The sequence below is a fragment of the Limanda limanda genome, chromosome 13 (assembly GCF_963576545.1).
Source record: "Limanda limanda chromosome 13, fLimLim1.1, whole genome shotgun sequence".
Lineage (NCBI taxonomy): Eukaryota > Metazoa > Chordata > Actinopteri > Pleuronectiformes > Pleuronectidae > Limanda > Limanda limanda.
The window spans coordinates 18,786,684-19,075,041 of record NC_083648.1 but is presented as its reverse complement, the minus strand read 5'-3'; the positions used below and the strand labels follow the sequence as shown (position 1 = coordinate 19,075,041).

Below are 288,358 nucleotides of genomic sequence, written 5' to 3'. Positions count from 1 at the left end.
GATTCAGCTTATTTTTTTTGTCATACATAACAGCAAATTCAATTCCTTTAGTTAACAGGCAAACTGAATGCAATACTAGTTTTAGCTAAAATCTCTCCCATGTATTCACATACACTGTTGAAATGTTCTTTACTATAGATTCAGTGCTGTTGTTGAGGAGCATTGTGCTCAGAAATAGCTCAGTTTGAACATGCAGCACAGCCAAAGTTAAATCTTCTCGTGAGTGGTCTTCCCCATGACTGTACTTGGATGTGATCAGAGGTAATGAGGCTGTTTTTGGAGGAGTCTTGCAGAGAGAGAACAGTCTAACCCCACAGCTTGGTGAGCAGTTGCAGAGGTTGGAACGTCACACACTAACACCAAGCTGGGAATCGTTTCCAGACAGTTTCCAGTGTGACAGTTACAGACACAAACACAAACATTTACTGACTCTCAAACCATCATGATCGTGACTAGGGTTGCAAAATTCTGGGAATATTCAAAGTTGGAAACTTTCCATGGGAATTAACGGGAATTAACGGGAATTAACGGGAATATACGGGAATTAACAGGAATAAACGGGAATATACGGGAATTAACGGGAATTAACGGGAATAAACTGGAAATGTTGTGGGTAATTTATACTAACTGTATTTACCTTGTCATATACAGACATAAATATAAACATTTTGTTTTTTCATAGGCTGATTTGAGCCCTGAGGAAACTTTGGGCACTTGACTATATGCTTCTGCATCGTTGTGTCATTCTTAACATAGGTCTTTGCACAATATTTGCAAATGTACACAGCCTTTCCTTCTACATTCTATGGGGTGAAATGTCTCCACACATGAGAGAGTGCACGTGGCATTGTTCTGTAGAATAAGATAAGAAAAAAGTTTGTAAAAAAGCGCTAATGCAATGCCACAGATGTAAATAGTTAGCCAAACAATTGGAATCGTCTGTAAACATATTTTACAATTGATGGATAAATTAATGGAAATAGGCTAGATGAACAGATGAACAATCCTCAATCAGCATGCTAATATATTTTCCCCAGTAATATCATCGAAACTTACCTGACTAGTCCTGCACACTACAGCAGGCCTCTATAGCCCTGCTGTAGAGTGAAGGATGCTGGGAGTTATCTGTGCATGTGATGGAAGAATGCACAGTGGAGGGTTGAAATTCAACGTGCAGCGTGTGCTTCATTCCATATATCTTTAAAATAGAGTTTTGAATGATGCTTTTTATTGCTCAGCGTTTAATTTGCGTATTTTTTTTTTTTTCAAAATTCCCAAAATTCCCGAGCTAAACTTCCCATGGAAAGTTTCCGGAAAGTTTCCGCCCCTTTGCAACCCTAATCGTGACACAGGCCGCCTGTTTCCCACAGCTGGTGCTGAGCGCCATGCGGAGCCACCCCACCTCTTTGCACGTCCACCTGGTGGCCACTGCATGCGCGTTCAACCTGACCACCCAGGACCTGGCTGAGGCCATGCCCGTCGGCCTGCTCACCTCCGCAATCACCCAGCTGCTCAACGCCATGAAGAGCTTCCCCAGCCACCATCAGGTCGGGGGCTTCACATCCATCATGACACCATGTAGTTACACATGAGCAGGACAAAATGTGACAGAGGAGGTTGCTACCAGTTTGCTTTTCATAAAACGGATTTCGATTTATATTCTGATTTAAATATTGCCTTTTCATTACAGCTCTCATTCTGCCACTTTCACACAGTATTCATAGACACTCTAAAAAACCGTATGCACATTAACTCCTATATTTTCTTAAACCCATGTGTTTATTCAATATTCATGAATTATTTCATCTCTCCAGGTGCAGAAAAACTGCCTGCTGGCTCTCTGCAGTGACTACATCCTGCAGGATGTCCCTTTTGACAGGTTAGTTTACTTTCACTCACTATAGCTGCGACGTATGAGCCTGCGGTCAAGCGGCAGCCAAGATAACCACTGCACTAAAGGCATGACACTTGTTTTTCCAGCCGATTTTGATCCAGCTAAAATATGTTATGTCTTGAAGTCAAACTGCCAAAAGAAAAAAGTGCTTCCAGATGTGAAAGTGCTGACCTGAAGTGAGGCGTGCGTGTGGATTGTTGGTATATTTTTCTAATACTGCTTTCCTTATACCCCATGCTGTCATCATGGTTCAGGTATTTAGCAGCCACGCTGGTGATTAACTGGCTGAGCAGCCACGAGGATCCGACCCTGCAGAGGATGGCTGTGGCTGTCATCTCCGTCCTGGTGGCCAAGGTCAAGACTCTGCTCAATTACAGTGTGTTAGTCTGCTGCAGGGAAATGGTGCACACCTGTCATTCCCATGTGTTGAGCTCTCCCCTGCTTCTCTGACACCACTTTCAACAGCCACCTTTATACTTTCATTTACTCCTGTTTAATAGGGGTCAATTTCCCCTGTAATACAAAAGAACTGCTTGTTCTTGTGTGACATTTAAAAAAGTGGGTGAAGCTCAGCGACTCTCTCGCCTGTTTGTTTTGTTTGCAGTTGTCCACAGAGCAGACTGCAAAGCTCAGCAAGGACGTCTTCATTATGAAGGTACCTTTCCATTTTCAGGGTATTTGGTTTCATACTTGCACAACGTTCCCAACTTAGCACTAGATATGCATGAGTGTATTTCTAGATCCCCCTCTCTCTCTCTCATGCTCTGTCATTGGAGGTCATACATCAGAGGCACCGATCTCAAAGTTCAAGGTCACTGTGACTTAATAATCCTTTCAAATCTGTCACAAATGTTTGACAAACTTTAGCTGTGTCTCAATTCAGGGGCTGCATCCTTCAGTGGCTGCATTTGAGGACCCATTGCATCACTGTGTCGCAACTAGTCTGTCCCATTTCGAAGGCTTTATATCCCTGAGAAACTAAGTGACAAAGTGATGATTTGCTTGAGAGTCACGCTTCAACTTAACCCGAACAACTAACGGTAATGTTAAAAAATCAAAGGGCAGTGAGACTTTCTCATGGTGTCCAAGTTCAGTTCTGTTGCTAGGCAACAGTAATAAGGGTGGGAGGAGCCAGTGACCCTGATCATGGAAAGCCTCTGTACATTAGCCGTTTGTTTTTGGTTAGGCCTTCTGGAAAATTGCAGTCGTCCAAAAGAGGTATCCCCTGAATTCAGACACAGACTCAGAGATTAAATAATAAGATTTGTTTGGTCAAAGGTCAAAGGTCAGAAGTTACAGTGACCTCATATGAGTCTGGAAGAATAAATATGTAGATTGAAACTGCATTGGTTGGAGGAGGCATACTTCCACAGGGCGGTAATTCTCATTTTCATTTATTGTAGGGCGGGTGCCACATATTCAAATGCATGTCCTTTTATTCAACAAATGCGTGTGTTATTCAATGCGGCCCACCTCCTTACCAGAGGATGTTTCTTGTTTATCAACACATCACCATAATCCCCTGATGCCTCATGTGTTCTCTTCTGCTCGACTCCGTCCCACAGCAGCTGCTGGCTATCGTGCAGCAGAAGGCCATGGGGGGAGTGATGGACTCCACTCTGAAGTTTGCCCTGAGTGCTCTGTGGAACTTGACGGACGAGATGCCCTCTGCGGCCCACAACTTCATCCAGTGCCAGGGCCTGGAGCTGTACGAGGAGGTTCTGGAGGTAAGAGTGCCCTGAAAAAATGCACTGATGTATGCATAATGAAAATGCGCCTTCATGGAGCATCAGAGACAAACATTTTTATTTGTGTGCTGTGCCATTTTCTTTTACAGTCCTACTACACTGAACCTTCTATTCAGCAGAAAGTTCTTGGCCTCCTGGTGGGTTCTCTGTGTGTGCGAATGTTCCGTTAATAGTTGTGAAAGGGATTTTTGGATTTTTTTTATTACATGCTCTGTGTGCCAGAGGGCTGCATGGTCTTGATTTGATTGCTTATTTGGACTAACTGTTGTGTTTTGAGGCCAAAATAAAGTTATTTTAATTGTATTATTGCAATCATTCCTAGATTCAGGATTTAATATTGTTTGAACACACATTATCTACATTAAATCCTAAAGTCCTGTTATAGTTCAAATTAATTTGCAGGCAGTATTAATGATCTGTAGACAATCTAACATAAAACAGTTCTTGAATCGCTTCTAGCCCTAACGCTGTTGTTGCTGTCATTTCTGTAATCGCTTTTCTCTCTTTCAGAACAACATAGCCGAGGTGGAGGAGCTGCAGTCTCAGCTGCTGGAGGAGGATCTGCTGGAACACATCCTCACCATCCTGCAGGACCCCCAGGTGGAGGTCGGGGTCCGTTACTTTGCCGGAGGGATTCTTGCGCAGCTCACCTCCAGACTGGAGGCCTGGACCCTGGACACTGAGCTCCGCGCCAACATACTGAAGCAGCTGGTGTGTGTTTTTGGTTTGATGTTTTTTCTTTTAACAGACAATGACATTCACCTCTTTTCACTGTTGTGACTCTCCACTGCAGCACGCTTCCATAATGACATGGACTCAGCTGGAGAGAGAAATGGTCTCGTACAGGTGAGAGAAAAGCAAACTGCACAGAACAGAAGGAAAGCTTTTGAAAGCAGTCTCTTTAAATGCATTTGCACCTCAACGTCAAATGTATGTTGCATAATGTTCACTTTCTCGTCAATTACACATCCTACACTCTTACATAACATCAGTCGTTGCTGATTTAATATCTATATATTTATATATAAATATATATTTAATAATATGATATATGCATTGGATGAAACACTGACTACTTTTAACATGATTTTATTACCTGTATAAATTATCCATTATCTATACCGATTAACCTTCGAGGGTCATGGGTGGGGGGAAGCTGTTGGAGCCAATCCCAGCTGCCATTGGGTGAGAGGTTGGTTACAACCTGTATAGGTAACCAGCCCATTACAGGGCCACCATACAGAGACAACCATTTACTCTCACATTCCTATAGACTCCCACACTAGCCTCATCTCAATCTGCATGTCTTTGGACTGTGGAAGGAAGCTGGAGAACCTGGAGTAAAACATGCAAACACATAAGACCCAGGTTGAACCAGGATTGAAACAGGAACCTTCTTGCTGGGAGGTGCTACCCACCCCACCAACGCGCTGCCCTTGTATACCCTGAGTTCCCACATAGGGATTTTTCAGAGTGAACACTAGTGCGACAGGAAGCTCAGACAATCACAAGAAACCTATTAAAAATTTTTATTTCTGCTGGTGACACTTCATTTTGCACCGAAGCCCAAATGGAAAATCGACCATCTGGTACTTCAAGCACAAAATAAATGATCAAAACAATGTGAAGAGTGACTCTTTTCCGTTTTTTAATCTCAGCAACCTGTCCTGGTTTCAGGTCGTTCAATCCATTCTGCCCCCTGCTCCAGACATGTCAGCCCTCGGGAGTGCAGCTGTGGGCAGTCTGGGCCATACATCTGGTCTGCAGTCAAAACAGTAAGACACACAAACACCACTATGGAGACCCCAGGGGAAGTTTGAATATGGCAAACACAAAGGGGGATATCTTTGTATAACCCACACAGATGTAAAACAGAGCATATCATCGGTCTTTCTTTAGTTACTTTCCATAGAATATACCACCTTATTTAATAACAGTCAGTTGGTTTGTGTCCCAAGTGTCCCACATATTATACAAACCCTAACCACAAGTGTGGGACAATTCAAGGCATTTTGCTATAATGATAAGTTCCTACAAGTGTCTCAAGTATTGCAGATCCCTAACCACGAGAGTGGGACATTTCTAGGCATTTTGCCTCAATGATAAGTGCCTACAAGTTTCCCATGTATTGTATTTCCCTAACCAAAATTGTGGGACATTTCTAGGCATTTGCCTTAATGATAAGTGCCTAGAAGTGTCCGGCTCATTCTGATTGGTCAGGACATTTCTCGGCATTTTTGCTACAATGTTAAGTGCCTACAAGTGTCCTACGTATTGTACATCCCTAACCAGAAATGTGTGACAATTCAAGACATTTTGCTATAATGATATGTTTTTACAAGTGTCCCAAGTATTGCAGATCCCTAACCACGAGAGTGGGACATTTCTAGGCATTTCCCCTCAATGATAAGTGCCTATAAGTGTCCGGCCCATTCTGATTGGTCGGGACAATTCTAGGCATTTTGCTACTATGATAAGTGCCTAGAAGTGTTCCACGTATTGTACTTCCCGAACACCAAGAGTGGGACATTTCTAGGCATTTTGCCTCAATGATAAGTGCCCAGAGCCATTCTGAAATCCCGCCTAGGGCGCCAACATTGCCAGGGCCGGCCCTGCCCAGAGGTGTCTGTCTCATTCTGATTGGTCAGGACATTTCTAGGCCTGGGGTATTATCCGTCTCTCATCTTCTTCTACCTCCACTGTCCTCTAGCTTCCCATTACAGGAACATGTTGGAGAAGGAAGGCGTGACGGAACTTCTGAGGGCTCTGGCTGTGAATCCTGACACACACGGAGACATTAAGGGACTTTCAGAGAGCATCTTACGGATGGTAGAGCAACAGCAGAGTCACTCAGGGGCCTTCAGCAGCCAGAGGGGGCCTTGAAGCTCTTGACAACAGTGTAAAAGAGAATATTATTTTTGATTTTATTTGTTTGAGCTGTTCTACACATTAGATATTTAATTGAATAAACAATATAATATATGTATACTGTATATATTTGTTATAGCTATTGAAAGGATACTGAAACAAAAACTTACAGAGAGATGCAAATTATTTCCACTGTTTTGAGTTTAATTTGTTGCTGGATGTAAATAGTTTGGTTAATTGTTCCAAATAAACTGAATTCTTGACAACTCTTGTGCTGTAGATACTAAACCTGTCACTAGAGGGTGCTTTAGTATCATAGCTTCAGGGCTAAGTACCTTCTAAAGTCATTAGATCTTTAATTCAAGATCATACATGATCATTTATAAAATACTGAAACAGCATTATTCTGTTGCTTTGTCTGTATCAAGGGCCTCATTATAATACACTCATTTTTGGGACTATATTATTATCTCCTATCCCTCTCATCCCCACTCTCTCTTTCTCTCGCTCCCCCCAGGTGAAATGATGATGAATTAACTACAGTTTATGTAACACAGCTAGAAGACAGAACTGCTCCCAGGTATCTTCAGCTTCTATTCTAAGTTGGCCTATTAATAATTCCCTTTGAAAAGACGATTATCAACCTCACACGCATATTTGAGTTGCATCCCCTTGTTCCAACTTTTAAGTGTCAAATCCCTTGAGGGAATTCAAAGGGATCTGTTTAACAGAATATGGCATGTCCGTGATTCAGCCAGGTCAGGGCATTGCCTTCGCAGTGTGTTGGGCTATGATAAAGGAAAATGCTGCGAAAACTGATCCAGTGTCAGCCTTTAACAACTTCTTCAACCCCTAAACATTACACTCACTGTGGCAGTCCTGCAGGGTCAAAGGTCAAGTACCTCACAGTGGACATGGTGTAATGTTGTGTAATGCGAGCAGGTCAAGTCGTGAGAGGTGTGGGAAAACTGCACTGCTTCCCACAGAAGCTGAAGCCACAGCATGCAGGGCGATTGAGCACTGGCATCGGTCGTTTCAACAAAATATAAAAGCAAATGAGGATGTAAAGTGAACGAGGAGCCAAAGGTGTAAAAAATCGCATTAAGTAGGTCTACAATTTTTGTCTGACGCAAAGAGCTCATCAATATTCATGTGATAACGAGACAGAAAGACTACATCAAATAGGCAGCAGAGGAAGTAAAGGAAAGGACTAGTTAGGACATTTTGATGAATGTGCCTATTCGCTTTCATTGCAGGCGTAAGACCAGAAGACTGATACCTCTGTCAGGCCTGCACACTACATGTGATATGCTAGAAGCTCAGTTAGTTGTGAAATGATACTGGAGGACTGGCTCTGTAACAAAATCCAGCTACCCACACCTCTCTTATCTTTAATCTGTAACTGTAGTGTTGAAATGGAAACCACAGTTAGGTAACAGACTGTTTTAGCTGAAACTCGCTGTATGCTGGTTGCTAGCAAGTACTAGCAGAAGTAGACTGGTACACCTTAAAACAACATCTTGAACTTTTTTTTCTTCATATTCTGTATGTAAAGAGGGAAGACATGACAGCTCCCCAAAAGTAAAGCCGATGCGTCTCTATCACTACCTGGTGGCTGGCTGCAGTAGCTTATATGTCCTACAACCTGCTTCCTCCATGTAGGTGGATGGGTCACAAACTAAAAAGTCATGGTTTCTGTCATTTTAGGTCGTTCACTCAAATGTGCAGACTTGCTCCAAATTTGTAAGACGGCAGCTTTTGTATTCATGATTTCTTGGGGGAAGGCCAAATGAGTCTAATTTTGTCTAGTTCCTACTTAACAGAGTATTATATGGCAACACAAAATATGTCGATGTGAAAGGCCACAAATCATTTTTTTAAATCAAGATCCCATCTATCTTCATTCCACCACCAAGTTTGATTGAAATTGTTTTTTTGCATAATCCAGCTAATGAATAAATTAAAAAACAGATTCGGGTGAACATAACCAATCGATCCTTAGCATAGGTAGCACATATTGAAGCCTGCAGCCCGTTAGCACAGTTTAGCACCAATGATTTAGCATAAAAATCTGCAGCTAGCTTGTCGAAATACACATAGCTAGAAAGCTAATCAGCATATTTCTCAAAATGTGTAACTTTCCTATTAACATCTAAACAGAATCTTTGCACTGGAAAAATGACAGAAAGAGAGATTCCTATATGGAAACTGACAGGTAGAAAAAAAGACCTATGACTAAAAATAACTTCAGACAAGATAAAAAAAGAGCAAAGGAGTCACGCTGCAATAGAGCGAGTCAAAGGATATTTCAGACCCTTTCATGCTCCACGATTGTTTGTGCAAAAATAACACAGACCAATTTGCAGATTCGCTGTCTTGGCTTGAAATTTTATTGTGCTGGTTTTGAATTAGAGCTTAGTGTGAGTAAGCAGCTCGTTATCTCACTCGTGCAGCCATCTCTAATGGATTATAACACAACTGTGAACCAGTCTGGGCACTCAGAATACACCAGTGCAATACGTCTCCAGCTGTGAGTGTGTGTGCACATGTGTGAGGCCGTTTCTGCAGCCCAGTCTGCAGACTAACCAGGGCCCTGAGGTCAACTTAAAGGTTTTTTGACTTGGATGCTAATTAGACACCCGCTAACCTTCTAAACACCCAGAGACAGAAAGAGGCGGAAAAAGTACATTTAAAGAGCAGGAAGGTTGAATAACAAGATGAAGCAGAAAAATAATAAAACAACACTTCTCCAGGCAGAACTGTGACATATAAAAGGACGTACCATCTCTTCTCCAGTGACCTTTTATTGCTAGGGAAGTATACAGAGTTGGTAGGCCCCTGAGCCTGTGCGCAGATGTGTAACAGCAGTAAGACCATCCTCCTGTCGGTCAAGTGGAGGCAGGGGCTCCCTCTTCACCGTCAATCAATAGCCATTTTCTCAGAGGAGGAATTGTCAATATCCAGTCACTATGAAACACATAATATGCAACATAGGTTCATGGATTTGAACTGAGTCCCAGCTGACAAATAATGATAATGAAATAATGATTGAGAAGGTGTTCGAATGATAATGGAGAAAACTCTGGAAAAGTTATTCTTGGCCTGTAATAAAAACCAAGCATTTTGCATGTTTGTGTGGACACTGATTAAATGTGATTAACTTAAAATAATATACGTTGCAGTAGTTCCTTGCTGTTCCGGCTCTGGCTGGTTTGGACCTGGCTGACAGTAATTGGGTGCTGAGTCCATAAGTGGCAGTGACTAATGATGACATTTTCACCAAATAACAGCAATAGAAACACACTATCCAAAGCACAGTCGCTGGAAATAAATCCCTCCTCTTTAACTTTGGTGTAACTCATTCCACTAGTCCCTGACTAAAAAAAAAAAGGACTTTCATTTTGTTTGCATGTTTGTATGTGAGTGTGAGTGAGTGTGTTTGTAAGTAGATGTGTCAGAGGGCTAACACGGTCGGTTAGATCCGCTCTTACTTAATGTCACATCTCTCATCTGCGGGTGTTTTTATAGTGGCCACTTTGCTTTCAGCTCAGTCGATGTGCACAATGGTGCAAACATTTGAGTTAAACAACCAGAGGCAGGACACAGGGCTGCAGGAGCTTCTCCGTTCAATAGCTTGTGTGAATTGCCTCGTCTATTCACTGCAGCGACTCATGGTCGCAGCTGTGCTGTTGATGTGACCATCGCCGGCTGAGTGCGTCCCTAACCTCAAACACATCCTGACCACGGTTCAGCCCAGCTGGTGAATGATGGGATGCTTGAGAAGAAAAACAAACATCCATTATCAAGCACAACAGAGAACCCTTTAGTACAAATACAATATGTCATCTTAAAGCAATAGTTTATTGTTAATTTGATTGTAATATTTTGAGAAATATGGTCATTCATTTCTGTCTGAGAGTTAGATGACAAGATTGATACCTCACTCATATACATTAGTGCTTAATATCAAGCTCCAGGAAGCAGTTGTTTAGCTTAGCTTAGCATAAAAACTGGAGGAAGGAAGAGAAAGCTCCATGCAAAGCAGCTCTACAACTTAGAAATCACCCCCTCATTCACTTATCATTTATATAGTGGACACTCTGTTTATTACTCTGTTATGAGCGTCGGAGCCACTTGAAGAGAAAAAAGATTTTGAGAATAAACTCGTTATATTATGGGAAAAAGTTTAAATTTGTTGCGTGAATTAAGATGTTCAATTGTTATTGGTGGTTACATCTCTATGTCTTTGAAAGGGATTTTGTAGTTTCTAAAAAACAAAAACAATGAGTTTGACTTTTGTATTTTTAAATTATGACTTTTTCCCATAATCTCATGACATTCAGCTCAACTACAACTTAACTCTCGTTATATCGACTTTCTTAGTAAATCATGTCTTAATTCTCATGATATTATAACTCTCTTGACCCCAGGAACATCACTGATGATCAGAGATGGGCAAAAATACACACAAATGTATTTTGATACAAAATACAAAATACCCCTCAAATAAATGTATCAAAATAAAATACAAAATACTGGTGCCAGAAAATGTAACAAAATACAATACATGCATTTTGTATTTAAAATATAGGAAATACTTTTTCTGGATTTTCCGTTTTTTCTCAAATTTTGGTATAGCAGAGCATTCAGGTTTGGGCTATATAATGTACACACAGCTCTGGTGAACCCCACAAAAAGGAAGAACAGTCACAGAATGTCAGTGTAACTAAGCAAAGCTATTAAAGACAACAACTTGATTGATTATGTATATACACTACCGTTCAAAAGTTTGGGGTCACCAAGATAATTTTGTGTTTTCCGTGAAAAGTCACACTTTTATTTATCAAATGAGATGCAAAATGAATATAAAGACATTGACAAGGTTAGAAATAATGATTTTTATATGAAATACTAATTTTGCTCTTCAAACTTTGCTTTCGTCAAAGAATGCTCCATTTGCAGCTGAATAAACATTCAAATTAAAGCTCAATCAAGTTTTTTGTACTTCATTACCACAATATCACAACTGAGACTTGTTGTTTTCTCTTTTTGAACAGTGCTTAAAGCCTTAGCCGCTGTCATAGTGTCACTCATGATGTACAGCTTCATGGGAGGGGGCCTGTTTTGTGCCATCGTGGGGAACATCTTGCTGGTGGTCTCCACAGCCACAGACTACTGGATGCAGTACCGTCTGTCCGGCAGCTTCGCCCATCAGGGCCTGTGGAGGTACTGCATGTCTGGAAAGTGCTACATGCAGACTGACAGCATTGGTAAGTGGTGAAATACCTTCTTGAATTTCCCTCAGATCTTACAGGATAACATGTCTGAATGCAATTATGATTATGTTCCGCCCTTACTTTGGAGGTACATCAATAATTTGTTGGTGACTCTTGTGGATTGAGGCACGCTGGTGCTTTAAGCTACATGCTAGTGGCAGCATGCTAACATGGTCACATGTCAATGCTAACGTGCAGACTAGAATTTTTACCGTGTTTACAAACATAGTTCAGGATGTTGCTAGCAAGTAGTACAAGAACAAAAGTACAGAGGCGGGGGATGGGCATGCATTCATTTTGCAGGTATCTCTTCTTTAACCCCAAAATTGGTTCACTTGAATTATTATAATTCATGAATGTCTGTTTCATGGTAATCTGTTATTAATGACAATCTAATAGATGTCGAGATGTTTTACCGAAAAACAAAAACGCCACGTCAGAAAACAATGGGAAAGTGATTACAAATCATAATTTCAAACAATTTGTCTAGAGAATTCATGACTAATCCATTTTATAGTGTCACATGTGTGACTATTATAAAAATTACTGCAATATAATCGTATGCTTAATAAGAAATATGTAAATGATTCAGAGTTTGCATTTCACTCATAAAATAAGATAATATTGTCAAACATCCTGATTGATGTCGGTTTATCCTTGAATTGATCGATAAGTGTCAAATTATTTTAACTTTATTAACATCCCTCTTGATTATTTAACAATACCTTTTGAATAAAGAGATAAAGACACAGTGCAGTATTCTCATGTAGGCTCAATTCTAAAGGTTCAAGCAACAAGGGTAACATGTAGAAACCTATTGCACGATCCACTGAAATCTGAAAATGTAACACGTTATGTAGATTAACATGTCTGAGTTCAGGTGTAAGGGGTCAGTGTAGGAGGCAGATTCATTCCCATCATGATTTTGAAACCGTCAGCACTTTGGAATTTAAAATGTTTGTGATTTTGTTAATCCTCTCCCTGCACATATCCTCACCGTGTTCTTTTTTTCTCGTCTTACTCCTCCTCAGCCTACTGGAATGCCACCCGTGCTTTCATGATCCTCTCTGCCATGTCATGCTTTGCTGGCATCATTGCGGGAATCCTCTCCTTTGCCCACTTCTCAGCCTTTGAGAGGTTCAACCGCTCATTTGCTGCTGGGATCATGTTCTTTGTGTCCAGTGAGTCAAAGCTGCAGTAACCAAATAATGTCATAAAATGTTTGCCCAACATCACTCTGGGCATGAATGACGTGTTTTGTGGTGAATTTGAATATCATGGACAGTCGACCTGTTGCAGCAACTATGGGTGCACAGTGTGAACTTCAACTGAAATGACCCTTGTACTACAGAAACTCATTTTAATAAGTTTCTCTCTGTGCCCACAATGCCAGCTCTCTTCGTTCTGCTTGCAATGGCCATTTACACCGGGGTGACGGTGAACTTCCTGGGAAAGCGTTTTGGTGACTGTCGCTTTTCCTGGTCCTACATACTAGGCTGGGTGGCGCTGCTCATGACCTTCTTTGCAGGTTTGTCCCAATAAACAGAGAAAAAAAATGTAACAATGTGAAATGAAGTCGACTTGTAATTACTGTTTCTTGCTGATGGTCAATAGTCACTTTGAACTCTTATATAATTATAACACAGTTAGCGCAGACTAAGGAAGACTGTTCAGGAAACACAAATGATAACATTAAAAAATTAACTGCTGTCACTTTTCATTTTCCCAAAGCTTTATTCACAACAATTGTAAAAGAGGCTTTTGAAACTTTTCAAACTCACACAACAAGCTTCAGATATACTGGATAACTAAAAAATAAGAAATATTGTCCTTTAAACGAATAATTTTCTGCACGACTATCTTGTACTTGACATATCTGTGTACTGACTTTTGTTTTGTTTTTTGTTGCAGGTATATTCTACATGTGTGCCTACAGAATGCATGACTGCAGAAGAGTGGCTTGCCCGCGTTAAAGTAAACACAAACTGTGTCAAGGGTGCAAATGATGTAATTTCCCATAAAAATAGAGAACCTCCTCTAAAATAATAAAATATGGAATTTGCATATCCAAATAAAATGTCTCTCTATTTTGTATTAAAAGGGTCTACATTGTTTTCGAAAGCACCACAGTCACTTTCAACAGGATCAGATCACACCTCAGATTGTTTAAGACATTGCTTTATTAAGATAAATAAATGTGAAATTTCAGCTCGAGTTAAAACATCTTCTGAAGCATATGGTACTTCTTGCTGAGTAGGATTGGCTCAAGGATAAGCGGTAGAGGTAATAGATGGATAATGAATGGAATAATATACAGGACAATAATAACATTAAAGCTGAACAGTGTCTTTTATCCTGGGTTAGAGCCTGTGCCCAGCCTTTGTAACTCTGAAACAGTGAGTTTACGTTTCCGGAACATTGACTTTTTACTGTTACAGTGGAAGCTAGAGGAAGAAAAGTAGAATATGGTGGGAACAATGCAGGTGTTGAAGGTGCTAAGCAGCAAAACGTAGTACCTCCATTCTGGGCTCTTACCCTCAATGAAACCCACTACATGAGAGATATTGTATGGTAGCACGCATATGAGGAACACGGCCAGAGTCCCCAAGGCCATACCGATGGCTTTCTGCTTCTGCATGCGGGATATCCTGGGGCGGCTGTACACGATCAAGATGCATTGCACATAGCAGTAAACACAAATTACAAGAGGTACAAGGCAGAGAACAAAGAAAACCTCCAAACGTATCGGGAGGAGGACATCCAGCTGCTTCTCCGTTAAGTTTGCATAGCAAGCATGGGCCTGGTCATCAGGCGTTTCGCTGGCTAGGGATGGGTGGTGCAGGGTGATGATAGTTATACTGCAGTGTGCAAAGGAGATCAGCCAAATGACTGCACTCATCACTACTGCATACACAGGTTTGTGCAGCCGATGATAGGTGATAGGGAAGGCGAGTGCAATGTAGCGAACCAGACTGACAGCCATCAGCAACAAGGAGCTGGTGTAGATGGTGGAGAAGAAGATGAAGGCGGTGAGGGAGCACAGGAACTGGGGCAGATTCCACTTCATGTCTGAATCGGCCTCGTACATCTTGAGAGGAAGGATGATCAAGAAGAGCAGGTCGGAGACGGTCAGATTGAGTAGCAGGATGTCTGTTGGATTTGCCTTGACATGGATCGTGGCACTGAAGGCATAGAGAGCCAGGAGGTTGGCTGGGAAGCCAATCACGAAGGTTATTATGTACACCGAGAGAATCACCTCGCTGCTCACCATGGTCAATGGACCTGAACCAAAGGAAGTGTACAAAAATCAATCAGAATGTAGGAATGAAAGGCTGCATATACAAAATGTACAATGTACTTTACTTCTGACTTAAACTGAAGGGCTATTTGTACGTTTCTCAGCTGCAAAACATTATGTCTGGCCAGGAGTGGACAGTGTTGACGTTTGTTCCTAGCTGCGTTTAAAAGGTTATTCACTATGAACAGCTACTTCTTGCAGGCAGACTGGATAAAGTTATGAGACGGGCTGGCGTGACTGGAGCTAGATGGTTAACATGGTATGTTTAGTTGAAGTAAATAAATGCAAAAAAAGGGTTAACTCTGGTGTTGTCTGCAGAACTTGAAAGGTTCCCTGTATATCTGCAAGCAAAACGTTGGTGATAATCTCACCCAAGTATTTTTAGTCACTGTATGTGAATATGCTACAAATCTAGGAATCAAATCTCTATCTATTATCATCATTTTTATTTTCCACACAATAATGAATAAGTTAATAAACATTGTGTAATTAATACAGTATAATACACAAAATGTCAAAACAAATGAGCCACACTCTCAATCTCAGACTCGACACCCCAGATGTGGAAAAGTTATGTTCATAAGGTAAACATATATCTACTGACATAAGAGAAGATGTTTTAGAAATGTTAAGACTTCAAGGAAGAAACAAATAGAGTTGTATGTTTTGTTTTCTGTTGCTGTGCGTCTAGCTTTCAAAGATGAGCTGATATTAAATGATTTCCGCAAAGAGGTGAGTCGCACATAAAAAAAGATATGATACAGTGATGTCGGCTGAGTAAGCAGTCGTTTGAGGTTGAGATGTTTTACCGAAAAACTAAAAACGCCACAACAGAAAACAATGGAAAAGTGATTAAGAATCATCATTTCAAACAATTTGTTTAGAGAATTCATGACTAATCAATTTTATAGTGTCACATGTTTGACTATCATCAAAATTACTGCAATATATGAGTACGCTTAATAAGAAATATGCAAATAATTAAGAGTTTGCATTTCACTCATTAAATAAGATGCAACTTACCGTCAAACATCCTGATTCCCAACATATGGGTTTAAAATTGAATTGACCGATAAGTGTCATATTATTTTAACTTTATTAAAATCCGTCTTGATTATTTAACAATGCCTTTTGAATAAAGAGATAAAGACACAGTGCAATATTCTCATGTAGGCTCAATTATAAAGGTTCAAGCAACTACATTTGGAATCCTGTGTTGTAGTGAGGTCAGTAGAGGGTCACATGTAGAAATGTATTGTGTTGTTTGCAGAACTTGAAAGGTTTCCTGTATATCTGCAAGCAAACCGTTAGTGATAATCTCACCCAAGTATTTAGTCACTGTATGTGAATATGCTACAAATCTAGGAATCAAATCTCTATCTTTTATTATCATTTTTTTATTTTCCACACAAGAATGAATAAGTTAATAAATATCATGAAAGTAATACAGAAAAATGTTCAAACAAATGAGCCATGCTCTCAATCTCAGACTCCACACCCCAGATGTGAAAAGGTTCTGTTCATAAGGTAAAAATATATCTACTTACCGAAGAGAAGTCGCTTTAGAAATGTTAAGGCTTCAAGGAAGAAACAAATAGAGTTGTATGTATTGTTTTCCGTTGCTGTGATTCAAAGATGAGGTGATATCAAATGATTTCCGCAAAGAGGTCAGTTGCACTTTAAAAAAAGATATGAAACAGAGACGTCATCTGAGTAAGCAGAAGTTTGATGTGGCCCAGAGTCAAATTTATTTGACCATATATGGAGCCACGAGTTGGTTAATCTTTAACAAAATGCAAAACAGCAGGTTCATTTTGACTTACCTACGTGTTAATAAAGAACCTCCTCCAACTAAATCAGGGGTGTCAAACATACGGCCCGCGGGCCGGATACGGCCCGCCATGGGGTCCAGCTCGGCCCGCCGGATGCAAGGCATGCTCGAAATTTCAAAAAAAAAAATTTTTTTATTTTTTTTTAAATTTCAAATTTTAAATAAAAAAAGTCAAACTGCCAACCAAGTTGAAAATAAAGTACGATGAAGCCTGTCTTGCTCTTGTGTTCACAGTGATGAAAGAGGACATGAGGAGAGACTAATGTATATTTAGGTCTGAAAACTCTGGCAGGTGACAGTATGAGACTAGGTCTGAACGATTAATTGCATTTGCGATAAAATCGCAATATGATAAAACGCGATTTCCTAATCGCAACGTGCGCGTTTATAACGTTCGAACGAGAGTAGGGCACCGGGCCGCCGTCCTCACCCGCAGCCAGAATGCCGCGGGACAACAAAACTCTGCTGATCCAGAAGATAGCGAAGCAGACCTGCATCACCCACAGGGGCCTCACGTCTTCACGTGGCGGAAACACAGAGCGAGCTCATCTCGCTGGTGACTGCGGTGCGGGCGGGGGACCTTAAAATCGCTCCCCGGAAAAAAACAAGCCGGGCGGCGGGGCTCCAGAGCCCCCCGGTCCCCTACACGCACATCTGCGAGACGGAGGTGTTCAGCATGGGGGTGTTCCTGCTGAGGCCCGGCGCCTCGGTACCGCTGCACAACCACCCGGACATGAACGGGATGCTCGAGGTCTTTACACCACCTCATGTCTGCTGTGTTGTGGCTCCACACACAGTCTGTCTGTTACGTGACTTGTGTTCGAAAGGGTTAAAAACCAAAGTCTCAGGAGTGGGACCATTTCATTAGCTTCAGGAAACTGTTCATACATGCAGTTGTGCTGTTTGACTCTGTGGCCTGTGCATTTCCCAGTTTTTTATTTATAACTTTATTTACTTTGATTTTTCCAAATATTTTCAAAGTATAGTAGAGGCAAATTATATGTTTCAGTTGTGTGAAATGTTACTGACTTGGGAGCAGTAAGACACCTATAATTTTAAAGAATATTTTACACTATGTGTAATGTATCTAATATTGTGTTGATCATATTTAAATCATTCATTACGTTTTTTGGGGGAAAAAAGAGGATCAAATAAAAAAATCGCATATTAAATCGCAATCGCAATATTGGGGGAAAAAAAATCGCAATTAGATTATCTTCCCAAATCGTTCAGCCCTACATGAGACCCAGCAAATTAAGAAGACACTTAGAAACATTACACCCAAGTCACATGCATGTGTTCTTTTTGGTTGAACTTTATCATCGTTGTGACAAAGTGATTATAATTTAATTTATTTTTTCTCTATTTTTGAAAAAGTACAGATTGATGTAGGAATGTAGTGATAAATAGCACCAAAAGTACTTCAATTAAATTGAATTTAAGCAAAGTTGAAACAGATTAACAAAAAAATAAAACATGTTTTAATATATCTGTTTCCTACCATCATTGTTGTGGAAATCGTTGTTAATAATTAGTGTGAGAAATAATTAAGATTGATGTGATCAGACATTCTCTTCACATATATTATTATTATTATTAAAAGGTGATCTTTGCAAATTTGTTATTCAGGAAGTTTGTATCAAACAAGTAGCCCTTCGTACTACTCAGTACCTTCGAAGTAGCTCTCAGTTTCAAAAAGGTTGGTGACCCCTGCCATAGACCATCGGTTCCCAAACTGGAGTGCGGGGTACGCAAAGTGGTTCAGGGGGCACGCAGTGGTGTGCACGGAGCCCCGGGGGGCTGGAATCCCACCACAGCCCTCACCTTTCACTTTCAATGCGTGCGATAGACTCCTAGGTCCGTGTTCCAAGAAGGGTCGGAGGCGACGTCGTCCAGGGCGGAGGGGCGTGGTGGCGGCGGTGAAAAAAAACGGGGGGGTACGAAGCTATTATGCTATGATTTTACTGGTCTGGCCCACTTGTGATCAAAGTGGTCAGTATGTGGCCCCATAACTAAAATGAGTTTGACACCCCTGCACTAAATTAACTCTAAACATGATAATTAGGTTTGGATTTCAATAGGCCATGGGTCTGCATTTATTCTTATTTACACCTACGAGATAAATTAAGATAAACAGATTATTTTTCCACATAGAGAATTGATTTAGGACATCCCATTTCTGCAGTTCCATGTCATTTGAGACATCTGAGGGTTTAGGAGAATACACACAAAACATATCCTACAATATCCTTCCGCCTCCAGTAGATTTGATTATTTTACTCATTGACAGCTGGAATATTGGTTTTGCTTCCTGTTAGCACTGTTGACATTAGCATCAGTTTCACTGCAACAGGGAATAAACACGGCGACACAAACAGTTCTTTGCATGTAATTCAAGTCAATGCTGCTCTTAGGCTGCAACTTCTACAAGGAGCTCATTGTATGGAGCAGCAGCACCAGAAGATGTCCTCAGATCGGCAGGTCATGTATTGCACATCTATGCAATACACTTGTGCAGTAAAAGGTTTCTACCACCCAGTGCTCTCCATTGTTCAATTACTGTGTCTGTTCTTAAATCTTACATGATGTCAGATGGAGTTTATGTTTTCATGTGTTTAGAGGCTTCTCTTCTGTCTTGTTGTAAAAGTAGAGATTTAAACTAGTTATTGAAAAACTCGCTGAGAAATCACTCCCACCATCAGGCCTGTTTAACAGATCCAGAGCTTTATATCTAACTGGGATCTTCCTCAGCAGGTTGATGTCGTACTACTTTTACAGAAAGTCATGAATATGTAGCCATATGTAGATTGTCTGATGAGATGTAATCAGTAAAAAGGTAAAATGGGAATCTATTGAGGATTGCTGATTGTCTGTGGTTCTGGTGCAATTCACCAATCAGCTCTGCATTGAGGAATAAATAAAGATTACATCAGTAACTTAGTTGCAAATTCACTTTTAACTTATTACATAACATCAAACAATTTACATATGGCTACATATTTATGACTTTCTGTATAAGTAGTAAATAGTAATGAACCAAGTTGGTAGTGTGTACATTTTCTTTTGCGCAATATGTCTCAAAGCTAAAGGAGCCCGGTCGTCCCTCATAAAACGTTACATAACTTGTGTCCCTCGGCTTTCTTTGCATTCCCCCCCCTTCACTTTTCGTCCTGCCACCAGAAGCCTCTTCAGCATAAACTGCTGTCACATGTATTTCTGTCATTTTCCTAAAGCTTTATTCAGAAAAATTGTTAGAGAGGCTGTTGAAAATACCCCTCGATATAGTCTCAATATACACACATATTATCAAACTCACACAATAACATAATATATACTGGATAACTAAGAGGAAAAAAAAATATTTACATTTTGAAAACATTTATTTTCTTTCTATAACTTGTTATTGTGCCACAATCTTGTACTGTGTGCTGAAGAAAATGCCTTTGTGGCTTTATTTCTGACTTTTTTTTGGTGGTATATTCTACATGTGTGCCTACAGAAAGCATGCGTGCAGAAGAGTGGCTGGCCTGCGTTAAAGGAAACACAAGCTACTGTGTCAAGGGGGCAAATGATTTGAATTCCCATTCAAAAATAGAGAAAATAGTAAAATAATAACATTTGGAATTTTGCATATTGTTGAGCCCGGTCCTCGCCCGGACCGGCGTTGTGTTCGTGAATTCAAGGTCCAAATGGGAAAGGTTAATAATTCAGACAAGTTCCATATTCAAAAGTTTCACAGTATAAGTTTATTGCATAAGAACAATTATCATATACTTACAGAATTCTGGGGTTCTGCCGGACACGTCACCAGAGTCCCCAAGGCCATACCGATGGCTTTCTGCTTCTGCATGCGGGATATCCTGGGGCGGCTGTACACGATCAAGATGCATTGCACGTAGCAGTAAACACAAATTACAAGAGGTACAAGGCAGAGAAAAAAGAAAACCTCCAAACGTATCGGGAGGAGGACATCCAGCTGCTTCTCCGTAAAGTTCGTAAAGCAAGCATGGGCCTGGCCATCAAGGGTTTCTTTGGCTAGAGATGGGTGGTTCAGGGCGATGGCAGGTATACTGCAGTGTGCAAAGGAGATCAGCCAAATGACTGCACCCATCACTACTGCATACACAGGTTTGTGCAGCCGATGATAGGTGATAGGGAAGGCGAGTGCAATGTAGCGAACTAGACTGACAGCCATCAGCAACAAGGAGCTGGTGTAGATGGTGGAGAAGAAGATGAAGGCTGTGAGGGAGCACAGGAACTGGGGCAGATTCCAATTCATGTCTAAATCTGCCTCATACATCTTGAGAGGAAGGATGATCAAGAAGAGCAGGTCGGAGACGGTCAGATTGAGTAGCAGGATGTCTGTTGGATTTGCCTTGACATGGATCTTGACACTGAAGGCATAGAGAGCCAGGAGGTTGGCTGGGAAGCCAATCACGAAGGTTATTATGTACACCGCGAGAATCACCTCGCTGTTCACAGAGATGGGCAAAAATACACACAAATGTATTTTGATACAAAATACAAAATACCCCTCAAATAAATGTATCAAAATAAAATACAAAATACTGGTGCCAGAAAATGTAACAAAATACAATACATGCATTTTGTATTTAAAATATAGGAAATACTTTTTCTGGATTTTCCGTTTTTTCTCAAATTTTGGTATAGCAGAGCGTTCAGGTTTGGGCTATATAATGTACACACAGCTCTGGTGAACCCCACAAAAAGGAAGAACAGTCACAGAATGTCAGTGTAACTAAGCAAAGCTATTAAAGACAACAACTTGATTGATTATGTATATACACTACCGTTCAAAAGTTTGGGGTCACCAAGATAATCTTGTGTTTTCCATGAAAAGTCACACTTTTATTTATCAAATGAGATGCAAAATGAATATAAAGACATTGACAAGGTTAGAAATAATGATTTTTATATGAAATACTAATTTTGCTCTTCAAACTTTGCTTTCGTCAAAGAATGCTCCATTTGCAGCAATTACAGCATTGCAGACCTTTGGCATTCTAGCTGTTCATTTGTTTAAGTAATCTGTAGAAATGTCAGCCCACGCTTCCTGAAGCCCCTCCCACAAGTTGGATTGGCTTGATGGGCACAAGCTGCTCCCACAGCAGCTCAACGGGTTGAGATCTGGTGACTGCGCTGGCCACTCCACTACAGACGGCGTACCAGCTGCCTGCTTCTTCCCTAAATAGTTCTTGCATAGTTTGGAGGTGTGCTTTGGGTCATTGTCCTGTTGTAGGAGGAAATTGGCTCCAATCAAGCGCTGTCCACAGGCTATGGCATGGCGTTGCAAAATGGAGTGATAGCCTTCCTTATTTAAAATCTCTTTTACCTTGTACAAATCTCCCACTGTACCAGCACCAAAGCAGCCCCAGAGCATCACATGACCTCCACCATGCTTGACAGATGGCCTCAGGCCTCTTCCAGCATCTTTCTCAAAGATACTGCCAGTTGAGGACCTGTGAGGCGTCTATTGCTCAAACTAGAGACTCTAATATACACTCCTGATCAAAATCTTAAGACCAGTTAAAAAATTGCATGAATTTGCATTTTGCACTGTTGGATCTAAGGAAGGTTCTAAGTAGAGCTTCAAAATGCAAAAAGAAGAAATGGGAACAAGAGACCAAGAGTTGTGAGCAGGCAATTTATTGAAAACAACAATTTAACTCAAATAGGCTGTTCATCAGCTGATCAAAAGTTTAAGACCACAGCCTTTAAAAGCCAAAATCTGTCAAGTAATCACACTGTGAAGATCTCTTGATGGCAAAGGCAAAAAAGCTCACTGTCTTTGAACGTGGTAGGATTGTTGAACTGCATAAACAAGGCCTCTCACAACGTGCCATTGCTGCTGAGGTTGGACGCAGTAAGACAGTCATTTTGCATTTCTTTAAAGATCCTCAGGGTTATGGAACAAAAAAATCAAGTGGTAGACCCAAAAAAATCTCGCCAGTGCTGAGCCGGAGGATCCGAATGGCTGTCCGTCAAGACACGGGACGATCCTCGTCCCAAATTAAGGCCATTACTGGTGCTGACTGCAGCCCAATAACCATCAGACGGCATCTGCGAAGGAAGGGCTTCAAAAACAAGAAACGTCTTCAAAGGCCACGTCTCCTTCAACGCCACAAAATTGCCCGTTTAGACTTTGCAAGGGAGCACCAAACATGGGACATTCAAAGGTGGAAGAAAGTTTTATTCTCTGACGAGAAAAAGTTTAACCTTGATGGTCCTGATGGCTTCCAACGTTACTGGCATGACAAGGAGATGCCACCTGAGATGTTTTCTACGCGGCACAGTGGAGGGGGCGCCATCATGATCTGGGGTGCTTTTTCCTTCAATGGAACAATGGAGCTCCAGGTTGTGCAGGGGCGTCAAACAGCAGCTGGCTATGTGGAGATGTTGCAGCGGGCATCCCTCATGACTGAGGGCCCTCGTCTGTGTGGTAACGACTGGGTTTTTCAGCAGGACAACGCTCCAATTCACAATGCCCGTCTGACCAAGAGTTTTTTTCCAGGAGAATAACATCACTCTTTTGGACCATCCTGCGTGTTCCCCTGATCTTAATCCAATTGAGAACATTTGGGGATGGATGGCAAGGGAAGTTTACAAAAATGGACTTCAGTTCCAGACAGTGGATGCCCTTCGTGAGGCCATCTTCAACACTTGGCGCAACATTCGCACTAGCCTTTTGGAAACACTTGCATCAAGCATGCCAAAACGAATTTTTGAAGTGATCAACAATAATTTTGACACTTTAATTTCTGTTTTAGGAGGTTTTTTTTTTTTTTTGAGCTGTGGTCTTAAACTTTTGATCAGCTGATGAACAGCCTACTTCAGTTAAATTGTTGTTTTCAATAAATTGCCTGCTCACAACTTTTGGGCTCTTGTTATTTTTGCATTTTGAAACTCTACTTAAAACCTTCCTAAGATTCAACAGTGCAAAATGCAAATTCATGGAATTTTTTAACTGGTCTTAAGATTTTGATCAGGAGTGTACTTGTCTTTTTGCTGAGTTGTGCAACCCCCCCCCCCACTTCTCCTTCTACTCTGGTTAGACCCTGTTGTGCTGTTCTCTGAAGGGAAGGGAGTAGTTCACACCGTTGTAGGACATTTTCAGTTTCCTCTCAATTTCTCGCATGAAATAGCCATCATTTCTAAGAACAAGAATAGACTGGCGAGTTTCACATGAAAGTTCTCTTTTTCTGGACATTTTGAGAGTATAATCAAACCCACAAATGTGATGCTCCAGATACTCAACTAGCTCAAAGGAAGTTCAGTTTTATAGCTTCTCTCAACAGCTAAACAGTTTTCAGCTGTGCTAACATAATTGCACAAGGGTTTTCAAGGATTTTCTAATCATCCATTAATTTTCTAAGGTGATTAGCAAACACAATGTACCATTAGAACACTGGAGTGATAGTTGATGGAAATGGTCCTCTATACATCTATGTAGATATATCATTAAAAACAAGACGTTTCCACCGAGAATAATCATTTACCACATTAACAAGGGATAGAGTGTATTTCTGATTAATTTAATGTTATCTTCATTGAAACATTGCTTTTATTTGTGACCCCAAACTTTTGAACTGTAGTGTATATATTAATGGGACTTAATAGCCCATAAACTTTGGCTTTGTATCAACAAGAAATTATTCATCACATATGAATAGCATCACACATAAGGCCTATGTATACTATAAAAGCAAAATATAGAATTAAAACCAGTTTTACACAGGTAAAGAGCCTAAATAAATTACTGTACATCAAGTTCTGCACAGAAAAATGAAAACAAATAAAAGGTAAAAAGCAAATCAATACAAAAGTGAACAGGTAGCCTACTTACTTCTCTTTTACTGTACCTTGGCCAGTGGCATGGTAGGCCACATAGTTCCATATTAAAATGTTAAGTGTCTCATACAGGTTCACACTTACATCCTTATGACATGATAATCCTTCCATTTTGGTTCTTGAGACCCAACCACTGAGTAGCCAGTTTAGTTGCCTTTAAGAACAACTCCCTTTTCAAATATTTCTGTTGGTAACCGCCTCCTGTGCGGATGGAAAATTATTCCTGCAAACGAGAACAGTCTCTCAACCGGAGCTGAAGAGGGGAGGGTTGTGTTAAATCAAACAAAAAGGAGCTTGATAAGTGGTTACTGCTGAAGAGAAAGCAGGTCTTTTCTGGTGTCCTCCAGAAAACGAAGGGTCTCTAACTCAGCTTTGCTGTGGCTTGTGATCTCCTGTCTTTCCTGGACTTGAGTTTCTTCAGCTGAGAAAACAAAGGAGTCATCTTCCTCATCATCTTGGAGGCTGGAGGAAGCCGTTTCACTCTCTGCCACCAGGCCAAGATCTTCAGCTGAATGGAGCATAAACTGGTGGATTCGCCTCCTTTCTCCTGACAATCGTGGTGGTAGCCAGCGCATTTGAAGAATGGGTGAACTCGTGAATTGTTTTTGGATTCGTGGAGAAAGTATCTTGAGTATTTCAAATACAAAATTACTTCACTCTAAAGTATTTTGTTACAAATTACGTTAGATTTTTTATCGGCCCTATCAAATACAAATTACAAAATACTCAAAGTAGTTGAAATACGTATTTCAAATACAAGTAATAGAAATACTGCCCATCTCTGCTGATGATGCATCCCAGCATATCCAAGAGAAGAATCTTGCAACCTAACTCTCTTCTCAACAACAACTTTATTCTTATAATATTATGAATTTTCTCGAAATGCTCTTCGGTAATAGGCCATGACTTATTTCTTCAGATAACGACAATATGTTGATTTTACACTTTGTTTTATATGTATTAAACAAACAAGATATACATCTGTTCACTGCTGAGCCTCAGATGTGCTGGTGGGGGCATTTATCCTACCTTTGGACAGAACCAGGTTTTCTGTTACTCTAAGCTAATTGGCTGTTACTTCTGGTCTCGTATGTACCATACACACAGAAGAGAGAACTGTATAAACCTTCTCATCTCTCTGTAAGAAAGCTAATAAGCAAATTTCCCGAACAGTCTCCCTCATTTGAATTGTAGATTTTGTTCTTCTGATGATGTGGGAAGATGCTGTTCTGGTTGGTGTCTGTATTGTAGTGCACACAGAGCACTTCTCCCCAAGCCTTCACACAGAACATTGTAATGAGAGGCGATATGTGTTGGAGTCGGCTCTGGAGGCAGAACTGATGCTTTTGTCTCTGTGCAACCGAGCACATTTCATACATGTGCCTCCATACAGGGTAATTCTGACATGTGGGGGAGTAAAAAGCGCAGAACATTGAAATTCATCCAGTTAGTTCAGTGTATTACTCAATATATACTGTTAAAAGCGTATTCAGTCATACAGAGGCTGCATGGTTTGCCAGATCTGTCAATACAGAGTTGTGAGAGGTGCATGAGAACTGCAACTAAGCCAATTTTTATTATGAAACCGAGACTTGTGGGTATCCCTTGTCATTCCATCTGTCTCACCGCGCTAGCATGAATTAGATCCGCCTGCTATCCTATTTCCAGGCCACACCCTGCACCCTTGCCTGTGGCATGGCATGGCCTTATCGGTGTGCTTACAGCAGAATGTACTGTAGTACACTCTCACAGCTGAGATCTGCCATACAAATGCACCGTATGTAGATATGAGGGTTAAGCACACTGACGTCAATAGACATTCATATTAGCTTTTGCATATACTGCAGCAACCCATGCAGAAATGACACCCAGAGACATGAGAGCAAACCAGCAACCACCGGCTGAAGTGCTCAGCAGACTGAAACAGCTTGTGGGAGACTGACAGGTACAGTAGGGGTCATTATTTTTGATTGACACTTTTAGCATTCAGCTATGTGTGCTATGCTTAGCTCGGCACAAGCATAGTTTCTGCTTTGAAATTGGATCACTGCCTTATGTAATATAATGGAATGCAGGCAACAATGTATAATCACACACACCAGATTCATTCCTTAGTATCTTATATCAGGTGAGTAAAAGCGAAATTTAGACCCATCAAACTGGCAGGAAAAGTAAGATTAATTCCATCAGGTATAACTCCCATTTTAAATTAATTGAGTAAGCCGTGTCTCTGAGCTAGTATTTATTAGATGTATTAAATAATTTATGTTATTAATTACAATTATATTTTTTAACGTTATCAAAGTCAAAATGTCTCATGTAAAATGGTATATAATGGTGAGAGAATTTGTTATGAATTTAGTCCATTCTGGCATGTGAGTGTGAGAGAATATGTGAAAAACTGATGGTGTGGAATCTTCACCACCTTCTCATTGCACAAATAAATAACTTTACATGCAAATAATCCAATTCCTCACAATTGCATTATGACACAGTTACAGCCTCACAACCTGTTACGCACAGTCCAAAAGTTTAATAGGTAAAAGTCACATAATACCAGTATAAGAGCTTTTTTTTGCCTGCACATGTTTTACAAAAAGAAGTGAATAATGCCTCCAATCTTTGTGTGTCCCATGCATGCACAACACTGGGACTCTGAAAGTGAAGCAGTTACATGGATCTCAGACACAGTCAAATCCATTATTTACACCTGTGCTTGTCTAACTGCAACATGTCCAAATGTCCTCGTGAAAAGAGTCCGTTCTCCTTTGCGAGCACAGTTTCAAAAATAACTTGGACATACATACATCCAAGCTTTACAATGCAAACAGTTTCAGAGTAAAATGTGCATCAAGTAAAATATGCACAGCACAATAGGAGGGGAAAAATTGCTGGCACAACATTTTAAGAGAATGCCCTCGTTCTCAGGTCCCCAAAAGGTTCTTCTGTGTTCTCAAATCAAGTAAATTATTCTGATACACAACCAATTGCACACAGACACGCGCACAGACACACACGCGATAGCATTTAAGTGTAGCCACCTTTGGACTTCCCTTATCCAACAAGAGTTTTGTTTCTTTCCTGAAACATTTTCAGCTCATAACAGTCAGTGTCACAGTCAGTGAAATGGTACATCCAAATAAAAACAAGCAAAAATAAAGGTAAACCTCACACACAGCAGGGGCTGATATCACAACTGAATGATATTTACCTCCACCAAGAGGGTTATATTTTCATCACTGTTTTTAGGACGATTAAACTAAACTGGATATTATTGAGTTTTGGTGGAAGGGTGAGGTATGGGCCGAAGAAGGACAACTTCATTTATTGAGTGGATTCAATTAAGATGTTTTTTTCCCACTTCGGTTAATTTCTCAAGATATAATGCAGAGATTTTGATGGGAAAATCTGATACATTTTGTGGACTGACATCTGTGTGTGTGAAATTTGGTTATTTGAGCTATTCAAGGAACAAATTCCTTCCTGACCTGTCTTATTGCTGTAAATCTTTGTAAATCAAATGAATGAATGAATAAAACCGGGATTTACTGAACACTTTTCACATTTGTTCCAAAAATACAAAAATTACACATTTATAGATCTTTTGTATATTGCCATATATTCCTTTTCTTTATTTACTTACATGAACAGGTCGGTCTCACAGTTTATACACATCTCATAAGGCTTTTCGGTGCATCAACATAGCATGCAGACACAGACAGACAGGGCACTGCACTCAAACTAGCAACCCAACACAGAGACACGAAGGCATAAATCAATTATCGCACAGTCCCGATAACTTGCCATCCAGCAGGGGGCCAGCTGCCAAAGCAGTCCTCAGCAGATGGCACGAGTTGGCTCTCCATACTGTGGTTCCTCAGCACGTACACCTTGACTTCAGTTTCGTGAGAGAGTAACTGAGGGGAGGTTGAACTGTCACCACAAAACCGCACACATGTCGGAGCACAGATTGTCACACTGGTGTCGGCAAAAGCTCAGCCACACACAAAGCTACATCACACACTCTGACTTTAACTCATCTACAGGGACATAAATGGATTATATAAATGCATTTAACCCCCACCGTTCATACGAATGAGTAGAATGACAGCAACACTTTAAGTTTAACAAAGATGTTGTGAAGCTGCGTCACAATTCTCTTACCCTTGCTTGGGGCCATCATGGAGGTCTATGGGTGAATCTTTTTGTGTGAAAACACTGCTTCATGAGTGGGCTAGAAATACACTTGATTTTGATTAATTTGCCTCCTATTTGTAATATTTTAAGTAAAATATTTGGGAAATTGGATAAAACCGAATTTTCCACATATGCCTAACATATATGGGGGAAAATAGTTTACTCCAGTCTTTCCAGACCTATAATTTTAGGAAAAGGCCCTGTGGTCACAAAAAGTAACAATGGTTTCTTGTGCAGAGTAATTCGATTTTTTCCTTTTGGCAAAATCCTTTGGAAAAACTAACAGTTCACACCAGTCTATGTGGGTTGATGGTCTGAGCCCTGCTGTTCCTCTGCTGCTCTTGGCTGGACCCACATGGCAGTAAAAGAAAAAAGTTTGACATTTTTGTAAACTGCTTCTATTTATTTCTTCCTGCAAAGCGTCAGATGAGGAGAATGACCCCAGTCTCATATTTGTCTGTTAAGCTTCCGCAAGTGAACTTTACGTGGTGTCATGCAGAAGCTGGAAATATGGAGAAACAGCTGGCAGGAGGATTGTGTTACCTCAGCCCAGAGCCAGGCTGGTTGTTCCTGCCTGTTTTCCACACTTTACATTACATGGAAAAAGGTTGGACCAACGTTATAAGAAATGACTTCAAGTGGTGACACACAATTTAATAAAAAAAAAAAAAAGTAATGTTATAATAATTATGTTAGTACAAATTTAAATTAACAATTTGAAGAATAAATGATTCATTTCAGTTTTTAAGTTGGTAAACAATTTTATTTTCCAGTGGAAGCCTTGGACAGTTGCTGCTTCATGTTTTTTGTCTCAATTGATCTCAATCTTAGTAATGTTGCTATCGGCCTAGATTGTCGGGGGACATGTCACATGCTTCTCTTTCCTCCTCTATTGCACTTCACTCTGTCCTGGGAGAGGGATCCCTCACACGTGACTCTCTCTGGGTTTCTACACTTTTCGACTCTCTCCTTGGGTAGTTTTCCCTCCCTCTTGTTGAGGGTTAAGATCACAGGATGTTGCTCCTTGGAGGCAAATTGTGATTTGTGAATATGGGCTATACAAATAAAATTGTATTGATTCAATTTTATTTAGTTTTGATCTTCTTATTTACTCTTGACAAGAAAACTAATCTTTGCAAATGTCAAAATATTTTCTTACGGTGGGAAATGAGATCACTCTAGTATATAAACCAAAATGAGCATGTTTTTCAAATATCTCATGTTATACCAACCTGTTATTTCAGAACATTGATAACCACCTTTACTGATTTCTTTCTGCAGGGATGACCACTTCCCACTCAAATGTTTCACAGACCACCATTATGGCAGCCAGAGTGTGTTACATCACCTGAAAGCCCACTACAGATGAGTAGAATGACATTCCCTCTATCTGACGAGTCCTCTCTCCTCTCTCTCAGAGCGGAGCCTGTTAAACAGACTCTGGGCTTTAATTGGACTTCACAGACTGTCCTGGAAGTTGACAGGAGGCACTGACGGGTATCCATGGCGTCATCTTTTAAACATTGTGCAAGGTTTTTAAATTCCCGTTGCCATGGTCACTCCTGGCCCGCGAGGTGTGGCCCGTCTCAGTGGTTTCTTCCCCCTCCTCGTCCTCGTCCACTTCGAGCCGTTCATCTTTTTTCTTGATGTAGCGCTCGTAGAGCACCATTATGACGCCCATCACCCAGGCCGACACGGTGCCGGCAGCAAAGATGATGAAGCCGATGGCGATAAAGAAAATGTAGTCCCAGGAGCCCAGAGTCTGGTGACATAACGTCCGCAGCTGGATGCCCACGTCACCGAGTCGACGGCCCTGCATGTCGACAGGTGAGCCGCACACGCTCTGGCCCTCATCTGTGACACAGACGCACACGGAGAGAGAATGAAGAGCATTAGTCAAAGGATCAGGACCTAATTCATAATTCATAGCACTCTGAATATAATAAATTTTTTCAACAAATCGTAGAAATCAGCCTGAACAATATTGTAAAAATCTGTTCTATGATCACAGTAGTTAAAAAGATCTCATTTCTTTTTTAACCAAAAACACTCTGGAAAGCACAGAGTATATATTGTCTCCTGAAAATGTTCTAACCAGTAAGTTTTACATGTTGCCATCAGGATGTCATGTCGCCTGCTTGTACTTCAAATCCCTCCTGCAATCTGTCGGTACATAAATTCTTTAAATCCTTGCTTTCTTTGTCATTGATCTATTTTTATCTTTTTTTTTTCACTTCTTTACTGTCTGCAACTTTGATATTTATTCTATATTTATCTTTCATATACTTCATTTAGCTCCCTTGTATCTTGTACATGTCTGATCATGTTTTTCGTAAAAGCCGTTTCAAATTCCAAATGAATGATTGCCCCCATGGGATTAATAAAGTTGTTTGAATTGAATTGAATCGCTTGGTGTTGTTAATTGGTCAGATTTCCTGGAGTGATATCTTTTAGACAACTCATACTGTTCTGGACTGAAGGTGCAGGGTGTGTGTGTGTGTTTTCATATCGTCAATCCAGAACAGGGACATCTTGAACACACATGCTTATTCTTTTACTAACAGTTAGTAAAACTGCATTACAGTTGGTCAAAGATGGATACACGTGCACTGGAATGTCATTCAGTAGAGTGCATGGGTCCGCCAAGACCCAGCAGTCCCCTTATGAAGCCTTATGAAGCACTAGATCAATAATACACACACTCCTAAATATCAGTTCCCTAAACATGCCTGATCATTTCCATCAAGATCCATGGATTATTCTCTGAGGAAAATGGTCAAAAATGCAACAATGTTAAAGAGAGTTTAAAAAAAATGTTCCTGCTACGGATCTGCGCCCCAATTTAATGGGTTCTAACCAACTCATAACACATCTGCCCAAAATGTTTAATGGAAATCCATCCAGTAGTTGTTTCCGTAATCCTGCATTAACAGAAAAATGCTAATGAAAATACAACATGTTTGGCAGAGATAAGTCAAATGTTTTTCTATAAAATAAATAAAAATGACGAAATGAGCAACAATCGAAGATAAAGTTAAGAAAGAAAACGTCCTTAGGTATTGTTTACTGAGTTTAAAACTCAAAAACATATTTCCTGGCCCTTGTAAGTGAACTTAACTGCTGACCTTCTCTGCAAATTCCAAGTGACATTTCTAACAGTATAAATATTCACCGCCTTGATAATCCGCATATGTTTTAAAGGATTCTTTGATGTTGTGAGAGCCACAACAAAATGCACAAATAACTCAGCAGGAAAATTATTCTACATCTGGCATTAATCACAGCAGCCTGTTAAATCATTCATGAACACATTACGACATATCACTTTACATAACATTTGTAAATGGCACATCTGCTGCAAACTGAGCTGAAGAGGACCATAACACATTCGAGTTCAAACGGCACTTGCATAACAATGTTGCTCTCCTTATCGGAAAACTGGAAGCTTTGGGAGCCTCCCATGTACGACAGCCTTGAGTTGATGCAGCATTAAAAAAAAAATCATGGATGAATTATTCAAACTCTTTTCTCCCCCACAGGATTAGAGAGTGACTTGGGCCTTTGTGTCTGCCTGAAACCACTGATAATAGGGTTTCCCATCATCAGGCGCCGGGTACGACTACGACTAAGACCTTGCTGAAATCCACAAATCCTAACAAAAATGTCACAAAAAAAAAAAAATCCCACGCCTCCTAGCTCTCACAAAACTACAGTTTGGATCCAGTTTCAAAGGCCTTTCACTCAATATTAATCGTGTCACATTGTGGATGTTGAGCTTGGCAGCGGCTGACGAGAGATGCATTTTTCAGGAAATAATCCGAAAGCCTTTTGTTACTGAGAGCAGAAAGTGTGTGCGACACAACAGAATTCTGCCGTCTCCACGCGGCCGCTGTTTTTAATTGGCATCTGTGTTTCCAGAGCTTTTGTGCTGAGGGGGATTCCCACAGGGAGAGATAAAAAGACTTGGAAGTTCCTGCACAGGGAACAGTTTTCCATAACCCTGTCTCTAAACAGCTTTTTTAAATCCACTCCCTCATTTTGCTGGCATATATATTGTAGAGTCTGCATGTAAATGTTTGCTGCTTTGCCTCTCTGCAGCCTGATATTTAAGCGAAACGTGGATCGACACACTGTTATTATACTTACTGTATAATGCAGTTTACTATAGACATGTTGTCTTCTAAATCAGGGGTTACTAAACTTTGTTGTCTTATGTACAATTCTATATCAGATGAACTGAGTACCCCTTCAACAACACCATCATCCTGTTCCAAATGCTGATGGGAGTTGACTTTAAAGTGGACAGGTAATAATAACACCAAAGTACTATCAAACATGCCGAAAAAACAAGGAGACAACTTAGATGTACGACTAACAAACATAACGGAGCCCTCCACCCTGCTGAACCTCAACAAGCTGTCACTATTCACTTGGCAGACAGCACTCAGCAGATTTGGCATTTTGTTACCCAACCATCTTAGAGGGTAATATAAACCAAATTCTACTCCAATGTGAGTGTAGGTATATATTTTACCTTGAAACACTCCACCTAATATTTTAAATGAAGAACTGGATGATCTGACATTGTGTGACTCTTTGTATTGTCCTCTATGTACCAGTTAGCCCAATGTGCATTCTATCCATGTATGTACAGTAGGTCTACCAGCATTTGTTTTGGATTATGCTTTGCTGTTGTGCTTGTAATGATTTGACCTGTGGTGACTGACTTCATGTGTGTTTGACCAGGCTCTTGATGACATGCTATTGTAAGAGGAGCCAATATATATATACATTTTAATTGCCTCTATATATATATCCAGACTAAGCTCCAGTTTTGTTATATAAAGATGTATATATATACATCTTTATATAACAATATATATAAGAGAGAGAGAGGCAATTAAAATCCAGGACTACATGAGGAAGATAGCCCCAAGTGATGAGCTGCTATATAACTCGACTGCAGAAACATATGGATGATGATGAGTAGGAGGAGGAAGATGAACCATCATCGAAGGACAAGCCCCTGCACAGCATGTACCACCGAGAAGTGGCTGATATTAAGAGATCTACCAGTGGCTGGAAAAGCCTGATCCGACAGACAACACAAAGGTACTCGTCGTGACAGCACAAGAACAGGCCCAAAGCACAAGATCCATAGAGGCTAGGGCCAACCACAGCAGACAAGACCTAAGGGACAGGCTGTGCAAAGACACCCTGGAGACAGTCCAGCACATAGTAGCAGGGTGTAAGATGCAGGCTGGGACAGGGCACATTGAGAGGCATTACCAAGTGGCTTGGATAGTGAACAGGAACATCTGTGTGTGGATTAGAGGTACACAAGTACTGTTGGGACATACAACCGAAGGTGGTTGAGAAAAACAGAACTAAGATCCTGTGGGACTTCAGAATCAGGACTAAGCTACATTATTGTTTTACCTGTTTATTAATTGATTTTAGATGCTTAGATGCTTATTAATGTTTGGCTAGGTAGCCTATCTCAAATATCCTTGACCAGGTTAACTCTTAAAATAATTGAGTAATTCATACATTTTTCCAACTTTAATTCCTGCTGGCAGTTCCAAACTAGTTTTGATGCCCTCCCAACGGTACCATGTGATGTTGTGACTGACTCAGGTGGGTGGGAAGCGTGAAATGACAGAGGGTGATAGAGAGGTATGGTATCCTTCAATCACTTTCATTTATTAGGAAATTTACAGGACGCCTGACAAAACTGTTGTTTTCCTAATATTTTTGTCTCAGAGATCTGAAGAACACAAAGACCGTCGGCTTCTCTAAGCTCCATCTGCCACAGATAATTCAATGCCTGCTCCGATCCTGTGCACTGTTCACACAGAATGCAGTTAGTCACAAACAAATGTGTCCACCCATGCAGAAACACACACTCTCTTATCTCATATGTATGCACAAACCCTCTCCACAAGAATCAACTTTCCCATCTACTATCTGTGCCCTTGCAGCGTGTGTGTGTGTGTGTGTGTGTGTGTGCGTGCACGTGTATACCCATGCAAGTGTTTGTGCCTGACAGCCAGGAAGGAAACCCTTCTGGCTTCACCCCCACCACTCATCCTCCTCCACCCTCAAGGGACTGGCATCAAAGAAGAGGGCTTTCCCTCTTTCCTTCCCCCATCCACTCTCTCTGCTCTATTTCTAGACACTCTCCTTATATAACAGCTGAGCGAGTGCTAATCCGGCCAGTAAGGCGAGACAGAGGAGAATCTGTTGGTTCCTTCCTGAAGCGTTCTCTCCCTCGCGCTCGCTCACGCGCTCGCTCGCTGTAGATGCGTTTCCTAAACCAAGTAGACAGGCGGCTCATGTTGTATGAACCAGGTGAGACCGAGATGAGAGATAACAAGGCTGCCGAGACAGAGTTTGGAGCCGAAACACACTCGCCTCGAGAATGTTGACCTTCTGTCTCCTCCACCTAAAGCACCAAAAGTCAGTTCTGTGTGTGTTTACATGAGTGAATGTACATTTGGGATTTTGTATGCATGTGACAGCACATGTGTAAAAACACAAGGTGCTCAATTTTAAGGCGATGTGGTGTTGTCTGCGTTGCTGGCTGTTGGAAAAAAGATGGACAGACAATGTGTGTACATAGCAGAGATGGAGAATGTGTGTGACAATGCGTATGTGTGTGTGTGTGTATGTGTGTCCGCCTTCTCCCATGCTGGCAGCTGTCACTGGAAGAGGCACCACTCAAAATTAAGATAAACAAAAGGCAATGAGCGGCAAGAAAATAGGACAGCTCTTGCAGGATTCAATTTGGACTTGAACCAAGCTTCACAGGTACCATGGTGAACCGCTGTGTGTGTTTGTGTTTGTGTGTGTGTGTGTGTGTGTGTGTGTGTGTGTGTGTGTGTGTGTGAGTGTGTGTGTGTGTGTGGGTGGGTGGGGGGGTATGTGTTTGTGCATAGGAGAGAGAAGCAGGGGATGCCTTTTTACTATGAGTGGTGTGCATTCAACAGCTATAGTGTTCGAATTATGACTGGCTTCTTGCTCACTAAGCGCACTATAAATAGCCGCTGCCCTTTTGCATAGTGACACATCCACACTAAAAGTAATATGGATTATCATACACTTCTATCAGCTTGACCGAAATAAAACGAAAAGAGCGGTCGATATTTCATGGTGCAACCGTGATCTATTCATCACACACCTGCAGGAAACTATCCCACTCGCTAAATAGATCGATAAGTAATTTCTGGGCTAAACGACTCGCTGTTTTTCTTCCCCAAACTGCCGCAGGCTTTCAGGGCTGAATTAATGAACACGGTGGCTAGAGAAGAAATCAGACGGCTCCCCGGTCTCCGATCTCCTTTTCCGACAGCTTTGTTATTTGATAGTCTGAATGCTGTCACGCTCCACTGTCGTCACCTGCGCCCTCATCCCACTGAAAGCCGAGAGAGGGTCGAACTTAGACTCGGATAAAGCCGGGCTGTATATTTAGCATATGAAACACACTGTGTCTTACCATTGACAATGATGCAGTTGTGGGTGACGATGTATGATGTCGGTTGTGATGATGCTGTGTGCTCAGGGGTGAAGACGTGACAGAGCGTTTTGATGTGACATGTCGACGTGACATGGTTCAAGACAAGCAGGCATGGAGTCACTCCTTCCTTGAAGGGCTCTGAGGAATATTAGAGCTGCTTTGATAGAAGCAAACATTTTTTACAGTCAGTTATTTTAAATTCCTCCCTTTTGTGCTACTGCAGATTGAATAATGCATCCTTTCATAATTACTTGTTTTATAAATGGTCAATCCATATGTCATAAACCGTTTATAACTACAGTGTTATGGTTACCGGGTTGGAATTTAAAAAAATCACCTTGGCTGATATAAGCCGTGAAATATCACCATAGCTGTATTACCCCAGAAGCTCCGGTTCGAGCGGCTCTTTTTGCACACAGCCTGTTCAAGGTGCATGTGTCCTGCTTTTATTCTGCGTCACTGCCCTGTAGAAAAGGTGCAAACGTGAGTTCCACTTTGATGCTGGCAGCAGATGTGGCCACAGAGGGGAACGAGCGGCTGTGTGCAGCTGGAATGGCGTGAGAGATGCCCGAGCTGCTGGGCTGCATGTCACGCCTCTGACATGCAGGAAGCCACCGTGCAATGTGACATCACACACAAGGTTACAGAATGCTGGCACGTTTCTTTTAGATGTAAACAAGCAAAGGTGGCATGAAGAGGGGCCTTTTAATGGAGATACATCAAGATCTCTGAAGGGATGATTGTGGAGAGAATGTTATTGAAAAGGAGTCTGGCAACATAGAGCACTCCCGGCCCATCAGTTGACATGATAAGCTTGAGAGAGTCCATTATAGTCTTGATGGCCCATATGGCAAAATTCAGATTTACAACTTTCTATCTAAATATAATCAATTCAAATCAATGGCTTCTTTTTGTCCAGAGGCCCAGTAGCAGGTTAACCCATACACTGATAAATGTATTAATGTATTAACTGATATATATAGCTACAGCATATTTTGATTTTTAATTTTGGCAACAAATTTATAACACCAATAGTTTCTATCTTTCATAACAATTTTAAATATAAAATGAAAAGACATATTTACTCTCTTCATGGATACAGACCAGTTATTGAGCCAGAAAAATACCAATAGTTTCTATCTTTATCAGATTTAAATAAAAGTATTTCTGCTATCTAAGTTATCTGCTTTCTCTTTCATAACAATTTTAAATATAAAATGAAAAGACACATTTGCATCTCTTCGCGGATACAGACCAGTTATTGAGCCAGAAAAAGACCAATAGTTTACATTACAGGTTATCTAATAATTAATAACTAGAGCACAGCAGTCCACGTGGGACGAATCCACTCCAGGCTCAGGGAAACCCCGACAGTAAAGGTTCGTGATATTGTGCAGCACCGTATATCATATAAGAATGAAATAGAATAAATCACTGATAGGACCTTGGAACTTGAAGCCCTCCAGGTGGACCCACAGACACAGGTCCTCGTTGTCGCACTCGCAGCTCCACGGGTTCCCGCTGAGTCCCAGGGAGCGCAGGGAGGGCATGGCGATCAGGGAGGTGATGTTGAGCACCGTCAGGTTGTTCCTGCTCACGTCCAGAACCTGGAGCACTGCGTTCTCCGAGAAGGTGTCCGGGTGGATCTCCGAGAGCCCCGGGTTGTCCGTCATCCTCAGCATCACCAGGCTCGCCAAGGGCCCGAAGGTCCGGTCCTCGATCCGGGTCAGGGTGTTGAAGGAGAGGTCCAGGTAGGCCAGCTTGCGCAGGTTCCCGAACGTGGACTCTGAGATCTCGGTCAGGGAGTTGTTGCTGCAGTCCAGGTACACCAGGTCCGAGAGATAGTTGAGCGCCAGCGGCGGCAGCTCCACGATGCGGTTGTTGGAGATGATGAGCTGCCGGGTGGCCAGCGGCAGGTTGACCGGGAAGCTGGTCAGATGTTGCCCGGCGCACTGGACCACCAGCTGGTCGTCGCACACGCACCGGTCGGGGCAGCCGGAGGAGATGACCGGGGACGCGATCACCCCCGTGGCGAGGAGGAGCAGCACCGCCAGGAGCCGCAGGGGTTGCGCGCTTGGCTGCGGGGCAAGACGCATGTCACCGCCGAGGGCTTCATCCAGCCCGTTCGGAGAGAATCCGGCGCAGTCACATTCTTCATTGATGCATCCTCGCCGAATGATTACGCACAGAAATTATCCGCGCAGAGGTCAAACCCTTCGCGCCTGCCCGTGGGAAACCTTCTCTGCGCGTAATGGCTCAGGTCATCCTGTCTCCTCCCGCGTGGGTCCACTGTCTGGAACTGGACAATCACGTGTTTTTCAGAATGTCATCGGGTTGAAGGAGTTTCAGACATCAGAACCAACCCGGGGACGAGCTGCCCGCGTCCTCTCACGCTGCTGCCGACCAACACGGCCAGTCGCTCCCCGCAGCAGGTCTCGCTTTCCCGAAACTGAATCCCGGAGATGGGGGAGGAGGAGGGGGGGGGGGGGGGGGGGGGGTGAGAGCTGAAGTGCACGGCGGCGGCGGGGGGCGCGGGGGTTACGCGCTGTGGGGCGATCTGACGCCTGGGACAGATAGAGCAGAGGTAATGGAAGACTCACATTAAATATTGAGGCCATCGCAAATGCATGATTCGGGAGAGCAGCTGGAATAAAGGTGACCTATAATGCTTCAGCTGCAGGCATGTGCACCATGCGTCAGGTGTGTGTGTGTGTGTGTGTGTGTGTGTGTGTGTGTGTGTGTGTGTGTGTGTGTGTGTGTGTGTGTGTGTGTGTGTGTGTGTGTGTGTGTGTGCATGTGCATGTGAGTGCATCCATCGGTGGGTGCGTGTGTGCACTATACAGGTATCTTTGTGAGGCTAAAGTTTAGCCTATATACAACTTAGAGAGTGAGGACATTCTGTCCGGTCCTCACTTTCAGACCCAATTGAGGGTTAAGGGGTTGGTTTTGTTTGCTAAGGGTTAGGCATTTAGTATTGATGGTTAAGGTTAGGGTAAGGGGGAATGTCCTCACTAAGATAGATTTACAAACATAAACACAAGTGTGTGTGTGTGTGTGTGTGTGTGTGTGTGTGTGTGTGTGTGTGTGTGTGTGTGTGTGTGTGTGTGTGTGTGTGTGTGTGTGTGTGTGTGTGTGTGTGTGTGTCTATGTACTTGTAAAGATATCGTTGTGAGGATCATTTTTTAGCCTATAGGACTTGTGGATATTTTTAGAAAGTGAGGACATTTTGACAGGTCCTCACTTTCTGAGTCACCTTCAATCGGGTGTTTGAGGGTTCCACTTGCTTTTAGGATTAGGATTAGGTTAAATTTAGAATTAGGTTTATGTTATAGGGTTAATATTTAGAGTAAAGTTTAGTTTTAGTTAAAGGGTTTGGTTAGGCATTCAGTCGTGATGGTTACGTTTGTGTATTGGGCTACAGGAAGTGCATTAGGGCGATTAGTGTCCTCATCAAGATTACATTACATTAGAGTACATTAAGATAGTACAACATATGATAGGGCCATTGTATGCAGAATGCAGGAAGATGCACTCTTCCTCGAATGTGTGCATACACTTCAATTAGCCTTTGCCTCAGGTGTGTGTGTGTGTGTGTGTGTGTGTGTGTGTGTGTGTGTGTGTGTGTGTGTGTGTGTGTGTGTGTGTGTGTGTGTGTGTGTGTGTGTGTGTGTGTGTGTGTAGCTGGAACAAGAAGCAGGTGCACCTGACACCTGAGATTGTGTGAGATAACATCACATTGGGTTTTAAGCCTTGTAACAAGATAGTGGAGCAATTATTACAATGTGCTGAGCGAGGGGGGATCCCTATCAGCCCATCACAGTTCAGGCCCGTATATGTGCAGAGAGACGCTCACGACAATGACTGACATATCTGCCACTGGCAACCAGCCGAACTCTGCCCAGTATCCAGCCAGCAGACGGTGGGACGAGATGAGATGGGACAGGGTGGTCTCAGGCAGCAGTTGTTCTCTCCTCCCCTCTCCAGTCTAAGTGAGAGTCCCGAGTCTATTCTGGGTTCTGTATGTAGGTGTTGAAGTAGTGAATCAGACTAGGCATGATGGAGGAGGAGGAGGAGGAGGAGGAGGAGGAGGAGGAGGAGGAGGAGGAGGAGGAGGAGGAGGAGGAGGACAGATGTGACAGTCCGTGAAAATAAAACGACCCGACTCAGATGAGAGTGGACAACCAGCTGCACACTGACCACTCTCACTCTTTCTCACACAAGCATACGTGATCACAGATGAAGAAGTTTGGAGTTGTACTTGCTATTCCCTGGTGTACAAAAGAGCAGGAGGCCCGTAGGCATATATAACCTAATGCTTTTTTTTACACGGGGCTGAGTTGTTCCACACAGCTGTTTGAAGCCAAGGAATGTTAAGTGACTTCATGACGACATCTAGTGACGGATACTTGGTACTGTTCTGAGGGAATAAACTTTTGCAGGGTCCCTCGCTTAGGACTGACCCAAAAGCATATACAGTATTTTTCTTGACAAATTCAATTTGTACATTCTTTTTATAATTCATCTTCTTATCAACCATTACAATGTCAATTAATGAATTACTTTGTAATGCAGTTTATACATAGAATAACCAACTCATTTTTAAGTCACTTTTATATTGTACAATTCATTGACTAATAAACTGCTTTATTATCAGTTCTGACACTTGGGGTCCTCCATTCTTCACTACCTAATTAAAAAAGCCAATACTGTGGAGATTTTTCAATCCTTTGTCTGCTATCATTTTACCTTTTACTGTTTAAATAGAATTTGTCTGTGGTTTATTAACCTGTGCCGATTTTGCAGAAACTGTAAAAATAAATGCATCAAAGCTTTTGGATTGTGAGAGGCTTAACTTGTATGCATTTCTCTCCCTGCAGGCTCATTTGAGGTTTGAGGGTTTATTTCACACTTTAGCTCACTGGAATATTTTGGGAGTGTATCAATATATCAACCAATGGTTTTAATTACAGTCAAATTGGCAAACACAGCAAAATATGAGTTATCCCCGGAAGTGATAAGTGAGCATTGTGCTCGCTGACTGATCTCAGGGGTTGACCAAGTTGGGTGAGCACAACTATTACTGTTCAAATACGTATAGGAGCTATAGGACCACTCCCTGTAAGGATAGGTCTCTAGTTTGATGAAGTTGCTTCATACGTGGACAGGGTCAAGTTGTGCTCCATGGAATGTGGTGTAACAGTGGATTAGTTTTGTTGAAAGGTGCCAGCCTGTACAAATAATCTTGCCTCGCCTTAACAGTCAGATGTACAGCGATGATCCTGAAACTGGAAACATTTTCAACTGTATCCAGCGTGCACACCAACACACGTGAGTAACAACCAGAGTAAACCAGAGTACAATGCAACAAAGATTTGCACACTGTGACTCAGAAGTTGTTGCATTTGAAAAGGAGGTTAAAGCTAATGTAGTAATGTGATAAAGATCTGTTATCACCTCTAGTTAGCCTGGAGCCTAGTCCAGTGAGTTTATTTCTGTAGTGTCATACTAACACAACACTTGAATACAATTCGCAGACTAAGGTGTAACAAAATATTTTAAGCATTTATAAAACAAAGTTTGACTGACATTCTTTGTGCTAGGATTTGAAACATTGGGCCATTGTATGCAGAAAGCAGGAATGTCAACTTCCTCATCATATCGAAGTGTTTTTTATGTGTGTGTGTGTGTTTGTGTGTGTGTGTGTGTGTGTGTGTGTGTGTGTGTAACAGCGTGCAGCCAGTGCTGGAGCTGTAAGTTGTTGGCATGAAGGTGAATCATTGCTCTTTGTATATTTTTCATTTATTGTATAGTTATTGATTTGTGTTTTCTGTAAGAGAATAAAACAGATATGCTATGAATTGGAAGAGATTAATTTGTTTTTATTCTCAAGTATTTCCATTTCTTACACAAAAAAAATTACCAGACTTTGAGCTGTTCTTGAGGTTTCTATAAAACCTCATCCAAGAATCATCCACTAACTCACCTGCTGTGTCACTGACGTCTGATCCAGCTCCATCAGCCACACTACTTTCTGGATTCTCCCCCCCGGACAAACACGTTGGTCTCTTCCCATGGATCCCCTGCCCTGGCACTTGATGACTCTTTTTCCCTCATTTTGGCTTGACAGCAGGTCTTGTTGTCCGGTATAGCCACCTTGCATTATGTACTTTGTCACAATTACCTTTTGTAAATAATAGTGCTTAGAATACAAAGATTGTATTGATTGACAATTAAAGGACATGAAATAAGGATGTATTTCCCCTTGTGGTTATTTATTATCATTATTAGGGCCCGGGCACTGACCTGACAGGTGAGGCCCTGTTGAAATTCTAAGGATTATTATTATTATTATTATTATTATTATTATTATTATTATTATTATTATTATTATTATTATTATTATTATTATTATTATTATTATTATTATTATCATTATTATTATTATTATTATTATTCAGGCAAATTAATTGGCTTTTTGATCAGACAAACAAAAAAGTCTTAGGTGCAATTGGAAAAACACCACAGGAAGCCTGCTATTTTGCATTTAGTGGCCATTTTGGCCATATTTCACATTTTTACTTTGAGGTACTTGTACCGGGGCTTTCATCAGACCGACTTCAAATTGAGATGAGTGTCATCACAACAAGACGGAGATTAAAAGTTATTTACAGATCGGTTTTGTTTGTCACAAGGTGTGACCATGGCGTGGCGTCAAATTTTGATTACATGCCAATAAAACACGATGTTCTGTAACACGGACATACATGGACCATGAATCCTTTGATGTTGGTAGTTGGTACTTTCCAGGGTTGAGCAATTCTGGTTTCTTTTAATGGCATTATGTTTGAAAGAATATCCACTATCGGCTACTTCATATGAAAAAGGCTAAATTAAAATATCCACTTGATTTTTCCAAATCTAATTTTATTTGTACTCATATTTGTCATTGATTTTAACAATAACATTGGAATTGTTAAAATCAACAAACAACAAATACCTGGTATGACAAGTAAGTGTGTGAAATGAGTTCAAACAGAGAAGTGTGCATTTATATCTTTATTGCTGAGGACTATTTCATGTCAACAAGCATCAGGTGATCAGTGAACAGGTTAAATCAGATTTAACAATCAGTGAGGACACATTATTTGAGATGCACAAACAGAAGGATAAAGGTGACTACACGGTACATCATTCCATTTCTTATTGTTGATATAATTGTTAATACCACAGTTTTCCCTTCCTCGCTTGTTGTCTGGCTGTCCTGCCGTCCAAAATCTAAACTTCACTGCACAACCATCAGACCACATCCAGCTGCCTTCTTTGTGGAGGTCGCTGAGTCCGATCCAGGTGAATCCTTCAGCATGATCAAAGTTCTTGATCAGGGCTTTGACGAAATTCTCTTCATCCAGACTGTGGATAGACACCAGGTTGGCATCCTGTGACACACAGTAGAGCTCTGCATCAGCCCAGTTCATATGTGTGGCCACGTACTTGTAGCAGCGGCTGTTGAAGCTGAACCAGAACGAGGGACAGTTTCCACGCTGCAGCTGGACCTCAGGTCCATCTGAAGGAGACACAGCACCGAGGGTCAGGGCGAACAGAAGGAGGAGCAGGATAATGTTGGCGTCTCTCTTTCTCTGTCACAGGAGCAGGACGAGGGGTTGGAGATGATCTGCAGTGTTGGATGAGAATGAAAGTTTGAAGGAGACACTACGGCAGGCTGTGTTCTTTTATACTCTTTAGAGGGGGTGTCTGCACTGTTGATGTGATATTATTGGTCAAAGGTAGTTGGCAAAAACACTTTGTTTTATACACAGCTGCCCAATAAAAGTGGTTCTCTGGAAACAAGGCAGAAAAACCAACAGCTCACCTCGATTTCACAGAAGTTTTCCAATGATTTATCAGTTAAACCTTTGGACCTCGTAAAACGCAGCTTTAGAAAAGATATGTCACTTTCAGTGTTGGTCAAGTTACTTCTAAAAAGTAATTAGTTACAGTTACAAATTACTTCTCCCAAAAAGTAATTGAGTTAGTAACTCAGTTACCACATTGTTAGAGTAATTAGTTACTCAGCAAAGTAACTGTGGCGTTATTTTTCATGTTTTATAACGCTGTTACGTTCTGTAACATCTTTAACGTCAAAGATGTTTATATTAACTGATTGAAGAATAAAAACACTATATACAGTATTTTAGAACATTTGGTATTTATTTGAACTCAATAGATTGCAGCCTGCCATATGATGCATAGAATTAAAACATATAAAAATAAATATTGAAAATAAAATTCAAGTGCAAATGTAAACTTGGGTAAAAAGAAAAAAGGAAAATCTGGCCATTAAGTAGTGTGAGAAGTAGTGCCGGTACTTCCAGTTATTGAACGCTACTTTTGAATTTGCCTGGCTCGTCGCCATTGTCGCTGTCTTGAGCTGTAGTCAGAGCGTGCAGTGAGACAGCTCTCTCCACGCAGCTGGGGTGTAATATTGTAACGGATCGAGAGACCCCCCCCCCCCCCCCCCACCACCAGAGTGTTGTTTGACAGCCGTCGCCGGATGATGACGTAGCGAGCGACGTCAAGCCTATTCATTGGTGGAGAAGGAGTCGCAAGGGACAGGAGAAAGCGGAAGTGCGGAGGAAGCCGGCAAACAGCGCCGGGGACTGCGGAGTCGCTGCCGGTTGAGATCGCCGACTGACCGCTTCATTCAACCAAATTGTAGTAACGCGCCACTTTACATTATCAATAACGATAACGGCGTTGTAACGATGACAAAAGTAATTAATTAGATTACTCCGTTACTGAAAAAGAACTCCGTTAGTAACGCCGTTATACTTAAACGCCGTTACTCCCAACACTGGTCACTTTGTGGTTGACGTCTTCTCATTCACACCAGGTAAACAACTGCCAAACACAAGTTGACACATCGACAATGTTACGATTACAAAGTCATAACACCAATTCTCCACTCACTCCACTGGCTCCCTGTCTCAACCCGGATTGACTACAAAGTCCTACTCCTCACCCATAAATGCATCATTGGCCATGCACCTCCCTACCTACAAGAACTCATCACTCCCCAAACCTCCACCCGCACCCTCAGATCTACAAGTAGCTCGCTCCTTCGGGGTTCCCAACACCAAGCTCTGCACCATGGGCGACCGGGCCTTTTGCTCAGCAGCGCCTCGCCTATGGAACGGTCTCCCTGACCACCTGAGGGCAACACATACCCTGGACTCTTTTAAGACTGGCCTAAAAACCTTTTTATTCAAGAAGGCATTTTTTACTTTGAGTTGAGTTTTAGGACTTTGATTTTAACTATGTACTTGTGGCACTCTGAGATTCTCGGATGAAGAGTGCCTTACAAATAAAATGTATTTATTTATTTATTTAAATGTGTCCTCTCTTGTATTTTGAACTTTGTGTTTTTTCCAACATGCATCCCAGCATTGCTTTAATTAAACAGGACTTCACGCAGACATGACAGCAGCTAATAGGTGATTGAGCACGGCATCATCAGACTGACTTTCTCCTCTGCTGGCCACTGTCACAACCTACAGATAGTTTATAAATAAGGAAAAAATACTTTTAATGAAATACATGAAATAGAATAGATCATATTTGGATCACTGCTGTGACTCCTAATGATCTAATAAAGGGGTTTATTTGTTATTAGTGCTCTGAATAAACAGCATCTACCCACTGCTTGGATCTCCCCAATAAGAACTCTGATGGTTACATGCTGTTGATAAATACATAATGATTTAATCATGATAGTCAACCAACGAACGTGTATCAGAAGTAATTGCCCCGGAATCACACAACACTGTATAAACACAATAAGAAAATTAAAGGGAGGAAAATTATTATTCACTAATTTTTAACAACAGTTTAGCTTTGAAACGTCCAGGAGAGCTCTGCTTTTTGTTTTCTATGTTCCTTGTATTTTATGCATATTTATTGTTGTTATTATTTTCTCTGTTGACGTTATAATCAATTATTCCATTATTGTATCTACGCCTATTAAAGCTTGTCAATTATCAGAGGACAGTCACACATGTGTCCTACTCTTCCCTTCCGCTGATACTTTGAACTTTATTTTTCAGGGCATACAGATGTGTTTTTTTGTCCAAATGTTCACTCACTAACAGCTCTAATTCTAGATATTGGAAAAAGGTGGCAATGTGTCTCTAATCTTTATATGCAGTACGAGATTTCCATACATGGTATTCCCAATTGTTCTCAGTGACAAGACAACCTCATTTGACCTGGTGTCCTCAGCTCACCTGAGGAAGTGTCAAGGTCCTGTATGTGACTAGTGAAAGTGGGTGTGACCCTGACTTTTAGCACACATCCGCTATAAAAGCTGTCGAGTTAATCATCTGAGAAAATAAAACACAGGGCTTTAGTCTCAGCGCCGACCACGCCCCCTGTGTGTGTCTGGGCTGTTACGTCATCCTCTGCGCACACGGAAGTAGCATTAAACCAGAAAACTTCGGGTCTTGTGAGAGTTGCTCCGTGTTCTCTCCCGTGTGTGTTACAGCTGTCGCTTCATCTGTGAGTTCAACTTTGTGTTATTGTGAGAGAGTTGTGAGTTCGATCGCTTCTTCTACTTTCAGACATGTTGTTGTTGTAATAATGGCGCCGCTTGAATCCTCAGATGACCTTTCCTGTGAAGGCGTCCCTGCTCCTCTCGGTCTCTTTCCTCCTCTGGGACAGACTCAGCTTAGATTCAGACGACGAATGAATGTTAATCAATCCTCATGCATGAAAAGAAAACAGGGGGTTCCCTTCGTTGTTTAGCCAAAAAACGAACTCCTCCTGCAATAGAGAGGAACTGTATGTGGGAGACTCATCTGAAGAATTGTGCTTTCGATTTTGGGAATTTTTTGACTGTTTAGATTTTTAAGCGTGACATGTCTTTTTGATCGTCTTCAATTTTTGTGTGACTGATTTTTTTTGTGACTTCGTAATCCTTTCTGTAACTGTGTATGCATCTTCACTGCTATTCTGTGCGTTAACATGTCATCGTTTTGAATGTGTTTTGTGTGCGACTGTAATTTTTCCTCTCTCAGGTCTGTCAGGATGGTTGTTCTCTCCAAAGAGTATGGATTGGTGGTGTTGACCGGTGTTGCCAGTATTGTCATGGTTGGGCATCTGGCCATCAAGGTTGGCAAAGCTCGCAAGAAGTACGACGTGCAGGTGAGCACAACTACGACTGTTCAAATACATATAAACTATAATGTTAATTTTCTTATCAATCAAATCACCACTCTATGCTTACACACTGTAGGCATAGATCTCTACCTTGATGAAGTTGCTCCATAAGTGGGCAGGGCCTGGTTGTGCCCCATGGAATTTGGTGCAACTGTACAAATAATCTTGCCTCGCCTTAACAGTACCCTCAGATGTACAGTGATGATCCTGAAACCGGAAAGATTTTCAACTGTATCCAGCGTGCACACCAACACACGTGAGTTTCGACCAGAGTAAACCAGGACAATGCCACAAAGATTTGCACACTGTGACTCAGAAGTTGCTGCATTTGAAAAGGAGGTTAAAGCTCATGTATTAATGTCATAAAAATCTGTTATCACCTCTCATTAGCCTGGAGCTGTACCCCGCCTTCCTCTTCTGCCTGGCTATTGGTGGCTTGAATTGTCCAGTGAGTTTTTGTACTATCATACTAACACAACACTTGAATACTATTCGCAGACTAAGAATTGATAGAATTTGAAAAAATAGGGCCATTGAATGCAGAATGCAGGAATGTCAACTTTCTCATCATATCTAAGTGTTTTATGTGTGTGTGTGTGTGTGTGTGTGTGTGTGTGTGTAACAGCGTGCAGCCAGTGGACTTGGAGCTGTATGGATCATTAGCAGAGAGGTGTACGCACATGGGTACTCTACAGGAGGTAAGAACTTTCATTTATCTTTTCTGCTCTTTTATCAGCAGTTAGCACTCTAAGTAACAAGGTTCTGAGTTTGAACCTGTTGACCCACTGTGGCATGTCTGTGTAGAGATTGCATGTTCTCCCTGTGAGTTTTCTCCAGCTTCCTCCCACAACCCAGAGACTAGGTGACTGTGGGATCTGTCGAGGGCGTACCACGTCTCTTACCTTTTTTCCTCCTAGCTAAAGCAGTTTAGCTAATGGATGATATTTTTTATCCCAATCAGATCCTAAAAACAGAAGGTGGGGAGCGTTTGGCAATGTGGCTTTCCTCGGAATGATCCTGACCACAGCCAGCTTCGGGCGCCAACTGTTGGGTTGGACTGGACCACGGATGGGGCGTTTCTGTAAGGAGACCGCTTGCTGTTGAGGACAGCGACTAAGCCTGGGTTTTTATTAATGATTATAACAATAATTACTGCTCTACATAACTAATATAATGTAATGTACCTTGAAGCATGCGTGCTGTAACCTCTCGTCAGGGTGCCGTTGACAAGTGACCTGACTGGTTCTCGCTGAGGGAAAACGCCTCATTTACCCTGATGAATGTGTTTTTTTCACATACGGGCATTCCTGCTCCATGTGAGATAACAAGTCAGTTTATATCTCAAAGCATTTTTACCTGCTTTCCAGATTTGACAAGTTGAATGAATTGGCCAAAGAATGTATCTTTAGTAAGAAACAAATTAAGACAATGTTATAAAAAGGGACATTTCAAATAAAACCTTATGTTTTACCCCGGCAAAAAAATAAATGAAAATGTTTTTTTAAAAGAATGCAGGTGTTGTGTAAGAAAACTCAAACTTAATTCCAATCATTATCGCTGTTATTTTTTCATACTATTAAATATGACACATTGGTTATGAATATGTTTGTGTTTCCTCCTTTGTAGCGAGCGGTGTGGGGTAAGGGTTGAAATTCTGCCCTTGCAGCAATGGACTGTGTTTAAGGGAGTGGCTTCGTTTATTAAAGGAGAGTATTTGTTCAAATCCAACATGACTTGTTGAGGCAGATTCACTGACAAAAGAAACAAACATTTACAATGACACAGCATACTGTAAGGCTTGAAGCTCAGTGCTTTTATAAAACAACACCACCCTCTAAATGTGCAACTTTACTCTGGTTTCTATTTGATTATCAAACAGGACATATATCAATAAACTCTTAAAGTCTACCTTTCAATGGCATATATATGTATAAATACACATAACTAATGGCACTTAATGCAGTATTAAAGTAATACTAGGTAAACATCTCTAATACATAATTTAAGGTCAAGCACATCTGCACAATATTCAAACTAATACAGATACAGGTAAAACAAAAAACCCGTCCCTGATGCTGCTTGACATGACATTTGACTCATATTTAAGTGGTTATTTAGTGTAGCAGGGTCTTCTGGTGGATTAAATACTCATCAATAAAAGCAGAATAACCAATTTCATGTTTTATATACTTGCATCAGACTATGATGATACAAGTTCCACAACACAGATAAGTACACATTAAAGGCTGCGACGCAACAATAAATATTTGCCACATAATTTGGCTTAAATTGGTTAGTTCATGAAAACAGTTTAATAATCTATAACTTGTGTATTACTTAACTGTTTTTCCAAAATATATGGCTTTTCAATTGTATATCACCTGCCTTTTTTGTGCAGCAACGCTGTGGCATTAAGACAACACGTGCAACCTGGCAATATGGTGTGAAAGTGCACTTCACTAATATTTGGTCACCTAAAAGATCATAATTCAAGTTTTTAATTTGGGGGCGTGATGAAAACTTTTTAACGTGTCTGAAAGAACTTTGCATTCTCAATCTTTATCCATCACTCTCCAATGTCTCCTTCCATAACCTGAGGTGGTCAGTTAATTTACACTAAGGGACCATGTGCAACCTTGATCCACATAACCCCATATGTCCCCTAGAGGGCAGTGTGACCATACGTGCCACATTAAAGTGCTGTGTGTACATAGGGAGTCAAGTCAGGGATACATAGAAAACATAAGTTTCCCACCTGACTGAAGATCTCCTGTACTTTAGAGGGAATGTGGAAAAAGAGTTGAAGTTATACAAAACCGTTGTATTTAAATGAGTAAAACAATTTTAAGTTAGCATCAGAGAAACGACTTCACCACTGACCCAACACACTGATCAGCAGTGATGCAGCAGCATCGGGTAAAAGCTTTGCTCGAGTCCACACTTTCTTCCTTCAGTGTCCGCCTTGCTTCTGTTGCCTCTGACTGACAGGACGTGTCCATCAGTAAGTGTATCTGGAGAGCGGTGTGTCCTCCATCAAATCCTCCTGGAGAAGATCATTGAGACAAAACTTGATGGTAAATTGGACATTTAGTGAAGTGCAGTTATAAGAATGAGATTAGAGCCCTAGTTTTTAAAGTTATTGAGATACAGAAGCATATTTGACATTTCCATTGTAATAGATTCAGTTTTCCTTTTTTTTATACAGGCCAAAGGTCATTTTTGGGACTTGATTTTACATTATATCTGAAAAGGTCTGGTTGGATCAAATTTGGGAATCAACAGGGGCTGGGACCTGTATCTGAGGACCATAGGTGCTGGGATAGAGAAGGTAAGACAGGTACCAGGTCATGCAGGGATTTGTAGATGAGGAGGAGGATTTTCTATAGAATGTAGGACTGGACGGGAAGCAAGTGAAGCTGAATCATCCTCACTGTAATGTCTGCTCAGAAGCCTTACCATGGGGAGATCCTGCAGCCGCTGAAACTCGGGGTGGCTTGTCCTCTGGCGGAGCTTCAGGAAGAGGACGACAAAGACGATGGCAGTGGTGACGATGAACACTGACAGCAGAGCAGCCAGCAGGGGGTCTAACCGGGAGCTCGGGTGGTACCGGGGCCCCTTGAGGTCTATGTGACAGAGGAATGGACAAACATAATATAACACACTTTTTTTTAGAGAAAATTAGAATTATATTGCGCTTTCCCCTGTGCGTCACCATACCTTCATCTCCAACGTTGAGTTCAGATGGGGCCTCCCGGTGTTTTGGCCCCACAGGCACTGGAGCTGAGGTGAGAGGGCGGCCTGTGGGCTGTGACTGGGTGGTGGAGCTCATACTCGGCACTGTGTGGGCTGGCTGAGATGAAAAGGTGGCGGTGGGATCTGTTGCCGGGGGCTTCCTGTCCTCAGTGGTTGGGACGTGATGCAGAGGGGTGGGGCTCTGCGGCATAGGTGTGGATGAAAGGCTGTGGGCGCCAGCTGAAAGTGTGGATGTGAGGGTAGTGCTGTGTCAATTCAAAACAGTGCAGAGGGTTCTTCAAAGCAAATGGAGCGCACACACACACACACACACACACACACACACACACACACACACACACACACACACACACACACACACACACACACACACACACACACACACACCACCCTGCCCATGACAGCAGGGTAACTTCCGCTGACATTACAGCACACACTCCTGCTGTAATGTTATCGTTGTCAGCGATCCACCTGCGTCCACCAGCATCCTGCTTAGCATACACCGTTTGCATTTTCATGCATGGACTCCACGGCACAATAACAGTGGCAGTGGTGGTTATAACACATGTTCACTGCTGTAAATTAAAGCTTTGTCAGACAAAACAGAGATCAACTTTTCCCACCATAGTGAACATTGGTTTTGGTTCAGCTATAGTCAGATTAAATTCACTAAACTGGAATGACAACTCAAAGGCCCAACAGGCCCCTTATGAAACTATTTAAATTCACTAGATCCAGATCCAAATTTCCCACACCTATAAAAATCATGATCGCACCATGTTAAAGAAAAAATAATTCTGGATGTGCCTTCTGATGTGAATCTGCACAAAAATGTTTTGTGTTCTTTCGTAATCCATACAGCATCCTTTAAACAGGTTTTGTGACAAATCATTTTGTTGTTTTTGTGTAATCTTGCTAACAGTCAAACCAACCAACGAACAAACAGGGGGTGACAACATAACCTTCCCACCGGAGTGTGTGTGTGTGTGTGTGTGTGTGTGTGTGTGTGTGTGTGTGTGTGTGTGTGTGTGTGTGTGTGTGTGTGTGTGTGTGTGTGTGTGTGTTGTGTGTGAACTGTTGCTTTTTTCTATATAATATTGTCAGGTTAGTATGTAAAGTGCCTTGAAATAATGTAGGTTTAAATATAGCTGTTTACAAATGAAATTGAAGATTGAATTGCTTCATGTCCTCATCTCAATTCTGTTTGGTGTGTGTATGTTCTCTCTGCTGTCTCTTGATTCTCCGGTTTATTCCCACAGCCCCAAAACAGGTTAGATTAATCAGGTGTGAATGTGAGTGTGTATGGTTGTGTGTCTCTGTATGTTGGCCTTGTGATGGACTATTGAATTGTCCAGGGTGCACCCCACCTATCACCCAATGTCAGATTGCAATCCTCAAAGATAATGGATGGATGGATGGATTTGTGGATGGATGGCCCGACTGCATGATTCTGCATTTTGTTTGACAGAAGCGAAAAATACAAAAATATACACATTCTGCATTAATAACAAAAACACATCAAAGTAGCAGCGTTGCCACTTTTAGCTTTAAAGTGTCGAGCTTCGTGTTATTCTACAGAGACGGAGGTGAGAGAGGTGACGATGACTAAAGGGAGCTAAAGTGCGGTGTCACATTGTCTGTTATTTCCATGCTCCTCAGAAGAGGCAACACGGCCTCAACATGGCAGGTTTATATTTAACTGATCTATTAAAAATAATGAAGTTACGACACACATTGTGAATGAGGAACCTGCTCCTGGAACGCTGCTGGGAGTGGAGCTGAGTCTGAGGAAAGAGGCTGTGTTTGCAAACAAGCAGATCTCAAGCAGTTATTATTTGAATAGTTTAATCTGGACTCAGTAAACAGAAAGGATTGGAAAATTATAGATGCAGATTAAAAGACCTATGAATGGAAAGATAACCATAGTTTCTGTGTTGATAAATAAAGATTTGTCTTACCTGGAGAAGAGGCAGCACCTGTGTGAGCCGTCATGACCACGGTTCCATCCGTGTGTGCAGATGTTGCAGCTGCAGAGCTTGAGCTCAACAAGTGGGTTTTAAATGCTGCATCAGTGACATTATCGGATCTGACGGTTCCTTCAGCCCTGGTGATGGTTTCAGTGGAGGTTTCATCCTTTCCTGCAGGATCACGTGTTTCATTCCCAGGATCCGCTGTCACACGCTCAGGAGATGCTGAGGTGTGGGTATGACTCCCAGGGAGGACAGGGGGCAAAGCACTGCTCTGACCTAGATAAAGTGGATATAGAAATGAAATTCATTATAAATAACATATAATATAAATAACATATAGTTCATATATTACATAAATCGTTTTTTCTATAGACTAAACAAAACGGTCCACTTAGAACTCACCAGAGCATAAAGTGAGATATTCATTTATTTTTTAGTTTACTGGCACAGAAGAAAATGATCAAGATCAATAATCACTTGATCAATAACTAATATATTTAGTGACATGTCATCCAATAGCGGTATTCTGATAAACCATGATTTGAAATTTGAATTTTAAACTCTGAGGCCTGGTTCCATTTTGCATATAAGGTGTAAAAAAGACATACACTGAGATACAAGTCTAAACCAAGTCATGTATTAAAAGTTAAATCAAATAATATTTGATATTGGTGGAAATAAAAATGAATGCATTTGAGTTGGCTGATCTCATCTAAATGAACAGTGCACATCCTTCTGACACCAAGAAGCTGACGAATGAACTAAACCTTCTTATAATATTAGTGAATAATGATAAAATTCTGCATCCAGCTATGTAACAACTTACTCCAAGACGAGTAAACAGCGGAGAGCATCATGTGCTGAATTAATAAGGAGCCCGGCTCACGTCAGCAGGATGTCCACATCAAACACAGACACACACACACACAAACACACACACACAGACACACACACTGGGGATGGCACCTTACCTCTTGTCTGCGTTGAGCCGGTAAGCAGCAGCACCAACACGACGAACACCAAGTTGATTTCTAATCTCATCTCACCTCCCCTGGTTCTCCTGTAAAAACCGGACTGTGCTCAGCAGCTCCGCCGCTTCAGCTCTGAGCTTGTTTCCGTTACGTGATTTGACAGATCTCATCAGCAGCAGCAGCAGCAGCAGCGCTAAAAATACCCTGAGGGAGTCGGGCAGAAGAGGAGCAGGGGTGGGGCCGCATGGCAGGCGGGCGCACAGACAGACGCGCGGTCCCTTATTCCCAAAAGAGAGAAAGAGTGTCAATCTGCAAATTGTATTTAATATGCTTCACCTTCCGTCTGTGTGTTTCTTTTTCCTCTCACACTCTCTCATCCATCCGCATCCATCCGCATCCATCCCTCTCTGGAGCGCTGTCGCTCCGCCGCTCCAATCAGGCGCCAGTGCGTCAGAGGCGCGCACACACACACACACACACACACACTCACACACACACACGCACACGCACACGCACAAACACACACACACACACACACACACACACACACACACACGCACACGCACACGCACACAAACAGAGAGAGTGCCAACGCTGCTTCCAAGTTTCCCCCCCGTGCTCTGTGTTTTTGCAGGTTTGGTGCATGAACAGGTTCAGAGCAGTGACAGCTGACGAGGTGTGTGTGTGTGTGTTTGTGTGTGTGTGTGTGTGTGTGTGTGTGTGTGTGTGTGTGTGACAAACTTTTTCAGCCCCCGCAGAGGTCAGTGTGTCGTCACGCCTGAGCGCACAGCCCACATGTGTACTGTGTAGACAGCTGAATGACCCGCTGCGTCCTCTGTCACACACACACACACACAGACACACAGACACACACACTTCAGAGGACAGCGAGAGCTCGATCTGATCACTTATTTACTTTCCACCGATCAGCAGGCTGTAGTTTCCTGAGGGACACCCAGAGAAAGCTGCCCCTTGCGCCAGATGGAGCCGCCGGACAACCCGGGGGAGAGCCCGGTGGAGTTAACGGTGGAGAATGTGGAATCGGTGAGTTAGTTAGTCAGCAGCCAGCCAGTAATTTTCTGAATGACTGTTTAGTGAGGTTTAAACCTGCAGATGCACTCAAAACACCTCTGCTAATTCAACTACTCACTATTGTCACTGCTGCATCAGTATTTTTAATTGGTAAAGTCAGTATAGTATTATTTATATACTGGTGAAACAACAGCGGTTAAGCAGACAAGAGTAGTTTCGTTAATTTTTGCCTAACATTAGTCAGAGTGGACCCTTGGTAACATGATACCAGCTATAAGCATATGCTGTCCTAATAATAACTAACACCATGTGCTTTGGATTAGTTGCCAGGACAACACATATTTTTTTATCTCTATTCAGACAATAAGTCATCAAGTAGGATTATCAATGCATGGGGACATTACAGCTCTTTAAGCCTTATTTAACTGTAAAGTTGACTCTTGTTTGTGTATCAGCCTGTTCCACAAGATAACACCTCCTCAGTCAATACAGACTGGAGCAGGGTCCTTACTGCTTCCCTTCTTCTTGTCCCTGTCCCTGCACAGGCTCTCTACCAGCTTTACTTTGATCCGGACATGGAGCGTAAGAACTTGGCCCAGAAGTGGCTGACCCAGGCCCAGGGTTCTGCACAGGCCTGGCAGTTCTGCTGGGCCCTGCTCAGCCCGGACAAGGTGTGTTGTCGTTGTTGTCAGTTCACAGTTTCTTCCCATAAGTTTGCTCCTATAAGCTTCAACTGTTCAGGGTGACAAGAGGTTGGATTCCTGGATCATTATAGGACAAATATGGGAGATGATAAGACTGTGGAATTATTAAATCACACAATTCTCAAGCTGTTATCTGGGAAAGCTGGATTACAAAATATGTAAAACAAAAATGTATCATAAACCTAGTAAGAAGATACCAAAAAAGATGAACCTTTATTTAAATCAAGTATTATGGCTCTGGGTCCTGTGTTTCTTATAGAAGAGTCAAAGGTGTGTATTGTCGCAGCTAGATCCAAGATGATCAATAAAAATTTTAAAAAAGATTCGTGAGAAAGACAGGTTGTTTGAATTGTGTGAATTATGAATCACAGTTTCTTCTGTGATGCTGTTATTACGATGAGTTAAGATTAAGATTATTCCTCTATTAATTTTAATGTTTGTGAGATGCTACGTTTGTTCCTTAAATCTTGGAAATACATCAAGATGGTTTATTTGATAGGTTTTGTAATTGATGCTGCCCCTCTGGTTACTATTATGGTTTTAGGCTGTGCCCACAATGGGCTATTTAAAAAATCCATATACTGTAAACTGTAACTAAAAAGAACATTAGGAAATGAAATATTTGTACTGTGTTGCTTTCAAAACAGTTGTTTCGTCTGTTGCCACTCTGCTCATGATGTCATCTGTCTTCTTGCAGCTCCCAGAGGTCCAGTTCTTTGGAGCCAGCACCCTCCACACCAAGATCTCCCGCCACTGGAGCGACCTCCCCACTGACCAGCATGAGACCCTCAGGATGCAGCTCCTCTCCCACATCTTGCACTTCTCCTCGGGGCCCAAAATGGTGCTGACTCGCCTGTGTGTCTCCCTGGCTTCCATGGCTCTTAACTTAATCCCCCAGGCGTGGTCTCATCCGGTGGCGGACATGGTGAGGGCATTCCAGCCGCAGAAACCCACTTTTGAAGGGGGCTCTTGTGCCGAGGCCTCTCAGGACCCCCAGGCCCACTGCCTGGCGCTGTTGGAGCTCCTCACCGTGCTTCCTGAGGAGTTCCAGTGCAGCCGGCTGGCTCAGGCTCGCCGCACGCAGCTGAGAGGCGCCCTGGCTGCGGAGTGGGCGGTGGTGTGTCCCATGCTGCGTCAGCTCCTCCAGAGCCAGGACTCCTCCACCCAGGTGAAGGAGAAGGTGCTGCGCTGCCTGTCCAGCTGGGTGGTGCTGGACGTGCCGTTGGGGGAGAGTCACGAGCTGGTGCAGGACTGTTTCGCCGCGCTGTCCAATCCCGAGCTGTTTGACACGGCTGTGGAGACGATAGTTAACGCCCTGTCACAGCCTGACTGCCAGAGGTGAGAGACATGCCGGTTCTTAGGGTCAGAAGGTCAACGTTCAATCGTCAGGCGTGTGAATGATGTTGTGTCTTTCAAGCAGCAGTGTCTTGTCGAAGTCGGTGTTTGAAGAGAGGAGACGCAGACCCAGAACTTGCAGTACAACAGAATATATTACACAGAAGTTTCACAGGTCAGACGGGCACCATGGTATACCCGGAGAAATCACACAGGCCAAATAGTGAAATCTGACTTGTCCCTGCAGGGCAAGAAGTTTTATAGGGGGGAGGTGGGACCCCAAAACTAGAGATAGCATTACGTCACACAACATGGTCCTTCATTGTACAGGTCAAAAAGTATTCTCTGGGGGGAAAGAGCTAACGAATAACATCTGGAATAGTGTTCAAAGAGTCTGAGCATAAGAGTCGAGAGGCTTTTAAAATGTCATCATGTTTTATAACCATGTTCAAAAGATCTATTAGCTAAAATATACTATAATGACAACGTGTGTGCAGGTATACTGACGCTCTGGTGAACCTGATGCCTCTGGTGCTGGGTCTCCATGACCAGCTGAAGACTGCGGCTCAGGACGGAGACATGGAAACCTCACATGGTATCTGTCGTATCGCTGTTGCCATGGGAGAAACACACTCCAGGTACACACAGATAAGGACTCACACAACCTCAAACTCCCTCAGTGTGGCTTTTATATTTCTTAATTTGGATTCCTTGTGTTTGTGTACGACAGGGTTTTATTGGAGCAGTTGGATCACTGGCAGGAGTATCTGGCTTTGGTCAACATGATTCTGTACTGCACCGGTATCCCTGGTCATTACCCCGTCACTGAGACCACCAGCTCCCTCACACTCACCTTCTGGTACTCTCTGCAGGTACGGAGGCCGACTGAAAGAAGAGAGACATTGTTGTTGTTTGTTTGCCTCCACGCTGGTGTCGGTGTTTTCATGTTATGTATACGTATGTCTGTTGTCCCATCTCAAGAATGTGAATGGAATTCCTTCTAATTTGGTCCAAAAAAGATTAACTGATTAGAATTTAGTGGCCAAAGGTCAAAGGTCAAGGTTCCTGTGTCCTCACAAAACCTTCTTTTTGGCCTCATGATGAATATGATCTTAAAATGGCCTCAAGAGCATTATTGAAATTTTGGCACAAATGTCACTTAGACCCATCGTCAAAGGTCGAGGTACGGCGATCAATTTGACTAAAATCGCAGTGGTGAAAGGTCAAAGGTCATGGTGACAATATATCATGTAGACTCAAACTGCTCCAGGTGATTGAGGCATCGAACTGCACTGCGCCACTTCTAAATTCAATGTTCATTTTGTCTTTCAGTTTTTGTTCGTTACTTGTGAGCACTAAATGTTCATGTGTATTTTTGTGTCATTCTCCCTGACAGAGGATTTAAACACAGGCTCTGTTGCTCTTTTTATTTCCTGCGTGTCAAGGATGACATCTTGTCGTTCGAGGAGGAGAAACAGGCAGTTTATCTCCAGGTTTACAGACCAGTTTACTTCCAGCTCGTGGATGTGCTGCTACAAAAATCCCACTATCCCTCGCAAGAGGAATTCACCTCCTGGTCGTCTGATGACAAGGAGCAGTTCAGAATCTACAGGTTAGTCAGGAACACAGAGGAAACTTTTAAGGAGGCCTAGGTTGTCATCCTTCATCACAGGGAAGATTTTTTGTTATAGCTAAACACAGAAGAACTTCTTTTTCTTATCAAACTATATCCTTAAATACATTTCAGCCTCATTTGGAGACCAAAAATGGAAGTTACAGATTGACCCTTGTGTCCTCGACTGTTTTCCTGTATAGAGTGGACATCTCTGACACTCTGATGTACGTCTATGAAATGTTGGGGGCCGAGCTGCTCAGTAATCTCTACGACAGGCTGGGCAGGCAGCTGATGGACCCACAGCAGTCTGCAATATGGCAGGTAAAGCCTTTGATAATTCCTTCCTGACTTTGTTCCGATCTTTAGTGTTTCTTCCTCATCCTCCTTCTCTGATCTGACCTCACCCTCTTCTCCTCTAGGACACCGAGGCCCTGCTGTTTGGCTTCCAGTCCATAGCTGAGACCATAGATGTGAACTACTCTGATGTTATCCCAGGTCTTATCGGTCTGATTCCCAGAATCAACATCAGCAACGTCATGCTGGCCGACACTGTCATGTACACCATTGGTACTAGCAGACACAACAACAGTTTTTTTTTTTACCTTCACACATTTTTCTCACAATTAATGAATCATCATGAATTGCTGCTTTTCCCCCTTGTTGTTCAGGATCCCTGGCTGAGTGGCTCGCCGACCACCCGGTGATGCTGGGCGGCATATTACCCATGGTGCTCCAGGGTCTTGTGAAGGCGGAGCTATCTGTGTCCAGTGTGTCTACTCTGAAGAGGATCTGCAGAGAGTGCAGACATGACCTCAGCCCCTACGCTCAGGACATCCTGTCTGTGTCACAGGTCAGACCCTCCGCCTCACGGGATCATACAAATTATTTATCTTTAATGGTGCTGCATGGATTTTAACCAGAGTGTGGTTACTGCCTTTGTAAACGCATCCACACTCACGATGGATTTTTGTCTGTAGGATGCATTGATTAAAGAAATCCATAAGGTGAGTAAACTGCCTTCAACATTGCCATTTTCTTCTGCAAACATGCAAACACCTACCACCTCTCTGAGGACATTGTGAATAATGTGCTCTGTGTGTGTGTGGGTGCAGAGCAGCCAGTGCATGTGGCTGATGCAGGCTCTGGGTTTCCTGCTGTCGGCCCTGCCAGCAGACGAGATTCTGGCCCGACTTCATTCTCTCATCACCCCTCACATCCAGCGGCTGGACACACTGGCCCAGCACCAGGTACAGTCCATCTACCAAACTCATACAAGTCTTATACTGAAATAATAAACTGTTCTACAGGCTATTGTTCCTTGGAAGAAATAAAGCACGATATATTATATTGTGTATATAATATAAAATGTGTTTTAACGTTTAATTTAAATGAGAATTGGTTTTAATCGTCATACACATTACTACTTTAAAGTAATACACATGCATTATACAATAATACATGCTACTACAATCTGGAATACTGCATGAAAGTGTGCAGCGTCAGCTAACGCTACCACATCTTATATGGGTGCAATAATTCTGGAACCACAATACAAATGTCCGCAATCATATTTACCTGTACAGGAAAATGCCAGTACTGTCTATTAGCTGGTGTGTTTAGCTCAAGTCGATGATAACCCTGAGAATGCAGAACCACCGGGGCCCATTCAATTCCTGGTTGCTGTCAGTTGGAGGCTTTGTATCAAACCCAGCCACTTTGTGTCCCTTCTCAGCCTGATCCCACTAATAAACCGTCCATTGTGCACATCCTGGGGATGATGTCAAGTCTCTTCACCACTCTGGACATCAACAGACAAGCAGACGACTTAGAAGGAACACCCAGTCCCAGACTCACCCCCTCACAGAGCCCAGTGAGTTCAGCTTCAAATAACAGCAGAATAAACCTGTCAAATGAGCACCACTAACTCCACTCAGTCATATATCATACCAGCTACTGTTAAAATAAGGATACAATTATCTCAACAAGTTCCTGGATCTTAACCTTCAGTATATCTGACAATTTGCTTAAATTAACTAAATCATCCTTCATATTTATACTTTGTCTTTATTTTAAATGTTCTCAGGTTGTGGTTGTGCTTCAACAAGTGTTCACACTGATCCAGACCATCCTCAGCAAGTGGCTTGATGACTCAGAGGTGGTGGAGGTAGGAGGGTTGTTAATACTGCTTATATTAATGTGTATGGTGTCATATGTGTATGGTGTCATGTGTGTCTGTGCATGTGTGATAGATCTGACTCACACTCACTCACATCTGCCCCCCCTGCAGGCTGTGTGTGGCGTCTTTGATAAATCCGTTCGAACCCTCCTACATGATTTCGGGCCCATGGTGTCTCAGCTGAGCGAGATGCTGGGGCAGATCTACAGCGCCTACCCACAAGCCTCTGCACTGGACCTGGCGCGGCAGGTACCCCCCCTGAACAAAACCTTGAATTAAAGCTCTCAACAAGCTTCTGGAACCAATTTAAGTATTCTCTTTCTTTGTGTTTAGATGGTTCACATATTTGCAGGAGACGACCATCACAGCTCGACCATCAGAGGCCTCAGTGAAGTCCTGACTACAGCTACGCTCTCGATATTTCAACAAGGTACTGCAACAACATATCTATTCGTTTTTAGGAAATCCCTTTCCTTGCTCAACTTTACACATTTGTTCTCCAGGTCCACGGGATCATCCTGATATAGCAGAATCATTTATGCACCTTCATGCTCAGGTTGGTCAAATGCACGTGTCCATTTATCACTTGTGCATTAGATGAAATCTTTTTTTTTCTCACCAGAGTGCCTGCATTTTCTTGATCATTAGATTCTTAAAAGAAAACCTGATTTGTACCTGTCTGATCAGCTGGATAAAAAAGCTCTGTTTTACTGTGGTGAGTATCATTACCTGCTTCTGTTGATTTGCATGATTTTTTACTCTTTGTACATGTTTGGTGCGATACAGTTTATTATCTAATTCAATTCTGGTTCTTGATAATATAAAGGGTTGAGAAAAAGGTTTTGGATTTATCTTTAATATGAATTATTTTGACTTTTAAAGCTTTTGACAATTAAGCCCCTGCCTGTGCAAATCAAGGATTGTCCAACTCAGCTTCCTTAGATCAGCTGATATTCTTCTTCCGGTTATCCGAGAGTCCCATGAGTGACTAAATTTGTACAGGGTCCCGAAACTCTGGAATGACTTATGAGCAGGGATCAGAAATGTTTCATCTGTCCCTGCTTTTAAATCCCATCTAAAAATGTTCTTTATTAGAAAAGCTTTCATCTCTACATTTAATATCTGAAATATTTAATTTAATTTATTATTATTAGGATTATTATTCTTGTTGTTATAATATTGGTATTATGGCTGATCAAGCATGTGCAAATTCTCTTTAGCTGTTAACATACAAATCATTGTTTTGGTTTAATCAGTTACGTTAAACAATATGTAATAAAACGATATGTGTCCACTGGGTGAATCGCAGTACAAGTTGAGTAATGCAGCCGTACAATGAGCCAGAAGTAAATAACACTCAAAGATAATCTGCCTTTTGGAGCGACCCAATCAGAGCCCAGACTTTAACCTGACAGTGGAATGACATCAGTCTTTGAGGGGGAACTGTCCAAAATGTCCTCCTGGTGCGTTTTATTACCATGAACACATTGTGTTTGTCTGCACTTGTGGCTCAGATAAAGATCACACCACATTTTATGACCATTGAATGTAGAAAACCAAGTAATGGCAAAGGGTTTATTCCCCTGTTCTCACCACTCATATGTGCTTTCTGTTGTTCTGCATGGTCTTGACATTCAGCTAAACAGCTGAAGCAAAAATGTAATAAAAAAAAGAATCTTATCCTTTTTTCTCCAGGGATTTTATCACTCAAGTTTCCAGAGACGCCCACAGTAAAAGCTGCCAGTCTATTCTTTGTAAGTTGAGCCTGTAATGTGTGGTTCCAGTATCTTTATTGTCTGAATCCAATTGGTCGGGTCATGAATTTGTGCTATTTCTGTCTTGTCCCTTGAAGACAGAGCTGCTGCCTCGCTGTAAAGACATGCCATGTCTCGGTGAAGTGTTGCAGAGGGATGGAAAGCTCCTGACAGAGACCATACTCCAGGTGAAGCAGGTTTTAGACCGAGGACATAACATGAAAACTAGATGGAGACGAGGAAGATATCTACTTCTTCGAGTGTTAACACCCTGTATGTGTTTTACTCCTGGTCTCAGGCGGTCGGAGGTGGCTCTCCTCGCAGTCTGACGGAGCATTTCTCTGAGGTGCTGCTGAGTCTGAACAGACACTGTCCTGCTCTGTTGTCCCAGTGGCTGAAAGACACGCTGCAGAGCCCAGGATTCCCCTCGGCTCAGGTCTCCACAGAACAGAAACACACCTTCACTCAGCAGCTCCTCAGGTAAAAACTGATCTGTTAACAAGCTGACTTCACAGTTCACTGTTTTACCGTCTTGGAGCTCAATGTTTTGGTTTTATGGACCATAACTTTCCTGCTGTGGTTCAAACTCAGCATTCTCAGAGATCTAATTTCCAGCTGCAGCAGCTGTTTTTAAATGAAAACGTTCTAAAGACATCACTGTGCATCTGCCCAACAACACATGGAAGACACACAATGTTATTAGCTGCATGGCGATCATTGTGGAGTGTTCCCGCAACTATAAGCAAACAAGACTACAAAGAGAGTGAATGCTTGACTGACATTTATACAATTTTCCAGAAACACAACTCTAAATGAGGGCTCATGCTTCTTTGTAACTGCTGTATACTGGCAGTTTCGTGTTTTTATGGTTTCACTCTTCCCCATGTGGTCCAAAAAGTTATTGTTACAGTTATTGCGGAGCTATCAACTGAATTCCCAACCTTCACCAGTGCAAAATCCCAAGTGCCCAAGTCTATCTATCTATCTATCTATCTATCTATCTATCTATCTATCTATCTATCTATCTATCTATCTATCTATCTATCTATCTATCTATCTAACTCTCTAACTCTCTATCTATCTATCTATCTATCTATCTATCTATCTATCTATCTATCTATCTATCTATCTATCTATCTATCTATCTATCTGAATCTAATTCACTCAACTGTTGCTGTTCCTGTCAACATGGAAGATTTATCCTCAACATGTTTTTTTATGTAGAATTTGGGGGCAATTCTGTGCTTTTATTTTGATAGGGCAAGTGAATACAGGCAGTGTGGGGTAAGAGAGTAGGAGAATGTGGCCAGCTACACACCTCTCAGTTAATTTACACCCACGCGGTGTGTCCCAACCACTCACCTATGGTTGCAGAGAGTTTCAGCCTTAACTGGGGTATTCATTTATGATATGAATAAATAAAACCATAAGGATTATATTACAGGATTCATGTGCTGTGCCCAGTTAAAACTATACATCCCGTCTGTGTCTTTCTTCCAGGGAGCAAACCAACAAGCGTCGTGTGAAGGAGATAGTGAAGGAGTTCTCTCTGCTCTGTCGAGGCCTGCAAGGCTCTGGATACTCGGATTACTAGTCTGGACAGTCGAAAGGAAAAAGAAAACGATCTGAATCTGTTTCCGTGACAAATGGGATAGGATTTGGGCAGGTGACACTGGACGACCAAAGACCAGATCACTTGGACTGAGCGGAGAGAGAGTGGACGATGATGAGGATGAATGAGCCTCTGGGCAAAAGTGTTTATAATAAAATAACAATTGTGGCGAATAAAATGAAATGAGGTGTCATTTTATGTCTCTTATCTCCAGACATGGATTCAAACCACTGACGACTGACAGAAACACCAATGAATACTCAAATCCTTCTTTCCAGCTGCGTGAACAACTGAGTGTGTGGGTGTGTTCACGCATTTATTGTTTTTCTTCCTCTGTATACTGCTGTTGATCATATTCACACATTATCAAAATATAGAAACCCTCCCCACCCGAGTCAGACTTCTTAATCTTCTGCTTCTTCTCTGATCCAAGCAGAGAAGTTTAAAAACTTGACGTTACATTATTATAGCTTAGAACTCTTGTAGATGTATATTTCTGTTAATATATAGTAAAACAATTTCATCACTTACACGACAGAAAAGAAAACAAGACCCACATTTGTAAGCAGACAACATGTCCTGACAATACGCTGCTCATTCTTTTTTTTTAGATCAGTCACTGTGAGGGGTAGCAGTTGTCGGTTGAAGTTGTGGCTGTAGAAAAAGTGGACAGTCTTATTGGGGGTTGTTGAAGATGTCTCTGAGATGAGTGGAAAGTGGCGCCTGGTCTGCGAGCGTCACTGTGTGACTGTGCAGTTCGTCCACAGCTCAGTACTTTCCTCCTGAACCCGTCCTGACCATAGACTGTATATATGGTCCTGACACAGGACTATCGTATTCTCGTGAAGAGGTTCAGCACTGACTTTGATTCCTGAGGGAAACAGAGACATTTAAAAGTGTCAGAAACATGAAACTCTGACAAATTGTCCCAGAATCCACATCTGCATTTATCTGTCAAGTGAAAGTACATTTCAGGGAGTTTCAACTTATAATGAGATTTTATAGACTATTATTACTGCCACCATGGAGCTTATATTTTCTTCTCTGTCTGTTTTTTTGTTATTTGATTACTTCATCGGTTTTCATGAAATATGGTGAAAGGATAAAATTCTAGGGTTGATCTGGACAAAGAGCCAGATCCAGGATTTATTTTACCTGTCTTGTTTTTTTGCATTTTCAACATTTCTCAGATAATAATTCATGGAACTTAATGAAAAAAATCAGAACTATTAAGGATGTTTATGAGTTTATGCAATCTTGTGCAGATCAAATTGAAATCTAGCAGATTTAAATGTGGTTTCCAAAGTACCTCAGTGGAGGAATGCACTGTTCTGCCATTTTTGTTTACTTAGGATTTTTTCCCTCAATCCCTCAACAACTTTCTGTTTTATGAACAGTGAGCCCTCAGTGTTTCCAGTGAGTCTAGAGTTACACAAACTTATTTGAGTAATTAGCAAATTTCCCCACTGTGGGAATAATAAAGGAATATCTTTTCTTATCTTATCTTTTCGAGTCCTCATTCAATAACTTCAAACAACCAAGGCATTGCACTCGTACAAACTGTTATTGACAGACAGTCTGTACCTTTGTGCAGCGTGTCTTACTGAAGACGTTCCAGAAACGTAGTGTTTCATCTCCAGCTCCTGTTACGATGGCCTCCCCGTCAGGAGACACAGCCTGAGAAGAGAGGACAGAGAGGACAGAGAGGACAGAGAGGACAGAGAGGACAGAGAGGTGAAAAGGTGTGGACGTGTACATTGGGACATTAATATTCTAGATACTGAGAAAAAGCTTGATGTTACAGGACACAGAACAAGTTCAGGCTCATAATAAAGGCTTTTATTTGAATGCTAAATTTAGTACATTTTTACCAGCTCTTACTTAAGTATGATTTTAAATGCAGGACTTTTACTGATGCATAGCAATTAAATGAAAAGTATGAAAACACTGGACATCATTGAACCTGTTGTCTCACCAGATAGAGCACTCTGTACGAGTGTCCTGTCAGCTTGGCCACCTGTGTTAGTGACGGATACTTCCACACCAGGATCTGGTTCTGCGAGTAGCCATGAGTGCTCACCTGAAAACAAAGAAATAACTATTAAATATAAAATCTGACCATATGGTAAACCATAAAATATTAAGCCTTAATAAATTGTTTTGTCATAATGGTTTGACAACATCTTGGGAATCATGGCCCATTATATCAAATATAACAAAATATCTCTACACTTATTTTCACTTGTTTTTAATGTTTTACATCTTTACAATAACAACATAACCCTGTATAATATTTGTTACCATTTGTATCTGCAGATAATAGGATGGTGTATATTTTATTTCCAATTTCAGCATTACATTTGATAGATTGCTACATTGTGATATACTATATTAGCACAAAGCATCTCCAGGGTGTGTGTTGGTGTGTGTTGGTGTCTGTGTGTGCGCCTCCTCACCAGTTCATTGGCATGTTTGGACCAGGCCAAGTTGCAGACCTGGGAGCCGGTGTCTGTGCTCTGCAGCGCCTGACCCGTCAGTGTGTTCCAGAAGCGCAGGCAGCGGTCGGCGGTGCCCCCCCCCGACGCCAGCAGCCCGTGCTGGTGGGGGGACCAGGCGATGGCCTTCACTGCTGCCAGGTGGTCACTGTACTGCTGCACTGGGAGCAGGCTGGAGCTGTTCCACACCAATAGCTGTCCAGAGACAGACAGAGGCTTTGAGTGCGTTCACCTTCACTCTAAAACAGAGGTCTTCAACAGGGGGTCCTCGACCCCTAGGGGGTCCGTGAAGGTACTACAGGGGGGTCGCTAAATCTTTGGTTGATGAGACAATTTTTTACATTTTTTATAATTTTTTATTTACTTTCAAACCAATTTTTTCCCCACAAATTTAAATGTCTTTAAATTCACATTAACATCCATCCAACATATTGTGAGGCTGATTTGAACCTCTGCCTGACAACCTCCATCCATCCAAGGTTAGATAAGTTGTGTGCTACCCATCAGGATCCGACATCTCTCTAATTGGAAGTATGTGTGCCATCCACAGATAGCTTGAGGATTCCTGTCTCTTCTACATGTATGTTTAAAATAAAAACATGAATCAGTGAATTACTTTAATAGCTCAGTGTTGTATGCAAGATGTATTTTTATAAATGGCAGTGGCATGGTGGCCACCCTGTACCTTGCACATGTTTAAATTAAAAACATGAATATATGAACCCATGTAATATTTGTATAACTTAGCATTGAATGCACAATAACAGGGTAGCTATGTTTATACATGGCACAAGGCCCAGTTTAATATGAAACACAATTTTATACAATATATATAGTAGGGGGTCCCTGCTCCATCTCTCCACCAGTTTGAGGGTCCTTGGCCTGAAAAACGTTAAGGACCCCTGCTCTAACAGATCATAATCTCAGGGTGCCATCTAAGAAAATCATAGGTGAAAGTTGAGCTCTAGCATCTCTAACCTTATTGTCGTTGCCTCCGGATGCGAGGTGCTGGTGGTCCGGAGACCATTTGAGGCCACACACTTCTTGCCGGTGACCTTGAAGCCTCCTCTCAGCAGAAGGGGGGGTCCTGACATCCCTCTGGAGGATCACTCTGTCTCGACTTCCCGACGACAGCTGCTCCCCGTTCCATGCCAGGGCACCTTCGGCACAAAGGGAGGGAGGGTCTTGCATTTCACTGGAGCTATCAAATATCCATCTGGCCATTGCTTGTGCACCAAACAGCACATGCTCACTGGTCCAATATATGCAGCACCGGGTGGAATTTTATATTAGAAAATCACAGTTGAATACCAATATTTTGAAAGCTCTATTAGGAGCAATTTTCATTTTCCTTTTTTCATATTGCTGACTCTATCACAGTGTCTTCAGAAATGTGTAATTGTATTTTACTCAAGCAATGACTGACCTACACGGGCTGAGTGACCCTCCAGACTGGTCAGCTTCCTTCCTCCAGCTGCGTCCCAGATCTGAACGTAACCTTTATGGGTTCCGACAGCGACCAGACTTCCCTGATAGGGAGAGCAAGCAAGTTTTTTTATTCCTCTGTTCCACATTTTTTATCATATTTTTAACACAGTAGATTCAGCCGTGGCAGCTCACCCTCTCATTCCAACACACTGAAGTAACCGAGTCTCCATCCACCGAGAGGTCACATAACCTCGTCACCTGTTAGGACAGTAAAAGGTCACACACACTTAATATTCTTCCACTTAAGCCAAACGCAGGGGAAATGTCACAATAAAAGTCCAAAGCCCTCCTCTGACCTGGCTGGTGCAGGCGCTCCACAGGTAGACGCAGGCCCCCAGGCCGACACTGAGCAGGTTGCCCGCGGACCAGTCCACCAGGTTGAGGTAGAAGTCGTCTTGCAGCTCCGGAGCGTCCAGCACTTTGAAGGGGATCTTGGAGATCTTCCGCGCTGGTTTGCGAGGAGAACGGAGCAGCTTGTGACTGAAGACACGTCGAGAGGAAACAGAGAAAGTTTACTCACCAGGATCCGAGATAAAAAGCTTAAGCATAAGTGAGATAAATGAGGTTTATACTGTACCTCTTGTTACTAAGGGGAGAAAGGGAGTATGGTGAGACTTCATTATCGCTATCGAAAGGCACTCTCTTAGTGTGGACAGCGTACTGCAGAGGAAGAGCACAGAGCAGGATTATTGCAGGAGGCTGCTGACTGCCAAGATGATCACATGTCACAGTTCTTTTTTTTTTTTTTCAATTTACTTCTTCAGCTCTTCAGTAAAAAGCATTAGCAATAAAATACCCATTTTCCTTATGTTGTTAAATTGTGGTTTCAGATTGTATCACAATGTCAAGCACCTGCATACTTCATAACATTTGTATTATTAAATCCTCTTACTGTTTATGGTGCATGATTTAAACAAACACAGTTAAAGGTTTTGCAGCTTTATCTCTCAACCAATTGAAAGCTCTAGATACATTACAGAACCTCCTGTTGCTAGATTTATTTTATAACGTAGCTTAAGCTTTCTGATTTAAACATTAATGTATTCAATTATATATTTTTTAAAGTAAAGTTGAATATATATTGATGTGCCCTTATTATTTAGTCACCATTTTTGATAACAAAAAACATAAAATCTGAGCTGAATCCAAATTACATTGTAGCATTTTTATATCTGCTTACAGACCAAATACAAAAAATGCATTTAATTGTCTGAGAGGGACAAATACACAATTCATATTTTTCACATGAGATCTTTGTCAGCCTAATACAATCCAGTGTTACCGTCATTACTCCTGGATGTAAAACTTCTTCATAGTCAGATTCTGTGGTGTCTGGGAAATGTCTGGAAACAAATGACAAAGGGATTGAATGGACTTTTACCCTGAAGAGGCTGTGAGAGTCTTGCGAGAGGACTGTGTGCCTCCGGTCGTCCGTGTGAGGGTCCGGCACCATCTCAATTCCTGCCCCCAGCAGCTCGTTCCTCAGCAGGGCGGCGTATGCCACAGTGTCTGCAGGGGGGGGGGGGGGGGGGCAGATGGAACACAGAAGGTAGAGGGATGTGATCTACTATCAAAACATTGCAACCGTTGAGGGGAAAACTGCAACTTCACATCAAAGTGTCCACTGAGGGTTTCTGACCTTTGCTTGAGTCTGAGCCGGCGTCCTTTGCTTTGTGGGTCTGACTGGGAGAGCGGCAGTTCTCCTGTGGGAGAGGAGCAGGACACTGGTTACTGAGCTGCACCTCCCATTAACATACCTGACTGAGGAGACAAGCTGAGGAGCTGCTCACGTTAGCATAGTGGAAGTTGATGCTCCAGTTGCTTCCTGCTCGGGTGGGAATGAAGCGGTCCCCAGACTTCACACTGACAGGGCTGCAGGTGGCACTTACACACTGGGAAGGAAGATAACACTATTGAGACAACAACAAACAATTTAGCTATTAGGGGTGGGAATTGGCAAAAATGTGACGATTCAATAGTATTGCGATATTTGTGCCACGATTCAATAGTATTGCGATTCTGCGATATATTGCGATTCATGTCCCCCATATTATTCAAAGGCATTACAAAAAATGAGGAAAATAAGACTGCTCAACTCACTTCAAATGTCACATTTAATTCTGTGAGAAACATTGTCTTCTACACATTAACTGAAGTGCAAAAAACAATAAAGGGTAGTGCAAAAACTTTGTCCTTGAACATTCAGGACACAGGACCTTTGTAATTATTTTCTGAATAGGAGACCTCTCACATGAATGCTGAGCTCCCAGCACATAACTTTAAAATTATTTAAATACAATACAGTAACATCAAGCAGACATAATAGAGTAACATAAACCTGAGATAATGATATAAATAAGAGTAACCTATAGCTTCAATCAAATTGAGAAAAATAAACAAATGTTTACTGCTAGAGTCCAGTCCAGTTGGCTGCAAGGTCGTGACCCAAAATGTTAAATTCATTTGGGAATATTGGAATTTTTGTTCAGAAAAAGGAGTTGGTCAACATGCTCATATGTTAAAGTGCTCCTCTGGGCCATTACTATATCTCCTGCAGTGGAGAACATCCTTTCCACATACACACTAGGTATCTTTTAAACTCTGAAACTCTCCTCGTCATGCTTTGCAAGCCAGGGGCTGTTACATATATAATTGTAAAAAAAAGAAAAGAAAAAGAAAATTGCAATACTTGGTTTTACAGTATCGATATAATCCCGGGCGCAAAATATCGCGATACTGAACAGAATCGATTTTTTCCCCCCACCACTATGAGTTATAAGCATCATGGTTAAGATGTGGCCGAGGGAGATACTTTTCAGCGGTCTTTTTTGTACGGTGGCCCGTACAAAAAAAAAATCACATAAAACGATGACATATAAGGAAACACAATGTCACGTTTCCTTCATGTTAAAAAGACGGACAATGCTTTTGTTCAATCAGCGACGAGCCTTGTCAGAAGCAAGTGCCTCCTTTTTCAGTTCAGAGGTTAATGTGTAACTAAAAGTTTTGGATGAAGTGTCTCTCTCCCTGGAAATTCAAAAAATGCCCTGAAAACACAGTGCTGGGAGGCGGACTAAGGGACTCCTAGAGGAGAGAAAGACATTTCTGTTGCAAATCCATGTGAGTGACAGGAGACTTGGAGGGGAAGGTGAGGATTGGGGGGGGGGGGGGTCTATGAATGGTCGAGGATGTGGTGGTTATGGTTATTTAGTTACATGACGAAAACAAGTGCAGCTTTGCAGATTCCCCCTCACCGGCGGTCGCTTCGATCGGAAGTGTTTAACTGGTTGAGCGGAACATGGATTGAAACATCAGGTGGCATAAATGTAAGTTTCTTTCAATATAAATGTGGTAATAAATGTGATATAAAAACCTGCATTAGTGTGTTTCACCACAGAGGAGTGATACAATTTGGTTAAGAGATCAAACACAGATTTACGTGTGCAGTATCGATGTGTGTTTAGTTGTTTCCTTCGTCGTTGTTGTATTTCTGAGATTTGTTGTCGTATCTCATGATCTGTTGTTGTTGTTGTTGTGTGTGACACCTCGAGGCCACCGTACCACACCTCCGCTCCGGCACCACATGATGACACTGAACCATCTGTTCTACTCGGTCTGCGGCTCCATCCCGCAGCTGACACACACACACACAAACACACACACACACACACACACACACACACACACAGACCCACACACACGCGCATCATGTCAGGCTGTGCGTTGTTCACACACACACACACACACACACACACACACACACACACACACACACACACACACACACACACACACACACACACACACACACACACACACACACACACACACACACACACACACACACACACACACATGGTGTGCTGTGCTGGGGGGGGGGGGTCTGACCTTTGACAGTCGGGCCTCCGCGGGCACGTTCTGGTGGTTGATCTGCCGGAGCAGCCTCCTCTCGTACTCCTGGTCCATGTCCCTCAGGGCGGACGAGCCGAGGAGCCTCCCTCCCTCCGCTGGCCAGTCCCCGCCCCCCCTGGATTAAACCTCCGCTGCCGCTCGGTGAGGAAACCCGCAGAGAATCTCCATCTCTGTGGAGCTCAGGGGGCCGAGGGTCCGAGGAGGAGACGCCGGATGTGGGAGCCCCTGCTGCGGGTGGAGACGCCGAGGACGCACCGCAACACACGACCTGGTGGTGTTACTTTCTTCTCGTTTGTCAAAGAGCAACTTTACTGTTTATTAAAATCATCCAAATATCAACGTGAACCCGTTAAACAGCCTCACGCTGCGGTTCTGACACCTGACACATTGTCCCCGGCATCATGCCCCCCCCCACAAGAGCCCCTTTAACCAGCGCTGCTTCCGTGAGGCCGACGACACCGACCCTCTGTCCGCCACTCACCCGGCGGCTCAGGCGACCCGGGCGGCCTCCATGTCCAGGGTGAGGCGCTGCGGCGGCGGGGCGAGCTGCGGTCGCTCTCCTCCGGGGAACAGCGGCACGTCCGACGCGTCACTGCTGTTGTTTATGTTCGCGACAAAGATGGCGACGGAGTCAGCTGGAGCAGGAGCCGTCTGCTCGGCCCCTCTCCGCTGGCTGCGCTCGCAACAGCGACCCCCGCTGGTCAGACACGCTCACTGCGTTTAAAGCATAGACTGTATATAAAGGTTTAAAGCCGCACTCTGGTTGTTCCCCCGCGTGGCCACAGAGTGTCGCTGCTGCACTGTAGAAAGAAAAGATGGAGCTTCACTGCTCCCAAATGTTTTCATCTGGGAAAATAATATACTCAATATACCTCCAGTACGTTTTTATAATTGATTTTTTAAGGTACCTTTAATTACCTACATGGGTTGACTCCTCAATATAGTTCACATCTCATGTGACCTTGCTCGCACCTTGAGATCCTCGGGCAGGGGTCTCCTAATTGTCCCAAACTCTCGGCTGAAGACTAAGGGGGACAGATGCTTAGGAACACCCTGCCCCAGGAAACACGACAGGCGGAGGCAGTGGCCTCTTTCAAATCTATGCTCAAAACAAATGTTTTATCGTATTGCTTTCCCAGGTTCTTCTTCTTTGTTCGGTTTATTGGCGGTTGGCTCCCAGCGTCAAGGTGCATGACCACCGACTACGAAAATGTAGTGCAACTCAAGTTCAAATACAGTCACAAAGTAAATGTACCTTTTTGCATCCGACTGCATGTTTCAGAATCTAAATTCCAAATACAAGGAAACTACATTTCTTCACACAGAGCCCATATAACGCAGAGCATATCTCCATATTTGATGCCATAACACAGCTGAATGGTCTTTCCATATTGTGAAAGCCCAGCTGTGGGACATACCCAACATAACCTTCTCTGTCTAAATTGTCTCTTATTTGATTTTAACCTTGGGTTCTACTTAAATTATCCCCATGTTCAGTCAACACAGGAATAATTTGAATCAAACCAACAAAGTGCTGGAAAGGGTATTGCCATTGCCCTTAAAAAACATTGCACTCATCCAATACAATGATAATAAGCAGGAGCACATGTAACACACTGAAGACGTACCCACATCAGTTCTGTCAGGTTACTCCATTACTTAATTTACGTTCATGTCTTCTACACTGTCATTATGTGCGATGCCTTTTGTCCTCCTGCACTGAACTTGAACAGCTGAGAGCCGAGGCAGAGCAGCAGTCTCTTGTCCTTGTTGCCATCGGAGACTTTATCTGCATATTTTCCTGCTTTTTCGGCCTTTGCCAATAACATGTCTGGTTTTCCCCGTGGTGTATTGTCTTCGCTCTGAACCTTTAACATTTAGTTTTACTTAGATTTTTCTGAGGTTCATATATATGATGTATTATAGGGCGTACTTTGGACTTTAGAAAGACGTCATGGCAATAATAATAATAGTAATTATGATTTTATCATTACTATTATTATTGGAAACATATTTACATCACTATTATTATTGTTATTATAACTTTGCAGTGCAATTAGAATCACTTCACTACTTATGAAAAATAAGATAAGATTTTAAAGAAGACATTAGCCACAAATAAAGCCTTTTTTTTGTGTGTGGAGGTAATGAGGCCGGTTTCCTAATATCATACCTTTTGTTCACTTAAGATGTATGAAGAGAAAATAGTTCCCTCGACCTTAATGAACCCTAGAAGCCCTGGATTCTCCTGTCAATATCTGTAAATTAACTTTTCAAACCAACCTCTGGCCTACATGGTTATATAGGTGAACCATGTGTGCGGTCATCGATATCTGAGCGCCATGCAGAGACAAAGGATTGATAACACATGCTTGCCTCAGGGCCCCTGTGTGAGCGTGACTTCAAAGTAAATAGAGATCTCACATTTGCCCCCACTGATACTACTTTTTCCGTGCACCTGCTAATAGCACAGCAGAGCAAAAGTTCACTCTCTGAACTCTCTCATGAGAGGGTTTTGTTTTCCAAACCACTGAAACTGTGGAGGAGGAGAAGGGAGCGACAGGAAGAGTGGCCCCCGCTGCTGCTGCTTCCAGGCTTCCAGGCTGCTAATGAGACGGACGGACATGGTAGAGTGGAGACAAGGCATGGCATCTCTGGTGGCACGCTGATCTGCACGTAGGCCTTGTCTGCTGCACTGCCCCTTGGCTCACAGCGAGAGACTCCACCTACAATCACATGTCAGCCGACAAAGTGTAATACACACACTCTGTTTAGATACTGTCGCCGCTTTTCTGTCTGAGCCCGATCCTCTGTTTTTGATACAGATGAAGCTCATATAGACATAACATAACAAATTAATCAAGTGCAATTTGACATCTTGAACATAAAAGGACATCACTTTCCAATTTGACATTTTCTGGATACAAGTGTCAAGCTTTATAAGTTATTTAAAAATAATAATAATAAAAAAATATATATATATATTAATACTATTAATAATAATTATAAAACCCTTTTTTATATAGCAGTTTTAAAAAACAGAGTTTACAAAGTTCACTGAAAGCAAAGCAAGAAAAGTAAATATAATAGAAATAGAAATACGCAGGATGCAATGTGGCAAGGAGGCCAGACAACCACGTTAAGTTGGAGGGTTCAAATAAAATAAATAAATATTGAGCTGTGTCACGTGGAATCTTGAGCACATAAAAACACTAATATAACAATTAAAATAAAGGTGAAAAGAAAAAAATACAATTTCACATGAAAATGGGTTTTAAGAAGTGATTTCAAAGAAGTCACTGACTCTGCGAGCCGTATCTCTAGGTCGTTCCAAGGCCGAGGGCTTGGGTTGACATGACTTGGGTTGTATTAGAAGGACAGGTCATCTCAGCAATATGAGCTATGTCATTAAAAAAAAGAAAAGAAATATAATCTAAATAAAATAGAGCTCAATATAAATACATTTAAAGAAATCAAATACAATTCTATGTGCATTTAGAGTGTGAGGATAAAAGTATAAAACCAAAGTGATGAGTGTATTTCACAGGGTTATATTGCTGACCATCACTGGATAAGAGCAAACGTGAAAATGTCATATAAATGTGGGACCAACCCAGTTAATCACCTCACGATCTGACCTCTGGGTTAAAAACCACTCTATGTGTACATGACTTCATGTACACATATATGTGTTTTTTAACTGTAGCAGCACCTTGATATCCACCATTGCACCAGTCACTGAGAGTGTTATAATGTATGTTAATAGATTAGAAATAGAAAGTGAATCAATTAAGTGTTATACCTCCTCACTGTGTTTACACAATCCATACATACAAATGGAATCATATTATGACAATTGATTAAAATGATATTATATATAATTATTATATTGTTTTATTGTCTAGTCGTGTTATTAAATCAAGCACAGAGGCCAGTTGATTGTTTTACTCTTACACTCAGCTGATAATACCGCTCCACCTTCACTTATCTATGGGACAGAGTGTTTTTATTTTGTTGTATTTGTACTTTTACCTGCATAAGAGCCGTGAGTAGTTTTCCACCACTGTGTATTATTCACTATAGGCCTGTGTACAGCTCTCACTGGGCGCACATTCCGCACATTCGGACACACAGGTGCACAAACACCAGCCTTACTCACAAAGAGCTATCTGACCATGATCTTATTTTGCTTTTAGACAGCCGCAGTTACAACAGCCTCCCTTATCTGCATCCTCCATCGGGCTCCACACAGGAGCAACAGGCCCTATGTGTTCTGAGAAGCCTGATGTTGACATGGAGGGCAGCGTCTGGGGAAGGGGGGGGGGGGTTGAGCTGCTGTCTGCCTCGGTCAGGGTGAAGGGGGGGTGAGGGGGGGGAGGCTGCGGCCTTATCGCTCCCGTGAGACAGTGCAGCTCCGTGGGCACAGAGGAAGCCGGGTCAGAGCTCGGTAGACTGTGACGCTCTCAGATCCTTACTGGAATCCACAAACACAACAAGAATAGGCCTCTGACTAATCTCTTCTCTTTTGTGATGACAAGTAAAAATGACAGTTTCAGCAGGATTTGAAAAAAAAGAAGCTGACTTTGTGACAGTGTAGGTGTCCAACGCAGGATCGGCATATTTTCCAGGCAAACATGTGAAGCTTTATTGTTCATACTATCGGAAAAAACCTTGTTATTGTAATGATAACGATGGTTTTACTGTAAGAAAAAACACCCTTATCTTCAAATTGGGTCAGCAGTGCCACATGTTGTTAACTTAGGCAGGTAAACAGTCCAAAACTATAGTATTTAAACATTAATTCACCTCTGTAGACTCTGTCTTTTCTCATGAATGTTGTAAATATTGATATTTTGATGATGTGCTACATTACACGTGACATCTATTGTCCTTCCTGAGAGAGGGATCTCTCACTTGTGACTCTCCCTCAGGTGTCTGGATTTTATTTTTCAACTCTGATTTGTGAATATGGGCTATACAGCAAAAAAATACAGATACAGAATACAGATAACATTTAATTGACTGATTTATTATGTACTTATACTTTGTCTGGCATTTAAAATCAGTACACAAGCTTCAGAATCTTGTTAGGTTTTTACAGATTTTTTTATTAAGAGCGACACAACGTTAAACTACGAAGGTTGAGGGAGAGATTTGGATCTCAAACTTCAACACGACCTTTGATAGAATGTCAGGAGTTTACGTTTCCTGCTAGCAAGACGTCTCTGTTTCTCTCACGCCTATAGATGTGACGTATTTGATATTTTCACATCGTGTAGGCCTCACATTTCTTTCTCTCGCTCTCTCTGTGTTTCTCCTCCTTTACCGCAGACTGTGCAGTGCACGTTGAGAATCTCCTCCCACGCGCCTGCTCGCTTTGACACAGCAGAGAGCTTCAGAGCTGCATGGCTCTCCCCCCTTTCTCCCCTCTCGCTTCGGTGTCAAACAGGGACAACTATTGATCATGGCGAAATCCAGAGAAGGGCACGTGGACTGAACATGATCCGGTTTACAGTAGACCTTTATCTTGTGTGGAACCAAATTCCACAGAGAAGCTGGTTATCTCTGTTGCTGCAATTGGTACAAGACCAAACCTGATGTTTGGACTTCGGTTGTGTGCCTGTGCATGAACAAACAGTATCTATGATTCCACCTCACCACTGCAGATGTGTTACCCGACTGGAGTTCCCTCAATCTTCAGGTGTCAGATGTTGGCCCACTCTGCCACACAATATTCACTGTGTGTGTGTGTGTGTGTGTGTGTGTGTGTGTTCGAGTAGCATGTCATCTTTAAGATACCAGGGGTGTGTTTGTTTTCCTCTCTCTTTTTTTAGTCTGACAAACAAAGATGACAGTGTGCTCTTGTGTGCCACTGCATCCCCACAGGGGTGCTGCCTTCCAAGTACAAACAATTCCCGAGCAGGTTGCATGCTGGGTAAAGAGCCCACAGGAATCAGCACAAATGTCAGGCTGTTGCCATGTCCTTAATCACATTGTGATTCAATGTGATTTGACGCAGGCAGCTAGTCCTCTACACATGGGCTGATGTTCAAGGACCCACTTGTTTTGAATCACCCAACACCAGCGTATTTTTTTTAAATGAAGACTTTGAGATCGCAAGATTAATGCAAATATCGCTCCAAATTACCATCAAATGTCTGCACTCCAGATATCTGCGTAATATTATTCAGTCTTTCCAACTTGGTATTAACCTGCATGCATAATCCCACTTTACCTCATGGAAAGGTCACAAAAACTCGGTTTCCTCCTTATTTTCTGGGCATTTCACTTGAATTTGCTCTTTCTGTCGGTATATTATATATCTGCTGCCGTACATATTCTGTGTATTCGAAGAAATTTAAGACGGTTTGCATGGAAAAGGCGAAGCCACGCTAGGAGAAGCTCTGCCGTATCTATGATGGCTGCCGCCGAGTTTGATAACTCGATGATTTGTGACATTTTCCGGGAAGGATGCATCCTGTTATTGTCCCGATGCTGCATTCATGGCCCCCACGAAACACAAGGAATACACACACACACATACACAAGAACCACAGAGGTCTTACAGGAACAAACTGCCTCACCGGATCTTTTCCAGATTAATCATTTTCTCAGCTCACTTCCTCAGCCGTCTGTCTCAGCTACTCATGACCTCTATTGAATTATCCTGGAATGCCCCATGTGAGCCTGTATTCCTCCCACCGACTGCCCAGTTGACTTCAGTCTTTACTGTCAACCTGACTAAAAACAAACATCAGCTGGCCAGGGGAAACTCCAGGAAGACATTTGTTTTTACAAAGTGGATATGGAGAGAGAAGGTTTGTTTCTCTGGAAGTGGTTCTCTTCCTCTCTTGCCTTGGCCGCGGGCCCGGGGGCCTCTCAGGGCCTGGCTGGGTAGAGTGGAGTGGAGGTGGCTGAGTGGCTGTCAGCTGGACGACAGCAGCCTGAACTCAGGCGGTTCACAGACGGTGCTGCCGGGGATGGGGGAAGTCCGCCCTCACCCTGCCGACGTCATCCAACACACCACAAGACTTGTGTTAGACTTTCAAAAACAAACTGCCCATTGCTCTGGCACTGTGGACCACCTCCATGGAAAACACTAGTCCCTGTCTGTGCCCGTGTTTACCATAAACAGTTCCCTCATTTCTGCTGAAAGGAAGAGGAGGATGATTCCGGTTTCCTGTTGCCATTCAGGTATCCATAAACTGCAGAGTAAACAGTCCAATGTCACAAACAATATATCCAGTGATACTCCTCCATTTGCATATTTTGTATTGTGTCAGGAAGGAAGGACATCTAGGTGAGACTTTCCCGGCCCTGACCCAGGAGTCCTGCCTATGTTTTCCTACCATGTCATTTTCATAGCTAAGTGATGAGTGTCATTTAACCCGAACCAGATGATGTAATTTACTTCCTGACAAGCACCTCTGTGTGTCAGGACTGGAGCTGAGCGGGGAACTATTTATCTAATTATATAAAGTTTATCAGGGTTTATCAGCCCTATAGAAACCCACACAAAGCTTAGTGAGTTTACACAGAAACACGACGGTGAGATTACATCAGGAAACGTCTCCGGTCCTCCCTCCCTCTGTTTTGTTGCACTTAGTCAGTCCCTGAAATCTGCAGCACTCATCGCTGCCTTCATGCTAATTCTGCTCAGCGTGCCCTCCTGCTGATCACGTATCCAGATGCTTATCGGCGGGTCAAGGTGCTCGCGGCTGTGGGAGAGTGAATGCCCTGAGGGCCCGGCACATAGCAGCACTATCTCTCCCCTTTCCTGTTTACTCTGCTGGCTCTGTGTCCAGCAGCGCTCGACTGGTTTTCAGAGAGAGAAGTCACTGGTGTCACAGCGAGGGAAGTGAGTGAATCAGGTTTTCCTCCCTCTGTCATCTCTCCACCTGGTTTTCCCCTGAAGAGTTGCAAAACTGGAGCTCTGACGTGAACAAAAACCACATCTGTGGGTATATTGTAATCGCGCGATCATGTTTTTGAATGTGGCTCAGAGGAGTCATTTTAAAGAGTGCTGTTCACTGGCACTGGGGAAAAACACCTGGCTGCCCTGAGGTCATGACATTTACAGTAGCTTGGTCGTTTTATGACTCATTTTTAACTTCATATGAAAAAAACTCCTACGATAACAAACTTATCACTTGTTTGTTGATATTCTCCAGTAAAAACTCAAGACCACAGTGTTCTGTAATACATGCCCATTTTAATAATCTGATAGAAAACATTTGTTGAGCACAACATACACCGTTTTACCATACATCGTGAGGAAAACACTGAAAAAATACATTTGAAACAATGTCATATATTTCAGCCATCATTCTTAAAGCTGTACAATGACCCGTCACCGTACACAACAATACTGTAGCAAATACTGTAGATCCTCATTCTTCACGCTCCGCCAGGAGCCAAAAGACCGAGAGCTTCCTCTGCACCTCTCGTGAGGTGTTGTTGCTTCAGACTGTACAAATGTCTCCGGCTGGAATCTCAAACCAAACATTTCAGACTCCTAAAACCCCCCCCCAGAAAAAACGGAACTGTATGACTCCATGTTTTTGGTCTTCATAGCAAAGTTGCTTTGCTTAATACAACGAATCAGAACCACCAGACGAGTTTCAGTCAAACTGTGGATTTGACGCGTGGTAGTGCATATAAATAATAACAAATATACAGTGAATATTATCGATCAATGTCAATATCATCAGGTACACGGAGAAAAGGTAATAAATACACTGTTACAAACAGCTGAAGGGTCAGCACAGCTGGGTGTAACAAGATTGTGCAACTGTGTAACCACTCACACACACACACACTCACTCACACACTCACACACTCACACACACACTCACTCACGCACACACTCACTCACTTGCTCGCCATTATTCTGAAGGCTGCGCCCTTACATTGTGGTACCTTTAAGGTAGTGTTGGACAGATCAGCAACCAGCTGCGGAACTGTCGTCATAGTCAAAGTGCTGGAATAACAACAATAATAATAATAATAATAACTACAAGATACAGTTATCATGTCACTGACAGGTGTCTGTTTAAATGTGCACACAGTCTTACAGTCATTCAAAGGATGTGATTTAGTAAACCTCAACAGCTGTGTGTGTGTGTGTGAGAGCTGATACAATGAGGAGACACACTGGAATATAGCTCAGCACGATACAATATAAGGTTATGGAATTTTAAACGAGATATTTGGGGTTAAATTTCACTGGGTAATTCAATTCTTTTGAAAAATTATTTTCATTTAACAACAGGAAATCAAATCAAATTTGACTTCTGATCTGAGCGTTTAAAGCATGTGATCACACTGAAGTGAATTCATCAAAGTGCTTTGTTTACACTTTCTGTGCAGGATCTTTGCAATTTGGTTTTTCCACTTTTAAAATCTCAAAAATACACTTCTAAAACAATCTGAAATATGAGTATTTTTATTATTTATGTTATGTATTATTGGATAGAAATAGATTGTGTAAATCACTGAGGCTCTCCATCCTCTCTTCCTCTTGCCACAAAGTGCAAATTGTGCTGGGAAGTCAACCGATTTTTTGGAAACACCTTAACTCGACGCTTTTGTGAGAAGCTTATCATATTGCCAGAACATTAGGAAGACTGTGTGAGACAAAGATGTCCTTATTGTAGAAAATTTTGACACATTTTACAGCTACATGATTGTGTTCAATAAATTATAAAAACATGTACAAAAAGCCACGGTTGTAAAAAGGAAAAAAAAAAGGCACACAACTTTTGCTCTTGACAAGTGTTAGAAAAAAAACGAATTGGTAACAAATAACTTGCTGACCAGTAGTTTTGGTTGGACACTTCACCCGGTGGCCTCCAGTCTCCAACACGATGCAAAATAAATCGTAATGAACATAAAAAGTGTCCTGAAGTGCAAGTTTTTGCAAATCTCACTTGTCCCAGTACACGGATTCACATCATCTACGTCGTCTTATTTGTCTGTGAGGATCGAGACTCCGCCTCCGCAGCCCCCCCCCCCACAGTCAGTCCTTTCCTCCAAAGACCAGAGGGACCAGATGCGCTCGTTCAGCTCCCTTCAAGGGCTCAAAATCTAACTGCCACAGGGTTTCCCAGCTTCATTTGCAGGGGTGCCCTACATTTAGTCAGCCCCTTAGCCAGGCAGCTCCTGAAGAGCCACGATTGCAGGATTGCTCCACTGCAATAAAAAGGAATTTAACCAGAAGCAGCAAATCACGCTGCGCTCAAAGAACCCCGTCGGTCCAGCTATGTTTCCGCCGGGGGGGCCCCATCCTCATCGGAGGGATGGCTTTGGAGTGTCAGATCATCACACCCGTCTGTCGTCTCCATCATCCCGCCCTCAACGTCTCCCACCTGCTCGTCCTCGTCCTCCAGCGTCAGTTCAAACTGAAATTTGCTCGTCGCGGGTCCCCCCTCCCCCTCTCCGTCTGGGCTCCCCTCTGTGTAGAAGGGAGGGGAGGGGCTCTGGGGGATCATGCTTTGGTACCAGTTCCTGTTGTCCTCAAGCACGTCCAGGATGTCCTGGGCGTCCGGGTGGACCAGGTCGGCCCACGTCTCCCACAGAGGGTGGACGATGTAGTCGATGAAGCCCACCTGGGTAATAGAAACATGACGTCAGTAAGAAGGAAGAACAACCAGGATGTTAAATTCCTATTGGAAGTGTGTGGATGTGGGTTCTCTACCTGTGTTCTCTCCACTGAGGCGGTGTGTTTGTCACACATCGGGCTGATCTCCATCCCGCGCTCCCTCTCTCTGTCCCCCTGGTGGAAGAACTCGTCCATGATCCTGTCCGTCCACTGCCGGTACAGCTCCAGAGGTTTGGTCGGGTTGCTCAGGTCGGCACAGTGAACCATGTTCCGCAGAACCTACAGAAGAAAAAAAATTTAGATTTAATCATCTTGTATTTCTCTGGTACGTGTGAGGAATAGGGTTGCAAAATTTCGAGAATATTCAAAGTTGGAAACTTTCCATGGGAATTAACGGGAATTAGCGGGAATTAACAGGAATAAACTGGAAATGTTGTGGGTAATTTATACTAACTGTGTTTACCTTGTCATATACAGACATAAATATAAACATTTTGTTTTGTCATAGGCTGATTTGAGTCCTGAGGAAACTTTGGGCACTTGACTATATGCTTCTGCATCGTTGTGTCATTCTTAACATAGGTCTTAGCACAGTATTTGCAAATGTACACAGCCTTTCCTTCTACATTGGATGGGGTGAAATGTCTCCACACATGAGATGCACGTGCATAGTTTTTTTTTTTCAAAATTCCCCAAATTCCCGAGCTTAACTTCCCATGGTAACTTCCCATGGAAAGTTTCCGCCCCTTTGCAACCCTAGTGAGGAAGTTGTGTTTCTGTCATAGACTTAAAGGGTTTCTACATGCGTGTCTCTTACCTGCATCCTGTCGGTGTAGTTGTCCAGCAGCAGGACTCCGGAGCTCGTCACCTTCTTGGTCTCCACCATCGTCTTGAGGTCGGCCAGCAGGCTCATGTGTTTGGACATGTCGGTCGCCAATACCTAGAAGACGGAGAGAATAAACGATTCAGGAAAGGAGCAACACAAGGAGCCAGGAGGACATTGTTTTCTGGCCACGCAGACGTTTCCTCACCATGTCTATGACCATTCTCCTCAGCGTCTGCCTCTGCTTCTTGGTGAGGTTTTGGAAGATGTCACAGTTGTCTTCCTGCAGCAGCTTGAAGCCCACGGCCAAGTGGTGGTTCTCCAGCACTGACTCATCGTTGTACATGAGAGCCAGCTCAGAGTCTGAGGGGAGGAAGGAAGAAATTAAATTGAGCACAAAGTTTTTAAACTGAGGTCCGGTAGCTATGGTTACCAATTCAAAACCCCTAAAAACCCACACCGACACAAGGGAGACACTTCCCACTAAATCAAGCATGTATTTATTATGCCTATTTTTTTGTAGACTAAATACACAGTGTTCTTGACGACTGGCAGTGAGGAAAGACTTACTGGTGTTGATGAGGAACTGGTTGGACACACCAGGGTGGTCCACGTCGTGAATGGCTGCGGCAAAAATGGCTGCGAGGATCTCCAGATCAGTGAAGACGGCCTGCGTTCGAGGAGGAGGAGGAAGAATAAAAAAAAACAAAGGTAAGATTTTCCGGTTAATAATCTGGCTAGACAAGGCTCGGGCAATGTGTCATCCTGAAGTATGCATTTCCAGAGCCGTGCCAGTTTTGGTGACAGTAATGCCAGTCACCTCGATAAATCAAGCCAAGAAATTGTGGGCGGTGGTGCTCCCGTAAAATGTGGCCTCGTGTTTTAACTACTAAGTAAATACAACTATTTTGAAATGTGATTTTGTTGCTGAAGGTAGTGGAAATCATCATGGGCATTTTAACTAAAGGAGAAGAGTGTTGTCTGAGACTTTAAGATAATACATTTAACAGGGTTCATACACATTTTGACCAATGGATTTCCATGACTTTTCAATAACTTTAAACCAAATTCCCATGACCAAACATTTTGTGAAATCTCAGTGTATATATGTGAAAAAGTGACGAATTGTAGTATTTCAACTAACAATGAGAATTCCAAGGCATACAGTTCAGCTTAAATGACACAAACCCAAGTATGCCTGCTTATATTTTGACCGTATTTCTTTAAAAGCATATGAATTATTTAAAACTCAGCGTAAATAAACGACGTGAAAATATAAATATAACAAATTTCCATGACTTTTCCAAAAATTTTGGGATGTTATTGTTTTCCATGACTTTTCCAGGCCTGGAAATACACATTTTACAATTCCATGACTTTTCCAGGTTTTTCATGACCGTAGGAACCCTGATTTAAGTCACTTACATCCAGTGCAGGTGTGGACAGGAGGATGTGCGTGGACTGGGCCACGTCGGCGGCGTGCAGGCTGTTGTGGTACGCCACGTCCGAGTGATAGTGGCTCTCCAGGGTGAGCATGAACGTCACAAAGGTGTCCTTGGGAATATGGAACGTCCTCATCAGGTCTCGCTCCTGCAATGCAATGAGAAAAAAAGCTTGGTTAGGCCTTAGTGGTCACTGCTGCCTCTCACAGCAGATCTTAAAATTCCATTTTTAAAGCCAATTCTTCCAATTTGGAATCATGCATTTACAGAAAACACCCACAAAATGAGAACAATATGTTCTAATTTTTAATCAATTTGAACTGCTTGTGTCCATCCGGCAGATGTTTCTGTGGTAACACTGACATGCTGTACACACTGATGGGAATGATTTCTTCAAAAGCTCTCTCTGTCATAAGAGTAGGAGATGAGGAAGATGAAGAGGTAGGACTCTAACCTGAAAGATGGTGTACATGATGCATGTGAGGGGTCGGTTGTGGGAGTGCTCGGCCACTTTGAAGATATTCAGCCCCCATCTGTTGATGTCTTCCAGGTCCTGTTAGAGAGAATACATAAGACGACTGTAAGTGTCTGAAACAGATGATTTCTAAGCGTTTTTTTTTAAATTTTTTGCTGTGTAATCAGTTATCTACCTTGGACAGCAGCTCCTCCTGGTCCGTCTTGACCCCGAAGCGATTGCAGCTGCTCCCCGAGATGCTGGGCGTGTGGCTGACCTTCCTCACCCCGCTGATGTGAGTCATCATCCCGCCCTGCTGCTGCTGCTGCTGCTGCTGCTGCTGCTGACCCTGCCTCCGCTTCCTCTCCCTGGACTTTGGTACTGGACATGGAAGCTCCAACTCATTCTGCTTGTCTGGAGAAAATGAAAAAGGGGAAAAACTGATTGAGACAAGGGTTCTCCTTCGTTGGATAAGCATCCTTGCTTGTGTTGAGTAAACAAAGTGAACACAGGGGGGGATAGTTGACCTCTCCCACCCACGTTACAACACATTGAAGCTCAACTGACAGTTATGTAGAAAAAAAAAACTTTAATCACATACAAAAATGTTTCCATACAGTTATGATAAATGTCATTACAACATACAGTGCTGATGGGAGGTTGTGCAAGCTGCTCCAGTGGCCCGCACATTCTGAGAAACTAAACCATGTTGTAATAACAATCCAGAGAATTGAGGAAAACGGGTTCATATTAAGATGAACTGTTTAGAGGAGGCGCTTGTTTATACGCAGGAGTTTTTCTTTCTTGTCTTTTGCAGCATGTGATTCAAGTCTGTCTGCTGGCTGAGTGTGATTCTCACATGTTGCACACGGCTGACAGTGTGTGTGTGAGTGATCTGTTTGTGTGTGCACCACATACGCCGCAGAGAGACAAAGAATATCTCAGCTGCTTCTCCAAAGAGCACAGGAACAAAAATATCTCCGTGCACCTGACAGGTTGTGAGCTGCAATGCAGATGACAACCAAAACCGCCGGGCTTCAAAGATGAGCTCTGTGTTCTGTCACGCAGAAATCATTTCCACTGCACCTATGCTATTGTTAGGGGAAAGGGCCGGTTGGATGTGAAGGTGGAGGAGCTGCACTGAGCTGACTACGAGTCACGAACTGCAGCTGGGCTTGTTTACGAGACGAGGAAACACTTCTGTCCTCCTGATGAATAATGCAGTGTCTATCTGGACCTGATGTCACCACACACACAGTTCCCCCTCTCCCCCTGCTCACTGCCTCGATCTCTCCAGAGGGAAGTCTTCCCTGAATCCCCCCCCTACCCCTCCTCCTCCTCATCTCTCTGCAGCAGTCAGAGCCACCAGGGGACTCTCTCCCCTCCTCCCCAAGACCAGATCCGACTGGTTTGCGAGCAGTGTTGCAGACTTACGAGAACTTCCTCCGCTGCTTTGGGTGACCTCGCGACCTCGGTGAACATTCAGGGGCGTATATTTGTTTCCCGGACGCCCGGATCGTTGGAGTCACATTTTGAGGAAAACAAAACCATCAGTGTAAATTGGCGTGTGTGTGAGTGTGCTCACCTAGGAAGGTGTTGGAGATGTACTCGGACACTTGGTTGCCAGAGCGACTCATCTCAGACAGGTGACTTAGCTCCCGGTTCAGCATCCTTTTGAACTGCAGGCAGAGAGAGAGGGAGAGAGAAAGTTCATGAGGTTACATTTTCTATAAAGGGAATTACATATTCATTCAATCATTTACGGCCTATTCCAAAAAAGGAGAGACAGCATTTCCTGTCATTTGCCCCATGAGAACATGGCCTCTGTATCTCTATGCGCCATATAAGGTCTGTGTTTACGTCTGCTTGGCCCTGGTTTGAGTTAGCCACTGAGACATGTGACCGCAGAGCATTTTTATAACAAACAAATACAAAATACAGTATATCATAACATAAACAAAATGCTATTGTTTATGCACGTTTTTTCCAGGGAAAGAAAATGTGCCATTTTTTTTTGTCAGTGTACGCAACCACTGAGCAAGAGCATGTTGACAGAATCAGTCTCATCCAATCAAACACATACTTATAATCAATGCACAATAACAATCAGCCAGGGTCATCTTGGACTGATATCACCAGATGTAGTGAGAGAACATACAACATGTGGTCACACACACACACACACACACACACACACACACACACACACACACACACACACACACACACACACACACACACACACACACACACACACACACACACACACACACACACACACACACACACACACACACACACACACACACACACACACACACACACACACACACACAGTTCCCTCTCTATAGGAGACACACCTTAATGTATCCCCAGGACACAGAGAACAGGTAGTTGGCCTCAGGCATGGTGGTGATGAGCTGTGCTGAGCCCCTGGCGCTCCCCAGCAGAAGCCCTGTACGCTCCTCTCTGAGTGGACCCCCAAGGCTGAGCTCAGCTCTCCCGCCTGAAGCTCACGGCTCCCCCCCCCCCGAATCACCGTCGACTACGGTGAATAAGCCCCTGCTGATCTCTCCGGAGAGGGGCTGTGGCGGACCCCTACATCCTTTGCCAAATGCATGTCCTCATAGTCCTCTCTCCTCATCCACTGTTTTCCAGGATTGCAAGAGCGCTGGAATCCCCCCCCCGGATCCAATCAATTTCTCTTTCGATTCTCTCGCCCTTGGTCCGTCTCTTAGTACACCTCCTCTGTGCACCGTCCAAATGTCATCCAGTGACGCGCAGCAGGGGGGGGGGGAATCCAGTCTTACCAAGCCCGGTTTGAGCAAGGATGGAAACACAGGCTGCAAGACCGAGGGAAGGAAAGGAGGGACGGAGAGAAGCAGACAGGAGGAGGAGGAGGAGGAGGAGGAGGGTGTTGTGTCCTCGATGGAAGGCAGGCTGGTGGAGTCTCTCCCTCTCTCTCTCTCTTTTTGCCTCCCACCCCTGCAGAACACTGAGCCACTGCAGAAAACAGGGAGAATCCCCCCCCCACATCTGCCTCTCATTCCCTATCTATTTCTCTTATTCTCCCCAACTCCTGTGCTCTCTGCAAAAGCACTCCCACTACCCCCCCACCCCACCTCTGCCTCCCTCCCTCCCTCCCTTGATTTGCTCCATCCTGCTCAGTAATGCAGAACAGATCGAACGCACACTGCGCAACATGAGGCTTCACAGCACCGGACTCTTTATCACAAGGGAGAGGAAACGCTTGGTTCATTTGACTGATTTTGGTTTTGCGTCGTTTTGAAATTTGCATCGTTGTAGTGGAAGCTTCTCTTCAGCCCCTGCATAACTGTGTAGTTATCAGTGTACATGCAAATGATCCAGTATCCATTATCCCAACAGAGGCGATGGGAGACACGCACACGAGGGAGCTGCAGCCCAGCGGCGGCCCACCAATTGCACGGCAACGTCAACGCCGTGGCAACAGCGTCACGTGGTCCCCCTCCGTTGTTCTCACAGTGGTCCCTACTCTAAGCACATTGCATCACATCGAATGCATACACACACATGCATGCACAAGCACACACACGCTCAACACACAATCTGCAGCAGAGATGCCCGAAGCAGACACGCTGCACAAGGAAAAACACAACCTAAAAAAAAAAGAAAACATCACAAACTCTTTACAATGAATACAATGAGATAATTGTGGAGTCAATGTTTTAAATATCTCATTTGGGTTCTGCCGGTTCTCTGATGTGTTCAAACATTGTAAGAAAATAAATCAACCGTGAGTCCGCCTAAAGCCGGGGCTTTCACTCTTTCTCACAATGGGCTCTTTTCTCCTCACACTGGACCAGACTGTCTCTGCCTCTCAGCAGCTGTCTAATAGATGTCAAGCAGGCGGCGAAAAATCGACTTGACTGTGAAACTTGAACGCCACTTTCAAAGCGTTTGGCTGCACCCAAAACCCCAGACTGCCAGAGGCGGCCCATAAAAGAAAATCAAAGAGAGCTCGTAATGACAAAAAATTCGAGCTCGGACTCAGGCGGCTTTTATTCTCACTCAAAGGGCGACTTGTAACCGATGCCTTAAGGGCGGCGGAGAAGTGTGGATTTGTGTGACCTCTAGGAAATGAATTAGGCGCACGGCCACATGTCAGCAGCCCCGGTGTCAGGCAGTTCAGGGCAGACGGCCCGGTGACACAAGTAGATGACTGTGCTCGGGAGAATAGATTACTCAAGGCATGGCGTTAACTCATACATCCTTTGACGTGAGCACAGAGAGGACACGGAGGGAAGTTACGTAAACTTCACCTTAAAAAAGTTATTGCGCTAGTTTGCAGATGATGAGGTGCTGTTACCTCATAAAGTTGGAATTTTCCACATAGGTGCATTCAGGAGGAATAGTCACGCAATAAATAAAAATTTTTAATAATTTAAGCGTCTAGGGAAAAAAACTATTAACACTTTAACTCACAATAACACAATAAGTGTTTGAAATGTCACCAAATCCTAAAATAACAAACCGAAGTGGTTCAACATTTAAAGTAACATTCAATAACAAATCTTGCTTTCTGAAGAGATTAATCAACTTAAATAAAACCAATGACCATATTCTTTAATAAATCACATTCTCCATGTGATAAACCACACTCTCACAGCACAATATAAGCAGCTCCATAACTAACTCACCTTTTTCCAACCGGTATGCATCCCAAAGTTTATCTTCTCCTTTTCAGAACAACATAGTCCCATTGTTACTTAGAAAAGAAGAATCTCAAACACGACACGAAAGAAAAACTTGTAAAAGTCCCACTAGCAATGACTCTGTTCAGCGCCTGCTTCCTCTCTCTGTTCTCTTTACTGAAGTGGCATCAGGCAGGAAACAAGTAGCGATAAAGCCAAGTTGACTGACTGGCCTACAAGAGTCAAACAAGAGACCGGTGGCTCCTCCCCCAGCAAACACAGCCCCGGGGAGTTTCGTTCCCACCTACTTCCCTTCTACACGAGAGTAATTCACTGAGGTCATTTACTGGTAAACGCTCGGCTTCTTAACGTGGCCTCAGGCACCAAACAACATGCATACCTGAGCTCATCACAGAAAAGTCCCAGATAACAAGTCGAGCAGACTGACACGCTGACGTGTTGAGGGAAAACACACGGAACAAGTATGTATTCGTTTGGGAGAAGTTTTTAAAAAGTGGGCTCGGTTCATGAAGCACATTCTGACCTTGAGTGAAATCGCAGGAAAGACAAAATACGATTGCAAAGGGAACAGCTTGACATCTTGTTGCAATATTGTGGCTTTGCAATCTGACAAAAAAGCCCAGCGTGAGCCAATGACGCCTCTGTCACATGTGCAGCTGCTGACAGTGTCAACACACAGCGGACTGTGCCCAGTGAGTTTTCACACTGTAGTAATACTAGAAAGACCCATTTCCTAGAAGGTGTTCACGACAAAGTAGGTGGCGACAGGGTTAGAGTAAGAGCAAGTTTACCTCCCTCATTTTGTCTTATTTTCCGTGATAACAGCAGATTACAGAGTTATAACTTTTTAATTACAATTAGGCATCGTTTTCACTTTAATATGCACAATACTCATATACTTCTTATTGCCACACACCCTCCTCCAACCACTGATCATTTGAACATTTGTACATTTGCACTACTGTTACTTTTTTTGCTACTGTATTACCCCGCCTATAGTGTATTCATATTTATATATATTTATATTTTTATCCTGCTCAGTGTATTCATCGTCCTTATATCTTACAATTCCTGTTAATACTGCAATATTCCATATATATTTCATATATATTTCTACTGTACAGATCTTATTTATTTACATTTTCCCTTTAATATGCACACTACTCTGCACTTTTACTGCCTTTTTTTGCACTTCTGGTTAGACGCTAACTGCATTTCGTTGTATATGTACTTGTAATGTGCAATGACAATAAAGTTGAATCTAATCTAATCTAATAATATAATAACTTTTTAATTACAATTAGGCATCGTAATCACTGCTGCAGCTCGTCCGATCTGCTCACCGCCCGTTCACTCGAAAGGAATCAGAGCACTATAATTTAATGTCCATTACCCCTCTGCCACAGCTACAGACCCACCGCTACATCTGTTTCAATAATTTTGTCATTTTTTCCCCCTGCTGAAGACGGCGGCAGCTTCAAAGTGGCGGGTGACCACACGTGAGCTGAAGTTTCCTACGCGCTCGCTCCCGGCTCGGGGGCTTGCTCGCACGCTAGCCCGCAGAAGCCCTAAACTCCTCTAACTGGAGTCAGATGGCAGTGTTTGTCCAAGGCCATCGCCGGCATCAGCATGGAAGTGTGGCGAGGCTAATGATAGTGAAGGGGCAAGGGAGGCAGCTCCCCCCCCCGCTCTGAGGTCACAGCGACCAGACGGGCGGTCAGCAGGGTGTGTGGTCCCGTCGCCCCGGATACACCTGCGCCCTTGGACGCCGTGAGCCGGAGACGCCCTGGGGTTCAATTACGTCCGAAAGAGAATTGGGCTCTTTGTCAAGCAGCATGTCATGTAAACGCTGGGGAGGAGTAAAACTCTGCTGACTCTGCATTCATTGTGCATCAATAGAAATTAGATTAGATTCAACTTTATTGTCATTGCACAGTACAAGTACTTATACAACGAAATGCAGTTTAGCATCTAACCAGAAGTGCAAAAAAGGCAGTAAAAGTGCAGAGTAGTGTGCAAATTTAAATTGAATATGTAAATAAATAAGATCTGTACAGTAAGAAATATATATGGAATATTACAGTATTAAGAGGTATTGTATGATATGAGAACGATGAATACACTATTAGCAAGATAAATATATACATATATATAAATATGAATACACTATAGGCGTGATAATACAGTAGTAGAAAAGGGAACAGTCTAGTGCAAATGTTCAAATGTTCAAATGTTCAGTGGTTGGAGGAGGGTGTGTGGCAGTCCAAGCCAGGGTGGAGGGGGGAGGTATAGTCACTGGAGAAAGTGTTTGTGTGTGTGTCAGGGATGAAGCTGTTCCTGAACCTGCTGGTCTAGGAACGGAGAACCCTGTAGCGCCTCCCAGAAAAGAGGAACAAGATCGCTGTCAAAATGCATTTGACAGTGATCTTGCACCAAATTTGTGTCTCTCCATCCCGGGCCAAAGGCACAACAATCGAGTCCACTGACAATTCTGAGCTGAAACATCATAAAACTGCTGACCTCCGCTCTTTCAGAAGCATCATTAGTCAACAGTGCTCTGTGTTTGTATCGGGTCAAATTGAGAGGACTCTGAGTCATGGACCTGGCCAGCCTGACCCGGCGCCTGCTCTGCAGAATGGGCTGCAGGGCCTCTTGCTCATTGTCTTCACAGTCCCAGCAGTGACGTGGGTATCAGTAAAGACTCAACCTGGCTGCCTGGGTCGGCACGCCGCTATTGTCGTCTGGCAACCACGGAGCAGAGGAGGGGGAAAGAAAATGACAGGAAACTGGTGTCACGGTCACAGTCACCCGTCACAGTATGACAGCGCCCCTCCCTAAACCAATCCTCCCCCAGACCACAGAGTAGAAGACAGGGCGGATATGGACAACGCCAACCTGGGTGTTTAGAATCTGACGCCGCCGTACAGTCGCCACTGTCTGCCTGCATGGGGGTTGGTTGAGTGTGTGCAGTAATTTGGCTGAGCGCTACACAAATGAAACGTTTTATGTGTATCAAAGCAAAGGGAAGTAATTAGTTGTAAATAGCGGCTTTGTGTAGTCGTGCAGTCCCACAATGTGTTTATTTAGCTTCACTTTAATCAAATCAGAAGGCTGACTTTTTTTAAATTTAGAACAACATGTTTTCAACTTTCCCATGCCAATATCTTTTTAGTCACAATAGCAGGGTTCTCTAGTTAATGGTTAGGTGTATCGGTTTAGATGATCATGGTGCCTGGAGGACGAGTCCCAGTGACTTTGTTGAGCTGGTTTTTTTCCTAGTGCCATCATCACGTTGACATTACTGTTTAAGTATTGTTAAACTGTTAACAAGGTAAACTGGTATAAATGCCTAACCTTAACATGCTAAGGCTGAACCCTGTATGGCAGCGGCTACTCCTGCTCCCAATTAATTCAATGTTTCATTAATTTAATGTTTTATTACTCAAGCAATTTATTAACAGTCACCGGTGTCAAGTTAATATTTACTCTGTGCATTAATCCAACCACTGTGAAATGACGAGCAATTTTTTTTTATGGCCTTTTTTTATGGACAATTTTTTTTATGGCCTAGTTTGTCTCTAGGTCTATACGTATGTCTGTCTATGCTGTCTATTATGTCTGTTTTTGTTGTGTTAACTGTACTTGCCTTTTTTGTTTGCACATACAAAATGCAATGTGATGTGCACTCCTTGATGTATGGTCTGAATGACAATAAAGTTCACTTTGACTAACACCGCCGTGGCCATTTCAGTCAAGTCTATAGGCTGAGGCAGCTGTTATTAGTAAGAAAGAATTTCAGAAATGAGGTAAAGAATTATTTTAACTTTCAAAAAGGCTAAAAAGCTCATTTAGCTTCAAGAACACTGTAGAAAATGTTTTCATGATGCAAATTGTAACCTGCTTTTAAGAATTATCTTTAAGAAAAATGTTATGATTTCATTCCATTAATATGCAAAGTGTTCACCAATGCACTGAATGCCATTCAGCTGCGGCACAAATCTGGGCAAGTGAAAGGGAGCATATTCAACTTTAGCCACTTGGCAACAAGGAAGTCGTGCTACATCTGAGGGATGGAGCTTTTTTACTAGTTTCCTGATGTGCTAGCAGCTGGAATTAATGTAGGAACATTCAATATGTGTTGACTGAACAAACTGGCTGAGTGCCCACTATTCATTTGTTGTATAATGTATTGTTCCAAGTTTTCAAATAGAATCATTTCAATCAAAATTATTTTTAACCACCATGCAGCCAAAGTCTAAATGTGTTGCTGGAGCAGCATGGTGGAAATAAAGTGTCAGTAACAATGGGCAGATGTCAATTTCACATTAAATATTCTTAACATTTGACATTTAGAAACTTACACAACTTTTGCACAAGAGATTTAAATGAAGGTAGAAATGTCTGACGCAATATTTGACCGAACTGAAAAATATCCACTATTGTTGCAGCACTGCTTTAACATAGAGTAGATGTGAAATTGAGGAAATTTAGAGTTTTCCTCTGGGAGCCTCTTCAACACAGAGAGTGATAAGGCTACAGCAACATGTGTCATGACTCCCTATGAATAAGAAAGTGGGATTCACTTTCCTCCAAAATATTTTATGTTAATCTTAAACTTAAGTCTGGACAAACTGAAGTAAGCCAGTTGGATGCGACCTTATGAGATGATGTCAGTTGAGAAAGTGACATTTGTTTCAAATCCTCCATCCTGGATGACAGCCTATAACTTCCCATGTGTCTCATGTAGTTTGAACAAGGTCAAGGAAGTGAAGCTGGGGTATTTCCCGTGAAAATAAATGCAATATACTTCCCTCTGCATTCAAAATTATCAGGACCTCAGTATGCAAAACAAAGGCTACTCTCCATTTTTTTTTACAAGAGATCTGTGAATTGATCATGCCAGCTCTTAGGTTACCACAGAACAGCTGTTACTTTGCAAGTGCGTCACTGTGGCAAGAAGCTATTTACAATTTGCATACCCTGTGCAAATTCACGACCACACTTCCACAAAAAACCATTGTATAGCTATAAACAAGTCGTCACAGGACAGCCCAGTCCAGGCTCAATACCATGACTTCTGACAACAAATGACAAAATGTGCATAGTGAGAAAAAAAATTGTAATACTGAACATCTAACTGGTGATTTAACATGTGAAATGATCTTCTCTAATCTAAATTATTGTTTGTGACTCTTTGTAACTGTAGCGAATGTTCTATGCAGTGTGAAAATGATTATTATTCAAATTGAGTTCACACAGTGCAACGAAATTGTTGATCTGCAAAAATCTCCCAGAGGATAGATCTGACTTTGACACAGTGAAATGTGTGTTGAGAGTTTGAGCTGCACTGTGAGAGCATGGTGCTGATTATGTGTCAACTTTTTAACTTGAAAGTTAATGATTGCATATTCCTCTACGAAACAAGGAGTTATTGATGGTTAGGCCGAAAACAATGTTTAATTAATTATTTTCTGAAGTTATGGTTGAAGTTTTCAGGTGATTCCCTTCAGATAATTCTTCAAATGATGCCAAATATATAAATGCCCCTGTGCAGCAAAAAGCACGAATGTGGAACCAACATCAGTCCCATTATAGTTTAAATGATGAACACAATCTAAGGATTGGATACAAGCATTCATAAACTTTGCAGCAAATGCATTGCTTGCATATATACATTTAAAAACATATAGGTTCCATTTCCCTACCTTGTTGGAGGCCATGTCACTGACAGAGCGGTAGGTCTGGATGGTCTCCAACTGGTCCAGACACCAGTCCAGCTCCTCCATTGTCTCCATAGCCAGCTTCTGGTAGGACTCATCTGCCAACAGACACATGGACACGTAATCAGGCCCGAGAGGATCCATGTCCATGCCAGAACCCCCTGACACCATGCATGTGGGTCCGAGGGTCCCGGAGTGGCCCGACCGTACAGAGGACTGGCCCGCGGGACATCCGGTGGTCGCAGAGGAAGGGGGGGACGTGTGCACACAAAGCTCCTTCATCTTGTTCCGCTCCACCACCTCAGAAAGTTCACAGAAGTTACACTCTGCAGACAAACTGAGGCTAGAATCACTGTTTGCTAACTCGCCCTCTCTCGGTAGGCTCTTTCTCTCCGTACCCCCTGATTCCCTCACTCTCATGCACTCTGCAAACCCCCTCCCACTCTGTCTGGTTCCCCCACCCCTCCTCAGTTTCTCTCTTGACCGCTAATACACCCTCTCGGTACCATGAACGAGTGGCTCAGGAACCAGGCGGTCTGCTGCCTCCTGCTGTTGATGTGTCTAGGACCCCCCCACCCCCATCTCCCTCCCATTCAAACATATACAACCGGTGTGTACATTGAGGTACAGAGACACAACCCCAGTGCAGATGTTTGGTGAAACAGAACCATCTGGCTTAGCTCTAAATACTCTGCAGATTCACTGAGTTATGTCTATGATTACTGATAGAATGAAACTACAGGAACAAGAAGAAGAGTTTAGACAGGAAGCGGAGGCAGAGACAACAACCTGCTGTAGCGTATATTTGACGCACTTTGTCAACTCACTCCACTCCCGATGACTTCCTTTCTGAAACCTGCAGACCACTTCAAGGCTGTACAGTGCCGAGCTGCAGCTCACACCCCACCACCACGCTCCACAAACTGGCTCTCTCCTCTCTCAACCTCTCGGAGGGAGAAAAAAAAAAAAAATTATATCAAACACCAAGCCCTGTGTTTGCACATGCAACACATGCAAACTTTGACTCACTGAATTTGGGGGGGGGGGGGAGAACAGGCCGGGGTCTCCTGTGTGCCAAAGAAACCAAAGCACTTCCTCTTTGGCCCCTGAATTTGCACAAAACATGGAGTGGAATTACTGAATGGAGGGAGAGACTGCTGAGGACAATCGTAGCTGTCATTCATCGAACCGGTGCTGTCGTGACCGGACGTGTCTCACACGTGGTGGGCTGACAAAGTTTAAGAAGAGGAAAAAAATAAGATGATAAACACGAGCAAACTAATTAAGAAACATCATATTCCAATAAGCAGAATGTTGATTCGACACATTTCTGCCTGGAGGGAGCAAACACTCACGCATCTGGATCTCCCTGCCTCCCTTGCTCTCTGGAAAAGACTGATCTCGACTTCATAGGGCTTCACACATGGAAGAAATTTAGCCCATATGCTTAGCACAACAGGACAGCCAGCGTGCTGCTCCCCAATTTACGTCAATGTAGTGGTTCAAAGCACTTCAAAGGCCCGTGATGGCGCACAGACTCTGAACCACCAGTGTTTGACAAAGCACTTCAATGAGATCTCAAACCGAACAGTATATGTGCAGTTCAGGAAACCTCCCTTCATTGAAAAGGTATCAGAACAACATGACGACTCTTCTGAATCACACAGGAAAAGTCTAGGTTCTGCTGTTTGACTTCCACTGTGGTTTTTAGGAATCGTGCCGCTAGCTCCTCAAATTACGAGAGGAAGACTGCAAGCGCAAGCCACATTCCTCAGGTCAGAGCAGTTTTCCTTTATTTGAGATCCAGGTTGGAGGATTCAAAGAACTCTTGGCTCTGATATACCACTGGACGCCAAGTTCCGCGGTCCTAACTATTCGCAGGAACCACTGGCATCCGAGCCATGTAAAAATCAGTGACGCAGATCAAAACGTACGACATCAAAGCAGCTCAGGCACAAGGTGGTGAGCTGTTGAAACTGGGTATATACCCATGTGCGGCCGGCTTGAGCCATAGGAGCGGGAGATGTTGCCAAGAAGGTGGGACCACATCCTGCACTCGTTTCCCTCCGATGAGGGCTTAAAGAGACATTGGACATTTTACCAGTGCAGGCGGTGAACATCAAAGTGTTGGCTCTTTGTATGAACAGGAATCAGGCCCTTTTGATGCTGGAGGCTAATTCATACGCCGAGTCCAGTTCTTGATGGCTGTAAACCACTCAGATGTGGACTGCGGAACAAAGGTTTACCGGCTCCTCAAGATCACTGAGGCAGAATTTCCCTCATTCATCTCTTGGGATTCAGTTAGTGACCTGGGGCCAAACGTCACTTATCTGACTCGTGTAATAAATAATCAGATTTGAGAGTGGAAGTTGTGACTACAACAAGGACATGTGCTCACAATAGAAGTAAATTGGACTTCTGAAGCCGTCATCAGCTCTGCTCCATCGTGAATACAGAGCTACATGGGCTGGCAGACTTTTCCCCATGTCACCAGTCAGAGGTGGCGTGACTAACTTTCAGTCTGAGAAAGCCTGCTCCCAGACAGAGTGCGAGGTACTTTTCCAGCCTGTTTTTCAGTTGAAGTCTTATTTTTTTCTTACCTCAGTCACTCCTAATGCTTTGGCCATATGCTGGAGGCTGCCCAGAGGACAACAGACCTCAGTGTGCAGACAGAACCCCGTCTGCCTCCCCCCTCTCGCTCCATCTTTCTCCCACTATAGGGCCACAAACCGACCTCTGTAAGAGCCATCAACTGCACTAACGACCAGGGCCGAGCTCAAACACCCGCAGCCCCCTCACCACCTCCACTCCCGCCCAAGACACCTTCCACTCACATCCAGCTCACACTGCTGCTCTCTGTGCTCGCAGCCCCCCCCCACAAACCCTGATTCTCTTGCTGTCTGGGGGAAGCTTGGTGAGAAGAACTGTTCTGTCTCATCTATTATACCACCTACTGATGAGCTACAGCCAGTGACAGATGACGTATTTACTTTAGTTAAGTAATAGTACCACAACAAAAAATATTTGATTATAAGAAAAACCCTGCATTCAATGCAATTTTACTAAAGTAATAAAGTAAAATGTACTTCAGTATTAAAAGTATATAACAAGTCCTTCTTGGAGATGTTATATTTGTGTATACATTATTTGTTTTTTTTTAGTAGAGCCTGACTACTATGGACTATTCGGAGCTGTTAACCAACATTAGTTTCCAAAAACTAAACATTTGGCTGTTAATATATACAAATTATAATCTGGCAATGATTTCTAAGATGTCATGATCAAACCCTTAAGATAAATATATGTAAGAGAGGCTTGATATCTTACAGTTTAACCATAAACTTAAGTATAAATAACTTTAAATGAATAAAAATACTTAGAACTTGAAGTAAGAAACTAATCAAGACAAATTTTTACGTAAAATGTGAACTCTTATACACATGTTTTCTGTATTCTAGAAGATAAAAGTTTACACAACAGCAAACATAAACTCTGATACAGGGCTCATGTTGTTGATTGGCCGAACGATAAATTGGTTGGGCTCTAGGTTTTATAACTAATGCATTAATATATAAGAAGTAAAACTGGAACAGGTCAAGAGGATTCTAGTCGCAATTATCTCCTCCAAGGTCATTATGTTTTCATTATTGTCTGTCTGGTAAGGAGCATTACACTAAAACTGCTGAACCAATTCTCTTGAAACATGTTGGAATGATGGGAAGAATCAGAACTTCACTTCTAAATAGGGTATTTTTGTGAACTTCTCAAGAAATAATGCTTAAATCTTTAAGAAATCAGGCTTGCATACCAAGTGGCCAATAAGGTTTTTCGAGTGCTATTCTAGTTACTGTATGCACTGTTAAACTAGCCACTAGGTGGTGAATTAAACTATGTGTCTTTAAAGTTACTGGTCCCACACTTTTGGGCAACGCCATATTTTTGGTTTGTAAAATCCAAAATCTGTACAAGTACATGTACTATATGTACTATGTCACTTCCCTCCACAAGTTTCTAAGCAGCTTTACAGGCTGTATATGCAGCTGAGGGTTTCCTGCAGTGTCTGAGTGTTCAAGGCAAGGCTGACTGCACTCAGTGACGAATACGGCTCGACTAATGTTTATTCCCACTAATTGAACTCGTCAGGGAGTAAAACAACCGCTTACAACAAAGGGTCGATGCATACGACTGCAGTCACCAGCGTCAGCTCGAGTGTAAACACCTCCGAGCTATCTGCATGTGCGCAAACACAACGCATTCCTCATCTTGACCTCCCCACATCATGAAGGAGAAGAGAGCACACTCTGATACTGATACGTGCCTGTGCTCAGGGCTGCGTTTGTTTGACTTTGCGCTGCACATGGAGCTAAGACACACAGGATGGTTGAATGAATCACTGGTGTATCAGCCCCCAATCTACGTCAACTTAATCAGGTTTTTCAGAGTAGAGACGTATGAAAATATGTTGACATTAGGGACAAAGAGGGAAAGAAGGAAACGTTTCAACACAGTCACACTTGGTGGAAAAATACAGCATGACTGTAAATATTTGAATCAGTGACTTGCTTACAACAAAAGTAACGGGGTGCTCTTAACAAAAGGAGCTGTATACTGCAACATTTTAATATATTGTATATAAGATGTTACATATTTGTAACAGCAGTAACATCACATACAGTAAATAACAGCTGAGATCCAGAGTTTTCAGAAACTGAAACATCTTTTGTTTTAATTTCTTATGCATTGAAAATATGCAATCAGTATTTTCAATCAATATTTCTTGAAAACATTACTGACATAGGTAAAAGTACATCTAACAATATACAGATTATTTTGCAGTTTATTAAATATTTGTCTAATTGTCAATAGAATGTAGGTAACATGAAGTTGTACTTTTATTTATTTAGAATGATTCAATAAAAAGTGCTGTGCTACTGTATGGGACAGAATTCAATACAATGCTATATGATAAGATCTTTATCTGTCCCACTGTTTTCCTATGAGAGTGAGGTGTCACTTCTCCAGAACTTAACTCTTGTGAACCTGTGTTGTGTTGGAAATTTAGAGTCAGTCCAACCCCGAAACCACACTATCACTAGTTGTCTTTTCTCACAAACATCTCTCAGTCCTGGTTATGACTCTTCATAGTTTATAATTGTGGTGTAATCTCCTCACCTATCACAACAAAAGGCTTTTCGCAGTTATCCAAACACACACATTCTGACACACACCTCATTACGGCCTGTGTGACAGCTCCTGCACAATGCACCGTGGAGCTGTGCTGGCATGGGCCAGCTGGAGGGATGGGCCGCAGCGAGATTTATGACTGTGCTGACGTCAATGACATAATTCAAATACTTAACCAGGCTGCACGCTTCCAGCCCGGCAGATCGTCTCCTCTATGCCAGCATGGAAAACCTGACATGGATTCCTGCTGTGGAGCTGAGTGACTGGCTCAGACTGGAGCGGAGCGGACGGCTCAGACTGAAAATGTCAGGTCAAATTAGTTCTGGCTGCCAGTGTGTGGCCAGCTGTCCGTCTGTGTGTCCATCCATCCGTCTGTTTATTCATTATTCATTGCCCTGCACGTAAGTAGGGGATTTCCCCCCCGTCCCGCCCCTGTCTGTGTGTGTGTCTACAAAACTAACTCAACAATGCATGGAAAGATTTATTCCAAATTGGTGGGAATATTATTAGGGAGGGTGTCTCATGAAGATTAGCTTTTTGAGGTGATTGGTTAAAGGTCAATGTCTTCAAAAATATGATCTGACATTTTCCAACGGATCTGCTTAGATAATAAGACTGGAAAGACAAGCTAGTTATATTGAAAAAGATTCCCATGAAGAAGTCACTAAAGCCCCTTTTCCACTGGCCAAAATAATCCCTAACATATGACTTTTATATACAATGGGAATAGATACAATCAGCATTCATTCCTGGGTTATGTATGAAAGGGTTTAATCAGCTGTGATCGGCAGTAAGGGAAAACGACACTCTGGTGAACGCACTCATTTGGCAAGAAAACGAGGTGAGAGAGCTTCTCAGTTTTCGATGTGTTTGTGACATGGAACATGATGTGCCATGAGAAAAAAACAGAAAGGTAAACTCCTCTGCTGGCAATGGGAAAGGAGTGAATGGCCTTTTTTTGATGGGGTATAAGAAGTCTGACAATTTGATCCTGCACACTTCAACAGTGCATTTTCTCTATCATATATAAATATACACATGACCTAAAGCTTACTGAGTTTGAAAGTAATCTATGATAATAAGGCAGCAATGATGTCATCATGACATGGATGCAATAATAAAACATTAACTTGATCAACCTACAAGATTAAAACTAATCATTTACCATTCAACTGAATGAACTGAACAATGTCATGATCATGGTGAAATGGCATCATTGTACTGCAATAAAATATATGCAATCCCTCTCTGATGCGTTTCATTTTAAAAGTGTTGGAATCAGGACGGCAGGTGACTGTATTTAAAAAACCTGTCTCACACACAAATCCCACAAACTTCCCTTGCCTTGACCCCACAATGTTACAAGAGAGCAGATACTTAGGTGTTAAATCATAAATATTTGATCATGCTGTGGATGCAGGACTGATCAACTATAAAGTGTGGACGTGCACAGTGCACAGCTTAGGTGGCCTGGGCCACTCCCTGTTTGCAATTTTTCGACTGAGCTGCCCCACGGCAGTTTGTTACCCAAGCTGTCACCAAATTAAGTTGCAACATTGAAGATTAAAAAAAAAGAGGATGCAAGCGATGTCCATTGCCCCGTTTCATGTGAAACTTGTTTTACGTCAGAGAAAGACAGTTGTGTTTACGCTGGGACTGGAGTCTGATGTTGACACATTGTGTCACAAGTTCAGTGTGAGTCTTCGGTGTGATCGTTGTGATTCTCTGTAAATAAAAAACCTCAACAATGCTCAGTTTGACACATTCTCACGATGTTGTGCAAAAATAGGTTATTTTCTTTTCCATGGTGAAGCAGGGGTCCCTCAAAATGTCTGTGCACATCCCTGGTATAAAGTGTCTGCAAAACTAAACCACTAGTTAAGTATTTTCACATTTTTACTGCAATACAGGAAGCTGAGGCAGGTTTGGTTGCAAAAGTTTCACCTGAGATAACAGGCCGGTGCACTTCTATGCACACACACACGCACTCGCACACACACACACGCACAAGAAACACAAACTATGACTGCAACAGTCATGGCCTGATTTAAAGGCGATCACATCTGATTGAATGTCATAATAGAGCAGATTACTGGAACTGACACATGCTTTTCTTTTTCTTTTGTGCTGTCGGAACCTGTTTTGACCGAGGTTATTCTTCACTACTCTTTATTACTTCTCTCCCAGGACATGTTTACAAAATGAGACAATAGATGAGTGAGCAATTCTTATTGTGCCGGGCTCCACACCCTGAGCAGTGTACGCACAGAGTCACGTGTCTTTTTTTGATAATTAGGGAATTAACAAACAACATATCCATATAAGGTAAAAGAAACTACTTCTTAATAAAAACAAACAGTGGCTCTGTGTGTGAAGTTTGACAAAATGTTGCTTTAACTAAATGCAAAGGCACTGTAATAAAAACACGTTGCAGTGAAGAGACTGTAAAATGCAACATTATGTGCTAGCAAACTTAATTCAATTTAATATATTGTAATTTTAAACATCTTAAACTACTATTATATTTGCGGAAATTATTATAAATTTATACTGTTCATCCAGTTTCGTAATCCAATATTGGATATAATATGGTGGATCTAAAAACATACTGTACATGGTTGAGTCTCTATAAAGTGGATCAACAAAACATTAAATCCTATAATAGATTGAATCAATTTCTAGCAGAGAGTTAAAAGTGGAGGTCGGTGATCTTTGTTACGTCTGGTGCTTATAGATCAACAGCCTACAGGTGTCTTTGTTTCCTTTAGGGAGAGCCAGACAAGCTAGCTCCTGTTCTGTGTCAAATCGTATTGCTCCTTCAGATTTAAGTAGCATAGGTCAAATTTTTGGTGAGACAACTTTTGAACATTGAACCATGCAATATTTATTACAGCTCAGGTTAAACAAACCCCATTAGTCCGTGCTCCCGTTTCAAATGTTAATCTGCCACTTTTGATTCGATAGATCTGTAAAATAGAAATAGTGTATGACTGTAACTTAGCTTAAATCAAAAAAGTGTGTAACATTATACTTTGAGACTATACCTACACGACTGATAGAAGACTACTTGTTTATGTCATACTAGGTTAAAAGTGAAGAATTGTACTCCTATCTTACATGTCTGGTAAATATAGATCTACAGCCTTGCAGCCTTTTAGCTTAGCTTAGCATAAAGTCAGAAACCAGGGGGAAGCTTAAACAATTTAATTCATTAGCCTTTCAATGTGCCTACATTGTTGACGTGTTAGTATTATTGTTATTTCTGCGACTGGTGAGGCTAGTGATAATAATAATTACCATTTTTTGTCTTTTTATTTTTGTGTCTTAAAGCACCTTGAATCTACTATGTTGTATTTAAAGTGCTCAATAAATAAAGAGGAACTGGATCTATCTGAATCAAACGCAGTCTGTCTACCACCAACTAGAATGAGTATTTGTTTTTCTCAATTTTTCTTTGCGGAGTCAAATTCTAGAGAACGGAACGGAGGCGGATCTCTGTGGCCCGCAGCGCTGCCTGAAACATTAGTGTCTCCAGGTCCAGCCAAAGGGAACATTCACTCAAAGATCAGGTTTCAACATCCCTTTCTCACTCAATGACTAACCATTTACCCAACCATCTGTGACGATCTCACAGCTAATGACATTGATAACTGATACAGATCATTTACTACTCCTGACAGCGAAAGACGTCACAATCAAGAATATTCTTCAAAAGTGCCATTTATCAGGCGTAATATAGAGCAAAGCCTGTAATCTGAATCAGTCTGGAAAGAGTATGTTCTTTGTTAAACTGCCTGTCTCAAGGGACCGCTGCTGTGTGATGGGCCAAGACGGTTGGTGTACCGAAAACTGCAAAGTCACATGAGGAAAAGTACAATACACTTTACTGGAATAAAGATGTTTACTCATGTACACAGGCTGCACTGACGCACTTGACGCTGAGCTGATTTCTATTATGACCCCCCCAGCACACATACACCCTTCTTTGCTTCTCATGCACTTTCACCCAGTGACTGTTAATTTCATCGGCCTTTTTTGTTCCTGCTTCTCCCGGATGGCATCTGATTAAAAAGAAAAACTGTGACGTTTGTCTCTGACCTTTGGTGTCTTTTCTTTCTCTCTTTACTCACTCAATCTGCTAAATCTTTCACTCTTTCTTGAAACCACTACATCCCCACCACCAGGAATTCCTAGAACCCTGATTTCTGACGTGTTTCACCCGCTGTGTCCTGCTCAAATCCCTTTACAGGGATTGTCAAAGATTCAAAGGGATCTTTCACATCTGTGCTGAGCTGGCGCCCAGAAAGACGCAGGTACTGTGTCTTTTCCACCACTGGGAGCAATAATGGCTCACTGAAAACACAGATGCAAAACAGGAAAAATCTGTTCTCCTTTTTCCGCCCCAGAAACGAGACAGAGAGCAGCACAGAGAAGGATATGAGGGCTTCTTGTTATATTGTTAATTGTTGTACTCCTCCTGAACATTGGGAACAATCGCCGTTATATGGTGGCAGGTGGACTGGGTTGATGACGGCTAGCTCTGTGGTGACACAGGATTTAAACGGCATGTATCGTCTAGCAGAGGTTGCAAACAGATCAAAAACAGAATTAATCACGTTTGTTTGCCTCATTTTATCTACCCCCATGCGTCACAATGGAAACCAATAGCAGCACGGCTTCGCTCATCAGCGATGACTTGGGGAAGGTCAAGGTTTGTGAGAAGTGTGGAGGAGGAGGAAGGACAATGAGGGACTCACACTTAGTCGTCTTGTATTTTTTCCTGCCGTGGGACACCCCCAGCAGCCCATTAGTGCTGATAGGAAGTGGAGCGCGGCCCTGGTGCAGGCTGTGCTGACGTAAATGGTGCTCGCAGAACCAGAGTAGCAGGAACTAATATCCCCACCACCCTCCCTCCTCTTCTTCTCTTTCACTTATCCACTCCCTGCTTCAAATCTACCTGATCTGAGTACAAACCATTTAATCTTCTTCTCAGGCTCTCACCCTCTTTTCGCCGTGGACAATCTATTACATCAGATGAACCTGCTGCTACTTTTGAGTCTCATCCTAAAACTGACTCTTTAAATCTATATTCTACTACTGTATTAGTTTGTATATGTATGTTCTTAATGCACACGCTTAATCATTTATGGCTCTTTTTATGTTGCATATGTTTTGTAATGACCCTTTGACCATGCATATTTCCTTTTATCCTTGTTTGCTTGAAGATGACCAAAACAACAATAATAATTATCAATAATATCATTAACAATATTCACCTATATCATATTCCTGACTGGTTGTTATGTCAGAAACTGAAGTTTTGTTTCCTGTTTCAAAAATTCAAAATATGATATTATATCTTGTTTTATTATATTATATAACTGTGATGCAAAATGCATATTTGACTGAGCATGTTGATTGAAAACATAAGAACATATCTCATCTACTGTGCAAGTGTGAGAACAGGAAGTCTCTGTATGCTGCTGTGAATGTTGTTGATTATTTTGGAGATAACGTCACATGCAAGTGAAATTTCTTTCTCTGGGTTTTTTTCCATAAAACTGCACGTACTGTTATTACCACAACAGGAAAACACTGATTGGAGCGTAGTTATTTTTGCATCATTATCTCTTAAATCTTAAGCTCATCTCAGTGTCCTCCTCTTGCAGCCGATCTTGACATTTGAGTTTTAGGAAAATAAACAAACAACTACCACAGTAAAAACATTGCACAACTGGAGTGTGCGCATGCACGTTCCAGTTTTGCACATTTCCCAGAATCATAGGCTCTTTTGCGGGTGTATTTATTCTCCCCTCCTCATGTAGTGGAGGGCTTGAGGCTGCACTCACCTGACAGACACACTTTGGTGACAGGCGGCTGATTTGCAGCAGGAGACCTCCTGAAACCAAAGGGAAACAAGTCACAAACGATTAAAACCAGATGTGTAACAGATGTTTGCATCAATTTTTTCTACTAATGTGATTTGGTTTCTGTAGGAAACACTGAATAGATGCTCAGTCTCTCTGCATGGGACAAGTCTGATTTTCAACGGCGGCACACTGTTTCGTCTTATTAACTCTCAGCTCACGGTGACCAGTCTTTCCTAAGTTTCTTTGACTGTTTCCACCTGGGGCACAGACCTGATGCATGTGCAGCCACAGCACTGACCCAGTACAGACATCAGAGGGAGCTCTCATAGCACCAGAATGAGATTAAGTAACCTCGTCAGGTAAATAGAAAATGTCACTCTGTCCAGTTCAGGATTTCCAGTGACAGTGCAGCACACCAGACTCCCTGCAGGTTTGGGTCTGCTCTTCATGAAACCACAGTGCTGGGCAAGGTTTTGATGAACTGGCGCCCCCAAGTGTGGGATGTAGGTATATTGAACTGTGGCATCTAAATATGTTATTTTTTGAATGATTCTTTTTTCAAGTGATTTATACCAGCACACATAAAATAAACAAATATGGCTCCTAGTAGAAAAGCCTTTTTCCATAGCTGAAAACAGCGCGTAGTCACAAACCGCACACTGTTACACAATGAGATGACTTACTTATTGGATGCACATTGTACATTTGTCAAAGTGGTGAAGTTGTTCCTGACGGTTCGAAGGCTTGCCAGAACCTAAAAACAAACAAAAAAACATAAAAATAATGATAAGAAGAAGCCATACGAGGAGTTGAACACGGTAGAGTAGAAATATGAAGAATATTTAACTATATAAACAGGAAGATCAGTATAAGACTATTGTAGGCGAGTCAAGAGAAAATATACACTGATAATGTCACTAATATTTATAGTGTTACGATAATGTAATAGGTGCTCAGAGGATACACAAGTGTTTCTGTATTTTTAGATCTTAAGGAGGTTAAGAGGTCAACTCATCCTGCAAAGTAACTCATTATTATGAAAATGAGGATTCAGCCCTGTCCATTTGTTTATTGGTTGGTTTTGTGTGTAAGCAAGATTACACAAAAACATGTTGAACGGATTACCACAAAACTACACATTTTTCTGAGGGAAAGAGTTTTCGATCTTGGAAAAATCTGGCATATTTAGGGAACTGATATCTATGAATGATTGAAATTTGATGTGGCTTGGTTGAATTTGAGGGGCCTGTTGGGCCTTGGAGGTAAACGCTCTACTGAGTGCTATTTCACAGCTGACTCATGAATAATAATTAATTTGTGGTGCATTCAAAGTGGATTTTACCTCTCACAATAATGGTGGTTGTTACTCACACTCCAGATAAAAATGAACACAAATAATAATAATAATAGTAAAAAAAAAGGCCATTAAAAGAAAACTCAAATGCAAAAGCCACACAATGGAAACAGAATCACAATCACTTCTGTTGTGGTTGTGCTTCTGTTGTGTGGCTTTTCTAGTTGTGTTGTGGCTTTTGCATTTGTATTTTCCATTAATGTGCTTGTGAGAGACGTCTCGTCAACGTACGAGCCCTTGGTAATAACTGAAACTTAACTTCAGCACATCAATAAACCTTATTTTGCCTAAAATACAGTAAGTTGTAAGAAGGTAGGAACCTTAAGCTGCTGTAATCATTAGAGAGCAATCTTTAAAAAAAAAATCAACCACACACATAAATATACTTTCATTAATGTTTGTTTGGAAAAATGATTTGAGAGAACACAGTAAGTTTTGGATGATGAGTCTAAAATAACCTTTGCCATTGATAACCAGCCCATGCCATATCAATCCACGTCTACTACAGGCCACCAGAGGGCAGGGAAGTCAATCATGACTGAGCAAGGAAGTTTATGTTTAAGATGATGGTGACAGAGGGAGATTTACTGACTTAATAATCAGCTCTTACCTGAGCAAATGGAGTCACAATCAAGTCCTCTCCGTGCCTGAAATAATGAATGAAAGGAAAGACGGAGTTACACACAAACAAATACACAGATGGTCATGGTGAAGTCGATGCAAACAACTCACAGATCTCCACCAATGGATGACTTTCGTGACATGGACTTGGGCGACAGATCGTACTCGCTGTCAGAGCGGTACAGGAAGGACTCCCTGCGCTGACCATGGCCGCCATAGTTGGGGTGAAGAACCAGACCCGAGCTCGGGGACGCCGGCTCCGTCGGACTGCAGCACAGCAAAGGGCCATTCTCCACTTCACAGCTGGAAGGAGAGAGACAAACGAGAGGGATGAACAGAAAATAAAGAAGAGGAGGCTGCAGCTGAAAGAAAAAGTTTTTTAAGTAACTACTATCATCACGTGAAATCAGTGAACGTGTGTGTTTTTCAGCTTCAAGGATCTGACCTCGCGCTCTGCATTTTGAATACCATGTCAATCAATAATCATCGTTCAGCACTACGGACTTCCAGTAAGGGTTATTGCACAACAGGTCCACAGATCCCACTCAGCAAAAAGATGGCTGCATAAACCCTAAAATGGTTATTACTCATCTATCCATACCTAACATAAACACAAACAAACGTAAATATAAAACACGTTTGCTCTGCTGGTCAGTGAGAGCAGTTTGGCTTTTAATGGAAACAGCTCGTCTGGTTGTGTCTCACCAGAAAACTGAGCACTGGCCCAAACTGGAAACTGATTGGCCCCTGATGTTTCCTGCAATCTTTAAAAAAAGAGTAGTAACTTCCAAACAAAACTGACAAAACATATCTTAGGTCGTTAAGACTTTCTTTTGTAGAAGCTTTTCTTTAAAACACAATTGCATAAACAAGAAACTATTTTCAAAATATGTTCAATGATTTGGCTTTGACTCAAACCTATAGAGCTAACAGTATACAAGGAATAAACTAACCTTACTAAATAAGGAATTGCACATGGATGTTGGACATATAATTGTCCCCTTTGGGTCCCTGATATAGAAAAATCCTAGATCCCCCAATGTGACAGCTCCATTCATTTATCCCTATAAAGCCTTAATAATAGAAGTAGCAATACAAAGAAAATACTGAAAAGGCAACCAACAGACAGCAGATACAACATTTATGAAGGCAAAGCAAACCCACAAGCCTCAGACTTGACACATGTTGTGCACATTTTATGTGTAAACGTGATGAAAATGTCTAAAAGTCTTCCCACCAGCATGTTTTTTCTGATAGTGCAGTGAAATCACCACAGATGTCTGCATGCCGACATAATCTGTTTGTCACCATGGAGTGGGAGCAGGAGCAAAGGACAAACGATTGTGTAGCCAGATGATCTCGTCAGATGGACTGATGGAGTTTAGAGGTAAAAGGTCAGAGAATGCATGGCACAAACAACAGATGGCACAAAACGTAAATTAAAATGGAAATACATTTTCCTCTATACTTCATTTTGTCTTGGATAATATGCCCTGAAAGATTGATTAAAACAAATTAGCGTTTCATATTTTAGAAAAAACTGTAGTGGTAGTCTTGTTATAGGCGTATCCACAAGAAAACACAGACACACACAATACTACACAAATGGACTGCCCCAAATACACCCCCGCCTTGGTCATTTCTACTGCATGTGGGATTAACTAGGCACACCCCCCCCCCCCTCCCACTGAGACACTCTCCGCCCCACACCTCTGCCACAGAAACTCAGATTAGTGGGAAATGTGCAAACTCTGTCTACGCTCATGCAAAGACGTCATCAGCGCTGCGATTTGCGTAATTCAAATCTCCACTTCACACAACCATGACCACATGCTTTACCTACAGCGATAATCTAATCCCTTGATCTGACACAAGCAGAAAACTGTGGTATGTAAAGGACTGTAGTGACATAACATGGTCATTTTTGAGGAAGAAAGAAAATAAAAAGAGAAAACAGAGTCTCTGGTTAAAAGAGTTGCACAACAGTGTATGTTTAAAATTTACAAAGAAGATAACTAAAGAGTCACCTGGGAGCCGAGAGGCATTGTTTACTGACGACTTCCTCGCCGAAGTCAAAGTGCCCAGCTCTGCACCGGGGGGACCTCCGAAACATTCTGCTCTGCCGTCCACTTCCTTCCCTCTCATTGAACAACAAAATTACCCTGATGCCGGCTGCTCGCTCACTCACTCACACACCGACCGACCTTTCTGTCCAGCAGGAGAACACGTGCTGGAGCGATGCAGGCAAGGCAGAGTCTAACAGGCAGATCTGGGCTGGAGAACAGACTAGCAGTCACCCTGTCTCTCTTCCCTCTATGTTAAATCGCTGCAGATTAGTCTGGGCGTTCATCATCCCTTCCCGCCCTTCGCTCGGCCACCTATGACGCCATATAAAAGCATATGTACCAGAGTTTACGGTGAAGGGGAGGGTATTACAGGAGAAAATCCAGCTGTTCATTTATTCATCAACCTAAAAAGTCTCACTGATGCGCAAATGACGTAGGGGAGATATAAACCAGAGCACAAAGTAACCTAGAATGTTCTACCTCTTCTCGAATGGTGTACACCTCTGCCAATTAAACCACATTTAAATTCACTGTATTTATTTTTGATCTGCACCACATTTCAAACACAAATATCAGTCTCTCAAACATTATTTTCAATAAGATCCAGGAGACATTCAATGGGTAAAACAAAATGTTATGTATCTCCCAATGTTTAAGACAGAAAAATAATACTCTGGGTCCTCCCCATGATCCGGTCCACAAAATCCCATGGAACTTGGTTGAATTTTTTTTTTCATAATCCTGATAACAAACATACAATGCAGAATAAAGCATACCTTGGCCGAGGTACATTTTAATTTACAATTTAAATTATTTATTATTATTTAAAAATAATATGACCAGGGACACAGGAGAGTAAAGTTCACATAAAGGTCAACCCTGCTTAAAAGTGAGGAGAGTAATAGGGAGCTGGTCAGAGGAGGGGGAACTGGTTCGTAGGGTAGAGGTGTGTGGAAGAAGGTCATTAGGTGTTATCCAGTGATAATACACACCAAATTTATGTGGCCAAAAAGTTTATGGGTAGAAAATTCAGATTTTTACATTCATATTCCATATTTCAGTGTTATGCATTTCTTTCTATTTTGGATGGACAGAACTTTACTTATTTGTCAGACTGCTGTCCTTGACCTGAAATAGCGTTTTAGCTCTGGCAGAAACTTGTGTACTATTATTAACAAAATTCAGAGTTCATTAAACACGTTGTCAGTGTTTATATATTGTACATCCACATCAGTCAATACACATCACACCACACATCAAATAAAAGCTGGAAGCTGGGGCCAATTCCTGCCGTCAGACTCCTTATTGTCAAAGTGTGATTCCAGTGTTTCGAAATGCGGATGAATCTCTGACAAAACACACTTTCTGGACTCAAACACATGGCATGGCACTCTGTGAGATTTAACAAATTCAGTCTACACACAAACATTTATGACTAATATGAGGAAAATGTGACCTTTGACCCTTGAAATTAAATATTTAATTCCAAGTGACAACTGGTGAAGATTTGAAGAAATTCCGAAAAGGTGGACTTGAGATATCATGGTCGTGAGGCCACTGTGACCTTGATTTTAACCTTTGACAACCAGATCGTAATCTACAACTCCAGTTGAGTGTTGGTACCAAAATTTGGAGAAACATTTATGAGGGTGTTTGTGAGATGTTGCTTTCACGAGGAAACTTGAAACTTGAAACAAATATGCTTTCTGAGTTCACAGAGACCTTTGTCCTTCAGTGCTGAGCTGAACGTTTTCACCAGATTTGAAGACATTCCTTGACATATCATGTTCAAAAGAACGCCATGGACATACAGACCGATAACCAGGAAAAATAATACCTCCGTCCACTGGCTGTGTACAGCGCAGAGCCATAAAAACATATATGATACTCCGATACTTTGAATTAGTTAATGTTTGATATGTTTCAAATGTTCTCACTGCAATATATACAACACAAATCCAAATCAACAAGCTGATTTGCTGATGAGCAACATATGGCAAATAAGACACAAAAAGTTATGATTGTGTAATAAACAGAGCTGAAGTTTTCCAGCTCGTGAACTTGTATATAAGAGCATGGGATGAGTGACATAGAGATAATAAAAGCCACAGATAAGAGAGTCAGTGGACAATATGTTTCTGAAGAGCCCATAATCATATGTGCTTTAGTGGAGTGAGTCATCGTGGTTCAAAGAGACAGGATCCATGAGGCAAATTGTCATCCAATAATGTAAAGGGGGAGCCATCAGAGAGGAGAGTGATCTGATACATCAGCAGCCTCCTGTGTCACAAGGTACCTCAAAGGAAGACACAACAATAAAAGCAAACCGCTCTCATCTCATTCCTTTTGATGCCTTCTCCAGGACACAGGAGTTCATTACTGTGAGAATTGATAACAAATTAGGAGAAAATAAAGGGTTGAAAAATAATAACTAAATGTCCCTGCAAACTTTACTAATTCGCACATCAAATATCAAAGCTGGACATGAGGAGGATGATGAAATATAGTTCTCAAAAAGCCAGATCAAAAGCTGACGACTACATAAAATTAACTAGATGCCCTGCGAGCAGATACCTCCGCCAAACCTAACTCCCATGTGTCATGTGTCCCATTACGGTGGCCCACGATATTCGAATCTGTCCTGCCACTGTTTCATTAAGAAACCAAATACATGTTTACACTTTTCATAATAACATCTCGAGATAAAAGTGAGAACATAACCTTCTCGATGGAGGTAAACATATCACGAGACATTAAACCTACACGACTACAAAAACAACTGTGATGATCCTCCTTGGACTTCTCGTCACCTCACCTGTCGGGGTCAGCCTCTGTGATGTCGATGCGTGGCAGGGTGGAGATGGGCAGACTTGTGGGTCTGCTCCGGGTCAGTGGGTCCTCCTCGGGTGAGAGTGGCCTGCCCCTGTCCCTCTCCTTTTCTGCTTGTCGCCATGACAACGGAGGCAACAGCAGGGTGCCGGAGAAGCGCCTGTGGACTCTGCACGCGTCGACGTTGAGGGTGTCGGCTCTGGCAAATGGTCCCACGGGAGGCTCCCTATTTTCCTGAGGGTAAAAAGAAAAGAGACAAAGAAGAATTGGGTTACACCGGGTCATCACAGGCTTCCGTGTAGGGGTGTAGGCAGAGATTATATTTTGGAAGGGCCTGTACAAAAGGGAGTGGGCCATTTTTCCCCACAAAAAGAGACTAACAATAAAAAGTAGATGTAGGGCAACAGAGATAAACTGAAAAAAAAGCAATAATTTTACTTTGCAACAACCTGCATTAGAAAGGCGTTAAATAGCGATACCTGGACCAATATCAGTCTAAAAAGGCTGTACACAACAGTGTAGAGATTAAACCCTTTCCAGCTCGGCAGAACCAGCTGCACACCGCCTTAAAAAATGTAAGGCACTGTTGATTAATTCATTTAACCTACCACTAGGGCATAGCCAAGACATCACAAACTTTATGGATGTTTTAATAGGCCGCTAACACTGGAGGGCTTTCTTTTTTTATCCCTCTCTTTTCTTAAATCTTTTTTTTAGTACCAAATGTATTTTTTTTTTTTTTAACTTTTTATTTTGGATTTTTAATTTTGAACAGAAAGAAATAAAGGGAAAAAAACAAAAAAACAAAAAAAAAACAAACATACAACATACTCATGGGTGTAACAGTATATGGTCACATTCTTCTCAATACATCGAAGTACAGTGTCACACTATTCCAGGCACAGTGCATACATAATCCATTTTTCCCAACGTTCAACACATTTCTCCAATTCCAATCTTAAAATATAAGTCAGTCTCTCCATACAGTAAACTTCTTTCACTATCCCCCTCCACTGGTGCAATGTTGGGGGGTCAGTTTGGAGCCATCTTCGGGTTATAGCCTTTCTACCACATGCCAAGAGAATCTTTAGCAGGTATTTGTATTTGTGAGGGATAAATTCTGGTATTTTACCTAGATACAAAGTAGTAAAAGAGTAGTCTAATTTAATTCCCATCATCTTACATATTTCATTAGTTACTTCCCTCCAATATGGTTGAATTCTTTGACAAGCCCAAAAGATATGAAAATGATTGGCAATAATGGCTCCACATTGTCTCCAACAAAGCCCCGGACTCTGAGAGCCTGATTGCAAAGCCGCTATTTTAGGAGTGATAAAAAACCTCACAACATTCTTCCAACCAAACTCTCTTAATGATCTTGAGTTTGCAGTGGTTGCTTGTGTCTCACATATCTCCATCCAGGACTCATCTGATATTTCTGTACCAGACTCCTTTTCCCATTTTTGTTTGATGTATAACGTAGAGTGATTTTTGGAGGTTTGTATACTTTCATGTATTCGTGAGATCAGTTTTTTAATGTTGTTTTTTTCATATGCTTCATGGAATATAGAGATCAGGTTATATTCTTTCCCCGTTTTGATTTGTGATATTTTATTAAAGTAGTCTCTGGCTTGTAGGTATCTAAAAAAATTGCATTTTTCCAATCCAAATGAGTCAGAAATTTCCTTATAACTCTGAAATTTACCGTTAGAAGTGAGTGAACAAAAGGATGTGATGCCTCTCCTAATCCACTGTTTAAAGCTCCCGTCCAGTCTCGCAGGTTCAAACTCTGGATCATATGCTACCCAATTCAAGACCCTGGCCTGTTTCTCTAACTGCAATTTCCTCAACATCCTAAACCACAGTTTAACCGTGAATAGGGTCCATTGATTCAAGCTGTTATAATTCTTTTCTGCTTGGCTTTTGTTTCCTAATATTGATTGTATTGGAATATCTGTCTGTGTAATTTCCAAAGACTTCCATTTAGATTCATAGTTTGGTGTACACCAGTATACTAAGGGTTTCAATTGTGCAGCATGATAATAGGCCTGTAAGCATGGTAGAGCTCTCCCTCCCCTCTCCTTCTTCAGCTGCAGTGTCTTGAACTGTACCCTCGGTCTTTTACCGTTCCAAATAAACCTTGAAATCCACCCGTCCCATTCATCAAATTGTTTGGGTGGTATCTCCAGGGGTAAGGACTGGAAGAGGTAAAGAAATCGTGGCAACACATTCATTTTGATTATTTCTATTCTATTGCTCATATCCAGCGGGAGCATCGTCCATCTAGAGATGTCTGATTTTACCGCTTTGTTGATGGGGCCATAATTAATTTCAGAAAGCTTCGACATATCTTTTGGTAGATTTATTCCTAGATATTTTATTGTGGAAGAGTCCCATTTAAAGTTGTACTTCTTTTTTATATCTGGATGGGGAGTATAATTAAATGTAAGGGTTTGAGTTTTTGAAGTATTTAGCTTATATCCAGAGTATGAGTTGTAAGTCTTTAATAGACACATCAATCTGGGGATGCTCGAGTCAGGGGTTGTGATAAAGAGCAGGACATCATCCGCAAACATACAAATTTTATGTTCCTCTCCTCTAATAGTTATCCCCTTTATCTCAGGATCCTCTCTAATTGCTTGGGCCAAAGGTTCAATAAATAAGGCAAACAAGGTCGGGCTCAGGGGACATCCCTGGCGTGTCCCTCTTTCTAGGCGAATAGTTTGTGACAGGTTTCCATTTATCCTAATCCTGGCTGTTGGAGAGGAGTATAACGATTTAATACATGTGATGAAGCAGTCCTTAAAGCCAAATCTTGCAAGTACCCTATACAAATATTCCCAACCTACTGAGTCGAAAGCCTTTTCGGCATCTAGACTAACCAACATTGCACCAATTTTGGCCGAAGTAACATGACTCATCACCTGTAATGTTCTCCTTAAATTATCCTGTGTCTGTCTATTTAGTACAAAGCCTGTTTGGTCCAAATCTATTAGCTCCGGGATAATAGCTTCCAGCCTTTTAGATAGGACTGAGGCAAATAGTTTATAGTCTACATTGAGTACTGATATCGGTCTATATGAGCTGCATTCCTTTTTATCTTTACCTTCTTTTGGGATGACCGAAATGACTGCTTCCTTCCATGACTGTGGGGCTTCTCCTGTTCTCAAAGTGTGGTTAAAGCAGTTAAGCAGCATAGGTGTTATTTGTGTTCTAAATGTTTTGTACCATTCAGACGAATATCCATCTGCACCAGGAGCTTTATTAGTTTTCAATCTTGAGATGGCTTTATTCAGTTCTTCTAGCTTTATCTCAGCCATAATTTCTTTATTCTGTTTTTCTCCTATGGATGGTAGGTCCAGCGAACTTAGAAACGTCTCTATTATTGTGGTATCGGCTCTGGTTGGTTGAGTGTACAAGTCCTTATAATATAGTTCAAAAGAGCGTTGGATGTCTTCTAGATTACCGCTCATATTTTTTGTCATAGGGTTTCTAATTTTATATATTGTATTCTTTTCCTGTTGTTTTCGTATCCTCCAAGAAAGGAGTTTCATAGCCCTCGATCCTGTCTCATAGTACTTTTTTTTGGTAAATTTAAGTTGTTTTTCAATTTCCTCATCATATATACCATTTATATCTTGTTTGATTTTATTTATTTTAATTAATATTTGAGGATCTTTTTGTTCTGTATGTCTAATCTCTAGTGACTTAAGTTCCTCTTGTAATTCGTTAAGTCTTTTCTGTTTTTCTTTTTTCCGTGAGGCCGTAAGGGCAATTATTTTACCTCGAATTACAGCCTTTGCTGCATCCCACAAAGTATTAGGAGACACTTCTCCATTATCATTATACTGTAGGTATGTTTCAAATTCCTGCTGGATCTGTTTCTGTACTGCTTTGTCATTTAAAATGCTTGTGTTAAGCCTCCAAAGTGTATTTTTCCGTTGGTTGTTTAAATATAAGGTTAAATATACGCCTGAATGATCAGATACGTCTCTAAACCCTATCTCACAATCTCTGACCCTATGCCAGTCTGATTTATACATAAATAAGTAATCAATCCGTGAGTAAACAGAGTGACAAGGGGAGTAATATGTAAATTGTTTTTCTATGGGATGGGACTCTCTCCACACATCAATCAGGCCCAGTTGTGTAAGCATTCGCTGAACCAAGATGGCATTTGGGCTTTTCTTTTGGCGTTGGTTAGATGTATCTAATTTTGGTTGAAGTTGGATGTTAAAGTCACCACCAAGAATCAGGGTTCCCTGTGTTTCCTTTACCATCAATTCGAATATTTTCTTAAAAAAAGATTTGTTACTCCCTGGGGGAGCATACACATTAAATAAAGTTACTGCTTCATTATCTAATTTGCCTTTTACTAAGACAAATCTCCCTTCATTATCTTTCACCTGAGAAATAAATTCAAAATTTACTGCATTGGGGATCAGTATGGCCACACCTCTCCTCCGGCCTGATTTATGAAATGAATAATAGGTATTTTGAAACCCAAGCTTTTTTAATTTTTCATGTTCAGAAGAAGAGAGATGTGTCTCCTGCCAATATATTATCTGCTGCTTTTCTCGCTTCATTTTTGCAATAATTTTACTCCTTTTTATCGGGTATGCAGCCCATTGACGTTCAGTGTGACTACTTTATACTCCTGACGATGCATATCTTTTTCCAAACTGTGTTAATTTGTGTGACATTACCCATGATAACAAGAACAACGAACAGTGAACAATGAACTAGAAAAACAGAAAAAAAAGACTTCCAAGTCCGAAGTTCCAATAAAGCTTCAAAATGAGAGGAAATCCTCGCGTCCATCGAGGGCCTCTCTGTGTCAGAGATGATACTCTGCACCGGTAACATTTAAAACAGCTCCCAACAATCGGTAAAAAGTTCAAACCTGTCCAGCTCTGTGAGAAACGATAGTCAGTGTCTTAGTAGCTCACCCACAGACGCTTCACTCTGCAGCGTCAGATGTTCCCGGAGTGGCGCGCTGAAAGCTCCGTAGTTTCTCCCTTATCCGTCCGCGATCGACCGCCCGTCCGGATCGATTTGCACCCGCTTTCTCCCACGTCGATAATCTCCGTTGTTTCTCTCCGGTAGGGTCTGGCTCTATCTCATTTTCCAGAGTGATTCCTCTCTTCTTCAGGTCCTTTGCCGCCTCCGCCGCGCTCTCGTAGATCCGGATGCCGCTGTCAAAAAACACCTTCAATTTAGCTGGATGTGGCGTCTGGAAGCGGATACCCTTGGCTTTGAGCTCTCTCAGCATTCCCGCGTATGCCTTTCTCTTTTTCAAGATCTCGGGAGGGTAATCTTGGTCGAAATAGATCCTTTTCCCCTCATATCGAACGACTTTTTTCTTCCATGCTGTGTGCAGCACCTGCTCTTTCACTCTGAACTCGAGGAAGCAAATCACCAGTGATCTTGGCGGAGCGCCTTGGGGAGGTTTTGGAGCCAGTGCCCGGTGGCAGCGCTGTATGCCGAGGTCCATGTCCGCTACCGGCATGCCGACTTCTGATTTTATTAGCTTGGTCACAAACGCCGACAGATCGGGCCCCTCAGACTCTTCCGGTATTCCGTGTATACGGAGGTTGTTTCGGCGTGAGCGTGCTTCTAATTCGGTTAATTTAGCCTGCAAAGTCTCTTGGGTCTCTAATGCCTGGATGAGAGCCTCCCTCGCAGCTTCATCCCTGTCTTCGATATCAGATATACGTTGTTCTACCTCCGCAACTTTGGCTACAGTAGCATTTAGCTCGCTAGTAGCTTCTTCAAGTTTCTGGTTGATTTCTCCTTTAAACTCGTTCAGTTCCTTCTTCATGTCGTTGCGAAGAGAGCGTCGGAATTCACTCCTTTCACTTTTTAGATCTGACCTGAGTGCCCGAATCTCGTTGTAGATAGCCTGCATGTTCGGGTTAGCTACTTCTTTATCAGCGCCGCCATTGTCCTCATTGCCGTCTTCGTCTTCATATGTTTCGTCGGATGTCGCCGATTTATCACGTTTTGAGCTTGGTTTAAGTTTAGTCTTTCTTTGCTTCTCCCCTTCCATGGTTAATATCAGTACTTTTTTTTTATCAGTAGGGTTTTTCTAAGGGGATTATATCACACCGGGTGGGAGCGAGATTTTCAAGCAGCCATCAGGTTCAGCGCCACCGGAAGTCCCCCAGTACCAAATGTATTTTAAACAAAGTTGGCTGAGGGCAAGCCAGTGTCGCCCAGGCCTATTACTCGCTACACGTCTGCCAACATGACTAAACAGAAGGAAATTAAAGGTTAAAAATTTACATTTTATACAATATTGTAGAAAAAATTTAATTAAATAAACCAGACAGCTTTGGCAGCCATTAAGATGTCTTTTTGAGAGGCTGTCAAAGAGAAGTACAAATGTTTAAACAATCTGCCCATCCTGCAGATATCCCAATACGTTTTCATGCTCTTTATCAAAGTGAGAAAAATTTAATATTTGATCAAAACTCATTTCAGGCCCCTCGACTCCTGATCTGCCAGCTCACATTTTTATGAAGCCGAGTAGAATATGAATCGTGTGTTTAATACAAGTCTAGCTGAGTGTTGAGCTTCCACTCAAGAGCCCTGGCTTCTTCCCTGGGATGACTGGCTGTAAACAAGACAGGGCACTGAGGAGATGGAGGCGGTCTGCCAGAACTCATTCTGCATACATCGCACTCCACTTTATGTTCACTGCACACAAGTGTAAATGAAACACACTGAAAGGTTTCAGACAAGCAGGGCAGGTTTATAGAGGCACGATGGGAAATTGAGGAATCTCTTCGAACGCAGCTGTGGAAAAAAAGAAACTGGACGGAGGAGACGAGTGTGAAAGAAGGAGGCTGACAGTGAGTGAGAGAGTGAGTAGGAGAAAGAGTGACGCTCACCACAATGTGAGAAGGTCAAGGTTGCACACAATCAAATACTAACTCCATCGCCAGTCGAAGAATCCATCTAAAGGCATTTAGCAACAAGTAGATACTGAATTTTCATAGCTCTTACCTGTTACACTTGTTCATGCAACTTGTCAAGGGGAAGCATCTAAAAAATACTCTAACTATCTAATCAGCTCCTATTTAAGTCCATCCATCCATGATCTATGCCACAGGTCACATGGAGGGCTGGAGCCAATCCTAGCTGACATTGGGCGAGTGGTGGGTAAACCCTGAACAGGTTCCCATTAAAGTTAAGAAAGCCTAATGAGTCCCACTTGACTCTTTGTCATAGTCATGGAGTTCCTCTCTGAAAAAAAAATGACAGTGTTTCAAGTTCTACGAGAAATTTTAATTATATCAAAAATTATGTAATTAAAATGGGTGTGTGGCAGACAGAGTGGTGCCACATGATGAAATAGAGAGCTAAGGAGGATTAGACAAAGACAAATGTTGACAAGACAATAAGCAACAATGCACCTCCTCGTCCGAGTGAACGCGACAGACACAAAGAAATGAGCCAGATAAAAAGCAGAGAGGAAACATGAATGAGAGAGTAAACTGCCAAAAGAAGAAAACTTGGAAAGTGTCTGAATGAGAGAGGGGGACGAAGATAAACCACAGACAGGAGACAGCCTTACTATTTTTTAAAGTCGGTAAATGCAGCTGAGCTGACTCCCCTGCTCTTTCTAAGAAATACAATTTATGTGATTTATTGTGCCTGTCTTTTAAGAGACGTATCAACTGCGTCACAAAGAAACGGCTGAAAATCCAATCTGGCTAAACACAACTCTGTTCCAGTGACTCACTACTCTCATCAATATGTCACAGTGCCCATGCTGTGGCACTGCCAAACTAATCATCATTATCATTGTGGTCTGGGTATTGATTGCATCTCTGACATGTAATTCTAGTTGTTCATCGATCTTCTATTCCAGGGGAAATAGTGTTGAATTACTTTGCCTGTGTATAACTCAGGAATAGGATGTTGTTCTTTGAAAACATCAGTAAATTTTGAAACCTGGGATCCATCCATGTGCTGGAGCATGGTTATAAAAGGACAGGAAGGGAGATGAGAGGTAGAACCATCGGTCTCAAATGGAGGGAGAGTAGCTCCAGTGTCAAGCAGAGGTGGAGTGGGTGTTTTCTACAGGAAGATGAAAAGGCCTTTCCTGGCTGCAGATCTTAAACAGCTCCCATGTTCTCTGGAAATGCTCCAAAAAGCCTTTTTGAAGAAGGTGATATAAAGGAGAGGGCTTAAGAAGGGATGCTCTAACAGCATGTCCTGATGTGGGGCCTGAATTATTGAATCTTTGAGCCAAGAGAAGAGAAAATAGGCTTAATTAAAGGTGCTGAAGAATCTGAATGAATGGTAGGAGATGAGCACGCAGATGTATGAACCGAAACACATTTTTTTTTCGAAATTTTGTGAAAGTTTTAAGAAGCCTGCACAATCACTAATGCATAAGGTGCCATTATTAGGAGATCTTCATAAGATACAAACTGCATTTCCTATGACCACAATCACCTCTGAATGAAAGTCAGAAATTCACTGTAATTAACTCATGAATAGAGCCGAACTATTTTTTCGTTTGGCAGATACAAATATTGAAATTGATATTGACCTTTCATTGACATATCAATACTTGCATTTATGTTTGACTATATGCACCACTATGAACATGTCTATTATACAGAATAAAATGAGCAGAATTTTTTTTAATCTATCTATTTATTTGCTTTTATTTGTGTTTCCATTTTCCTTTTAAAGTTAACATTATGGTTTAACTGTAAAATAGCAAGCCTTAAACATCAGCAATGATTCTTACTAATGTTTTCATATTTATTCCAATATAACATAATATTCCAAAAATCCACCTTGGTCTCTCTTCTCTTGACGTTATTCCTACTGACAATTACACTAGATTACATTGTGAATCTAATGTAATATGTTTTAGATTGAATCAGATTCATGACAGCAGGCAAATTTCTTGGATAACTCTCAGCATCTTGGCCTCTGATCTCCAGCTGGACAGAGTCATAGTAAATGATGTGGTCTGCCTGCACAGTCATAAACACCCGGTGGCCTGGAGGAGAAGCAGATGGGCCTCTCTGTCAGATCTCTGTCTCATCCTCCACGTTTCCACTCAGTCTACGGCCTGCATGTCCCCTGGTGTGAGCTGCCTTTTAACACCACTCCTCCTCATCCTCCTCGTCCTCCTCATACTCCTCATCCTCCTCATCCTGCTCTTCCTCTGTCTTCTGAGCCCTGCACCATCCTTCAACTCTCTCTCTCCATCATCCCACCTCTCTCACACAAACACAGAACCCGCTGTCCCTCACCCCTGTCTCTAATCCAACAGACACGTCATCTCCCTCTCTGCAGCATGTCCTGCCAGCGAGCGCTCTGTTGTGTACGGTGCAGTGATCTGTTCATGAGTCACCCAACACAGCAAAGACAGCACCTTGCTGCCTCAGTGTTTTCCCATTGTATCTTTCTTTGGAGGAGAATCAGAATGACAACATAATGAAAACAAGATTGAGAGTAAGCATCTAAACTGCAGATTGAGGCACTCCACTTTCATTTTCAGATACAAAGAAATCATGAGTGAATGTGGAATTTATGCATGAAGGGATTGGTAAAATCAATACTTACATCCGCCAGTGTAACCCCCTGTGAACTCCTGCTTTTCTTCATCCTGAGGGATGCTCTGCTAGAAGCTCTCTCTCCCTCTTTCTTGCTCTCTCTCTCTCTCGCAGCTCTTTCCTGCTTGTCCTGAACCGGTCAGCCTCACCAGTCGCCTGCACTTGTGAAACACAGAGGGAGAAGGTAAGCAGGGGGTGACAATGAAAGTTGCTGCACCTCCCTCCTAGTGAACATCACGTCTGACATTTTCGTCTCACTTACGTTATTGTTCTGCAGTAATTGGAGAAGTCTACACGGGGATGCATTACGCACGGATTTGCACAAGAAAGCAGACATTACATGGACTGTGAGGGATTACCTGGCTCAACTGTTACAAGTTTGCACAAGTTGACATGCATACAGTCCTGGAATGAAGTGTAACAAACAGTGAGGGCAAGAAAATACAAAAGCCCAAAAATAAATTTTTAATACTGTACTTTTAAAAACATTTGGAAATGGTTCAGAGTGAATTGTGTGAAGTGTGAAGCTTTGTGAGATTCTTTGATCCCTGGATTTTACCTTTAGTGTCAGTATGAGTCTGATATTCCTGGTTTAAAGTTGAATATCTTGACAATTATTAAATCAATGACTGTTGAAGTGTCCCTGAGAGAATGAGCTGTTGTAGATCCTATAACTCTTCCTCTAGCGCCACCATAAGATTAGCGTTTGTATTAATACATTAAAACTTAGGTTTATGACCAAACACCATTCCGGCCTCAGCTGTTGTATGTGTTTAAGCTAACACACAAAATCAAGATCAAGAACAGAGTTTATGCAGGTTTCAACAAGTTGCATTTTTAACCATAATAAAATTTAACATCTTTGTCAAGAACAACGCACATAAAGGAATTGGTGAGTCCTATAATTACTTGATTAAAGATAAGATCAAGTCACAAGAATAACCTTTGAAACATATCATTATCGCTAAAAATCCATTTTAAAGCGGTGTGGGGACTTTTACCTAATTTAGTGCGTAATGTTTTGAAATATTAATATTAATAGACAAACATTTTTGAGTTTTTGAGATCCAGCAGAAACACTAATTAAGATATATAGTACATATATATTTAGCATGGCTGTAGATTATGTCCGGTTTATACAAAATATTTGCCAACAACTAAGCTGAAATTCTTCAATATTAAGTGTTGTCTAAGCACCAGAATGAAAAGTTGCTTATTTGCTATATTTTGATAAAATCAACGATGACTGTAAGAAAAAAGGATATGACCAAAGTTGGCTTCATGGGTAGCAGTTGTATAAATGTATGGGATTATTCGTAAATGTGCTAAAACAATGAAATTACTTTTAAACCTTGGTTTGTATTATGGCACTAACATATCCTCAGAATGATTCAGAGTGACGTGTTACAGTGCTGTCTGTCCCTAGAGGCCTTTCAGTCCAGGCCCGTCTGTCACCCTCCTCTGACTGCACACTGTGACTAATCTGTGTGACAGAAATGAATCGATATAATCCGTGTCAATAAGGACACCCCCTCACATTACCTCGACGTTGGCAGTCACAATGAGTCCCTGTGTTGAGGTCAGTGTAGGACTCCTGGTGAGGGAGGCTGTTGTCGGTGCTCTCAGCTGCTGCCAAGTCAAGTGGCACGAAAAGAGAATTTCTGAGCAGCACAAATCCACCCCATCTTGTTTGAAGCTTTTGAAAACCTACATCTAAATGTGCAGATTCCTGATGTTTTGAGTTATTATGAAAAGAAAATGACACGAGAGGTGAAATGACAGCAGATCACACGGATATTCTGTGTTTTGAGCGTCTGTGAGACAACTCTTCGGATTGCTGGTTCAAATCGCAGCAGGAGGGAGAAGTTCTCAATAATGTATGAGGATGTGTGTACAACAGGGTTCAGAAGAACACTCCTCAAATGTTTTATATTTCATGATACTGGCACATGTTCTGCTTCTTGAATGATAAAGCACCCGTCAGCTTTACTCGTATACATTATTTTGAATTCAAAAGATTGACCAAGGATAGTGGGCTGTAGACTGGTTAATTATTAATATGATCTTATCAATCCAGCCAGTAGGAAACTATTCAACATTTGTGTTTAATGGGTCAATCTCATTCTGAAGTAGGGCTGTGCTGTGATGTAAATGCTAATGTCAACATGCTAACAATGATAATGCAAACATGCTGATGTTTAGCATGTAAAAAGTTTATCATCATGTTTATCATTACTGTAGTTTACTATATTAGCATGTAAGATTTTTTTGATTAGCACTAAATACAAACTACACCTAAGAGTGTATTTTTCAGGCATTAGTAATGGATAAATTGATCAAATTTGTTTTATATAAATATAAAGATTTTTTTCCTCAGCAGACCATGACTATCTTTAGAGAATTTTACCAAAACCAAAACGATAGCTGTCAAGATATTTCACTGAACACCCAAACAATTGTAATAATGGCATCAAACGAAAAGAGAAGTCAGGGGATGCCCAGTCAGCCTGATTCATCCTGGAACTATATTACTCTCTACATAATTTATAGTCACCCATCTCATAGTAGCAAAGCCATTTTTACTTAGAACCAAATTGACAGCCTAATATGGCACTAGGGAAAATCAGAGGATCATCAAAGTTAGTAGGATTCATCCTCTACGGAACCATGAAATATTATCTGATTTTGATTTATCCACTACACAGAATTTCCCCAGTAAGTCTTAAAGATATTTCAATCTTGACAAACTTGCTGGACCATCCGACCTGAAATACTATCTCTGTACCATGTTGCTTACTTTTTTTACAAAATAATATGTATCACAGCTTGTTCATACCATTTGTGTTCAAACTATGTAAGTACATCCATGATAGTAAGATCCTACAATTTACAGCTTTAGGACTAATAATACTAATCAGCAAAGAAAAGGTCCTGAGAGATTAGTTTGTCTTCTTCATGCCACCTGAGACACTAGGAAGCATTTGCTCTGTGCCCAACAAACCCAACAGGCTCAATTAACTGTGAAACTGTATCTGTGTTGTGTTGAGTAACAAGCATCTGGGGGAGTTCTCTGCCTCTCAAAGACAATATATTGTGGATTCAGGTGCACTACATTATTTGTTAGTTTTTAGTTGGATTTTCAAGATTGTGGTATCTCGGCGGACTTGACTTGTGTAAGGCAAACATTGCTTCCAGGCAACTGCGCTGTTCAGAGATAGTTAAGAACCTCATCTAGATAGAACTTCAATTCAAAAGTCTTCTATGAATGAGTTTGTATCTAACAATTAACCAGATAGAGGATAGGCCCCATTCATGGATTTTTATAGCAACAGTTGCCATAATAGAAATGGTTAATATCTGTGAGAGCAGTGTAGTACTGCATGTTATGCTTACAAAACTGAAAGAAACTGTACTTTGTGGCCATCTGAGGCTCTCTGAGTCCAAGGCGACAGGACAATAGTCAATTTAAAATTTCCAAAGAGGTAAAGAACAGGATTAATGAAAATCCATGTGTTTGACTTGGTTGTTACCAGTGAAGGTTTGTCATTTGTGTTTGTTCAATGACTGAAAGAGTTCATTGATCGTCAGAAGTCAAACACTTTTCTGTTACCTGACTAATCAGTTCACAAATTGTCTGCAAATAATGTTAGTGCCAATGTTTTTTCAGTCTCTGTGTAGTATGTGGAAGCGACACGGGTATTACTTCCTCTTTGTGGGTACTGTTGAGCTTCTCTATATTTAGTTATGGTTTCGACCTTAAGGTATACTGTGATTTGGTACAAAAACAATAAAGTTGAATTGAAATTTGAATTTGCTTTTTACTTTACAATCTGATTATTTGATTAATTCCTTTAAGGGATGACTTTGGAATATGCTATTGACATGTGTAGTTGAGCCACGGACACAGCAGATTTCACTCCTGAATTTTTACTGGCATCAAAGGGGGAAAAAAATGATCTTGGCTCAGTAAAAAGGTCAAAACTTTGTTGATACATCCAGAGGAGAAATGAGATTATGAGACAATGAAGACATTAAAAACGAAAACTCAAGAGACCACTCATTTTGAAAGAACATCACAGGACAGTGGATTCAGATTGCCCTGCCGTCTCACTGCCTTCACTTTTTAGAGAGGCAAGCTTCAAGTGACCTCTCATTCTCATAACCCCGGCAATGCATCATCCCCACGGAGGCTGCCGGGAGCTCTACAAATAATTGGTGGTTGATGTGAAGCGGGCAACAGAATGCACAGTCATGAGGCAGCACTCAACATGCTGATTGTAAGAGATCTGAGGGGAACACCAGGGAATTTTGAGGCTATTGTTTCTTCCATTAAACACGGGTCTTTTTTGAATAATAAATCAAGTATGCATGAGGAGGACATAGTGTGTTTTCTTTGAGAGCAGAGAAAACACTGCCCCATGTCTTTGTCCAAGAACACTGGATACACAGCATTGTATGACCAGTTGTTTGATAGAAAATCCACTGGATAAAGTTCATTCTAATTTACTATAAGTGTTATTTACCAAAGATCTACTCAATCCAGCTTCTGAAAGAATTTGACATTGTATATCATTGTGAATTGTTTATTTTAAGCATTTACTCTTGGGATGACAAGACGAACTATCCAAAGACACCACTTTGGGCTTTAGGAAATTGTTACAGGTGCGGTTAGTCGTGGTTTCCTTTGGTGCGATGGCTTCATCTGCATCTTTCACCCTGAGATATTTGTGTACTTTTTTTAATCTATTTTCAGTTTTGCATCCGTCAAGTGTTCGGGAACGTCATCCCCCTTGCAGTGAATTCTCTGGACATTTTCCTGTCAAATTCTCACATTGACTCGCTCCAACATTCTCACGCGAACACTTTAATTGTGGGTTTGGCAGGCAACAGCAACGGACATAAAGTCCTCCTCCTGAGAATGTCCGGAGTACAGTGGATGTCTGAAAGCAGCATGAGTGAGCAGGCTTGTGTATGTTCTGTCCACGTCCTCATGCAGCTGTATGTCCTGTCTGTATCGACAGAGACATCCGCCCCGCAGCACCAGTGGCCTTGAGTAGGAAAATACTGGTATAGAGAACCAATGGAAGAATAGATGAAGAAGGCGTCTGTTATATGCAACACCCATTCTGCATTATCTGACACACTCTTACAGCTCCGACCACATGTAATTGGTTAACTCACAATGCTATCAAAACAGCCAATATTTGCATGAGGTCAGCGAGGCTACACGGCCGACCAACAGAGCATTCAGTCTGTCACGCAGTGTCCATTAACAACAGGGAGCGTCAGAGGTTGAGTGAGTAGCTGTCATATGTTTAACATCAGCAGACACCCACACAAAGACAGCTCTTGTAGCCTCAAAACAAAGGAACATCAAGAAATAATGTTTTGGACTGCATTAATAGTAACCTCAATTACCCTGAAGTACGACAGTGAGAGCTTTGAAAGCTATCTGTGTGCCACAAGCGTGAGGGATTAGCTTTAAAGTGGTCACATACACACATATACATCCCATTTACTGGTAAATGCGGAACCATTTAGAACAAAAAACAGTTATTAAGAGTTAACTTACCCAGCTTTGAGCCAGTGTGTATTCTACAGCAAGCTTTAAATCACTCAGAAAACCGTGTGCGTAAATGCAGAAGTAAGACACTCTGGTCACAAGGGACAACAGCTGGTGACAGAACAGTGGCAGGTCCTGTTTGACTTGCTGGGCCCACCCACATTTACTCAATCTGAACACCGACGCACCCAATTTATACACACCTCAGGAATAATTGTCTGAACACAAAACAGTGTCTACTGATCACAACTATGCAGATTTAAAAACTGCCTCCTACTCACTGATCTGCAAAGAAAAACTGTGAGTGCTCTCAAAAAAAGCTTCAGGGTTAAAATGACTACATGAAAAAACATCTTCTTTTATCACCTCAGATTATAAAGCAGCTTCTCCTGCCGACCTTGAAGCTAATAGCTGTGGTTGTTACTGGAAAGACTGCAGCAAATTGAAAAATACAGCTCAGTCAGGAATCAGGTATTGAGTATTTTGAGTATCCTATTGCAATCGTACATTCTGAAAGCATGTCAATCGATATTGTTTCTGATGTTTAATCTTTTGAAAGTGTAGCTCAATGTTAAAAATAAAAACACATGAAAATCCAGGTAGAAATAGAGGCGAGAGGAATAAGCCGACAAAGAGGAGCCATCTGTCTGTAGCACAAAGACCTATTGACTTATAGCACAAAAACTCATTGCTGTCTTTTAATGACATAGTTACAAGGTTACTTAAATATCACAGCAAGTTGCATTAAATTGCACTGTGATGAGCCGTTTTACTACTTTCTTTTTTCCACCAAGGCAGTCAGGATTTGACCTGTATCTGTGTCTTTGGCAGCAGAGTTACTCAAGAAACTACAGAACCGGTTTGCTTCAAACTGGGTCAGGGAAGAGCACAATAAATTCAGAGCCTGTGTATGATGTTACCCATTGGCCCTGAAGGAGTTATGGGCTTTACTGAGCACCATTTTAATGTGCTCCATTAGAGTAGTTGTTTAAATTGTAGCAGCTGCTGACAACAGAAGACGAATGACGAATGGCTAGAGGGAAGAACACTAATTTATTACTGCTCATAATGCAAATCACACCTGCAACCCCTTGCATTTGGCTATGGCTAAAAGTACTGATGGGTTACCACCTGAATCTGTTTGAAATGAAACCTAACCTACACAGAATTACCTGGTTTTCATCAACGTAGCTTTTTTCAGAAATCTTTGGATGGATAGAAAGGTTAATAATGAAGATTAGATTGTTAAAGCTGGATGAAAATATAAGGTCAATAATGTAGGTTAGTTGGTTAACTCTGGGTGAATATATATAGTTAATAATGTAGGTTAGATGGTTAACTCTGGATGAATATATAAGGTTAATAATGTAAGTCAATAACTTGCTGGGAGGTTGATATTTGCTTTTCAGGCACACACTATGATATCTCGTCCAATCCTTTCTTCCCACTCTGTTTGTGTAGGCAAGTCCCACACACAAAGCAGTTGTTGTAATTCATGCAGGTGTCGACACTTACTCACTAAGCCAGATTGGGACATCAAAATTGAACATTGTGGTTATATTATTTTAAATATTTTCTTTTTTTAAAGCTATCTCTATGACTGGAAAAGGAAAAGCCAATCAACACGTGTCAAATGAGACTTAGAAGTCAGAGTGGAAACTACTGCGTGCGTTCAGCAGGGTCACGCAGATTCCAGCAGAAACAAGCTTCTCAGATGATTGAAGACAGAGGAGTTTGTTGAGTAGGGACACATTCGTGGCAGCTGGAAAATGACGTCACTGTGGAGGTCACATGAAGAGAGCTCTCTATCCTACAGTACTGACATAGAGAGAGAATGGACAGGCCAGACCCTGTGAGCCTGTTTGCACTGGACCACAGGCCACAAGACCTTTCCCAGGGTTGCTCTTCCTCTGTCATCACACCATGTGTTTATCATGTTGTCAATATATACACTTGTCATGTGAGAAGATGATCTATCTCCAAACAACAGCTTTTGGAAGCCAACTGATTTCCTTTCTTGCATGGTGAAAGAGATGAATAAATGTTAATTCAAGGTTAGCCTCGAGTGTGAAGCTACTGTGCTAATATATGCTATTTTAAATAGTAAATGGTCTGCATTTATATAGCCATTTTCTTGTCTTGATGACTTCTCAAAGCTCTTCACAGTACAGTTTTGCCATTCAACCATTCACACAGACATCCATGCAGTGTATCTATGTTCAGCCCCTTCACTCACAGACTGCCAACACAGCCACGAGGAGCAATTTAAGGACACTGAGAAATGGGGGAGACTGGAATCAAACCATGGACGTCTTGTAATAAGGCATCCCACTCAACCTACCAAGTCACAGTTGTCTGTGAATGAAAAGCAAAGAAAATAAATAGTTGGTGATCCAGGACACATGTGACTCTGGATGTGTCCTTGGTTGAGTGCAGAGCATATGATAATCCCCAGATATTAAGAGGAAGTACGAAACTATTGTGTGTGTGTCAGCACCTCATCGGTTAAGCATTTACTAAACAAAGCGTTCCACTGCCAGCTCCATGGAATTCAAGCTTTTGTTCTGAAAAATAGATGACATGTGGAGCGAGGAGGCAGCAGAAGGCTTGGCCGAGTCGGTGAGATTTGAGGTACACAGCGCACCTTTGGTGAGTGTCACCAGCTGGTAACCCCTTTGTAAATATGTCTGTAAATCTATGGGGTGACAGCTGAAGCAGACATGGGACACACACACACACACACACACACCATCAATGATTCCAAAATCCAAAGATTATGATAATTTAAGAGAAAGAAAGGCATACAGATCAGAGATTTGTACAGTAGACAAAAAAATTTGGCCGGTCCATATAATAGCTTCATGATTCATGGAAAACTGATCCCTTCTGCTCAAAAACCAATGGAGAAATGTTATACACCACTTACTCAGCGATAAGGCTCGCAGCGAGAAAACTGATTCCGACCACAAAATTCACCCTGAGACACAGAAGAGACATACTCACAGATGAAGCCGTTCTCCTTGAGCCAGTGGTGTGAGAGGAGGAGCGGGAACTCACGTCAGCAGAATGTCCGTCTGAGAGAAAGACACTGGATTAGAATTCCACAGATCACACAGCACAGCAAAATATTTGAAATAGAAAAAAAACTGGACGACAGTGTATTTGATTGATCCTAGATCAGCAACAAATACCCATGACGAGATTACAGACCCTCAGGGGCCCTGTAGTTTATCTCTGACAAGCATATTAAGGATCATAGATGTTTACAAAAACAAATTCCTAGACCGTATAAACATGTTTCGATGAGTCAGAGTTACGAGAACAAGCATTTTAAAAGTGCTTAAGCCAAGAGCAGTTTAGAAGCTGCTGGATTTCTTCTCTTTCCATGAGGAGTAGCCCAGTTTATATTTTTTAGAGTTTGCGCTTTACATGGCTGGCAGGAGAACCTCGACAGAAGGTCTACAACAACCAACTCAGACATTTGTGTTCTCACAAAAAAGCCCCTCCAGATAATTTCAGGAGATGATCAGGGGTTCAGTGCATGTCTGAAACCTGCTCTAGACGCATGACTTGTGACAATCATTCTTCCTGTATTCCCAATTAGCAGTTTTTTCACTACTGCTCCCACTGTGACGTACTTTGACCCAGTCTGATGCACTCAATGCCTATAGCGCAGACACAGCATGTATTCATCAGCTGAAAGCTAAACATCAATGTACAGCGTCAGAAAAGAACAGTATAGTAACCGCATCACCAGTAAGCCACCAGTAAGTGAGTCATCAGTCTGGCAGTCTGAGCCCTTCTTAGCAAGAAGCCATGGATGTACTGTCTGTGTCCTGCTGTTTCACCACCGACTAACAACAGAAGGACGGTCGCCACTTGAGTTCACACCACATGACCGGCTGCACAGCAGAAATGCTGTAAACTGGGTACTGAAGTACCCTGATGTTTAAAACGATATGATAACCTTTTATTACTTTGACCATGACAGTCTTTTAATATTGTCTTTATAGCTATAATAATCTCTATTATTATTATCTTGGTAAACACAAGTGACCCCACAAGCCCCATCTGCAAAAACATACCAAGAGAACCAACAAAGCATCTCGCCAACAGACCTTTAAAATTTAAAGTGGCGAGGCAGTTGAAATAATTGATGATGAGCAGTTTGATTTGGCTCTATCTTTTCCAGATTAACTATTTGGCATAAGCAAAAGCAATGTACACAGAGTAACAGAAACTTTATAACTGACAAGCCACTAAACATCAGGCGTTCACAAGTATGGAGATCAACAGCACCAGTCACGAATGATCAATTTATACTCAATCAGAGCTACATTTTAGTGAATATATCTTTCTGTTATTAAAAAATGTGCTCAGTATAGAGATCAGACCTCCATCAAGGAATTGATCTGGGTCATTTCACATCCAGGTACAAATATGAAGTTGACACTCAAAAGGGAAATAAAGAAATCTCACAATATTGAGTTTTGGGGACACCCGATTACTACACACCATATGACCATGATCTTATTATTTACAATAATCCGATTATTAATGCACTAACTAGATACATCTGAATGTAAAAACAAGTATATTATTCACTGCATGTATTGGTGAAAGACAGTCAAACCGATCCAGCTACAGCCTGATATCGATTAACACATAATATTTCATCACACACACGTTCTTGTGTTCACTTCACTTGTGTGACATTGAACCAGTGTTGAAACAGTGGCACACTTTGGGTTTCTTCATGCATTACCTCACATAGTGTGCAGCACTGTGGGAGAAGTCAAATAACTCCCTGACGAACAGTGGTGGCTTTTATTACCCTTCGCAAGGTTCAACACAAACAACCACTAAAATCCAAACGATATATTAAACTGTCATAGTCTGTTATGGTCAATACAAAAAGGTCTCTATTGAGTCTCTGTGTTGACTCATGTAAGACGCATTAAGCCCTTACTAGAATATGAAGTCACACTGGGTAACATAAGGGGGTCTATAAACAGGTTCAACTCAAGACTTTTCAACAGCTTCTTAACACTAGAAATTAAATTAGAGACCAAACTTTGTTAGACTCCTCTGTATCCTTCTTCTTCTGTGAGCAGAGTGGAGAACTTTTTGCTCTGACCTTTGGCAGTGACATGCCATAAAAATAAAAATATAAAGACCTCATCTAATCTGAATTTAAGACAATTTAATCCCTTTAAGTGCTTGTATTTTCTCAAATTAAATTTATAACATTCCACAAGACACTTTAACATTTTTAGGGACCAATGTCCCCTGCACTCTTAACCCGGATTTTATTTGAACTAAACTTGTTTAGTGGTCATTACTTATAATGTCTAGTTTCGTGAAAACAGTATGTCATTACTTAATCAAATGAGTTGTTTGCACTATTCACCTGAAACACACAACGTTACTAATGATGTTAAGCAGAGGTGACTTAGAATGTCGCTTTTCTGTAAGAAAGGGGAGGGGCCTATTTGAATTTCTGCTCGGTGGCATGTTGGGACATGCCTGCCGGCCCGGTGTGAGTGACTGTGAGGACACCTGCTGCTGCTGCTTCCAGAGTGATTTTCGACCGTGTCAACCCTGCGCGAGTTTGAAAGCCTAAACCAAGTGGAACGGTAAATATAATTTTCAGTAGCTTTCTGGGATATGTTACTACAAAAAAGACGGTCCAGTGGCCTTACAAGCTAAAGTTAACTCGTGTCAATGTGATTTTCTGTCGGCTCATAGATAGCTGCCGACCACAAAGCTTCAGCATTCATTTGAAAACCTTTTTTTCTTCTTTTGTTTTAAGCAGCGTTTATTAATCCTACACCAAGTGGGATGGCGAGTGTTTAGTTGAACAATCTGTGGATATCTCTGGGAACAGTGACCTAAAGGCTTGGTGTTAGTGAGGTGCATTATGATAGCACGTGCTTGTGGCTAACGCTAGCTATTGCTACTCTGTTCATAACCATATCTATTAAAAATGCGTTAATGTTACTGCAACTAAGCTGTTAGGCTGACGTTTTTTAATTTTCTCTTTCTTGTGAAAATGCAGTGGAACTGTAAGTACTGTGATTTTATATCTGAGAAAAGGGCTCACCTTTTAAAACATTACAGGTTGAAACATGGGAGCTACACCAGTACTGTAGCATTCCCTTGCTTACACCAAGAATGTTTGTGCACATTTAATTCCATAAATGCTCTTAAGGTACACTTATCTAAGATTCACCCAAATGCACAGGAGGCACACATGTGTGAAACTGCCCAAGTGACCTTTCATTGTCAGTTATGTGATTTTGCTGCACACTGCACAGAGGCAGTGTTTTTGACTCACCTGCGCAGTACACATTTAAAAGTTAATAACAGAGTTCAGTGTCCATACAAAGGATGCAACTTCCACACTTCTGTTTACTCCACATTCAATGCACATAGAAGTAAGATGCACAGAACAGACAATTGGAGGATGTTCAAGCCAGAAATTGTTTCAAATGTAACTATTGAAACTGTTGAGGAAGAGCATGCACCTTCAAATGACACCACTGATTTAGAGGACAGTGAGGATTCCAGCAACGACGAGCTCCATGATCTAGGGAGTCAGTTAGAGCACAACCTAGCTGCTCTTTTTTTAAAGATGCAAACCATCCTTCACATTCCAGAAAGTTCTGTACAAGATGTCATACAGCAACTTTTACAGATGTGTGAACTGGCCCAGCCGCTGCTGCATAATTCAGTAAAGGAATTTTTAAAACAACACATGGATGTGGATGATTCAACTGTAAGGCAGTTAGTCAAGGCTGCCTCAGAGAGCAATGTCATACTGAGACATTGTGGCAAGGATGGCTCCTTATCAACAACTAAAAGGAGAGCAAAATATGTGAGCAAAAACTTTGCTGTAGTTAGGCCAGTAGAGTATATTATCGATCAGGGAAAGAAATCTAGTGCTGTATATGTTCCTTTGCATGCCATGTTACAGAAAATGTTGAACAAGGCAGATATTTTAGACAAAGCTCTTCCAGTAAAAAAGCATCTGCCACACGAGTACAGTACATACAGAGATGGTAAATACTGTAAAGAAAATGACCTCCTTAAAGGGGAGGAGTTCAAAATTGCTGTTGGACTTTACATAGATGATTTTGAAGTTTCAAATCCTTTAGGGACATCTAGAAAGAAACACAAAATGTGTGCAGTCTATTGGGTGATAGCTAATGTCCCATCAAAATATAGGTCCACCCTCCACTCCATTCAGCTTGCTATTTTATGCAAAACAAATTATGTGAAAGAATATGGCTATTCTAAAATTCTCCATCCTCTGATTCAAGATCTGGTTTCTTTGGAGCAACAGGGTCTATATGTTGAGAATTTGGGAGCTTGTGTCAAAGGCACAGTGCTGTATGTGGCTGCTGATAACTTAGCTGCTCATTCTCTGGCAGGATTCTTTGAGAGCTTTACAGTGGACAGGTTCTGCCGGTTCTGCATGGCGACAAGGAGCGCTATCCAAGAAAAGGAGGTAAGCTCAGCCACCTTTGAACCCAGAACTAAAGACACTCACAACCGACAGGTGCAGGAGGTACATCAAGATCCCACTTTGGCCAGGGAGTATGGTGTGAAACGAGGATGTGTTTTGACTGACAGTTTGGAGCACTTTCATGTGGTTAGTGGTTATCCCCCTGACATTCTGCATGACCTCTTAGAAGGTGTTGTTCCTGTTGAGTTAGCGCTCTGCATCTCAGACCTGATATCTAAGAAATATTTCACTTTAGAGACACTGAACCATGCCATCAAATCTTTTGCATATGTTTTTAGTGACAAAACTGACCAGCCTCAGCCTATTGCCCGAGGCTTTGCAAACAAAGGCACCATAGGTGGAAATGGCCATGAGAACTGGGCTTTAATCAGACTGCTCCCACTTCTTATTGGCCAGAAAGTACCTGAAGGAGACAATGCATGGACCATTCTGATGCTCCTCAAAGATATTGTTGAGCTGGCTGTAGCCACAAGGCACAGTGAAGAGTCGATACATTTCCTTGATTGCAAAGTGTCAGAACACAGGGAACTGTTGCAAACCACATTCCCTAATTACAGATTACGTCCAAAACACCACTTCATTGAGCATTATCCTCAAATGATAAAGGCATTCGGTCCACTGTCAGATGTCTGGACAATGCGTTTCGAGGGAAAGCACAAATTCTTCAAACGGGCCATTCGCAATGCTCACAACTTCAGAAATGTAGCTCTTACACTGGCTGTAAAGCACCAGAAAATGATGGCTTACTATTTAGACACAAGTTCCTTTTTCAAGCCATCAGTTCAAATGGAAAAGGTTTCTACAGCATCAATCACAGCTTATCCTGAGAATGTACAGCAAGTGTTCAGCCAGAAAGTTCCTCAGCTTGCAACAGTTTTGGTTGCATCCTCCATCTTCATTGATGGAATTAAATATTGTGCTGATATGATACTCTCTGCTGGCTCTTGTGCTGGCCTCCCGAAATTCCAGCAGATCAAACAGATTGTGGCAGTTAATGCAGAGATCTTCTTTGTTTGCAACACAATGACTGCATGGTACCATGAACATTTCAGATCATTTGAACTCTGTGGCAGTATCAACCCCTCTCTATGTGTGGTGCAACTCAAAGAGCTAAATGATGTTTTCCCTCTCTCAGCGTACAGATTTGGAGACAACTTAATAGTGACATTTAGGCGTTTTATTCAGTGTTAAAAAGCCAAACATGATCTCTGCAATAAGTCCATGCAATGTGGCTTCTGATGAGTGTAAATATAGGCTAAAACAGTCAATACTTTGCTGCTTTTTCCAGAGACATGCTAAACTTTTACTTTTTGATGCACTGCACTTGTCACATAAACATTTGTATTTTAAGTTTACTGTTATACTTATACTACTACCCATACCAAGAAAAAAAAAGTGCATTGAAATTAACCAAACTACATGATTTATCGTATCAACTATCTAGCCAACTGTTCTTTCGGGCCCTAATTATTATTTTATTTCCAAGATGGCGGCCCACCAGAAGATGACCTTGAGGGTCATTCTCACGGAGGCAGACATAAGAAAAGTCATCCTGAATACAAGGCCTACCACAGTCAAGGATTTGATAGACAAGCTTAAAGAATCACTTGGACTTGATTACAACTGCAGTCTCCAATACCAAGACCCTGACTTTAATTACGAACTATGCAATCTGACAGATATTGCGGATCTTCCAGAAAAACCAACATTGAAAGTCATCCCTATCCTGGAGCTGCTATCAGTCTCAATGTCTGATGACATTTTGAATGACACACACAGTACGGCAGATACGGAGATCCTCTCCAGATCATCACAGGAGCGACAGAAACATTGGCCAGAACAATTTGAAATCCCAAATTTTTCTGTCGATGTGGCATACAGACTCAGGCAAGCAGATCAGCTGTTTTTTCGTGACGGCACACCCCTGAAAGTATCTAAAGAACTGAAGCATGAGATCCTGGAACGACTGGCAGAGAGCATTTACACATATACAGCATATCCAGATAATGCTCAGTTTGAGAACGTTGCTGCAGCAATGATAAACAAGCACCCATGTCTCCAGGAACGAGGCTCAACCAGTCGCTGTGGTGGTTGGAAAAACAGTCTAAAATTCAAAATGGGAAATTACAGAACAAAGTGCAGAAGATCCGGATGCCTTGATGTTGCTGTGAATGCAGGTAAACGGGGAGCGCATTCGGCAGAAGGAGAACCAGCTAAGAAAAATATTAAGAAAGCAAAAAAAGGAGAACTCAACTACTTGCCCAACTTTCCAGAGGGATTTGATCAGTCATCCCTTGAGGGTGCCCGCAAAGACTTAGTTGATGAAATGCAGAAGAGAGAACCAAATGGAAAACCTGTGAAACAGATGATGGACTTGACATTTGCTTTGAGAAGAAAAGAGGTGGTGGACTCTGAACCTGCCATAAGCACGATGATGGAACGCTGGCCTGCTCTATTCATAGAAGACCAGGTATGTTCACACATGATATTCTCGCCACCAGGTCATATTGAGGGGTGGGTGAAGTGTTTGAGTCTACAAAACACTTAAAAGCACCAATACAAGTGAAGTAACTTGTGACCACTTCTTCAGGCGTAATTAAACTGCAGAAAAAAACCTAACATGTCTCCATTCTGCTTCCATCAGTGGTGTCATCTGAGTGTCACCAAGCCCTGACATTCATATTCGTCTCGAAACTGCGTCATTTACACCAAGTTTTTAGCCTAAATGTCCTCTGATATCCTCTGGAGTCTGTTCACCCTAGCACACTCCGCACAAGCCCTCGCCCTAGGCTGTGCAGTAGCATAGCTACTTCAGGTAGTGGACATTTTGGTGTAAATGACGCAGTTTCAAGTTGAATTTGAATGTCGTAACCTGGTGACACTCGGAAGACTCCACACGAGCAGTATGGAGGCATGTTATGTTTTTCTGCTTTATTACATCTGAAGAAGTTGTCACAAGTTACTTCACTTGTATTGTTTTTGTCTGAAAGCTTGTAAAAACTTTAAATGATACATATTTTTAATGTAACTTTGTCTGTATTTTTCAGATCTACATGGAGTTCAGAAGGATTGTGGGAAAGGACCTCAAAAAAGAATTCTTTGATGGCATCGATCGGCACAGTCCTCGTCTTGTTGAAATATTTCGATGTAAGAGAGGAATCATTGGGCAGCAGTTGACTCAGCTATCACAAGAGACCAAGGTTGGTCCATACCCATCCTGTACTTGCATTGTTTTCACAGCTTATGTCATTTTCCAAAAAAGTTGTACTTTATTAATTGTGCAGTACAATACAAATTTTGCTTGGTTATTTGAGCACTCGCATACAAACCATTAATTTCCTGTCATCCACAGTTTCTAACTCTTGTTGTCATATTACTCTCCAAAAGACTACAGAGCCAACAGATATTCGTACAATGATGCTCAGAGGCCTTCCCATCCTTCTTCAGGACAACCCCAACGACTTTTTCAAAGCTTGCTTTGTAAGTAACCTCTTTCTTTATCAAAGGGTATATAAAATTGTGAAAGTATAATGTTGCTTTTTTTTTGGTGATGTGTTTGTTAATTTACTCCTTTAATCATGACCAATTCAGCCCTCCCTCATGTGTCGCATTATCCCATGACTAAGCTACATTGCTAAACGTTACTGATGTTTATTTAATGACAGAGATGTCTTTGTGCTCTTATGTTTGTCTTCTTAAGGACTCTGATGATGATGATTCCTACCAACACATCGACATTGGGATCCTTCTTGTTGAGCAGGAAGGTGCAATGCTGTCATCTTCCATGCATCTCTATCCAGCATCTTTGAAGATAGTCATTGAGGGAAAAGTGGTGATGGGGAACATTGAAGACCTGCCGAGGGCTGTTTGTCTTCTATTTGGACTTGCATACGCACTTCACCTCAACTACCCCAAGTCGATGAAGCACACATTCCAGTTCATTCAACAGGTACTTCTATCGTTGGGCCAGAGTGCGTTAAAACCAAGGTTGCAAACACTGAAAAACCAACTTCAAATGTAATGATCCTAAGTGAAGGTCACTGTGTCAATGTGGTTTAGGTCAGTTCATATTCAATGGATGGTCTCAAAAAAGGCCATGCACCCACAAAAACTCCAAATCCACAAGTTGCTTTGCCCTTTCTACATGACTGTATCTGTAAAAAAAATTCTGTGTGTATATTTCTGACTGTAGTTTTCTAACGAACATAAATGAAGATGTTAGCACTAGATGTATAATATGTATAATTATATATAAAGTTTCGGTCTCATATGGACAAATCCACAAGCTTGGTGTCTGGCTACATGTGAATAGCACATAACAAAACACAATTTCGCACTCGGACACGCACTTGACCCCAGCTAGTGACATCATCACTTTCAGCCATCTGGTGCTGCTGACTGCATAGCCATGATGACATAACTAACTCACCTGTGCCCACTGAGGCAGGAAAGCTTTATAAAATTGGAATTTATAGAATTAGTTGTCAACTACAACACAAGCTTCAAATAACTTAATTCCCCCTCGTCACGATTGATAGAGGAAACGTAAAACAGCTTTTTGTTATTTTGTATTATACAAGACTTTATTTAAGTTTAATGACAGACAGTCATGTCCAGCCATGTGTGTTCCATGGTACAATATGTGTTGTGGTGTATGCTCAGGACTGAATATTGTGTTCACCTGATTGGAAAATTGACACGGTTTATCTGGCCTTCTCCAGTCAGTTTAAGTTTTAGAGGCTTGTAGCCAGTTTATATGTCCTGTTGTTTATACATACATCAGATTGTTAAATGCTTTGTTTTATAATCCCTCTCAAACTAATTTTTATTTAGTTTATTCAAGCTATTTGAGAACGATTGTCATGGGTGGTTTACTTGCCTTAGTTTATAACAGTACTTCTAGCAACAGTGGAAGAGGCCGATTACGCTTTGTTGTTTATTGTTCTAATAGGTGGACAAAAGTCAAAAATGTCAACACTGACTCAGTGTTTATTACTTTGTGGTATGTAAAAACTGATATAAGTAAAACAAATGTTCAGCCACTTGTATTGTACAGTGCAAGATACAGAGGTGTATGTTTGACTGCATTTGGTACTCAGTTGATTTAATACAATCTCTAAAACAGTGTTACATTTTTATTTCCAGTTTAGTTAAGTCACTGATGTATGGGTCATAATGTTTACAAGGATATAGCAGCTATTGTTATACAGTACGTCTGTGATCCTTCACCAAACAAAGTGTTACAGGCAGTTTTTTTGTATTACTGTAATACATTTGAAATGTTTTTTCAAGAATAAAATACATTGGAGCATTTATATGTATTGTTTAATGTCTTACTTTTCATTTGATTTTGTTTAAACAATGCATTTTGCAAACTCAATATGATTACATTAAACTTAAAGACATCACTTACATTAACAAAAGATTTTAAGTAGAGTTAAATAATGTTGTAGTTGTTATTACTTAAACATGTTAGTTTGTTTAACTTAAAATTATAATTTCAATTCACTTAGACTTTCTAGTAGAATTAATTTATGTTAACTTATGATTTTGAGTTTAGATTACTAATGTAAACTCGAAAACGTGGACCAAATCAACTAAGGTTTTTATGTTAATACAACTTAACTTGTTTAGTTTTTACCTTTTGTAAAAACTTAAACGGTTTAAGGCAACGGGTTTCCTTAACTTTTTCAAGTAATGTCAACTTATTCGGGTTAAGAGTGTGGATAATGAGGGTTGATCTCATTTCACTTTGCATGCAAATCCTGGTTTACAGGCCAAACGGCAACTCTGTCACCACTGCGTTAAAGTGGGTTTACCAATGTGTTTTTGTATAGCATTTACACAAATATTCCCCTTTTTCCACCAACGTCATTTTAATAGTCCCAAACTCAATTATATATCGATCTCATCTATGTCTCAACCACAGAGTAACCAATGTCTGGGAGTGTGTTTTTCTGCCTGGTTTGTCTTCAGCATCACACTTGATGGAGCAGCGCACCGTTACTTTTACTATACTAGGCACACAGAGCTGTCAGAGAGGAGAGAGATGCGCACAATCTCTCACACACGCGTCCACACACACACACACACCTACATCCACACACAAACACACACACACACACACATCTAGTGATGAAACTGAACCTGAAGAGCTTTCAGTGTTTGACTGCAGCTCACGTTTCCTCCCAAATAAATCCTGCGCATCTCAGATGTCAGATGACGGAGAGGAGACAATGGATTACTCCGGGTTTTGCAGACCTCCAAACCTCTCTCCCTCTCTCTCTCAACTTCAGAAGGTCAATGTGCGGATTCCGTCAAACTTTAAAACGTAGCGTGGTGGCAGGTTGTGGACAGAGGCTAAAAAAACACCCAGTGATCGGATTGAAAGGCTCAGATCCGTGTTTATGAAAGCGTTGTGAAGAGATGAGCATGATGGGTTTGAATCTCGTCTCTTACCGTTCATCCGCCTAGCGATGCGCGCTCCGCTACTTCTCCTGTGCCGTCACGCGAACGCGCCTCCTTTTTATCAGGCTCCGTTTGTCCAGTTCGCGCTCGTTCCCCCCCCAGACCCCGCGAGCGCGTCGATTGGCTTCGACTGAGGCTACGCAAATTTTTCCGTCCGCCAATGGCTGCCCCCCCCCCTCCCTTCTCTCTCTCTCTCTCTCTCTCTCTCTCCCACCACCACTTGCCCCACCCTGTACCGTCTGCTTCTGCTCCACAACTGTCTGCCCATCTACCCCCTCCCCTCATGTGTTCAATCCAGCCGTCTCTTTACTGACCTGTAGTAGTGCTGACCTACTAGATGTGTGTCTCCATCTTCTTCAGCTCTAATTTAGCTTTCGTGGTAAACGGATGCATCTACATATAGCAGTTTTTATCCAGAGCACTTTACAAATTGCATCACACTCTCACTGATGAAAGGTGCTGGTCTGTACCAGAGGTTCTGTGTTTTGCCCAAGGACACTTCAACATGTGGACAGAAAGAGCTAGAATCCAACTCTGTATAATGTCATTTATATTGCACCTTTATAAACTTTTTAGCAGACTCAGGAAGATGCACTAACACACTAATATAAACTGTTGAGAAATGTGCAGTAAATACAAATAGAAACAATAAAAAGAAAAAGACAACATTATATGTAGCAAAGAAATAAAAATAGATAGAATTTTTTTTTTTAAAGACATTACATTAATTCAAGTCTGGGATTTTAACAAGCGATTTAAAAGAAGTCACTTAAATATATAATGTTCTCAACCTGTGTAGATTTGTGATGGAGACTGAATTGTATTGAACAGTGATGCATTGTCCTACTAGTGTGAGGTGTGGTGCACTGAGCCCTGTCACTCTAAACTGTGTAACGCTATGTGTTGTCCAAGGCCAGACTCAGAATTGTCTTGGAACAATTTTGATGCTGTAGCTGTTGCCAGGCAACAGCTGTCCGGGAACAGAGTTGAATGGGTGTCTCTGCGGTCTTTGTTATCTCCATCGTCATCTTCACCTTCATATTTTTTACTCTCAATCACACATATTTGTTGAGTGTGTTGTAAAAGTAGTGTGACTTAATCACTTTCTATGCATTCCTCTCTCTGAGCAAATACAGCCCATCAAAGTGTCAAATTATATGTTGTGTTGTGTGATATAGTAAAACTCATATTCAGGTGACATCAGTGTTCCCTATGTGAGCCAGAGTACAGTGAGTGTTTGTGTCAACATCAGAATTACATTCATGTAAATAACAGAGTCAGGGTTAATCAATCCCCATCTTTCCACATTGAAACGTGTAGTAAACAGATGGCTTGTCTTGATCCACAGCCACCTCGCTGTTTTGGACGGACCTCATCTCACACCTACTGGCCCAGGAGTGGAAACTTGGCATGGAAATCCCCTGCAGAGAACCTCAGTTGGAAAAAATGTGTCAATCCTTCCTCTGGCACGTATTCATATTAGTTGTACTTGGCCCTTTTCATCTCGCTGACGCCCTGGCATCAGAATAACGTCTGCCGACAACCACCAGGGAGATGAGTCCATCTGCAACAAACCATGTCTGGACTATGTGATGTCCTTTTGAATATTTGTGGGAATCAGAGCTACATCTCTGGATATAAAGGCTTGTTAGCCAAAAGATGATTTATTCAGTGATTTTTGCATTATTCTGCTGACAAACAAACCAAGGAACCAACAAATGAATGATACTCAGTAGATCACATATGACCACCACCAAATTCCGGCTGCATTAAATTGCACATGCTCATAAATATCAGTTCTCATAATGATTTTTTTTGTTTAAATCAAGATCCATGGAATATTCCCTGGGAAATAGTTGATATTGTAATCCCAAATTTTGTAAAGTTTAACTAAAAAAAAGACCTGATCTATGACTGGATCTGCTCAAAGTTGATTAGGCCTGCTGATGAAAAAACAAACCAATAACCAAAAATAAAAATAACCTTTACTAACGTCTCTCTGGCATGTTCATTCATACTCCTTTTGTTTAAGGGGGAGAAATACACTCCCCTCCACTCACAAATTAGTGTGGCAGCTTCAGTGCATTCCTGACACACGTGAATACAGAGTCAAATTAAACCACTGAAGTGTGCTGCAGCTGCAAGCTTTATTTCTATCCCTGTCTATTTAAGCTTGACTAGATAATTTAGACTTTTTAATCAATTTTTTGTTTTGCAGCTTTCTGGCAACGGGCAATGTCGTAGATTGAAATTTGAATCTTCATGCAAAGAGCAAAACAAACAGGGACGAAAATGAAATCTCTTTCAGTGACAATTATCAGCTACAAGGCAAAAACATTGAGCTGTTTTACATTCTGCTTGTTGAATATTGCAAAATATCTAAATTATTTAGCAGCTGTTCACACCTGAACTCTTTGTGAGTCAGACCATAGATTCACCAGCAAAGTCAGACCAGACTAAACCAGTGGCCCACACACAGCCTCCTTCTTCTCCAGTCTGAGTCTCATGGGAGGCAGCTACTGAGGATGGTCCCAGTTGGCTCCTGCATTGTATATATAATGTGCAGACGTCTATTTGTAAGCATCATCCTCATCCAGCAGCAGAGGACAGAGATGAGCTTTACAGAGGTCAAACCAAGTTGTTTGTCTACTTCACTGACCACATGGTCAGCAGTTAAACAGACAGAGCCCATTCATTTGTTTTACTATACAGAGAGTTTAATCAATGTTAGAAAACAAAATGCAGTCGGGAGCTAATAAAATTACCTTTGAGAGCGTTTCACCACTTGTTAGTGTTTTAAAAGTGTTGCTACGAGAGGCACACTAGAAAGATCAAACTTCCATTTGAACATGTCAGTTGTGAGAATCACAGAATTATAGCTTTCCTTGTAGAGAATTTGCATATTGAGATGATCAGCATTTTACAGGAAACTGAACAGAATCTCCTGAATAATGGTAACTGACGACATTGGAACAGAACAGGAGGATGTTATATTGATTTACACTTATAGATTTCAATGGCCCCTGAAGATGAAACACAAAACAACAAGCGTCAAATCTCGAAACAGTGACTTCTGCTATCAACAATTTGTACAGGCACTTAGGACTGAGTTTGCAGGTTACGCCGTCTCCATTAGGAAGAAAAACATACTCTTCGCCTAAAAAGATAAACATGTACAATATTTACCATTCAACATGGAAAAATATCATTTATAAACTGAAAACATGATCTGTTGTCATTTATGAATTTCTTTGTAACCTGCAGGTATATCACATGAACATGCGTTCAACACACTCACTGAACACTAAATGTACGATGCGAACATAACGATGTTTCCTCAAAGGCCTCTGTTGACTTTTTGATTATCATGTTACTGCACCTACAGTTCAGCGGGGAACATGCTCTATTTTTGCAGTCTAAAATGATCTTTGGTGAGAATGTAAACAATTGCACCAAAACAAAATGTGAGGCCAAATAAGGCCAAAACATGCATTTCCAAAATACAAATATATATTTTTACCTGATTACGAGTCCTACAACTAGTTGTCAGATAGCCTTGGTAGATAACTTGCCGTGCCTTTACACTTAAACAGTGCTTATGATACGCAAACCATAGTTAGGTACAGCCACCTCCCCCTTGAACAGTGAGGACAGATAATGCAGCTTTGTGGTGTGCTTTAAAATAGGGTTATTTTTTAGTGTGAGTATCCCTTTAGGATATTGATTAACTGAAGCATAATAAAAAAGCAGGCAACTGCAATGAATAAGGGGGTTTGCAGGTTGAAACAAAGGCAAGACAAGCTAAAATACACGGGTTAAGGTGGACAGTGGTGGTGGTAAAGCATAGGCAGGGTATAGGAAGCGGTCTGTCCCTGGTTCCAGACATAAGGCACATTAACCGGGTCCATAACTTTCTCTTTTATATTCCCCAACATAAAAGTCAGCCTGATAACATGCCCGGTAAATTTGACATTTTGCAGCCTGATCATTATCTCCACTGAGTGCAGGACACATATTCTCCTTAGTCTGCGCCTAATCCATTCAGTTATCCACCTACCCACCACTTTATCCATCCATCCATCCATCCTTCCTTCTTTCTCTCTTTTCACTGTCCAGCAGCACTCTACCACTGCTCCCAGCTGAAGTCATCGCCGCTGCCTCCGAACACGACAAAAAAGCCGAGGATGGTGAGGAAGATGACGGCGTTTCCTGTCATCACCAAACCGCAGGCACCCCACTGGATCTGTGAGAGAGAAATATCCAAAATATGTTTGAAGTCATCTATTTACTTTCACAACACTATTGCCAGAGTGTTGGCATACAGGTTTAACATTTTTATTACGATATAGTGTAGGACAAATTAATAATATCTGATGTGGTGCATATGGCATAGATGTATATTAAGAAATAGAAAACATGAGCCTTTCAACATGGGTAGAGAGAACTCACTGTGCTAGTGCGGGCTAAGACAACAGGGAGCCCGAAAGATGAAACGACGATGCCAGTTGTTAAGAAGTAGGCCAGTTCTCTGCACGCATTGCTGGAGGAGTCCCCTTCGTCACTGAGGCGTCTGGAGATGAAGGTCGGGATGGGGCTCAGCACGTAGAAAATCAGGACGAAAAGCGGCCAATATACCCTGCCAAAACAGATTGGGAACAGTTGAAGGGGCGGCTTGCATTTGATGACAGACAATGAGTTTGCAGCTTGTCACATTAAAAAAAAAAAAATGAACATGTAAATGGACACTCTACAGATTTTGCAAGTGAAACACTGTTTATCTATCATATAAGGTACAATTAAGCTTGGGGAAAAACAAAGCATGTCATTGTGACTTTGAAGGAGATTTACAAAGTCTGAAATATATCATCCTTTTAAAAGTGTCATGTCAGTGTGGATTATGAACATTGTAGGATTGGCATATTTCTGGTCAATATTTTTAAAACCTCCACCTAAAAGTCCCTAAAATAAATCCTTGGAGTCTTGGACTGGGCTATTTTTGATAACTGCTTTTGTTACTTTCAAATACACAGTCACCTGACAAGCAGGACTGTCTGTACTATCCCCTTAGACATGATACTTGATTTTAAATGCCTCTACTATCCTTTTTAGACATAAATATAAATGTTAGATATCTGTGCAAATGACAAAATGAAAATATGTTACATGTTAAATAGCTTGGCTATCACTCTGAGACAGAATACTACAAATATTAAATAGCTGTACCCCTAGGACACAATAATACCTAAACGATGGTACCATCCCATTAAGACACAGTAAAAGCATGTTAAATATATGTGATATTCCTTTAGGCCACAATAATACATGTTTGAAATCTGTGCAAATGATAAAATGAGCATATGATACATGTTAAATAGCTTGGCTATCACTCTGAGACAGAATACTACAAATATTAAATAGCTGTACCCCTAGGACACAATAATACCTAAACGATGGCACAATCCCATTAAGACACAGTAAAAGCATGTTAAATATATGTGATATTCCTTTAGGCCACAATAATACATGTTAGATATCTGTAATATCCCATTAAGACACAATAAAACATGTCAAACAACTGCACTATATCTTAGAGTAATAAAACATGTTTAATGTTTAAATTTAGCCTATAAAATAATAATAACAATACTGAAATGTGTGGTTATTCAGAGGAACATACCCGTACTGTTCCAGTGCACAGCCCAGGAGGAGAAACGTGAGTCCAATAGCTCCACTAAAGGACAAACCAACCAGTGCTGAGAGAAGACAAGCATTAGTTACACATGATCACAGACGCTTCCTGTCCAAACTTAACAATTAGAAACAATACAGGTTGTTGACACTTGTTGTGAAGTGACCGTGACTCAGGGGAGATCACTGACTGTGGAAAACCACCGACAAACTGGTGGATAACCCAGTGGGAATGAGAAATCTTATAACGGGTCGTGATGTCCCCGGGGGCACAGTTGTTGCTGTCGACGTGATTCAGCGCAGCTTTCTAAACAACTCAAAGCACTTGAACAAAGTTGTTGAAGCACCGACGCACAAAAACAACGTCTGCGTAACAAACGTAACGCTTCACTGTTCAACTGGTTCACTGACGCAGTAAGTAAAATACCTTTGATGCCGGCCATGGCGATGAATCTGTGACCTGAATTTAGTTTCTGTTCCTTCGTTGTTTATGTGCTCAGTCCCTTCTTCTTCCTGATGAACCCACTTCCTGCTTCATGCTCTGTTGTCATGTGACCGCCTTAAAGCGACAGTGCACAGTTTAGCAGCCGGCCGGGAATCACTTACCTGGCAGCATAAGTGAATGGTTTATACATCTGATTATTCTTTATTTTTAATTCTTGTTATTCATTATCCCCCATAACATAACATTACATAATATTATATGGGTGGATGACATGACGCATGATTTTTCTGTAACTAAGTGTGAATGTCTATTTAGATGCATTTAACCACTTAAACAACACATGGATGTGATGCATATTATGGTACTTTGTTTTAAACTTATGATTTTGTATGAAATATCTGTTATGTTTTGATTATATTTTAAGGTGAATACGCAAAATGTCCTGCGGTGTGACCGTAACATAGGTGAAGCATTAAACTTACATATTAACAAAATGAACCAGAAATATCTGGAGCAGGTAATAACTGCCTTGGCATTATATTGTATATAATGACTTTATTAATATTAGGTTTTAATATGCACAAAACTAGTATATTAGTTTTTACAGCAAAATAACTTTCGTAACACAGATGCTGTCCTGTGGCGTGACATGGAAAATTTGATTTTTGAAACGGCAGTTACATGGACAACTATAGGGGCCCTTAGTTTATTCCACTACCAGGAAGCCCCTCAGATGTTGGAATGTACTGTGTATGTTGAAAGGTGACTGTTAACCTCTGATTTATTTCATAAATTTCACTCTCTCTGTCAGACAATGAATGTGTCATTTTTTGAAAGTCCTGTAGTGTGACGGCTGTAGTTAAAAATGTGTACCAAAAAAATTGTACACATTTTTTTTAACTTTTTAAATTGTTTTTATTTAATTAAACATATTAAGGTTAAACTGTGTTATTATTCAGTTAGCGTAATAGCTAAGGTCAGTCTTGTATAGCAATCACTTAAAATGGCCACAAGGATGAAAATGTCCTGCGGTGTGACGGCCAGTCAAAACACAATAAAATTATACAAAAAATCGACAGAACACTAGCAGTTTAAAAAATTCAGCATTTGAACATTATAATTTTATACAACTGTAATCCTCATTAGAACTTTATTAAAAAAATACTGTTTCACCCTTATTTGTCAACTATCATTACATATGATAAGATTGTATTGATCCCACGCTGGAGAAAATTAGAATGAGGTAGACAAGAGAATAAAAAAAGCAATGGAGTGAAACAATAATGATACAGAATATGTAGACAATAAACAACCTTTACTGGGAAATATTGTTGGTCTAGACTAGAGACGTACTTGAGTCAACTGCAGATGCACAGGATGATTGCATAAGGATGTACTCTGTGTGTGTGTGTGTGTGTGTTTGGTTTCTTATATTTGTCCAAGTAGTCACCATTCATGTGACATCTCTATTGTCTATGTCCTTACGTTGGCTCTTTGCAAATATTTGTAAATTTCAATTAAAAACTAGACCGGAACTCAGTAAAGCACATAGTGTCCTTGCTGGGAACATTCAGCTCCTGTGGAGCAGCTCTACTGCAGCTGTGTGAAGGTTCTGACCCACCGCTCTCTTGCAGGAGTCAGTGAGTCCAGATGGACTGAGGTTTTTGGCTCGGATTCTTCCCCTAGTGGCAGCTAGCAGGTCTTGTATAAGCCTCCTGTTGAGAAACGGTTGGCTGACTTCCAAAGGAGGAATATACAGGGAGCTATAGACAGATACAGCGCTCACCTGGACCCGAGCACTGAGGGGGGCTGTTCTTTCTGTCTCCTTCCAGTGACCTTACCATTTCGGGGTGTCCTGTCCCCGGCTTGCACATTTTTTTAAGCACCTGCAGGAGTGGATGGGCTGGACTGATCCACTGCGCTGACTGAGGGTTTGGTGGCAGCTTGTCTGAGGATTGAACATGCGTTCTTCAGACTGGCTGATAATATGGATGGTTTCCTGTTGTCCTGTGCTGACTGGGGGAGAGACACACTCTGCTTTTAAACTTTTAGAAGAACTAAAATTTTAATTCTAGTGTTTGTGTGTATATGAAATTATTCATTATTCACATTGATTTAAATAATTGAGACTTTTTTAAAGAATGTGTCAAAGTTATTTGAAAGTCTTCTTGTTCTTCTTGTTCCTCTTGTTCTTGTTCTTGTTCTTGTTTTTGTTTTTGTTTTTGTTTTTGTTTTTGTTTTTGTTCTTGTTCTTGTTCTTGTTCTTGTTCTTGTTCTTGTTCTTGTTCTTGTTCTTGTTCTTATAATTAATAATAATAACTGGTGCTGCTATCATTTATAAAATCATAAATCGAAAGTCGAAAAGACCTTTAATATGACAGTTACACAACTGTTCCTATCCCATATCTCTCCCAGCACCCCAACCGGTTAAGGCAAATGGTTACCCACATTGAGTCTGGTTCTAGAGGGTTTTTTCCTGTTAAAAGGGTGGGATTTATTTTCTCTCCAAACTCGCCAAAGCTTGCTTGTTGTGAGAACTGTTGGGTTTCAACAGTACTATATAAATTGCTTCAAGATAATGTGTGTTGTGACTCGGTTTTATACAAATGATATTTAATTGAATAGTAGTCGAATATTAATTTTATTGTAAAAAGGAGGTGACATTCTGTGTACTCAATTAGAATGTTGCTACACTTTTGCTTTGCTGCTAAATATAAGTAAATTCCAGGTAAATAAGTGCGTTCATGAACAGAAACATCTTAGAGTGTGTGAGAAAACAGCGGCTCAAAGACAAAACCAAAAAAACACTACTAAACAGAAACAGACACGTTCTCTTCGTCTGAATGTCAATGCAATTTCAACACTTCTACTTGAATTGAAAGAATGGACGACATGGGAAAGGACGAAATGGCTGACATGCTTTCCCAAAATCAATCGTGCAGTCCCAATAAATTGTTGAAGGCCCTCCACGAGCCATGCTGGACTTCAAGAAGGAGAGCAGTGAGCTGGCTAAATCTCAATAAGAAGGAAACTATGTGCAGGAGAGAAAGGCAGAGGATGCAGTCTTTCAAGACAACTCTGTTGGAGTCCAAAAAAGAGTCGAGTCTGCACGTATTATTCAGACAGGTTTGGAGACTGAACTCTTCGACTTGAAAAATATACTGAAAGTGAAGGAGAGGGAAGTGTTCACCTTGAAGGATAGTCGCTAAATTCAACAGGATGAGACCAAAAAAGAGTTGGTCAGCCTGCAGAAGAAAGGACTTCTTCAACTTTCTGTTGCTACTAGGTGGAACCAGGGGAGGTCACGATCATGTCGGAGTCGGTTCCACAGTGGCCAACACGTAGGAAGGATGTCCTGAGCCCACTTGTCTACTGTTGAATACAGAGAAAGCACCACCGTGAAGATTCAGAGGAGGAGCAACACACTTAGATCCCTAATCCTTGTATAACAAAAAAGAAACCTAGACCTTTAATAGTACTAATATATATATATATATTTTCCTATTGTACAGTTTTTAAGTACAGTAATGTTCAGCTGGATGACTGTGTAACAACAAAACCCTCATCCCTTCTCAGAAGAGAGTCAGACCTGAGAGAGCTGCTTAACAAGTTTATCCTGGATCTGGAGCAGCTGTCTGGACCGTCTGCAGCAGCTGGAAAAGTCAGATTGGCCTAAAAGAAATAGAAGAAACAAAAAAGATAATGGAACTGTGTTTTTGTCACTGCAATTTTTACAATATTAAACTTAAATCCAATTATTGACACCAAGGCAAAGCCGATCATGAGATTAATGCTTTAAATAACCCTCTGAATATGAAAACAATGCAGTGTCATTTGTTTCTAACCTGCAGAAAGTTTTCCTCCAGCACTGGTCTGAGATCAGGCTTGACCACCACGACCTCTCTCAGCATGTGATCAAAGCTCTTGTTGAAATCTTTGAACTCCTTCAGTTTAATGTCCATTTCTTCCAAAGTCTCATTTTTGGTATTTTCCTCTGAGCGGATATGTTTTGTCAGCTTGGAGCACTGGCAAACACAAGACAATACAAAATGAAGTTATAATTAATAATAATTTTATGGAAGTGCAAATGTACACAATTTATTCTTGGTGAAGCCAAACCAGAAAAGAATGCACTGAAGAAAAGATTGTTGATCAATTTTAGTATCTCACTTCAATTGGTAACCCATAAAAGTCTTTTCAGATTAAAAATGTTCAATTTTGTTAATGTAACTTGAAAACTTCAGTATGTTTCTTCAGTGAAAATCAGCTTTATTTCAAAAGTTTTGTCTTAAAATATATTTAAGTTATCAGTATTACATCATAACAAGTGTGGTTCCGTTGGACATCAAACCTTTGTTGATGCTCTTTTAATTTTGTCCTTCTGCGAAGTGATTTCTTTCTTCAGTTTGTTGATGATTGATCGTTGGTCCCTCATCATCTCGCTCACAACCTCCTCCTCTTGCAGCAGACTCTCATAGGCATTGTTCTTGTCCTGGAAACAGAGACTGGTAAACAAAAACACGCACAACAAAGCATGCATAGATGTACGCTGGATGACACAAATATAGAGAACAACAATCCAACAAGTGGCGAGGTCAAGGACTAAAATAGCCACTAGGAAACAATATGATTCATAATGTTAACTGGTTAAGTTGTAAACGGATGCCAGAAAAAGAACGTACAGTGATTCTCTTGGGGAAATAATTTTGGACTTTAGCTAGAAATGAAAAATGTAGTTGTGCGGAAGACGCTGGGTACAGCTTGTGATGCTACAATGACTTCCTGTTTATAAAGTAGGACTGGGTATTTGCAAGAATCTGGCAAATTGATGTGTAGATTACGATATCAAAACAAAGTTGAACCAAGATGAAATATACATAACCAATAGTTTAAAAAAAAACCACAAATATAAAAATGGATTTACAAATAGCTGGGGCCTTCTGATCTAAAACAAATATGACCTCTTAGAGATAGAGATAAACATAATGACTATGGACTTACATGATACTAAATGTGTAAAATTGTTGAAAATGTGAGCCAATAGTTATTTTCTGTGAGACTTGTGATGGGACATGTTATGATTTGGGTGGAGTTATTCTGTGGTAATGGTCTAATTGTTACATCTTTCTACGTCATCTGCTCAACACCGGCTATAAACGGGACTAACCTCGATGCCCTTTTTCAGCCCCTCGATGTTTCTCTTCTTGACATTTAATGTATCCTCAGCTTCCCCTAACACTTCCACTAACTTCACTTTTTCCTGGAATTCTAGACCTAAAACAAAAAGAAAAATTTGAATAACTTTGTGACCGATGATTTGGTTCAGAGTACTGTTGTCTGACTCTTCACACTTACCTGATTCACTTTTTATTTTGAGGTATTTGTCATACGCTGATATACTGTTCATGAACAATTGGTTGTGGTGATCCAGAGCCCTGTTCTCCTGCTTGACCATGCGCATTTTAGCCACCATAGCATCTCCCTTTCGTTTGAGCTCCTCTTTCTCTTGTGAAGCCTGGTGAAAAGCACACAACGGGAGTCATTCAGAGAGCTGGTGTGCACAATCTGATTATGGTCACATTCAGAAGACTCGGCAATGTGACACAATGTGTGTGTGTGTGTGTGTGTGTGTGTGTGTGTGTGTCTGTGTGTGTGCGTTTATTTGAGGAACCCTGACCTTTATAATACAGCAAACCAGCCACTTCTCCACGTCTTCCTCAGGTGCGGCCATCAAAAGTGTTTTTGTTTCAAAATGATCGGTCAGCTTTTCGATCTTGGCGTTTTTCTCATTGAGTTCAGTACTGAAACAGACACAGAAACCCTTTGTACAAGTGTTGAACTAACAGTTGCTGAAGTGCCAAAGCAAATGATGTACACCTATCGGAATGGGTCCAAAAGTCCGAAACCACTTCACATCCACTTGGATGGGGTAGTGGTCTCAGACTATTGGACTTAATATATGAGATTTGAGATAATTGCTGTTGTTCTCACCTCAGTCTCTGTCTCTCCTTCTCACTGGTCTTGAGCATTTGGCCGAGCATCTCTCTGTAGAGCTTGATTTCATCCTCCCTCTCCTTTAGGGCTTTCTGCAGCCCCAGCTTCCTCCTCTCCAAAGACAGCACATTGCCTGTCTTGTTGTACAGCAGATCTCTAATGCGCTTGACCTCTACCTTCAAGATGTTAAGCTCCACCATTTCTTCCTGTATAGGAACACATGTGGTCAACATAGTATCATTATTATTCAGTTGGTAAATGTTTAATTCATGAACTGACAGAAGATAATAAAATATTAATTTATTAATATAACAATGTTACATAATAACTCATCCGTTCATAGCATCTTTTAAGTAAACATTTTGAATATCATTTTCACTTGAGCTCTGCCAGAGTGTAACTGACATTTTACACAACTTTGCAACTTTTAAACAAAAAAGACAGATTAATCAATAAAGAAGAAATACCTTTGTATTATCATCAGAAAACCGAAAGCTCATTATGGGATCTTAAAATAACTTGTTTGGTCTGGCTAACAGTTAAAATATGGAAAGCTACTCAGTTTATAATGATATGTAAATGACAAACTTTCAATAATAATTTTCCTATTAAATTTCTGTCAATCAAATAAATAAATTTAGCCAAAATGGGTGAATGAGCTTAAGCCGATTTGACCTTGGATCAAAAGAAACACCTATGTGTGATCTCCTCATCACAATATGAACAAATGCGTTTACCTGTTTCCTGAGCCGGTGCGTCTTCAGCTGGTTCTCACTGGTAATACAGCGAATGTTGAGCTCCACTATCTTCTCGGTCACATCTCTCTTTTGAGCTTCGGACCTTTCCGTCTCTTTCTTAAATGTGCGAATATCGTCCTGTCAGAGAGAGAGAGCCAGAGAGAGATGTGTGAGATGAGGTTTAATGGCTTCCTTTAGTAGAACAGAGAGAGAACGAGCGGTGAGACTGACCTCAGCCTCTTTAAGCACGTTTGTTAGCTTGTTGGCTGACTTCTTCTCCTCGAAGGCTTGGGTCAGCTCAGCGATCTTTGTTCTTAATTCTTGTGTTTCATCAAGTACAGAGTCTCCTTGCATCCGTGCCAGTTTTCTATCCAGGTTGATGATCTTGGAGTCCTAGGATGCAGGAAAGTGAGAGGAAAATATGAAGATATGTACAGTGTGTGTGGTGTTGGTTGGTATTTTTTTGTAAACTTACCTGCTCAGTAAAGATCCCTCGCTGTCTTGTTAAGGCATTAGCCTGATCTTTCAGCTGGTTTTTCAGCAACCTCGAGGCTTTGCCCCTGGCAACATGGGCGACAGTATCCTTTTCCTTTGTCTTTAGAGCCTTCAAATGAGCTTTACAACGGAACAGCTCATGACTGCTTTCAAGCAGCTGGATATCCCGTGCCTACAGCAAAGCACAGAGCAGCACAGGGTTACAAAGTAGTAATACTGTAAAACGCTCTGACCTATCAAGTACAATATAGACATTTTTATTAGTAGGTGAACTGATCATGGTTAAGTACGAAACATTTTGAAAAACATCTCACAAGGTTAAAGAATGTGAGATGATATATAGATGATATTCAAAGTCTACACTGCTGGAGAAAAACGGGGAACAGATGAAGACATGCCGTGATGTTCTTCATCAAATCAAAGCTTCTCTCACCTGGATTATGGAGGTGGGACAGTAAGAAGACACTTTTAGTAAGTGAGGAGATCATCACCCTAGAATAACCCTCAGAACGCCACACTATCTTGCAAACTGTGGCCGTGGGTATCTACAGTCTGAGTGTTCTGTAAATTCTAACTGGAGTGTTTGTCTTTATCAGTTCCATGTTGTCCTACTGATTTCTCTGCTATCACAACACACATTATTACCTCTGTTTCATAAGACTTAACTCACCCTAGCAGAAGTTTGTATAAATTAAAAAAGAAAGCCCCAACCACTTATGGTAAGCCTTTCCATTTTAGGGAGAGTAGTTACTTCTGCTGTTTTCATGTGAAGGACAATCCCAAACCATGTTTTTAACCCTAACCCTAAATTAATTTAAACTCAACACTCACATACAACACTTTGTATTTTGATTGTGTCCCAAAGCTACCAGCAAAACTAATAATCAAACAGTGTCTTAAGAGGTGAAAGTCCTGAAATGAAAAACTAAAAAAGATGTTCTATGTCCACTCTCTCCAGCCTGACACCACAGCAGTTTATCAGTTTGCGGTTGTATCAGGCTGCTCACCTTGATTTCCTCCTCCTCATCCCTGAGAAACTGGTCCATCTGAGCAGCTCTCTCCTCCTCACTCAGGGTAATCTGAATAACTTCTGTAAGCTTCTCCTCCAGCGCAGTGTTATACACCTTGCCATCCTTGAGTCTACAACACACATATATAAAGACAGGGCTTGTTTATGAAGTTCTACAGTGATTGTATATCGACAGCGACATGTTGGAAGATTTCACTCACTTCTGGTCTCTATCCTGGATGTCTTTCTTCATTCTGGATATGTTGGACATTGCAGACTTGGCACTGGAATTTAATTTGTCTTGTGCGCCCTTGATACTGTTGAGCTGCAATTAGCATCATTAGCATGCATTCGAATCAGTTTTAACAATTTGAAGCCAGATAACAGATTAGATTGTTTTAAACATTCTTTGAGCACATATTATTCATCTTTGGCTAAAGGTCTTTGAGTAGCTGACCTCATCCTGCAGCGTACTGCAGTTTTTCTCCTGGTCCTTAAAATCCTGTTGCATCTTTATTGCCTGTTGTTGGGCTGTAACTATCTTCCTCTCAATTTCCTGGTTGTTGCTCGTCTGATCATCCAACAAGTGCCTCATCGCTGTAATGTCGGCAATGCTTTCCCTTTGGCTCTGCTGTGCTTTGGCAAGTTGCTGAACGGATGAAGTAACAAAAAAGAAAAGTTCAACATTCAAGCGTACTGTTCATTGAGCAGAGGATAATATCCATTTGTCTGTTATTATTGGGAGGAGTGGTTGGCTGTGGCTGAGGGGTAGAGTAGTGAATCCTCCAAACCAGAAAGAAGGCAATTTGATCCTCAGTCTTCCCCATGCATGCTGAAATGTCTTTTGGCAAGATTCTGATACCCTAAATGGCCCCCCATAGGTGTTGAATGCACTAAGTCGCTTTGGATAAAAGAGTCCGGCAAATGACAGGCAATGTAATGTAATGTAAAAGGAGTGCAAAGTAACAGGCCTTACCAGTGCACACTTGTTAATCTCACTATCACGCTGATTCATCTGCTTGACAGTCTTTTCCCACAGCTGGATGAGCCACTGTGTCTGCAGGTGGGTCTGCTGGAAATTCTCCGTGGTTGCATCCAAAGCAAGCTGTTGGAAAAGCAGAGCAATTTTAGCGATAAATTGTTTTATTTTATTTGCAAAAATAATAATTAATATTTAAAACAAAGTATCCAAAATATAAAAATAATGAAGAACTTCACAAGGAGAAAGGGAAAGGAAAAGAAAAAAATATGTCTTTGTGTCAAACTAACACTTTCAATTCAATGCCTAAGAGAAATAGAATCCTCAACGAGATGAACACACCAAGTTGCCAATGCATCCTCTTTCTCATCAACATGAGTCGATCGGCTAATTCTTCCATTTGAGTATTTGTTTAAACAGGATTTTTTTGGCTGGTGCATGGAAAGTTGAGCAGAACTCAACTGCTGTATGCAGTGGATGAAATGCAACGCAACTGAAGCACAATGCAGTAAGGCTATACGTAGGACATCCCCCCAATAAAAGTGAATGGTTGAAGCCTTTAACATATATGTGTCAGTCTTGCATCAGCCAATGTGCAGTTTTTTTCTTGTACCTGTGTAGATATAGTCTCAGTCATCTCCTTGTCATTTGCTTTGTGCTTCTCACTGGCTTCCAGGGCCTTCTTGCCTATCGCCAGAGTGAGAGACTGTGACAGGAGAGAAAATAAGGTTCAGGAGTTGTAAAGGGCAGGTTAGCTTCAACAGGATATCAGCAAAAACGTGTTGATACTTTTAGGTACTTTCACTTTACCTTGATCCTCTCTTCATCTTGCTCGGAGTACTTGAGGATGGCCATTATGTCGTCATGTTTACGTTTTGACTTCTCCAAAAACTCCTCCATGGTCTCATGCTCGCTGTTCATCAGCTTCCACAAGTACTCTAGCTTCTGTTTCCTCCCAATCTTTCTATTCTGAGAATATGGACAAAGTTAACGACATTTAAATTTGCAATACAGAGCCATCAGCTATACAGTTGTTTCTTATGTTGAGTGAAGGGTACAGACCTCTAGCCCTTTTCTCTGCTCTGCAAAAGTCTGAATGTCGTTCTTTATCTTGTTCGTCTCCTGTGTTAAGCCACCTGCCTTCCTCTCTGCGATGGCTTGGAGGTGTTTCTGAGAATCGTCTTCTCTTTTAAGGGCATTACACAGAGCCTGAGTGCAGAAAAAACAAAGGAAGAATTGAGCCACACACTGTGAGACTGTGACCTATGACCTAATTACCAGAAGAGATGAACACCTGACACATGCTCATTTGTTGAGTATTCTGATATACCTACCTCATTGTTCTTCTGCTGTTCTTCAGAATTTTTGATGAACTCATCCATTAACTGTCGTCGATCAGAGTAGCTCTCGAGTTTGTTTTCCAGTTTGACCAGATTGGCCTTTTCTTTACGAATCTGTTGTCGAAAATGTCAGAAGATAACAAACAAGACATAAGTGACATATCATCTGCACCATTGTTTTGAGACTGGATATTTGAATATGCGACTTTCAACAAGTAGTTTGACTAATATTCAGTTCAAACTGTTTCATCAGTGTTGTCATTAATTCTCAGTAAGCGACACGCTAACGTCACACTCACCTGCTTTAGCAGAGCCTTGATTTCATCGTTGATGGGTATGCCAAAGGGATTGTCCCCACCTACATCAGATGAAACAAAACATTTCGTCATCATGGACGTGTTAAGAGCGATGAGGAAAGAGAGTGGGATTAACTTTCCAATAAATAACAACACGTATACCTTCAAATAAAATGTTTCTGTAAGTAAAAAAATTAATATTTTTTGCTGCCATTGCATAAATCTGGGCTAGTAAAGGCATAGTTCAAAGAAAAATTGGAATTCACTCATTATCTCCTCACCACTATGCTGATGGGAAGGTGGGTTAGCACTTTAGGAGTTTCAAGAGCCCACGTGACCTCTTCTTCGGACGTAATAAAACAACAGAAAATACATAACATGCCTCCATAGGGCTCGCGTGGTGTCATCCATGTGTCCAAGTGGCGATGCAATCGGACGTATCCACACGATGGTGTGCCCGAGGTTACGTGATGGTGTTGACACCGTTTTGAGTCAAATATGAATGTCGAACAGAATGGAGGTATGTCTTCTCTGTTGTTTTGTTACGTCTGAAGAAGCCGGCACAATTGACTTCAATTGTTTTGGGACTCCAGAAGTGTTTTCTGGACTCAAAATGTTTACCCACGGCATGGTTGTGAGAGGATAATTTGTTTTCATTATGTGTGCTGCCTTAAACTTCAGTTCAATCAAACCTTTATATAAAATTAGCGTTTTGCAGTTGTCCTACGAATTGTGATAACCGTTCTTTTGCAAATGAGTAATTAAACTTACCTCGCTCCTCTAAGCTCGTCATGTTTTTGAAGACTTCCTGTGAAGTCTGACTCTGCTCAAAAAGTGTCGGATCCTTCTTGAACACAGTTCAAAAAGTGAAAAACCTTCTGACTAAAGCCAAGCGCAATTATTCTTTTTATTCAGTTTATAAGCGCATGGCAAGCATCATTGTGATATTATACAGATCAGAGATATACATCAAGGATCAAAGACATTAAAGTAATTAGGGGCTAAAAGTGGCTCTAAAGTGAAATTTAAATTAAGCCATGGCCTTTCCTTTGTTCTTCCATGAATTTCAGAATTTAGAAATCAGTAGACACTGAGGGGAACAGCCAGGGTGGTGTAACTGACAATTGAACAGTAGGGACAAAGCTTCTTATCTCTGGTTACTTTTCATTCCCCCCTTTCGCCCCTTCACTCTTCTGAGATGGAAGAAGCACTATCGTTGTTCAATCATGATGTCTATCTTCGGGAATGCCCCTGATATTCCAGTACCTCCAGGAACGTTGTACAAAACACAGTAAATGGCGATAATGCACCTTGACATTATGTAGCCAAACACACTCTAAAAAAATCGAACAAAAAAGAAAAGGAAGCTCAAGCTTTGAGACTCTGCTGTTGTGATTTCACAACAATTCCTATGTTTGCTTTTCAGGTTGAGTTGGGTGAAATGCCCTTTGCATTTTTAGGGGGAAACAGTTGACGAGGAACTATTGGGCAAATCCTCAGGGGCATTCTGAAGATAGACATCCAACAACAAATGTACTTCTTCCATGTCAGGAGAGTGAAGGGGCCAATAGGGAGTGTTTGGTGTGGAGCAGTATAAAAGTAGCCAGTGACATATTAAGTCAGATAAGTTTTATTCCTACTGTTTGTAACACCGGCCTGGCTGTTCCCCTCAGTGTCTACTGCAGAGACGTACACAGACGCTTCCCGGGGGCAGGGGCTCACAGAGAAAAAGGTCACTTCTCATTATTATTCATAAAGAAAATGATTAAACAAAAATGTATATATAGTAGAATACTCTAATCTAATCTAAAAACTTACTTAACAATTTATTTTAATACACTCACACTAATGTTATTTCTCAACAGTTCCACAGACAGGTCATCTTTTGTTTATCTTTTATTTAAGAGCAGGCAACAACAAAGGAAACTATGCCACAATGTGCATGTTTTCTATGCTACTTTAGTTTCTAGTATATAGAATAACACACACACAGAATAACTGGCGACAAGGACTTAGTTTCAGTGTAGGACTCTCTGTATCATTCATAAAGATTTATCAGCATACAACAAACAAGTATAATGAATTGTTATTAGATGAGGACCCTACAATCAAAATGATGCAGTTACTGTTTAAGGCAGGACCCCAAAATTGTTTGTGATGACATTATTGGATACAAATTTAACTGTATTCACCTGTAGGGTCTCCCCTTAAGTACATAACATAAGCCTGTTCATCACTATTCACCTCCGCACAAGTGCAGGAAAACCACCACAGCTGGGACAGGAGCTGGGAGGTGGAAGGTGCTGTCTATCTGACATGACTGCAGATGACTGTGTGCTCACAAGCGCACCTTCACTAGACTCACGATTCGATTGGGATACAGCAGTTAACAATTGGACATTGCATCTTGATGCATTTCAATGTGTCACACCCACAATTTCCCAGATTACTGTACATGGATGCTTTTAAACTAGACAAAAACGTGTTATAGAAACTGTTACTGTTATTTAATGTGTGCTGTAATTAAAAAAGGGTTTAAATTCTAAAAATCTGACTATAACAGTTAGTCTATCACACTGGTCAGTGCTTTCCACACTGATTTGACATTCAGTTTATTCTTGCGTGAATGGAGCACCTAAGGCTTAAAAGGACAAACTCTGATTATACTCTGTTATAAACTCCTCGACTCCCCTGCTCATTTTCTATGAGGGGCAATTTGGGGATTCAGCATCTAGCCCAAGGACATTTCGGCATGCAGGTGGGGGAGACTGGGATGAACAGCCAACCTCCTGGTTAAACATCAGCTCTACCCGTTCAGCCACAGCCGCTGTCGATGAAGGAAAAGGGCTGGGGCTCAAGCCCCCTTTGATGTCTATGTGTGCACGTGCCAGCTGTCACACATAAACCAAAAATAAAAAGCGGTTTAATGTTTCACAGAGACAGTCACTGAGTTAAAGTCAAATTAAATTGCAGACTAAAGCATGATGTGCAGCTACACTTGGTATTTAAGCTCGGTTTGTACAAAAAATCTGGAAAGAAAAACAATAGGGCATCACTCTGTAGCATCACCAGGGAGTAACATGCAGGAGGAATCATGTGATGACCGATGGGCCACTTCGACCTGTCCTGTGATGGAGCTGGGAAATCTTCAAAGCAATTGTTGCCAGGGGCGACAGCATCACCTGTTGCAAACAAAGACAATCATGTTAGAGACGTAAGAAACTGCAGCTGCCATATAGCATTTCCTCCTGGATTGTTAACTAAAATAAATATTGTTTTATACCTCCTCTGTCAAGGAGGTTATGTTTTCACCCCTCTCCATTTATCTGTTGGTTTGTTTGTTTGTTTGTTTGAAGTACACAAAAACTACACAACAGATTACCATCAAACTCAGTGGAGGGATGGGGTTTGGTTCTGGAAATGACATATAAAGCCTGAGTGCAGATCCAGATCAGGGGGCGGATCCTGGAATTTCTCTTTTCACTTTCTTTAACATTGTCAGACAGGTCATTTGACTGGTTGGTTGTCAGCAGGATGATGCAAAAACTGATTTCCATGCATCTTGGTGGAGGGGTGGGAAATGGCCCCTGGAGGAATCCGTAAAATGTTGGTGTGGATGCGAACAAAGGATTCCCTTTAATATTAGATGTCAATAAGATTCTAGCTTTCAGCTATTTTTTTTGACATTTTGCCAGTTTCTCAGAATATAATTTAACGATCGTAATGAAATAGAACAGGGGACTTCTATCTATGAGTGGGCAATAACTGATTGAATTTCAGGAAACTATTAAGCCTTGTTCATGGTATGTGTTATACTAGGTGTCATTCTAGTTCTTTCTGCGACTAAGATATTACTAATTGAGAATTTTAACATGAACATGGATGAATGTCCATATCCCGTACCTGAGTGTCTTCAAAAATGTGCTCCTTCTCATAGCTGTCAATGTAGATTCGAACTGTTGCTCCTTCACTACCTGTCCCACTAAGTCTGTAGATGATCCGAGAACCATCAGAGAAGATTATCCGCAGACCCTGCAGGGAAAACAGCCGAGCACAGATCACGTAAGGACAGCAAACTGACTCCGATGCTGACAAGGGCCAAAACACCCAGTGACCACGGGATTCATCCTGCACACATGACAAGCTTATCACTGTAGCTGAGTGTGTGACATGAACCTGGTTCCTGGAGATGGTGCTGTCTACAGGATCTGTGTACTCGAAGTTGTCCGCTTTTTCCACTTGGTAGATTTTGTCCCCCACAGCGAATCTCTTCCTCAAGAAGGCCTTGTCGGAAATCATGATCTCCAAATCCTCCATCATCTCACAGGCCGCATCAATGTCTACGTTCTCATAGTCATATCTGGAACAAGCAATAGCTTATTTTAATAACAACGGAGGAATTCATTCTCATCTTTATCTTGATGATCCATTCTGTTGAATTGTGATTTTCTTCTGATACAGATGGTAAAGCTTATGCTATATCCTAAATAAAAACTAAAACCCCAAAATACTAAATAGGTAGATTTTTTGCTACTATGTAAGAGGCCGCAGAATCCCTGATATTATGATTTAAATCGTAATCAACTGCACAGTGCAAGGTTTGACATAATGTACAATGGCATATATTGTCCAGTAGATGTCAGTCATATCCTGTTCGAATTTAAAATGTAGTTCATCCTATCTTTTTTAATATTTCCACCTACATGAGGTACTGTGACTATAGTTATTCTCTGAAATAATTTACAACTGTTTTACTGTTTTTCTATTTTGCTGGCCATACATTTTTTATTTTTTATAAACAAAGATTAGTTAGAAAATATGGCTAAATATGTCAAAGTAGCATGAAGGAGAGTGTCTCACGTTACCATCTCACCTGGTGAAGTAATTTCTTCCATATTTCAGCCAGTGGTCCTTAACAATATCGTCTACACACTGCCTCCTGGTGGCCAAGATGGACAGCCATGCCAGCACGGCCCAGAGCCCATCCTTCTCCCTAATATGGTCTCCGCCTGAAAGTGGATATGAGGACAGCTTCTCTTCCACTCCTATGGTATTTCAGATAAATTGGAGCATATATTGATCCAACAACTTGCTGAAGAAAACACATTACCTGTACCAAAGCTTTCCTCTCCACAGAGAGACAGTCGGCCTGCATCCATCAGGTTCCCAAAGAACTTCCACCCAGTGGGAGTTTCATAGAGCTCTATTTTTGTTGCACTGGCTACTCTGAAAGGAAATACAGCCAAGTAGTATTCTAAGAAAGCTCAGAGAACCTTTGCAACACCAATAAGAGCCAACACCATAATAATATAACATGAATAATGTATACACACGTCCAGGTATATCTCTGTTTTACGGGCACTGATTAAATTGTATTTAAATTGTATAACCTTAAAGTATACAAAGTTTGACTTGGCCACAACTGGGAAAACGAGAGACTGTTTGGTTTTGACAGTGAGAGGTGAAAGCCAGGCCAAGGTTTTACCTGTCTAAGGCTGCACTTGTGGGCATGCTGCGAGCGAAGCCTCTCACCCCTGTATGCTGGAAGTACGGGATGCAGAAGATGTTGTCAGCGATCACAGCCACAGAGTCAGAGGGGGAGACGAAAAAGCCGTGTTTACCAAGGATCATGTTACGGTCCTATAATGCAGGCAGACGGTCAGAGGTTAGAGGTCAAGGTCTTCAGGGCCAGGTTCTAGATGTGAATTAGAAATATCATTTTTTTATCGACTTGACTTGATTAATGGGGACAAAAGCAGAAAAAATACGTATTTGCACACCCCGTCTCCATCAAAAGCTGCACCGAAATCATACTGTCCATCTCTCATGCTCTCAACCAGATCCACAGCGTAGGTGGGGTTAGGGTCGGGGGGTTGACCACCAAAATCCTCCAGTGGGACACAATTAATGGCGGAATTGGCCGGGCAGCCCAGCTCCTCACACAGTATCCTCCTCACATATGGTCCTACCACTGGGGAGCAGGCAGAGGTGGAAGAGACAAGGGTTAAGAGAGGAAGAACTAGAATGTCACTCAGTAGAGTGCACACCTCCGCAGAGGGTCAACAGTAAAAATCCATATCTCGCAATGTTAAAGAAAGTGAAAATAACTTCCTGGATCCACCCCCTGATCTAGATCTGCACTAAAATTCAACAGATTCTTCTTTGATCCACACCACATCCTTCCACCAAGTTTCATGGACATTTATGAAGTTGTTTTTGTGTGAACGTGCTTACAAACAACCAAACCAGCCAACAAACGAATGGACAAGGCTAAAAATATAACTTTACTGCTGGGGGATCATCCTGTACTCGATATTTTAGGAGGCAAAGCAAACAACATATCTATGTATTGCGAGAAAGACCAGGTTTATAGTGTGGCTGTCTGGTACATGGTAAGAATACCCTCACAAAATATGAATATACCATGTATATTTTATTATATTATATATATATATATATATATATATATATATATGTATAACTTTTTGTGAGGGAGTCTGTTGTTATTGTGATGGTGTGTGTGTATGCAGTTTGAGGGGGACATTGGAACTGTTCAACCACTATAGTTGCAGTTTCGGTGTTTGGGGACCTGGAAATAGCTTTAGTAACCTAATCGTCAGGAATTGTTGGAAGGTTCCTACAACGCCATGTCACCTCTCCACTGCCAGAACAAAGTCGAGAACCAGACTCTGTAGAACAGGATTTAAAAACTACACGTGGTCTGTTTTTGTTTCTCATCACTTCTGACACACTTTGTTCACTGTCATTATTTACTTGCGGAACTGAATTCCACCAAAACATCACGCAATAGTCCGATGTTTTTCTACGAAGAATCTGCATCCCCTGGCCTGTGTGCACCTACAATATTGTTAAGAAGTCAGTTGTGTTTTTTTTTATATTCAAAGTGGAGATGATGAGGGGATTAGAGGTTGAGAAGCTGACATGAAGCCAGGGGCTCAGTCTGCTTTCAAACTCACAACAGTTACATATATGTTAAATTGTTAATAATACAGCAATTGATTCCAACTGAATGAAGAATTTTGTATATTTATACTCCCTTTCTTTCTACACTACCGAGTATATCTCCCAATTCTTCGTCTTCTTCTTATTACAAGTTCTACCACTACTACTACTGCTACTGCTAATAACTGGTGCTGCTATCATTAATAAAATATTTCTGTCATTAGTTTACAGTGTAAAGGAGAATATCCTAATGTGATGTTGGGCTCCTCTCTCACCCCCGTGCATGGCATCCAGTCTTATCTTGATGCGGTTCTGTCCAGACAGAAGCTCCTTCAGGGCCGCAAAGTCAAAGATGTTCCTCAACAAGTTGGCGTAGGATTCCACAGAGTCCACAATTTCCACTGAACACAAACACAAACACAGATGAGGAACAAAAGTGTTTTAGCTGTCACTGATTTCAGCTTGTGTTTTTTATCAACAATTAAACAAATAAGTCATCACATCAGTCAGCATGATGTGATGGGTGACAGACGCATGCTGCATTTCACCAGTAAATGGTTTGAACTTGTTCTCCAGATCAAACATCTGTTTCCCGAGGGTGGTCAGATCCAGTCGGAGTCCGGGGCAGATGGCGAACTCCTCGATGGTTCTGCTGAGTTGAAAGATCTTGTTTGTGACGGCCTCCTTCGCTGGCCCTAGATACGGAAGAAGAACTTTGGTTTTACATTGATATTCACATGTAGTTTGCTGTCAAATCCACATTCCCAGTAACATAGACTGTATATGAAGATGGAAGACATGACAGCTCCCAAAATGTAAAGCCAAATCGTTGGCTTTACGTTTTGAACGCCAACTGGTGGCTGGCTGCAGTAAAGGTGGTTTCATCCTGTCTCCCCTATGTTAATGACTGGGACATGGACCATGCTAAAAAGTCAATTTTGTTTCTGTCATTTAAATGTTCAGTGTGAGCATGATTTGACAGCTTAGACTGACTCGTGATTGGTTGTGCTCTCACAGCTCCATCCCATGCTTGCTACTGTGCAGGCTCTGGCTCCAAGTGTGCAAGATGGCGCCATTTGTATCCATCATATTATTGCTTCATATGATTTGATTTAATGCTAGAACTGTGCTGACTGTTGTTAGCTGCTTGAACTTTGTTTCAGATTTATCTCTTCTTCCAGTCATAACTTTATTTTTGGGTCCTGTGTCCGCAGGACGTGTCAGAACGAGAGCTTCTACAGTCGTGTTAAACTCCTGACTTCACAGGCTCGTAACACTATTCAACACTTGGCTGATCCTTCTGCATTCACCCTCCTCTCCAGTTACCATACCTCCATTGGCAGTGTTGAACTTAATGCCAAAGTCTCCATCAGGTCCACCGGGATTATGGCTGGCAGTGAGGATGATGCCGCCGATGGCTTTGTATTTCCTGACCACACAGGAGATGGCTGGGGTGGACATTATCCCATGGTGTCCGATGATCAGATGGCCCACCTGAGAAAAAGTCACGCAGGTGTGAGTGAGTCGGCCGGCGTGAGTGTGTATTTTTAATATATCTGAGTTGGGGAGGGATGTGAATGTGTCATGCTAGTTGGTGGGATCAGAATTTCACTTATAATGAACAACACTTGCAGCGCGTCAAGAACCAGTCCAGTCATGTGTGAGTGTATTTCGAATCCCACTCAGAATACCGTCCATACAAGAAAGCACCAGAAGCTTGAGGCTTATGTAGTTTAAACCGGAGGAGCACAGTTAGCTGGTGCTAACAGGAGAGTTGAAAACAAAACAGGTTTCATATGTTTCTATCTGAAGACAGCAGGGACGCCAGGAGGAAGCAGCTACTGAGTTTTATGGCTGTAAGGCAACAGTCATTGATTTCTCCGGTCTTTACAGCAGAATATCTTCTCCTCTCAGTGTCTTCCATTGCCCATGTGCACATGTTGATGTGCTGATACGTTACAATGGCCGTGCTTGGGCAGGTGAGGTTGATGGTATGCAGATTTTCAGTGTAGTCAAATAAAGTGGTGAACAAATAAATAACGACATGTTGATTGTAGCAATTCATCCTGAAGCGCAGGAATGTATGTGCAAAATTGTATGGACGTCCATCTGACAATTGCTGAGAAGTTTCAGTCCAGATAAAAGTGTAGGGCTGACCAACTGACTGACATCGCTATCCCAATAAAGATACTTCAACGTACATTATACAAGTGGCTTTAGTATACTTTTTACTAAAGCCAAAGCTTATGTAATAATTTTTTCCATTATGGCATTTTAGTTTGGCGTTGATGTGCAAAGGCCTATAACCTCGGGGACAGTAAATTCAAACAAAGTTCCACTAACTGTTTTTCTCAAAAGCTTTGATTGGCTTCACATCAGCAGATAGAGTTTGCTCTGTTGCTCATGCACCTGGGAAAATGATAAAAGTGACTAATCAGCTTTTATGGTTTTATTTATATCACATTTTAGAAACATTACTCTGACTTGTAATACGGTTGAGAGCCCTGTTAGAAGATGTGGAGTAAGTGGACCTTGAGTTAGGATTGTATTGTTGATCCCTTTCACTCAAAGCAAATATAAAACAACAGCGAGAAACTTTAATTCATTTTCTTGAGTCCGATAAATTAGTCAAAACTATAAAAAATATTTAATTTTTCATTTATTCATTTAAATGTATTTAATTATGATTTTGTATTATAATGAAATAAACACAAAAAAACCCCTCACATTAAGTTTGGTGGTATTTTATTTATTTATTTATTTTTTTGTACAGTTGGACTATAATTTGGCCAAAGATACATAACTTTTAACTGATAGAGGTCAACTGCATGTGAACACTAGTAACACATGAAGCTGGTAGAGCCAATGAAAAGTGACCAGGTGATGAGGGCAGGTGACACTGACACACATGAGGTGATCTACACACAGTGACAGATCTACCCCTGTGCACAGCCCTTCACACCTGCACACACCTACCAGCATGCACCATGCACACACACACACACACACACACACACACACACACACACACACACACACACACACACACACACACACACACACACACACACACACACACACACACACACACACACACACACACAAACAAACAAACAAGGCAAGTAAGTCCACACACATGGTGAAACTGACCCCGTTGGCAGCTGCCATCTGCACAATGACCTCAATTGCCGTCCGATTAAAGAAGCGTCCGTCTCCCCCGACCACGATCGTGGAGCCCTGGCGGTCACGCAGGTCAATGGAGGAGAAGATACTCTGGATGAAGTTGTGCAGATAGTTCCTCCTGGACTGAAATACAAAGACTCTTTTCCTGAGGCCACTGGTCCCGGGCCTCTGGTCAGGGTAGGGGGCCGTCGGGACGGTCAACACTTGCAGAGGAATGTTGTCCATTGTTTTTTAAAATGAAGATCCAACCTTGAGCTGCGGCGTAAAGAGCTTGGGGAACCTCTTGTTTGGAGGGAAATCCCCTGTCAGTCGACATGGGGGGGGAACAGCACACAGGGGCAGGATAGGAGGGTAAAAGCCTGACTCCTCCTATCATTTCACAGAAGCCAAGAGTAACTGTGGTGCTTTCTGCAGCCCGAAATAACCCTTCAGACTAATGCATGTGCAGAGGCAGTAACTGAAGACGCTCCTTCACACATGTGCAGGAGGATCACTGTCAAGGCTGCAGGCCCAGGCACAAAGTTGTGGTTGTGTGTGTGTGTGTGTGTGTGTGTGTATGTGTGTGTGTGTGTGTGTGTGTGTGTGTGTGTGTGTGTGTGTGTGTGTGTGTGTGTGTGTGTGTGTGTGTGTGTGTGTGTGTGTGTGTGTGTTTGGGTGTTTGGGTGTTTGGGTGTTTGGGAGTGTCTGACTGGAAGTTACTGAACTGTTATGGGAGCAATTTGTCCAACTGTTCAGGGCTGCAGCTGTGCATGGAGAAATGAAATGCAAAATGATGGATGACATCTCTCATCAAAGATGCTCTTGCCAAATTTGCTATAGCCAGTGTTGGTCGGGTATTCACCTTTGACCCTTTTCTCTAAGCTGAGTGTGAAGACAGATAGTGAGACCGGTGATTAGAGAATCATTAGAAGCACATACTAACACTTACATGTGGTTTTAGGAAACATCACTAATCTAATCTAACTATCTGCGTGAGACGAAACAACACTGCTCTCTAGAGTTTATTCAGGGAATCTTGCAACACAGTACAAAAGAGAGCGACCTCTCAGTGCATCATACAGAAAGTTTCAGTGTGTAGCAATAACACAAACATGCTCTGGTCATTAATTTACTACAGTCGTTCTACAGGTCAAATCCTGCTGACAGAGAAGAACCATCCTGTGGCAGATCTGCAGGCAATTTGCAACGCACAGTTTATCAGTCCTGGACAGTATTTGTCTGATCAAAGTGAACATTTTCATGATATATTGGGAATATCTGCACCCAAATTCATATTAGCGTTATAGAAAGTCAACATCATGTATTTTTTTAAGTTATATAAAAAATATAGCAAATGTATCAAAAATAGAGTAAAATGTAAAGTAATGATGGATGTTATTTAAAGCAGTGGTTCCCGAGTTTCATTGATTATCGACCCCTCAAAATCAAGCAATGTCTTTGTGGGACCCCAACTCTCACTTGCACATATATTGTAAGGACGGAGGGGGTAAATCTGTACAGTATTTCCTATACAAAGAGTCAATGAACGAAACAATCTGATCTTTCAGTGCTTATTCCCTTCCGACCTCTTAGATATGTCTTGTGACTTCCTCAATGGGTCCCACCTCCCCTAATGTAACCACTGCAGTACACTGTGAGTCAATGTGACCCATTATACACCTGCTCATATGTGGATTTGTGTTCTAGTTCCTTCTCCATGCCCTTTAACGTCTGAGAAACTGTAAGTGAAGATGTATTTATTCTTAACAATTAGCTAAATGTGATTAATTGTATTTTAGATATCCCATTGCATTTAGATTTTCTACTATTTTCTACAGACTAAGTGCACAGTGTCCTGGTGATAGGGAGTAACCCATTCTTTTATCTCTTCAGGACACAGGGGCACTCAGATTTGTAAAACTCGTCATACGCGACTGCCCTTAGCCTTTAAAAACCACGGCTGCCCCGCTAGAAGCACTGCCAAGTCTGTCCTGCAGAGGCCACTGTTGGATGCTGGTTTGTTTTGAGTGTTATTGTTGGTGCTGGATCAGAGAGGGACGCCTGACTCAGAGGCAGATGAGGTGGAGGGAGGTGGAGTCCCTCGGTGCACTGAAATCTCTGTGAGCTTGAAGGTGTATGAAGCTTTTCGACCAGACTTCCACTGAATCCCCCTCCTACGCTCCGAACGCCCCTTTGGTCTCACAGGAAAATATCTGCCATTCAGGTTGGTGTCTCCACAGGCGTTGAACCACCATCCACCTGGAAGAAATGACACGTTGTACAACCAATATGGACAAGTTCTCAATTACCCATTGATTTGCAGAACGATTAAACTTCTGCTGTACCTGTGTAGATGCGGGCGCAGTTGAAGTCCTGGTGGTTGTCATTGTCCCTGTCCTTGGTGGAGAACATCATGCCGGTGTGGTTGCCCATGGGGTCTGGCAATTCTCCAGACAGGTGCGTGAGGTGAATGGTGTAGTTGCTCTCCGGACCCTCGATGTTGAATCTGTATTCCATGAAGTGTTTGCTCTGCTTCCAGTCTTCCAGCTGGATGTGAAGGACGGAGGCGCCCTGAGCTGCGAGAGCTTGGAACTTCTTGAGACCCAGCCAAAACTCTCCTGTGAAAGGGACAGAAGGACAGGGGGGGCGGGGGTACTCAGAGCTGGTTCCAAAAATAAAGACATGATACACACAAACTTACGTGCACAGGGACACACACAGTTCTTTTAACTAGAATGGTACGAGTAGCGTGCATCCTTTCGCCAAGGCCCAACACTCCCCTTATGAAACATCCTTTTAAATTCTCCAGATCAACATTTTTATTTGGATCTGCACCAGATTTCACACACTCATAAATATCACTCTACTAAATAGATCCATTAATTATTCTCTGGGAAATCAATGAAACATGCCCTCATAAAAAAGATCTTGAAAAAAAATTCCTGGATCTGCCTGGTCCAAACCAAAATTCCATGCGTTCTTCCATGACCTTTACTGCATCCTTCCACCAAGTTTCATGGAAAAATCTGTCCTGTAACTTTTGAGTAGTCCTGCTAACTAACACACTGACAAACGCAGATGAAAACATAACCTCCTTGTCTGAGGTCATAATAACAGGGGTCATAAAGCGACAAATCTCAGTGTTGGAATATGTGATGTTTAGTGTGTCTCTTACCTTGAAAATCCCCAAACCCGTTTTCATACTTCTCCCAGGTTTGGTCAAAATTCACAGATCCATCCTTCCTTCGCTGGACGACTGTTACTCCAAATTCTGAATGAAAAAATAAAACATGATATAAAAGCAGAGTGCTGTAGAAAAGTGTAATTTTGAATGAAACTTGGATTACCTCTGCTCATGTCACAAAAGGCCATGAAAGGCTCCGATCCGTTGGGTCTGATGGCGTAGACGCCACTGGCTCGCTCCCCTCTGTTGAACAGCTCGCTGCAGTCTGATGACAGATCTAAATAATGATGAGCACACAAGTAATGTCCAACTTAAAAGTGTTCTGAATATTATTTATAATTTATCATTCTTCATAATATATAATTTAACTGCAAACTGGTGATCTGGTGCAGATACTGTGAACAGAGAGTGAACAGTTCTCGTCAGCAGCAGCGTCTGTGCTAAATGTGTGAAGGATAATTGATAGCTCAGTAAGTACTGAGGCTGAGGACACAGCAGGCAGCTCCCTGCTGTGACTCTATGAAACTGGATAAATGTTAAGCATGAAATTGCATGAAATTGAAAGGATACCATTAAAAAAAATATAATTTTATAGCATGGGCATTGACACAGAAGGATTTATTACTTAAGTCCTTACAGAATCCTAGATACTGAATGCTGTGAAAGAAGAAACCAAGTCCAAATATCACATTCAACATTTCTTCATCTTTTATTGTCATTCTTACGCATCTCTGTGTTGCCTGCAGAGTTTGAGTTCAGAAAAGGGCTGAGTGTCGGAGCTTCAGGGTTGAAGGTCTCAGGCATCCTCTCAATGGTCTCTTGGGCTAATCTGTTGACTGTTAGCTGGAAATAAAAATGGCGGAGAAACCCTTTAGTCTACAGATATAATCCTCATGATAGATCAGAAAAGAAACCGTAGATTCAATGGCAATTACAAACAATCCCTGCTGGTGATTGTTATTCTGCAAAAGTAGAAATTCTACAGTATTTTTATCTATTTTGTTGATCAGAATTTCCAGCTCTAAAGACTTAAACATACAAAAGTTTCTTATGACAGGTGCAATGGTATGATGATGACAGCCCATAATTCCAACATTTTGTGTCAATAATGTGTTCTTTGGCACTTCTCCTTTGAAACAGTTAGGGTTATTATATTTACGATGATTAAATATATATATGAGGTTAGCCTGATACATAATTTCTGAGTTACACTTAGGTGTGTTGGAGAAGTTTTTTCCTTTAATGTTATAATACTTATAAAATTTAGTTGAGGGCAAGTAAACAAAGACAAATACAACTCATGCACTGACAAACATCCACAAAAACAATAAAAGTACAATTTCTTTAAAAATACCAAAGGTTGTAAAAAACTAATTAATAAAGGCATTAGAGTAATAAGCATTTAATATTAAACGATATTTTGTTATTTATTATATTAAACTATTTGATTTTCTTCTTTATTTTTATAAATATCACAAGGGAAAACTGGATCTGGATGAGAACTCTTGAAAAGACAGTCCTCCTGCATACTTGTCATACTGTCCCTATATCTACCTTATCCTCAAGGTTCCTGATCTTGTCCCTCTGGTAGTTGATCTGGTCGCTCTGATCCCTCACAGCGTTCAGCAGCTCGGTGATGCTCGTCTCCTGACTGTGGATCACAGCCTGATCGTTGGAAAAAAAGGCACAGAAGAGTCTGTTAAACAATGGTGTTATTTAATAGTTAGTATTATACATATTATATTGTGCCAGTATTTTGGGCATAAATGAGGAAAACAATGCAAAACAAAATATAATTACTGATACAAATACACTATAATTCTTATGGACTCTTTTTTTCTGTATCTGTGTTCGTGAAGCACTTTGTAAACTTGTTTTTGAAAAGTGCTATATAAATAAAGTTTTATTATGTACTATTTTCATATGAAATACATGATTGCTGGTTTTAAAAATCCTCAATGACGGCATTAAAAAGTCACCTTGCAGGCCTAATGCACAAGAAGAGTCAAACATTCAGGACATCTCCATCTATCCACAACAGGTCACTCACCCTGAGGCTGTTGATCTCCACCGCTTGCTCGGTGGTCACCAGGCCTTGCGACAGGCTGCTCAGCTTCATCTCCAGGCCCTCCACCTTGTTCTGAAGTTGAGTCTTCTCCTGCAGGATGTTGTCCACCTTGGAGTTGATCTCAAAAGACAGGCCTTTAATCTCCTCGTTGTTGGCCTTCAGCACCACAGCGGTCTTCTTCAGCTCCTCGCCCTCCTCCTTGATTTCGCTGGCGAGCACCGACAGCTGGTAGAAGGAGTGGTCGAAGATGTTGAGCTTCTGGAATATGTCGTTGATCTGTCCCTTCGTCCTCTGCACGAACTCCCGCAGGCTCTGGCCCAGCTGGAGGAGGCCACTCGCCAGGAGACGCACATCGTCCAGGGCGGCGAAGTGGGAGCGTGTCTCAGCCGAGGCCCGGGCCTGGACAACGGTAGGGTCCCCTTTGCCGCAGAGGGCAGGGAGAAAGGCAGCAGACAGGACAAGCACTACTGGAATTATCATTATTCTCATGTTGTTGTTGTTGATGTTTCACCAGCAGTGTGTCGATGATATCAGGGGAACGTCTGGCCGCCTTCTCCCTCCTCTGTGACTGGACGAAGAGCCAATGCGTGCACATCTCATGTTTTATACTCATACTGTCTGCTCTCAGGTTAATGATTAACCTCGTCTGATCAATATCTGAAAGCAGGCGGTAGATTCCTCCTGGTGATTGGTCAATTCAAATTCAATTAATTTTCATCTGTATTTCAATTTCGGTGCTTAGATTTGACATTTTCATTAGGTAAATGTTAACAGTGGACTTCTCCTGCATTTAATATGTTCAACGGAATTAATAATGCATAGAATTAAGCTCCATCCAATCTGAAATTGTTGCAGCCACTCGGTTAAATTTACTGAGAGAGGAGTAATTCACCTTTTTGCATAATACTTACCAGCGCCAATGTTATCCCACTGGGAAAATTATGCATTTTCAGTTTAATTTATTCCATTGAAGCAATTTTTTTTCCCTCTCTCTCTCTGAGCCATGACGGTATCACTCTGTGTTTTCACCAGATGACCTGTTGTTACCTGCACTGAGGCCATGGCTGCTCAGTGAGACTGCTGTGTGGCTGGTTAATTTTTAAAGTGACCTAGTTTACACATAGAATCTATACAAATATGACTTGCTCCATTTGTTTTGATGCAGTGGTGAATGAGTATAGATGTTATGCAAGTGTATACGTGCGTAATGTCGTGAGCTGTGGATTTTTTCTGCTGAGACAAAAATGCCACATGTTGCCTCTACGGCAACATGAGATTTAATCTGCATCCATTCTAACATGCCTGCGAAACCATACAATTGGCATGGGTGTGACATGTGGGCCTGGAAATGCCACTGGACACAGTAATTGTTGTCTCCTACACAATTAGCTGCATCATTATAAAATGCAGAATTTAACTGTACAACAGCTGTTAGCAAAGGCAACATGCTTGTAATTGTGGTACACTAGTAACCAAGGCAAATGCCATCTCTGAATGGGGTCATGTGATGTGAGCCTGATAAATCACTAAAGGCTACGTCGTGACCAAAAGGACCCAATAAGCAATTGGTTGTGACATTGTTTCCAAACATCACGGTTTCTTCCTGTCCAGACTTAAACGCAGAGTTAGAGTTTTCCACCATGAACTGGGCCAGGAGCTTTATCAAACTTTTAGCACCTGGAAAACTCCAGAGTTGGCTTATCCTTAGCAGAGTTGATTCTTTTTCAAACAAAAATATAGTAGTGTGGATGATGGGATTGGCTCCAGCTTACCCTCACCCTTAAAAAGATAAACAGTCTAGATCAGAGGTCTTCAACAGGGGGTCCGAGGCCCCTAGGGGGTCCGCGGAGGTACTGCAGGGGGTCCGCGAAAACTTTGGTTGATTAGACAATTTTTTAAATTTTTTATAATTTTTTTTTTTTTTTTCCACAAATTTAATTGTCTTTCAATACACATTAACATGCATCCAACATATTGTGAGGCTGATTTGACCCTCTGCCGGACAACCTTCATCCATCCAAGATTAGATAAGTTGTGTGCTACCCATCAGGGTCCGACATCTCACTAATGTGGGAGTATGTGTGCCATCCACAGATGAGGATTCACTGTCTCTTCTACATGTATGTTTAAAATAAAAACATGAATCTGTGAATTACTTTAATAGCTCAGTGTTGTATGCAAGATGTACAGTGGGTACGGAAAGTATTCAGACCCTTATAAATATTTCACTCTTTGTTTCATTGCAGCAATTTGCAAAAATCAAAAATGTTCATTTTATTTCTCATCAATGTACACTCAGCACCTCATCTTGACAGAAAAAAAACAGAAATGTAGAAATTTTTGCAAATTTATTAAAAAAGAAAAACTGAAATATCACATGGTCATAAGTATTCAGACCTTTTGCTGTGACACTCATATTTAACTCACATGCTGTCCATTTCTTCTGATCCTCCTTGAGATGGTTCTACACCTTCATTGGAGTCCAGCTGTGTTTAATTAAACTGATTTGACTCGATTAGGAAAGGCACACACCTGTCTATATAAGACCTTACAACTCACAGTGCATGTCAGAGCAAATGAGAATCATGAGGTCGAAGGAACTGCCCAAAGAGCTCAGAGACAGAATTGTGGCAGGGCACAGATCTGGCCAAGGTTACAAAAGAATTTCTGCAGCACTCAAGGTTCCTAAGAGCACAGTGGCCTCCATAATCTTTAAATGGAAGAAGTTTGGGACGACCAGAACTCTTCCTAGACCTGGCCGTCCAGCCAAACTGAGCAATCGTGGGAGAAGAGCCTTGGTGAGAGAGGTAAAGAAGAACACAAAGATCACTGTGGCTGAGCTCCAGAGATGCAGTAGGGAGATGGGAGAAAGTTCCACAAGTCAACTATCACTGCAGCCCTCCACCAGTCGGGGCTTTATGGCAGAGTGGCCCGACGGAAGCCTCTCCTCAGTGCAAGACATATGAAAGCCCGCAGAGAGTTTGCCAAAAAACACATGAAGGACTCCCAGACTATGAGAAATAAGAGTCTCTGGTCTGATGAGACCAAGATTGAGCTTGTTGGCGTTAAGTCTAAGCGGTATGTGTGGAGAAAACCAGGCACTGCTCATCACCTGCCCAATACAATCCCAACAGTGAAACAAGGTGGTGGCAGCATCATGCTATGGGGGTATTTTTCAGCTGCAGGGACAGGACGACTGGTTGCAATTGAAGGAAAGATGAATACGGCCAAGTACAGAGATATCCTTGAAGAAACCCTCTTCCAGAGTGCTCTGGACCTCAGACTGGGCCGAAGGTTCACCTTTCAACAAGACAAGGACCCTAAGCACACAGCTAAAATAACAAAAGAGTGGCTTCGGAACAACTCTGTGACCATTCTTGACTGGCCCAGCCAGAGCCCTGACCTAAACCCAATTGAGCATCTCTGGAGAGACCTGAAAATGGCTGTCCACCAACGTTCACCATCCAACCTGACGGAACATGAGAGGATCTGCAAGGAAGAATGGCAGAGGATCCTCAAATCCAGGTGTGAAAAACTTGTTGCATCATTCCCAAGAAGACTCATGGCTGTACTAGCTCAAAAGGGTGCTTCTACTCAATACTGAGCAAAGGGTCTGAATACTTATGACCATGTGATATTTCAGTTTTTCTTTTTTAATAAATTTGCAAAAATTTCTACATTTCTGTTTTTTTTTCTGTCAAGATGGGATGCTAAGTGTACATTGATGAGAAATAAAATGAACTTTTTTGATTTTAGCAAATGGCTGCAATGAAACAGAGTGAACAATTTAAAGGGGTCTGAATACTTTCCGTACCCACTGTATGTTTATAAATGGCAGTGGCATGGCTACCCTGTACCTTGCACATGTTTAAATTAAAAACATGAATATATGAACCCGTGTAATATTTGAATAGCTTAGTATTGAATGCCCAATATCAGGGTAGTTATGTTGAACATGGCACTAGGTCCAGTTTAATATAACACAATTGTATGCAATATATATAGTAGGGGGTCCCTGCTCCATCTCTCCACCTGTTTGGGGGTCTTTGGCCTGAAAAACGTTGAAGACCTTTGGTCTAGATGATGAATGGATAGAGTGAAACATCTCAGTTAGTGATCTGCAAAAACTCTTACTCTCCACACAATTCAAGAAACAAAACTCATATTTGTGGTGCATACTCCCTGCTGTTTTCAGTAGGAGTGAGAATACAACCTACTATCAGCATCCTGGTGGATGTTGACCCTGGATCTCCTCTGTTAAATGTTAACTACACATATGAGAGCAGGAGTGTATGAGCCCGGCAGTGTGTGCTCAGTAAACAAAGTCCACAACCCTGACATCAGCCAGGGGGGCCCTGTTTTCTGAGGGGGGATTTAATTGGTGCACATGTACCACTAATGGAGCAACAGCAACTTCAAACGTGTAGTGTGTAGGGGTCATGGAGAATGCAAGTGTGTGTGTGAGTGTGATAAACAATGAAGGGGGAGCAGGCCAGTGACTGTTATACTTGACATGCATGAGATGAAATATTGAGCTCATGAATATATATTAACAAATTCATTATTGTGGATTTGGCTTGATTTGATGCCTGTAAATACACACACGTACACAAGCCGATGCAACGGATGAGAAAGTGGCTCTTTGAAGTCTCTTCTGTTCAGAGAGGAGGTCAGTGTCCCTCGTGTGGTCAATGCCCTATTTTTTATGGCTTATCTCATCAAGTAGCTACAGTGAGTCTGCTTTCAAAGAGCATTGAGTTTGTCCCATGTGCTGCAGGATGGTGCAGGCCTGTACTGTCTCAGTTTGTATGGTCACTGCCACATGCAGAATTCTCTAAATGAGAGCAAATATCTTTATCTGCTGCTCTGAGTGACTTTCTGGACTGGAATATCATTTCCTGTTTTATTTTGAAAACAATTTTCCTTGGGTGTTTATTGTTGATTTAATTTCCTGTCCTATTTGATATTGCTGGCCCCGCCACAATTAGTCTCTGTACCAACTCCCTTTGTGTGTAACCGTGTTCCCCCACACTTGTGTTGCCTTGGGTTACTTTACCTCTCCCCCTGCACCACTTTTGTTCCTGTTGTGTTATCCTTGTTACTTATTTAACCTCTGGAGTCGAAAGATGTCTGCGTTGGGATTTACTTGATGGAAAGGGCCGGACCATAAATGTCTTCGTAAGCGTTCTCCATTCAATTTGACAAACTAAGCGAAAAACTAATCCACTGGTCAATTTGTGTGAAATAAATGTAAATGTGAATCCCCAAAACATGACACATCAGAAGCATTTTATACTATCACCTTCAACTAACAAATAAACTTAAATATACAATGACAGAGAAGCTGACACACAAAAACTCTGATAAGGAGGGGTCCAAAGTAGACTTTATCAAAGGTTAAACAGGATATATTCCAGTTACGTGTTTTAAGTGTTTAAGTGTTTAAGTGTATAAGCTACTGGATGTCTAAATTTCCCTCGGGATTAATAAAGTATCCATCTATCTATCTATCTATCTATCTAAACACTATGTACAAAGATTATTTTGTAAATATAACAATCGATTTAAATGGATTTGTTTTATCTTAAACAAATCCTTCCATGTATTTACATAAGTATTGCCATAGGGATAGTCATGTTAACTGGCATAACACATCTATAACAAAACATGTATGGTTGTAAATTAAAAATGTATGCTGAAATACTCTCAATGGTTATTTGTGGCTTCCTATAACTGGTTAACATGACACAGATCAAAGAATTATACAGTTCTTACTCAATGACCTCAAATGAAACCCAAGCTTGAATAACGGCTCATGCATCTTTAATTCTAAATAACGTCCGTTGCCAAAGGTCTTTGGCCTTGGTCTTGATTCATAGGTCATTGATACATAACTACCCGGTTTCAGTTGGCCAATGCAGCCACAGCACAACCTGTAACTCCCCTGACCACAAGCCACAGTTACATAACGTCAAACGTCAAATGGAGAGGATGTAGGCCACGACAAACCCTTGTGGATTAAACTACTTTAAACTTTTCCATTTGTTGTTGGTCTCTTCAGCTACATGTTGTAAAAAATGGAAATTGACTAATTTAAATTAAATTATGAAATTATTATAAGGGCCTATTTTATCCATTAATACAGCTTCACAAACATGATTTTTCTAAATAGAGGACCTGCCGCTTAGTGATATTTAACTTACCTCAAGCTATACTTTTCACTAGAAGGCAGTTTCCATAAGTAATAACTAAATTAAAATAAAAACCCTTCAGCGCACAATCAGCCTCTTCCTTCATGCATTTCACTATGTGGGCCAAAAATGCCTATTTGTACAAGTTAATAATTAACAACTAATTTCTCAACGAGTATTATAAATAAAAAAGAGAATTTGTAGCCCACATTCTCCTCAAATATGATGCAACTCTAAATCTTTCTATGAAATTGCCTTTGAGAACATTTTTCTGCTGTGCCGCATGTGGTCAGTCCGTCAGCAGTCGTTTGGTCCAATAAAGGCTGGGGTTTTTTCTCTCTCTCCCTCGAGTCAAACCACAATCCCTCTCGGAGTCGGTTGTCTGCTTGGGTAATGGAAAAGGAGTATTTCTTTCTAATTCTTGCTAATTCCTTTTCCATCCCTGGCGGGGCACAACATGGTGGTTGCAACCCCAGGAGCAGCTCTCTCGCCTCCTCATGCCATGGACTTTTCATAAACATTGCCCGGGTAACTTTGCTTTCAAGTCGGGTGCTGCCAGTTGGAGGCTGGGTTCATACAGTACATCGGGAAATGTAATTTCTAATGGCCTGCGGAGGCGAACAGAGTCACTTGCACCCCAACGCAAATATAAGCACAGAAAAAAGAAATGGCGACAAGAGAGAAAGAAGGATGAACACAGACTATAGGAAAAGAAGAAAGGGCATATAGCCATGGTAGCATCTCTGTCATACTAACACTAAAGCTATCATGCTAACATACTGTTAGTAAGTGCAATGTATATCAAGTTTATCATATTAGAGTATTTGCATGCTAACATTTGCTAATCAGTACTAAATACTAAATAAAAGGATCATACATCAAAGTATTGAATATAATATGAAAAAAGGAAGCCATCCTCAGGGGAACATGCACATTTGTACCAGTGTCCTTACCTGTTAAGATATTTTATTTATTGTAACAAATGTCAAACAACAAATCAAACTGCAGGAGAACATGAATGTAGTTTTATACCAATCCATCAAGTACATGTTGAGGTTATGTCAGTGGACTACACAAAAAATTACAAAAAGTAGGACTGACAAAGCCATTCTGATTTATCCTATGGGCACCTAGTATTTATGTTCCATAGTTTTCAGGCCACCAATTAGTTTATGAGACTTCATGATAAAAAAAGAAAAACCCATGACGGTGCAAGTGGAAAAGTCAGGGCACTGCTTAAGTTTTCCAAAACTTTAAAAGATTCATCCTCTGGAAACCATGGATAACTTTCTTTCTTTCAAGTTAAATGTTGGAATATGTGACTGGATAAACTCAAAACTGAATAGTGTTAGAGGAAACGTTGGAAAATCGATCCTTATCATCTGGGGACTATGAATGTCTAGTTCCATCTGATAGTTGTTAAGATATGTAAGCCTGCACCAAAGTGGCTAGACCAGACATGGGCAAAGTACGGCCCGTTGGAAACTAACAATTTTGTAGCACTTAAATGGCACGTACTTATAGAACTTTGTAGTTTTGCTTTATTTTTGAAGAAATCGTACTTTCTTGATTCTTGTTGTTCTGGGTTTGAACCCTCGGGGTTGAATGCACTTATTGTAAGTTGCTTTGGATAAAAGCGTCAGCTAAATTAAATTTGCCAGGGAGTGTTGTGTATAGGGCTTGAAAGGGCACATGATCTCCCTTCACTTTTTCCCTTTGCCCTGTGAGCCCTTCTGTAAAATGAGAGGATCAAGGAAACAAAGAGTGGACAATGAGTTCCGAGTGTTTAACACGGAGTCGACAACAAAATACTTTTTCACTGAAGTCCAATCGAAGGCTGTATGCCTGATATGCCGAGAAACTGTCGCAGTTTTCAGGGAGTACAACATCAGCCGTCACTTTGCTACGAAGTCAGTCAACGCAAGAACTGGTTGCTGCAGCTCAGAGGTTGGCGACTTATTTACAGACTCAGCAAAAAAATTTTTCACAGACAAACTGCGATTAAAGAGTCATCTACCAAGGCATGTTTTTTGGGGGGCATTCGAAAAAGCAAAGGCTAGCAAGCCTTTTTCTGAAGGCGAGTTTTTGTTAAATGGCCTTGCAAATAAGTGCTTTGCTACTTGGTAAAGGCAAAATCCTTTCATGTAATGATTTTTCCATGTCATATATATTAGTTCACAAAAACACTCCATCTATCTGTTCCTGGCCCGGCCCCTCTGTTAAATTTTGGAACCCATTGTGGCCCGCGAGTCAAAAAGTTTGCCCACCCCTGGGCTAGACGAACAATTCCATCCCTGCAACCAACTTTTAATGTTTCCCAACATATTAAGTATTACCGGGAATCAAACAAGCAATCAAACACACCAGTTGACTCCGACTGCCCTTTTAAAGAGCAGATGGGATGTATTTCCTGGCATGTGGCTGATGCCTCAGAGGACGATGCTGGTAACGGGCTGAAAAGAGATCCATGAAGAATGAGAGACATGTACCCTCATGATCGGGACCAAGCCCTCTGCTCTCTCCTCCTGTTCAGTTGATTATAGAGGACAGAGACCACATAGCACTGGACAGGGTTACACTCAGCAACAGGGAGGTCTGTGAGGCACTGCATAGTCACTGGTGTTATCCGAGATGATTATGGACGGTACACAGTAAGGTGACTCTGTTACTTTCTCTTGCTTCATACCATATGCTCCTCACTTTGACAGGCTGTCACCAGGGTTTCAGAAGAGTTGCCGTCATTCACAGGCCGGCTGCACCTCTTTACTCCAATTGGCTGCCGGCTGGAGGAGTGGGCGTGGTTTCTCATGTCTAGCCCCCCAGTTGTCAGTCTTGGTTGGACAGTGGGTACTGAAGAAAGGCATGTTCACAAGCCCCTCCCTGCTCCATGCATTCTTTTGCACACAAGCAACCCCAGCTTCTGTTATGGCAGGGGCCGCACATTGGCATCTCCTAAACTGCTGCTGCGTGCCACTCTCCCAGACAGCTCTCCCCTCTGACTTCTAAGGAGGCAGACAGACAGGCTGAGCTGAAAACAGATTGTAGTGAACTGTCTGGCAAACACGCCCTCACATCAGCAGGACAAAGTGGAGGAAACTGCTTAACATATGTCACAAGGTAAGCTCTGATTTAATATTTATCTTATTTCTCTATCTTGCAAACTTGAGATGCGGAATGTTGACCTTGAAAGTCTTAGATACAAATCTGATCTAAACTCAGGGTCAGAAAAGCATTTGACTATAAAGTGGTTTAACAAATTGTGTTGAGCGTATCTTCTGGGCCTGTGCTGCATACTGATCAGACTTTCAGGGGAATACATTTGCCTTTCAGAGATAAAACATTGCATTAGATTTACATTTTTATGACATTTCTATTTGCACATGCTGAACAGAAATGCACTTGAAGCAACACAAACACACATGTCCACGTAAACACACGCGCCCAGGCGGCACACTTTCTATTTTTACCTTGCCATGTTAACATTGCATAGCTTTCCCCAATGCGTGAAGCCACTGGCAGCTGTTTCATCCTGAGCTTTGGCTTCACATACCACTCAATGAGGCTTAGATGCCTCAATGCAACTCTGACCCTGTTGGTATTGGAACAGGACCAGCACAACTCCAGTGGTCTCAAAAAATCCCCAATATGAAATACATACTGATGAAGAACTCATAGAACTTGAGCAATGTCTAGGGAAGTCATTTTGGAGAGAGTGAGTGTAAAAAGTTTTACAGAAAAAAGCAGAGACGGATCAAGCAGGAGGGGAAAGGGAGCTTGAGTCCAAACAGTTGGCTATGGTTTCTAAATCAACTCCGAACAGAAGACAGGGTTTAGAGTTATGCGCTGGAAAAACCACAAACTGTACAGCCAAAAGTTGGAGGAGAGGAATAATTTTTCCAGGAACAGAACATTGACAGGGAAACATTTACACATGCAGTGTACAATATACTGTGAAAACAGATGGACAGAGTAAAAGATGAAAAGAGTTTCCTGGTTTTTAAACTTCACTGTTAGTTTTCCAAGTTCAGAATTATGTCAATTGTTAGGCATTCGCTCAGTGGTGTCAAAAAGTGTTTTTTTATCCAAACACATAATAAACATGAGCGGCTGACTGGGACAATGTGATAGAGGATACAAAGGGACTGATCTGAAAGTTCACCCCATGTGAGCCCACGAAACTAAAAACACGTGAGACTACACAAACTCAATAACTTGTGTAAAACTGCAGCACATCTGTCCGGCTGTAGTAAGTTGTAAATATATCTACATGCTAACATTAGCCTGCTGTTATGCTAATATGCTGACGTTTAGCAGGTATAATGTTTACCACGTTCACTATCTTAGCTTAGTTGGCTAATAGTCGCTATTTGTGGCAAATGTCCAGCTGAGCCTGAAATTAGCAGGTTTTTGATCATACACCAAACATTTAAATTTTGACCTGATGGTGGCGCCAAATGAAAAGGTCACCCAAAGTGATAGCATTTAATCATTATAGGTGTTCATGTAGCAGTTTCCTAGCCTCGTCAACTCCCAAAAGCACTTTACAGCTCAAGTAGCATTCACCCACACACTCATATAGCGTTTCTACATGCAACGCTTTTCTATCGAACACCATTCATACTCCGTCGTCACAGTATCTCGCTTAAGGTCATTTCGGAATGCCGACCGTTGCCGGGACAAACCCAGGACCATCTGATTAGTGGAGAACCCTCTTTTCCTTCTGAGCCACAGCTGCCTCTAATGTTTGCATCAAATTGCATGACAGCCCATTCAATAGCTGAGGACCCAACTCAAAACAACAAATTTCAACCATGGTGGCACTAAAGGATGAATATGTTAGGATTCATCCTCTGAGGACAACAAAAGTGTGTACACAATTATGTGACATTCTATCAAACACTAATGGACTAATGGACCATATTAGCACGGCTAAAACTCTGCATTATAGCAAATGTCCTGTTGTTCCCAGCATTGACTGAACAATAAACAAACACTAAATTATCCATTTGTGCTCATTTGAAGCTCAAGCATTTATTGTTGCTTCAGTGGGAGGTCGCCTCTTGCTGTGTCATGAATTTAGTTTGTGGCTGGAGTAAAGAATGCTGTGGACAGAGATGTTGTGATTATGAGGTTTATGCTGATGCAGGGAGAGCCAAAAGGTCTGTGTGAGAAGGAACACATTTACTGAGAGCCTGAGAGGAGGAGAGCAGCTGATGTGGGGACACATAGTCGAAAAGAACTCGAATCACGCAAAATGGACACCCCTCTAAAAATTACTAACTACAACAAGAGTGATAGTGGGATACCAAGGAAACCTTATTAAAAAAATCAACTCATTTCAGTGTCTAGCTTAGCAGCAGTGTAGTGGTGCGAAGGGCTGCTTGGCTCGGGCCTGTTTGGCTTGGTCCTGCTTTTACTTTTCATTTGTTGGGTTTCCTGTGAGGTGGGCCTAGCATACGAAATCAAAACATGTGCCACGGAAATGTGGACAGATTTAGGCAATGACTCACAGCAGTGGCCTGATCGTTATTCTGCTATATTGTTTCCTCTGTGGCGACATGGTCAGGATGAAATGTATGAGCGAGTCTATATTTGTATGTAAGAAACTAATGGCTACTGCAGTTTGTTTCTCACTTTGTTTGTTTGAGAGAAGAAGAAGCTGTAGTCTAAAAGTGAACATACTGCTCTTACTAAATGCTAAACATTCAACTTTGGATTAGCTGTAGCAGGCAAAACTATTTGACATAGCCACTAATCCAAGGACAGTTCAGAGGACTGGTTTGACATTTGAGGAATATTGATTTTAGATGTGAAGATTGACACCTCTTTCATAGTGTGCCCCAAGTTTCCAGGTTGTTGGATCTCCTGCGGTTTCATTTGATGGACAAAATATAAGTGATCTTCCCATCAAAGTATGTAAGATAGCAAGTAGGTTAGTAGACAGCATAGAGAAAGGGCTGGATATTAGAATCACTCCTTTTTCTGGTAAGTGAGCGGTAACTCGCTGCACTTTTTGGCTCAACAATGTGGGTTGTCAAGACCAGACTTAGGCTAGGTGGACCCCCTTTGCCTCAAGATATCTTGCAATTTCATATTTCATGGACAAAATATGAGTGTGAAATTTAAAGTAAACATTTTCTGATAGCTACAGCGTTTCATTTGATGTGAACTAATAGCAGTTTTATTTCATACATAGTAGACATCCATTGGGGAGATGAAACTTTATTTTTGCTACAAAGCGATGCTCTTGAGGTGCATCTAGCAGATGTATACTTTCTAACTGTGGTGACAGAGCCGTCATAGAGACTTATTGAGATGTCAGGAGCAACAGGTGCTCTGCTGCACAGCATCGGTGGACAAAGGCTTGAATACAGCCTTACCACAGTACGCTTTTTTCTTTTATATTAAAGCTTCACTGGCTCTATTGAAATCATGTCAGTTGGTCTGTTCCACTATGCGGAGGACGTTCACTGAATTATCTTCTATTAGAATTACAAATAAAATTACATTTCCTCTATGCACTCCAGCTCTACACCCACGTCCATGGGCTAAAATTAGACTTTTCCGATTGAGTGCTGAAAGAGTGTGATAGAGGTCCACTGGTGTGGCAACATACAGGCTGTATCAGTTTCAGTGTGTTCAGTGAAACCTGTGTACTATAGGTCACTGTGTGGAAAACAGAACCAAACATACCGTGAGAGGAAGGAACACTGCTGTGATAAATCCTTTTACCAGATTTAGGAAAACAATATTTAGTTACTGTAAGAACTAGAATTTTTCTCTAAGTAGGTTACCTGGTGGGAAGAGTTACTGCATGAAATACAGAGAGGGCTCAATATTAGGCTTTTATTTGACTCAGTCACTTTATAGGAAAGTGATGCATTTCATTCGGTCTGACTGAAATCTATAATGTAAAGTAGTAGAAATTGTCAAATGAGCTCTGGCATGAAGTCCTGCTCCTACTTATTTTATTATCAGTTCAATCATATTTGTCCACTTTAATGGCCACTTTTTTTCCCTCGAGACATCCAATTTTTGAGAATGTGGCTTATTTTGTTAAAAAAAAATGTGATTTGTATTTACGCTACTAGTCAATACTTATACATGAACAATGGATCTAGTGTCTATGTCTAATGAGAAAGGGGCTTCTTTTAATGACAAATCCACAAATCTGTCAGAAGTCTGTCACCTGACTCTGTAGTTCCCCTCAGTTCTACAGAGCGTTATTGGAAACATCTTTCAGCTCACTTTGACTTTGGCTCAATCATTGACTGTTTTTGTTCACAGGTCTTTTTTAGCTTTGTTTTTCAACTGAGACAGTCAACTGTTTTTGACAATAAAAGCTCCCATGAACCTTCTGTAGACTGAACAGTACAAAGTTAAAGTTAGGGGAAAAGTAAGTTGATCTAAAAGAAGAGGGAATATTGGTCAAAAATATGTTACTGCTTCTTCAGAGGTCTGTATCATCATTTAAAATCAGTAGCAAAACTATATTGGCTATTAGTGATAACATCCAGACCTTATGGTAACTTCACACTCACTGAGAAACAAGTTTGCTAACTGGAATTTAATATATTTTCGCATATTAATATCTGTTACCCAATATTTGAACATACCATATGTGACAAGCTCCACCCATCTTGAAACTACCAGGCATGGTGTGCCTGCAGGTCCTGCATGCACATACAGCTACAACTGGTATCATTGAGTTCAAGCACATATGTACATATCCGAGTGTGTACATCTAAGCTTGTAAAAAAAAAAGGTATGCATCGCTGTGCATAATTTGCTGATTTGTTGCTGATGGTTCTTGGCCATCCGAGAGGGTGTGAAAGATGGAAGATAAAATTCCCAGCAGGCCCATTTGGTGGTGTTTGTCTGTTTACTACATAGCTGACATTGTTTGGGGCTGCGGCTCAGTGGCTGTGGTTTCTCAAGAGGACAGCGAGCTGCCACAGAGGCTGGATGGGAGAGACACTGAGTGACTACTGGAATAACACAGAGAATAATATCATATATTGACTAGTTATAGAAAAAAAAAGATATGGGAATAGAAATGGCAGTAGAACCATCTGCACGGTACAAATAAAACTGTGATGAAACACAAGAGAGTAAAAGGAAGTTACAGTCAGAGACAGTTCTGTAAAAGTAAACCACAGGTCTGTAAGAAGACTGGAGGGAAAGTGAGAGAAAGAAGGGAGGAACATAGTGAGTCAGAACAATAGCTGTCTTTATTTACGTCTGGAGGAGTATATTTTTGCCTCCCTGGCCAATGCTGCTAGGCTGAACGTCTCAAGTTATTTTCAGCTCCAGTCGTGGATGGCAGGGCTGTAATCAAATGAACATCAGGCCTGCCAGCGTTGAATAATAACTGGCTGGTGCATGGAAGAAATGAAGCAGTGACAGTGTGAGAAAAATATAAAAAAATCTTGTAAAGGAGAAGAGAATGACAGAGAAGGGGAGCGAGATGGTGCTTGAGTGTAACTGGGTGTTTGTTAGTTTTGTGATCGGCGGTACATGTGGGAGAATAAATAACGTTAGTGAATGTAAAGCAAGACAGGACTAATGCTGTTCATAAAATGAAGACTGAGTCACCACAACCATCGCCAGAAAATCATCATTTGTGCCACAACAAATCATGCCTGTGTTCATCTGTGTTCATTATTTTATTAGATAACCACACAATAATCACTTCAACCACTTATTAAAAGTCCCTAGCATGTGTTCCATGAGTAGTGGCCTCAATTAATTCCACTATTTTGCTTTTATCTTGTTTGCTTTGTCAGATACTCAAAGGTCCAACCAGATAATGTGATGACAAATTGACGGAGAACAGAACAAAAGAATAATGGAGCGACACAATGGTAATAAAGTTCGTAAAAAGACTGAGATTGACAACATGACACATTTTATTGTGATGGATTTACTTAATTTGTGTTTAACTGTGTGCAGGAAATATCTCATCGCATAAAACTAAAGAAAATGGAGTTAAAGGGAAGCCCCCTTACTCAGTGGAAACCCCTTATGGCTTCCGAATTGACCTGGACTTCCTGAAATACGTAGACGACATAGAGAAAGGCAACACCATCAAAAGAGTCCCGATTCAACGGCGGAGCAAAGTCCCCCGGGCAAGCACTCTTCCCAGGCACCTCAACCCTTCTGGTTCTGGCCACTGCTCGAGCCTCTGGGGATCTACCGGAGCTATCGGCCCCAGGTCCCGATTGTCCGATGCCGATCCTCATAGCTATTCTTCCTGGGCACGTGATCACAGGAGACCCCTTTCTCCCACCAGGCTCAAGTCTTTGTCAGAGATGGAGGCCAGAATCAAGGAGTTTGATGAGCAACCTTTGGGTGAGCACATCAGACCTCATCTCCTCCGCGCTTCTAGTCTGCCACTCACAGTATTACTGAGACAGAGCTCAGAGTCCACCGATGACCCCGGCAGCCTCCACAGTTCTAGGGATCACCTCGGAGGAAGAAACACCTCCTGTGAAGACATTTTATACTCCCAAGACAGCCCTCGTCCTCGGGACTGCTCAGGGCTGGTGAGGCGCCTGACCGAGGCCCTTGAACGTGTCGGGGAGCTGGAGATGGAGGTGAGGGTCATTCCAGAGCTCAGGGCTCAGATCTGCATCCTCCAAGAGGATCGAGAAACGCTTCGCCTGGGCCTGAATCCAAAGATCCAAACCCCTTCGATGAATGGAAGCACAGACCCTCATACTTTGTCCCACTATGGCACCAGGGAAATCAAAAGGCCCAGGCATGAAAGTCATGTTATGTTTCCTCAAAATCACATTGTCAGTCAAGACGATTCTAATCCAACACACGAGTGGAGGACTAGTACAGATCTGGACGAGCTGCTGACGGTGACGTCCCTGCAAGCGAAGGTGGCTGGGCTCGAGCAGAAGCTCCATGAAACTGGCCTGGACCTCCAGAGGACGTTAGGCCTACTGAGGGAGCAGCAGGAGGAGAGCAAGAGGAAAGACGAGAAGGTGGAGCACCTTATCACGAATCCTGCAGTGTGGGTCCGGGCAGAGAGGGTGGTTGTGGACCAGGACGGAGATGAGACGTTGGTTAGATCTGTCGAAACAGATTATGATAATGTCAGCTCCTTGAGTGTTGTAAGAACTGAGCCTGTAGACACAGCAGTAGTCGTCCCCCACATAAAGAAGATCAAGAGGCTCCTGGATCAGCAGTGGGCGTGTCTGTGTGCAGACAGGGAGTCAGGAGAGGAGGGTAAACCACTCCTACACCCCGACCCTAAAGTCAACTCCCTGCAGCAGGAGATGATGGGACTTGTTGACATCCTCACCTCTTACTACATCCAACATGGACACAAAGATGGAGACAGGATTCAGCATGAAGGTACAGTAGTCCATAGAATGTACATTACATCACTGTTACTAATGTTCATTGAGAGAAAAAACATGGTCGACAGTAAAAAGGGTTTTCTGCATATTCCACAAAAATCAACAAAAGGAAATTAAGTCGAATTTGCACTTCACGCAGCCTTAGAAAATACTTTGTTTGGAAACACACATATTTATAAAGTTTGTTAAGTTAACAATTGAAAATAATACTTGATTAATTTGTGTGTTACCATTTGTAGCATTGAATTTGTAAAACAATTTTCTTTTTCCAGTGTTTATGTCTTAAAAATGTCGAAAGCATTTAAATTTGAAAGCTCACATTTGTCTAACAGCCGAGAAGTCCTGTCGAAATAAAGGCAATTTGTTATTTTTCTGCAACACTGAAAATGTTATCTTATTAAAATTAACTATAGAAGCGGTTGAATCATGGAGTTCATTTGTCCACTTCAGACTCCAACTTTAACTATCAGATGAAAAGTGATGGTACTTGCTGGTCTGAGTGTATATAGTTTGTTTATAGGAGTTCAAAAAAATGCGTGACTCAGCTTTTGTGAAGCTATGTCTAAAGAATCTTAATAATCTAAACCATGCTAAAAACGTTGCTGCTCATCTGCATGTTGATATTCCATCATGTCGACTGTGTCTCGTCTTCCCTGCAGACTCCAAATCCATCATGAAGACAGATGGATGCGTCCAGACGTCAACAAGCCAACATTCTGGGGGTGTTAATGAAGGGTTAGTAAACATCTCTCACTGCTTTTACCGAGCTTAAAAGTAATGTTTATTGGAACTCGACTGAACTTGAGGTTCTTTCAGCTACTGTTGCCTGGCTCTGACTGAGAAAATTATAATGATTTAAATCTGAAAGTTGAATAGCACTCCCTCTATAGCACGGACTCCCATGTCTGAGGATGAAATGGTAAATGGTGTGTATTTATATTGTGTTTTTCTAGTCTAGATCTCCACTCAATGCACTTTACAGTAAAGTACTTTACAGTTTGCCATTCACCCATTCACACATTCAAACATTTCTATGAGGGGCTATTCATGTTTCAGCATCTTACCCAAGGACACTTCGGCATGCAGATGGGAAGACTGGGATCGAACCTCTGACCTTCTGGTTGGAGGACGACCGCTCTACCTTAGCCACAACAGAACATTTTTCATTTTCCAACGCCTCAGATCAAAATGTATTTCATCATTCTAAATTAGAATAATCCTGAAGGACAGAAAACTGTGTATTTTGTACTGCTCAGAATTACAAAAAACATTGAATGGGCTATATAATCCACTTGTTTGAAATAATCAGCTGAAATTAGTTTATTGTTTTTTTATGTCAAGCCACAGCTGTTTAAGGAATGGACTCAAAGATTGATTGGATTATCCTGAATTATCCTAAACATGAATAATCTCTTCCAAATACCTTACTGCAAAACGAGCCAAATGACATATCATGGGGGAACATGGATGGATTGGCTTTAAGGTTGATGACTGAAGCTGCAATTTTCAACAAAGCAATAGAGTTAATGCAGTTTTTCAGGGAATTCTAACATATTTTTTTCAAATTAAACCTCCCAGTGTTTGAGAGATCCAAGAATTCAGTGCTGAAAATTATGCGATGCATTTAATTCCCCAAGTAATTTTCTTTTCCTTAATTTTCATAAAGAACAACCATGAGGGGAAATCTTGGGAGAGAAGTTGTTAACGACAGCGTTCAGCAGAAGGAGAGCAGCACCAGCCCCAGAGACATGGCTGCTGCCCAGGTGGATGCAGACCCAGAGATGAGACGGGTGGAGGGAGAGCAGCACATGAGCCCAGACACACAGATGATATCGGGAGGAACAGGATCAGGGCGGACAGATGGAGGCGTAGCGTCTGTGGAAGCAGAAGCTCCCGAGAAAATGGCCAAGACGAAACCAAATCCTCCAGGAGAACAGATGGAGAGGTGCTCTGGCTCAGAAACAACTCCAGGGGGCAGGTGAGAGGACCAGAACTAATGCGTTATCAGTGCTGGTTTAGTAAATTAAATATCCTACAATAAATGTTTATTTCATTTCAATAGTATGTATTCCTGAATATGTGAGGTAAATCCCCTTCTTGATGGTTCACCAAGCACACATGTTCTTCTCTTTCAGGGAGACTGTGAGTGCAGATTTTACGACCGCATGTCAGTTCCTCAACGAGCACATGGAAAACATGCATAACCCCAACGATGATATGGTATGTCACAAATTCATATAACTTAAAGCTGCCCAATCAATATGTTATATTGTAGATATTTGGGGGTTATTTACAAACCCACAGAGAATTATAACTCAGCTCACGGCATTTTAGTATCTTTTAGCACATTGTTTAGATTTTGTAGCCTGTAGCTTTACTGGCTAACTCTCACTGCTCCGATGAAACCATGTTTCCGGCTGTTTTCCTCATAAACAATAGACAGAGTTAACAACTAGCTTTGAGCATACGCAAGCTTAATCAACAGATATTTGTTGGTGGAGACCAAAATAAAGTGAATATTGGACCACACACTGCCACCAAAAATAAATTATAATGTTGCTACATGTTTGTTGGATGTGAAAATAGCTAAATTGTTGAAATATTCACCCAAATAACTTTATACTGTGGCAGTCCAGAGACAATATGTAAATGTTATGTTCTGTAACAAGTCAATTAATACTGCTTCAATGTGTGTCTATTGAATCAAAATGTTATTCTTAACATGTACTGTACACTCTGCTGATCAAATGTCAGAATGCATCATCCAAAGTTTTAATCCTTCCTGTATTCCTGTCTGTTTCTCCAGAGGAAGGCCCTGGTCGTGTTGTTTCAGTATTGGTTCAGTGCGGCAGCAGAAGAGACCTCAGTGGCCAGCAGTGTGGCTATGTACCTGAAGGAGGTGAAGAAATCCACTCCTTCACTACTTGCCTTCCTCATCAACCTGGCCGACGACAACGGCAACACCGTGCTGCATTACAGCGTGTCCCACTGCAGCTACGGCATCGTCAGCCTTCTGCTGGAAACAGGTAATACCACCGTGTTACCAGTTGTTTTTTTTTTACAAAGTAATCGCTGCAATGTTAATTTTGATGTTGTTTTTATCTCTGTACCTCAGGTGTAAGTAATGTTAACCTGCAGAACAACGCTGGCTACACAGCGGTGATGCTGGCCTCACTGACGGCCCCTGATGGCCCCGGTGGCATGGAGGTGGTCCGGAAGATAATGGAGCTGGGCAACATCAACCTTCACTCCAGTCAGGTAACGACATTGATTAAAATGACAGAAAATGAATAACTCCCTTAAGATGACAGAGCCCTGTGGAGTTTGAGTTTTGAAATAATAAAAATCAGAATTTACATGGCACCTTTTCAAATGTTGTTACAAAGTGCATTACAAGGTAGGAACAACAACAATAAGACAATGGAACATGAGCAGAGAAAATACAACAATAAAATAGACAGAATTGAATTGTAAATAACTAGGATTAGTACATGTAAATAAGAGCCAATCATCTGTAGAAGCTTTCATAAAAGGTTAAGTTTTAAGAGGGGATTTAAAAGGAGCTGGAGAATTAATCTGTCTGAGTTCAACGAGGAGCAACTTCAATAATGAGGGAGCTTGTTCAAGTCTAAATGGAAGATTGCATCTACTCCCACACAATATAAAGGGTCACTCCATTTTCACATGTGCATCAGTTTGCATTTCATAATAACTACAAATCAGTTCAGTAATTTCTCCTTTCTCACCTCTGAGGGGAACTATTTAAAGAAGGCTATGAAGGACTTGGGGGAGCAGTTTAAAAGATATGAGACAGCAGAGCTGACCCTCCTCATAAAACAACTTTCTAGTTGCCACTAGGGTCCCGAGGCCACCAGGGGGCCCCCAAAGTCATAAATCGTACTTTGCTGTATTAGGGTTGCTTATATAACTCTTGCTACTGTCAGTATTGTATGATAAGGGAACAGGGAGGATCATATGTATGTTTGATCCAAAAACTCTGTCCCCCTCTGTCAGTGTGTGAAAAATGTATCTTGTAATAAGGCACCTTTAAAAAGTGAAATTTTAGCATGATATATGTTCCAGACCTAAAATATTATTATTTGAATACAAATTGAATATAATGTTTGGTTTGATTATAATGACTGGGAGTATGACTGGTCTATCCACTTGGAGGCATGGCCCCAAAACCTTATCCTGCTTAGGCCCCACAGATGTGTAAAAACCATGGAGGGTCCAATAAATGACACTATCTTGCATTATGGGAAATATGGTCTTGTGTTTTTTGAAGCTTGATTCACACATAAATTGCATCCCTCTAAAGTCCTTTATCAATAACAGATCTCCGTCTGTGTCCCATCCGCTCTCGCTCTTTTCCTCACAGACGGGCCAGACAGCTCTGCACTTGGCGGTGAGACACGGCCGAGTCGTGATGGTCCGCCTGCTGCTGAGCTGTGGAGCCGACACCAACAGCCAGGACAGCCAGGGCACCACGGCTCTAATGTTCGCATCGGAGAGGGGCCACACACACATCGCACGGCTGCTGCTGGAGAGGAGCCAGTGTGACCTCACCCTCACTGACAAGGTGACACTGAATTGACTTCCAATATTATCCCCTAACCCCTAAGTGTGAGATACATAGTTGCAGTTGTCGCAGTATGAATTTTTCCAAAGGAATAAAAAATAATTGGACAACATTTTCTTTCAAATTCCACAAGCAGCACCCTCAGGTAATAATATTTCATAAATTCAAAATGACAACTCCAATTCGATTTCTCTTGTGAAATCCTGGTTTTATAACAAAACGGCACAACTTTACTACCCACATAACTGAACTCAAAAGGGAGCTTGGGTGTATAAAAGCGTTTGTGTTTGGACTCACACTTTGTGCATGTGGGTGGACCGAGTGTGTGCATGCAGCAGAATAGAGCTTTCCCAGGATTAATCGGGGCAACAGTAAGACAAATCTCCCCGGGCTGAGATGAGCTTATCCGCCAACAGTAATTTATCTGCCAGTCTGGAGCGAGTGGAGGCAGCGAAGACGGCTTCCATATGCATCTATTACTTTTGATGCAGTCTACCTAAGTTTCAGAGGAAGAAAAGACCATAAACCACAGGTGTCCAGTCTCAACTCTAAAGCATATTAAACTATATTTCACCTTGACACAAACCCTCATTAATAAGACTAAAACTCTGATACATATGAATTCTTAACCCACTTAACCCATTTATCCTATGAACTGAAAATAAAAACCATGCGGATTAGTGTTTGATTTCAAGGTGCAGCCTCAATCCTGAACCAATTCTTCCAGTGAACACAATGCTAAGAGTCCTGCCAGGCAGAGAAGCTTTGTACCTGAGCCACACGCTAATGTTCGCTTTAGAATGTTAAGTCTCATTATATTTTTGCTAGTTCAGTTAAACATGTCAGCAGTAAAATAATAAAATCGTTCTAATCGTTTAAGAAATCTCTGTCTGTCTGTCTGTCTGTGGAACGCATATCTGAGGAACCATTCATATATTGACTTGATGCTTGGCAACTGGGTTATTAAAGGCCCAAGGAAGTGCAGTGTCTAATCTGCTGTTGAGACACTTTCAGTATTTATAAACTGCGAATGCAGCGGTCTGAAGCAGCAGCGGCTGTGACTCATCAACATAAGTGACGTTGTCAGGACAACACAGCATTCATGTCAACGGCAACTGATTCACCAGTTCAGGGATCTGTGCACTGAGTCGATCTTCACATAACTTCGAATAGACAGGTGAACAGCTCTTTGTGCAGCAGCGCAGGTGCAGCTGCAGGGTTCTGTGGACTGAGTCTTTACCGGTCAATGGTCAATGACTGCAGGTCACTTTTACAGTCAGAGAAAGAAAGCTGCAACCAGCATTACCACAGGTCACCCTTCCAAACAGGCAGGTTTAGAACAGCCATTGCAGTTGTGTCTCTAACAACCAGAGTGAATCTCAGAGGATCAACAGAGTCAGTGGGATTCATCCCAAAGAAATCCATCCAGTATTTGTTGATTTTGAATACTGCTAATTGGCTAAAACTACAGGTGGATTAGTTATTCTTTATAACGTGTGTCAAACTTCATTTGGCTTTTCTTTCTCTCTATCCTCCAGCTTGGTCAAACTGCCATCTCTATTGCCATGCAAGGTTCCCATACGGACACAGCCGCCCTCCTGCTGGCCCACGCTAAGGCTCGACTTCTGTAAGGCTGGAACATCAGAACAGAATCTGCAGATATAATGAACATCTCAAACGCGCTCTTTTTCATCTCATGCACCTTGAAATGCAGTTTAAGGTCAATGCTATGTGCCTGGATTGACCTCTTTCGTCCATGATATTGTTTTTGAATCCAGGACTAGCATTAACTCAAGTTTTGTATGGGAAGACATCATCATAACGAGGCTACATCATCAATGCGAGAGGTGGGGCTTTAAACAAGGGTTTGTTGTGATGGCTTGTGCAGCAAAATGGGTTTTCATAGTTAGGCTTGATCTTTGCACAATCAGGTAGCACCTTCCCTCTGCAAACTGTGCAAGGAAAATATATATTTATAATAAGTAAATTGTTATTGTCATGATAAAATCACAGGTGCTGCTCTGTTTATAGAGGAAAAACAGAGGCTGCAATTTCCATTATTGCGGCAGATCAGCACTTTTGGAATAAAATAAAATGTGTGTAAAATATATCAAGACATGTAAAGTACTTTTTGAATGCTGCATGATGTGTACATGAGAGACAAATGTAAACCAACCTGTTGATTTATCTCTCTAGCAATTTCAATAATGTTGTTAGCAATGGTTGTTTTTAATAAAAATCTGATAAAATAGATGATGATGATGATGATGATGATGATGATGATGATGATGATGATGATGATGATGATGATGATGATGATGTCTATTTTCAAACAAGCACACATGCCCTTAAATACAATAGTTGAATTGTCAGGCTGCACTGTAAATCCAGCAGGGGGCGCAGTTCCTCCATTCCAGCATCACCACTACTACTACACACACACATAGAGCAACACTATTCTCAATTCTTGAAATGACCATACCCAAGGGATTAGATCTAATCCCCTTCAAGTGTGGCAGACAATTATAAACAAGACACCGACTGAATTGTACTAAGTCCTCAGTGAGAGACTCCACAATGAGATTCACCTGCAGTCCCACTGTATGGCAGCTGGTAAGGCCCAGTCAGGCGTGAAAACAGCTGTGTGTGAGAGTGGCCCATTGTTCCTTTAGCCCATTGGGGAACAGTCAGTGTCAAAGCTCTTATTTTTGCTGCAAAGACTTGAGATTATATTTGTGTGACACAGAGGATTCAGCGTGGAGACGTGGGAGGAGGAGGCTGGATTTCCGTCTGAAAGAGCAAAGCCACCTCATTTCCCCTGGGGATTTTTTTTCTCCAGCCTCGCCAACCGACTGCCCTGCCGCTGTGATGAACCCTTAAATCAGCATCCTGCTCTAGGGTCGCAGATTAAATCTGAACAAATTCTATCATAAAGTGACGCCTGTACTGCTGGCTAAAATTAAAAAAATGGCCTGAAATAAATGAACAATAGAATAAAAGACCCCTGACGATATGTATTCATGCGAGTACAAAGGCCACAGAGATACGTGGACAAATACCATCCCCCAGCCTGACAGACCGTCACACCACGATGAATAAAGGTTCATATGGTGTGCTTATATGTGGACCAATGGATTTCTGCTGCAGGCCCCACTAGATTATTAAAAAAACTAAAGTACTCATTGCATAATGTCCTAATGGGGCGGGAGGACAACAAGGAGGCTGATGAGTCTGAGGGCATTTGCCTGGTTTCCCCTTAATAATGGAAATGGACTGGATTTATCTGCCACTGTTTGTCTGTCTGCTGATGGATCACACAGTCAGGATGGATACAAAATGCCTAAACAACACATTCTCCTTCTGTCAAATAAAAATGTGAATTCATGAGCAATAGAACAAACATTGGTAGATCACATGTAGTCATTTTGCTGTGGCAGCCTTATTTGGTCTGGTATGACCAGCGGAAGCCACTTAAAACCATAGACTGTATATAAAAATTGTTGAAAAGTCCGCAAAGTGAAGCCAAACCAAGTGCCGAAACCGGTATTCTATCAAATTACCAGTAGGGGCCGATTCTACAGGTTACAAAGAAGTCCCTTTCTATTGAAGTCTATTAGAAGATGACCTTACTTCTCACATGAACATTTTCATACTGAGTTTATGTTCTCAATCTCTAGTGTCAAGCCTTCTTCAATAGAGCATGATGTTCATTGAGTAAATTACGGTCTCATTTAGAGTCAAACTGAAGATAAAGCACGGCATGGCGACTGTGTGAGTGACAGCTAGTACCTTCCAATGGGTGAAGGTCGCAGGTGAAGGTGACTGTGCAATGTCCTTGAGCTCTCAGTCAGGCTCCACATCCCAAATCTCCAAATACAGTTTCTTTTGGTTTAAAGAAGAAGATTGCCCTGGACAAAATGCCAAACTCAAGGTTTTAAAATACGACAGTTCACAAACCAGTAGGGGACGACAGGTAGATTGACACTTGCTTACATGAGATCAAACTACTTAGACAGTAAACACACCATACCTGATAAGGACCATACCTATTTGTTGATTCCTGTTTGTGGTCCAACTCGTTTTCAGGTCGGCAAAAGATGATGATGGATATTAACATTGCAACGGCTAAAGTGTTGTCAAATTATATTTAGCAGAAACACAACAATATAAGCATTCATTTGGAAACCGCTTGTGGCCAACCTGATGAATGCGAGTGCGACATTCACATTCATTATTTCCATTTTTGATGTTGACTATATCTGAGGAAATATCAGACTCATTAGCTGCTAAATGCTCATCTCGTAGACTATAAAGATAGACGACTTGTCTCTACTTCTTCCCACGGTCCAGAAATGAAGCCAACATATCCCACACAGGAACGCTGGCATCTTACGCATCATACACGAGTCATACACAGGTCGTTATCAGCTGTCAATCATGATGTTTTCTATTTAAACATCAACATTTGCTCAAGAATATACATCTGACCTATTGGTTTGGTTTATGGTCCATTCACTAAAATGGAGGAGGCAGGGTTTATAACCTATACTGCAGCCAGCTACCAGTTGCTGATTGGGTGCTTTTCTGGAAAGTTATCAAGTTAGCTGTGTTCACTAACTAGTTGGTAAGTTTGTTTGTTGTTTGATACTTATTAATGTGAATACATTTCGTTTTTATTTTTTCTAATAACAATCTGTAACTGTATAGGCCACGCTGACCATTCGAACCATATGAAAATATTTACTAGTGCAGGTTTAAATCAACTGGTTTAAGAGTTGAAAAATCGCAGTTGATCAGCAAACATTACAGGCTTGCTTTTAAGATATTCAGTGCCTTTTAAAATATTCCTTTTGAGTGGTGAACTTGAAACAGACATAATATTTCATCATGTGAGAAGAAGACGACACAGCAAACGTTGAGGAAATTTTCAGCTGGATTTTATATATCAATATATAGAGATATTCAAAAGCAATCCATTACAGAAAATGAAAAAGTGAAAGCAGTTTGGTCTTATTCCAGTTTATCTTTGCCTGTACAGTGATCCCTGTCCTTTTACCCCCCCCACCCAAAAATCCCATAACAAGGGAACATTTAAAAAATAAACAAAGGCACAAACAACCAAAAACCAAATCATGTCGTTAACACTGAGGTCGGAAAGCGTTGCAAGGGATGTGAGAGGGGACACCATGTGTTAACAGAAAGACGGATGGCAAACGATGCACGGCAAGAAAACAACACAAATCACTTTGGTGGGTAATTCAAAGTTGGTACAATCAGGGGAATGCAGAGCTTTATACAAATAAATTAATATACCTGTCGACACTTTATCTAAAATCTTATGTACAGCTTTTCTTTTACATAATCCTATAATACATTATCAAAAACCTTATGAAAACATATTTACAAATCAATGAATCAAAAAGCACCCTCAGAGCTTCTCCAGTCTCACACACACACACACACACACACGCACACACACACACACACACACACGCACACACACACACACCTTCATACACTGTTTTCTTCCATGCGATGCACAGTACAGAAGGCATTCTAAGAGGGTTGTGCAACAAAGAGCATACAAAACCGTTTCAAATATGGCTGTGGGATGAACATTAGCACTCACATGCATAATAATGAATACATACACACACACACACACACACACACACGCACGCACGCACGCACGCAGACACACACACACACACACACACTAGAGTTTTAAAGTTGTACGAATGGAGTAACATCATTAATGACGGGTATACACCAGCACGGAACATACTCACTGACAGGACAAGTCGGCCTCATACACATTACATCAGACTTGGATTCTTGTTCTTGTGTGGTTACATCACATGACAGGTCACTCTCATCACGCAGCCACCAGCTGGGCTCTCCCACGTTGCACTATCCCAAACTGTCTGCTCGGATATCGGCCACCTCAGGAGGAGGCGAGCGGGCACGGAATCTCACACGCTTTTCGTGAAAGTGTGCATGCATGTGTATGTATATGTGTGTCAGTGTGTGTTGCCCGGTACAAAGAATGGCTGTGCTGTCAGTTGGTGAGCAATTATGCATGCTGTTTGTGTTTTCACAGGCCAAGTGCACATTGTCTCCGTCCTCCGGAGATCAGCGTGAGCCAGCCAGCACTGCGCCCCATGTGTGTGTGTTCGTGTGCACGTTTGTCACAGTCAAATACAGGTGATCAAAGAAAATCAAAACACTGAAGTAATTATTGTCAACCCACGTAACTCAGTCTATTGCTTCTCCCGAAACCATTGCGCATTTAAAAAAGTCACAGTAAAGAGGAAGGAACTCCTGTAGTATATTCCTCTTCTCTCTAACCCTCACAATCCTCAAAGAAAACCAATGTCTAAAGATTGAATTTGTCCATTTTCTCTTTTCCACTCACTTGCTGTTCTCTCCCAAAACTCTGGACGTTAGAGTTGAATTAATAACGAAATCCCTTCAAATCAACTGCAATGTGAAATGCTCGACAACCCACTTCTACAGGTTTGTCTCTGAACCTGAAAGAAAGAATAAGATGTGGGTGGTAACCTCTCTTTAAAATCAATCTGAGAATAAAAAAATCGTACAGAAAACACATCAAGGACAATGTTAACTACACAACACGGCTTCAGTAATGACATTTATGATTGATTCTGACACGAATCTGTACAGATTGTCCCATCAACGCAGGTACTGTCCCACTTCCACAGCTCATTCTCCTTCCTAAACTGTGTTCCCAGAGCTCCGCAGCCCACTGGGAAAAGCACAGAGCCAGAGTTAGTACATCGAGGACACAACATAACCTCTCACTAGCCCTGTCACAAAATATAAGACACACAGCACACACCTCACTAAGTTATCAATGTAAAAGACGACTCACGACAGGAACCAGTTTGACTCCGTATCCCAGCTTAGGTCAATTTTGGCACACATTTTAAAACTCTGTGATCAATTCTCAGTATTTACCGGAAGAAAAATAGATCCAGCTCCAGCACAGAAAAGGTTTGACACGACTTACTGTTTTTCAAATGGAAAATTGGCATAGTACAGGGCTGTGAATGGCTGTGTGTAACACTGGATGATATGTAGTTCAGCAGACTCAGTCCAAGTCACCCCTGACCTCACTATGTGTGCGTGTGCCTCAGCGGCCATCTTCTCCGGAAGTCGCCCCCTTTTCGGATCACTTTGCGGTGGAGAGCATCGGCTGCTCCGTGTACCAGTGAGTCCCCGGATCGGGCATGCTGCCCCCGAGGGGCAGCGCGATGAACTGCGGGCAGGTCCCACCTCCTGCTCCCACCACTCCCATGCTGACGCCCTGCGGGTACGGGTGGTGGTGCGTGTGGTGCCCCATCCCGTCGGTCCGGCCGATGTGGATCTCGTCCTCCTCGCCCTCGCCGGTGGTCTTGCGGTAGACCGGGTTGTCGAAGTTCATGCTCTTGGTGGAGTTGCGCCGCCAGTTCCGCCACACCAGGTAGACTCCGGCACAGACCAGGCCGAACACCACTGTGGCAACGATAGGAACTGCATGCGTTTAACACACAGCGGCAGGGAAATGGGAAGGGGGCAGCGTTAACAAGGCAGAACGAGTCCATGGTATGAAAGGAGAGGAGCAGCACAGGCATGCAGGGACAGAGAGGGGCAGCGGCAACCAGGTTGTGTGTGTGTGTGGTTCAGCCAATCGTCAGGTCAAAGTCAGGTCAAACACAGAGCAAGAGACTTTTGACTCAGCTCTGCAAACCCATACTATAATCTATATCATCTAAAACCCATCACACTTCATCACTATCTGTTGGCAGCTCATGCTCAGCAAATCTGCCCTTGAATAAATCATGAAATTTTGATATTTTTTAAATAATTAATTTCACAAATAAAGCTTCATTCTTTCTCTGTTTCTTTTGTCCTGCTCACCTGATGAAATGCATTATGAAAACTGTCAATGTGACGTATTGGCTTACTCTTGTTGTTCAGGTTCATTTTCACCTTGCACAAGTTGTGCATTTTCACACATCAAACTGTACATGAACAGAAGATTCTACAATAACATCTTCCACATATACAGTTTGTTTATTATCCTCTAGCCTCTATATAATTGTATAAGTGGTGTCAAAGGCGGACCAGCTTACTCGGGAGAAAATACTCCCAGAGGAAATTAATATTTAAATGCAACTGTGTTCTTCTATATAAAGGTTGGTGTTTGTCTAGTCTTTGCAAAACCGAAAAACATGAGAGCAAAAGTGTTAGTAATAAATTAAACTGTGTTTTTATCAGTTGTAATTTATTCTGCAGTCATTAGAATGTTGGGCTCTCTGGCCTCCGAGTCGTAAACAACATTGAAGGCTAATTGGCACATTATTAACTAAATACACTGAGGTTACAGGGCAAATAAACCTGTTTAAAACAATTACATGAATTCATATTTGCTAAATAAAGTGAAGCTGGTTAAATCAACAATAAGAGTTTATGCAGACGTCTCAGCAACTTCATAACATTAAAAGATACGGAAAATATGTAAGTCAGACAGGATGATCTTACATATTTCGCTATCATGGTTATAATATTAGGATTTACTACCTCTGCATTGAAATGAATAATCAAACCTGTTTATTTTCATGTCTTATAAATGGATTATCACCTGGTTACCATGCTGAGTTTTTGCTTCAGGCTTTCAAGTTTATACTCAAGGCCTTTTCACACCTGAACGTCTGAATCAAAGTTGATCCTGTTAATTTTGGTATCACACTGAATATTGCTCGTTTCCCCATTTAAGGGCTAAATCTGCCACTGTCATGGTGTAACCTACATGTCCTGTGGAATAAAAGATAGACAGGTGTAGCTGCAGTTTAGCTAAACAACCTAACTCGCCATTAGAGGTAAGAAAATGTTCTAAGTGTATTTTATTGCTCTGTTAAACTCCAGAGACAAAGTACCTACTGACAAGGAGGCCTCAGGCTGTAGCAGGCCCCAACACAACAACCCAGCGTGAGATGAATGATGCAGCACGGCAGAGATGTCAGACACAGAAAATGACTAATGAGATAAACCTCCGAGAAGAAGACCTGTGGCTTCTCTCGTCCCGCCACAGCAGGGTCAGTGAATTGAGCACAAGCAGAGAGGCCATGGGCGTCAGGTAGTGTGGACGGACAGATGCAGAAAAGGACGCTTCAGGTGACTTACCGATGGGGATGACCACTCCCAGAACAGCTACTGTCAGGTTCTCGCCCAGGAGGAAATGGTCACCTCCAGCTGCAGGAAGAGATGAAACCAGAGAAAGAGGAGTTAGAGGAGTTAGAGAGAGAGAGGATGGAAACACAGCGGAGCCAGAGAGGATAAGAGTGCGAAAGCGTACAGGACGGTGATAAAAAATATATGTACGAGAAGTAGACTTAAAGATAAGCGGGAAAGAAAAGCCGGTGGAAGAGGAGGGAGATAAAAACGGAGCGGGCGATCATGCGTGTGTGGCCGTGAGTGTTTTACAAAGAGCGACAGATAGCGTAAAAAAGATGTTGGAATAAAAAATGAAATAGGAGGGGGAGAAATGATGAGTCGGTTGGCATTTGCCCGACTGCGACCTTGACGACGCACCCTGACCTTCTACGCTCCATCCATCTCTGCTCTGTCTGGCTCCAATGTCACCTCACGGCTCACGCTCATTTACATACTACACACTTACGAACGCGTACATTTACACTCTGTGCAATTACACAAGAGCGCACGTGCCCTCGCAGACATGGGACACTCGGCTCTGCACAATTTATGAAGGGAGAGGCGACGTTTCCTTGGCGGCAAGGTGCCATCCATCACTCCTGTTAAAGTCAGTCCAGCGTGGTCGTCGAGTCTCGCAGATATCTCAGTTTAATGTCATCGTTACAGTGAGGATGAGGCCGTTGGCTACATTACAAGTGTGAGTAGGACGGGAGGATGTGAGACTTGGCAGGAGACGTCGACGCTCAGGTGAAAGTTGTGCTTGAAGAAGACTGAGCTCATTCTCATTAGAAATGTTAAAACACACACAGCGAGCACTCTTAAAGTCGTAAATCTTTTTTGGTTTTATAAATAACAGTCAACTTACAGTGCTGTGACACGCTGCTGTCCCCCCCTGCAGGCGTGGTGGAGATGACCATGGCGGTGGCGGTGGAGTGGGAGCCCAGCGCCTTGGACTCCTGCGACGACACAGGCTTGAGCGTGGAGGAGGGTGTGAGGGGGTCCGGGGCGCCAGACGGAGCGGTGGTCAGGTGGGGGGTGGCGTCGGCCTGCGATATTCCCCCTGATGGTGGAGGCGAGTCTCCATCGACAGTGGCACCAGTGCGAGGTATAAGACCAGTGGGAGGTGTGGACGTCAGCGTCATGTTGTTTCTTGGCGCTGTGAGAAGGAAAGAAAGTGAATTATTCCAAATGTGGTACAGCCCCTGAAAATGTGATTTCAAGTCTTAAGTATTTTTTCTTTAGCATGAGTAATATTTTGACATTTTGGGAACTATTTCCTTTTTAGAAAACAAACCAGAGTGTTTCCCCAAATTTCAAATTTTAAGATAAGACAAATAATCTCATCATGTAAAATAAGGAACATCCATGGATATTGCTAACAGTCCAAGCTCCTGTTCATCAGAACTATGTGGGTGGGGATAGTGAATTAAATGTGATTGACAGTCACCTGCCAAAAAATCAACTGTTGTCACGTTGTGATTCAAATGTTAGAGACGATGTCGCAAATACTGATTACTCTGAAAAAAATATTTTCAGGAGATATACGTTTATTCCTTCCCACTGTAGTCTGTGTAAATACTGTTCTTTATGGTTATATTTAGTTGTATTTCTGTATAAAATGAAACCTTCCTAGTCCTTTTCAGGAAAACAACACAACAACATGTATGTGGGTTTTCTTTTTGACAGTAATCATGGCTAAATATGATCATAATCCATAGACATGATCAGGGGCACATAGCAACGCCTTCTGAAAAATAATTGAAATAGCATAATGGCTCTCAAGGATTATAATCAGAATAAACATATTATGTTATTTTATATTATGATATATATTATTTTTTTCCATATCTATTGTGTGCGTTTGTACAGTGGTCCAGGTTACTGTATCCCCCACCTGTTGCTTAGCAACCATCCTTTTTTATGTCAGCTACAGTATGTTGCTTGGAGGGAACATATCTAGTGATTAATTATCAATTATTAGCCACTAAAAAATAAATAAGAATTGATTGATTACATATGCTCTACTGTGTTAGCTCTGTGACAAATTGTGTAAAGGCACTTATCAATCCTTTCGAGTTTTTGGCAATGGTAATTAAACATTCCAAATATGAATATAATTTGTTATCATGTGTTATTAATAACCTTTTCATCCTTGTTAATTTAGTGTCTGTTGATTTTTCTGTTTTGCTTTGTTGTTACTTTAACACTCAATATTCTATTTGTGTGAGGTATTCATTAAAAAGTCTATTATCGTTATTATGTGTGACACTATTTGCTCAGCACTATAAGCTATTGCATTAAGCAACAAGTCTCTTTATAATCCAGTAGCAGCCTCTGGCCAGAATCCCATAACTGTCCCCTCTGATGACACACAAAAACCAAAAGCTCTTTAAAGTGAAGTCAAATCACATTATCTGCACAGTGAGCACGGCAACGCTCTGCCCAGCAAATCCCTTTAACAGCTTATTGATTACTAAACACCCTCAATTACCAGAGAATAAACACCGAAGATGACCACATTATCAATAACCGGAGAACAAACACACTCACCTGGCACGCAGCCCCTCATGTCCGGCCCCAGGACCTGTCCGTCGGGGCAGGCGCAGGTGTATTTGGGCGAGTGCTCGGTTATCTGCGGAGCCTTAAGACACAAGTAGTCGCAGCCGCCATTGGCCACGCTGCCCAGATTACAGCTGTCAGGGCCTGGAGTCAGGGACGGAGAGACAGAGGAGCGACATGAAGAATTACACAGTTATGGTTACGTAAATAAGATTATCACTTATTCAGCTTAGGGAGAGAGCAGCGAGTCAGAGAGAGAGAGAGACAGAGGAAGTTGCTCTACTCTTGATGTTCCCTGCTGTGAACAATGTTGAATTCCCTTTCAACAAAGCCCATTACTTTGCGTAAACAAAATCTAAGAGAATACAAATAATGAAATATGGCAACTGCAGGAAGTTGCTGTAAATAATAACCAGGTTCTGTGCAGCTTTGCCTTAGACAACTCCAATGTGGTCGTCCTTAACTCTTGAGTAAACACAAACTAGGGAACATACAGTGTAGGAATGGTAAATGGTGAATGGATTGTAATGATATAGAGCTTTTCCAGTCCTATCGGCCGCCCAAAGCACTTTACAGTGCATGCCGCATTCATACACATACAGCACTTTTTCTGTTGCACACTTTTTATACTGTGTGACTGTTGAGCCGTCAGGAGCAACTTTGGGCTCAGTATCTTGCCCATGGACGCTATGGAATGCAGACTGGAGGTGTCGGGGATCGAACTGCCAACCTTGTGATTAGTGGATGACCCTCTACAGCTGCTTTCAGACTTGAACTCTTGATTATGTCCTGATATTCTCCGGAGGGCTGTAAGTATGTCCAAGTGACAGGCTCTGGACTGTCTCCTTAGTTTTACTCTTGCCAGTCCCCAAGTAAAAACTCTGGATCGTGTTCCAGTGAGTTAATGTGAGAAAACAGCAGGTGATTTGTCACAGCGACCAAGTGGGCTTGTTGATGACGTGAAGTAAGACAGGATGAAAGAGCGGTGCCATACATGTAGAAGACATTGAAGAGTAGTATACATTGAAAAGTTTTTTGAGATGTGTCACTGTGCTGAAAACAAACCATGATCTCAGCAGTGGAATTAATACTTTACATCCTGCCTCTGCCTGCTGCACCACCCGTCAGCTGCACGCTCTGGAGATTTCTATGTTTGTGTTAACATATCTCAACAGAGAATCTTCCTCTGGACAAAATCCAAACCCAATTGTGTGTTCCACCATGAGTTCATTTCATTTCCAGAGCCACAGCTGACCCCTCAAAATTGAACTGGAAATATGGTGACAACAGGCAGCGGGAGACCGATCTGGAAACTGACTCACAAAAAGAATAATCATGATCCGTTACTTTCACTATTAAGTGGTGCGTTCGGTTCAAACCTGGACTATCTCATGAGAGAGAAGCAGGTCTGAGGCAGGGATGTGACAGACGTGCGAATGAACTGCTGCTCCCGCAGCTTTGATCACTCCGCCACAGTCACAAGCCTCAGTATCACTTATTCATGTGGCCTGGGTTGAGACGGACCCACAGAGGAAACATGGTCACAGAGATACGACTCGGCTCACATGATCACAGAGGTGTGATGGCACACCAGCAGACACACACACACACACACACCTTGCGGCTGCCGCAGTTGATGGAAGACCACAATGTCGTGGGGGTCGTTGAGGTTTTCAGCCAGCGTGTGGACGTCTTGCCCTGTCAGCCTGTTGGCCATGAAGACTGCTGCTCTGTCTCTGTCTGTCCAGTAGATCCGGTCCTGAGAAAGAGGGGATACCAAACGTTAATGTGTAAAACACACCACAAGTTCATCAGGGCTGTACTGAACTTAACGAGCGGAACATTGCGGCAGACAGAAATACTGCTTCATACTTACAGACCATAATTTAAGGGCATGGCCGTGTTAAGGCTTTTACAAGAGGCAGTTTAAAGAAGGATGTATCAACACTACTGATGACCTTGTTCAGTTTTTGGACATCATGCATGTAAAGAAACCTTTAATATGACAGACAGACTGTAACTGAGAGAAAGTGTATGACAGGAATGAAATAAAACAAGCGCATACGAGCGATAAGAAGCTTGGGGACAAATGACCTAAACAGAGAGAGAGAGGAGGCTGATAGACTTTACAGAGCCTGGCTCGCAGTTTTCACAAGTCTAATTTATTGGAGGAAAAATAATAGCAAGGAGAATAAGGGCGAGTAAATTATGCACTGATGCATATTTGTTGCCACACAGAATCTAATTCATTGTCTTTGGTTGGCGAGAAGGAGGGAGAGAGAGAGAGAGTGAGATGTTAATTTGGCCTTTGCTGCAAATGGGATGGGATGAATGCATGAAGGAGATGCATATGAAGGTTCAGAGGCAACACGAGGTTTGTATTCAGGAGCAGAGATCGACAGGCAGGTGATAAATGGCACTGTTCTATAAGACAATATAATCCATCACTTTGTTGTTTATTATCTGCTGTTTCCTCTGTGCTTCCTTACAGTGTTCAGTGTTAAATGATAAAAACATTTCCTATTCAGATCAAAGTACAGTCGTTTAAAGGCAGACTCTAACCACCCCCGTTGTTTATTAACTGATTTGTTTGCTTTGTTTCCCTCAACAGCTTGAAAAGACAGTTTTAGACAGGAGCCCATATTTTTTTGCAGTTGCCTTAGTAACTACGGGCTAATCTCCAGTGAGTGGCTAGACAGTGTTTATGTGTGTGTGCTTGTATGTATATGTGTGTGTGTTTGTGTGTGTGTTTGTGTTGAGTCAGAAAGAGATGGGGATGTGATGAACACCACAATGTGCCCCATTCAATAACACAAAGCTTGTGTGTGTGTGTGTGTGTTCGACTTCCTGCAGGAGAAGGTCACCCTGCAGTCACACCAGGGCAGAGAGCAGAGACTTGTATCGCACTGGAGGGGATTTATCATCGTTGCTCTGGGTTACAGTATGTGCTGTCTGCAGGCTGGATGAACAGTGCACAGGGAAAATCTCAAGGTTATGCTTCGGAAGGATATTTTCCTTTTGTTAAGAGTGTGAAGAAAAAGAAATAGAAATACTGCCCTGTGGTTCTACGCCTCCACCAACCAGTGCAGTTTAAGTCTAAAGAATTTTTTTTCCACACTCAAATGAGGTCACTGAGGTCACTGTATTATATCTGTACAGGAGAATAGTGCCTGTATAATTCCACAGATTCTCCCTTCTCTCTCTGAGCAGTAACCAAGGTCAGGTTATAGATAAAGTGCTAACCGACAGTTCATTGTTGTGTCTACACTTAGCGACTAACTCGGACGCTCCAGACAGAGAGGCACCAACTTCCACTCTCCTGTGTATTACACCAAGGATAAGACTTAAGGACACAATGTGATCTAGGAATGCATACTTTAGGCGTAACTATCCAATAGGATGCAAACACCTACATGTAACATAGAGAGTGACAGTGATTCTAAGCATTCATGGATGTGCTGTGAGAATTGGTGACTCAAGCAGAGGGAGATATACTGGGATGCTGTGGGAGACATCTTCAGACTTGGGGGTCACAGTTGCTCATGTTACTCTGTTAGCGTCTGTATATTGTTCCACCTTCTGGTCTCCTTGATGCATCAAGTCCACATTAAACTCTTCTACATATGGTAAATGGTAAATGGATTTGTATTTATATAGCGCTTTTCTAGTCTGATGATGACCACTCAAAGCGCTTTACAGTACAGTTACACATTCACCCATTCACGCACACATTCATACAGTGCATCTACTTGCAGCACTTTGTTATTCTATGGGGGGCTACTGAGGGTTCAGTATCTTGCCCAAGGACACTTCGGCATGCAGATGGTTCAGACTGGGGATCGAACCGCCGACCTTCAGGTTGGAGGACGACCACTCTACCCCTCAGCCACAGCCGCGATATGACATCATCTGCTGCTGAGTTCTTCTACCAGCTTCCAGAAAACTTCCATAACACTTGTGACCTTTGACCTCTGTCCACCTAAATCTAGGTCAGTTAATCAGTTAATCGTTCAAGAGACAACTGCTCAGAATTTGAATACATTTCCTTAAAAGCAGATTTGCGGTATCATGTTCAATAGAACAAAAACATGTTTAGTGAGGCCACGGTGACCCTGACCTTTGTGAACATTTGTGCCAAGTTTGAAATGATCACCTTTGCCTGTTCTCACGATAACACGTTCATGAAACAAAAAATGTTGGTGAGGTCACTGTGACCTTGACCTTTTACCCTTAACCACAAAAATCTGAACAGTTCCTCCTTCAGTGCAAATAAAGGTTTGTAACTTATTTAAAGAAATTCCCTCAAAGTGTTTTAGAGATATCGTGTTCACAAGATTAGGACGAATACTTAATAGTTTAAACAAATATTTAACTGTACAACAACACTTCTTTCAGCCATTTATCATATCATATTAATTTTAATTTAGCTATATTTAGCCTTTATTCATTCTCTAAAGGTGCTACAGTAATAAGTTTGATCGATTGATTGATTTGATATCTGATATCTATCTGATATACTGATAATACTTTTACTCAGGTATTGGAATGTATAACTTGTACTTGCAGTGGAATACTGTTTGGTTAATACAGAGTTGAATCTTCTTTGTGCTGTTCCTACTGTTACAGGAGGGACATATGAATCAATTTTTTTTTTAATCACCCTGGACAAGTTTCTTGAACCTTAAGTCCACAAATTTAATTCCAACGTGGATCCTTTCCAAAAAATTAATTCTTATAAATTTGCACTGCTGCTGAATGAATTCCGTATCTCTGTTCCCGCTGAGACCAGCTCCCCCTAGAGAGGAAGGCCACTGGGGAACAGGCCATCAGGGGGATGTTGCTACCACCCATGTGAAGCTGTCTGGAAGATTGCTGTGGCTGCACCATCGGGGGGGAACCCAGGGAGGAGTTTGTCAGCAATAGCAGCACAACTCTGTTTTCACACAAACACAAGCAGCACAGAAATCACCAGGCAGCAGATTTACTGGACTGTTTGGCACTAAAACAGATTTCTGCTCCCGGACGGCCCTGACACATCGCACACACAAACAGAAGTGTGTGTGTGTGTGTGTGTGTGCGTGTGCGTGTGTGTGTGTGTGTGTGTGTGTGTGTGTGTGTGTGTGTGTGTGTGTGTGTGTGTGTTTGTGTGTGTGTGTGTGTTTGTGTTGCTTTAGGCTGCCCTCTTTTCCATATAGCTATCCTCTGTTTAGTATGCTCAGTCTTTGCTCGTCGGCTCAGCCTAAAGGGACACACACAAACACTCAAACACACTAAATTGAACTCAACAGTCATTACATTCAAAACTCCCAGTCAGACTGCAGGCTCCTGAGAAGCTAATGAGAGAGATGAAGATATGATGAGTTGTGGGAGGCTGAGTGATATCATGGACAGCTGCCCCAAATCCCTGTAGTCTATTATCTAGTGGTACAGCATCAGAGGCTGTGATACATCAATGAAACATCTCTCTCTCTCACACACACACACGCACATACCTCAAAAACAGCCAGAGCGTAGGGATGTCCCAGTCTCTCTGCAGATGACATGTGTGTTCTGCGGTGAGCTCCGTTCAGGTCCACGCTGGCTATGAGGTGTAGCTTTGAGTCCACCCAGTAGAGACGCCTGTTGGCCATGTCTGAGAAAATCACACACACATAAAGATAGATCATCATCAACATTAAAACCACCTGTCTAATATTCTGTGGGTGACGACCCCAAAACATCCCGACCTGTCAAGACTCAAATATACACTCGTGCGTAGTGGTGTCCGGCAGAAAGACCATAAAATGTTGTGAGGTGGAGGCCTTTTTTTTTCTTTCCCTAGTTTATTGACTAGACTGAAATATGTGAAATTACAAAATCATGTCAACAGCTTTTTTTCTGCAGTGTGGCAGCAACCACTCTCCTGCTAAAAGAGGCCACTGGTTTCAGAGATTGCCACGAAATGTTGCTTTTTTTCTGCAACAACCTTTAGGAAGCTGTTACGTATGAAATACTTCTTTATACCAAAATGAATGGGTATACGCGAGTTTTCTTGAACGTGGGTAAACCTGCCATTTACTCCTTTACCATTGCCAGTAGCGGGGTTTTGTACGATGTCACCAACAAACGTGTGAAAGCTGAGGAGCTCTCTCACCTCAGTGTCTTGCCAAATTAATAAGTGTACCCACGTGTCATGTTTTCATCACTGCCAATCAGAACCGGAGCCAATCAAAGCCCATGTCTGTCTCATTTGACCCAGAATTGAGAGCCAGATGTTGGTGGGTATTAGTGGGATTTTGACAATTGGAAAAGTGGCTAAAGTAACATCCACATAAATGCCAGGGGCTCAGGTTTAGGATGTAAGCAGACCAGTATCTCCTCTTGCTTTCCTTTTCTTCTTCCCCTGGTAAGCAACACACACAAACTGTCCACGTGAAGAAGAAAAAGTGTGATTCCTTCATTATAAATAGGACTTTTTGAAGCTGAGCAGAAATTGATTCCCTTCACGGTAAACACTCTGACCAACAACTCCTTTAGGTGATATTGATTACATTTTAAAATGTCAGTTTCCCACAATTACTTCAAATATCATTCCTGAGCAAATGTGATTACTTCGTAAGTCAGTTTTTTTCCAATCTCATTGACCATTTGCAATAACACTTTCATTAACGTTTGACCTTTACCTATAATGAGTTGAAGGAGTCCATTAGCTCTCTGCACGACTCTGCTACTGGCACATTTAGCAACACACAACAATTACTTGAAAAGCGTAACACAGAGCAGAGTGTTAAACCTACTGTTAAATAAAAAAGGCAGTTTTCTCCTCACCTAGAGTGATGCCATTGGGCCATTCAATGTTATCAGCCACCAGCACCTGTCGGTCCACACCATTCATCCCGGCTTTCTCTATCTTCGCTCGAGTGCCCCAGTCTGACCAGTACATAAAGCTGGATTGAAGAAAAGAAAGCACATTTATTGTGTTATCATACAGTGCTCATGGAGTGGTGCTGTGCTCAGTAACAAATGTGAAAATAATAATGCCGTAGTCAGTATAAAACTAATTATACTTCATTTTATAAACGTTTGACAGTTGATGAAGTTTCAAGTGTCTGTACAGAAGGTAGAGCTCTTTGTTTCAATTCTAGCAGACGCCTGCAGGGTTGCTTTCCTCACTTTACGTCAATGTCTTTTTTTAAGATAAAGATCCGACAGCGTTCTTCTCTATATTTATTATCGGGAATGTCTGCACCACAGTGTTTGCACCACCAGGATGAAAGGGGAAGAAGCAGCCTATTGTAGGACATTTCTATACAAGACTGACAAAATATAGGACAGGAAATGAGCATTTTTAGAAATGGCAGCGGAATACCATATCACCGCAGATAGAACACTAACGCAGTGGTAGCACTGTCTGGGATTTAATGTCTGGAATTACTACCTGTAAAATGTCTGGAACAATTGTTTTGTATGAAACACAGACAGCATCCTTTAATAGCTAGTGACATATGATGAAATCACTTGTGATGGCAGAGGCAGTGACAGAAAGATTAGATTCCTGCAGCAAACTGAAAGCTCACTTTATGGGAGCTGTCCGTTCAGCACCACCAAACCACAACACACGTCAGGTTATCTCCCAGGAACAATCTGCTTACACTTGTTTATTTCTCCTAACATAATAAAACCTATTGTCTTCCAGCGATATTATAAGGATTTAGGCAGCCATTTTACAGCCTTATGATATTATAGCTTGCTTTTTATTAGTCTATATTACTTATTATATACAGTTTTCTTTGTGTGCAAAAGTGATCTTGCGAAGATGCTTTTTTAATGACCAAAAATCTCTCAGAGTGATTTTGTATTATTCCATATATACCTATACTGTCTATGGTTTATTACTCTCTTGATTATATAAATATATATAATATTTCATCTTATTAGCAGACAAATTATGTGTTGTGGTGCACTTTCTGCCCCATGTGTATTAATTAGTAGTCTAGCCTTCAATTGAACTCTGTGGCTGTGTTCGATCATCAGTGTTGGTACATACTCTGTTAACCAACCATTGTTAAATGGTTATTAGGCAGTAAGTCTTGACCACATTGAAAAGTACACAGTGGTTAACACAGTCATTTCCATATAAATAATTAATACTGATATCTAGTGAGTTTTCCCTCACAGACAGAGCTGAGATTTGGCATCAGAAGAAGGATTCAGCCTGTGCTGTATTCCTGTTGTGCAGCTGTGATTGGGTCTGTAACATGCAGAACATCTCACTGTGTGCTAGCTTGCCTCTGCTTAGGCTCTGTGCCTGTTTTTTAAGTGTATTTGTTTTTATCTTGGGTTCAGATCACCAGAACACAAAAGCTGCAGAAAGACAAGTTGGCACAAATTCATAAAGCTCTCCAGATTAGGAGCGATCAGCCAGGATGGAATTTAACAAAAAAGACTGAGTCAGGATGCTAAATGGGTCACAAGCTTGTTATTCTGGATTCCCATGTGTAGCAACAAAAGTCCTCTTCTGCTTGTCATTAGACATGGTCCAAGAGGAGGATTCTAGTTATTCAATTTTCTTTTTCAAGATGAAATCCCTTTACACATCTTGATCTGGGGTTATCAACCTCCGTCTTCAACATTATACATCAATAATAAAATAGATCAGTACAGCCAGCATAAAGAGATGTAGAGTAGGGCCACCCATATAGTGTGACACCATTATAAACGGTTGTTTATAGCATACAGTTAAATAATTAGCATATATTTGAAAATTAAGTCTATTGGTCAGTGATTTCTTGCACTACACTTATTGGTAGAGAGAATGTTTGAACAATCACAATCAGTGATCCATTCAGATCTTTAGTATTGGCTGTTGAAAAATTAGGTCAGTGATTCATTCATATGTCCAGTTTCAAGGCATTTGTTGTTGTGAGCACCGGATATATCCTTCTTACCCATGATGGGGATCCAGGGCCATGGCTCGGGGCTCACTGAGGTCGGAGTTGATGAGGACGCGTCTCTTGGTGCCGTCCACGGAGGCCACAGAGATGGATTTGTCTCCGGAGTCGGCCCAGTACAGGTTGTGTTGGAGCCAGTCCAGAGCCAGGCCCACAGGGGTCTGCAGGGCTGAGTCCACCAGCGGCACCTGCTGGGAGGGGTCGCTGGCCTCATGGATGAAGGCACTGCAGGTGGAGGAGAGGGCAAGAAATGAGGACAGGGAAGAAAAAGGAGACACAGGGAGTGGAGGCAGAGAGGGGACAAAGAGTATTCTGACGTGCTGATAAAATGTAAGACACAATCTACAGCAAGTTAGCCATTACTGCAAAATCAATGTGGAGGGATGCTGAGAGCCCAGTGGCCCTGTGGGCTCTGTTTTGTGATAATAGGTCTGTATTCACAGTCTCCCTTATTACATGGCAGCTTGGAAAAAACATTAATCATTGATATAATTGGCTTAAGGGATTTAATTACAACCTAAAGCATTTTACAAACATTTCCATGAAGCAACACTAGGTAGTTTTTATACCTTAAAATAACAGCCCCAAAATAATTTGATGGCACACAAACTTATAATAGGGAAAGGGGTATGTCTATTATCTCCACAGTGCCCCCTGGAGGCCTGCAATTTCGCCATGCAACTCTGGTACACTGTGCTGGAACATAACGACCTCCAGAGGCAGACATCACAGACCATAACCAAAGTCTGAGTTAACAGCTAACTGGCTCACCATTCCCAGTGTGGACATCATGGCAGAGCCTAAGAGGACATTGTCGGATTGAACGAAGAAGAGGAAAAGAGGAAGGAACTGAGTAATAAACCGAACACGAGTGAACATCTGAATATATTTCCCTCATGGGCGAGAGGTAAAAGAGGCCAAAGGATGAAGTACAGATGCCAAACTGGTGCTACTGTTTTTGGATAAGTAGCCTAAGTCATAACTTTTGCTTGTATGTTCATTGTGGGTTAAGCTGGCAATAAAATAACAAGGCTTTTATGTTGTGCAAAAATCCTTTTTGATAGTAATGTATCAATCATGAGTGGCTATAAAGTATGAGCATATACAAGTGGATAATGTGCTGTAAAGCGTCTACAGCGTGGAGGGAGGGACTGGTGTGTGCGAGCTGAAGCCTTGGGGTAAATGCGCTGAGCAGGTTCATTCGCGGGTTAGCGTCCTTCTTAGGTGATGCGTTTATCAGAATAGACAAGGCCTCACTCAGGGGTTGGCCTACACGTTAATGAATTTGCCCTGGCAGAGTTGCTAGGTGAGGGCCAGGCAGATGTGCTCCCCAGCAGGAATGTGGATTTTCCTTCCCCCAGAGGTCTTTTCCCTTCATATCCGTTTCATGAGGAGAACACAGTGCTCCAATTAGAATGAACTCCGGGGGAAAAATCGTTGTTGGGATAACAATAGGAGGAGTGGATGGAATCTGAATTAATTAGCAAGTCCAAGCCATTGACTCTGTTAATTAAAGTGGAAAAGACAGGTTTTCTCATAATGAAGAAAATGTTGATTGCAGAATGTAATGGTCATAGAAGAGATGTGTAATTATTCCAGTCGGAAAACATTACGCACAGTTACGTGTCAATAATAGAGTTAAATTTAAAATTCTTCCAAAAATTAAGGAATTAACATATCTCACAATGCTTTTGATGAGCAACATTGAATATACCTATTACTTAGTTAGACTCCAGTACGTTTAATGTTTATTGCTGAATTCAAGGCTAATCTAAACCATAAGATCTCAGGAACTTGTGTTGTTGATATGAAAACCCAAAAGTGACTCAGGTTCTTGTCTTTCATTTACCTGTAGATTCTCCGGTAAAAGCGATCGCACCAGAAAACCCGGTTATTGGCCACGTCCAGGTCCAGAGCCACTGCGTTCTTCTGCGTGGACACCACCTGGCTGTAGTCTCTCTTCACCGGGTCAATGCGTCGGATCTCATGTCGGTTGGTGAACAGGAGGTACGGGCTTTTCCCTGCACGCAAATCAAACAATATTTTGGACTCGATATTGGTGACTATGGGCAAAAAAACAAACACGAAGTCCAGGTCAAAGTATGAATATGTGCATCCAGCAAGTTGATTTGTAAAATGGAGCTGAGGGAGGGTGAATACATTGAGAGTTGGGATGTTGCTTCACAGACGACCAGTCAAATCACCTCTGACAGTTTGGTAATGAGTAAAAAAAAGGCTACAAGCTGGTAGAAGATGACTCATCCAGGAACTCGTGATATATAATTTAAATTCAACAGCAAGTGCAGCGTATTAAAACAATTCAAACCTTTATCTAGTGAAATCAAATTCAAAACACATTCTGACCAATAACATGGTCTGGATTTAGATTGAGTAAGAAGTAATGGCTCTACCTGTTCTTGTGTTAATAATTAAACCCATAACATACAGCCCCATTCAGAGGTAAAAGACGGACATAAAATTCGGGAAAAGCCGATAAGTCTGAGAGATTGTTTTTTTCCCAGCACAGCATCTACACGTTTGTGTGCTGGACTCGGGACCATTAACCCTGATGGGAAGCCCAGCGTGTCAGGGAATGATGTAGACCTTCCTCTGCAGTGATAGCACAGAGGCTTCACCACTGTCAAAAAGTATTGCAGCTTAATGTGCTCCTGTACATTTGTAGCACCGCAGTCGATGCACTGAATGTGATCTTATAACACAGATCAATTATACAACAGAAGTTAATGTGAAGACGGCTAAATATCCTCCTCCTAACAAGAGCACCGGGAAAGCAATCTTTTATTAAAAAAGATCTGAGTAGTTGAAGTATTGATCAGTGTGTCTGTATGCATCATTCATTTATACGCTGCTTATTATGCTCCTTAGTATTGAAACATACTGCTTTAAATAGCACACTGCCAACGTTCACACAGGTAACAGGTTTCTGCAGGTTTCAAAATTTTTATTATAACACTTTTTTAAGACCTTAATGAATGGAATTTAATATCTATGTCTATGGAGAAATTGAATAGAGAGAATTAGCCTCAATTCGCAACATTATCTTTTAAACTACATGTTGTACTGAGACATATTTTGATTAGAGTGTTTGTATAAATAAACCCTCAAGCTTTAATTTCAATGTCTGTCTTTTGTGTAGTTTTATTAGGCCTGCACATATCGGTATAGATACATATTTACTGTACACTACATGAAATGCTATATACATATATACACGACACAAAGTACAATATATTGCAGAACTATGTTAACAACAAGGTTGAAGTCAAGAGAAAGTGCGCTGGAAGTCATTGGAAAGGGATAATTTAAAAAACACATGCATTAATACACAGAGCTCTAAAATTCACGGAAAAACATAAAAGAAACATATTTGTCAACAAAATAGTGACTTGACAATAAAGAGTGGTGTCATCATAGACACATGGGCAGATTTAGTAATGAATTTATCAGCTGTATGATGTATAAATTGTATAATATAATCATGCTTTACTTTCTATTTCCCTGCATGGACACAGGTCCCTGCACCTCAGCGTCTTCATCCCACTCACACCTATTTTTAGAGCTGTCCACTTGGGATGAGGTAATCCAGGATGCGTTTCAATTAGAATCATGCACAGGGTCCACAGACACATTTATATCATCATCATTACTCTATAATTATTCTTTTATAATGCCGGCAGGGCAAAGCCATGAGGGTAACAGACATATAGTGTGAGCCTGCAGGGAAAGTTTAATCAGTCCAGCTAGAGCACCCACATTTGTCTTGTAACGTCTATATTGAGCCCATATCTTTCTGACACTGTGTGGTAACAGGACGCCAGATGCAAGCCACTATTCTCGAGAGGCAGATATGAAAATCTCTCATTAATAGCTCGCTTGCCACAGATTCCCCTCTTGATGGTCTGTGTCAGAGCTTCATTGTGGTATCGCACGTTCCCCGCTTTCGGCCCTCTCCCTCCCTCTCCCAGCCCGGAGTCTGAATAATGACAGTGGCGCTCAGGACTAAATGTTCTCCCAAAAAAACAGGCCATTACAATGACAACACTTTCAACCTCTAAGGTGGAGAATTGCCCTCTGTTTGTTTCATGGGGCTGTCAGGGCAGCAGCAGAGGTTTTCATTGCCGAAAAAAAAGGCTGCATTTTGGGGAGCGATTCTGCTTTTGGCAGCTTCTGACCCACACAGTTGTCTCCTGGCCATGATAAACTAATAGAAAACACACTGGGCAGCCATGCACGGAGAAATACACAAGTGCAGACAGAGGCAGTGGGGGGCAGATACAATCCACACACAAGTATAGTGTGTACAAATACACACACACACAAGTGCTGAGCTTTGATATCAGCTCGGTTCAATTGAGGGAAATAAAACCGGAGCGTTTGACAGCCACAGGGACCGAATCACCACATTTCATTCGCACTTACTGTTTCCTGCCAATTAAATAATGAACATTTTGTGGGGAAATGAAGTGTAAATATATCAACTGGCCTCGCTCTCAATTCCTCTTAATAGCTTTTTTTTTTTTTTTTTGCCATCGCTTGAGCTCAGGAAAAAATCAATTTGCCTCAATGCAGTTCACTTTGTCCTCCACTAGTCTGACGCTGGCCCGTCGACAACAAGCCCAACAGGAGACCAGATTACAAGGATGTAATTAGCTTCCACCGTGACTCAGCCAGGTACCCCTGAAGAGTTGCTGCACCTAATTATAAGTGTTTAGCACGACGAAACACAGCGGTCTCGTCACTCATGAAACTGTCTAATGGGACGGGACACTGGTGGACAGTTTTGGCCTGGGAGATAAGTGAGCTGTTGCCTTGGTGATGCTTGTTTTTTTCTTTCCTGTCTGCAGTTATGTCGAGTACACAAGCGAGCGCAGAGCGGTGATAAGAAGCTAACAGCAGAAAGATGTCGGTGATTATGAGACGAGGAGGGTTAGACACCGAGGCACATAAGCTGCGAGAGGAAGGGTTGCACTAATGAGGCCGAGTAATATCTGAGAGAATGTCTCGTTATCAAACGCAAAACAAAGCTTTGAAACTTTCGGCACAGATGAAAGTTATTTTTCTAAACAAGCCGAGCATTTTTGTGGGTTACATTAATTTATAAACTTCAGAAAACGGAAACAGACGCTTATCAAATCCCCAATTTTTTTTTTTTGAAAACTACTAAAGCTCAGAGTTTGACACAAAACTTTATTCTTGCAGAATTTTCTTTTTCAGCTTGAAAAAATAGGAGCCCTGCACTTCACCAGCACCATCTCAGCCTCCCTGCCCTTGATTCAACTGATATTATCAAACTTAAATGTGTTGTTTAGAGCTGTAAACTAAATTTTATGACTGTTCTCTGACGAAACACATTAATACTGGTTTTATTTTCAGATTTTTTACCACACAAAAAATCATCATGGATTCATCCGTTTTGAGGCCTCTTACAAAAAGTGGGCAGCCTCCCACCACAAATGACAGCTCTCGAGTAAAAAAACAAATGACAGCTCTCGAGTGTGTGTGTGTGTGTGTGTGTGTGTGTGTGTGTGTGTGTGTTCTAAAGGGAAAGGCACTTCAGCCAAAACCTACACTTTGAATTGTTGATGATCAGTCGCTGTAACTCACCCTCTGCCTTGCAGGTCTTAGTGACGGGGTCCATCTCATAACCTTCGTGGCATTCACACTTGAAATCCCCCTTGTAGTTGATGCAGATCTGGCTGCAGGCATCAGGGAACTCACACTCATCGATGTCTGCAGAGATGGGAGAGAGAGGGAAAGACACAAAGAGACAGAAACAATCAGACAGAGAGAGACACTAATTCACCATTAATGAGCTGATCACAATCTATATTGCTGCTTTAGTTTTTGGTGAGATAACAGTGATAATGACTGAGAAAAAAAGCAAATGTGTGGCTCTGAGTGCCGGAGATACAGCCGTGTGTGTGAGAGAGAGAGAGAAAGAGGGTATGAGAGAGAGAGAGAGAGAGAGAGAGAGAGAGAGAGAGAGAGAGAGAGAGAGAGAGAGAGAGAGAGAGAGAGAGAGAGAGAGAGAGAGAGAGAGTGAGAGAGAGAGAGAGAGAGAGATGTGACCTGTCGATTTCTCTGATCTGTTTCCTTCCACCACATCTCAGGCTTTTTCCTTGGGTGTGATGGTTGTGTTAAAAGCATGAGGAAGGTGTTAAGAAAATAACCGTGTGTGTGTGTGTGAGAGTGTGCATGTGATTGAGTGAGTAAGTGAGAGAGAGAGTAGCAAGTGTGTGCAAGGTTCCCTGTGGGAGTGACAGTCTGGGCACACTACACAGAGAGACAAACAACTAAAGAGCTGCCAAAAGCAACACACACACACACACACACACACACACACACACACACACACACACACACAAAGACAGACACAAACGCACATGAACAGACCTATCCACCCATCCATCCATCTATTCATCCATCCACCTACACATCGATCTGGACGTTTCTTTACCTCCACAGGTCTTTTTGTCCAGCAGCTGGTAACCCGTGGGGCACTGGCACTCAAATCCGATTGGTCGGTCCACGCAGACATGCGAGCAGCCGCCGTTGTTGATCATACACTCATTCAGGCCTGGGAGACAAAGAGAAGGAGCCCGTGGTCAAATGCAACCAATCACAACAGAGGATGAAGGGATGTTAAGGTCATCCGGAAGGTCATTCATAAAGGTTGATATTTTATTTACTTTAAAATATATCAGTGACACGAGGGAGGGGATACATTTTGATCCCAACTCCAGCGCCCAGCTCATCTCCATCCTTTTTGAATCCTTATCAGAGGTTTTCAAAAGTGGAGAGGGAATTAAAGAGGCACAACATTACACACACGTAGTGAGTGAGTGAGCTTTTAAACTGAGAATCTGGTCCATCTGTGTGTAGGGATTCTGAAATGTCCCAGAAGGATCGATCACGGGAGCAAGTGAGGATATCTAAATTAAACAGGCACGCTAAGTTGAGGCAGAGTGATGTAAACGCATCACGAAAATGACAGCTCAGAAAAAAAAGCAAGATGTAAAAACAGAACCACTCTCATTTGAAAGTAGGTCAAAGCAGCCTGCACAAGGTTGGAACACAATGGAGGAAGGAGAGGCACTTAGATGGGATTGTGCCGCACACAATGGGTTTACATGACAGCAGGAAAAAACGTTAGGGCCAGTTCTTCAATCTCCTCACGTTTATTCAGTATAACTGAGGATATAATGTCATTAGAAGCTGCTACATATAGTTCTGTATCATGTCACTGGTACAATGATTAAGTCATGAATTATTTATGAAGCTCTCTAACACACTTTAGTTGGGAATAAAAATCCTATTGTCAAAACTAATCATAGAAGGTGCACCAAACGCGTGAAAACTAAGATCACCAGAATAAAAAGATTTCATTCAACAGCTGCAGGCTTTTTTTTTTGGTTTCACAAACAATTAAGCTGAACAATGAGCAACTGACAACTGGAAAGGGGCGATAAAGGGAAAAAATGGATTAAACCGCGAGAGAGAAACCGCACTGCTCAGTACGACAGGGCGCTTATTTCTGTCGACGATATCCTTCGCAATCTAGTGTAACACATTAGCCAATAGGCAATCAGCTTTTTCAGCATTGGAGGCAAGGCTATGCTGAACATGTGTGAGCGAGAGTTGGCCGAAGGCAAAGCAACGCCTTATTCAACTGGTTCCAGGATGAAACTTCGGTAGTTAAGTATATTTTGATTGCAGCGTTCACATCACATTTTCACACCTCAAGCATGTGTAATATTCACTTTTGTGGATGGATGCCTCAGCTAGTTTACTAGTGTGTGTTTATGTGTGGTATGTACTGTATTTCGGTGTTAGATGATAAACAGGCCATTACCCTATGTGGATTTAGCTAAGACTTTTATTTTAAAAGGGCAGAACTACCAAAAATCCAGTAATTAAAGTAGATGTCTCTGTCTGCAGAATATTAAATGAAAACAAAAATATTTTTATGCAAAACCCATTCGATCGATTGTGTTTGCACCATAGACTGTTTGTAAAGATGGACGACATGGCTCCACTTCCTCACACTATCAAGAAATTAAGCTAAAATATCCTGGATACAACCAGCAGCCATCATGTCCTGATGATGTCATTTGGAGCCAGAGTCTATGCAGAAGTGGAGCCACAGTAATGAAGTCAAGCCAATACACGCGTTTCGACAAATCTCAGCTGTCAATCAAAACGTCTCACACTTTGTTATAGCATCAATTAATTTAGAAAAACAAAATAATTACTGGAAAAATAAATAAGAACATACATCGCTGTGATAAGAAACTAAAGAAAATGTAAATAAATTACGGAAGCCTTCTTTGGCCCATGTCCCATCCACTAAAATGGAGAAGGCTAGGGTTTATGACCTATACTGCAGCCAGCCACCAGGAGGCCATCATCATGGTTTGCCTTAGAAAGCTAAACCACATTACATTTTACAAACTGTTTGTGTGCAGTTATCCTATAGCTTTACTTTACCCTGGGTTTGACATACGAAGTCCCTAAATACCTTTAAATGGGTTGTATTGACTATTTGTTATTGTCTGGAGCTAAAACTGTTCTAATTTTAAACCCACAAATCCCGATAACCGGTTAGTTTGACACATGCAGCATTGACTCAAAGACAAAATAAAACATTTGCGGCTCAGCTACATAACAAAATTCGATATCGTTGATAAAGTTAACTCCTTCCCGGTTGACTGAAGGCTTGTTAGTAGAAAAATCATCTTCTGTTTTGTGTTGGACGTCGGCCGACTCTGAAACCTCATCTCTACTTTTGCTGGATCTGTGACAGCAGCCTACCTATCTCAGAGGATCCCACTCCTTTCATTCTGTCAGTTCAAAATTAAAGGCAGACGGAAGAAAAGACTGAGATGTATTCGTGTTTGAGGACTCACTGCTCCCCGTCTCTTTGATGGGAGCTGGGCAGGTAACAAAGACGCCCCAGGAGAATCTCCTGTGTGAACATACAAACAGCTTTTTCCAGATTGCTTCCAAGGACAGCCGTGATTTAGAGGTCACTTCTCCTTTCCCGTGGGCAAATAAAACATGGCTTCTCTCCTTTTCCACTCCATCTCCGTCTCTCTCTCCATCCCTTCCTGTCTCTCTCTCTCACCGTGATAACCCATTTGTACCTATTTTGAGCCGCTTCTGAGTAAAAGGGGAAAACGATGGAGCAGTGTTAAGAAACAAATGGCCTGGCTAGTAATGAGTCAATACTGTGGTAATATGCCATTATTTCTAATGAGTTAGGAAATAGAAAAAAAATGGCTGGAACACAGAGAGTAATGCCTGGTGTTTATTTTCTCCGACGAGGTTGTTGCGGCAAACGCAATCACAGCGAACATCTACGTGAGTGTGTTTCAGAATGGTTGTGTTTTTTGTGCCTGTGTTGCAGTCGGGGAACATCTTGTGAGGGAACGGATGAGTGAGCAAAGCGATGAGCTAGGTGTGTGTGTGGACACGCCGTTAATGAGCTGAGCACAAGACCTGGGTGGAAGGAGAGAGGGAGGAAGAGTAGCGGAGCCAGCTGTCAAGGGCCTGGAACCGGACCAATCAGAGAGCTCGAATATATTCACTTTCACAGATGGTTCTGACCCCCTCCCTTCCATCCAGACTGAATAGACTTGCCGGGCAAATCACAACCCTTTATCTGAGTTGAGGTTTGATATAGTTTCGGAAAGAGGAGGGCGGAGCACGACTGAAGCATTTTCAGTAACAACCAAGATGGTTGCCACTGATGCACCGAGAGAGAACTTTTGAATCAGCTACAGGGACATTACACTAACTGGATGGGATTTTTCAAGTGTAAAAAAAACGTGACTAGAAAAGATCATATTGTATTTGTGTATGTATATTGTTCAAATAATATTGCATTTTTGACTCAACAGTCAGATGTTGATAGAGCTAATATTGACCTGATTAAGCGCTAGTCCCACAAAAGAAATGTTCTGAGCCTCTGCTGGAGAAACCTTTCTCTATCTGGATCCCTCTGAATTCTAATTGAATTGGAAATTGATTTTTTTTTTATCGCATCACACATGACACTCTGCCCGGACTTGGTCTTTTTCTCAGACTCCACCAAGCAGGTGATCATCAGGAGCTGACCGTGCAATGAGAAGAAACACGGTGGAGGCTCATGAAAATACCAGGAGTTGGTGGAGCAGTGCAAAGACACAGGGAGGTGGTCTCTCTGGGAGCCAGTTGAAAGTGGGCTGCCGGGGGTTTGTGCTGTGCTCAATCAGTAAAGCTCTGGCAAGAAATTGTTTCACGGGAGCTGCAAAGAGGAGAAGCCACAGAGAGCCCATAGGTGGCTTTGGATAAAGAGGTCAAGCCTGCGGACCACGACTGGGACACCAATGTAAGGGGGTCTGATGTTCTACCCTGTCTTGTTTCCCTGACTGGTTGCAGGTCTGATCTGTGATTGTTGGTAACGCTCCAAGACTAAAATGAATCATTGTTTCAGTTCTGCCTCAAATTATTAATCAAAAATGTCTTTAAAAACCATGATCCTTAAGTCTGTACTTTTATTTAAGTGTCCTTTGATTTATCAGCCCATCCTCTACACTGTCATTTTTGCATTCACAATTCAGTGTCATTTTATGATTTGATGTCTCGCCATCTCTGATGCTGGAAGCTTTCTGAGTGATGTCTTCAACACAGAGGAAAGATAATACACCCCCAATGTTTTGTTCCTTTAAGGAAGCCATCACTTTTATTTATTCATGGTCAATGAGAGTGGAAGGTGTATGGAGACGGGAGGAGAGATGAAGAAGAGACTGTCTGAGAGCAGCAGGAGCTATTTTCTATCGTTTGAAGGTAATTAGTACATGGAGCTTCTTGTTCTGATCAACAGAAGCTGCTTCTAAATTGAGCACGCCTCTGAAGTCTTTGAAATGCAAGGTAATAGGAGGGAGTTAGTCACATTTTGTTGGGGTAAACACGATTATGCGGATACATATAGTGCTTGAATCCATTTACTATAGCTATTTACTGTGCATGCTCTCTCACCACTGAAACCAAAAGCTCCGCTAGCGCACACAAGCTCCTGTAATTTCACAGCTGAGCATTTGACACACCTGGGAAATGAGGAATAAGCTTGGTCCTGTTAGCAGCCCAGACGAAAAGCAATAAACCGTGTTCACGTCGAGGGTAGACGACCTTTTGGTGAGAGCTGACAGGAGATTACGATCGAGTCGCTCTTACCACACTCTTTCTTGGGCTCGTCTGATCGGTCCTTGCAGTCCTTGAGAGAGTCACACACCTTGGAGCTGTCAATGCACTCGCCGTTCTTGCACAGGAACTTCAGCGGCCCCTCACACCTGGTGGCTGTGTCAAAAAAAGGAAAAGAAGACAGGATCAGCGTCATAAGCATCGCACACATTTTTTTGAAGTCTCGCATGAAACAAGTGCAAAGCAATAAAATACTTTTCTCTCAGATATTCACATCATCGCACATTAAAAGCCCGGTGTAATAGAAGATGAATTTGGTTCAGTTTCACGGTGCTACAGCTTAATTTCCTGCAAAATAATTTTGTACAACGCTGATAAATTATGCAACACAGTAAGAGGAATGAGAAGGAATAAAATTGGCTGAGAAAAAGAACTGGGCTCATTCCACATAATATCAATGGTCATTACAGCAAATGATTCCAGATGGATATGTGTCCGGTAAACCCCACGCAGATCACTTTAAAGCGAGTTCATTTAGTTTCTCCTTATTTGTGCACGAGCAAAAAAAAAAATTCAATTGTGGCTGTAATTAGTTTTTATGCCAATATTGCATCCCATGATTACTTTAGAATCATCACTCGACTCTGCACTGCCTCTCAAAGCTCTAAAAGTCTACTCTACATCACCGGCCCAGCATCAAACAACCACCAGCAGCTACTTAATGTGGAGAGTGAGCAAATAAAGATAAAGATATTTCCCTTGGGAGTTATTCAGTATCAGACACACAACTGCAAGACGAGGGGATTCTGGATTAAATTCATCCTGTGGCTTAAGACTTGACCCCGACTCAATTCTAATGTTGCCCATTATCCGCTGGATGGGCAACGCACCGTGAAGTCGACCATTAGTTTGTGAGCTGTCGCTTTAAAGCCTTAAGTTTGGCATTTTATCCAGCGCCAATCTTGGTTTTATGAAACAAGAAGTAACAATATATTACTTCCAGCTGCGACTTGCAACCATTGGACGGTACTAGCCGTCCATCACACAGTATGGATGCATAATGCATTTAGTGCTCCATTGTCTAATCCAAATTAGTCATCATTTAATCTAAATAGGACCATAATTCACATAATGAACATGATGCAATACATTTTGTATTGAAGATGACTAGAAACTAGCAACTGAGACATAATCGTCTTAGGAAAATGTTTACTAATGTTATAAAACAAATGGTCTGTATTTATATTAAAGCTCTTAAGTCTTGATGAGCACTCAGAGCTGTTTTTTCACACATTCACACATACATTCATACAGTGCATCTATGGGCAGCAATTTCGTTTAAGAGATTGCACAGCCGCCAGGGGCTATTTTGGGTTCAGTATCTTGCCACAAAGACACTTCAGCTTGCAGATGGGCAACCCTGTGATGAAACCGCCAACCTTCTGGTTAGAGGACAACCACTCGACCTCCTCAGCACAGCTGCCCAGAAAACAAGTGAGTCATTTTCTCACAGAACTGAAAAGAACTGACTTCTTTTTGCAACCAGTGCAGTCGCCCAAAAAGCAGGTTTCAGTTGCCTCCACACTGGCTTCACTTCCCTGACCCAGGATCTACTTCCATTTGTATAAACAGTCTATGCTAAAAAGGTGATTTAAAAAGTGATAATATATATATTTCCAAGGCTCCCAAAAGGCCAAATGTTACAAGGAGGACAAACAAGAAAGCAAACAGGGTATATTGAGGCATACATATATAGAGGCTTTTCAGCCACGACTTCAGCTGGGAGGATTTTTGCTCAAACACACTGGTGAATACAAACTTATTTTAGAGTTCAAGAAGCAACAGGGCCAAAGGATATCTACAATACTACACAGGTAGACGTGCAAAAGCCAGAGATGCACTGGATCTAAATAAATACTTGCAATAGACACAGCAAAAAGTGAGAGATTCCAACGTGGATTCTGAAGGAAGACAGAAAAATAGTTAACGGGGACAGATTTCAGCAGCCAGACCTGCAGACAGTGACGACAGGCGTACCCACCGTTGACACAACCGGATTCATCACTTTGGTCGGGACAGTCATGGACCTTGTTACACTGCTTGGTCCCGTGGATGCAGGAGCCGTCGCCGCACTGGAACTCATCCGGACGACACGTCAACAGGGCTGCAAGAGACACACAAACACACACACACACACCCACAAAATATAAATCCTCGTTAATCCCTGCAACAGGACCTCAATATCCCGCGGTTCAAAACCAAGTCAAGAGCCTTTGTTGCATTTGAGCAGTTTTTTATCAACTTTGGCAAGAAAATCACAAAGTGAAATAGTGTTCTTCTATCCATTCACAGCCTGCGTCACGAGCTGCCTCTGACAGAGTGCGAGTGAGAGTGTGTGACGAATGATTTTCAATATAGTACTGCAGCCACACCAAACTTCATTAATATCTCAAGCACAGACAAGCTTTTCATCAACAGGCCACAGTAAGCTCATATAACTCCTCTCTAAAGCACACTAAAAGGCAATATATATGACTGAGGGGTTGGTGGGGGTGTGATTTAGTGTTATAGCGGGATGAGCGCGATACAGACAATGTAATGGAGACAGGATACACGTGCACACGCAAGCAGATGCATACATATCTGGGAGATCAGTCTGGCAGACCAGCAACCTGGTCTGCTGCAGATCGAAACACATGCACACTCAGTATATCTTGTGTTTTCAAACTGTCGGTTGGTTTGTTTGTTTGTGAGTGAGATTACACAAAAGTCTACTGGATGGATTATCATGAAACTTAGTGGAACTATACTGTATGGTTTGGGTCAAGGAGGAACCCTCAAATTTGGTGCAGATCTGGATCGAGGGACAGATCCAGGACTCTTTTAAAACTGTCTTTAACATTGTGACGTAATTAGGGAACTGATATCTATACGTCCCCCGACCCTCAAAGGATAAGGGGTATAGATAATGGATGGATGGATGGATTTCTATGTCTATGAAATGTCAGCTGAGGTAAGTTTATTTCAGTCCATAAAACATATTTTAAGCAAAGGATTTGTTCCCAAAAAAATGAATCCATTTATTTCAGAGTACAGCTGGGCCTTGGCCGATATGAGCTCTACTGGGGGACATTCTAGTTGTGAATAGAATTAATAAGAAGCAAACTCTAAAGTATATTGATGAATCACAGCAATAGCAGGTGGCAGCAAATTCAAATTTTTTTGTGGCAAGATAATCCTTGTATAGACATAGAAGTGTGTGCACATAGAAAAGGAGGAAAGGGCTGAGCATAAGTGGCTTCTATAATAACCTCTGGACAAATACAGGTCGTGCCTCTAACCGTCTCCAGGCCTGTTCCTTAATGCAGGGATCCAGCAGCTTAACAAAACATCAATCTCTTGTAAGGGCTTCTTATTTGACACGGCAGAGTGTGAGCCGTGGGTTTGATGTGCGCACCACACATCTTGATAATGAATAGTGGGACTATCTGGGTTTCACACTCTGGCTTAGTGAGACAAGCGCTGCAGGGCTCCTCCATCCATGACCAGCTAATAGGAAAAACCTGCTTTATCACAAAGCCCCATCTCTGCTCAGTGTTTATCAACCAGCACATTCTTTACCGGACACATTTATCAGGAGAAATACATTTTAAAAAACAAGTGTCCCAACTCCCAGCAGAGTGGAAATGTGCTAAATGATAAAGTAACACATCTCGAGACGAAGGAAATAGTGTGTGGTGAGTTTGTTTTTTTAAAACCACTTTGCAGTCTGAAAGCAAACAGATAACTTATCGGAAAGCAAAGGGATATCTTAACACACTGTCCACAAAAAAGATAATGTGAAATAAAACTGACCTCCATTGTAGTTACTTCTGAATGTGATGGGAATTGATTGGCCTGCAGCCATCTTGGACAAACTCTAATAACTCTATTCTGCTGTTTGAAATATTTGCAGTGCATGGCAATACATTATAGAAAACAACAACTTAAACACTAACAACCCATACATAACATAATTTACATTCAATGAAAGAAGACTCAAGAACACTACAAACAAGTCCAGACAGATGTGTGTTTTCAATGAGCAGCCTGGAGCTGCAGAGATGTGCTGTGTACCACTTTCCTCCTACATACTAGTTGTAAAACAGTATGTTCTTCATACTAATTACCATGATATACTGTGGTTCATCCTTTCAGTAAGTAGGCTAAACAATGCTTAAATGTATAACATACAAGATTTAATTGTATTTTCTTCTGTACAAACAGGAAATTATGTAATTGGTGTGTCAATGCAAACTGGAACTTTGGAAGGCATTGCAAACTGAACATTGCAAGGAGAAAACAAACTACCTTTTCTCTGAAAATCTGGCAGCTGCTGTTTGGCGTTTGCATCAATTGAAGATTTATAGGTAATACATTTATTTTATAATGAAGTTATTTGAGAGGATAAGCTTTTAGTTATTTGAGCTGAACTTATTTTATTGGCAAAGGCAGACATTGTAACATCAATTGTATTTTGAAGTATTAGACACATATTGAAATCCATGTCATCCAACCATCCAAGATATTCTTCCATAACAATGCCAAAAATATAACAACAGTGTTCAAAGTGCCACTGTTTAAATATTCAAACAATCGTTGTATGATGTTTTATTTGAGCTGAACGCAGCCCGAGTCTGAATCATCAACTCAACCACCGCCTCTCTGCCACAACGTCATTCAGCCTTGTGTGGTGGTCACACTTAAAGCCTCTTTGAAACAAGTCTTCTTACTTTTTGGGATGTGTCTTTCATTACCTTCCTTCCCGCATGATTTGCCATTTGTCTCTCTTGTTCAGGATCACCGACTGCTTTCCATTTGTCCGCGCTACGCACCCCCGCCGCTCTGCCTCGGCTCTCACTACCTCAAGCAGCTCAGCCACTCAGCCGTACTCTGCCCTGAAACACTAATGTTTTACTGTTTCTATGTCTCTTGTTTTATTTTATTGTTTTCCAGGACCTTTCTCATGCTGTTTTACTACCACCTGCAGTTTGATGTTTTGCAAATCTAAACAGTTCCTCCGCTTTCTCTGAGAATTGCATCAACAGCCACCTCCAGCCTGCATTGGATTAGTACGTAGTTTGTATGTGGATGGTATATGGGATGAATTCTGCTGTACCCTCCTCATGTAACCATGGTTACATGTGCACTTCAATTTTCTATTGTACCTAAACCTTCCGTCAGCCTGAACACAGATCCTACGAGTCCACAACCTCCGTCTGACAGAGCAGCAGTGTTCATGCATCAATGTGAGCGGAGTGGACAGCCTTTTGGATAAAAAATTGATATGTTACAATGGCAAACATGAATAAGCTCTTGCAGAACACAAAAAGGAGGGAGAAGAAGAAGAAGAAGACCCGTACAAGGAGAGATTCGTGAGGAGCAGACACAAAAAGGCAAACTCACGACAATCAGACTCGTCCGATTTGTCCTTGCAGTCTGGATCTCCGTCGCATTTCCACGTCAGTCGCACACACTCCCCGTTGGCGCAGCGGAACTCTCCGGCGGTGCAGTTTGCCCGGCGGTTGTTCAGGTACGGAGCGCCGTCCCCCCCGCAGCGCTCGGGCCCCTCATCCGAGCTGTCGGAGCAGTCGGGGTCTCCATCGCAGCTCCACATGAGCGGCACGCACTCCGAGGTGTTACAGCGCAGGTGGTTGGGCCCGCAGGTGAGAGGGGAGAGGCACTTGAGCTCGTCGCTGCCATCTCCGCAGTCGTCGTCCCCGTCACACACGTAGACGGTGGCCAAGCACTTGCGGTTGGAGCACATGAACTCGCCGCTGGGGCAGGCCTTGGCATCTGGAGGACGAGAACAGAGAGAACAGAAACCTTAGAAAGAGGTTTGAGGAGAAACTGTGAGTCTGCAGCTGCTGTCTTATGAATACTGACGCTGGGGAAGAGAAGCCTTTGCATTGAAGTTACAGTTTAGTCAATATGCCTTTGACTTTTCCCTTAAAAGCTGAAAGTGGAAGCTAATGAATATGATTAAAGGCCTATGCTTTAAAAATGAGTAGTAACCCAGCCTTCCTTAAGAGCCTGTAACAAATCATAAAATAAAAACTGACTGAAATGTAACAAACCATTTGACAAAAATCAATCTCGTAGCTCACTGGCTTTCGTTTGATGACAAATTAAACTCTTGGTACACACAGCAGATATCTGAGCTGAGACTATTTCTCTACAAAGAAAAAAAAAAACTATATTTTGGCTGATCTTTTTTAACAGCTATTTGCATATGAATTCAGATATATGAAAAAGCTGATAGCTGATACATTTCGGTCAATGTGTTCCACCTCTTCGGTTCTCAACACATAATGTTTACCTCTGGGCAAGTTATTGGTCAAACAAGAAACAGAAACTGGAAGCCTTCCAGCCCCTACAGATTCTGAATATTCACATTTAGAACATTTAACTAGAAAAACATTTAACTAGAAAAACACAAACTACTTCCCCTTTTGAAATAAATAATGAGCAGTAGAAGTGTTTTACGGTGTTACGACTATTAACCTTTTGGATGTAAAATGTTGTGGTTTTAACATTTTACCCCATTTGAAATAATCAGTGCATTCATTCTGTGAAGTCAGTGACATTTATCCACCAAATCATGTCATCTTTGAAGCATGTCTGTGCGTCAACAATTCAGCATCCAACAAGCAGTAAAATATGATCACAATTTCTTTCTATAATTATTAGCGTATTCGCAAACCGTTATGAAGTCACAGGGAAAAAGGCCTTTGACACTGTCGTTACTCAAAATTTTTCCTGATCAGGCATTAGTAAGAAATATTGTCATCATTAACATGTGGCCAAAAGGTATCACAACCAGGGAAAAGACAGAAGGAGCTGAAGAGGAAGGAGAGGGGACTGTGGTGGTGTCACAGGAAGATGATGAGACACGTCGCCTCCTGAGGAGCTTAAGATAACAGACCTCGCTGCAATCAGCAGGTCTTTAACCTATGATGCAGCATTAGCACAAAGGTCAACCACATATTGTAGGTTACAGTCAACTGTAAATGCCATTCTACCCTAAAAAACCTGAGAGCAGTAAGAAGCACTGGCCTCGCTCGCCCCTGCATGAAAATGTTCCTAAGCAGGAGAGAAAAGTTTATGTGCATCTCCTCTTTTCAAAGTCAACGTTCATGCTTTTCTAAATCCCCTTCTCTCTCACTCTCTCTACCTTAAGCAGCTTTCTCTGGCTCTTTGCTCGTGTCTGGCCAAAAACACTGAGTCTGTGAAGTGAGTCAGGTTCCCACTGTGAGGCCAAAGCAGCACGTGAGGGATGGGGGGAGGGGTTATTGTTTTGACACATTTTTCATGAATTAATTTGTTTCTGAAACATATTTGATAAAATCGCCCTTCCCGAATAACCAAGAGTAAATAAACTCGTCTTGAAAAAAAGACAGGAAAAAAAAACGGTTTCTTCCCCCTCCCCGGACTGTAATAGAAACCACCAGTCATTTAATTTGGTAGGAATGAAATAATACCCGTCACTAACCCATCAGTCTGTGGTCTCACTGCACATGACCGGAGTCATCAGCCTATTTATCTTTATTTAAAAGATAAATGGTCTGTATTCATAAAGCGCTTCACAGTACAGTTTATTGCCACTGACCCATTCACACACACATTCATATAGTCCGTCTAAAACCAAAAGGATCCTTCCGTATGTGCATACGCAGCAATTTTGTAACAGATACTTTTACATTGATCCAAACAGGGATCAATATTTAAATGGATACAGAAAAAGGACTGAAGGGCACTGAGAGGACGCACTGCTCCACCAAGGCCCAACAGTCGCCTAATGAAACCACATTTCAAATTCACTAGATCTGGATTTTCAGTTGGATCCACATAAAATTGCTATACCCTACTTTTTTTCCATCAAGATTAATGAGTTCTTCTCTGACAAATCAACAAAAAACGGCTGATTACGCAATGTTAAAAAAAAGCAGAAATAATTTCCTGGATCTTCCCTCTGATCCACATCCAAACCAAAATTGAATGGGTTCTTCCCTGACCCATACCACATCCCTCCACCGAGTTTGATGTATGTCCAGTAGTTTTGGGATAATTCTTCTAAATATCAAAAAGACAAACAAAAAAACAAAAAGCAGTTTGAACCATCAGTTAAAAGTAATAACCAAGTCAGTGGTTTCCAAATCAAACTGGATCAAAACATCTCTTAAAAAGAAAATGAGAAATTAAATAAAATAGACGGAAAAATCATGAGCAATCCCACATGCTGGGTGAAACTGGGTTAACATGTCCTCATCTAGTGAAAACATAGCATCCGTATTACTATACTTTATAATTATACCATATGTCAAAGTCACTATGTTTTTTTTTTACTTTGCAAACATCAGTGTTGCCTTAATTGACTCGCAAAAGCCTTGTTTGCACGGGGAAGGCAACTGAAACGAAAAGCCCATGTGGTGGATTCAGTTCAGTGAAGGGTTTTCATTCATTAATATTAAACAGGCTCCATCTGATTCTGATGTGTTTCATAACTACTGTCCCTGTAATGCCCCTAACCCTCACTCCGTTTTAATTTGGCACTAAATAATTAACGAGATTCAAGAGTCATGTACGTTATTATACATGGAGAAGAGCATTAGCACTGTACACGAGTGACCTGGTTCCAGAGAGAGAGAGAGAGAGGCTGGTTTCCAGTGGGGGCACGGCGTAAATGAATGTCAAGACTTTCTGAACAACCTTGAGCCCACAGTGCACGATGTGGTACAAGTCAGTGGCTTTTAAATGATAGATAAATGGAAGTGAGGACCCAGCATTTCACTCAGCGGGTTAGTGTGTGGTCAATTAATTAAAAAAAGGAACAGGAAATTAAATTTATAATTCGTAACTTAAGCCACTAGGGGATCTCTCAATCAAAATAATAACAAATTACCTAGTTTGAAGACTTGTGAAGTAGCGTGGGATCATGGGAGTTGATTTTCAACTCTGAAAATAATGTAGTTACGTTTTATTCACATTACACAGAATACGGCAATGAATAGTCATGATCTATTATGACCAATACAAACCGTGGAAGGAATAAGCAGCTGACTGGCTTTAACACATTGTTGGAAACATTTTGGATAATGTAAGTGCACAGGTCACGATATATACAACAGATTGTTCCTTTTCGACATTGTAAAGAGGAAGAATTGTTACAGGCCCTATTGTTATCTCAACTAAATTAATATGCATTGAGGCTTTATAAAGATTTCAGACCTTCAGAAGACCTGTGCAGAGAATCCGAGACGAAGACAACCATCACAGCAGTTCTCAATCATTCAGGCCTTTATGGTGATATAGACTGATTACTATCTTCACAGTGAAGCATGACACTGGTCAGGATTGACTGAAGAATGAATGCAGCCAAATACAGAGGGTTCATTGAAGAATGATTTAGATTAGAGTCCAGGACTGACACTGAGATTGAGTTTCACGGTTTAACTTTCAGCACAAAAATAACAGAGTCTCTGACTGTGAGGAAAGTCCAGCCAAAGTCCAGATTTAAATCCCACAGAGCACCTGGACAGACCAGAAGACGGCTGTTAACAGACACTTCTCATCCAGTCTGACAGAGCTTCAGAGCTTCCGCCTGGAAGAATGGGATAAACTGCCCAAATCCAGGTGTACCAAGCTGATAGAGATTTGCCCAAGCAGAGAGAAAGGTGCCATAGAGGCTTTAAAAAATACTGAATTGAGGGTCTGAAGACAATTATGAGACATTTCAATTTTTGCAATAAATTCAAAAAACCCTTGTTGAGAGTAGATTGATTGACAAACTGTATAAATTGCTAATTAAATAATTAAACATACTGAAGTGTGCAAAAAAAGATGGTGACATTATACATGTATATGCAAACACTGCAGGTGCACAATAAACTACAGACTATACATGTGGACATATAGAAATTTGAAATTTGTGGTAAGGCTATAAAACCCCTCTTTGCACTAACATTTGTAGCCCCATGCTATGCACAAGTCAGGCCTTGGCTCTGTTGGTTAAGGCTTATTAATGCTCAACGTTAGATACATAGGGAAAAGGACGGAGCTTATTCTGTTCGTACAATGCGTTAATTTGTTATGTACTTGTGCACATCTTCTTAACACTTTAGGATACGGACAAAACAGACAAAAAAGTACCACCAGAAGTCATGAGGGGCAATGTAGCTAATAGTTCAAGCGTGACAAGTCGGACACGAGGAGAAAATTTCAACACATAATTCACCATCCACATGCTTTAATGTATTTAATCGCTCACAGAGCAATGCTGCTTACAATGCGGCTGCTTTTGCCTCTTTCTAAACAGGTAAAGTATCACAACCTCCATCACCGTTGTCATGTTTGTTGTCAGAAACTCTCGACTCTGCCCTCTAGTGGATGTACAACCATGCCAAATTATAAAAAAACATGGAAAAATGTGGGCAGTGCAACGGACTCAAACGCATGCCTATAGCGTTCACATCATAATGACAACAATCTGTTTCATGCTGTGGTTGAGACACAAAACATCGCCGGCTTTCATGCTCACGTGATATAAGAGCTATCAGTACAATGCTAACACACCAGATTCACCAGCTGCTTCCTTTTTCTTGTTAATGCAATTCGATTGGCAAGCACCAGACAGAAATATCTAAACAACCATGTGTAAGCGAGTAAAAGCCAATTTTTCTTTTTTTCTGCACACTCGAAAACAGCTCCAACATTCATAGATTCCTACTGAAGGGACAGTTCAGCTACAGACACCGCAGCAGGGTCAATGGGCCATTCACACAAACACTCGCAAAGGCACACAACATCCACAAATGACAAACCCAGAGAGGCAGAGTCACACACACGCACTCGCGCTGCCGGCCACTTCACACAGGTCACAGTGGCTCTCTCCAGGGAAACAGCTCAGCGGCTGACCTTTCCTGCCACGCACACTTTACACAGCAAACACAGCTGTAGCAGAGCAGAGAACCCCCTCTCATCTGCACTAACAACCAGGAGAAGATAACTGCCGACAAGATGGGGAATCAAAGTGAAGAGAGTTTTTTTTAACCTCCTCTCAGATATCATTACTGACTGAGAAGGTAGAGACCACCTGAGGGCGGCTGGGCGATGGCAGAGGAGACAGAGAACTGAGACAAGACAAAACACCCACCACTTAGATAAATGGAAACCTGTCTAGATTTCTATTACCAGACTGAAATTAGGAGGAAATGTTGTCAGTGGTGTATAGCTGCATCACTGGGGACGTGCAGTACCTGCCCTTTCAGTTTCACTACAGAGACAAGGAGTCATTCGTTGTCTAACACTTTCCAAGCAGTGTTAAATATGAATAAATAACTCAGGCAAAGTAAAACCACACAAGAATATTATTAGCAAACACATCAGGTCTGGACCGGCTCCCTGTGCCTCGGAGTGCGTCCCAGGAGAAGATGCCCAGCGAGTGAGTGCACATTAAAAACCCACATCGCTGAGGGTTGAGGAGGACACAGTTGAACTTTCTTGCGGAGCCTCTCTGGAGCCGCTGGTTAATGTAATGTTGATCAGGGGAAGCTTTCTCTGGTGAGGGCTAAATTCTACTTTATACATAATTCAACATGCAGGCGACTCAATTAGCAGGATTCCTCTGCAAGGTTTGCTTTTCCGAGTCTGCGGCGGGCTATTCACTCTACTAATAGCAGAGCGCAGAGAGGGTTGAGTGGGATCCGGCTCAGTCAGTGTTCCTCTCCGCTCACACTAAACACATGTGAAAGCGTACAGCGTGTTTGAATGTTTCGCTCGATGTAAGCCAGACTATGAGTGCTTCACAAAAGCACGAGTGTAAAAGACAGGTACAGAAAGACTTGTGTTGCCGGAGCAGTGAAACTTGAATCTGGTTGTTTTCCCTCTGCTGGCATCTTTATTTAAGTCGGTGCACACCAACGGACTGCAAACTCAAGGAAGATCGAAGAGAGGATCGACACTCTCTAAAATCCATGACAACTGAGAAGAAAATGTCAATGTATTTTGTATAGCCATTATTGTGTGGACCTATTCAAAGTTTAGGTGAGTTTAGTTTAGGTTTTAAAGTTTTGTTTTGAAAGAAACTCATGAATGAACTGCTTATTTTTGTGAATTATGTTGCCACTGTCATATCATTATAGTATAACTACCAGCATCACAAACCGATGTAGGAAGGACTCAGCTTTAGTCTGAATCCAACAAATTAACATCTTTTTACATGTTATATTCTTGGAGGCTAAGACTACATGTAATCTTAAGAGCCAATTCTGCTTCTTTTTCTTCTGTTTAATGTTGTCTTAACTTCCCGCTAATTGATCCGTAAGACAATGTTTTCACATTGCAAACGAACCAAACCCTAATTCAGTTTGATCCAGACTCTTCTGGTATAGAAGAGTCACAAATGTTACTTCGGTTCTAACTAAAAACGAATGTGTGAGGATCCGCAGAAAAAAGTAGGTGTGAAAGTGTCCTTAGCACAACAGTTTGTGGAATAAATGTTGTTAGGATTTGGGTCCACAAAAAAGGGCAGGATGCCAGGGGAGTAAAACTGTCAAATGAATGAAATATGTCGGTCCTTATTAAAATTGTGGATTGTTGTAATAAGTCAGTATAAGGTGGAGGTTGAGTCTTGTAATTAGTATCCACAGCACGATGCCATGACACAGAGGCAGTGAGATACACAGCAAGACAATGAATTGGTTCCCTAAAATTGCTGCAGTTAAACACAAAAATTTGAAGAAACACTATTTTTATGTTGAATAACGTTGATTCTGCAGGGAACTTTTTAGTAGATGTGGACCGACATTGCATTGGTACTTTAAATTTCAAAGTTTTTTTAATTCATGCTTCAGCATTTTAGATCAACTGCATCCAGACATGACGGAATAACATTTCCAGGTGATCAGACTGAGGTTTGCGGCTGAGCAAAATGTATAAGAAACATCTACTGTGCATGAAAAAGTTTAATTCACACTCTCACACAACTACCCCTGCATCATTTCACACATTTTTATTCATTAATTTCTCTTTCTAACCTCAAACATATAGCAGAGTTAATGCTGCTTTGAAGTCAATTCTCCAGCTGCCCCTGTGCCAGCAGCTGAGCCTGCAATGAACCGACACACTGAGACGTACTCAAACCGATTGGTAGTTTCCATCACCCCCCCCCCCCGCTCCCTTTCTCCTGACTGTAAATGTGAAAGATCTAAAGCCTCCAGTCTACAGTATAAAGAGTAATCTAAGAGCTCAGCTCTAAATCTGTGACCTATAACTTATTTTAAACGTAAATTCACACAGGTTCTGTCTCATTTACCATAAGTTCACAAAGGCTGTTGGTCAGGAGGTAGAGCGGGTCGTCCTGTAACCAGAAGGTCAGGGGTTTGATCCCTGTCTCATCCAGTCTGAAGCCAAAGTGACTTTGAATGTGTGATAGAAAAGTGTTGCATAGAGTCACTGTGTATGTGTGAATGGTTGGATGTGACTTGTAGTGTAAAGTGCTCTGAGGGCTCGGGGACTAGAAAAGCTATAAACGCAGTCAATTTGCAAATTATCAACAAGCTCACTGCTGAGTTGACACAACTGCACAACATTGATTATGCTCAGGGACAATGATTCAAATGTTTAATATGTTTTTACTGTTCTTTCAGTGGTTGATACGGTGAAGCCTGCTTAGGTTTAGGCGTTTTAAACATTTTTTATAAGGCAGGGTGAGTAAATCATTGTAAACCTCTGCTGTCAATGTGAATGTGTTCTGCTCTTTTTGCACATATCGCAAATATCTCAGTACATTTGCATTATCATGACAATACGATTTTAGATGCGTGCTTCAAAATGTTGCAATATGAATATCATTGTTTTTGTCTGTGTGTGCAAAATAACGCAAAAGGATTTTGTAAGGCTTATATCAGAGATTATTGATTTTGGGTAAAAAAGGTTTGTATCATTATGAAACTGTGGCAGGACGAATTTGCTTGGTACCTAGACTGATCTATGGTAAAAAAAGCTTCTTGCCCTTGATTTAAACACGATCTTCCATCCTGGCATTGGGCCCAATCAGTTCTCACACAAACTGGCCTGTGCAGCACTTAACGGCCCTTCGCTGGTGATGGAGTCGGCCTCTTCCTGCCGGTCACGCTGAACAGACTTTACATCTGGAGGGATTTTGGCCTTTGCCTGGGTGGCGATCCGCCCGCTGCCCGCCCTTGTGTCGCCACTGAGAAGCTTAAGACTGCAGCATCAATACAGACATTAGAATGAAAAAAGGATTAGCACAGGCTAGACTAGGTCTCAATGGACAGCGCTGTGAAGAGCCATTTGAGCTAAGAAGGCATTAGATCTAAAGTCGATGGAATCACTACCACTTGGCCGGGCATGAGCGTGTGGGGCCACATTGAGACGTGGAGTCACTGACAGGCCACTTGCAGGCTGATGGGACAACATATATTTACAGCACAATGAATGCAAAGCTCTTAATCTTTCAAGGAGAGGATGGTAAATATCTATTCTCGAAGATAATTTCTCTGAGTGATGTTTTAATTTCTTGACAAATTCACTTGGTTTCCTCTCTAAATACAAAATGTAAATAGACTAGATTCTTTAAAAAATAACATGAATTGCATGGATACGGTTCGCCCACACACCGTTAACTGAAAGGGAGCAGATCCCTGGAATAAAAGAGCATTATTTATATGGGATAATAGGGAGATGGCTTCTTTTTTTTTTCCCTCTCCTCCTGTGCATTTGCCACCACGTGCCAATTTTGCACAATCTTCAAAGTCTAAACACCACACCTCCTCCCTCTCTGTTCCCTCAATCAATTTTTCCTGATGTGAAGAGGCAAGGGAGAGAGAGAAAAAAAGAAGGAGCCGATTTTTCACGCCGCTTCAGAAGTAGGGCAAGAATAGTCCCTGCAGGGGTTGAAGGGGTGGAGGCAGCCGCACGGTTGAGCTGTCTGATTGGCTGTGTAAGGGTGTGATGTAATTTTTCGACGGTTCTGAAGACCCTGCAGCGGGAAGTCGAACGAGTCAAGGTTCAAAATGCGACGGCAGAAGAATCCAAACATCACCAGAAACCTGCAGATATCTCATATTCTCCTACAAAAAAACATTCCACATCAAAGTGAACCTATTTTTTGAGTGCAGCTGGCTTAAATCAAAACTTCTTTCAAATCCCTCTAATTGTATGGAGTGTTCCCTACTGTGCTTTAAAGTCTTAAGCCCCTGGATGATAAGTGAGTTCAGAAAGGACGAAAAACTCTAAAATGCAAAAAGGGAACATTGGGATTTCTCTTGCTGACTTCAAGCATCGTCAAGTCATCCCCTATCAGTCACTGCCAACATTTGAAATAAAAAATACAGCTGGAATAAACAACGGTTCATGCATTTCCTCCATTTCCGTGACAACAAACTCACCAGAAGCACAGTCCTCCTCGTCCGCCCCGTTCTCGCAGTCCTTCTCCCCGTCACATCTCCATGACAACGAGACACACTTGTTGGTGGATCCTCCACAGTCAAATTTCTCCGGAGGGCACGTCTGTTTGCCTGTGGGTAGAGATAAACGAGATAGGGAGATTACTGCACAGGTTTTATGGTCCCATAAAGGCTGCAACAAAAAACAACTAGGAGACACCATCGGATCTGGATTTCTGTCGCCCCCACGATGCTGTTAAAACTCGTCCAAATCTCCACCAGTCTGGCCAATTGATTTTACTGTCTGGGCCGCCTCTAAAGAGACATGCAGAAAGATCATAAACTACAGTAAATGCACAGTTGGCTGAAGAGCAAAAGACGCCCCCGCGCGCGAACGCACACACACACACACACACACACACACACACACACACACACACACACACACACACACACACACACACACACACACACGCACACGCACACACTCACACGCCTCTGTTTTCCTGCCAATCTGCTGTAGTTGGCACAGAGCGGGTTTGATCCAGATTTGTTTCATCTGAGGCAGGCTGTTAATTATACATCTCTGCTTACAGTGCAGCCTTAAACCTTGCAGGCTGAAACCAAAGGGTAAAACTACATGGCAAAACATTTCTGCCTTTGATTATTTCAATTTCATATCATATTTAAGAACAATGGCCCCAATCACACACACCTCAGTACTGTCAGAGGCAGTCGAATACCCCTCTAATGACGAGCCATGTTCCAAATGAGATGATTATTAAGTGAATTGAAATTTGATTTAGTTATTTAACACTATGCAGCTCAAAGTAGTAGAATTAATTAATTAGAATTATGGTTCAACTATATTTATTAATACCTTTGGGTATTTCACCTTTTAATATTTCACCTGTTTATCCTCTGGAGTAATGAGCTACTTTTGGGATTTTTTTTTTTTCATGAATTTAACGGAACTATGTCAATCACAGGCCGTATATAAAGATGTACGAGAACCAAATAATATAGACATCACAGCTCTCTAACATAATCACTACTGCACAGACTCTGGCTTCAAATGTCCAAAGGCCAAGATGTCACCATTTGCATCCAGGATATTTTAGCTTATTTTTTCTAAAATAGTGGAGACGTGTTCTCCATCTCTATACACAGTCTCATCAATTAATCTATGAGCAATTTTTTGCCATTTATTACATCCCCTGCTGAAGCCTGTTATATATGTATATCGATTATGCTACCTTGAACCCTCTATTGAAACCATTTCAGCGAATTTTAACAGTAGCATTAGCTTTTACTAATGTAGCGTAGTGTAGTGTAGTGTTTAATTTACAGCTGACTTCACATGGATATATTTATTCACTAAACTGTTTCTAATTCATACAGCATGTATATTTTAATTGAGCTACTCCACTATCTTTTCACAAACAGCCTGCCGTCTGCCGGAGTTTCCATGTGACCACACTTTCCAGCTGCTTATCAACATGAACTTTATAAACCTTCTGACAGTCGTGTTTTCTTTTTTACATGAACTCAGCGCACAGCCTCCTCTCAGCTGGCAAACAATGGGAGCAATCTCCGTAATGAAAATCACTTATGAGGTTAGAACAGAATATCTGATGTTAGTGTAAACTGTATAGTGGATAATTGGAAAAGACAGGAAGTACATCTACCAAGCCAAAGCACATCTGTTCACATGGAAACAGATTAATTAGAAAGCTGCACTTAGGGTCAAATTGAATTCCTTAATTGCTAATGTAAATACAATATGCAATAGGCTTTAATTATTAAATGAACTACTGTATATATTCCATGACAATTACAGAGTCGTTTGAAATTTGCAGGGATCATTTTAGCCTTAATTGTCATGTTTTCATAATGAACCGAAAAGGTTTTCATGTGTAACTGTTTCTTAATTTATAAGGTGTAAATGTATCTTCTGTGGTATGCATTGAGAATCACATAGAGTATAAAGAGTACAAGAACTTTTACCTCCAAGTAAAAAAACAAAACAATAGTATTTATTTGTGTGTACTTTATAGTGTAACTTGGATTTTGAGTATCAATACCATAACAGAAAAGGTATTATTTGAGATTGTAAAAATCTGATAATAATATATTGGATTTCTGATGAATATCCAATTCACAAACAACAAAGGGTCCCCAGCTGCCTGCTGTCAGGATGTCTTACCCATACACTGGTGGCTTGGCTGTGACTTTTATCCAAAATGACTTGCAATAAATGCATTGGAACCTTATATATACAGTCTATGATTGCAACCAAAAAAGCATCAAAAGCTAGAAGAAATCCAAATTGGAGGCTCATCTCCCCCGAATAAACAGTTAAAAACACTACTTAGTTTTTTTGTTTGTTCTTTTGTTCTTTGTTCAAAAGAAATGAAATACAAGTTCGAGCCTGTGGCTTCAACGTGCAGCATGAAAAAAGGTGGGTGTTGACTCTGCAGCATAGGGACGTGCAGTGACTTCACTGGGGAATTATATCTACTACTGTTGAGCCAAAACAGAGACGAGTCATGTCACTCATCTCAGTCAAAGATCAGCGGCTTCAGGAAGTGACAGCACAGAGGCAACGGAGCACAATGGTTGGCCAGGAGAGTCGAGTTTGACCGTGACCAGTGTAGTGAGAGGAGGAGTGGTGTGACAGCACTGTCTTTGCCAGTCTTCTACAGATTTTTCCTGTTACTCATATTCCATACTGTCATATACTAATCAGTATTAAAATCTGAAGTCGATTTGTTCCCGTCACAACAATAGAAATATACAGAGACCAAAACAATAACTACAAATACAAATTTGCATTTCCATACAAAAAATGAAGAACCGATAAGAAAACATGTATAAATACAGAATAATATAGTATATATAAAAGAAAACAATACATTATCATTTAAGGTGTAATGTGCTGGCAAGGTGAAATACAGTAAGTCCAGGTCTGATCTATTGACTCAGAGTCAATACAAACCAGTGTATCCTCCTGGTAGATAAGTGAGGTATCCAGGCACCAACAGGTAACCACCATTAAACACCAGCTCTTAAAGAAGATGTATTTTTCATCCGCCTTCATTTGGTATTCTACTGACCCTGCAGGAAGGAAGGGTGACAGAAGGGATGTGGGGGAGAAGGACAGAGAGGCAGCTGGTGCCTGGGGAGATCACGATCTGAGAAGGGCTGAGGCAGCCAGGCCCTGACCCCACGGACAGAAAAAGAAAACAAGCACTTGCTACTGCAGTGTTCAGAGGTGTCCCTACAGCAAACAACATCTCGGACTCCGGGTAGATTGTGAATCTGTATTCTGCTGGCTGAGAAGTGTCAATTACCTACAATCAGGTTACAGCCGGTGATAGATTGTTTTCTAAAACAGGGGTCAAACAGCGACCACCATTTACACAGAGGGGCTGATTTTATGTGCAACATCCATGCACAACTCCGTGAAGTGCACATTTAAGTCGGTCCCTGTTTGCTGTTAGCTCTGTAGGTTTCAAGAAGCAATGAATCGTTGAATATGTTTTGACGACTGTTCCTTCTTCAAGATCATTGTGTTCTTAAAAAAAAAGAAAATAAAGATTTAAACTAATTGGGATATTTATTGTTAGTATTTTTGTAGAGGTCACCTAAGTGTTCTTTATGTACCCGAATCTTTCACATATTTAATCGGTCAGACCACTCAAATTATAAGGATGAGGGAAGGGATCATTGTGTGTATTTGTTTATTGAATGGGTTATGGTGTATATATTGGTTTCTTTAACATCCAAATGTGATAAATGGGGGGAAGTAATGTCTCGGCAAGGGAGCTACCAGCCACGTTCGAGGGAACTGCGGTCTTGAAGACCTACATGGGATTTTATCCACAAAAAATTGATTATTTCTTCGGCGACACTATAATGGATTACCGCAAGGACTGAACTTAAATAATAGCGTAGTAATTTCCCCCTGTGTTCCTAAACAAGGCAAATTGTTACATTGTTACAAAGCATACTGACAGAACAGGGGCACTTCAGGGCCCACTTCAATTTTAGCAGGGGCCAGTTTCCCCCTGAATCTGCCCCTGGTAGTGCCCCTGGTTACAGTCCACAAACTTTAGAGCTGTGCAAATTGTGACCAACCCACAGGCCTCTAAATTTACAATGAGTTACAGAAATAACATTTTATTTCTTCTGATTCATGTGCAACGAATTTTAGAAATCATCATTTCAAACCAGAAAGCTATTTCTCCCTCAACATGTGGCAGCCTTTGATGGTGCCTGCGTCACTGTTTAATTCTTCATGCATACGACAGACAATTATACCCTGTGATTTATCTTTTTCAGTGAGAAATTAGTGACTTCTTTCTAGACACGACTGTCAGGAGAGCAAACGAGCTCAATAAAGGAAACAAAAAAACAAGGGGAAGGAATGATGAGCTGCAATGTGAAGGATCACAGCTGAATAACATCTTCAAACCAAATGTGAGAGTGGCTGGTCAGGGAGGAAATGCAGTTTCTCAGTAATGTCTTGAGATGAAAGAGGCGAGTAGGTGGGATCTTTGAAAGTGGAAATTAGATGCTGTCTGAGTGAATTCAGTCTAATGCAGGGCCAAAGAGGACCTGACAGAAAACAAGACACGGGGATAAAATGAAAGAGGGGTGACAAAGACAGCGAAGCAGGAGGGGGGGGGGAGGGAAAAAAAGGAATCCATAAGAGGGGAGGTGCACCAGGAGCAAGAAAAGAGGAAGAGATGATGATGCAAAGTGCTGTACAACCTTTTAGATTCTTATCCTTAAGCAAAATCAAAGCCACTCAAACCGAGAAGAAAGAGATAAAGGACGATAGACGGGTGGAGATCAGACTTTAGCAGAATCCACAAAGCAGAGGATGATCTCTGACTGACGGACGACTCTTAAACCAGCAATTCCTCTCAAATTCACACGAAGATGCCAAACTTGACTCCAGCCAAGTAGTGTTAGCTCCCCGCCTCTAATGACAGATATTGTTTAGCGAAATCTCAGATTTCACAAAGACAAAGGTGATGAGGATTTCACGAGCGAAAGGAAGCGACTTAATGAAAACCAATTACTCACCGACACAAACTGACAGTCTGGCTGTTGTTTACGATGGGAGTGAAAAATGAGGAGGCATCTCCTCTGTGGCGCTTTGGCAAGAGATCTGTTCAGAATTCATCACCTTTTACAAGACCCAAGGCGGTCTTCGTTTCCTCAGCGCAATGGTGTAATAGCTTTGCTTTTCATTTGCGGGCGACCTTGTTATTGCTCAGTGTTTAAACCTAAAAACAGGCTTTCAGTGACGGAGTGGAGAGGCTCTTAAGTTTTGTCGATTGTCGCTGAGGCATATGATGAGATAACAGGGATACTTAATAAGCCCTGTGGTGGTGAAAACTGGGAATAATGAGGAACCTATTCATTAATTGAGGCCCTTTTCGCTGCTTTCAAATGCTTCTAGTTAATGTACGGTTGGTGATTCATCCCACAACCAGTTCATGACAGCTCTTGCTCCCCGACAGTCCCTGACTACTCTCTACAGCTGCTTCCACTTAGAAACACTTAGAAAAACACACATCCTCATGTTTCCAAAACCTGTTTCTGACAATTCCTGCTCCTCGTTTCCCACAGCAAGTCTTTTATTTCTGAGAACTGGAGGCGAGTGAGTACAAAAACTACACCCGTCTATGTCAGGCTTCCAATGGTTACAACCACCTAAGATCTAAAAAAGGACAAAACACTCACAGTCACATGAGTCACAGTCAGATTCGTTGCTTCATTAAACCGTGTTAGCGTGGCTATGTCCTCCTCTCTGAATTATACATGTGCTACGGCCAAGAACACACGGCTGGTTGCAAACTACAAGATGGGAGATTGATATTTTTAAGCAAAGTGCATTAGCAGTTTATACACTGTGGCCTGAACGTCTCTTTATAGCCAAGCGATGTTGCTGATCCTCCTCAGCGCGACTATGGTTTCAAAATTCCGACTACACACAGATGATGGGTGCAGTCATCACAGGGCTAACACGTACAGACAACCGTTCACAGTCTACTGCCGAGGGGCCAGTTCAGAGGAGCTAAATATGCAAACTTAAGTTCACGACTTTCTTGCTGTTAGACAAGAGTTTTCAGCACTGAGGCACGATGACACCCCACCCCCCCCCATTATAAATCATAACTAATTGTCAAATTTTGGTTCAGACTGTAATGTCTGCAATTTTTCAAGTAAGTAATTTGTCAATTCACGAAATAAATCAGCAAATATTTTGGAAAACCCCCAAAATAAATAATTATCATCTTCCAGCACCTTAAATTTGAGGCCTAGATGATTTATTAGCCCTTTGCGTGCATAATAGAAAAATGCCTGCATCATTAACAAAAAATAATAAGAACATCAGGCCCATTTATTTGGCTTTAGGAGCCGGTTCTTCATACTTTGTATTATTTCTAGACATCGCTGAAGACTTAATAATTAATCTACAGCTGCGGCTCAGGGCGGTAGTGAGAGTGATCCACTAACCAGTAGGTTGGTGGTTCACCCCTCGGTGCCTCCAGTCTGCATTAGAACAAAATGCTGAACCCTAAATTGCTCCTGACACTATATGAGTGGTGTAATAGAAAAAGCACTGTGCACAGAAGCCACGTCTCAATGGGCGTGTGAATGAACAGTAAAGTGCTTTGAGTGGTCGATAAGACTTGAGAAGCGCTGTGTAAATACAGTCCATTTAATCTGAGACAAAAATCACATTAGCTGATAATGATATTGTTAGATGCCGTCCTGCCATCATGTGAGAATCACTGTCATTCTTGCATAACTGTATTCCACCTCAGTAAATACTTCTGGTCTGAACTCCCAGGAGCTGTTCTAAATTCACTGTAAACCACTCTTGGGGTTTATTGCTTTAACTACAACTTACAGTAACATAAAATGTTTGTTTCCCCGAACAAATGTAGAGGAAAAAAGACCGTTTTCAGTGAAAAAAGCTAAAATATCATCACATCTTGCTGATTTTTCTGAATCAGCTTTATAACAATGAACTGATAACACTGTTGTGGTAAAACTGATCTTTATACCTGAGCTGAGTTGGCAGCCTGACTTTGGGATCACAATCCCACTCCAATTTCTTTTTCGCAGACAGCGTAACCAACCAAGTTCAATGCATGAGAATTGCCCCCGTTTCCACGTATGAACGCTACAATAACAGTATTAACCTCAAGGCAGCGGCGCTGTCAGGCTCTGCCACTGATGGAATTCTCCCCAGATTTAGTTCTGAGTTTAGTAAAATATTAAACCTACTTCTGTGACACATCAACAATTTACAATGTAAACAAAATCAGTGGTGGTGACAGAGACGACCGGCAACAGAAAATCGACATAATTAGCAAAGTGAAGGATATGTGCTCGTGAAATGTTCTCATGACACTTAACAATCCACATCACATCACATCAGTGTAGCCCAGTGGTGTGTGTGACACAAACATCTTCACAAAGGAAACAAAAACACCTTTACCATGGAAATGCTCCCATTATAAAGTCAGTACAAAAGGTGAGGCTCTTTTATTAACTCCCAGTGAGAAACTCAAAGGGGTTTGAAGCTCAATATCTACAAAGAGTTTCATAGAAGTTTTCATCAAACCCCTTTCACTGATGTATCTATAACCCTCTGCAAATTACACGACACTTAGAAGCGCAAACCAAAGGCACAATATGGTGGGTTTAAAAAGAAGACTTCCATCTGTTTGAATAATTCATATTATTCCAAGTATTCGGGGGGGGGGGGGGGGGGGTTATGTCCTCATATAATGAATACAACTTCTCCGGGAAGAAGAAACACTGTGAAGTTACCTCTCACGCTTGTCAACTCCGAGAGAAGACTTCACAGAGCTCAGACTGACGAACAGAACTGAGCCGCACTCAGTGAAAAATTTGCCAGGAGGAGTCAGGCAGCGGACGCTCACCCTCCCTCTCTATACAATCCTCACTAAAAGTGATTTCGGCGACTACAGGAGAAGCGTGGAAATGTCACCGCTCCGGCCGGGGGAGAGCTGCTGCACAGCTGGATGCGTTGGCCCACTTCCTCCTTGATTACACATTAATCTGATACCAAAACGATGAGCCCGGGCACTTCACGTGTTCCTCCGAAGACTCATTCATTTTTCAGCACACACGCAAGTCAACTCGCTCAGTGTGGCCCAAATCTGAATTCTTAATGCGATGGTGTAACGCTACTCCAGCGTGTAATTGAGAATCCACGCGGTGAGCCAGAATGATTGTGGCACAGATGTCTGCACCCAGCACCCGGGTCCAAAGTGCCCTAACAACTTTGTGTGTATGTGTGTGCTGTTACTTTTGTGCACGTGAGACTGGAATAGAGAGACAGTAGAGCAGAGCTGTAGGGAAGGGGCCAAATCAAATTAAGTACAAGATGAGAGTTTTTCTGCATGTGAGAGACGACAGAGCGGCTTATAGGGCTTCAGCATAACTGGAGCATGATGCATTAAGGTGTATTTGCAGCACTACATGTAATTAGCCCCGTGGAAAACAGCCGTGCACTCACCTGTGGCTGCCGTTTACACAAAGGCACGCTCATCGCCAAAGCGTCGTGTTTAAAGATTGGACGCGGGGGTGCGTGAAGTTCCCGCCCTCCGCTTTGTCATTAACGCGGCAAAACCAGCTCCGCTTTAGCGAAGTTTAACTGGTAAATGCGAAGCTCGGTAGCTTTTGATTTCAAAGGGAAGTGTTGCATGAGATTGTGAGGTGTCGAGCGACGTGTTAATGCTACATTTTCATGTCAGAGGTGGGTTTTTTCTTTTGCTGTTTTCATCTCTTCTTATGTGAATGATGCAGCACATCAAGAGGTGTTCACTGACAGACGTACAGTTCTCATTATGGCTGTGTAATCTCAGCCAGGGAAGCTTCCAGTGAACAGAGGTTAATGAGACACACGATAAGAGCAGGATGGCTGCTGTCGCCTGTTTATTCCCACAATGTCCATCCTTGAGTCTTTTCTCTCCTTCCCTTTTCTCCTCAGTGTGATTCCGGCACAGTTGCATCCACTCAAACAGAAAGACAGCTGTGAGGAAGTGGATCTCATTAACGCTCCCTCTGTTCAGGATTGGGCATCGGTCTGACACTTCTCTCCTGAACGCATCATCAGGAGGGATCCGTCCTTAAGGGTGAGGACTACTTTTGTTAAAGTTTGACTTTCAGGAGGAAGGAGGAATGAGGGCAGGGATAAAAGGTGTTCTGCCATAAGCGCAGCCAGTAAATGATCAATCTCCATTGTTCATTAGAATACTAGCCACTGCATTTCTAGAGATAACGATACCAGCATCGAAAAAATGCCTCCGATACAGCCTGAAATTACGCAAGACCTATTCAACTAGTGGATCATTGGGGTCCCCTGAGTTACCACCGCCCTTGGGACTATAAAGCTCAACTCTGATTTACGTATATCTTATGACGAAATTGTTTTCCCCTTCAAAAAGTGTTTCCCCATGTCCTTAGTGCAGCACTAACCATCGAGAAGATTCTGGTTAGAGTCAAGTACAGATGTTCTGAGAACAAACTGGAAATGCCACCGATATTGCCAAAGACCAGTGACTCTTCAGTACTACCATGGGTAAGAAGGGTACTGCCCTTAGAACGGTGAAGAAGAAGTTATTTCCTGTAGTGGAGCATTGAACAGAGCTGGCTAAAATGGAATATATATCTGAATCAGTATAAGGAAGGAAAAATTGTATCAGAACTAATCATCAGGTGGGATTCATGCTGCAGGGTGAGGAGGACTGGCAAAACTATATTTTTACTTATCAGGGATAGTTCACAGAAAAATAAAATTAACCACTGTGCCAATGATGGAGGAGTGGAAGAACGGTTTGAGTCCACAAAACACTTTTGGAGTTTCAGGGGTAAAACAGTTAACAGTTAAGGCCAAATACAACTGTAGACAGTTTTTCTTACGTCAAAAAATACAATAGAAAAAACAAGCATAAAATGCCTCCGTACTTCTCTTGTGTTGTCATCCAAGGGTCCATAAGCTCAGACATTAATTGAATTGAATTCAACTGGAAACAGTGTCATTTACACTTTGTTTTAATCCTAAATGTCCTCTGATCCTCTTCTGGAGCTGACGCCGTTTAAAGTCCAATTTGAAAGTCAGAGCACACTTGGATGACACCACAGGAGCAGTATGGAGACATTTTATGTTTTTCCTATTTACTTCTAAAAGTAGTTTGTGTACTCAGAAGTTTCACCCACCCGTCCATAGGCATAGTGGTGAGTAGATGAATGAATTAAACATTTTCAGTTAACTATCCATTTAGGGAGGAAGAGGACATTAATGTTTACATTCTGCCAACAGCGCAAGAAATAAATGATCAATCTCTGACAAATAATGATCATTCTTACAACACCAGCCACCATATTTCTCCCAACCTGTTTCAAAGTTAGATGAATCTGTTTGCAGAGCAGAAAGAAAACTCCAGCAGGATTTTTCACAGTTGGTGTTTTAGGTGTGGGTGTAATTTTTACATTACATCACGTCAATGCAAAGGGGATTTCCATATAAATGAATCTATCCTGAGCCCAGATCTCTCTCTCTTTATTCTGCAGCCAAGAGATGAATCCCTCCTTCATTTATCTTTAATTGGATTTCCAATATAAACTTGTTATCCTTCGGAGGTGTCTTCATGTCTCCCTCCTTAGCCCTAACTTTCTGGGGGTGACATTAGAAGCTTTGCCTGGTGGTGGGGCTGCTACATTATTCATGGAACCGACCCACACATCCGCAGTCAATAAAACGGGACAAAAGTGGAATGAATATCCTCTGAAAGATTCATTTGGCTTCCTCTTGATTCATTTCCTGCTCAGCTGGACACATTTTAATTCCCTCTCTCAATAACTTTGAAAAGACTTTAAAGTTTAAAAAAAGGACACTGGGGATGGAACTAAGATACTGCTCTAAAACAGGCTACATCATTCAACAAGTTATTTTACTGTACAAACATCATTGTTGAATCGTTCTCGTGAACTTTTCTTGTAAGTCCTTCTGCAAGTCATATTGTACATATTATACATTGGACTGTATAAAAAGATGGCCTACATGGCCTCAAGTTTGGTTTTAATTTAATGTGTTTAGGTGTAAGAATATGGTGAAACTGTCATGATTGACAGCTGAGACTGACTTGTGATTGGTCAAGCGGCAGGACCTCGATACCGGAGCTCTACACCACGATCACAACTACACAGACTCCAACTGACAGGAGTTTTACACAGCAGGAGGAAGTGCAGACTTGCTGTTCATCTTTATATGCAGTCTATGGTCAGGAGTGTGTAGGTGTGGTTTGATCAGATTTGCATGAAAATGGTGAGACAACCCAGCGAGTGCCATCAGATTTGATTCAAATGTTGCTGTTGTGCATTAAAGTACACGTCATCTTTTTTTTTTCTCTTTGTTTTACCCCTAGGGGAGCAGAGAAGAAAAGGAGAAATAACCCAAACTATTCACTTTCTGGTACAAAAGTTGTTGAATCATCAATCATTGTAAGAAGCTTTTTGAGAAAAATGAAAACATTTCCAGAACCTTTAAAAAAAATCGAAAACTGTGCCGCTTAACAAAATTTGGCAGCAGTGTTTGAATAGTTCTTTTTCATTCCAAATCTAGTTCCGACTATAAAAAATGTCTCTGACATTTGCAGGGATGAGATATAAGGGCCTGTTATCTGCGTCTCTTCTCCCTGCAGTGGAACAGTCTCAGAGCGAAGGTGCAGTTACATCTCAGCAGCATTTTAAACATGAAAAAGAATTCACTCTGAAAGACAAACTCAGGTCTCAGAGTCGAAATCTAAACATCTGCTGCTGCCACAATCAGCAGGTTGGGCTGAAGGTCTCAGCTCATTTGAGCAGAACATCTCGCTACATTTAAAATTCTAAACTCCCGGAGTGCTGTATGATACCAGACATTGTGTTATCAGCGTTTGTCAGATGAAGACCCAGGGTTGAAACACATGTTCAGGGAAACAGATTCCAGCAGCTGTATTTCTGTGTGTTGCTTTGAGCTGTATCTGATATCCGAGTAACGGCAGCCAGGGGAGGAAGAGAAATTAGCATTTTAGAAAGAAAGAAAGAAAACAATTAAGTAGTTCAAGACACCCACTTATTGGTCCCTGCCTGGTTGAGGAAACGTCAACTTGCCTAACCCCCATCAGGGCCTGTGTGTGGGAGCACTCGACTGGCACCGGCTATAGGAGAGCCAGCCAGAGACGCTCAGCTTTAACAGTTTGGCAGAGAAGCAATCAAGGTATTTCTTGAGTTCACCATCAGACACCATTGAGTATTGAAGTGTATGGGCTAGTGGAGGCAGGGGAGGTGGCTGAACTGCAGCCAGAGCAGAGATAACAAGGGGAATTAGCAACCTGAACCTGACTCTTGTGGGAAAGTAAAATTAAATCCGGTCTGGAACGACTGACACGGAGGTGCAGCTGCATATCCAGATGCTGCACGCACCATGCCAACGTTAGTATTCATCCGCAGCTTCGACTTTTTTTTCCTGAAGAAACTGATTGACTGTAACAGCAGATTCTAATGTGCCTCTTAGAAGCTACAGTTGAGATTGTTGTAGTTCATGGTTGTCCCTGATTCCTATAAGTTACAACATTGTTTTCAGCAGTTTCATTGCTGAGCTCTGTCAATGCAGTGATGTCACTAAAGAGCCCTGAATCTGAGTTAGTTGCTAGTCAGTTAAACATAGGGTTAAGATTGAAGAAAATGTATATTCAAACACCTTGGCAAATCAACTTTGACCTACAGTACTTTTTCCCGTCAAAATTGGAGTATAACTGTAGTATGAGTGCACTCACTGTAGGTTTTACCACCAAATAAACTGCCTTCCATTTGTTTTTCTTGCTTTCAACATCTTGATGCAATGCAACATTTACTAGGAACCACTTATCCACTGGCATTTCGTCACATATGCAGTGATATTTATTTATCTGAATTTTCATCCAATTCATTTTGAAGCCTGAAGAGATTTTAAATTAGCAAAGATTGGAGAAAAGCCTGAATAATAAACCTAATTTTAGGTGGGACAATTCTGTTCCTCTGCATTCTTTATTTGGATGCCAATTGATTCTTCAAAGTGGGTGATAGTCTAAACAAAACTATTTGAAATAATATACCGGTAAAAATAAATGGGGAAAAATAAGCCAAATGTAAAGTTGAAAGACCCGGTCGAACTAAAAAAGGCCTCTAAAATATTATTTTCATCAAGATTCATAAATCTCACAATGTTAGAGAAGAAAGTGAGTTTCCATGCCAACATGTAATTGGTTCTTTCTGGGCCCATGCCCCACCCCTCCACCAAGTTTGTTGAAATCCGTGCAGTATTTTTTATGTGACAAATAAACAGTAAAAGTGTGAAAATATAACCTCCTTGCTGGAGATAGTCATTTTCATCTTGCAGGCACCTATGCTTGAGAATCACTGATTTCGATTATCTGACTTTGGCTTGCTTACAGTGTTTTTCATTTTCCTCAAGCTCGAACTGTATTGAGAAACTTCAAACCGAGCAGCTGAATGGTTTCACTTACTGCAGGTCTCCTCTGCCTCATCAGAGCCGTCGGGACACTCTGGTTCCCCGTCGCAGCGCCAGCGTCCCGGGACGCACTGGCCGTTTAAACAGGCGAACTCTGCAGGGGCACAGGTTTTCCTGGCTGCTCAGAGAGAGAGAAGCACAGACAGAGAATAACAAGGTGAGAAAAGGAGGTTAAAGGCAGCGTCAGAAGCCTTGAAGCTCTGTCATGAAACTGGTCACAATGTGTGAATCCCAGCAATCATCCATGTGATCAGAAGGGATCAGGCTCATTCCTCTGCAGCCCTCTCCACTGATATCCCTCACTAATCATCACCCCTCTCAATATTTTCTTGACTCTTACTTACTGTGCTGTATGCCTTTACCCCCTTCACCCCGTCTCCCTTCCCCTTCCTCCCTCCATCTGCTGGCCTTCAAAAAAACAGTCTAATCTCTCCTTCGGGTTCTCCGTCACGGAGCAGGGTAATGGATGCTGGTTGTCGAGCACCGCAAGCTCAGGGAGGTTAAACCTATTACTTCGAAAACCTGTTTACTGCAGTCGAGAAATACGTCAGAGAAAACCCTTGTTTAAGCATTGAAAGGAAACCTGACAGTGATCAAAATGTTCATGTAACAGGGGAGAGTTTACCACACAAACACACACACAGACACACACAGGCCACCTGTAGCAACTCGGCCAGAGAGCCAGAAGCAAGCAGGGGTCAGAGCCTTTCATTTCCCTCAGCCTGTTACTCCAGGAGCACCTGCAATATGGTCTAATAAATCACTGGCAAGCCGGACCTCCGCTGAGCCCCCCAGTGCTGTTTCACAGTCACAACTGTTGCTAAGCTGGCTCCATCTTGGCTCCGATGCTTCAAGGAAAAAGAGCACGAGTCTTTCATTGCTGTGCTCGGCTCGCACCAATTTCAGAAGCAATATAGATCTGACGCACGTCGTTTTTCCTGATGTCCCACTTTTCATTTCACAGAATTTTTAGGATACAAATTCAAAAGTAATTAAAGTGATTCAACCCAGATAAAACGAACAATGAAATCACACTATTTCACTGACACATGTGTAAGTCATTCCTTCCTATATGTTGGCATGGTTAGGGTTGTATTTATGGTTACAATTATGATGGGGCCTACTAATAAAAGAGGCAGAGGAGGGGTTTTTTTCTATATTTTTATCAGGAGGACATTTCCTGTAAGAGACTAATGTATTTCCTTTGGTTTCACGCTGTACATTTACCATTAGTGAGCTTGAGGATGTTTCCCAGAGGCTTGTGCCACTTTAAAGCCTTGGAAATTATAATGTAAAAAATAATTTGATTTAAAAAATATTTAGTAGTGGTGTTAAGGACCATGGTTGATTTCCCACAGTGATTTTCTTCTGAATGCCGTTCACTCTCACATGGAACAGAGCCCCAGTCACAGCTCCACATACTAGGGAGTAAAAGAGAAGTTCCTAGGTGTGTGAGAACTGCATTGGATGCCATTCGCAGCTACCCACACAGCTGTAGCTGAAACTATGCCGTCTGGCTTTCTGTGTGGGCAGTAAATTCTTTATGGACAGTAGCGTGTGAGAGGAAGAAACAGAGCAAGCAAGAGGCAAATGGCGCAGCAGGCATGAATGAACGAAGCAAAACACTTCACCCATGACTTAAAACTGCCATCCGATCTGAACCGTGATCCGTTGCACCCCTAATAATGAGAGGGTGGCTGAAATCCCTGATATGGTCATATAGTCACCAGATGCCTCAATTTCTTTTATAACAAGTCATTAATTTAATTAAGAACAAGACAGCGGATTAATTATCCATTAATAAAAAGATTCCCTATAGTTGCAGCAGACCATATTTATGAAGTGCAAGTTACGTATGAAACTAGTAAAAAAATAGCTGTTTATTTTGACTTGACAAACCTCTTTACTCTTGTACTAATGGCCCTGTCCATTACTGCCTTCTTATTGATTCGTGCAGTTCTATTATCTTTAATAGCTACATGGACATTATCAGATGTTATTCAACAGCATCTCATTAAAGATTATAAAAAGAGAGATACTCAATCAAAATGTAAACCTTTAAATGTAGAGAGGACATAAGTGGAATTTTGATGAGTGTCCAGCTACAAACTTTTTTATTGACAGTTCCAGCCTTCCTCTTGATATTTGACTCTCATTCAAAATGCATAAAAAATCCAGCGCGTAAACCTAATGTCATATTTACAGTATGGGTCACTCAAGAGCCACCTGTGATGTGGCTGTAAGTCTTGTTAGTGACGTCTAGGGGTGACAGACAGCCTGTCAACGAGATTAGAAAGTGCTTGTTTCTTTTATTAAATCTTTTTTAATTGCCCTATTCTCAATTATCCCGTGTGTCAGAGGAACAAAGTCAAACCAATAATGGCTCCACCTTGGCGTGCTGGCGCTATCAAAAGAAATGAAATGTCTCTCAGAGTGCTGCTCTAATAGGACATGTGTCTCAGTCACTGCGTTCTCAGTCTGTGTTTCCAACCCTTGTTACGTTTCCCTTCAAAAATGTAAATTAACATTCTTTCCTGCAAAACATAATGAACTGACCCCATTAAACTCCAGAGACAAACATTCCCTCGTAGGTCTCTTCCTCCCCCACCCTTGTCTTTTTGCTTTGTTTCTCTATAATACCCAGCTTCTTGTCCAAGTCTCCCTCGGCATAAAAACACATTTCTGATTGTTATTTTTCTGCAGCTTAAGTGCCACTCGTGTCCTCATTACAGAGCTGGAATGTGGGCTTCTGTTAAAGGTGAAGCCCGATGGCGATAAAATGAGGATAGTGACATCCTTTTAACCAGCACCTCCCTCAAGTGTAGAAACTCATTAGTGGCGCGCTCACGTTTAACTCTGGCATATGTATTTGTATTTTGCAGGAGTATTTCAAGAGCCTCTTTATCACTCATGTTGGTGGGTGGGGCGGCAAACCGAGAAGCCCAGAGGCCAAAAGAAAACGCTTCAGCCTCTTCAACAGATTAATTACATTCATGAGATCTTCCGTATAAATCCCGGAAGAAGATACAACTTTGCATTAATATTCTTTTTCAAGTAGAGAATTTTAACCCTATAAAACAACCTTTCATTACTATACAGTAAATCCCTGCATGAGTATTAATATTGTGCTAATAGGCCTCCCAGGGGATGGGCAAAAGGGGAGATGAGGGCAGTGCTGAGAGGCTATGAGTTGCAGAATGTGCTGACTAAGACATAAGACGTTCTTTGATCAAATGACAAAGACCTTGAAAATCTCTTATCCAGTATGTGTCCTCTGCAGGTCATACAGGACATGTTGTGCCGGATCTCTTCGAGAGTCTGAGCTCCTTACTCAATCCAAGTGAACTTGCAACTCGTTTCAGTCAAGGTCTACAGGGGCCATGGTTCGCTTGGCAATAATTACCCAGGCCATCTCGTGCCATCTGCTTGGAATAACTTTCGGTTTTAATTAGGAGAGGTTTTTAAAATGTTGGGTCAGCGAGTGTGAGCGTACGCTGAAGGGGAAAGTGGCGGGAGAACGAGGAGAAGAAGGGAAGCCGTCCGACGGAAAGAGTAAGTAATAGCAGCAGATATAGAGAGTGACACCCACAGTAATAATGCTCTATGGAATCGTAGTGGAGAGTGTGACACTGAATAAAAACAGGCAATATTACTGCACTGTGGGCGGATATCACTTACCGAACATTAATCTCTATGACATGCACCGCACACATGTGAACCCACTCACACAGTCTCTTGTATCGCAGGTTTTTAGAAACACAGCTCAAGCAGCCAACATCCGAGAAAAATTTATGAAAAACAACAGCAGTAGCGATTCTGTTTTTTGTGCAAGTGTCGCCTATGGTGAACATTACAAATGGGATGTGTCACAGACAGAATGAGGGCCCTGCACAGGGGAGCTCACCCAGTCATGTTATGTCTCCTGGAGGAGGTTCAGTGGGAAGGAGCTCCACGCTCCGACAACCCCACCTGGAGCCTCCTCCTGTGGGGCCCATGTTGTAAGCGTTTCTCTGCCTCTACTCCTTTTCATCTTTCTTAATCTCCAGTCATGTGGATGCGCATGGCAGACCTACAGTGTACATGCATTATGGGTTGATGAGCTTCACGTGAAAGCCAGATGTCTGTGTGGCTCGCTGCTGATGTGACTGGCAGCTTCCTCTGCTGCTTAACCCTTCCAGCTGACTACCTTTATATATTGTTAACCAAGTTAGCATCATGGCTCATAGGACAGTAATGTCCGACGGTCGTTCGATCGATAGTTGGTAAGATTGGTTTGTTGGTTATTTGTTGGCTGGCTGGTTTGGTTGGTTTGGTTAGTTGATTGGTAAAAACATTGTTTTGGTATGGTCGGTTGGTTGGTTGGTTGGTTGGTTGGTCCACAACTTCGGTCTAGATATTTTCTCTATGTTATATTTCAACATAAGAAAATGACTTTTTATTTGTTTTAGGGTTTTTTTTTTAAATTAAAACCAATCTGAAGTTTTAAGCTTGTTGATGGGGTATTCACTCCTGAAATGCAGCCAAGGAGTCATGGTTCATTTATCCCTTGATTTTGATATGAAAGAACTACATACATTTTTAATCTTTAACACTGATGAGTTGAGTTTTACTGATGAGTCAGGGACGTTATCCAGCTGTGAGTCACATGACACTGTCTATAGGAAGAATGAACGGGAGTATCATCTGGAACCATGCAGCACCCAAAATAGCTTCTCTAACCCTGAGGACACTTTATCTGCTAATTGATCAATTAAATCCTAATTAGCAAATGTTAGCATCCTAATACACCAAAATGAGATGGAGAAGAGTATACATGATACCCAGCTTCATGTTGGTAGAATGATGGTAGCATTTGGTGAAAAGCACCGCGGTAAAATTTCATCCTCACAAACGCACAGGTTCAATCGATTTTTAGCATCAATCATTTGCTGTAAATACAGAAAAAATATGACAACTCCCACGAATGAATCCAAAGCACCTCAACCGTCCCCTGGTGCGTGGCTACAATATGTTATCAACCCATTCTCCTCCATGCTAGTGGACATGGCCAAACTCGAAGTACATGTCAACTCAAATATGGTATCTGTCATTTTTGGTAGCTCTTCTTGTACTGATGTTTTTTCCAAGTGCAAATTTTGCCGCTGTCTGGTTTCTGTCTTCCCACATATTTTGGCTTCCTTTCCGGTTTGGGGGAGGAAGTGGAGCTGTGACATCCAACTTTACCTTCAGTCTATGGTTTAAATACAGATTTGGTTGATTTTCAGCACCATATCATTTAATCTCAGAGCATTTTTAGCAGTTATTGGTGAAAATATTGAATTAAAAATATTGGTTAAATTATGAACTAGGAAGCTTAATGTGAATATGCATATTTAAGTGTTGGACTACCGGAAAAAAAATCTTGATGCGCTCCGGAAACATTTGACCTCAGTCATTCAGTGACATTCAAGTAGGAGCAGACAGCCTTCAGTCATCTGGCACACACACACACTAATGTATATTACATTTTTTGACCATGAAGGATATTAATAACAGCTCTTTCCATTTGGAGGCTACGAGAAGCATAATAGGTAATGCAGTGATAAGCACAGTCTCCTGGGCATCACAAGACAAATGGCCTCATTAGCTCGGAGTGAAGTAGGGGTGCGTTGTCGAGGCAGGAAACATAATGTATCCTGTTGGCTTAAGCCGGCATGCAAATGACTAAACCGTCCAAAATTAATGGGATATCATGGTGAAATACAGCATGGCATCAGCAAGGCTCCCAACAAATTGCTCCTGAAATTGTTTTTGCAAATGATTATAGAATTTAATTAGCCTATTTCTAGTGTTTAAGTTTGCTAGAAGGCAGAAATTTTCTACTTTGATACATTTTACTAGTAATATTAATAATATGAATCCGTTATATACCTCTAAGGGCCATGAAGCTGAATGAAAAAGTGTCCTGAGAGTGAGTAAATAATTTTCTGTCACTCATGTACTGTCAGTCAGACCCTTGTGGTCAGCAATAAGCCACTGGAGCCAACATCAAGAGAAAAAGCCCCATGGGACTGAGCTCTAACTCAGCTCTTGTTGATGGAGTATTGATCCAGGAACCCAGATCCACACATTGGCATCTACAGATTCAATATCGCTCACTCTCTCTCTCTCTCTCTCCGCTGTTGTACCTTTTTGCCCTTTTGGACAAATTGAGAAAATCAAATGTTACGGATAGAGCTAAAGGTATTACAACAGACTGCGTATCCGCCGATATGTAAAACAACTCATTAATCACAAGTAATTCTGTTTTATCCCATAGCTAATTCATGTTTCTATAACTGTAGTTGTTCCACTTTGACCGTATTAAAAGATGGACAATATGGCTGCTCCTCAGAAGTGAAGCCAAAGTGTCTCAATAGCACCAGGATTGCTGGCTGCAGGTCATAACCCTTGCCTTCTACATTCAAATAGATGATAAAAACTGAGTCACAATACAGGTCTCGTTTTAGGTAGTTCTTGGCCCAGATTTGGCCCACACCGTTACTCTGCTCCTGTACTCAGTCAACCACCTGTCACTACTTTGCTCAATATTTTTAAATTAGAAATGAAACCAACAACATGAATGCCTTTTGTCCGATCAGCACCATAATACATTCACGATTCCTGCGTTAAAGGAGGCTACATGGTGCTGCTGCATCTCTTCCCGACCTTGTGTCCTCATCAAAAGACACACACTGTGCTAATTATAGCCCTCACACTGCTAAAAGACATTTTCTCCCCCCCTGTCAGGTCACGTTGGCACAGACATCTCCAGACCAAACGAGGAGTCTAGGCAGCCGGAGGTAGCTGTCTCTCAGGTAGCTGTCCCTGTGAGGCAGCCTGAGAGTGATTTATACTTAAGGCAGTTTGCTACAGCTTGGGCATAACACAAAGATATATAATTGCATGTCTGACATACGTTGGAGCAGTATTACACAGGTAAAGGTTTTTAAAGCGAGTCTATGAGAAGGCAACAAAATGGAGCTGAGCTGAATCGACATCCAGAACAAGTCTTGATTTATCAAGCTGTTTTCTTCAATTATTCTATTTTGATCTATGTTTCAAGTAACAGCCCCTTTCTTTTGCATTGCATGCTCATATGGAGCATGTGTGTGGGTGGACCCCAAACACAGACATACAATGCACATATCAAAGCCCAGTAAAATCAAAGTGACAAATATTGCTGAAATGAAACACATTATATTGTGCAGCACTGTTTACACACAAAATAAAGTTACAGTACACAAACGTACAGACACCTTCCCTGCCGTTCACTGCATGATGCCTTCTCCCTGTCTCTGGCCTTCTGCTACACTCACTTTTTTCCTGTTCTTGCTGTTTTAGAGAAGCAAAAATACAGTCGATCTGCAGCCATATGTCAACATTTGTTATCCACACAGCCTGGCATCGACACAGAGACACAATGTAAATTTACACAAAGTTCAAGGAGGAGGTGAGCTCAAAGCTTCACAGGTCTCTGCACACTGAACACTCTTTAATTTAAGTCTGGTCAAGTGTGGGAAGGGGGAGATATGACGTCCAGCATTCTAGACAAGCTGATTCTTCCCATATAGTGTCTTTCAGGTCCAAGGTGTGATAACTTACCATCAAGCTTCTGAACACAAGGACTGAAAACTTAATGTAGTGCCAGCAGGGTATACAGTGTGTTGAAGAAGTGACTGGAAAACAACAAACACAACTGAATTGTGCAGTATTGTGCTCTTTTCAGATGAAGCAGCGGCTTTGTTGAAATGCTTGGACATGAATAATAAGTACATCATGAATAACTTTGTGTGAATAAAAATGATAAGAGCAGCAGCAGACACATTAATTTATTTACTGTATCAACACAAGAGGGAGGGATAAATCCCTGACGTGTTTGGTTGATGCAGAAATGTGCAGGACAGCAGTGGCTCATGCTCGGGCTGCTGAATAAGAGAAGTCAGATAAAGAAGCGACCTACATATAAACTTACAAGTTGTATTCCACCATAGTGCAGTGCAGCCACCTTGGTTAAATGCCACGCGATGTGCATTGAGGTGCTGTAAATGGAACATTTCCATTTTTGTCCTCATGTAGCATACGATCCATATCAACAAGCAGACATCAGGCACATCGGCAAAGAATAAGACGACACAGCAATAAACAATTCATAACACATTTATGAATACTTAATGACAGCGTATGAGAATATAGATGAGAGCAGGACGATTCAGAAGATACACAATACACTACTGCAGTCTAAAGACATGCAGGTTTGCTTGTAGGTGTGTAAGTGAGTGTGATGGTTTGTCTCTGTATGTTGGCCTTGTGGCAGCCAGGCGTGCTCCCAAGGGTGAACACACTTCTCTGGATTTACGTCAGCCATTACCTCGTCTAGGCAAAAATGTGCAAGTAGGCTTTTTTTCCCGTGGGTAAACTACCTGCAAACATGGCTGAAGAACAGTTTTTTCCCACAAGCCATCACTGAACTGACCTCTAATAAAAATTAGCCCCCGTACCGCCACCACCTCCGCATCATCATAATATCTCAGGACAAAGTCATACACTATTTATCATGAAGTGCACTGGTTATACTTGTGCAATCATTCGAACAGAACCCATGCGTATGATATCGTGCTCCTATTATACTGATTTTATCTTTCTTACCACTATTTATTTATCAATAATGAATGTGGACGAATGTGTCTTAATGTGTATGTATCGTTTTTTTAGGTACTACATATCAGATTTGCGAAGTTTTCTAATTCTAAAGATGTAAAACACACAGTTGTTCATGGCTAATTAAGCATTAACGCCCGGATAGTCAATGTGCTCTATAACACTGCCGCCGGAAAAGATCCATCTAGAGTGTCAAAGCAAAGAATTAGAAAAAGACATTAGCATGTTCATACAAGTGTCACGTTTTCATCACCGCTGATCAGAACAGGATTCGATCAAATCCTGGTTGTACTGCAGAGACATTTGACCCAGGCATGAATGCCGACTGTATCCATTCGCACTGCAGACAAAAGCCAGATGTTAGTGGGCGTTTTTTGATCAGTGGAAAAGGGGGCTTGGGATTGGCTTCCTGACCCTCATTGAATAGAGAGTATTGCTCCATGGATTTCAGATATACTGTTCCTCCTTTACAGCTCACATATGGTATTTCTAAGCCAGTGATGCAACCTTACTGTAATTTCATCCAATCCTATGTAATAACCTCTTCTGCTGGAAAATCTAACCTAGAATTCAGCAAGGAATTCCACGTCTCATTGTAAAAGCTAAAGTAATTGTTGTACAAGGATTTACACAGATTTATTTAGAAGAGGCACAGGTTCTGCTCTTTGGTGTGTTTGTGGTAAAACTGTCAGCATTGCAAGCTAATGGTTCAGCAGGGAGCCCAGTCAAACTGCAGGGGTGTCAGAGCAGCACAGCAGACACTTGTCTCTGAAAAAATGGAAGGTTAGATTTCAATTGAAATGCCTTTGAAACAGGAGGAAGGTGGGATGGCGGAGGGAGTAAACTGCACAACCTGTCTGCGGAAGAGCAGCAGGTAGCGACTGCAGGGACACACACCCGACGGGAACTGCCAAGCTCCCAGCCTTGAAAGTGAGTCGTGTTTGTACGAGTTGCTGAGAACGTGGATGGCAAAGTGTCTGTGATGGTTCCACGAGGACCGCTGTGCCTTGAAAAATATGAGCGGTCGTGATGAAGAGCCAAGCAATTACCGAGCATTTCATTGAGAAACTCTTGGAGAGATATTTTAAGCAGTTTGGCAGAAGAATCTAATTATGGCAGGCAGTGACAGAAGCAAGGCAAGGTTTAAACAGCGGGTGTCTGCAGGAACCAGCCCCTACTGCTGTTCCCGAGTCTTTGGCAAGGGTCAGACAGGGTGCACTTTTCCACAGCTGGAGTTGGTGAATGCATCTATTAATGCTAAAAAACAGGAAACTTCCTATCAAAACTAATCCTGCTCAACAGATGGATGAGCCTCTCCTGGAAAGATACATTGATTTTTGAGCTGTAAACTAAATTATATGGCTGTTTTTTGATGAAACACATTAATACCACTTTAAATATCACATTTGTTACCACGTTTATGAAAAATCTACATTCAAGTTTATGCATGACTCAAAACAATACCTAGTGTTTCATACAGTCTTGGATCTTGCAGGGCCGATGCTTACATAGAAACCTTAAAAGATTTCTCTACGTCATGACATATATTTGAAAAGCCACCAGCGCTGCTTGTTAATCTGGAAAGCCATGCTCATTTCAAATCTAGCCTGTAACTAAACCCGTGAACGACCACATCCTCTAACATTCAGATATGTCCCCCCATCCTCTCCAGACTCTCGGCTGTCTACAGCACACACATTTGAACTGCTGGCTGAGAGAGCCGCCTGCGCCAACAACTTGAACGTCTCGGGACCACCGTGCTCTTCAGACATGGCTTAGCCCCAGCTGTCTGGGCACCAGCCTGGTCTTGGCCGTCAGGAAACTCTGGAGGGTAGAAGCCTTGAACATTTTTGCCACAGAAGTGGGTGTGCTGCTATAGGAGTCGTCGCTCATAGCTAGACAACCTAAATAACTGTGTGTGTGTGTGTTTGTGTGTGTGTGTGTGTGTGTGTGTGTGTGTGTGTGTGTGTGTGTGTGTGTGTGTGTGTGTCACCTGCCCCATAGTTTTTCGGTTGTAGAGTCTCACTGGTCTAGAAACCACAGAAACACACGGTTTCAGAGAAGGTCTTTCAGCTAAACTGCTGACACATTCACCATCACTATTCCCTCCAGATTTTCTCCTGCACGCTTCAGTGGAAATGACTGTGAAACCTTCCTCCTCTTGGGCTGAATCACCACAGTCTGGGATTCAAACCAAGATCCTGGTGAACATAACGTTCTGCAGAGGCTGCATCCTTCTGCTTTGTGTTGTGCTATGTGTTAGTGAGGATGGAGGTCTAGCTTGCTCAGCAAAGTCCCAGCGGTCCGCCAAGACTTTTAACTCTGAGACGTATTGATCAGAGAACCTGTTTTTAACCTTGAATGATTCAGGGAATTTAAATTGTTTAGTCCACCCTGTTAAACCTGCAACACTCCAGCCACATTACAGTCTTTTACCATCCCTGTTACAGCTAAAGTAGGCTCAGAGGTTTGCTTGAAGGCTGAAGCTCAAAGATTTTCGGAAAAAGAGAGAGAAAGCATTGATTCTGAGGGTAGAGCTCAACCATCTGATATCTGAAGATTTTAACATGTTTACAGTTTTTTTCCAGTATTAGTTTTTAAGTTATCAAAGACATCAGATGAAAGCCTACACTGCAGGAATTGATAAGACATTAATAGAGGAGAACTTTTGAAAGGCTTGTACAAGATCTCAGGGGGAAAACATCAGCACTGTGAATTTATTGTAAAATCCACATAAGCATACAGGTGACTATAAAACTTCATGCGCCTAAGTCCAATCAGATGCTTACAACTGTACTTTTATACTTGAATCATGAATCATAATATCCAATTTTACCCAACCACAGGACATTATTAAAAAGACTAAAGCAACCCTTAACATTCTTTTAAAGCAATTTCAGAATAAAGTATGACTCAGAACTTAGATTCTGTTCTGCTGAGCGAAACAGATGAAAAGAAATTAATGAGGAGAATCCCAAAGTGATTTCCCCTCCACTTGGACAATCTTGTCCCAGTTTCACTCTAGCAGGCACACAGGAGACACTCCTTTTATTGATCATTATCCAGCTGTCAAAGTAGTTACGACTCCAGGACCAAAAGCTTGAGGCCTGAGTGACAACATAGTCCAAAAAGACTTAAACAGTGACGGAGCGATTTCCCCTTTTAAATGTTAACCACTTTATAATCTTTATAACTAGACGAGCACTTGAAGAGCACAAACGTCTGCCAAGGCTGAGTGGCCACTTTATCCCCATATTGCATGTATTGAAATCAGATACATGCATTAAGTTCACATGTTATACAAAATTGCTCACATTGAATGGATGTTAAAAAGATGTTTGTTCCCGTACTGTAACTAAAAAAATTTACTAAAATCCTGGATTTAAGACAATTTTACAAAATCTGTGAAGTATTTTTTGTGTTCTCCTGCTGTACAGACAGACAAACAGAAAAACAGCACTCGTAACATCCAAACAAAAGGGGGAATAATCCAAAATCAGAAGGATCTATAAATATGTTGACATTGTTATGCATCCAACCACAATGTTTGACCAACATGGACTGAGGAACAAGTCTAGAGCCCCCATGCTAACATACATGAGACATACTCAATCCAGCTGTTGAAACTCTGAAAGGGTGTAAATGTACCTTAGTTTCCAAGTTGTTCATATCTCACCCCTCCCAAGTGTAACTAGGTCAGTGAACGATTCATGGAATAAGCCACTAATGGAGTATGTCCCTTGTGATAACAGCTGCTAAATTATCCGTCCTTCTCCTGTCACACATGTAGCAAGAGGAGGAAAGTCCCTCCAGACATTTCCATACATACTGTAAAAATCATACAGAAGAAGGTAGGTGCGGTTGTAGATGTTATTTGATCCTTTATCAGTGAATACTCTGCAAGTTAGAAGGAGTGGCAGAAAACTTCAGACCAACAAGTTTACCAAGATTAGTTTTTGTTGTTGCTGAACTAACAAACTCTCCTTCTCCTGCTACTTTTAGCTGTTAGCTAAACTTTAAGTTACATTGCCACCACCATAGCTGTGATGATTCTCAGGCATCCCGGTCATGGTCAGCTGGGCTTGTGTTTCTTGACGTTTCACCTCTTATCCTATAGGCCCCATTCAGACATGGTAGTATCTTCCGTGTTGCAGATTAAAACAGGTATTCAAATTAAGTTATTGCTGCATTTCTAGATTAATTCATTTGTGTTCTTTTTCAGTTCAACAGTCAAACTGTATCAAAAAACAAGTTCTATGTCATTCGTTCTTTGTGTGTTTTTGTTTTTCAAAGGGTTTAACCAGGTCTTACAACAATGACAGCAATCAGCACTTCCATACAGGGTTATTGGCACACCATTGTTATAATAAATTAGTTTAATTGTTGTTCTGTTTATGCACCGGTATCAGATCTGTACTTGGTATTGGCCAATACCAAAGGTCCATGGAGTGAAGGCCAAAGTCAAACAAGAAAAACAAATCAATGGCATAGTACAGGGAAGACAAAAGTAATCAAAACTCTAATTTTGCTAATGAAGACATATACCACTAAGGTTAAAAGAGAATAACTTAGATAAATCATAAATAAGTTCAAATGAAGCCTACTATCCATAATAAGAGCTATTTGTCATGGATATTTGGGTGTCTGAGATTTCTCTGCATTCAGACTATATAAATGAATCTATGAAAGTGCTTGCAGGCAGCCCCAAGTACGTAATTACATCCCGGTATCTGAATACAAGACAGAAATAAGATAGTTGTTAAAGCCCTCAGAAAGGTTTACGACTAGTCTCATTACTTTCCAGTAGTCTATTATTCATTTTTAGGCTATAATCTGTCCGGATTTAAGAATAAATGCTAAAAGTGCCTTGCCAATCTAAGTCACAGGCAGCCAAATGCATTAAAGCCTTCAGCACAGCTCCTCCTGTATATGGAAATTTGTGCCATACTGGATTACAGTGTCTGTCTTCTCATTGAGGGCCTACAATGGGAAATGGGGGATTAGCCTTTTACCCTGCAAGGAGAAAGGGCCACATCTCTCTCTCTCTTTTCCGCATCTCTCCTTCTTTCTCTCTTTTCCTTGCAGTTCCGATAACACGAAACACAATGCTATGCAGTGGACCAAATTCACAGAGAGACCCCCACTGGCCTGGAGACTAAGGCACTGCAAATTGCTGTGACAGGGCCTTGAGAGCAGGGTTTTACATATCCCTCTGCAGACGCAAATTAGCATAAGTGTAACACTGCCCGAGGTTAAATTTCTTGTTCTAGAAAATCTGCCCCTAGCAACGACAGTGTAATTAAGATACCCTCAGATTTCTGCAGCAGCTGCTGTTTGCATTTGAACATCGAACACAACGCTCTCACGCGCACACTCTCTCTCACCCCCACACAAGTAGACCCCCTCTCTATAAATTTCAAGCTTCAAACTTTATTTTGTCTCTGTTTTTCTTCTTCTCACCCACACCTCACCCTTTCTTCTTCTTCTGCCCACTGGAGTCAGACAGGGGGAACACAGTGGCAGACAGGCATTGATGGACTCTGTGAGGGCTGAAATCCTTTAGTGTGGCTCCACCAAATGCCCACTGTGAAAAGGAGTCAATCAAAGGGTCCAGCAGCCGCCCACCATAAAAACAGACTAAAAGCTTCCCTCTCAGCTCCGGAGCAGCTGAATATATGCACGGTAGCACAATGCAGCCACTGTGCAGAGTGGGCACATGACACAAGCAGTTTATTGCTATGTATTAATGTTGTATATCAGTGGATTGAATACACCTTGATGCCCCGAGGGTGGGAAGGACTTGTAAATACTGTATGTCATATGTTTGTAAATTATTAAGAATCAACCCCCACGCTTCATTGACTTCACTGTCACAACACGCAGAGCTGCCCGTTCCTGATTTTGTTTGTCTCTTTTTGAGGCGCACCACTATGTCTCTACATCTGCTGCATATACAGTCTTATCAGTATGCGCTGCATCTCCAGGAGAGTGTCTTTGGGGGAAAAAACTGAAGGTGACAAAGAAACTATGATCTTAACTGCAGTTTCTTTCATGCATGTAGCACTCAGTGGCTCCATTAAAAGCACGGCACATTTGGTTGGCTCACTTCAACGGATGGGACAGAGAGTGAAGGGATAAGCAAGCTATTTTCATAATGTCTAACCCACTAAGGAATACCAGATTTCGTCTACATTCCTCAGGACCAAAATGTCACAACACATAATAGACTAGAAATAAAGATGGAAAACACCTCTCCTTTTCCTCCCACTACACAGGAATGAAGCCCAAACGTCCCAGATACGAACGCTGCCAACTTGCACATTTGAAGTCTCCACGGTAACGATCGGGGTATGGGGCCGTGGGAGTAAGGTCTTGCAAAAACACACATACTACCAGTGATTCTCAGCTGTCAATCATGGCATATGTCACCTAGTTTATTATAGAGTCAAACAATTAAATAAAACCAAACATATTTTAATAATGAGCACTTGGACATACATGTGTGTGATAAGAACTACCTCCAATTTGACCTGTCCTTTGAATTTTTAGTTTGGTTTACGACCTGTTCTAACCAGGCACAAAACGTTTTGGCTGTGAACACGCATGTGGTCCATCTCCATATCGAGTCTATGTTTGAGTTGGCTTTGGCAGCGTAACATTGCTAATGGGTTAAGATTTTGGAGAGTCATTTGGAATCGCATCGTAGGTCTACACCTCAAATACATGAGGTTACTTTAGTGCTGATACAGGAACGTGACATTTTATCAGCAAAGTTTCTGCTTTCACAAAACTATTTCTATCAGCCTTTGGCATAAAACGAATACAAGCTTTCACTTAATGTCGAGATCACAAAGCACTGTGTGAAATGAGCTGCAAGCTTTCAAATGCAATAGCAGCTTCCTGTTGCATGAGGCAAATTTAATGAAGGCTTTTCTGGGGCAATTCTACTGCCATTTGTAATCTGCAATAATAATAATAATATACAGTATGCGCCATTGAGATTCAAAGTAGGCTGTAGTGCTGCATGCTAAAGTGAGGTTTCTGCTGGGTAGATACAAAGAAGTGACACATCTTTGGGGATCACTACAAATTGAAAGATACAGCGGTTAATGATTTTATCGGAGAATGCAGAACAGGTGGATGCAACAACACCTGCATGTAAAATAATCCTGCAGCGAATACTATCTTTGTTCGGCTCTGGATTGAGATTTGTTTAAAATTTTACTGTGTGTCGTTACTGCAGGGCTGTAGCGATGTATTATGCAGAATTTATTTAGATCTTGCTGGTGGGTTGAGGCAGAACAAACTTTTGTTTTGCTAGTGTACTGAAGCATATTTAAATAAAGCAACCCTTGCAAGCTGTTTCAGAGTCAACTGGAGCTGCACTGCTCTAATCATGTGACATGCATCACTCTCCCCAATCCTCCATCATACACACCCTCCCTATTTGGCGGTCTGTTTAAGCTGCAATGATTTCCCATGTCTCCCTTCACCTGTCAATGCCTCTGCTGCCCTGCGTCAGTGTTGCTGCCAGCAGTGGCGCATCTAGGCTTTTTCTAAACCAGGGCCAATAAGGGGGCCATGATTTAAACAGAAGAGCCAGTTATTTGTTCAACATCCACGCACAATTCCTGATTCAGCAAGGTGCACATTTACATTCTTTCTTTGTCTTGTGTTTGCTCTATAGCTCGGGTTTGAATGATTTTCCTTCCACAACATGGACAATCAATTACACGTTGACTACCCTATTCTTTGCGTGCGTAAAGCTGATGAAATTCTGCATTTTACAAGACAAGCTATTATTTGAGCAATTCCTGTTAACACTGGCACGTGCATGCCCACTGTACGCGAGAGGTCACATGAAATCAATTTTAGGTTAGCATGGACGTGAAAGTTATAGACTTTTCAAACTTAAAACGCAGTAGTATGGCTGCAGCCTGAACTGCTATTTAAATACATGAACTCTGTTGTTTCAAATGGAAATACAGGAAGTCTGCTTTGCCTCTGTTTTCCTAGCTAAACGGAGAAAATGTACTTCAAACAGTATTGTAAGTAGAGCAGGCGTGCTGTACGTGTGCCAGGTGTTCCCTGCAGTACCGCTGAGCAGATGTTCTGCAGTGAGCTGAGGCCTCCTGTAAAGCTGCTCTGTTCGTCTTCATTCAAAACAAACGGCTGCCATTGTAGTTATCTCTCTCGATGCTTGCTCTCTTGTGTGAGCGATGCACACACGACGCCGTGCAGACTGTGCCGCTGAAAACAATATCCTCAACTTTGACCTTCGTGAAGGAGACACAACAGGTGATTCTTATCCGATACACTTCTATCTGATCTGCATCACAACAGTAACAAACTCCACAATCAATGACCCTGCAGCACTTTTCATCCCAGCCTCCATCCCCCCCCAGTTCCATAGCAACGCTCTCCTTGGCTCGCCTCAACACTTCCCTCTTTTTTCTTCTCTCCTTTCATTTTCACCTCTCTCGCTCTCTCTCTCTCTCCGTTGCTTCATCCCTCTCTGGTGATCCGTGTCACATGAGATTACAAGATTTCCAGTGCGCACAAACATGACAGAACAGTGTTGTTGTGTGTTTGTGTATAACAAGTCATTCCATTAATCCGCAGCCAACAGAATGTGTGTGTCAGTGTGTGTCTGTGCTTGTGCGTGTTTGTGCGTGCATGTGCAAGTGGCCGGTGGCTATGCATTTAAAACATATCCATCTCTTGGAAGAGCTTAGCTCTTGAGCTTTGATCTCTATCTGGTTTCCCAAAAGCTCACAAGGTCAGGAACAGTTTCCCTCGCCTTTCTCTAACAAACACTTTCAAGAAAAGTTCTGCTGAAGTACCGAGGTACGACCCTGCTGCCTGTTACACACACATTCAGGGTGACTCCTCAATGCGCATTAAATTCTCATGCAGTCTATAATTTAAATATTAGCTCAAGTTAAAACAGGGTTGGCTGAAATGAGACTTTCTCCTTGAAGGAGTGAGGAGGCTCTATATTACATTGTGTGAGGGTGAAAATGCAGAAAAAGGCATTTTAAAGATTGGAAATCTGGATTTTTCAACATTTGTATTCTAAATAATGATAAAAAACTAAGCTAACTAACTAACATTTCAAAGAAACTTTTTAAAAAACCTAAATGCTGAGTACTGTTTTAAAACCAGAAAGTTTGATGCAGTGGCAAAAAGCAGCTCTGTACTCTGCACAGAACAAATGAATTGTCTCTGAGTCTATCTGTTATGCTTCATTCCTCTCAAGTCTAGAAGTGTCACATTTTTCTATATACTGATCAGCACAGAGTAGAGTGTGAAGCATCACAAGTCTGTTGATCAGCGCATGTAAAACCAGTCTTCCACTAGTCAGAAAGCTGGTTATCATGTATTAGTTCCTGTTTGGCTGCACGGCGCCTGCATACTACAAACTCTACTACTGCTGAGTGAGTCTGAGCCTGATCCTTGTTTGCTGTTTTGCTGTTTTGCTGTTCAGGTAACGCAGTGTCTGACAATATTAAATCCCTATTTATCTTGGGTTTAGCTCATAAATTCTGCATTTGTGCTGAAAACGTAATTTATCATTCATTCACAGGAAAGAGGAACCACTTCCACTTTTCTACTACAATGAATCAAAGCCTAAAGAGCATTAAGAGCTTCATTCAGCTCATGCTACATAATCAGCAGCTGAGAAGAAGAGGAAGCACTGAATGACTGCAGTCTGCACAATCACATAGAAATGGGAATGTAATGTAATTTAATTGGGGTTTTCATTAAAATAATACAGTCACACAAGTCAAACAGACTTATTCTGTTCATTCAACTCATTTTCATTGAGCTGTCAGGACTGTAAACACAAGACTATCTAATTTTGTATATTGTGTTAAAATGATTAGTTGGTAAATACCTGTGGTTCCATCTGTTAAGTTGAGCAGGATTTGCCTTTTTTGCAGTCTTTTATTACCAATAACATTTCCTTCCACTTGCTTTTATAAGGATTATAAATATGTGGAAACAATTCAAACGAGGGTGGATGGAATGTGTATTCATTTTAATTTTATTTTGATGTTTATAAATTTGTGTTTTAGGTTTGGAACCCTGATGACTGAAAATCACATTTCTTTGTGTTTTAGGGTGTTTTCACACCTGAAGGTCCACACAAGGTTCATGTTCTTATTAGTGTTTTGGTTTCACATTGTAATTGAGTGAGCAGACTAAAAACTTCTGTAATATATGCTTTGTATTGACATTAGCCTGCATGTGAAAATCCTCAACAGTCTAACATTATCTAGTAAAAAGTGAAGCGGTCCTGCCAGCCGCCTTCGCCTCTTTCTCTCGTTTTATTCCTTCATGCTGTCTCGACTTACTGCTATTGGTCCAAAAGGCTAGACTACATTCTAGTACATTCATTTTGGTAGTAACACTTGTCGTTTGGGTTCACAAACACTAAGTTTATAGAGAAGATATATAAATGATGATATAGAATGATGGAATATCTCAGTCCTAAAGGTACCTGCTCCTTATTGACCATTGATTCTGTCACAAATCAAGTTGTGACACCTTTTTCTTTAAACCTCTCTGGCCCTTTGGAAGTAAGACAATGATCCCAGTTCACTAGTAACCGGGCCCATTGGGTGTGATGGCTGCATTGAGACAGGCAGGGAGGTGGGATGATTTCATGGCAGGGTTGGCCTGCATGCAAAGCTTTAACATTAGGTTGGTGGTGATGTAGTGAGTCACTGTATGGCAGAGGCGACTGTTGCTGCTTCTCTGAGCGGAGCTGACGCTCATAATTCATCCAGCTTCACTGAATCATCAGTAAAAAGAAAGAGACTTGAGGGCTGTTGTGTCTCAGCTGTTAGCTCATCACTTCACTTCACCGCCACGTGCACGAGCCGCTGACGCTCTCCGTTAAACTGATTTGACTTCACAGTGGAATAATGTTCTCTGTAGGTCCACGATGAGCGAGTGTACTCATCCATAAACAGATAAATGCAAATAGAGTGAGAGTCAGAACCTGACTCCAGTCCCAAGCTGTGGGCAAAGAGTCCCGAACGCAGCTATTGAGTCACATGGAGTTGCATTTTTCACAAAAAATGACTCAGAAGTTGCGAATTAGGCACCACAGTTATGGCAATGTCTGCCAACAAGCCCCCTCGTGGGTCTTTCTTTTTTCCTGACAGTGATTGTGGATGAAAGGCGATGTCTGCCTGGATGACTGCGGCCCTGAGGTATGGGTTCACAGAGCAGGCAGCCGCTCTCAAACATCCAGCATGTGTATTATTGATTCTCAATGTAACCTGGGTTCACTTCACTGCTACTACTGAATCACTACCACGGAAAAACCTGGAGTCATGTGGAGCTGCATCACTGTGTCACTAACGTTTTCAGGTTTCAATACTGTGGCTCAGCTTTCAACTCCACAATTAAGAGGAAAAACGATCTCCATCCAGACGAGCTTTGTATCAGAAGTGATCGCCGTCCGTATCAACCCAGCAGGAAACACGAATCACATGATCGTTCACTTACACTGGACATGTGTGTGCTTGTCTCCTCTGCAGTTGGTTGCTTGGTTACAGAAAATACAGCGATGGTGAAAAGTAAGTAAGTAAGTAAGAGCAGGAATTTCATTTCTTGAAGTGATGATGAGGTGGAACTCTTTCTAACAGGGAGTGTTGCACTGGGCCACACTGCATGTCTGAGCGGCTCGTGTGCGGGGGGGAAATTTGTGCTTTTCATTCCATGTTATCAGGTTAAAGCAGCCACACTGCTAGTGCTGCTCCTCTAGAGAGTCTGGGTCTCGCCTATTTTCTCCACATGAAGTTCACAGCAAAACACACGGTGAAAATGAGCTTTCACCACAGTTTCAATGTTTATATCTGTGGAATACGCCACAAACATATATACTGGCTGTTTCAAAGTAAAAGCACTCTTGCACGGCTGTTGACTGAATCCATTCATTGGTTTTAACAAGGTTTATATTATGAAATATTTGCAGAACTGGCATTTATTTTACTGCACAGGCAATTCAAGCAAATACATTAGATATAGCAGAAACCTCACAAAAGCAGCTGTGCAGCAAACACACGCGCCCTGTGTGGAAAACAGATTTGCACGAGACGCAGCCGTCACGTGCTGCACACGCACCCAGTGAGGCCACGGGGGTTTGAGCGCTTTGTATTCACCGCTGGTAGACGAGTCGTGACTGATAGTCATCAGGAAGCGAATATGGGCGACTGCATCATCGTTTACAAACGTCAGAAACACCACAGTAGTGTGGACGACAGTAGTAACCATAGCAACAGGGATGCATTTTAAAACTAAACTAAAACTGTGGCCTAAAGGACCAATAGAGTTTCACAAAAAGCATACACAGACTGCACTAGTTCTTAAAGTTTACTGTTGATATTATTAAAATGGGAATGAATGAATCACTTGATGTCAGCAGCCTTGAAGCAGCCTGTGGTGCTGTTGAGGGGAAACAGTTTATCACAGCAATATAAATATGGATGATGTACCACAAGGCATGTGACACAACATCTAGTATCTGACACATTACTGATCTATAGTCACATTGACTAAACTTGCACTGGTAGCGTTTCCCTGACAGTGTTTAAACAACATATTTTCACTCACAAAAAAAGTCTGAATTGAAATTCTAGTCTGTTCAAACTACAGTTGATATTGTTTTAATACCACATCGGTTTTTGTAATGATTCAACTGAACTGAAACAGCATTTATCATGTGGCAAAGCCCACAGCTACGAGTGTTCCCACAGAAATATCGGCTTTTTATATTTTTAAAAAGAAATAATGATTTTTTTTTGGTGGGGTGAAGTTAAATATGATGCAAACAAATGGTTTCTCTTAGGTGCTGGACACTAAACGGTTATGTGGAATGGGGGATAAATATATGGAACGATGAGGGCAAGAGGCTGAAGCTGAGTGATGTTTTATACCCACACATTAATCTCTCTCTCTCTCTCTCTCATGCTCCTTCTCACTCATCCTCTCTCTCTCTCTCTCTCTCTCATCAAGCTCTCTTTCTCTCTCTCTCTCTCACTCCCTCAGCAGCTCTGCATATAGCGACACACACACTAATCTGAGATAATAGCTCAATTGGAACCGCAGACTTCTTAATGATCACTTCGGGGAAGGTGGCTCTGAGACATGCAACCAGTGCAGATAGGGCCAGCCAAAGAGGAAACACACACACACACACACACACACAGATGGGCACAGCTGTATCAGAGCAATGGCCTTCAACTTTTTTCTGGCAATTGAAGACAGAAAATGCAAAGAGCAAAGCATCCTGGGAGAAAATGTCTGGTCTGATTTAAAACCTGATTTATACTTAATTTCCTTATTATCAAAGAAACACACTGTTCATCACATTATCACATCAATAACTAACAGTAAATTATCTGCATTTTACAATTTTTTACACGCATGTGCTGTTTTACTATTATATGAGCATCTTGCTTGAATTTACATTCAATTATGGTAAAACATCAGGGCTGCATAATTGTTATTATTATTGATTACTCTGCTGCTTTTCTGCTACATTACTATTCTCAAGGGATGTGCATTTTCACTTCCAAATCGATATTTAAGTAAATAATTCGGGACTGATATCAATCCAACACTGACACAATACTCGATTGAGTCAATTCAGATCAAATGTTATTGATTGATTTACCCATATCACCCTTACACCAAGTTTCATGATTATCTGCCCAGTATTTTTTCTGTAACTATTAACCACCAACGAAAACATAACCTTCTTGGTAGAGGTAGAAAATACTGCTGCTGGGTTAAGTTCCACCAAGCTCAGAGAACAACAACAAGCTACTGCCCATCAACAGAGAGAGTCACAGTACTGCTGAGGAGAGGAGAGGAGAGGGAAAAACTAAAAGCAAACCGTCTTCTCTTTCTGAGTAACAGATCCGCACAAAAACACAAACATCACAATTAATCCCGAACTTGCTCTCAAGTTGCCAAGCAATACTTGAATCATTTCAAGGCACAGAAGGTAGACGCTCCTGCCAGGAACCCAGCATGAAGTCCAACACAAAAACAACAACATGGTGAGAAGCCAAAAGCGCTGGACGATTATGTAATCTATTTTCATACTCTGCAAAACAGTAGAGAACACCTAAAAAACTATTCATAAAATATTCCTAAAACCACAACATGTAAACAATTTTTCTAATTTTCTGACTACCTTTACCTGAATAAGGTCATACTGAGAATAAGTAGTTATCAAATTAAGACCTGTGGAGTATTTTGACCTTAGTTACATTGTGCAGTATTAATTTGATCACATTATAATGTCCTTCTGGATTTATTTTGTGACATACGACATTTACTAACTGCTTGACACGTGCCCTGGATGTAAAAAAGATTCAGGATAATGAGGAGTTTTAGCTTTTATCCCAAAATGGTATCTGGTGGCATTGCACATTCACCATTTAAGGTTGGGGTTTTAAAAGAGGTGCAATAACTTTAAACGTATGCTGAGTGGACATAAACAGGCTATTCTCTGTAACATGTAACCGGGAATATCAATGGATAATTCTTATAGCAGCTCATTTAAACAACCGCCATAATCCGAGTAATGTCTTATACAGTATAATGTCAGAATATAAGTGCACCTAGTGCAAGCTGAGCTTTAAAAACTGGAGAGTTCGGTATTAGACAAAGCATTAATAAAGGGTGCAAGTCTACTTTGAGCAGTTTTACATTGTTCATGGTGTGACGCAGGCAGAGGAAGCTGCATCCACTGAAAGGCTTTAGAATAAAGACATAAACAATGACTCCAGGAGCAGTGGGAGAGCGCTCACAGTTTTAAAAGTGAGTTTCCATCCGAAGGAGGATTTATTATGTAAAGTAAATGGCGCACAAAAGGGGGGAGGCAGGCAGTTTGCTGATTCTGCATCACGGAGGAAAACAAAGGCACGCGTTCAGCTCTTCTTCAGGTGCAGATGTTAAATTCATGAACGCGGACGTAGCAGAAACAGATCGTTATCACATCCAAGCATGAGAACAAAGTGGAGCGGACACGCGCCGGACTTTGAAGGTAGCACAGATGCGATGGAGAGAGGCTGATACGCTGCTATAATCAGGAAGACGATTAAACAGCAGCTCCGTGTCAGAGTTGGCACAGATCTGACTTTGAGAATTCGAGGCAGAGTTCTTTTGTTGCTTCAGCTGCAGCCTCCAACTCGGGGACGCAGCGAGGAGCGTGGCGGCTTTGCATCTCATCCTCACCTCAAAAAAACATGATGCACTCAGTGGACATAGTTTCTATTGTGGTGCATGTGGAGTCAACTTTGCTCTATCTGTAGGAGAGCAGAGTTCGTTGAAGTGCATTCATCTGTCTTTATATTCTGTAATAGGATATCAAAAGTGTCAGTACCACAATACTTTTTCGATACCACATGTTTAAAATGAATCAATCTACCTGCTAATTCAACAAACTAATCTTTGGACATACAATATGTTATCTTAACAATATTAATAGAAATTTATACTAAATAAACAGTGGACTAGCTCTTTGTAGCAGTAAGTCGGGACAGGGCAGTGTGCTAACAGTACAACATGTCTTCTTCTACATCCTCAGATAAACTACAGCTGTGGTCGGCAACTGGCAGCCTGCAGTCAATAATAGCTGCCCCACCGGACAATTTTGATAATTTGATTATTTTTATTTTACCATAGTGGACAGACACAGACGTTCACGGGCATCACGGGTGCTGATTCACTTCCTCTTTAGCAATTTGCCAGCAAAGTAAAAGCACAGCGTTTGTTTTGTGGCCATAATGCTTTCTAGTGGGTCGAAGTACAAGTCTTTTGTTTTGAAAAGTTGTGAACTTGGGTCTGATAGTGTGCAGAATCCTTAACAGACCTCTGAAACTGCCGACATGTAATGCAGGGGAAAATAACAGCAGTTAAGTAAACCATTCAAATGGTGTGTATAAAGCACTTATGTGAACAGTAATCTTAGTTTAATTTTATGATAAACATTGAATATGAATTCTTAAACCAGGGAAGATGAACGTAAAGGTGTCTACCATCACTCTGCACCATAGACTTTCTATAAAAAGCAATTTTTTCCAAGTCTAGGCTGGATTAGAGAAACAATACTGAAAAAAAATCTACTGATGCTCAACCTGTAGCTGTTATATATATACGTATCATTCCCCCAGAAGCAAACCTATGAATGGCTGGAGGCTGGAGAACAAGCAGGCAGCTTGGAATAAAAAAGAAAAGAATAATCTTATCTGCTTAGGACCTTTCTTCTTTCTATCGAGGTATCGAAAGTTGAATAGAATGTACATATGCATTTATGCCAGCATTCATCAGGTCCATACGCGTGTCCTTGCTTGTACAGGGAATTATGAATCTATGAATGTGTGGGTGCACGCAGCCGGTGATTGGTCAGCGGGGAATAAGAGTTTGGATGAGGGGGGATGGTGGGGTAGATGGAGAGATGGGAGCTCCGTCTGGGGGTGGGCTGGTGGGGGATGGTGGTTATAACGGAAAAACAGGGTGGAGGATGGAGGAGGATAATGGTGCATATAGAGGGTATGATGTCGGATATGAGCAGCGATGACGTTTTTAAGGCTTTTACACGTGTTCCGTGAAGTAACACCACCCGGGTGAAAAACAAGGGGATACATAAATCAGGAGCTGCAGCACAGGTTCTCTGCTGTCGGCATATTTCACAACCACGGTCCGCTGCACACGTTCAGTCACTGAATGCTTGGTCCTGGCATTGTACTGTAAAATAATATATCGAGAATGTAAGAAGAAGTGACAGAAAGTGACGCCCTCCCTTGCAACCCCTTCACAGTCGACCAGGAGACAACTGTGTAATTTCTGATGTGTGTAGAAGCTGGACCATCAGCACACGAGTCTGTGCAGCACAAGTTTCACTCCACTGCGCTACACTGTCTTTGAGCCCGTTCAGATGTAGAAATAGAAGACAGCGCTTCCAGACTCAACCCCTGAGAATGACTTTAATAGTAACACATTAATTAAATATCGCCAGAGCTGCGCGATGTGCCCGAGCACCTCTTCTCCGAATCAAACATGGTTCAAGTTGAACAACTAAAAACCTTTGAGGCTCAGTTTTGCTCCACACACGGAGGGAGCCGTCGGTCCATTTCCAGTCCACCTCGCACTGTAAGCCGAGCAAATCGTCTGAGATGGAAAGAGAAAACTCACAATGTATGTGTTCACACTGTACGGTTGGATATTCTGACTGCTCACCCTGTACATTGCGTCGGCTCGTCTGGACAAGCTCTGGACTGGTGTTTTTGTCCAAGAAGAACATGAAGTTTGTTTTCTAAAAATGCTAAAAGGGAAAACACTCTGCCTTGATTATATCTCTATGTCAAAATGTCTCAAAATAAAGCTTATTTTGAGGCCTCTATTATGTAACTTCATCACTTCCTACACTCCAATTACTGTTCTTTATACAATATACATTTCCTTCTATTGTGTTTTGGCATTACAATCAGACCCACAACCTTATCCTCCGTTCCCGAGTTTATTGTTGTCAGAAACTATCTCCTCTGTGCTGCCCTCTAGTGGATGCATTGCTTACGACCATGTCAACGTAAATGACGCAGGTAGGTTTGTGGGAAGTGATCGTTACATCATTTGAAACAGGCATGTGTTGTCGTCCATAAAGGCAGAATAAATGCTCCTTCAGCCAATCAGCGGTCCAGCACTGTGAGGATGTACATGCAGAGACGGATCTGACTCTGCGTACACACACACACTCACACACACACACACTCACACACACACACACACACACAGCCTGATCCGCCTGCCCACGCAGATACAGCGAGCCTCACAAGGAGAGGAGATGGATGCAGAAAGTGAAGGCCACCCTCTAATATAATGTACTGTATGTAACAGGGTATGTAATGGCGGACTGTCGTGGGTGGACAGTGGTCTCAGCTTTCATGAGAGAAGTGTTTCCACTCAAACACTAAACATGTCGGGAGCTCGGACTGATGGAAAATACACTGTGGGTAATAAAACCTCGTTCACAATTTCCTCCTTCATTCATAAAAGGAATTCTGAAGAAAGGCTGGCAGAGCCATTTTCTCTAAACAGCATACGAGTGTCTGTGTGTGTGTGTGTGTGTGTGTGTGTGTGTGTGTGTTTGTGTGTGTGTGTGTGTGTGTGTGTCTGTGGCAGTGACACATGAATGTTTTAGGAGCAAAGATGCTCAAAATGACCTGCTTTTTTTTGGCGCGCCCCAGGATACGTCCTGCTGCTTTCAGAGAAACAAAGGAAACATCTCCAGAGTAACAAGTATGAGAATCACATAGTGCTTGTGTAGAGCAGGTTGTTGTGAGTTTGTGGTAGACAGAAGCAGCTGAAACAAACAAAGAGAGAGACGTATAGAGAGTGAGAGAGAGCACATATGTATACATGTGTGCTGGGAGGTGCAGGAATTCCTCCCGAGCCACAATTAACCCAGACACATGAGAACGTAGCTCCACGGAAAACATGCAGAGCTTGGCTTCGGAGTTGGCACAGCATCACTGGTTTCTTCCGAAAAATATAGGCCACTGGCACGCAGTCAGAAGAAAACTGAAATTCCATTATTTCTGCACAGACACATCCAAGACCGGGTTGAGCATCGCCTATGGCTGACAGTCATCACAACACCGAGCCCAGCATCATGATTCTCCCTCGCTATCAAATGTCAATGTGATGTTCTTGAGCATAACCCGATACATTTGTTCAGAAGTCAATATCCAGTAGTCAGGTGATGAAAGATATTCAGCAAAAAGATGTGATGTCTGAGAGTGAATTTTGGAGAAGGTTTGGCTTTGAAGATGGATAATTTTGATGAAAGGAAGGATCTGCGATATATTCCTCTTTGGGGCATAAAAATAAGAAGAAAACTGAAAAATATTCATGTTACACAGTGAAAACGCTGCGTTATAGTGATCAGAGGGAAGTTCTTTCTGTAAACACAGCTCAGGAAAAGTTTGTCGGGCGTCTGTACTGTTCACTGAGCAGTTAACTGTGATCAGTGCTCGATTCCACAGCATTAAACAGGATATGCTGTCGTACAAGTGCCAGTTAAACAACAAGGAGCTAAAGGGGATAATCCAGAAAAAACAAAAAACAAAGAATCTGGTTGTCAAATTTGTTCCAATATTTTAAAAAAAGTCTGTCTGCAAAGCATCAGTTGTGAAGGTTTTTTCCTAGATATGAAATACACATGTCTATGATTTGGAGAGGCTGATTATTTCATGTCAGATCATTTGTTTTTTCTACTGATGAAGGGATTTTTTGGAAGATGATATGAAAACTATTCAATCCAAATCAACCCTCTTTTAAAAAAAACATGTTTACAACAATTTCTATACTGTATGGCTAAGGGATGAAATCACCTACGCACACGGTCTGAGGCAAACACAAAACACACACACAAACACACACACAGAGGCACCTAATCCCTACTAGGTACATGGTTTTATTTGTGCCTCTTTGGACACTCTAAGCTTTTATGTCTCCCTGAATATAAGGTAATGTCATGCACAGTGAGCAAACAGGAAAAAACAAATAGATAAAGAGCAAATATATTCAACCATGAAAATAATGTGAAATTACGCAAGGACCGAGAGCCGAGGGAGACACTGGTGCATTTTCTGCTTCATATAACTGTTCTGAGAAAATACATTAAGATAAAGAAGCTTCAATAAAAACACTGGAGTCAGGAACAGACCATTAAACGCACAATATGTAACTTCAGCCGCTAAGGGTCTCTCAATCCAAACAATAACAGAAAGCTTCGTGGTTGTGAGGCAGTGAGGGAGTTGTTCTCTTCGCCACAATGCAAATGAAAATCTACCTGATGCAAGAAATTCTAGTTTTACTCGCAGAACCCAGCAAGTTACAATGAATAATCGTGATCCATTACAGGTGAGCTATAAACATCCATCCGTCCATCTATCTATCAAGTACACCGATTATCCTTTTGAGGGTCTCAGGGAGAGGCTGGAGCCAGCTGATTGGTGCGAGAGGCGGGGTGCACCCTGGATTGGTCGTATCTTGGGGTCGACATACAAACACAAACAACCATTCACACTCACATGGTCAGTTCAGAGTCTCTACCTGACCTAACCCCAAATCTGTATGTCATTGGATTTGGGGGCGAAAGACGGATTACCAGGAGAAAAACTACGCAAACATGAAGGGCACATGCAAACTCCGACCAGAAAGAACCCAGCCAAAACCAGGATTCAAACCGCGAACCTTCTCTAGTACAACCAATCGAGGGCAACCAAAACGATCGCCAATTTGTGGATAATAAAGGTACACAAATCAACAAAATACATATATAACACAGATCAAGTGTCTTTTTGGACATTTCCATGAAGAACTGTTCTGTATTATATCATTAAAGTTTAATATCTGGTAGAAGCAGGTCCAGGAGATTTCTTCATATGAGATTATGGATACGTTTTTCAGATCATATGAACACAATTCATTCAGCTAATAGTTCTGAGAGGGTATAGCATTGATCAGACCATGATCGGGGGGGGGGGGGGTTCTAACAGATTATTCCTCCTTATTGAGATATTCGCATCCTAAGTGTTATTTTCCCCACACAGTTCAGAAGCCATTGTTTGCACGTATTCCTCCACCGAGGTCTCACTTACGACAGTTTTCTTCATCACTGTTGTCGGAGCAGTCGTCATCGTCGTCGCACCTCCAGATGGTCGGTATACACCTTTTGTTGTTGCACTGGAACTGTCCATCCTCACACTCATCCGAGGCTGCAACAAGAAAACACACACACACACACACACACACACACACACACACACACACACACACACACACACACACACAGGGTCCAGATGGATGAGAAACAAACCCCCATGCTGTAGTAACCGCAACTAGTTCAACTGTCATTTGCTAATGAATGCCTAATTGATATTCAGCCTTCATTCAGGTCAATTGGCTGAGCCTCTTTCAGCGTCATGCTCTGTGTTTATTCTTTTTTTTTCTTTCAGTTATTGATCCAGTTTTATTTCAGGATATAATGAGCAGCACCAGCACCAGCAGCAGAGGAGGAGGAGGAGGCCCAGAGTCTGTGAGCAGTCATGAGGACAAAGATTCAGCGTGCTCGGGCCACTCCAGCTACTACAGCTCTCCCGATGCAGTATGGATGCTCAGGAACACATGACACACTCTCACAGGCTTTTTTTCCCCACCTCCCTCATCCCACGCACGCACGTATTCAAAACACAGAGACATAATGGATTTCATATTAACTAAGTCCGAATTTGAAGTGTTAATGATTAAGTTAAGTATTTTTCCCTTTTTTTCCCCTCTTATGGCAGAAATCAAACCCAGACTGAGTAGGAGCGCTCCCAGTCGCTCACCTCTACATCCCACCACAAAACCACACACACCGGTTTATTCTATTGGATTCCTGTCACACTGACCTGCCGTTAGCTGCAGCCTGAGGATGAACAGATGTAAAAGTAGCAGTGTCCTTAAATCCGTCCACATGTCTGGAGCAGGTGATGGAGCTCAGCCTCATTCACATCCACTGAACAAAGCCCGAGAGCCGCTCTGCTTGACGCGCTGCTGCGACGCCAGTGCTGCTGCTGCTGCCCTACTCTGTGTGTGTGTGTGTGTGTGCGTGTGTGTGTGTGAGTGAAAGAGAAACTCCCCCTCCCTCCATCCTCTCCCACATCCCTCCATCCTCCATCCCTCCGCCTCACTGGCTGCCCGGAGCGTGACGTCAGCTCGCAGGGCGGAGCTAGAGGTTACAGAATAGAATGGAGCTGTATATTGTTTTGATTGGTGTTTTTTTTCATTTGTGTGTATTTCTTCTTTACTTTGTGAC

General features: G+C 41.7%; 17 protein-coding genes and 1 long non-coding RNA gene across 23 annotated transcripts in view; 7 read left to right on the top strand and 11 right to left on the bottom strand.

Moving 5' to 3' along the window:
• LOC133018652 (protein zyg-11 homolog) overlaps nt 1-6,766 on the top strand; it is a 12,225-nt gene extending 5,459 nt beyond the window's left edge. For 2 of the 3 annotated variants that reach the window (XM_061085067.1, XM_061085065.1), the window contains exons 5-14: nt 1,371-1,547; nt 1,815-1,879; nt 2,149-2,248; nt 2,499-2,549; nt 3,460-3,621; nt 3,732-3,779; nt 4,153-4,353; nt 4,436-4,488; nt 5,320-5,417; nt 6,353-6,766. In XM_061085067.1, the coding sequence (XP_060941050.1) occupies nt 1,371-1,547; nt 1,815-1,879; nt 2,149-2,248; nt 2,499-2,549; nt 3,460-3,621; nt 3,732-3,779; nt 4,153-4,353; nt 4,436-4,488; nt 5,320-5,417; nt 6,353-6,525 (1,128 nt within the window). In that variant the 3' untranslated portion in view covers nt 6,526-6,766. The remainder of the gene's footprint in view (nt 1-1,370; nt 1,548-1,814; nt 1,880-2,148; nt 2,249-2,498; nt 2,550-3,459; nt 3,622-3,731; nt 3,780-4,152; nt 4,354-4,435; nt 4,489-5,319; nt 5,418-6,352) is intronic. The other variant, XM_061085068.1, reaches the window with a different exon arrangement.
• A 4,836-nt stretch (nt 6,767-11,602) lies between these two features.
• Nucleotides 11,603-13,759, top strand: LOC133018579 (lens fiber membrane intrinsic protein-like). The gene is made up of 4 exons (XM_061084975.1): nt 11,603-11,780; nt 12,818-12,967; nt 13,180-13,314; nt 13,698-13,759. The coding sequence occupies exons 1-4, from the start codon at nt 11,603-11,605 to the stop codon at nt 13,757-13,759; spliced, it is 525 nt and encodes a 174-aa protein (XP_060940958.1).
• A 377-nt stretch (nt 13,760-14,136) lies between these two features.
• On the bottom strand, nt 14,137-15,057 carry LOC133017542 (free fatty acid receptor 2-like). Its single transcript, XM_061083650.1, has one exon. The coding sequence runs from the start codon at nt 15,055-15,057 to the stop codon at nt 14,137-14,139; it is 921 nt and encodes a 306-aa protein (XP_060939633.1).
• A 2,369-nt stretch (nt 15,058-17,426) lies between these two features.
• On the bottom strand, nt 17,427-21,407 carry LOC133017541 (free fatty acid receptor 2-like; the record flags this gene model as incomplete). Its single annotated transcript, XM_061083648.1, has 3 exons — nt 17,427-17,557; nt 18,155-18,180; nt 20,719-21,407. Coding segments are annotated over 3 exons (846 nt in total), but the record flags the coding sequence as incomplete, so codon positions are not given.
• Nucleotides 21,408-30,497: 9,090 nt separating this feature from the next.
• Nucleotides 30,498-38,593, bottom strand: LOC133017477 (leucine-rich repeat-containing protein 52-like). Its single transcript, XM_061083591.1, has 2 exons — nt 37,942-38,593; nt 30,498-30,835 (listed from the first exon to the last, which is right to left on the bottom strand). The coding sequence occupies exons 1-2, from the start codon at nt 38,591-38,593 to the stop codon at nt 30,498-30,500; spliced, it is 990 nt and encodes a 329-aa protein (XP_060939574.1).
• A 4,947-nt stretch (nt 38,594-43,540) lies between these two features.
• Nucleotides 43,541-44,137, bottom strand: LOC133018109 (lactose-binding lectin l-2-like; the record flags this gene model as incomplete). Its single annotated transcript, XM_061084417.1, has 1 exon — nt 43,541-44,137. A coding segment is annotated over one exon (513 nt), but the record flags the coding sequence as incomplete, so codon positions are not given.
• Nucleotides 44,138-46,916: 2,779 nt separating this feature from the next.
• Nucleotides 46,917-49,309, top strand: mgst3a (microsomal glutathione S-transferase 3a). Its single transcript, XM_061083872.1, has 6 exons — nt 46,917-47,048; nt 47,567-47,693; nt 47,891-47,964; nt 48,099-48,156; nt 48,334-48,406; nt 48,670-49,309. Exons 2-6 carry the CDS (start codon nt 47,577-47,579, stop codon nt 48,810-48,812), a joined length of 465 nt encoding a protein of 154 aa, XP_060939855.1. The 5' UTR covers nt 46,917-47,048; nt 47,567-47,576; the 3' UTR covers nt 48,813-49,309.
• Nucleotides 49,310-55,383: 6,074 nt separating this feature from the next.
• Nucleotides 55,384-64,767, top strand: LOC133018433 (importin-13-like). The gene is made up of 21 exons (XM_061084801.1): nt 55,384-55,446; nt 55,980-56,105; nt 56,836-57,476; nt 57,971-58,111; nt 58,204-58,345; nt 58,919-59,085; nt 59,289-59,409; nt 59,508-59,655; nt 59,757-59,938; nt 60,066-60,092; nt 60,201-60,335; nt 60,821-60,958; nt 61,172-61,252; nt 61,376-61,513; nt 61,598-61,694; nt 61,768-61,820; nt 61,913-61,979; nt 62,960-63,018; nt 63,117-63,206; nt 63,317-63,498; nt 64,519-64,767. Exons 1-21 carry the CDS (start codon nt 55,384-55,386, stop codon nt 64,610-64,612), a joined length of 2,892 nt encoding a protein of 963 aa, XP_060940784.1. The 3' UTR covers nt 64,613-64,767.
• A 131-nt stretch (nt 64,768-64,898) lies between these two features.
• fzr1b (fizzy/cell division cycle 20 related 1b) lies at nt 64,899-73,186 on the bottom strand. Of its 2 annotated transcripts, none has more exons than XM_061083987.1 (13): nt 72,502-73,186; nt 70,404-70,523; nt 70,253-70,316; nt 69,995-70,122; nt 69,191-69,273; nt 68,910-69,093; nt 68,746-68,811; nt 68,552-68,654; nt 68,104-68,285; nt 67,087-67,320; nt 66,606-66,710; nt 66,215-66,307; nt 64,899-65,501 (listed from the first exon to the last, which is right to left on the bottom strand). In XM_061083987.1, exons 1-13 carry the CDS (start codon nt 72,577-72,579, stop codon nt 65,460-65,462), a joined length of 1,482 nt encoding a protein of 493 aa, XP_060939970.1. In that variant the 5' UTR covers nt 72,580-73,186; the 3' UTR covers nt 64,899-65,459. The 2 variants fall into 2 exon arrangements, with proteins under 2 accessions (XP_060939970.1, XP_060939971.1); XM_061083988.1 differs by having other exon boundaries at nt 70,404-70,505.
• Nucleotides 73,187-80,717: 7,531 nt separating this feature from the next.
• On the bottom strand, nt 80,718-123,818 carry LOC133018694 (cAMP-specific 3',5'-cyclic phosphodiesterase 4B-like). Of its 3 annotated transcripts, XM_061085115.1 has the most exons (16): nt 123,777-123,818; nt 114,169-114,416; nt 109,399-109,590; nt 109,277-109,313; nt 107,996-108,066; nt 107,292-107,341; nt 96,244-96,356; nt 87,430-87,523; nt 86,041-86,258; nt 85,845-85,943; nt 85,374-85,538; nt 84,519-84,618; nt 84,157-84,311; nt 83,943-84,065; nt 83,222-83,404; nt 80,718-83,132 (listed from the first exon to the last, which is right to left on the bottom strand). In XM_061085115.1, exons 1-16 carry the CDS (start codon nt 123,816-123,818, stop codon nt 82,785-82,787), a joined length of 2,238 nt encoding a protein of 745 aa, XP_060941098.1. In that variant the 3' UTR covers nt 80,718-82,784. The 3 variants fall into 3 exon arrangements, with proteins under 3 accessions (XP_060941098.1, XP_060941099.1, XP_060941100.1); XM_061085116.1 differs by lacking the exons at nt 107,292-107,341; nt 107,996-108,066; nt 109,277-109,313; ... (1 more) ...; nt 114,169-114,416; nt 123,777-123,818 and adding an exon at nt 97,073-97,141; XM_061085117.1 differs by lacking the exons at nt 96,244-96,356; nt 107,292-107,341; nt 107,996-108,066; ... (2 more) ...; nt 114,169-114,416; nt 123,777-123,818 and adding an exon at nt 88,205-88,344.
• An 11,093-nt stretch (nt 123,819-134,911) lies between these two features.
• LOC133018748 (uncharacterized) lies at nt 134,912-138,741 on the top strand. Its single transcript, XR_009682822.1, has 3 exons — nt 134,912-134,965; nt 136,763-136,839; nt 138,344-138,741. It is a non-coding gene; the product is annotated as an uncharacterized LOC133018748 (long non-coding RNA).
• A 53-nt stretch (nt 138,742-138,794) lies between these two features.
• On the top strand, nt 138,795-142,172 carry LOC133018429 (uncharacterized). The gene is made up of 4 exons (XM_061084796.1): nt 138,795-139,327; nt 139,905-140,057; nt 140,245-140,337; nt 140,558-142,172. The coding sequence occupies exons 1-4, from the start codon at nt 138,893-138,895 to the stop codon at nt 140,876-140,878; spliced, it is 1,002 nt and encodes a 333-aa protein (XP_060940779.1). The 5' UTR covers nt 138,795-138,892; the 3' UTR covers nt 140,879-142,172.
• Nucleotides 142,173-146,020: 3,848 nt separating this feature from the next.
• On the bottom strand, nt 146,021-149,550 carry LOC133017666 (leptin receptor gene-related protein). Its single transcript, XM_061083808.1, has 4 exons — nt 149,441-149,550; nt 149,003-149,078; nt 147,775-147,961; nt 146,021-147,568 (listed from the first exon to the last, which is right to left on the bottom strand). The coding sequence occupies exons 1-4, from the start codon at nt 149,454-149,456 to the stop codon at nt 147,449-147,451; spliced, it is 399 nt and encodes a 132-aa protein (XP_060939791.1). The 5' UTR covers nt 149,457-149,550; the 3' UTR covers nt 146,021-147,448.
• Nucleotides 149,551-152,093: 2,543 nt separating this feature from the next.
• On the bottom strand, nt 152,094-161,101 carry LOC133018137 (coiled-coil domain-containing protein 39-like). The gene is made up of 21 exons (XM_061084453.1): nt 161,080-161,101; nt 160,312-160,370; nt 160,007-160,126; nt 159,735-159,881; nt 159,483-159,641; nt 159,286-159,378; nt 158,670-158,798; nt 158,151-158,342; nt 157,915-158,018; nt 157,692-157,824; nt 156,665-156,856; nt 156,421-156,582; nt 156,190-156,327; nt 155,450-155,658; nt 155,136-155,259; nt 154,814-154,973; nt 154,626-154,732; nt 153,810-154,007; nt 153,304-153,483; nt 153,048-153,130; nt 152,094-152,830 (listed from the first exon to the last, which is right to left on the bottom strand). Exons 1-21 carry the CDS (start codon nt 161,099-161,101, stop codon nt 152,767-152,769), a joined length of 2,775 nt encoding a protein of 924 aa, XP_060940436.1. The 3' UTR covers nt 152,094-152,766.
• Nucleotides 161,102-162,582: 1,481 nt separating this feature from the next.
• LOC133018695 (phosphoglucomutase-1-like) lies at nt 162,583-170,953 on the bottom strand. Its single transcript, XM_061085118.1, has 11 exons — nt 170,422-170,953; nt 168,603-168,765; nt 167,820-167,966; nt 167,547-167,672; nt 166,089-166,279; nt 165,794-165,948; nt 165,419-165,534; nt 165,182-165,317; nt 164,485-164,668; nt 164,212-164,340; nt 162,583-163,490 (listed from the first exon to the last, which is right to left on the bottom strand). Exons 1-11 carry the CDS (start codon nt 170,677-170,679, stop codon nt 163,401-163,403), a joined length of 1,695 nt encoding a protein of 564 aa, XP_060941101.1. The 5' UTR covers nt 170,680-170,953; the 3' UTR covers nt 162,583-163,400.
• A 489-nt stretch (nt 170,954-171,442) lies between these two features.
• On the bottom strand, nt 171,443-176,273 carry LOC133017611 (angiopoietin-related protein 3-like). Its single transcript, XM_061083727.1, has 7 exons — nt 175,668-176,273; nt 175,172-175,282; nt 174,343-174,460; nt 173,781-173,894; nt 173,609-173,704; nt 172,779-173,051; nt 171,443-172,692 (listed from the first exon to the last, which is right to left on the bottom strand). Exons 1-7 carry the CDS (start codon nt 176,172-176,174, stop codon nt 172,481-172,483), a joined length of 1,431 nt encoding a protein of 476 aa, XP_060939710.1. The 5' UTR covers nt 176,175-176,273; the 3' UTR covers nt 171,443-172,480.
• Nucleotides 176,274-184,876: 8,603 nt separating this feature from the next.
• LOC133017610 (KN motif and ankyrin repeat domain-containing protein 4-like) lies at nt 184,877-198,999 on the top strand. The gene is made up of 10 exons (XM_061083726.1): nt 184,877-184,993; nt 190,663-190,740; nt 190,829-192,241; nt 192,906-192,981; nt 193,913-194,224; nt 194,382-194,466; nt 195,053-195,272; nt 195,362-195,504; nt 196,628-196,828; nt 198,367-198,999. Exons 2-10 carry the CDS (start codon nt 190,725-190,727, stop codon nt 198,457-198,459), a joined length of 2,559 nt encoding a protein of 852 aa, XP_060939709.1. The 5' UTR covers nt 184,877-184,993; nt 190,663-190,724; the 3' UTR covers nt 198,460-198,999.
• Nucleotides 199,000-204,020: 5,021 nt separating this feature from the next.
• On the bottom strand, nt 204,021-288,018 carry LOC133018092 (low-density lipoprotein receptor-related protein 8-like). The gene is made up of 18 exons (XM_061084395.1): nt 287,952-288,018; nt 287,160-287,276; nt 257,786-257,908; nt 244,185-244,313; nt 234,181-234,570; nt 230,777-230,899; nt 228,769-228,891; nt 224,012-224,131; nt 223,159-223,284; nt 219,383-219,554; nt 217,531-217,758; nt 215,411-215,529; nt 214,096-214,235; nt 210,221-210,362; nt 208,595-208,747; nt 206,910-207,200; nt 206,015-206,083; nt 204,021-204,361 (listed from the first exon to the last, which is right to left on the bottom strand). The coding sequence occupies exons 1-18, from the start codon at nt 288,016-288,018 to the stop codon at nt 204,021-204,023; spliced, it is 2,973 nt and encodes a 990-aa protein (XP_060940378.1).
• Nucleotides 288,019-288,358: the final 340 nt, after the last annotated feature.

What these genes read in the sequence shown, in the direction of transcription:
- LOC133018579 (XM_061084975.1), top strand. Translation starts at nt 11,603, where the DNA reads ATGATGTACAGCTTCATGGGAGGGGGCCTGTTTTGTGCCATCGTGGGG. An exon ending in CATGCAGACTGACAGCATTG is followed by an intron (nt 11,781 to 12,817) that starts GTAAGTGGTGAA and finishes ACTCCTCCTCAG; the next exon opens with CCTACTGGAATGCCACCCGT. An exon ending in GATCATGTTCTTTGTGTCCA is followed by an intron (nt 12,968 to 13,179) that starts GTGAGTCAAAGC and finishes CCACAATGCCAG; the next exon opens with CTCTCTTCGTTCTGCTTGCA.
- LOC133017542 (XM_061083650.1), bottom strand. Translation starts at nt 15,057, where the DNA reads ATGGTGAGCAGCGAGGTGATTCTCTCGGTGTACATAATAACCTTCGTG.
- LOC133017477 (XM_061083591.1), bottom strand. Translation starts at nt 38,593, where the DNA reads ATGCGTCTTGCCCCGCAGCCAAGCGCGCAACCCCTGCGGCTCCTGGCG. An exon ending in GGAGGGCTTCAAGTTCCAAG is followed by an intron (nt 30,836 to 37,941) that starts GTCCTATCAGTG and finishes TCTGTGTCACAG; the next exon opens with ATGAGGGCCAGAGCGTGTGC.
- mgst3a (XM_061083872.1), top strand. Translation starts at nt 47,577, where the DNA reads ATGGTTGTTCTCTCCAAAGAGTATGGATTGGTGGTGTTGACCGGTGTT. An exon ending in TTGGTGGCTTGAATTGTCCA is followed by an intron (nt 48,157 to 48,333) that starts GTGAGTTTTTGT and finishes TGTGTGTAACAG; the next exon opens with CGTGCAGCCAGTGGACTTGG. An exon ending in ACATGGGTACTCTACAGGAG is followed by an intron (nt 48,407 to 48,669) that starts GTAAGAACTTTC and finishes TATCCCAATCAG; the next exon opens with ATCCTAAAAACAGAAGGTGG.
- LOC133018433 (XM_061084801.1), top strand. Translation starts at nt 55,384, where the DNA reads ATGGAGCCGCCGGACAACCCGGGGGAGAGCCCGGTGGAGTTAACGGTG. An exon ending in CACTGGACCTGGCGCGGCAG is followed by an intron (nt 61,514 to 61,597) that starts GTACCCCCCCTG and finishes CTTTGTGTTTAG; the next exon opens with ATGGTTCACATATTTGCAGG. An exon ending in AAGCTGCCAGTCTATTCTTT is followed by an intron (nt 63,019 to 63,116) that starts GTAAGTTGAGCC and finishes TGTCCCTTGAAG; the next exon opens with ACAGAGCTGCTGCCTCGCTG.
- fzr1b (XM_061083987.1), bottom strand. Translation starts at nt 72,579, where the DNA reads ATGGACCAGGAGTACGAGAGGAGGCTGCTCCGGCAGATCAACCACCAG. An exon ending in GGGTCACTCAGCCCGTGTAG is followed by an intron (nt 68,286 to 68,551) that starts GTCAGTCATTGC and finishes TTTGTGCCGAAG; the next exon opens with GTGCCCTGGCATGGAACGGG. An exon ending in CGTACAGAGTGCTCTATCTG is followed by an intron (nt 66,308 to 66,605) that starts GTGAGACAACAG and finishes CTCTCTTCTCAG; the next exon opens with GCTGTGTCTCCTGACGGGGA.
- LOC133018694 (XM_061085115.1), bottom strand. Translation starts at nt 123,818, where the DNA reads ATGAAGAAAAGCAGGAGTTCACAGGGGGTTACACTGGCGGAT. An exon ending in ACAGAGGCTGACCCCGACAG is followed by an intron (nt 109,591 to 114,168) that starts GTGAGGTGACGA and finishes CTCTCCTTCCAG; the next exon opens with CTGTGAAGTGGAGAATGGCC. An exon ending in GGAGAATGGTCATAGACATG is followed by an intron (nt 84,066 to 84,156) that starts GTGAGGAAACGT and finishes TCCGTCTTCTAG; the next exon opens with GTATTGGCGACCGACATGTC.
- LOC133018429 (XM_061084796.1), top strand. Translation starts at nt 138,893, where the DNA reads ATGATAAACAAGCACCCATGTCTCCAGGAACGAGGCTCAACCAGTCGC. An exon ending in AGCTATCACAAGAGACCAAG is followed by an intron (nt 140,058 to 140,244) that starts GTTGGTCCATAC and finishes ACTCTCCAAAAG; the next exon opens with ACTACAGAGCCAACAGATAT. An exon ending in ACTTTTTCAAAGCTTGCTTT is followed by an intron (nt 140,338 to 140,557) that starts GTAAGTAACCTC and finishes TGTCTTCTTAAG; the next exon opens with GACTCTGATGATGATGATTC.
- LOC133017666 (XM_061083808.1), bottom strand. An exon ending in TGTGCACTGGAACAGTACGG is followed by an intron (nt 147,962 to 149,002) that starts GTATGTTCCTCT and finishes CTGTTTTGGCAG; the next exon opens with GGTATATTGGCCGCTTTTCG. An exon ending in TCTTAGCCCGCACTAGCACA is followed by an intron (nt 147,569 to 147,774) that starts GTGAGTTCTCTC and finishes TCTCTCTCACAG; the next exon opens with ATCCAGTGGGGTGCCTGCGG.
- LOC133018137 (XM_061084453.1), bottom strand. Translation starts at nt 161,101, where the DNA reads ATGACGAGCTTAGAGGAGCGAG. An exon ending in TGGTTTGCTGTATTATAAAG is followed by an intron (nt 154,974 to 155,135) that starts GTCAGGGTTCCT and finishes GCTTTTCACCAG; the next exon opens with GCTTCACAAGAGAAAGAGGA. An exon ending in TTAAAAGAGCATCAACAAAG is followed by an intron (nt 153,484 to 153,809) that starts GTTTGATGTCCA and finishes TGTGTTTGCCAG; the next exon opens with TGCTCCAAGCTGACAAAACA.
- LOC133018695 (XM_061085118.1), bottom strand. Translation starts at nt 170,679, where the DNA reads ATGGACAACATTCCTCTGCAAGTGTTGACCGTCCCGACGGCCCCCTAC. An exon ending in AGATGGCAGCTGCCAACGGG is followed by an intron (nt 168,766 to 170,421) that starts GTCAGTTTCACC and finishes ACTTTTTCTCAG; the next exon opens with GTGGGCCATCTGATCATCGG. An exon ending in ACAAGTGCAGCCTTAGACAG is followed by an intron (nt 165,535 to 165,793) that starts GTAAAACCTTGG and finishes ATTTCCTTTCAG; the next exon opens with AGTAGCCAGTGCAACAAAAA.
- LOC133017611 (XM_061083727.1), bottom strand. Translation starts at nt 176,174, where the DNA reads ATGAGAATAATGATAATTCCAGTAGTGCTTGTCCTGTCTGCTGCCTTT. An exon ending in TGGAGATCAACAGCCTCAGG is followed by an intron (nt 175,283 to 175,667) that starts GTGAGTGACCTG and finishes TCCAACGATCAG; the next exon opens with GCTGTGATCCACAGTCAGGA. An exon ending in CTTTTGTGACATGAGCAGAG is followed by an intron (nt 173,705 to 173,780) that starts GTAATCCAAGTT and finishes TTTTTCATTCAG; the next exon opens with AATTTGGAGTAACAGTCGTC.
- LOC133017610 (XM_061083726.1), top strand. An exon ending in AGACAGGATTCAGCATGAAG is followed by an intron (nt 192,242 to 192,905) that starts GTACAGTAGTCC and finishes TCTTCCCTGCAG; the next exon opens with ACTCCAAATCCATCATGAAG. An exon ending in TCTGGGGGTGTTAATGAAGG is followed by an intron (nt 192,982 to 193,912) that starts GTTAGTAAACAT and finishes ATTTTCATAAAG; the next exon opens with AACAACCATGAGGGGAAATC.
- LOC133018092 (XM_061084395.1), bottom strand. Translation starts at nt 288,018, where the DNA reads ATGTGGACGGATTTAAGGACACTGCTACTTTTACATCTGTTCATCCTC. An exon ending in GCCCAATGGCATCACTCTAG is followed by an intron (nt 214,236 to 215,410) that starts GTGAGGAGAAAA and finishes TGATTTTCTCAG; the next exon opens with ACATGGCCAACAGGCGTCTC. An exon ending in CAGCAGCGTGTCACAGCACT is followed by an intron (nt 206,084 to 206,909) that starts GTAAGTTGACTG and finishes CTCTTCCTGCAG; the next exon opens with CTGGAGGTGACCATTTCCTC.